The 285,374-nt window shown below is 42.3% G+C and overlaps 20 protein-coding genes and 1 non-coding gene across 46 annotated transcripts in view; 14 read left to right on the top strand and 7 right to left on the bottom strand.

Moving 5' to 3' along the window:
* Positions 1 to 54,929, bottom strand: part of LOC125763579 (uncharacterized) — a 57,508-nt gene extending 2,579 nt beyond the window's left edge. The window contains exons 1-7 of one of the 9 annotated variants that reach the window (XM_049426894.1): positions 54,335 to 54,928; positions 53,416 to 53,879; positions 37,389 to 37,793; positions 11,224 to 11,390; positions 3,571 to 3,707; positions 3,284 to 3,460; positions 1 to 2,774 (exon numbers count right to left, since the gene is read on the bottom strand). The exon at positions 1 to 2,774 is cut by the window's left edge and continues 2,579 nt beyond it. In XM_049426894.1, coding sequence (XP_049282851.1) covers positions 2,656 to 2,774; positions 3,284 to 3,460; positions 3,571 to 3,707; positions 11,224 to 11,390; positions 37,389 to 37,511 — 723 coding nt within the window. In that variant the 5' untranslated portion in view covers positions 37,512 to 37,793; positions 53,416 to 53,879; positions 54,335 to 54,928 and the 3' untranslated portion in view covers positions 1 to 2,655. Of the gene's footprint in view, positions 2,775 to 3,283; positions 3,461 to 3,570; positions 3,708 to 11,223; positions 11,391 to 15,153; positions 15,703 to 27,504; positions 28,437 to 37,388; positions 37,794 to 53,415 lie in introns of those variants that run through there. The other 8 variants (XM_049426895.1, XM_049426898.1, XM_049426893.1 and 5 more) reach the window with 8 other exon arrangements.
* Positions 54,930 to 66,980: 12,051 nt separating this feature from the next.
* On the bottom strand, positions 66,981 to 70,452 carry LOC125763393 (bromodomain-containing protein 7). 2 transcript variants are annotated; one of them, XM_049426546.1, is made up of 4 exons: positions 70,277 to 70,452; positions 67,887 to 70,163; positions 67,670 to 67,813; positions 66,981 to 67,587 (listed from the first exon to the last, which is right to left on the bottom strand). In XM_049426546.1, the coding sequence occupies exons 1-4, from the start codon at positions 70,335 to 70,337 to the stop codon at positions 67,301 to 67,303; spliced, it is 2,769 nt and encodes a 922-aa protein (XP_049282503.1). In that variant the 5' UTR covers positions 70,338 to 70,452; the 3' UTR covers positions 66,981 to 67,300. The 2 variants fall into 2 exon arrangements, with proteins under 2 accessions (XP_049282503.1, XP_049282502.1); XM_049426545.1 differs by having other exon boundaries at positions 66,983 to 67,587; positions 67,670 to 67,825.
* Positions 70,453 to 70,891: 439 nt separating this feature from the next.
* LOC125763440 (eukaryotic peptide chain release factor GTP-binding subunit ERF3A) lies at positions 70,892 to 78,631 on the top strand. Its single transcript, XM_049426650.1, has 9 exons — positions 70,892 to 72,031; positions 74,124 to 74,315; positions 74,405 to 74,551; positions 74,635 to 74,983; positions 75,069 to 75,342; positions 75,435 to 75,521; positions 75,608 to 75,784; positions 75,857 to 76,025; positions 76,101 to 78,631. The coding sequence occupies exons 1-9, from the start codon at positions 71,665 to 71,667 to the stop codon at positions 76,142 to 76,144; spliced, it is 1,806 nt and encodes a 601-aa protein (XP_049282607.1). The 5' UTR covers positions 70,892 to 71,664; the 3' UTR covers positions 76,145 to 78,631.
* Positions 78,632 to 79,642: 1,011 nt separating this feature from the next.
* LOC125763530 (alpha-tocopherol transfer protein-like) lies at positions 79,643 to 90,128 on the top strand. 3 transcript variants are annotated; one of them, XM_049426807.1, is made up of 3 exons: positions 79,643 to 80,095; positions 88,823 to 89,042; positions 89,115 to 90,128. In XM_049426807.1, exons 2-3 carry the CDS (start codon positions 88,901 to 88,903, stop codon positions 89,855 to 89,857), a joined length of 885 nt encoding a protein of 294 aa, XP_049282764.1. In that variant the 5' UTR covers positions 79,643 to 80,095; positions 88,823 to 88,900; the 3' UTR covers positions 89,858 to 90,128. The 3 variants fall into 3 exon arrangements, with proteins under 3 accessions (XP_049282764.1, XP_049282765.1, XP_049282763.1); XM_049426808.1 differs by having other exon boundaries at positions 79,652 to 79,768; XM_049426806.1 differs by lacking the exon at positions 79,643 to 80,095 and adding an exon at positions 87,814 to 88,436.
* Positions 90,129 to 91,101: 973 nt separating this feature from the next.
* On the top strand, positions 91,102 to 96,885 carry LOC125763522 (alpha-tocopherol transfer protein-like). The gene is made up of 4 exons (XM_049426788.1): positions 91,102 to 91,311; positions 93,895 to 94,071; positions 95,864 to 95,979; positions 96,060 to 96,885. Exons 2-4 carry the CDS (start codon positions 93,924 to 93,926, stop codon positions 96,795 to 96,797), a joined length of 1,002 nt encoding a protein of 333 aa, XP_049282745.1. The 5' UTR covers positions 91,102 to 91,311; positions 93,895 to 93,923; the 3' UTR covers positions 96,798 to 96,885.
* A 214-nt stretch (positions 96,886 to 97,099) lies between these two features.
* Positions 97,100 to 98,156, top strand: LOC125763571 (uncharacterized). The gene is made up of 3 exons (XM_049426884.1): positions 97,100 to 97,208; positions 97,285 to 97,782; positions 97,851 to 98,156. Exons 1-3 carry the CDS (start codon positions 97,164 to 97,166, stop codon positions 98,067 to 98,069), a joined length of 762 nt encoding a protein of 253 aa, XP_049282841.1. The 5' UTR covers positions 97,100 to 97,163; the 3' UTR covers positions 98,070 to 98,156.
* A 251-nt stretch (positions 98,157 to 98,407) lies between these two features.
* LOC125763495 (alpha-tocopherol transfer protein-like) lies at positions 98,408 to 104,514 on the top strand. The gene is made up of 7 exons (XM_049426752.1): positions 98,408 to 99,018; positions 101,367 to 101,731; positions 101,888 to 102,090; positions 102,176 to 102,326; positions 102,389 to 102,536; positions 102,607 to 102,763; positions 102,849 to 104,514. Exons 2-7 carry the CDS (start codon positions 101,623 to 101,625, stop codon positions 103,269 to 103,271), a joined length of 1,191 nt encoding a protein of 396 aa, XP_049282709.1. The 5' UTR covers positions 98,408 to 99,018; positions 101,367 to 101,622; the 3' UTR covers positions 103,272 to 104,514.
* Positions 104,515 to 105,115: 601 nt separating this feature from the next.
* On the top strand, positions 105,116 to 142,321 carry LOC125763371 (adenylate cyclase type 3). Of its 10 annotated transcripts, none has more exons than XM_049426469.1 (19): positions 105,116 to 105,321; positions 115,092 to 115,938; positions 116,976 to 117,147; positions 120,183 to 120,342; positions 120,454 to 120,603; positions 122,499 to 122,617; positions 127,746 to 127,857; positions 128,544 to 128,671; positions 128,741 to 128,899; positions 129,735 to 129,873; positions 131,787 to 131,888; positions 132,176 to 132,477; positions 132,704 to 132,791; positions 134,572 to 134,688; positions 137,125 to 137,320; positions 138,476 to 138,548; positions 138,699 to 138,771; positions 138,905 to 139,213; positions 139,286 to 142,321. In XM_049426469.1, the coding sequence occupies exons 2-19, from the start codon at positions 115,734 to 115,736 to the stop codon at positions 140,294 to 140,296; spliced, it is 3,615 nt and encodes a 1,204-aa protein (XP_049282426.1). In that variant the 5' UTR covers positions 105,116 to 105,321; positions 115,092 to 115,733; the 3' UTR covers positions 140,297 to 142,321. The 10 variants fall into 10 exon arrangements, with proteins under 10 accessions (XP_049282426.1, XP_049282424.1, XP_049282421.1 ...); XM_049426467.1 differs by lacking the exon at positions 105,116 to 105,321 and adding an exon at positions 105,333 to 105,458; XM_049426464.1 differs by lacking the exon at positions 105,116 to 105,321 and adding an exon at positions 105,333 to 105,458 and having other exon boundaries at positions 115,038 to 115,938.
* A 391-nt stretch (positions 142,322 to 142,712) lies between these two features.
* LOC125763527 (uncharacterized) lies at positions 142,713 to 143,851 on the top strand. The gene is made up of 3 exons (XM_049426801.1): positions 142,713 to 143,183; positions 143,247 to 143,574; positions 143,650 to 143,851. Exons 1-3 carry the CDS (start codon positions 142,736 to 142,738, stop codon positions 143,849 to 143,851), a joined length of 978 nt encoding a protein of 325 aa, XP_049282758.1. The 5' UTR covers positions 142,713 to 142,735.
* Positions 143,852 to 143,894: 43 nt separating this feature from the next.
* LOC125763577 (adenylate kinase isoenzyme 1) lies at positions 143,895 to 149,204 on the bottom strand. Of its 2 annotated transcripts, XM_049426890.1 has the most exons (7): positions 149,040 to 149,204; positions 147,812 to 148,362; positions 146,545 to 146,679; positions 145,971 to 146,245; positions 145,818 to 145,902; positions 144,602 to 144,751; positions 143,895 to 144,535 (listed from the first exon to the last, which is right to left on the bottom strand). In XM_049426890.1, exons 2-7 carry the CDS (start codon positions 147,812 to 147,814, stop codon positions 144,449 to 144,451), a joined length of 735 nt encoding a protein of 244 aa, XP_049282847.1. In that variant the 5' UTR covers positions 147,815 to 148,362; positions 149,040 to 149,204; the 3' UTR covers positions 143,895 to 144,448. The 2 variants fall into 2 exon arrangements, with proteins under 2 accessions (XP_049282847.1, XP_049282848.1); XM_049426891.1 differs by lacking the exon at positions 146,545 to 146,679 and having other exon boundaries at positions 149,040 to 149,198.
* LOC125763601 (uncharacterized) lies at positions 145,092 to 145,820 on the top strand. The gene is made up of 2 exons (XM_049426943.1): positions 145,092 to 145,218; positions 145,277 to 145,820. The coding sequence occupies exons 1-2, from the start codon at positions 145,181 to 145,183 to the stop codon at positions 145,770 to 145,772; spliced, it is 534 nt and encodes a 177-aa protein (XP_049282900.1). The 5' UTR covers positions 145,092 to 145,180; the 3' UTR covers positions 145,773 to 145,820.
* A 313-nt stretch (positions 149,205 to 149,517) lies between the features above and the next one.
* On the bottom strand, positions 149,518 to 158,270 carry LOC125763429 (adenylate kinase isoenzyme 5). Of its 3 annotated transcripts, XM_049426632.1 has the most exons (10): positions 154,129 to 156,254; positions 153,710 to 153,874; positions 153,520 to 153,630; positions 152,564 to 152,706; positions 152,026 to 152,208; positions 151,837 to 151,945; positions 151,434 to 151,704; positions 151,130 to 151,346; positions 150,900 to 151,064; positions 149,518 to 150,572 (listed from the first exon to the last, which is right to left on the bottom strand). In XM_049426632.1, the coding sequence occupies exons 1-10, from the start codon at positions 154,148 to 154,150 to the stop codon at positions 150,189 to 150,191; spliced, it is 1,770 nt and encodes a 589-aa protein (XP_049282589.1). In that variant the 5' UTR covers positions 154,151 to 156,254; the 3' UTR covers positions 149,518 to 150,188. The 3 variants fall into 3 exon arrangements, with proteins under 3 accessions (XP_049282589.1, XP_049282588.1, XP_049282587.1); XM_049426631.1 differs by lacking the exon at positions 154,129 to 156,254 and adding an exon at positions 156,816 to 158,270 and having other exon boundaries at positions 151,434 to 151,945; XM_049426630.1 differs by having other exon boundaries at positions 151,434 to 151,945.
* A 764-nt stretch (positions 158,271 to 159,034) lies between these two features.
* On the bottom strand, positions 159,035 to 162,167 carry LOC125763461 (collagen alpha-1(I) chain-like). The gene has a single exon (XM_049426681.1). The coding sequence runs from the start codon at positions 161,878 to 161,880 to the stop codon at positions 160,330 to 160,332; it is 1,551 nt and encodes a 516-aa protein (XP_049282638.1). The 5' UTR covers positions 161,881 to 162,167; the 3' UTR covers positions 159,035 to 160,329.
* Positions 162,168 to 162,264: 97 nt separating this feature from the next.
* LOC125763479 (general transcription factor 3C polypeptide 5) lies at positions 162,265 to 163,942 on the top strand. The gene is made up of 2 exons (XM_049426717.1): positions 162,265 to 162,500; positions 162,567 to 163,942. Exons 1-2 carry the CDS (start codon positions 162,369 to 162,371, stop codon positions 163,833 to 163,835), a joined length of 1,401 nt encoding a protein of 466 aa, XP_049282674.1. The 5' UTR covers positions 162,265 to 162,368; the 3' UTR covers positions 163,836 to 163,942.
* Positions 163,943 to 164,110: 168 nt separating this feature from the next.
* Positions 164,111 to 165,294, top strand: LOC125763587 (vesicle transport through interaction with t-SNAREs homolog 1A). Its single transcript, XM_049426921.1, has 3 exons — positions 164,111 to 164,306; positions 164,402 to 164,811; positions 164,872 to 165,294. Exons 1-3 carry the CDS (start codon positions 164,216 to 164,218, stop codon positions 165,019 to 165,021), a joined length of 651 nt encoding a protein of 216 aa, XP_049282878.1. The 5' UTR covers positions 164,111 to 164,215; the 3' UTR covers positions 165,022 to 165,294.
* A 101-nt stretch (positions 165,295 to 165,395) lies between these two features.
* On the top strand, positions 165,396 to 167,073 carry LOC125763559 (protein l(2)37Cc). Its single transcript, XM_049426856.1, has 3 exons — positions 165,396 to 165,515; positions 165,742 to 165,849; positions 165,928 to 167,073. Exons 2-3 carry the CDS (start codon positions 165,762 to 165,764, stop codon positions 166,656 to 166,658), a joined length of 819 nt encoding a protein of 272 aa, XP_049282813.1. The 5' UTR covers positions 165,396 to 165,515; positions 165,742 to 165,761; the 3' UTR covers positions 166,659 to 167,073.
* Positions 167,074 to 167,161: 88 nt separating this feature from the next.
* Positions 167,162 to 169,121, bottom strand: LOC125763608 (60S ribosomal protein L34-like). The gene is made up of 3 exons (XM_049426954.1): positions 169,012 to 169,121; positions 168,653 to 168,731; positions 167,162 to 167,630 (listed from the first exon to the last, which is right to left on the bottom strand). Exons 2-3 carry the CDS (start codon positions 168,715 to 168,717, stop codon positions 167,291 to 167,293), a joined length of 405 nt encoding a protein of 134 aa, XP_049282911.1. The 5' UTR covers positions 168,718 to 168,731; positions 169,012 to 169,121; the 3' UTR covers positions 167,162 to 167,290.
* A 210-nt stretch (positions 169,122 to 169,331) lies between these two features.
* LOC125763590 (ras-related protein Rab-14) lies at positions 169,332 to 170,881 on the top strand. The gene is made up of 2 exons (XM_049426926.1): positions 169,332 to 169,689; positions 169,754 to 170,881. The coding sequence occupies exons 1-2, from the start codon at positions 169,507 to 169,509 to the stop codon at positions 170,201 to 170,203; spliced, it is 633 nt and encodes a 210-aa protein (XP_049282883.1). The 5' UTR covers positions 169,332 to 169,506; the 3' UTR covers positions 170,204 to 170,881.
* Positions 170,882 to 170,952: 71 nt separating this feature from the next.
* LOC125763448 (bone morphogenetic protein receptor type-1B) lies at positions 170,953 to 282,377 on the top strand. 2 transcript variants are annotated; one of them, XM_049426661.1, is made up of 4 exons: positions 170,953 to 171,237; positions 233,742 to 233,852; positions 279,485 to 279,672; positions 279,745 to 282,377. In XM_049426661.1, exons 1-4 carry the CDS (start codon positions 171,168 to 171,170, stop codon positions 281,047 to 281,049), a joined length of 1,674 nt encoding a protein of 557 aa, XP_049282618.1. In that variant the 5' UTR covers positions 170,953 to 171,167; the 3' UTR covers positions 281,050 to 282,377. The 2 variants fall into 2 exon arrangements, with proteins under 2 accessions (XP_049282618.1, XP_049282619.1); XM_049426662.1 differs by lacking the exons at positions 170,953 to 171,237; positions 233,742 to 233,852 and adding an exon at positions 243,921 to 250,165.
* Trnak-cuu (transfer RNA lysine (anticodon CUU)) lies at positions 171,808 to 171,880 on the top strand. The gene has a single exon. It is a non-coding gene; the product is annotated as a tRNA-Lys (tRNA).
* LOC125763594 (uncharacterized) lies at positions 221,615 to 222,889 on the bottom strand. Of its 2 annotated transcripts, none has more exons than XM_049426932.1 (2): positions 222,439 to 222,889; positions 221,615 to 222,345 (listed from the first exon to the last, which is right to left on the bottom strand). In XM_049426932.1, the coding sequence occupies exon 2, from the start codon at positions 222,323 to 222,325 to the stop codon at positions 221,711 to 221,713; it is 615 nt and encodes a 204-aa protein (XP_049282889.1). In that variant the 5' UTR covers positions 222,326 to 222,345; positions 222,439 to 222,889; the 3' UTR covers positions 221,615 to 221,710. The 2 variants fall into 2 exon arrangements, with proteins under 2 accessions (XP_049282889.1, XP_049282888.1); XM_049426931.1 differs by having other exon boundaries at positions 222,457 to 222,888.
* Positions 282,378 to 285,374: the final 2,997 nt, after the last annotated feature.

The raw sequence follows: 285,374 nt of genomic DNA, 5'->3' as shown, positions 1-285,374 counted from the left end.
CGTAATCGTTTGTGATTTTCTTACTTTAAGTTTTTTATTTTGCTACCATACTGTCAAACGTGCTCTACAGTGATAAAATTAGTTGCTTAGAATAGTTCGACAAATTTGCATGGAGATCCTATAGGAATTCCTATATTTCAAACAAAGGAATGTGATAAAAATTCAATATCAGGCCAATTCCATGACGTTGCGAGCAAGAAACAAAGGGAAAAACGATCAGATAGTATGATTAACCGACACATTTTCACATTTCATTTCATGCATTATTTAACACAATGTGAAAAGAATGTTGCTATTACAAGCATTAAAATTCATTTTCCAAACCTGCCCGAATGGTACCCCCAATTGTGTTTGGGAATGGGAACTAAAAGCATTACCTGGCAGCTGCTGATCAAAACTGGACGCCACTTTTCCAAACCATTGTAAACGAGAACGCACACCGCAGCGCTAATTCTAATCTAATCCAATATTTACGCCGGTCATTAGAAGGTTATGGTTATTGAAATGATTGTTGCTTTCGCCGGAAGCGGCGTCCGGAGACGGAAATCCCTTAATGAAATCATTCTACGATCCTGAAGTAGATGGTAAGATGTGGCGGGAGCGACCAGAGGTTTGCTGCCGAGCGGGAAACACGGTGAAGGGTAATATTTTTCCGCTTGATTAAACTTCCATTAAAAGCTTCACCAAAACGAACGTCAAACGAGCAACAAATGAACATCGGTTTCGGTAGCATATAAATGTGTTTCGATGGGAGTATTATGTTGTTGCTGGGTTTTTGTACGAACCAAACAAATATCAGAATCCACCGACAAGTTCGTCCGAAATCCGTTGGGGCAGAATGTTTGCTTTCGTTTCATTGCTGCGTGGCATTTGATTAATGATTATGATTCGCTTTGGGTATTGTGGGGATAAGCTTGCAAGTTAAACGTAATGTATTTACCTTGTCCCGTTTACATTTGTGTACCATGTTTTGGGGTTCGACCTTGTACAAACAGCTTGCGTTTATCAATAGCTTCAATCAATTTGATGCACCGTTCGAATGGTACAAGAACCGGAAGACGGTAGTGTTCATATAATTAGCAGAGAATAAAAGGCTTTTGTGATGTTTTTACTTGCCTTTCCGGGATTGATTATCGCTGGTGTTTGCTATGAACCAATTATCAGTAGCTTAAACTTACACACACTTGCAACCATTAGTCATAGCAGAGCGAAATAGAAAAAAGCTCTTTTTCACCATGAATACTAATATAGCGTCATAGCATGCAGATCCACACATTGGCATAATTACGAATCAGATTAGTGAATAGCATGAAAGTACACCTTTCCAGATTTAGATTATCGGCACCAGATTATCAACTGGGGGGTGGGGTTCGGAACAATAACAGCATTAGCTGGGATTTAATTATGTAAATAATACACACTGAATGCATACATTAGAGCGACAGTTGAACGGTGCAGTGCGGTTAGTTTCTAATTATGCTCTTTCGCATATTACGCTTGTAGTTAAACGGAAAATTGTGATTTTGTACAGTTTCAACGGGAAAAATAGTACACAGGCTTAAAACTCATTTTCATCGTGAACAACAGACCCGGGCGAGTTTGTTGAAAGTTTTCACCATCCAATAAATTTAACCAGGTAACATTTTTGATAGTTGTACAATCCTTGCCAGCACATTAATGAGGGCGCTCGAACACTTTAATGAATGTAACAGCGACTTTAGTTATGGAAAACCAATTTAAAACAGAATATTTTCTCTCAACAATTTGCTTGCAACGTCATGAATTTCCTTTTTCCTTTCAAACATTTTCATTACTGTCGTGTATCATACCCTTAAGCGATATTTTCAAAACTATCAAACCCATGAAGTAAAGAGAAAGGGCAAAAAAATAAACCTAAGCCTTCATCAGATGATCGTACGATATTTCGCACTTATACACGAATCTACTTTCCTACGGTAAAGTTTTCTTCTCTGGTAATGTGTATGTGTGTCGGTGAATTTTTATTGGTGCATTGGTGCCCATCCACTGCTTCCGTTACAGTCCGATGCACTTTTTATTGCCGCCATGTATCAAGCTGACGGTAGCTTCATGTTGTTCATCCTCACATACACTATCCTGCGTCTATTTTTGTCCGGAAAACATGGCGGACAATGTTTTTTCTTCTCTCTGTTGCATTAGGATACGACGAACTCATCAACGTCTCCCCCCGAAAATCGTTGGATCTATTCATTTCATACACTCACAACACACACGCACACAAACGCGCTGTGGTCATCGTTAACCGAAAACGGGAACCCGGAAGTGTGTCTATAGTGGGTACCTTTCACAGTGGGCTTATTTCCAAACGTCAAGCGATGCGTTCGTTTCCGGTGTTCCCGTGTTCGATGCAGAGTCGATGCAGTTATGAAGCGATGGATGCGAACTCATGAATCGCCCGGTACCGGGTGATGCATTGTTGACGAGATTGCTGGCCCATTGCTGGGTCGGTGCTGGTAGGTCGGTGGGTTTTGCGAATGGAAAGCGGCATTTTTGGTCGTTATTTTTGGAGCTCGATGGAAGTTGCGGTTACGCGCAGGCATGTGTGGACACCGGATGGTACAGGGTGCGGCAGCATGATCCACCGGATCACACATTCGGCCGCAGTGACGTTCGCATTCATAGGTAGTTGGGACGTGACACGCAGCACAGAAGACCCATGTTTTTGTATAATGATCCACGCCGACGTTTCGCTGGCCAGGGTCCATTGATTTCCGTCGTGAGGGCGATTGTTCGTTCTGTAATGAAGGTGGCGAGATTTTTGGGGGTATCGAATAAAATGCGTTAATCAAAGTAATACCCCTTCGAAAAGGACGTCACAATGGATTGAGTTCGGTTAATGATGAAGCTTTGTCTACTTCGAAGGGTTCGAAGTACCCAGGTCTTTTGCTTGCGAAGTGCTTTTAGGTGAGTTTTACGTATCAATATAAGGGAATCCACATGGAAATGTTATTAAAAGTTCTCCATTGCCTTTTCATATGTTCCCTCCGCTTTGAAAACGACCTTTCGCTTAATCAATGAAAAATAAATCGAATGTAATTGGAAAGAAAAGCACAAGACAACTAAAACCATCCATCCATCTTTGCGTAAATTGCTCTTGTTCCAGTACGAATCTGCCCGATCGTATCAAGCAGATTTTCAAATAGCGTCATCACCCTCCTGTGGTGATGGATGGGTGTTCCGCACGGATTGGTTCTTCATCACTCGTACGTCATCGGGACGCATCACGGTTGGGGTCAGTACTTACCCAGGTAACTTTCCTGCTGTGGCATAAACTCCTGCAGCTCCTGAAGTATTCGGGCGATCTCCTGTGAATCCTTGGTAATGCTGCACAGCTCCTCCTGATTGAAGTCGGGTGTAATTTGCTTGCAGAGCAGTATCTGACTTATCACATTGCCCAGATTTGACGGGCCGGCACGGTTTTCTGGAACGAGAAAAAAAGGGAACAAGCCCCGGGCGCGAGGATATGTTGAGGTGAGTCGGAAGTCAGGGAAGCCTTTCTATGTTGGCAAGCATGTAGGTCAACGAACTCACCGTAATAGCCGGACATGTCCATCGGTATTACCTGTACCAGTCGGTGGCTTTTGATTAATTCTCTTAGAAATAGTTGAGCAAGGTAGAACAGCAGCACCAGGTGTGGATTATCGGTAAGGATGCCCTCGGCGATGGCGCTGTAAAGCAGCAGAACATAAAAAAGGAAAAAATAGTTTAAAAATTTGCCAGAAAGGTATCGATTTTTGTGCGCTTCTAGCTAAGGAACAGTTTCAATTTGTAACGTGATTAAATCTCGTTTATAACATCAATTATGCTGCATCAACAAAAAAAAGTATTATCGATCAGTTAATCAGCATCATTTGAAGCACACAGATTAAAGTGAGTAAAACACAATAATCCTTTGTTTTACATATACACACATACACCCTTACAAAAAGTCTCTGACTGAATAAAATAGTTAAAAACATCGTCATTTTACAAAATTGCCTTTCATCCCGACAGTAGGTGTGTTTGAGCACGGAATAATTTTTGTTCGATTTTTGTGTCTCTTTCTGTACATTACAGTGACACAGATTTTGCTATGGAAGTGGTCCAATTTGATCTCATCTCATACGAAAAACCTTGTCGACCATTACAGTTTCCATTCCTCCCACCGTAGCTTTATCCTCTTTGTGGCTGCACTACATCACGTACATGATTATCATCAGCTGGTAAACGTGTGGTAAACGGTTGAACGATGTGCACTGGTAAACTGTGGTGGAAGGATATGCCATCGTTGAGCTCAGTCGACCGTGTGGCAGCTGGTTTTGAAATGGACTTCCTTTAAGTGACGGTAGCATCCTAATTGGGTTACAGATGGTAAGCTTACGAAACGTTTGATTTAACAAAGAGGTCGCAAACAAACAACCTCAATTGAGAAGGAAAGTGTGATACAGAAAATCGATTTGTTTTCCCGTAGTTCAGGGACATGTCGCAAAGAGTTAATTAAAGGTTTATCCAGTCAGCTTTTGCATACTGCAAGACGACTTGCATCAAACGAACGTAAGCATGAATCAACATGAAATAACGTACGACACTGTTAACAACTCGCTCTGTTATACAACTCCTCATCTTCACACTTGAAGCAATTAATTAGTAAAATTAATATAACATAGAATAGTACAAGCAGCCTAGATGGTGGTCAAACTTAATCATGATAATTATTTCAAGGGGCAGCACGGTCACATCGTTTGCGTTAATGGCTTGGGATTTGTCTGCTCGTTACGGGCCAATGGCATGGCTTTTTCTATAGCAAACCATCGAAACGGACGTCTTCTCACCAGCAAAAAAGGAGGAAAGAAAATCACCTCCGGCTATGCTTTTGACATTTGTTTACTTAGTGTGTTTGTTTGTGTGCGTGTCCCGGGGATGCAATAATGTTCGGAGATTATTAGGTTGTTCTGAGTTCGAAGGGTCGAAACACGTAAAATCTTGGGACGTCTCGTGAGTATACCACCGTGCTGAAACGGAGAACTTTCACTTAGACAACCAAACATGCTTTTTCGAAGATAGACATGGTCTTTCCATTTCGGGAACGTCTTAAAGACTGATAACGGATGAGCGAAAGGGTAAGAAACCAAAAGAATCGTGTTAGTGGTGTATGAAATGCGTGTTCTTTCCCAAAGTGGTAGGTGTTTTTCCAAGTCGAAAGTCATGTTTTGTTACATTCAAGAAACATCTACAAGTTAACACTTTTTCGCACTGTTTTTAGCATGTCGTATAATTTATTTGCCCTTTGGGGAAGACGTTGTATTATTTTGAATAAGGTAATTAACATGAAAAACTTTATACTACAATTTTAGATAATTAAAATATCTTTCGAAAATTCGATAATTTCAAAAAGAAATACATTGAAAATATCATTTTTGTTATCAGGAGCGCTATAAAAACAGATATACATACGCCCCGTACTACGAAATGATTATTGATGGAATTTAGCATCCTCTCGTCAATTAAAAATGCAATTAGGGTGCAAAAAAGCAATTTACTGCATGATTTAGCGCATCCCTTAATGTTGGCACATCATTTGTAAACAGATTTGTTTGAATGCCGCTAAAATAAAAAAAGCAAATTTACGTAATTGCATGTGCATTTTAACGAGCAGGTTAATTGTTGCAATAGGTTAATTTAAATGTTGTAATTCATTTGTAAATTCCACGGCGTGTTGTACTGATTATTATTCCATTTTGTTTGTCCAGTGTGTTCAACTTTTCCACGAATCATTTACTATCTCGGACCAACATAAAACCGGTGCTTTAATTGAATACAATCGATCGTAGCGTCCCGTGATGCATTGGGTTCGTTAATGAGCGAATACGGCATTCCACCTGACCGTGCGTTCCAGTTCCACGTGAAACACCGTGCGTCTCCATGAACAAACCGTGAAACACTGGGCGTCTCCATTGAGAAAAAAATCCGTGAAACACCATGCGTCTCCTCGGCCTAACCATAAAACACCGGGCGTCTCCATCTTCTCCACAGGGAATAGCTGTTAGCGAGCGGCAAAATGTTCAATCAGGACCGTCGGTCGTGCTTCAGCCTGCTTGCACCGGTTCTGGTAATGATCGCTCCTTTCTGCACGGATAGTATGATGATAAAGGGAAAACAATATCGTTGCTTGATGGGCGATGCGGATGCCGTTTCCAATCAGTTCCCCCTTTTTCCCGAGTTCAACCGATCCATTCTTGACGAAGCGTATCGATTCCATCGTTTTTAATCTGCTACTCTTGCTCAAAAAGTCAGGAATTGAAGAATCGCACATGCTACATAGAAAACAGTATAACCAATCAATTTCCCATTCCTTCGCGCTAGGTGTGTAGCCACTCATGGGCGTAAATGATACCGACTTTTCAGCTGTTACGAAAAATGAACGAACCACAAAGAAAGAAAAAAAGGGAAAAGTAAAACGCATGCAGAAGATGTGATTTTTCGTTCCTTACCCATCTGCTTGAATTATTCGCTCGGGTAGCTTTCGGTGTTCTCATACATGTGGAGTGTTTTTTTTTCTGTTTGGTGCGTTTTCTCATATCAATAGCAGCTGGTGATGGGTTTTATTTTCAACATAAAAACGAAAAAAAGGATCCGAATTGCTTCAAACCCAGCAACGCACGAGCGAGCACGTTTGATGGAGGTTTTTTTTTTGTTATTATTCCAAAAGAATTGATTAGAATTTGGTATAAGTCGTGAATCCGGGCTTGAATGCCAGGATGGATGCAATGATTAAGTTAGAGGGTATGACGACGTAATACAATGGTGTAGAAAATTGTGTCAGATCGAAGACAATCCCGGAACGGTTGCTGTAGCGGCGAATAATAAAAAAAAACGAGCTGATGGGATGTTGTGTATGGAATTTTAAAACATAATCATACTTATCTTCGTTTACTCTGATGGTCTTGTTATCGTTTCTCACCTTTTAAATCACCATCGCGCCATGCACTGGGAGGGTGCGGCTTGATTTGATTACTAAAGTTTCTGTTCCGATTTGAGAAGCAAAGCCAGTTGTTGTTTGTCAAAGCATCTTATACCATACTCTGCTCGTGAGTGGCATTTTCCTCGTACGCTCCATCGTGAAACAGTAATTTATTGTGCCGAGAAGCCGAATACGTACGTCAGACCGGTGTCGAAAAACAATTTACCGGTAAGCTTATGAATTTACGAGGCATTAGCAACGATGCTACCTTTTTTTCATTCGCTGCTGTACATTGTCACCGTGGTCCTGTGCTCGAAATCGTTGATATGAGTGTTCAGGTATTGGGATAGCAGGACGCACAGATTGAGCGGAAGACGTTCATAATTAATGTACTTCATTAAGCGCGGTTGAACGTTGGTTTCAAGGGTCTGCATCTTGAATCGTCGCTGTAGCGTGCGCTGCAAGTTGTTTTTCGAAAATTAAGAAACTTCTTTTTGCCTATATCAGAGGCACACTTCATAGGAATTCTCGACAAACATTGACTGCGTGAAGAAGCAATAAACATACGCCATGACCAAGACTTTGGGTGAACTAGTCGTGGCTTAAGGAAAGCTTAGAAACAATCACCTCCAGGAAGCGGCTGTAAAGTACCTGATAAATATCAAACTATAAATTTTCCTCGCAAAGTTTTACTTAAGCATCGAATAAGAGGAATTTTATCATGAATCTTAATTGAAATTAATGCGCACGCTTGGGGTGAGTTGTTGATAATGTTTTTAAAACATCAGACGAGAGCTTTTTCCTTTGCAAAAATCAGTTTAATGTAAACAAATTTGTTGATTCAATCAAAACCTCCATTCTGTTTGGATAAAAATGGGCTCCTGTTAGCATGCTGAACATTCTACTTCGTGCCTATGTTTTGCATGAGCAAAACCGAGTAAAATACAATTATCGGTTTGTCAAGACTAACAGCTGCCTGTTACCATCGGGGGTTGTCAGTTGTCATTCATTGTGGTTACAGATGATGTACCATGCTTGCGGTTCGGTAGGTATGCTTTGTTCTTTTGGAGCTCTAACCACATTCGTATGTTCCGTATTATTCTCTATAGAGACGAATCTCTCTCTTTGTTGCTGATGAATGTAGAATGTTGAACTTAAAAGTGTATTCATTTGGCAGCTTAAAGTACTAAATAGCTGTATACTTGCATAACACATTCGAGTCACGAAAATTGCATATCTTACGATATTTAAACTTAGATTATTTACAAAAGTATATTCGTTAAGGGATTTTTTTTTGCCTGTTTAAATTTGAAGATAAAAAGGGGCATTTAAATGGTCATAATGTATATAAAAAATTTAAAATATGTATCAAAAACAACTTCGCGCAGAAATAGTTTAAATGTTCTGCGTGGTCGTAAAATATTGTCCAAATATTGCCCTACAGAATACGTTTGGAACATTAGCACCTCAATGAAGTAAAGCTTCCCTTCTGGATGATTTGTTGCAATTGGTGCTGCAGCTGATCCCTTTTTCTCGGCATCGGTGTCATCTGCAGCGAACGGGGATTCCCTTGTCGCCTATTTTCTCTACCAAGTACGCTGCACAATAAATCAAATTCCTTACTTTTTGTGAGCAATCGTCCGGAATAGGATTAAGAATGTGTTCCCAACGTTTTGGGAGTAGTAGCAGCTGCACGGTTCGCTCGCGGTCAATTTCAGGCTTTTAGAAGCAAAAAGCACGTTTTATGCAGTAGTACACCGTTCGCGTAAGAATCCGTTCGTTTTGGACGAACAAGCGGGTGGATTTATAAATATTTTACAATATCACATTCCCTGGAATAGAGCAAACGGTACGGGCGCTCGGTTGTAAATGTACAAAATTTATGGCCAATAGACCTTTTTTGTGCGAGCTCACTTTTATGGAAGAACTGACCGACAATTATATTTTTTTACACTTCTTGCAGAGACGCTCTGTCACGAATAGCTTCGCGCGTAGTGCGTGGTGATGATTTAGGGAGAATTATGTCAACCCTATAATCCCACGTGCATGTTCACAGTTTTCTTGCACTGTTTTTGTTGCACACAAAACACACAAAAAAATCAATGGCACAGGAGTTTATAAAAAATACATTTTTTTTTCTCCGTGCCCTACAGAACTTTTGATTCGGAAGGCTTTGCAGAGACTATCCAGATTATAGTCGACCTTACATTGTGCGGCGGCTATGAGAAGGAAACACAAAGGCTGCAAGAAAGATTATTCAACGATTGTGCCCGAAGGCAAATTTTCATGTTGAATAGATTATCCACAGACAAGTCAAAGCAAGTACGTAAGAACGTGCCAGAAGTTCTGTAGGAGCCGGTTTACAGTGAGAAGAAGAAACGCTTTTGTGAGATGTTAATCACGTAAGGAACGCGACATTTCCTTTCAAAAGAGACCTCGAGAATGATTATATCTTTATGAGCCTTGTCAACAGTACCAGTTTTCCAGTGAAGATACTTTGTAAAGAGCTATGGGCTTTCTGGAATTAATTTAATTTAAATCAATAAAGAAGTTTTTAACAAATATATTCAATATAACGGTGGAATATTAAAATAATACTGTCTATAGCAATTTAAAACTGAAAATCATGTGCACTTCTTTGATCATAAACGATTGGTCACGACGGAAATATATGACCTGCATCTCATAGTGCATTCTTCTTTTTTTCCGTCACAAATGCGGACGCTGCAGTCCCATCCAATTCCATTATCGCGAGTCACTGTAAGTTTTAGAATGCAACAGAACAGGACAATGCAGTGTTTACCCACCTACACAGCCTTACGTGGGTACGTGCAGCAGCTAGAATGCATCGTACAGTAGCGTCTCGTAGCGCGAAAAGGAAGCAAACAAAAAAAAAATGGCGTCGTACGTGACAGGAACGGAAAATGAAATAAATTGCATAAATTTTGAAACTCGTTGTTTATTATTTTCTTTCCTGCGGAAAAAGATTATGTTGTTGGTAGCTGACCGGTGGAAGACAGTCCGAGACAGAGCAGTGACAGAGTTCATTACTTTTGTGCTAGAAGTCAGCAAATGGTGTCGCGTTCTTCCAACGGTTCTTCTGGCACCCATTTGGGAAGAATTGAATTCGTGTTGATTTGATTTGCAGGTTTGCTCTTTCCGCTTCTTTTTCTCAGAGGCGATTTATTTAAAGTCTGGTAAGATCCAAGCTTACGGAATGATTTGTTTTGATTGGGAAGCTAGAAATGATGGCTCTACTGTATTTTTATTCAATGGAAAGATTAACGCAACTTTTGATGTGAAATTTGATAAATAACACCAACAATCGGAAAGTGTTGAAGTTGTGTACGAAGAAATGCAACAAGAACTGCCACTAGAACTGGCAGAACTGTCCGCGATATGTTTAGCAACGAGCTTTTTATTACCAGTTTGTGAGTTTCGGCTTGGATGATGGATGATATTACAATGAGCTATGCTCATTTGTGTATTATTTTTACAATCAAAATAGACTTAAAGAAACGAAACAAAACCACATAATCTCCAGACAATAAACTTCTATTGCTTTGAGAGACTTTCACAAACTGGCTTTACGCTTGTGTTGGAGCAAACTTTACAAACACTCCAGCTGGACTAAGCACCTTCTGTCTAACACATAGCACGGCTTACCCAAGAACCTTAAGCGTGTCTCCCTTACGAAAACCATCCATGCTTTCGCTCGTGTGTCATCGAAGGACGCGCGAGGGTAAATATTTAAACTGGTACAGCACAACTTCCATCCAGCTTGTTGAAGAAAACAACTTCCGGACGCTTTGCGGAGCATGTTTGCATCTCGTTAGTAGTACGCTCGTCGTCTGGATGGGACTGGCCGGCAGGGAATATGAACTTTTTCACTTTTCGCAACTAGATCTTATTCTTTCGAACGGTATGTTCATATGTTCCCGTGTGTTGTGTGAAAGGGAGCGAGTGAAGTACATTAGCCGTCTCGAAAGACGACCGTGAGCATCTTGAAACATTTAACAACTTCCTGCTCTTGTGGAGCGGTTTTGTATGCACAAACCCCCGTCGTGGTATCATTTCGCAGATCATATCTTCGGTTTGGCTAAAATGCAACGAACCAGAAAGTGCTGCTAGATTGTCAACATTTTCTAGCCCGGAAGGCAATAATGGTAAGCCTGGTTACATGGTTGCGTACAGTAATGATAAGTGGCAATTCTACCGTAGAGTTTTGCTGCAGTGACACTTACGTTCGTATCTGGGGCAGTATCAGGGCGGCGGTGTGTTTACAAGCTTCGACACAGGATCGACGAAGTTTTCGTATTTTCTCGCGCAGCTCCGGGCAGTCTCTCGATTGGCCGACGTGGATAAGCAGATCGCGAAATAGCGCTACTTCACTGTTGATTTCGAGGATTAACTGAGGGAGAGAAAGAAGATCAGGAAGATTATATTATAATTAAAGTAAGATTGGTTGCAATAATATCCTTTGAGAGAGAGAGAGATTTGATGTTCCTGGAACCAATAAATCCCTTTTGGAATTATAATCCGCATAAACACAGCTTTACACCTTCAGCAGACAATATTTCATAGTAAATCCAGTAACACAATTTAAATTTTGCATTTGGTTAAGTTACATTCCTCCTTCTCAGAGATTGACAGAGAGCATGCAACCTGTGTGGTTTCTCCACCCAAATTGCTGGAAGCAGTACACGTTCATTTACATGCCAGTTTTCGTCGGTAGAGGTGAATTTTCCACGCTAAACTTACATACATTCAGTGCCGTGCACATCTGCACTGCATTAAAATCTTACCGTACTTCCCATTTCGTAACACGTTCCTAGAAAGGAACCTCATGTTGCCTTTTGCATATTAATGCTATTCGAATATGCGTCTAGCGTGCTAGAGTTGCAGTGTCGAAGCGTTGTGGTTTTTGGACTCCTTGCCCCAAAATGGTGAGTTTTAGAAGCAAATTTTCAACACTGTCATGCTCTTTAAATAAATAACGACGTGTTTTGGAAATACTTTCCGAAAAGTTGGGCTACAATTATATATAGTTCATACATGTACAGAAAGTAAACTATGTACAATAAAATTGCTAACATAAATGTTGCAATTCTTTGAAACAAAACATACAAGAGATAGTCCCAAAACTTTCTATCCTGAGTCCTGATTTAAGGCTAATGATGATCAAGACTAATGATGTTTCGTCTGCACAATGATATCAATACATTTGTTTCGAATACTACAACAGATTTTCCGAATTCCCTTGCACTAATTACATGCGTTATAATTAGTGCATTTCTGCAAACAGCTGTTTCAGTGCAACTCCTCCTGCAATAACAATAATTCAGTACAAAAACGTGTTCAAATGAAGTACGGGCTGAAATGCTGCTGCGTCTATTTGCCACCTCGTTTCAGATGAACCGATTACATCGCAACAATTTAGTACCAGGCACCAGGCGCAGCATAACTACCTGTACTACGAAAAAAAACCATCTTCTACCCAGCTGTGGGTCGTTGCAAATGCATATGAAAAAGCAAGATCTAACGCAACGTTCGTGCAACTTTTGAGTGACTCTAACTTGAACTGCCTCCAACGCATCATCATGGGGACCCCCCGGGGGGAAAGGCCATGAATAATATATTAATAATTTGCACCAGCAGCGACAGTAAAGGGACACCGTGTGAGCGCTTCCGATGGAGCTTTCGTCCTAGAAGCTCATTAAAATTCTATCGTTTGGCGTTCGTGTCGTTTACATGCGTCACCGAATTTAATTCCTTCGCAGTGGCTGTTGTTTCATTCGGCAGCCAACCGCTGACAACGGTTAACGTTCGATGACACTGGCGGTGGTGGTGGGTGGTTTCGAAACAAATAGTGTTCCAGTTAGGCTTGTGGGATGGTTTCATCGACTGTACGATCTACGGAGAGTAGGTTTTATTAATATTCATAACCTACACCGGTAGCCAAATATAGTAGTGCACGTGGGGGTTGTGTTGTGTAATGTGCAGAGGAGTTTCATTCAATACAAAATAGCAATATGTCACACAAATCAAAGAGGATTGCTTTTTAAATAAATATTTTCGTTATTACAAGGATACTCTATCTGCCACATGTAAATCGATGCAAACGGTGCACTAAGCCGCGTTAGCAGACTAATATGTGGTAAAATGAAGTTTACACCTCGTACAGGGTTGATCCATTTGGTTGGTAATAAACCACTGCTCACCTTGCAATAAGCCGCACGTATTGTTGTCCCGATATCCAACAATCGATCCGTATTAATTTTACGGACGATATGCTGTTTGGATCACTAAGTGTATCAATAAATTGTGCTTTTACGAACGGAGAAACAAGGCAAGCTCTAAATTAATTCCCTCTGTTAGGTTGTGAGATCATCCGGGGGTGTGTCATGTTACCGCTAGGTCAAAGGATACTAAATTAAGCAATTTACATAATAAACGCCAAACAGCCGGACAGTTACTTAAGCTAAGAGACGTTGATATATTGCCGCGATACAGGATGACCAGTAGCTTTTCGTTTTGTTTCTTAAAGCTTCACTTCGCTAGTGAGAACGTATTATAGTGAAAGAAGATAAGTAATTTAAAAGTAAGGGTTTGTTTTTAACACTTAAAGAATACTGGAAATATTAGTGAAACTATTTAATCATATAAATTGCTTAAACCCAAATCGCTCACCAACACAGCGATCGTTTGCATACATATCGTCATACCATAAGCCCAAAACCCTCGAAAGTACACCACTGCAGTGTGTGCACCGAAATGTGCATGAAAGTAAAACTCGCCTGAAAATAGTGTTCTGCCTTTCGTTCATTTATATCATAATAGAAGCACCGGAGCAAATGTTGGGTTGGTCTCAACGCACCAGAAGGTTTCAGAAGTTTAATTAAAATGCTTCTCGGTGCCCTAGTCGTTGGTGTGTTTCTGTGCTTTCCCACCTGCTTTCGGGAAGAATATTTGGAAGTGAAAAAATTTGCAGCAAAACAACAGATGTGGGTGAGACTGTTGAGAGTAAACAGAAAGCTAAATGATTTTTTTTAAATTGGAAAATTTGTAAATGACTTAATAATGAAGAACTTTAAACAATTTTTGTTATGAATTACATAATTTTGAGGGTTGTGGATATGTATTTTTAAAAGTACGAAATTTTGTATACAAATACACCAAATTTAGGTTAGGAGATCTTTGCGTTCTACAGCAATGAGAAACAGTACTCTATTGGTTTTAGGGTAAAGTTAGCTACCCCCATTAACATCCACTTAGGAGTATTAGTTTTTAAAGTTACAAGGCTATTTTTAGAACGTTTAGAAGGGTAAAGTAACACTTTTTTATGTCATTTGCTCACACATCCTGCCAAAGGTTGACATAGCTGAATCATGCTCATGACTAATGAATGCCCCAAAAAAAAACAACTTTGCTCCGTGTCTGTGTGCGTATGTTAAGGATTCATTTTATGTTTGTGCCTTCTCCCTGTCCTGGGTGCTGGGGTTTATCATTTTAATGAAAATGGATGATAAAACTGATGCTGAGGCTAGGCTATTAAACTTGCGCACGGCGGCATTGAAACCCACCAGTCAGAATGTAGGGAACAAATCTTGCCTGGACTGCGAAATGAGTGAGCTTGTTTTTACATTTCCCCAGCTAAACAACAACACAACTCCTGGCGGGAACATCTCCAGATTGTTCGTAGGTGACGAGTGTTGCATAGTGAGGGCTAACGGGTACAAAACTTAGTGAGTGATGGATGTAAATGGCGAGCACAAGAAGACGCAGCTCCCAGTGTGGGAGTAATTTTAATTAGATTCCCATGTTGTTGCTACCTGTTACCAGTAATGGTGAAGGGAAAAGGTTATGAAATCGGAGAGTAAACAAAGTTGCTCAACCCTCGAACACCCGACAGGCATTCGGAGCTGTAAGTAAACGCTGATGTGTAGTTGCTAGGTGGGATTGTTTTCTTATACTCTCTTTCTATTTATTTGTCAGTCGTACCGAGTCAATAAACCTCAAAAGATATTTGAAGCGTAGATTAGCATTACCGTTTATGAAAATGACTTCATATATCTTCGAAACGGACGTTTATTGACATTTAACGCGTGTTTTGATACACCAACATAGGCATTCTTAACACTGAGATAAACGTTCAGAAATCACTTAAAACTCACCGTGTGCAGGTTGGAGATTTGGGTAACTTCTACCGGTGTCATATGGTGCATGGCCAACATGTCGGTCCACTCGTGTGCACTTACTATTGCCTGTTTAGCACTGTTACCTTACCGTACCGACTACACGCACGTCCCAGTGGCACGTGGACACGCAACGCAATGCTTTTATTTTGGTACGAACTTGACACGCAGCACTCGTCGCGATTGCGAGTAATGCTGGTCACGCAGTAAATCCTGACCCATTATCGACACACTGGAGAAATGGTCGGTGTACTAGTAGCACTACAGTGATCTTCCGACACACCATTAACATCGATTTTTGCATTTTCCTCGCATGCTTTTAGTGGCTCTGCTTACCGACGTTAGACACGTGTATAAATCGCTTTTACATCTTGCCGCTACTATCGAAGAAGCAAATAGACACTCACACTGTACCCGGGAAGCGTTTGTTTCACTTCGAATCTATGCTCATAATGTTGTCACAATCTGTACGATTATTTTTTTGTTGGATAACATTCTTTTAAAAGTCGATTTCTTTCACAAGTTTCACTAAGAAAAAATATGTTATTATGAAATTACAAGCTTAACAAAATTATCTTTTACTTGACCTTAGCTTTAATGTCTCTTTATAAAACTATTGTTTGATGGCAGCATCTTCACTATCGTAACAATAAAATCAATTTCACATCTTGATCAGAAGCATTTCCATGCAAATAAATATATGCAATCGTTACACCGTTTCGAAGAAAATTGCGTAGAAAATAAGACATCGATTGTGGTGACTAAAACTTCCCTTCTCGGTGCACCACAGGCTGGTGTATAGCACCAACGTTTTACTCTGCATTGATTTGATGCACGGGAAGGAAACGTCTGTTCCGCAACGATGCCCTGCGCGTTATCCTCGAAGCCATTCAACGCTACCAGCCCTCTGCTCGCAGATACACGCCTGGTGAAATCTCATCTCATACGAAAGTACGGTCTCACGAAGGCAAGCTCGTTTACAAGCGCGTAGTGCCTCGAGGAAACACAGTACAGCCGAAACAATGGTCATAGCAAACGAACAGTACAGCAATGTTAACTTGTGTGACTTCTCACCCCTCCTTCCCTTCGTCCCTCCTTCCATCCGTCTGCTTTCCTCTTCCAGCTACACTCGTACCGGAACAATCGAAAGTTACAGTCGCCTTTGGGGAGTAGCAAACTCACACACAACGCTCTCGTGTAGGCGTGTATGCGATCAGTTTCGAGCCGGTCATTCGAGCCGTGAGTAACAAACGAGCTTCGAAATTGGCTCGCTTTGCCAGCACCATGGTGGCCGGTTGAATGTTACTATTCAACTTCCTGGAACATGTTAACATGACGCCGAACGACACTACCCGTCCGTGGAAGCGGCACCATTTGGAAGGTTTCCAACCGAACGATTCTGCTGCTGTTTGGTTGTGGCAGTATTTTTAGGATATATTGCTTACTATTTCGAGCAGCAGTAGAAAATTATCGAAATGGTTTTATAGTGGGACAAATCTATTCTTAACAGACAACCAGCAGGAAAAGTTAGTGAACAACTCGTGATCATAATTAAATAAACATTCCAAATATGCTTAATTGAAGATGGCTAACTGCATCATTTTAGCTACGAAATATAGCCATTCGGTCGCAAAAAAACATTTTACCACAAGAAACCAGCACATCAGGACGGGCGTGTCCGGTTTCCTAGAGGACAGGCAACGCATTCCATACCATGGCGAAGAGCAGCAAACGCATGTCATCCCACTTGTCATCGAGGCACTTGGGCAAAAGTGGATCAATTAGATTGTGTTGTTGCTGCCGATGTTTGTGCAAAGACGAAAGCAACACATTCGGTTTCAACTGGTTGCCGAGCTGGGCGGAAGCACTTCTGGCAGAACATGAGCAATTTTTCGGTTCCGCTGTCATCGTCAGATACGGCCGACAAATGTGTGATTGCTCGTTTGCTCGGCCCGTTTCGGTTCGGTTGCGTGTAGTAGTTCCCTTCGTGGGTACACCCGGTCGATCCCGGAAGTCGATAAAGTGGCCGGCTCTTCGGGTGCTTTATGGCCGTAAAATATGGTGCTGAAAGCATGGGTTCCAAAACGTATCAGGCAATGGGTGTTTTTTGGTTTGCCGGAATGCATTTGATGCTGTTGCAGTGCAATAAAGGATACCCTTTTGCTCTTTACTTTCTGTGACTTTACGTCAATAAACTGCTTACTGTGCGTTTCGGTGCTTTCCTGAGTTGATCCACGTTCACGACGACTCGCACAACGATGTCTATAATACAAAATACTTTGCCGAACAGTTCGTGAAATTATTAAGCGAATGTACCACGCTTAAACATGTTAATCCACCATTTTGGGAGAGCAAAGTTCATCCGAAACAACACATAAATAAGCAAAACGAGCTAAAAGCTGGCGGACGTTAGGATGCTAATAAATCAAACACCAAAGTGCGCTGCGCTTGAATGTATGCGGGTTGGCCGGATCGACCATGACGGTTATAGAAGGGGAGAAAAAAAGGAAGGAACATGCTTTGCATCAGCTTGAGAATTTAGCAACAAGAACAATCGAGATAACAATTTGCATGTTTATGAAAGATAAGGGGTACTTCTTTCCGTTTCTCTTTTTTTTCGTTTAAAACCTTGTTCTTTCTCTTGTCGATTTAACTTTTGTGACGCTGTAGCGTGAAGCTGGAACATGATTGCAGATGAAAAGTTTGGACTAACTTTAGGAAGCGAACAAATTATCGACCATGTTTCCTTACTGCCTTTTTTCCATGGGATTAAAAATTAAAACGATCGCGAAAAGCACAATAAATTTAATACTTTGAAATTGTATTGCAAAAGCTCGATATGTCTAACGATTTTTCTTCAATGGTTCTACTCTAAAGTAAAAAAAAAATTAAATTTTTAAGTTGAGTTTTTCAATAGTTTTGTTTGTTTATTTTGCTTTTTAATAAATAAAGTTTGTGTAAAATTATGTATATCTAAAGTTTCACAAATTCTTTAGAACATTAAGAACATCTAACAATGAAGGAGGAAGCTTGCAATAATGTTCAAGGCGAGAGATTGAATTCATACCGCCTTTAGCAATAAAGCTTCTGTACAGTTGAGCGTAAATAAATCTTGTACGCTGCATACAGCTTGTCCTGCTACTGTGCATTCTACCATTATCATTTGTAATAGCATGCATTTGACACTGAACTGGAAAAGCCCAAGTTTAGTAGTAGCGATGAAAGGAAACCAGCGGACGAGGATATTACGCTTCCCTAAACTGGTCCATTCCAACTCCAGCAGCAGCATGGTAAAACATTGCTTCCTGTCCACATCGAAAGCATTGCCGAAACCGTACCGTCCCGGTACGACCGAACGAATTCCAGCAAATCGCGCCTTTGGTGTGAAGTCCGCCCACGGCCAGTAGCGCATGAAGCAAATGAACATAAAAAGGACCGCATTAGATTGTGCCATAGCCATTTGCAGCTGGGCTGGGCTGCCGACAGTTTGTTGTTTTGCGCACGGTTGTGAATCTTTCCTGGAGGTGATGAATCCTGCCAAATGGTGCGGATTCCTTCATTATCCTGGAAAGCTTTTGTTCCTTCATCGTTCACTTCCTCGCTTGAATGTGGCACGGTGGCAGCACTTGGATTGTTTGCGAAAGTATTTTAGAATTGGTTTTTTAAACCCTTGCTCCACCGTAAAATGAGTGATATTGAACCGGTTCTATTGTTCACTCTTCTCGGGTACTTTATTGCAGAGTTTAAAGTTTTCTCTACCACATTTTATATGTTTTTGTTTGTTTGTTTTATTATCGTTTTGCTCTCTGCGTTATAAAAAAATAAAAAAATGCTTCTTTGTATATTACAATATTAAAAAAAATTAACTATTGCGTTTCGATGGGTGTTAAACAACTAACACAAACAGGTTGGACATGTTTGAGTTCTAAGTGTTGATTTACTAATCTCTTTTAATACAAAGACTGATTTGGGTATTGTTCAGAGGAAGAATAAATATTATGTTCAAACTTAAGTAAAGCATTTAAGTTTAAAACCGGGCTTTCAATTTAACCTTAACATCATTTGTCACATCATTTATTGATTGCGAAGCATTCAAATGATTTTTATAGCTGTCGTTGAGTCAGTTTGATGTTTTCATTATTTTCTATCACCTAGTACCAGACGTACAGGCCGTGCATCATTTTTACCTCACCAGAAAACACGCAAAAGGATATCAAAATTTTATTTAGCATCCATCACGCCGTATTCTCCTTGCATCCATTTTACATCGCCGCACCATTCTTTCTGTCTCTTGCTTTATTGTTCGCCTTTCACTTCCATTAGCCTGGCGGAAGTAAAAATATCCATCATTACGAGCGCATCATGTTTCCGGTTGGCGTGTCTAGCGCATCAAGACCGGAACCGTTGTCTTTTCTCCATGGTGGTGGTGGTGGTAAAATCGTGTTTTTATTTTCCGTTTCTTTTGCGTTTGGTTGCGCTCGTTGGCGTTGCCTTCTGCAGCGAAGGATGTCATCAAATTAATGTCAGCTCTGATAACGATATGACACTATTCCCTTAGCACCCCCGTCAGCAAACCCCAAAACCGGAAAGCTAACGATAGAATAAAAATGTTATGTTATTCTTTGTGCGCTTCGAATGACAGACCGACGGAGAGGTGGAGTTGAGTGTGATAAGAACATCGGAACGGAAGGTGAAGTGGTGCAGGAAGGTCGCTGAGAAAAACGTCCCTTTCTGATGATGGAATAGGCAAAAAGGGGTGAAGCAATCATTTTTCAGAACAATGCAAATCCTACAGCAAACAGCTGAGCGAAAACTAGATCAGCTTGACGTTACAACCAACACCAACCGTATAGGCCCGAGCGATGGAGGCGCCTGGTACCGTGTACACATCAGCCTGTCAAGCAGTCGGGAACGGTCACAAAGGGCAGCAAGTGTAGACGGACGAACACACTGATGGTCATATTCACGCTCCGGCCATGTGACAGACAGTGACAAATGGGAAGCAATGAGTGCCGCCATTGTCAGCACCACTGTCCGACAAGGTTATGAGGTTATGCTGCACCATTGTTGTTCGCTGGCCGCCAGCAATCTGCCAACAAACATTGGTTAAACATTCACACCGGTCGGTAAACAGGTGCCGGAGCAGCTGATTCTCTGTGTTAGGTAGCAAATTTTGAGCCCTATACCGGAATTAAGTCTCATTATTTTTTCGTTCTCTTTGTGTGCTTCCTCAACGGATTTAGATAAAAAATGCTATTTGTCGAAATCTGCCAGCCTCCTGCACATAACTCCATCTGCAACGCAAAGTTAAAGGGACATTTTCAATCAACCGTTAAATTTGTTCTGAAAACTCGTCCCTTTTGATCGCTTTCGTTCACCAGTTGAGAAGGCGTAAAAAAGGTTTAGAATAAGTGGAAAAACTTTTACGGTGGACCACAAATCTGTTAGGATGGCTTTATTTTATTTTTCGGACGCTTGATTTACTTTACATGCTTTATGTCGTTTTGGAGAAATGGTATGAAATTCCATTCAATCAATTACCAAACAGCTAGAACTGAAGAAAATGGTGATTAGATTGAATGAAGTAAATGGTGAATGAAACAAATTTGCAAGCGATCGAAAGATTGATCAGTTCAACTGATAGTGGTTGGCATGATGATTGAAGCGAGAAAAGGTCAACCAAATGGCTGTTAAAATATTGTCTCAGCTGATGTTCATTTTTGCGATAGAACAGCAAAGAGCTGAAGTAGGGATTTTAGAATCGGTTTTGTATTCACTCTTTAAACATTTCCAACGAGGGCAAAATGACGACAAGGCCAGAATGCCAATACGCTGGTGCACGACAATCAAATGCTCTGTTCGGAAACGAATCCTAATCAAATGTTTGCATAACTTTCAACCAAAATCATGCTAGGCGTATGTTTTTTTTTTTTGCTGATTGCACCGATGAAAATGAGGGTTCACTTGTTGAAGCTTTGCTCGTTATATTGACATAGTGTCAGTGATTGCGATTCAATGTGGGAAGCGTGCGGGTAAGGATGAAAAAGGGAAAAATTGTTTGCAAAAGAAGAATGCTAGTTACGTTCCGGTTTACAGTACATTGGTAACGAACGATGATGGTGTGGGACGATCCTGTTGCTGCTCTGGGACAAAGTTCTAGTGCCGAAGCGTCCGTATTGATCACCAAGATCGATCCCGGGAAAATTGGTTATTCACACACCTTCTGGGCGTAAATGTACTAACAAGATGAAGTCCAGCACTGTATAATGGAGGAAACCACATCATGAAAAGGCTAGCACGTGAAGCCTTAGTTCCACCCCCGAGGGAAGTTTCTTGCTATGGGATCCGAGCTGTAAACATTTGCAGTTCTTGATTCGTGGAAGGTTAGTCTTACTATATTTTCCGCCACCAGTGAAGGAATCGAGGAAAACTTTCAATGATTTGTTTTGAAGCATTTTGAAAATTTCGGAATACATGTAATGTACAATCTTCGAAGTTCGTTGGAGTTATAACATGTGATGCTAGGAGGAATAAAGAAACTGGATATTGCAAGTGTGGAGTAATTCTCAAAATATGTTCTACAAATATTTTTTCCTAATATTTCAAACCATTTCTAGATGGTTGTAAATAATTTACTGCATTTTGTTGTGCCACTTTAACCTATAAATAAACACACAGTTAGGCAATAGTTGAAGATTCCCTCTCATAACTATACACATTTATGCACAAATAGATTTACTGTCGGGCACGTATCGTGTTGTGTCCGATGCACAGCAACATTTTAATGAGAGGCTCAGTCATATCGAGTAACGTGAGCTGAAGATGACAATGAGACACAAAGCTTCCTTTATGCATCATGCAGCCCTTGTACCTAGCTTAATAGTTCAGCACATATAGAATCACCTGTGCGATTAAGCATTCCTCGTACATTCCCGAGTTCTAGATACGAGGCACTGTCTGTGGTAAATATCTAGAGCATCGGAAATGACTACCTCGACCTTAGGAAGCGAAAACCATTCCACAATGATGCATATGCATGATAGCATGCAACGGTTCTTTTCTGTCTGTCTATAGCGATCCTTTTCTTCATTCCTTTCGTATCAGTTCGAATCTGTGTGAGTGGGTCGAAAGCAAAACGAAGCTTTAATTGTGTGCGCACCAAATCACCGTCAGTGGCATTGTTGGGTGTACACACGAGTGAACGACTTTACGCGAAAATAAAAGGTTCCACGAAACATGGGAACGCTTCAACACAAAAAAGGCATTACAACGGAGGGTACTTTCGCGCGGGAGGGATATAATTATCTTTGCCTGACTGAGGTGAATTTTTTCCTTCTAGAATGGATAGCTGTGACAGAGGTGTAGGACGTTCGTTGCTGGAATTTGGGGCAGCAATGTATGTGAGCTTGAGGTTGAGGTTTTTAAGGTTGTGTTTTTTTTTATTTTTGTCATTGCTTCAACTCGTCCTGCTACAGGGTTTCATATTTCAGACGGTAAGCTGTCTCGCGGTAGCTAATGTTGCGGAAAAGAAACCACAGATGCCGCCGACACCTTGAGGAATTTCATCCCGAAAGAAGGTAAGTAGGCAACATACAGCTAATGATGGCAGTTATTGATTTTTCACCGCTTTTGTCCTTGCTGTAGCTTCCAAGCATTCGTGTAAAGGTGCACAAAAGGTGTCAGGTTGTGGTTTTAAAATTGTGAGTTTAATAAAAATCGTGGTGTGAAGAGTTGCTCTTCGCATGAGTAAGTTTTACTACTAATTTCATATCGAATGTTTTGAATTTTTCCAAAGTCAGCACACCTTTAAAATATGTAATACCTAGCATTTTTGTTCTTCAGCTTCAGAGGCTGACAATACGGCCGAAGCCGTAATAATTAATTATAAATAAATAAAAACCTAGCATTTTTGTAAAACATTTAAACTCCCTAACATTCCACAAATATTTCCTATCGATTGGGTCTGATAAAGTAAAATAGAATCCCAATCCGTCAAAGAGAAGGCAATAAAGAGAAACAATCCGTCCAAAAATCGTAAGAAACTAGTCCATTTGGCAGGAGTGTTATGTTTTTTGTTGTTCCTTTCCCACAAAGAGCTTTAGGCGGTGATCGAACTGCACAAATCCAAGCGAGCATCCCTCATAATCTTCCGGTGCCGGACTCGTACTCGTACTCCATTCCCAAACGGTGTCTGTAGGCATCGAACGAAGCTAAGGGTTTATCAAACCCTCGCATCAGATTCTGTTTGAGCCTGTCGGGTAGGATCCCTTTGCAGCCCGGCTTCGTTTACGGCTAGTGTTTGTTTTTCTTTTCTTAGCACTCTCACAAAAATGCCGGTGTGCGCCTGCCCCATTCCCAATCAAGGCTAGTTTGTTGTGTTTTCGCTCGCATTTATCTATTGCTCCGGGACGGTAAACGGAAAGGATTGCCTACCCATCAAATCCCGCCGAACAAAATGAAGTTAATTCACATCCCGATGCGTCCCGCTTCCGGCTGATGCTTAGAATTCCACGTTCATGCTTTCTGTTCCGAAGCTTTCAGCATTATTCTGTCGGTTTTATTGATCCAAAATTCCAACCCAAAAGCTTATCCTCGCAAATGTACGACGACGGTTTCGCTTGACGATCCTTTTATTTCCTTCCTCATTGTTGTTCAAGAAAGAATGAAAGTTGCCAGCATGTTCAAACGAATACGAAGCGATGGAGGGAGGATATATTTGAAAAAATTGAACCGATTTTAAATAAAAGTGAAAATATAACACAATTCAGAAGAAAACATTGAATGGTATTTTTTTGTAATAATAAAACACTTGCTGCATAAAGATGAATGCATTTTTTCTCATCTCTTTAAAAATTTATGATCTTTTTTTTAACCAGGAATTTTAATCCTCTAGGAACAGCTGTCTTTAAAGGCGTCTGACATGACGATCACACCAACTTTTTGTTCTGAGCTGTCGTCCTTGGAAGGATTTTCAATCAATCGTGCATATCATCTCGTCGGATGTTTCTCGTTACATGTTAACAACGAAACGTAGCTTTTCCGTTTCAACTCGAAAAAAAACCTAGACTTTCTTTAAAGATTTTCCAGCGGGAAAATCCTATCAACCGGCGTTATCGTGTCGCGTTTCATATGCTCCTCAAAATCAAACACAACGGAAATTCAAAAGACGCACCCACTGAAAACCAAGCCAAAAGCGGGCGTAAAATGGGCTTAGGTTTCGGCCATGTCCTTCCAGTGACGGATGGAAAATCTGGAAGGCGTTTTTCAAAGAATTCACTAAACGAGACACACTTTCAGAGTGAACGATTGTGTAAACCTCGAAACGAAATGGATTTACTATCTGACGAGGAAACCTTTTTTCGGTTGGTTAAGTCTGCAGCGTGGTCACATTAAGAACAATATGTATGTGGGTGTGTGTGTATGTGCGTGTATGTATGTGCAGTAATCGAATTGAAATAGAGTTTTCGTGGAAGTCAATCACGGTTTGGGTGACACTGCGAACAAAACAATCACAAAGAAAGCGGGATTTTATCTTAAAAAGAAAAAAATATTGTGTTAGTGTGGCTATATTAAAGGTAACGTTTATTCAATCGTAAAAGTTTCGACAGAAAAGATTTTTTTTGTTGTTTCCCCCCCACACTCTTTTTGTTATAATATCATCGTGACTGTTAAGCGAAAATGTTTCCTAAAAGTATGTAATCTGCTTGACATTTGGATTGAATTCGTAGAAAAAGCTGGTCAAATGATTGCTGTGCTATTCTGCATAATTTATTTCTATTTTTAAAACGCATTATGCAGCTTAAAATTCACTTATTTCATGTGTTTTTCCATTTCCAAAACATGAATTCATAAAAATAAAAGGAAACCTAAGGATTAAACGCTTTCCCGACGCCATTATCTTTTCCTCTCGCTAACCTCCTCCATTCACTTTATTGCAAAATCGGCTATTTCAATCTCTTTCCGATGAAGCGCTATCACTGGCTTCCGGAAATCCCGCCATTTCCATCAGGAGAACAGTCAGAATCGTGCAGCACGGATAAACGCGGTTCTAGTGAAGCTGTTGCGTTTTGTGAGTGGAAAGCCAATTTTAACAGCAGCACCTGGGACCAATTTTATCGTCATCCGTGGTGTTGAAGCGTGATGGCGATAAAAAAAGAAACTCAACCACCCTGAACGGGCTTAAACTGGCTTGATTGTGAGATATCCTACGGTCGGGGTTCTCTGATTGGGTTTTCGGCTTCTGGCAGGTGAATCTGGCCCGTTTCCATAAGCCCATCGGTGCAGATATGCTGCACATCAAAGATCGACGGGAGATAAATATTTGATCCATCGTTACGGGTGGCGCACGTACGTCCGACGCAAAGACGCAAAAGATTCACTTAACACGTACGTATGATTATGGCATGCGATCCATTTGCAGCCCTTCGCTACTGGCGGAAATGAACAACTGCTTTAATGTCTACACGCACTGTTAAACATATCAAAAGTATGATTTTTTTTTCACGCACATAGCTGTTTGACCATCGAAACATTAGCACGTAAGCACTTTCAAATTCGAGGGTTATGTTGTCATGCGCCAGCATAGTGCCACTTTTACCTGGTCGTACGATGCCACTCGGAGCGGACAAAGAAATGGGCTTGTAATTGAATTTTGTGCACATAACCGAACAATAGTGTAGTCCATTAGGGGCACGCCATTTTTTTTTTGGGATTGGTTTAAAAATTTAAGTTGAGGCAGCTACAGACTTCTTTATTCCCACATACTCAGGTATGAGTTTATAATGTTTTGAAATGTCTTGCATTTTAGCAGGATGCTTCGTAGCTCATCGGGTTTTGAAATAATTTTCAAGTTTAAAGGGTATCATCTTAATACACTCATTAACGAAATGGATCTTGGTTCAATAAAGTCTCTGTGCTAAAGTTATTATTTTTCATCAGTCGGAAAGGTTATATTTTCTGAAGTTGACATTTTCCACATCAACGTTCCATCCGGTTCAGCTGAAGCACTCTTTACCGTTAATTGGATTTTTTTATACTAAAATTCCTTTGCGCAATGAAAACGCATGGAAACCGTCCTTGCTTTTTCGATCAAAACCAGTCACACCAGGGAAAACAGAAAATATATAGTGTTGCTCTTTAGGACAGCATTCTGTTTTTCGTCTTTATGCTTTCCCCAAGTATTCCAAAAATATCTACGATTCTTTGACGCAAAACGGGGTTTGGTGATGTTAGATGGGTTTGTTTTTTCGGCGTGCTTTCCCGATGATGTCCAATCTTAAGATACTAATTAGACAGAGGAATAAGGTGGCAAACATTTACCTCCCCGGGTTCTTTCATTCACATAATTAAGGGCCATTATTTTGGCATCCAATTATTTTCTCTTTCGGTCGCATATTTCTTGCTCGTAAAAAAAATTGAGAAAACAATGAGAATGTTATTGAAAAAGAATCTATTATAAATAATTTAGCTAAGCGAACATATAGTAGTATTCATTTTACATCACAAAACACCTGAAAGTATGCAAATATTCATTTCAATACCATTTCAATAAAGTTGATGTAGCGAAACCCTAAAAAGTCAATCCAATATCTTCGTCTGAGTAAAAAAAAAAGTAAAGGTTTCGTTTGATCCAACACACGTGCACAGATAAAATGGTCAACATATTTTCCTTGGCAGAAAAATACGATCTTTAAGATGTGACCTTTCAAACTTCAACCAGATTACGATCAAATTTTGTAAAAAAAAGCCACCTTTGCTTCCACGTCGATAGCTGCAGGTGTAGTAAAGTTTTTTGTCCTTACTGCAGCTTCAGGTCATTCCATTCAAACGCCTTCTGGTGAAAGGAAAACTTTTCGAAAATGATAAATTGACATTGGACACCTTAGTTTCAACTGGTCAACGGAGTCGGTGGTGGTAGCAGGTCGGCAACAAGCAGCCAGTGCTACAAGCTTTTTGGGACGTGTTGAAAAATTTGCTATCCTTTAGTTCACATGTGCTTCCAATATCAATTGTTTGAAGCAGCATCTATACTTTGCTCAATAATGTAGAAAGCAATAGGAGTAGAGAGTTCACTTTTTCTTGACAGCAGCTGCGTTTTATTGTACTAGCAGCAGGAATGTCTGCCATAACTCTCCATTTGTTCGGCTATATTATGTGACACTTGTTTAAAGAACAATTGTGGATATATTTTATCGTGAGATACATGAACAGTTATGGTTAAATATGAAATTCAAACTTTTCGAGTTGTAAATTCACATCTTTCAGAGCAAATAAAACAGTAATTTGTCGCACTGAACATTAGAATTTATCACTATACGAGATCTTATGTACTTTTCACATTCACATACAGAATCTGATGCACTTTCATCAAACCACACTTCTGTCAACGAGATTTAATATTTCCCATTAGTACATCATTATAAAAACTTCTCGGTCGACCGGGTTTTACACACGAATTCCACACCGAAGATAGTGACACTTCACGCGGACTCGCTCAGCATCGCACGAGATGTAGAAATTAACTGCCAGTCCGCTGCTGGAACAGCATTCCAGTAGGCCTTAACGCCGTACAGGAAACGACCTCCTCCCGTATCAAGCAACACGTTCGTGCCGAGCGCGAACCGTGCGCGTAAGCGGGAAAGTGAAGCTGCCCGAATGAAACGGAACAGGCCAGATCGAAAAAGGACGAACACTTGAGGAATGAGCATGGGCACACGAGCACATTGAAACCCGCTCAGCTGAAACCCGCAATCATCATCAACATCATCGTCGTGATCGTTTAAGGGACGCATGGCGCTGGAATGCAGGCAGGAAATGGGACGCTCTCCGACACCGGACTGTCAACAGTGAGCCGTGTGAGCAAAGTAGTGGTGCGAGAGAAAAATGTGCAGCCTCTTAAGGCTGTTTGAAATCCTACACTCACAATCGAGCAACGAAATAGCGCGCCATTTTAGGAGCTTTCCATTGTGCAGGGTTGCTTCCTGTTCGTCGACTGTGAGTTCTGTGCTGTATTTCCCCTCTGAGCTACCGGTGAGTGTATTGATTGGAAGCTTTAAGGAGAAGCTTAATCACGTCGATAGTGAGCTTTTCCACAAACTCCATACGCATTGCTAGTCCCCACGTGAGAGTTCATTCACCGGCATTGGAGATGGTCCCTTATCATTTACCATTCCACTCCCTTTTCGAAAGCCTTGACAATATCTCACTCCTGTGCCAAGCACAACGCAAGTCGTTAAGTTTTGATTCTGAACATACCCCAAAAGTGAACGGATATTAGTCTGTCTCGTCTGACTGAACACCAGAATAGGTTGCCAGACGAAGTGATAATGGTTATTTTATTGCACCGTGAACTATTACTGCCCGCTTCCTGCACCCTACGTTTTAAACGCGGCCTTTTCGGGCAAAGCAGGAAAATTGCATGCACTACCAGCGGGCTGATTGTTGATAGTGTTTCGTATAATGCGATCCCGGGACTGCTTCGGTATCGTGACACATAAAAAGTAATGGAAAATTATGCACGATTGCTATCGCAATACGCAAAACGTTAAACGTGTGTGGGAGGGCAAAGTTGAAGCGGCACGGTATTGTGGGTTTTGTTTACTGCCGAACTGAATGTGCTGACGAAAACGGATCAATATGCCTTTAAGTTGTGTGGATGGAAATTCAAGCATGATTACGTTAACCTACCGAGCTGGTGGGTGATTGATTCAAGATACGATATATGAAATTGTTCGTTCGTGAAAACATTTATTATCATTTATATATTATTGTACAAACCCAAACTTAAATTTCTCTAAATGAACCTGACGTTGTAAAGTCCATGAGACATTGGACATTACTTTTAGCTTGAAAGGATCTTCGCCCTTATACTGGACACTGAGACACGACATTGAAATAATAATCAAAATAAATCTATTCGATGATTCTACCAATCAATCACTAAACAGAGACATAGCTAAGAATAGTAGAAGAAATTATGTTATTAACAACCAGCACAAACCCAATTTTTATGAGTACTGTAAAATCTTCATGACCCGACTGGTGTAAGTACAACAAAACATTATCAAGATACGGTATCTTAATTCATACATTTCATCTTCTACCGAAAGGACTGACAATGATAAAATCCCAAATCATAAAATTGGACAATATAACGACTGCAATAAAGATTATGACGATGTTACGTTTCTTCGTTGGGTTTAGTATTCTTTATAAAAAAAAGGTCGAAAATTTTTCCAAACACCGCCTCTTCGAATAGAAAAAGGTTAGAGGTGAATAAAAGTCGAAGCTATTTTTCAACGGGAATCAATTTTCCTTCCTTGCTCGGAAGTGGAAGATGTCACCCACAATATCCTGTCCTCATTCAGCAAATCGGAACCTGCCAGGCAGGAATTGAAAATGTTGCGAAAATAATGTTACAGTTCAGCAAAGCATCATTCAACCTACCCTTCTTTCCGTGTTCCGTGCTGTACAGCGGTCACTACTAGTCCAGCAAAGAGGGATCCAAGCTCAGGTATCCTATCATTGAGTCGAACCAGCAAAAGGCTTCGATTTGTCATTGGTTTATGGTGTGAGTGTCTTATTTTTATTTCCAGCTTACCGTTGAGCACTGCAGCAAACGAAAGGAATAACAGGAAACGTTACCGACGGAAAGTATTCCTTCCCTCGTTTGCTGGTTCTTGTCCACCTTCTTGTGCTCCTTCGTTCGGCGACAGGTGAGAAGCAAGGTTTATGGCCGTGCAGATCGGACATCTTCGTTATGAGCTACTATTTATCATTCTTTCGTTGCGATAGGTACTGGTACAGGTTGATTTTTTCTTCCTCTTCGCCTATTCCGGCATTGGGATTATGTATCCGTTTCCGGTTCCTTTCATATTTCTTGTGTCACATCGCATAGTTTCATACATACAGCGAAGGGATCATTGCTTAGTAACGCACCATGATTTATTTGTCGTTTCAGGGAAGGTATGAAAAAATTCCCCCTTTTACTATGCTCAACGTAAGTTTCAAGAGTGTAACATACGGTACGGCCAATGCAGGTGAACGAAGGATGGCATAAACAACGACTTCCGCTTTAGAAAATGATCATAGGTATTACTCATTTGAAGTCTTCTGGTTGCATTTACCTCGATTGTACGAACAACAAGAAGTATTAGCAAAGTGTTGAAACCATAAGTTGTGCTATAAAAATACGCTGGAATATTAAAGCTATAAATTAACCATGTATCAGCTGTTGGTAGAACAGAAGTTCAGCAATAAGCTGCTAAGGAAAGTAGAAGAGAAAAGGTCGCCTAAACTTACCTGAGCATAATGTTGCTATTTACATTTTGAACTTAAATTAAATCAAAATCCTTTCAACCACAAATGTGCAACAAACTAAACCACACACTTTACGAGCTACGTTTACGATCAATTACGATACTTTGTTTCACGCTACCGTAGCTGTTTCCGGCGCCCAGAAATGCACTTCATTCGGATTCTCGATACAGATTTGTTCATTTTCGATCGTAACCGTAAGAGTTTTTATTACCGAGACGGATAAAAAGGGTAAAATATCATAAAAGTGGTAAAGTAAAAGTCTCGCCTATTACTGTGAGCAGAAACAAAAAACACAACCCTACCAAAAAGGTACACTATCAAACGGGAATTCGATTCACTAGCCCCACAGAACCCCTTTCAATAGTGTATTGTCATTTCCGTCCACAGGAAAATCAATGACACACTTACACATATACACACAAAACACATTGAAAGTTTACCCCAGTTCGTTGATGCAATGGACGTTTGCATCGACCAACTGGGTCGAAAACTTTCAACTCGAAACATGCCGCAAACTTCGGTAAAGGAAGAAAAGACTTTTCCCGGAAAAACGCGTTGCGAAACCTGGGAACGATGTTTATGATCAAAGTTTTAGTCAACAGTATCGGCCCGTGGTTGCGAGTATAATCCGAATCAGAACGATACCTTCGAACCATGCTTACCAATGCCGAACGGGAAGGAAATTATTTTTTTCCAATTTTACGATCGGATCGAGCATCAGCAGTGGAACCGTTGTTGGAAAAGTTTATTGCTTTCGATCCGGTAGCGGATGTTGTGGTTTTGTTTTCTGTTGAGTGTTGGGTTTTCTATTACTCGCCTACAAGGCGGTTTGTTTTGCTTTTGGCTTAGAACTAGCGATGCAACGAGTCTAAAGGAGGAAAGTTTTCCGATCGTTGAAGAAAAATGTGAGCTGAAAACTGTCAACAGTTTGCACACGGAAGAAACCGTAAACCGTGTCAAATAGCTAGGGCCAGCTAGAATACTAAACAATGGTTTCGTTTTTCTATTTCGTTTCCATTCTGTGGTGGTAGAGCAATGGGGAACGGATGCAAACAGCTCGGCAGCTGCCTCCATTTACCGTTCATGTAAATAGTAAAGTGAGACTGAATGAAACATCAACGTGGAAACACAAGAATCCTCATTTCGTTTGTGTATCGTAGCGACCGATAGTCATCAGGACTTGGTTGGTAAACATTCCGAGCGATGATGACCAATGGACATCTTGTGGTGTTTTACATTTGTCATGAATGAGTTTTTGCAACGGGACGTGATCATACTCAATACTTATCTGCAGCAGGGCGAGATGTGGTGTTAGAACAAATCTTTAGAACTTTGCTCCCATGTATGATGACTTTGCTCTTGATGAACAGTCGGCCTAAACCCAATAGCACGTAGAACGCAAACAATGACGTTCTGTGCCTTTTTGATGCAGAAAAGAAAAAGCAATGAGAAATAGATATTTCTAGACTCATAGAAGATTTGGTGAACTGAGTATTATTGAGCAGTTTAGAAATACAATATAACATGTCAAAAATTATTTTAGAATTGGTTTAAATCAGTGATTAAAGTTAGTTTCATTTGCTTTGCGAGAAATATGGCTTTGAAACAATTTTATTTAAACGCCTAAAGGTATGCAATATGACTTACAAAACATTATTTAATATAGTTTATTTCATTCGTTTCAATATGCCCACCTGCTAGGTAATCTCTATTTACATGTAACAAGTAGCGAAAGTTCTTCCGAGAAGTAAATATTTTGTCTGCTCAGTAATATCACTCAATAAAAGCCAATAATCCAGCACTAATCTAGAGATTACACGTATTATAACGAATGTTATCCCTGCTCACCTTCTTAGGAGACAATCGGTTTTTTGCATCTTTGCGTGGCAGCTTAACGTATTAATGCGATGTTCATGAGACATTTTTATCAATCCATCGCTGTCTCCCGAAGGCTGTCCTTCAGGGAGAGTTCATTTTAGCATCGAGTAAGTACTGCCAAATAACAAATCCTATCGCCGTCCTATTAAGTACTTACAGATGTTTTCCATCCCGTGTGTGTTGGATACTTAAGTTACACAAGGCGAGAAAACGAACTTTCATTGACTCGTTGGTTGGAGTGTGCAGTGGGACATCGGCGGTATCTTACGCTTCCTTTCATTCTCGACCGTTTATGTCTAATCATTCATGGCGTTGTATCGCCTTTTACGGTTGCCCATGACATCACAGCTTACGCACGTTTGTGCCACCCAAAAACATACCCTGTTTCGAAATTTCTTCTTGGCCATCATCCAAGCCCATGCTGGACGCGGTGCGGAGAATGTTAACAGGAGATTGTATTTGCTGTCATCCCCACTGGTAACCTATTCGCGAGGTCGAAATTGACTACGCCCCACCAGGATCCAGTGTACAGGAAAGGCCCTATCAATTGAATGATGATCGTTCGTTTGTACGTACGGCGAGGTTTTCCACGAAACACGGAACCATATTTTATCGACATTGCCATCATCATGCACCGTGCTCGGGGTACCTTTGTGCCAACAATCCCGCCAAACAAACCAACCACCTACTACTGTTGGGTGTTGGTGATGGTGAATGGCATTTCTTGACTGTCACGGTGGGAGAATGTTAATGGACAAGCAATTGAACCCCGGTACGTGACATCCATCGTATTGGCTTCCTCACCGGTTTTATTTGGTGTGTGATATTTCTTCCGAGTCATAAAGCTCATAAATGAGTGTCAGGGAAGCAATGTCTGTTTTGGCTGGCCATTGTCGATAAGTTTGCTTTGCTTCAATAGCCAGCCATAGTTCGGTCAACGCCAAGAAGCAAACAAAGAGCTCTATGAAGATACTACTGATTATATTTTATATTTTTGTTCAAAGTTTATAAAAAGAAGTTTATTGTAATTTAAATTTAAAAATATATCATACGAAAGATGTTCAAGATGCACAACTTCAGGCGTTTTATGAATCAGATATTTATCTTTTTCCGTGATTTTGATTTAAAATATGTAAACTGTGTTACAAAATGGCCATCGAGGATGAACCTGTTACACATAAGCAGATGAAAAGGAATTTCTTCACACACAAGCATCAATACAACTATCGACACCCGTTGCTAGCTAATGTGCACAAATCCACTAAGGGCACTAAGCGGTGTAAAACCTATCCTGGATCAGAATTGTCTGGAGATTCGAGGGCACATACACACCAAAGTGACAAAATAGGCTTAGAATGATTTCCCATAAAAAAGTACTACCAATGAACGGATAGAAACTCAAAACCCATAACCCATCAGTATTGGTGAAAGTAAATTTAATATGCCAAACAAAGTACGACACAAGAGGGAACTTTCCAAAAACCCACTCGACCGTCCTAACAACCTTTCACGAAGCTGGAATGAGAAACGGTTACGGTATGATGATCGATAAGTTAAACAATATTGAACTGAAAACGGGAGTCGATGGGAATGTTTTGTGCCCGGACTCGTGACCAATTTTACTTCCACTTTTGAATGGGACAACAGTAACCGGTGAATGAATGTGACCAACCAGCACAATGCTGTTTTGTTAACATTTTCCCTCTAGAACCTTTACAAGTGCTTTGGGACAACTTTAAGGAAATTTATCTGTAAGAGAGGGCTGACATCATCAGTAATGCGAAATTTGCTTTCTATTGAAGAAGCGCCATTGATAGTTTGCGGAAGAAGTGCACGGCGTTGGAGAGTAAACGTGCAATGTTTAAGGTTTTTGTTGAATTTGTAATAAAATCCTTTAGTGGATTATCTTATAAATCAGTCCTAACGTTGCAATTTAAAAACAATTGACTATTCAGCATGCTGTAACAACCATTCGCCAATAACACAGCAAAAGTTATTTCAATTCATGCCCAATTTGTAAGACCATCGCAAACCGGTATCAAATCCGGCACATTGTTACAACTTTCCACCATTTCAAGTCGGTCAAAAAAGCCATGAATTATAGTCAAACCCATGTTACTTTTCTGCACCGTTTCTTCTGTCAGCTTGCTGTTACAAACGAGCGAAAGTTTTGTTGCGTAGAGCAGCAAACCCACCATGCAATGGGTGCCACAACAATTCAAATAAATGCTGCCGCTGTACCTCATTCGAACAAAGTTGTAACGGCGAAAGAATTAGACATTCTTTTTCCTCACCGCTAGCGAAGCAGTAGAAAACTTTTAAACTTGAAATAAAAACACAACAAAACTCAACAAACAAAACAGCAGCAAATGCCACAGAGTGGTGAAACATCTGTGTTCACTCATCACCGCAAAAACGGTGGGCGACGAATGGAGGGAAAAACTTTGTTGTCATCTTTATCGAAAATGCGCGTTTCTATGCTTGAGTTTGATTTTTGTTTGCTGGCATTCACGGCAGGCTCATGTGCTTTGTCAGAGAACGGGGGATTGCTGGCAAGAGCAACAATGAGATTTTAATATTATGTGGCTTTGTGGGTTTTTCTGCCGATTGTCACATCAGGGCCAGTGTGCCAGGGGTGATAACGATGATGAAACTGTCCATTTTCAATTTTCTCCCAATGATTCGCAGTGAATGAACACAAACGCTCGGTTGGCCGATGGGCTTCTGTAGTTCTTTCTCATTGCGTACGTTTGCTTTGCAAATCTTTGTGTACTTTTCGGGCATTTTTTTGTTGCTGTTGTGTTGGCTTGTTTGGCTTTTGATTTCAATATGATTTGATATTGCTGATGCTGGAAATAGGGGCAAAGTTATTGTAACACTCCCGTCGGCTTTTCTATAGTAGGAAAAAAAACTCTATTCAAACATTGAATTTGAAATCTCGCTTGATTATTCTCCTTTCCTTCATTGTGGTGTTTCGGTTTTTGGTCCATCCGTCACGCAAATGCTTTTCAATTAAGAGAGTATTGAATAAATTATGCCATTTTATAATTCTACTGTTTGAGTAAAGAAATTACAGAAACCAATTAAATAGTTTTCTTTACTGACTTTATACAAAAAAGGTTTTGATCAAAAAAATGCTTTTTCTGTACGAATGTTTTTAAAACCATTTTTCTCCATTTAAAAGTAGTTTTATCGAAGAAAAATAGCTTATTATTCCATACGCTTGCTATGCAAATCAATCACCATCCTGTGCGAAGAATGTAACATTCTCACTCATCCATTTTTACTTACACAAACAATAAAAAAAATCATTCCCTTTGGTTGCTCGAAATGAAATTCCACTGCCAATCAACGGGCGATGGTATGAAAGGTTGGAAAATAAATGAAATTATATAAATCTTTCCAGGACTTCCTGTGGCCAATTTTGCTTTTGCTGATTCGCTGCGGTAAATGAGCGAAACCGCATGCTATTAGAATCATCTGTTATATCCCCTTTTCGCACTTCCATTTCAGAAGCAATTTTGTGTTATTTTCATGTGTGTTTTCTTGTTTGTAGAAAGCTTCGCAAAACCACCCCAAAAAACTAGACGACTTGCGGGTTCTGTGAATTGATTATGAATTCGAACACTTCAATCATTGCATCGCTTCGAACTGAGTGCTGTCCGGTTTCCCTTCAGCTGTGAAACGGTGGAGAGACCGTTCATTCCCTGCGATCCGAAATGAGACTCATTTTTCTATGGTCGGAAAGTAAAATACGAACGAACTTCTTGTTACCAATTTATCTGATTTTGGGGATTGTTGGGGTTGGGTTTTTTTCCAATAGCTTCCACTTGCATGCCAAGAGGTGAAGAAAATTGCTTTTGCTTAATGTGTGATGAAGATGATTATCACACATCAATATTTGTAAGATGTTTCCCAGGCGAATTTCTTCTCGCACTTCTGATGCTTTATTATCTGGCTCATAAATATTCATTGGAGTTTATTGAAAAACTAAACTCAATTTTCCTTCTCAGACTGTATTTTTCAAGAACCGCAACCGCACTTTGATTATGACATTATCTTGCATTATGATTGAAAATTGTAATAAATCATCAATGATTTAAAAAAAACACAAAAATTGTTCACTACAATCACCGCGACTTGATCTCTAACGTTAGTGTGACTGGAATTAGAAACACATTAATCATCGTATGCGTCATCGCTCGAACTGCCAGTGGAATGCTATCACCATGTTTATCGGCATCCTTATCAACACCATTACCATCTTCATTTGACGAGCTTTAAAGACACCGAAGGTAACGCCGTTCCCTTGTCCTTCCATCGATTGCTACGAGCGAATGCTAATCAGATCTACCTTTCCAGACCACGATCAAAGTTCTTTCGTCCGTCACAAATTGTGGCCGTAAAGATGGAAAAAAAGACGTAACCCAACACCGAACCACAACGAACCCAAGAATGATGAATATAACACGACCAACCACAGTTAACGAATTGGCGAGTGATCAAATCATCAAAAACCGGCAATTCGAAGAAATTGTACAGGAGACCTTTTTTTGCGGCGTAGTCCCACCGTCACCGGTACGGAAACTGTCTTCACCGACCGTCATCTATCAATCTATTTCCTTCCGGTAGACGGTAGGTAAGGACCACCGGCGGTTATCTTTTGTGGAGATTTATGAAAATGTTTGACACTCCGTACGCAAAATCTTTTTGCACCATCCGATGCGATGGAAGGTGAAGAAAAATTTGCGAAAGGCAAAAAGTTCACGATTGAATTTTAAGAAGCAGCAGAGATTCTTGCTTTTTTGTTGCCTTTAAGAAGCTTAAGATTCATTATATTTGTGTGTTTTTTTCTATGTTGAGATTTCTTAGCAGAAACTGCAAAAGAAAATTAATCTGGAATATTTCATTCCAATTATGAATTCTTGCTAAAGGAGCTGGGAAAAATATATTCTTCGCTAATTGATACCAGTGCATAATCTTCTATAATTGATTTCATCCATAATTTGAGGTCTTACCTTGAAAGGATCACGATCGTGCTGCGTTTGGTTGATGTACATTGAAGTCCGCCGGCCAACAATTGATCGGCAGCCGATGGAGCTGCTTCGTCGCCCAAAGCGATCTGCTGTAACTTGGAGCATTTTTAATCCTTTCTTTCCTTTTGATGGTACTTTGTATTTCTCAAAGAACACTTTTATTCATGAACTATCACCGAATCAGATTTGTAACATTCACTTGCCATTAATTAAAAAATATGCTTCGATAGTAGGATTACTAATTTTCATTTTCACTACTCTTTATAGCACTTCTTTATATTTTATTTCAACTTATCTCACCAATCACTCAGCAAGTTACCTTCAAAACAATGCTAAGACACTCCATTATACACTCTGAGTTCACATTCTTCTTTGTTTTTTGTTCACCTGTAAAAAAAGAGTAAAAGACAGCAGGTTAGCTTCTACTATGAGTCGATCTAAGAACACGGTTCAATGAAATTCGAAACACCAAACAGTATAAACCAAACCGACACATTTCCAGCAAAGATACATAAGTCGCCTGTTACAACGAAACCGTGCGGGGTGATGAATTTCCATTGAATAATGTTTAATCGAATGGTTGATTTTGAGGTTGAGGTTGTACATTGATCTTCCCGACTGGTAAAGAACTCGATTCGCTTACTGTAAACCACAACAACAACAGGAAAGTTTTAGCTCACTTTGGCGTTTTATTTGCTTTATTTTCTTCTTCGAACAGTATATTTACACCATTTGTTAGCGGTTATATTCACCGCAGCGTTCGTTACACACCCAACCAAAAAGGGGTTGCCAAAACAAAACGTTCCCTTTGTTTTGTGTCCCCTTTCCGTTCTCCCGCAAAGCTTTCCTTCTCAGCTGGTTCGGGAAAAAAATGGAAGCGAATCGTCCCTATTATGTGGAAGTGGCGGAAAACCATCAATTCGGATATCCGGATAAAGCGCGATGCTAAAGGTAAAACCGCAAAACATTGATGGCAGATCCGGCATCGATGGCAAAAGAAAAATAACGCCTGTCCGGAATCGCGGCATTGCCATCCCATCACGACAATCGAGATTGATGGTATGCCTTGTCATAGGTGAAACGACCGAAAATCCGGACGGAAAACAACGGATGTGGGCCGTGTCTCGGTGGTAACGAGATTTGTTCGCGTCTTCTCGCGCCGGTAGCAAATCGGAATTGATGGGGTATACGTATAGCGAAAATCAGTCCAAAAAAGTACCTCAACCCCAGTACGGTTCGGGCGAGGTCTCACACCACGCCAACGGTGTTTCGCAAAAAGCTGCCGACAACGTATTTTCATTAATGCTAATGTGACGAAGCATGAAGAAAAGTGGTTTGATCGGTAAGGAGAAGGTTAAGAGATCAATGGGCGAGGATGTGGTTTACGATTCGGTTAACCATAAAAGGATGAGATAAGAGGTATCTATTGCTTTGTTTCTGTTATGTTTTTGCGTGGCGAATAATTTAATAATTTTAAAGTGAATATTTATCCTTTTGTGAAGAACTTTTTTGTTTTAACATAAAAGTGATGTACTTTTTTAACCCCATGAAAGATATTTTAATACAAATGAAATATATCTATCTATATTTATAAATTTGTAGGAAATTGCAGCTTACATACATTGTTTCATTTAATATTAAGCTTACTTAATTGAATCTTATTTGATGGAGTGCCGTTCAGAAAATACTAAACAATTTTCCTGTAAGCGCAACGTAATATCATCATGAAAAATAAAAGATATTTTTGTGATTTTAATCCGTTTGCTAACTTCTCCGAAAAGTACACATGCACACATTTATTTGGCTTGTGATGGATGGATAGATCACATGAGAAGAAGAAAAAACACTCTCGCGTGCATTACACTTACTTCCAGCTGCTCGAGAGTACATTTTAAAGTACAGGAAAAAAGTTTTCCTAACCGGTTGTCGCTTTGCTCTCGGTTGTATTTTACTTTACCATAGGTAACACTTTCGAGCAATTCACTAGAGTATACACTTTTCACTCCGCACACTAAATGTCTTGAATGATTTTATAGAAGAGAGAGAAAAAAGCAAAAAACCTTCCAAAACGAATTTCGTTGCGCAAGATACGAAGGCACTTATCACCATCAGCGCGCTAAGCCCACCATGCTTTGAAACACGCTTTACACGGAAGTGAGAAAAATGTGTTTCCTGTACATCCCGGTGCAACTGTAAGTGTTCGACGCTCTGGGAATCGGTCCCAGCGCAAAGCTTTACCAAGAAGTACCAGGACAAGAAACGTCTCAGTGTCTTATGCAAAGAAATCCCAACCGTATCCCACCCTAAAGGCCCTCCCCCTTCCCACGCGGTTGATCGCCGGGAAAGCGTGAAATATTTTATGCAACCAGCGACTCATGCATTCATCGCTGTCACAAGTCGCCGCCAACGGCGGGTAGACGACACGAGGTGCAACATATCGTTGTATGGTACGAGAGAGCAGGCAGCGTATCAAATGTGGAAGAAGCGATTGTTTGCAGAATAACCCCAACGCTAACCGAACGATGTTTGCATAGTGAATGAAGTGTTAAATTATAAACCCATTAGACTGTGAACGCTCTAGCACTGTGCCACATAAATGCGGTGTGTAAAATCTATCATTATTTTAATCAGGTCCCGAACGGGAGGATTTTTTTGCTGAAATGCTGCTGTACAAAAATCTTCTCTTTTTCGAACCAAAACGAGAAAAAAGCAAAGCTATTAAAACAACTCAAATTAAAAGATAAAAGCATTCTTTTGCTTTATTCATAAAAAAACAGTACGAATCCATTTTCCTAGAAAGCCTTCTTTGAATTTGGAAAAGCTCTCATTCATACAATGACACAAACCACAATGGAGACGCCTGGTCGCTTGTACGATTTTTGGTACATTTTCGAAGGTGGCAGCTTCCACTCCAAACCAGCGTACTGAAGTGATGCTGAATGATAAAAGTGCCAGCCACGCACATTATTATTACCGACAAGATATCGTCACCATCTACCGGCAACTGGGTCCATTGAATGGTTTGCATAACATTATCCAACCCCTTTGTTCCCGCGAAGTCTCTCGATCTCGTTAGCATTGTACGCTTTTGCTTCTTTCTTTACGCATTGACTGTGGTTGTTTGCAACGGTTTTGCGTTTAGGAAAATTAAGTTCTAAGAATGAGGGAAAAAAACAACCTCGCCACACGGACTGGACTTGATCTATGCTGAGTCAACGGTTCTTTCGGTTGTGTCGTGAAAACGGTGACAGGCAACAGACTAGTGCCTAATAAATATCCGAATCATTCCACCGTAGCCGTAAGAATCTGTTTCGAAGACGGACCGGCATTATAAAAGTATTCAAATTTCAACTTTTCACCAGAGCTTTGTGTTTGAAAGGTTCACACACACACACACACACACACAGCTTCAGCCTTATGCCTGTACATTCTGACCCAATGTCAATCGCAAACGAGTGGAAAATTGAGATGCCAGCTGGCCTCATTTACATTCAAATGGATTTGGCTTTCGTTTTGGGGTGTTTTTTTTTGCACTGCTGGAAACAGCCAACATGTCGCTTTATTTTCTCACTCGCTCTCTTTCATGTTCTAAACCAAATCATCACACTTTTCCCATAATTCTACGCCTTCCGATTTGAGCACTTTGAAAATTATAAACCCTCCTGCCGCATGAAGCAATTTCGAACGGAACGGTTGATTGACAAGTCGCACGCTAGACTTGTCCAGGGTGTTGAAAGGTCAGTGATTCGAAGTGCGTTCATTTTTGTGCTTGTAGCGCTTTGCTTCACACTTTCCTTTTCATCGATCATTTCGTTGTTGAAAGAGTTTATCCGACCGGGACAAAATCGATTAAATGTTACGCTTCACGCTGTTGCTGATGTCGAAACAATTTCCTCTTCTGACCCAACCATAACCGTTGATTGATTTAAATTATCCTTTCGTTTAATCACTTTCAACAGTAAACCATTAGGAATAATTTCACGGTTACGTTCGATGCTTTTATTTCGTATAATTACGCACAAAGCATAGCTCTTTGGTATACATTTTCGAAATGAAAAGTTTAATTATACTCCTGGAAACATACGGTAGGATTTCTTTAATGAAATATGAGATTGCATCGGATATTAAATTCTATTAAATAATAAAACGTTCATATGGCGACATTACAGTGCGGTATGGCGGTGAATATTCAACCAATTAAATCCTTTGATATGATTCCAATCGAGAATACAGCACCAAATACCAGTATGTGCAATAATTAAAAGGATTTTGTTTTGTTTCACACTGCGGCACATTGCACTGTACAAAAAAAAGAAGCAAAATAACATCGATTGAATCAATCCATCGTCATCGATGACGAACAAAACACGCACTTCTTGTGGATTTGATATTCAATATATTTGTATTTTGACAAGTCGTACCAATCGGTCCGTATGGAAACGATTGCATTTTATGCATCTACCGGTGCATGAAAATAACCACAACATAAAAACATTGCTACCAATAGAGGGGGGGAAACAAACCTGGACCGTACACACAAAAGCTCTGATGTATCGTATCGAATGCGATTGACTGAATACAGCGGTGTACGTGCGGCCACGTTAGACAGTCCATTTAATGGAAAGGATGAACAAACCACAAAACCAGTCACGAAATCGCACATCCAATTCGATGTCAGTACCAAAATCGGCTTCGCGGTTTGTGAGGAAAACAAAAAAGTATAAATGATTGGCATATTTTTCCCTGATTTGACCATTCAATGCCTACCAAGGGTTATGTGCAATGTGTACTGCAATCGTAAACAATGCATAGACGGAAGGATTAAAATATGGCCTTTTGAGGGAATGGAAGCAGCAGAGAGAAGCACTGTCACTGCTCGAATGTTTGCTCCAAAGTCGTTGACAGAGACATAATCCTTTCAGCGTCTCATAGAGGGTTTCACTGTTTTTTTTTTGGTCACTCCCATTATTTCTTCTCCACCACTAGCGTCAGCAGTTGGAAAATGGTTCGGTTGGAAAATAAATCCTCACCCGGTGAAAGGTAATCCTGGTGACTGTGAGATTAATTTGTAGCAATTTGTATTTTTAGATGGATTGTGGTAGTTTTTCTTCACAGGAAAGGTTTAAACGTATCTCAAGTTTTCGCTACCGAACTGACGATTCAGTTTATGACGATTTGTTGCTTCTTTAATATTCCTTTGTTTACCCGCAGAGTGAACATAAGACAAATGGTACGCTGAAATTTGATTTTTGTTAATGAAGGTTTTTGTTACCATCGGATACGGCAAGTATTTGTGAAGAACTCAATGATTTCTTATAGGCAAAGGATCTAATTATTATATTATTTTCTTGGAAAGGAGTTTGGCATGAAAGTCACATAAGAAAATGAAATCATTTTTCGAAATACTCGTTTATGTTATTTCCAAATTTAGTATCAAATGAGATGCCTAGAAGTATCCAAGCGGCTTTTAATGAAGCTGTTTATCATGTTATCTTTATTAAAGTTTTAGAGTCAACAAAACTAAAGTATTCTCATTTGATGATCATGTGTCTTCATTCTGTAAAAATTCAACTACTTTCATCGATCTGATTTACCATTCAAGGTAGATTTATTCCTTAAATAAACATTGCGTTTTTCCTACAACACTTTTTGCTTCAGTGTTAAAAGCTGTCTTCTACTTGTGGCAACAAAAACATACACATACTATCTGTCTTTTCCATCCTACCCCCAATACACGATGCGATCATTCCGACCTAGGCCATGAAAGAAAAAAAACCGAAAGTAAAATATTGCAAATGGTCGTGATTGCCGGAAAGATGCTACCACTTCCGGCACGCGAAAACAATACCACTAGGAAAGATGGTTACGATACGGTGGAAAGCGACGTACGAAGCACAAACATTGGGAGCATTACCATGAAACAAACGTTCGCACGCATAATGTTTTCCCTTCCTCCGTTATGGTGTCGATAGCATGAGGGTACCCATTGTAACGGTCTTGAACGGGCTATCTAATGGTAAATAAAAAAAAGGTTAAAAAAAATGGATGTTCATAATGGGAAGCAGGGAAGAAAAATATTACATGAATGGTACATTTTTTCCATATTAATAAATTTTGCACAGAACAGTAAGTCGCCATTTTGCCGAATGTCTATAAAAATTCTGTCCAATTTCCTCAGGGAGTCCCTGTCATAAGCAAAGTGTTCAGTTAAAATGTTGGAATTCGGAAATGTTGGTTTAATAAACAAAAGAAAAATATGGATCAAAAATTAAAATTTGTAGAGCGATGGAGGCGCCTGGTAGCTTTTGCAAAATTATTTTGTGCAATTAAAAACGAATGGAGGCGCCTGGTAGCTTTTGTACGATTATTTTGTGCAATTAAAAATGAGTGAAAGGTCACTAAAATACTAATCAGTAAAAGCTAAAGCAATTTGTTTTTTTTTCTTTTTCGATTTCTATAATAACAATGAATAGAAGATGACGCAATGACGTTTTATTATTGTATTTCAATTTCATTGTACGCTCTCACACTCGCTAGCCTTTGAAGTTTGTATATTCCGTTCCATAATGTGTATATTTCTACTCGAAGTTCAACTTAAAGAGAGAACAAAGTCAAACAGGAATAAAAGAACACTAAAACAGTAATGCTACCCAGACGCAAAACATGAATAATCGTACAGTTGAACTACTTGTGGGCAATTTAATGCGGCATATTGTTGAATGGTGGGCATTTTGTACATTACGCTACAGGCACCCATATCGACACCTTCAAAAGCGAAGCTTTGAATACGCTGTGGCATGCAATAGAGCGAAGAAAAGCACGCGTATCGAAGTTCAAAGCAGTAACAATGGGCAGAAAAATTGTGGCGATTTGTTACTTGTTATTTTTTCCACCTCCCTTCAAACGGGGGAGTTTTATTTGCATGGCTTCTGTCATATTTTGTTGCTCGTTTCATCGTTCGAATTTAGTCATCCCTCAGCGGATTTCGTTTATCGTTCGGTGTGGAAACGGTTACAAGACGCTGCTTGTGAACTGTTTCACGCGCTTCGACATTTCATGATTCCGCTGGGACCACCGGAATGCTAGGAGCAACACACGGAACCACTTTTTTTGTCCACGTTTTTGTACTGCTTTTATTTTCTCTTTTGTTTTTAGCTGTGCGAACACTCGATGCGATGTGTGAACGTTTTACCATCGTAGTCGTCGGAACGCAGCGTAAACGTTGTCGATTTCAAAGGCAATACGGACCCGACATCCGTGTTTATGTAGAAAAAAAAAAACATAAAAAAATACGTCAAAATGATGAATATATTTCCGGCTGAAGGATTTATCGTGCGCAGAAGGTCAGAAGCTTCAAATGGGCGTTTAAGCAGTTTGAAGTTGTGATTTTTTGTTATTGTGCCTTTTGTGCCAAACTGCACGTAAAAAGTTCTACTTTGATGTGATTTTTATGTACTTTTGTCGTAGAAGAAATGTTTTATTTACACATACTTGCTTCCTGTTCGGTATCTGTAAGCAGTTTAAAACTGAATATCATATCCGTCATGAAACATTATGAAAATGTCACAATTGAAAGCAACAGTAATAAAACAATTAATCATGCAGCGTTTTACAGCGATCGTGTTTGTGGATTCGTCCCACGTTCGTCTTGCTCGTTAATCACGACCATCCTTTCGAGTGTATTTCCGCACAAAAATTCGTTAGGAAATTTAACTTAAACGATTTCGAACCGTGGTAAGCAATTAATCTTCCTTTCTGCAGCTGACCTTTATCCGTGATGTGACAAACTGAATGTGGTGTGGTGACAAAAGCAAAATAAATAATGGATTAAATTTAACATCTACAAATAGCAAAACACATTAAAGCTGCACCGCCACACATCAATGCCTTCGAAGTAAGCGCAAACCAAATTATGTCCCGGAGCGATCTTATACCGAAAACCGTGCTTTATTACCTCGCATTGAGTGAGGCACACACACACAAGCGTCCCGGGAAAATGTTCCTTTGTGAAGGCGAATGCGTATCGTAACCTAGCCGGCATTATACGCCACATAAAAGTCAGTTGCTGTGATACAATATATCCACCACAGGGTGACAAAAGTGGGAGATTTCCGTTGCTTTTGTTTAGCCCTAAGCAAGTGTCACTTTACACATTTCGTTTAATATAAAGTGCGTCATGTGTGTCCGTGAAGGTACGAGAGTTTATTATATAAAAAAAAAACTTTTATATATTCTCTTCCTGTAAACTAAATTATTGTCGGTGTGTCGATATCTGTCTGTCTGCCATGGCAGTTTCTTCACAAAAACAACAATTCAAACCCTCATTGAGCTAACGATCTTCCCGACACGGTACGAGTAAGGCAGGGGAATGTTTATTAAAATTAATGTTGCTCTGTTTGCAAACGATAAGAACCGACGAACCGAGTGTGGCATGTTTATTGCAAAACACAATAGCACTCACAATACTCCCCACCACTTGATGATATCCCTCGATGAACTTTATTGTTCATCCCACCATGACAAACAGCTTAACAGTCCAGCGCGGGACGGACAGCGACAGCCCGAAGAGTTGTTACCAGTTGTGAGCAAACTAAAACGTGCCACAAGAGATTCGGAAGAAGCATTTTGCTACCAACTTTTCAACTACAACATGACACCTATCGTTTGCGATTAATATCATTCGTGTACATTGTTACCGTGGCGAGTTTTTGGCTTAAAGCTTTGGGAAAGAAATTATAGCAAAATCCAATATCCACAGCAAAAGCACAGTGGATAGCTGCAACAAACGAGACAAAAAAATCCTGATAACAAATCGTTTTGGACAACAGTCATCATAAAATAGCTTAGAGGAAATAAAAAGGAAACCTCACGCATTTGTACCAACATATAAAAAAACCTCAATCTCCTGAAAGCGATGTAAGTTGGGGAAGCAAAAACCTAAACGATACGAATAGATAAGAAATTCGATGAGGAAGGCTCTCCCCGACGTTTTGTTTTATATTTGCACCGATCCAAGGGAACCGACCGAACAAAAGGGATAAATAAACCTTACGTGAAAACCCATCCGTCTGGTAGTGAAAGCTCGTTGACCGTCCGCTCGTTGATTTCTTACCCGTGTTTCCTGCCAAATTCCTTAACACCTACACTTTTCCACCTTCCAGCCGTTCCAGCAACCAGAAACAACAACCAAAAACACAACAAAACGTTCCGGGGCTAAGCCAAGAAAATAAAACAGACGTCCTTCCCAGGGGGAAACTGTTTTCCGCTCATTCCTCGCGGGTTTTGCTATCAAACGCCATGAAGGAACCATTTCTTACACATCGGGTTCGAAGATATGTTCCCCGACACGCACTGCCCGGCATGTCATAAATTGTTGTTTTTCGGTGATTTTCAGCCATTGCACAACAAAACAAAGAACCGACAGAAGAAAAAAACAACAACGAATGGTTGGAGATGACTTTCGATTTGATAAGAAATACACATACACTCTCGTATAAAAAAGAAACTTCTTCAATTCCGTAGGTCGAGGGATGTAGGCGATCCATGTCCATTGATGAAACACTTATCAAGAGGAAATAAATTCACTTGAACATATTTCGTAAGTGTGTGGAGTTGGAGTGCATGAATCGTTTAAGCGTCGATTCGATTGTGTTGTTGGTTAGTGTATTTAGGCAATTGCATGTTCTTCTGAGTGGAAATTATGTTTGTGCATCGTTTAAGAGTGTATTTATTATATAGCATGCAAGAATGCTCTGGAATTGGAATAGAGAGGTGGGCAGATATATAACAGAATGAATGTTATGAAATTTATATGAAAGAGATGTAGAATTCATATCTGAGTTCTTATTTGTAATAAGCGGGAAAAACTAACAAACAATGTAAATAGAAAAAAACGCGTCAACGCGCACGGGAAAGCTCGTGGAAAAATACAATCAACAGAACATTGCCAAACGTCAAACGGTCACGAGCAAATTGAAAATGATTTATCGACCAAGGTGGCGAAGGTTGATCCGACTAGCGGAAACAAAAAAAAACGAATCTCAAAACATGGGTCCACTACCAACGTGCTTCCTTTATTAAAAGTAAAATACTGAACCTTTTTTCTCGATCAATCATTTCTGTAATGATTTTGGCGTCCTTTTGGGAGTGAGTGAACGATTTGATTTTCCATAAAAACGGAACAGAGTGCTTGGCCATTACTTTCTAAAATATTTCTATAGTTTCACAATAAATGTGAAAAGCAACTGTAAGCAAATAAGAGGCTAGATTGAACGCAATTTGTGTAGAACGATATGACGGTTAACCCTTCAACTAACACTTTGGAGCATTCTTGCGCTGCTCAATCTGCCGACAGAAATTCCTCGCCCAATACTTTCCATCCTAATCGCTTCACTTTCGCGTCTTAGTTCGCATATTTTCCTGACGCCAAGTAATCCGATTAGCATGGCACATGCTACTCAACGGAACACCTCGAAGCAATGCTCCACCGGCAACGTGCACGTTGGTTCCGTTTTCTTCGATTCTTTCGACAATTTTACCAGCATTTGGGTGCGTTTGCCAACAGCACTAACGATGATGGCGATAATGCTGATGATGATGATGAATGAAAGTGTTAATTCGGTACGTGACCAGGGTCGGGTTGGTTCGGTTCGCCTTTTTGGATTGCCTTTTCCCAATTGCACCCCTTCAACGTGCTCGTCAGATATCGTCAGATTTGCTCTGCGAAGCGTACCCGACCGGATGGTAGACGAAACTTTTCATTTGAAACGTTTCATCGTTATCTGAAGCCGTACCGAAAAGAGCCGTCGTCTGCTGCTATTTGCTGCTGGTTCAGGTATTGAGGGCCTACACCACACCACACCATACTACCAGTCATGTTTGTCTATCCCTTGCCCGATAGGGAATAGACGAAGCACTAGCAAGGACCAAAGTTTCGATCGAGTTTTCTTGGACAACTTTTTCAACGAAACAACTTGTTAGGTTTGATTTGAGTTTTATTACGAGCTCACATCAAGTTTTACGCGAGCATTCAACACCGAAGTCCGCAGCACAAACCCGCGAGGTTTGACCAACTTTCCCGCAACGGAGCACGAACAATGTTCTATTGGAACCGTGTGTAAATTCGCCAACCGAACGAACAAAAGAGGTTTCGAAATGGAGCGCTACTCGCCATGCTATCCTGGCTGGCGTCGAACACTAGCGACCCTGTGCGCAAATGCTAATTTTGTTTCTTATTAACCTCCAGGCCGCTGGATTTGTGCTACGGTGGTGCATTGTGGCAAAAATTATATTCCCCACTGTTTCACCCCAGCAGGTCTTCAATGGTCACAATTTATGCTCCACGGGAGAGTGAGAGCAAGTGTATGCCCTTTTTTTTGCTCCACAACTACCCTCTAGCCCCAAGACAATTTACGACCTCGCAGGCATAAACAGAGGGCAAAGCCCGACTCGTAACTGTGGTGTGAGTTTACATCGTTTTTGCGTTAAACTGGACAACGTTTAATCCTTTCCTTTTTTTCGTGGATGTTACGTATTTTTTTGCTGCAGTTTCATTTGCATCATCTCACTGTCCCGTGGATAGAGTTTCGTTCATGTTTAGTACGCAATGTTCCTTTGCTGTTACTATTTATGTTACACGCAAACGGACGGTGCTTCCTGTTCTTCTACACCGCTGCTTATATTTAAAAAAAAACAAGTAACAACACTGAAACGATGTACAGCATAACATGCAACATGTGCGATAGTTTGTGGGACATATTATTATTTGCGCGATGATATCTTGGTGACAGGCAGCTAGGAGGGGCGATTGAAAAATGAGTGACAGTTTTCCAATTTACCTTTTCAATGCTGACCGTTCTAGTGAGTCCAGTTCTGTTTCATTATTGGATTTTAAAAACTTCACTCTATTTTATCTGTAATTTATGTCCCTCCTTCCTTTTGTATGTGCATTTGAATGTATGCAACGATCAACTGCATCGGTTAGAACATTCTTTTGCATCCGTTTGTGGAGTTTTTTTTCCTATCTTTTTTATTCCATAGAATGTTTACGCTATGTAGCTTGATTGAGTAGTTGATTGCAAGTCGCAGGATTGTGTGGACGATGGAGCGGAAGCTAATTAAAAGTTCACTGACATAACGTGCTAACTGACACTATTACGGATAGTGAGCAAGCAAAAGAAAGCAGTTCATCAACGTGCATCGCTATCGGTTACAATAGACGAAAGGTAAACAGACTGTATTTTCATTTGTGACATTGTGACACATTGTTGATGTTGTACGTGAGCATAATCTATTTTACAAAGTTTATGTTAACAGTTATACTTAAAGCTGCTATGCAATTTTTATCACAGATGGATCTATTTAAAATATAACTATTTTGAGCGACCAAGTAGTGATCTAACAAAAAAAACTAACATACAATTTTTTTCTTTCTTAATTACACGAAATGCGAGATAAATAGCCTAAAGCTATGCAATCCGCATAACAAACTACGTTAAATGTTATGGCCTGTTTTTTTTCTACGGGACTTTTGATTGAATTTTCAATTCGAAATTTCCTCAAGAGTTGCTCGTCAACATGTTTTATGAAAAGAATTTAAATTAGCTAAGCGTAACTTAGTCCTATCTGTTATCAAATATGCAACACATTTCCATTCCGAGATGCACCACCAATTGTTCATCGAGCATTAGCAAGGACATTGTACGACTCCGGCAAGCATTCCCGTGGTTGCTGCAAAACGCAATGTCTATTGTTTCCCAGACGAAACGATTATTTCGAATTCGGTCATGCTTCACGTCTGCAGTTTGTATCTTCAGCAAGAAAAAAAACGATGCACTTTAATAAACTACCAAACTTTCACACGAGCCAATCTCGTATGGATATCGCATGGATCACGCTACTCGATTAAACCCAGCACGATAAAGTTTGCAATGAAATGGATCCTTTCTCCACTGCACAAAACGGCAGCACATTCGAATGCATCGCATTCTCGACGGGACATTAAATCTGCCATTTGTTAATACTTTTCTCACTTATTTTTCTACTCGGTTGGTTCTTTGGCTTCTCGCGAATAAGCAGCGCAGATCAAACTGCTCTAATGCCCTCCGGGGCGATAGCAAGGTCAACGGTCTAAGGATGGGAGGATGCTGGACTTTCTTTTTTCTTTGTTCCCTGCTGATGGATCATGGGATATAAAGGCGAATGCAAACAGTGGCCATTGCTGTTAGAATGCATTTTCCCCATTACTATCAGCAAGCAGTATCATTACCGTTTCAGTGATGTGGACAGATGAGATCGTTTGCTCGAATGGTTGAGCTTTGTAGAGGGCGATGATGCATTCTGGCACCCTTTACAATAGGTTCGAATAAAGAGCATTGTAAAACTTGACCGGAAACAATGGGCTAGCGTAATTTATGCACCAGCACCAAAAATCTCCCAATCATTCGTACATGACTCGGTGGACGGACATTCATTAGTGAGTGATTTATGCACGGTTTGCATTTAATCGAACCAATGAACAGGAACCGATGGTGTGTGGGCTGGAATGGAAGAGGCGTATGGGTGTGGGCAATCCGGATGTGGCACTCGGTATACGTTTGCCTATCATACACCAAAGGCCATCCTAAGGGAGAGAGCTTTGGAGCATATTCCGGAAGAATGCAATCATGCTGCTACCAATTGCCATTGTTCCAACTACTATGCTACTATGGCCGGATGTAAGCTTACCTCAAACAACTAACACTTGCTCCGGTGTAAGGAGTGATAATGCTGCCGGCTCTTGCCACATCCTCGGAAAATATTACCAATGTACCCCACGATCCGGACCCGGTTCTTAGATCAGCTGGTCAACTTAGACACAGTTAGTAATCAACCACCATTTCTAGTCGGGTCGAGTTGTTTCCTCCCCGAGGGCTATCATCAACCAAAACTAGGAGAGGAAAGAGCAAAATGGAACAGGATCCATCTGAGCTAAGGCTGAGGCTAAATGCCGTTGGGTTGGAAAATCGAGAACCCGGCACCGTCAGCCTTCCCGAAAACCCTTGCATCCTACACTCCGGATGCAGTAATGGCTAAACGACAGCGACACATGTGTTTGTGTGCTAAGTGATATTTAAATTGTACGGTTATCGTTTGCTCTGGGATGGCTCTGTTAGCTACCGTACGTTTACCATTGCCTGATGGTCCCAGCGCTCCACCAGCTGCCCCGTAGACAGTGTTCACCAAATATACTTTATCATGTTAGTCACGCAATACCACAACGGAATCATCGTACATGGGGTAAACGAATGGCGCTAGTGTCCTTCCGGTCATTTCTTCCACCCAACGAGAGAGTGGATCATAATTGCCCTGGGAGCCTTAGTGGCAATCACTTTGATGGTGATGATGATGACTTCGCTAGTGATGGGAATGCGTTTCTCTTCACCACAGAGAATAATTCGTTTGGATTCATTTTTCCAACGCCTCAAATATATTCCCCTATTTTGCCTTAATGAAGGATCCTATAAATTAAGATAATTAGAATACAAATCGTTCTCCACTCTGCTACAGATTAGACGAACAGCTCTTTGCAATTGGGATAATATGATGAAAAGCCTACGTCCCGAATATTTGCGTAGTGTGTTGCATACTCCTTGCCCTAATTATTCACATTAAAAATTGAATGTCCGAGGTGTCTAGTAATTTTATCATTGTGCTTATTCACGACCAATGCCAAAAGCTTTCAAGGATTTTTTAACGCTTTAATTCGACCTAGGATTATCTTTTTGTTTTAGCATTCTTCGAAATGTTACATTCCATGGTTCTTCTTCGTATATACTAATCCTCGGACTTGCTCACAGTCATATACAAACATCACCACGCATATCACTCGACACGAGCTGTCAAGACAGCTGTCAGAGCGACGAAACTAAGGCGCTTGAGGTCTTCAACCTGTCAGCCTCAGTTGTTTCCCGTGACTTTCGGATGCTGAAAATCCGTTTCATCAGCCTTTTGGAACGGAACGTCCTTCGCTGGTGGATAAAACTATCGCTAGTTAGCTGGTGTGAACAAAGATGCTTCTTTTGTTTATTTATAGTACTATTCTTATGATGCTTCCAGATGCTTTTGTGCCATTGTTTGACTGACCTTTGCAACGTTTGGTCAGCACAAAATGCGATCTTCCTCTGCGAGTTGTAACACGTTGTGGTAATGACGCCCTTGTTGTCACAAGACAATCCACCGGGATGAAAGTTTGTGGTTATTAATTTTGTTTTAGCCCTCCGAAGACACCTTGTTTGATGTAACGTAATGCAACTAAAGGCAATACAGCTACACATACACCTTGCTGGATGGAACTCTGAGCAACAAAAACGATAGCGTTGGTAGAAGATGGTGTGTCATTCTGCTTGATAGTTGATGGGTAGCTTTACTTGCACGAGGAAACATGAAATATGACTAAGAATAATGTTTCGCACGTCAATCACGTGTGGTCTTGCAGGAATTGCATTATGCAAGCACTTTAAGCCATTGCAAGAAGCATAGAAATCAATGAAGGACTAATGTTGAAAATGAATTTCAAAATACCAACCATGACAAGCTATCTTGTGTATTCATATTCGTTAGTGCTGTAAGTTTAGAAACTTATGAGTTGAGTTATTAAAGGGAAAGTTCATGTGGGCATCTTTAAAGCAATGTTAAATTGATATATTTGATCGTCTGGTTGCTGCACATCGAACAGCTTAAACAATATCCAATCGCCTTAGAAAATGTCTCAATGTTTAATTAAAGAAGAATATTTTTTTATTCGCCCCAAAGTTTCTTCAATTAGTTTGCACTCTTCTACAATGCACAAGTGACAACCATCGTACCATCAATAGTGTTTGTCTTCGTCCATTGCTCTATGTGTTGCCAACGTGTGCAACCTTTATCAACGATTGCAAACTGTTACCGTTTTATTGCAACTTGACATGTGGGGCAAAGTTTTCCATTGCATTTCTTTGAAGAAAGCAGACAGAAACTACTCGAAACTTACCCAGCGTACCGTAATGCTGCTGACATTTTGCCTTGCGTCACGTTTGTGATCTGGATGAGTTTTCCCGCAGGCAACCTCCGTGCTCCACAGGGCTGAGGCTGGTGACTCACTTCACTCAATCACTAAAAAAGAGCACTCGAATCTAATGATTTACCACTTCGATACTCGATCAACGGATAAGCTTACGTGTGGATACGAACGATATACACTCTGGCGCACACAGACACGTACGAGCACTACAGCTCCCGGACAAATAGAACCGTCAGTTTGATTAATTGACACCGCCTCTTAATTACTGCCAACCGTCGAGTGAGGGTCGAGCTACCGGAATGGAGCAGCTGGGTTGCTGTTGCCTGCAACTAATTGGCTGCTCTTTAAAAGATTGACCACGGAAAGGTGAGAGTCGTACAACGTCTAGTGCCATAGGTGAATGAAAGCGTGTGTGGGGACGAGGATGAGCTTTACTGCCACATGTAGATCAAATCAAAAAGAATTGGAGATGTTATTGTATTTTCCGTTTGTTTTTATTCTAACGTTTTCTGATTTAACCATAAGAATTAAACTTATTGCCACACAAAAGGAAAGACGTTTTGGTTCTTGGCGATACTTTAGAACAACTTCAGTTGGTTACTTTAGTCCATGTTTGTTGTTAAAACAAAACAAGAACAAAAATCTTCTTACGATCTTCACGGCACACCATGAATCGGCACGTAACTAGTTTCCATCTTTTGATAAGTCCTTTCTCATCCTTTCTGAGTAAGAACCATGAATCATTCAATTCTTAAACTGTCCGACACACGATCAATCACAAGCCGTTACGGGGCCGTTTACGAGAAACCTCTTTTTTCACCACGTGTTACACCAAAATGAAGACACCTCCGGGGGATAAAAGGAAAAGCCGGACACTTTGTGTACTAACCATGGTTTTACTGACCACCTTCTCGATCAATCATCAGACTGCACAGATGATGCACAAATATTTAAGAATCACAAAAAGTAACTAAGTGTAAGTTTTTACATTTAGCTTTTACACCTTAACATTCATTAAATCTCTCCAGTAATTGTAATGTAAATTTCTCTTCATATCATGATTAAGTTGCACAGTAACTAAACTTCAAACTGCTTTTTATCACTTCACATTTAAAAGATGCACGTTTCTGGCTATAGAACAAGAAATAGACCAGAGCCTCCGCGGCTTAATTAACTCCATATCATCCAGACTTTGATATCGAACTAACAGCCAACTTCTCAGAATCCAAACAACAAATGGATGGCGCGAAAACGTTGGCTCTTCGGTTTTATTAAACGGCGTTCGTGGCAACATCGGTTCCAGGGGTAGTAAAACAGTCCTTTGAAAGTATTGTGAGCCAAAATGAAAGTAATATGGGAATCTTGCTAATATATCTTGCATGGTTGCAATTTTTATATTAGCCAGTTTATTAGGAAAAATACTTTATAAAAATGTCAATAAACAAATCATGTTATTACGCAATAGATATGAGATTTGCGTTGCTGCCTCAAGGCTTGCGTATAAAAAAAGTATTTTTCGTGATATTAAAAAAATGACAAATTTTCATTCCTGAACACTCCTGAAAATGTTTTCCCCCTAAGTGCTTGTTTTCCCTTCTCGTTACTTCAAGTGACTTCCACAAACCGAAGAATCTTCGGAACTGCTCGAACTTTCGTTCGGATCGTTCGGTTAACTGCTCGGAAAATTCGAAGCTTTTACTCACTGTGGATGAATCTTTCCTACAGGGATGCGAATTGATACGTTCACATGCAGATGGGTTGGCATTAGTTCGAACGAACGCTAGCATGCAAACAATGCGAATGTCGCTACAAGCAACGTACTAAACGAGAATAGCAACGGATAGGCCAATTGTGGTCCTTTGCTGCTCGTGTGAAAAAGGACACGTTTCATGATGATGTTACACACTGTGCCCATACCGATCAAACACTAGCGTTTGATTGTTTGCTCTTCGTTTACGTTTCGAGTGATACATACGTATATCAAGAATTTGCGTATGTGTGTGCGTGTGTGTGTGTGTATATTCGCTACTGTTAGAATATACCATAAGGGAATGCATTTATGCGTGTGAGATGGCTCACACCCATCGCCATCGAAATGGATGCGTGGTCACAGCTTATCCTTCATGCTCCTCCACCTGCCCATTGGCGTAGATGGTCACGAATTGTTGACCTCAAAAAGCACATGCTCTTTCAACATTTTCACAGCTGACTGGTTGTAGTCCGCTCTCTGCATGCTGTCCGCTCGTATTCGGAGTCGGATTCAATATACTTTTTTCCTTCCTTTTTGCTGAACAAATCAACAGAAATGCAAGCAAGCAAGGCGGTTTGGAAAGAAAAAAAAATGGTTTCAGAATCCTTCCGTCAGACTCAGACTAATGGTTTTACTAGAAGGCTAGAGTACTGTTACGATGAACGCATCAATGACGATTACAGCGACTACGTTAGACTCTAGAGAGTAAATGGATTATATGAAAAAATCGTAATAAATGGAAGTAATGCAGCCATAATGACTAGCGCTAAGGTTCATTTTGCCAGAAGTTATTCGAGGAACCAAGTTCCATACCCTGTTTGAGAAAATGTAAAATTTTCCTCATTTTTGAGCAATGTAGCAAAATTTTTAAATGTCGTATATTTTAATGCGAATTTGTTTTAATAAGTTTCTTTTCACTCAAATAATGCTTTGAATTAAAAAAAGAATAAAAAATCAGAAAAAAAATTTAAAAAAATTTTCAACTCGAAAATTTCATAAGGGGTACCCCTTGCCATTTTTTTGAGAAATTTTGCAAAAAAAATTAAATTGATTTATTTTAATGCCAATTGGTTGCAATAAGTGTCTTTTCACTCAAATGATGTTTTCAATTTAAAAAAGAGTGAAAAATAATAAAAAAATCAAAAAATTAAAAAAAATGAAAATTTACTAGGGCTCATTTTTGCAGCAAGTTTTGCCTATAACTCGGTCGGTATCCAACGGATCGCCAATCTTTAACCTGTGGTCGATAGATGGCATCAATGGCTACATTTTCTTCTTGGACGGCCATGCTCTCAGATGTCTGTGCCAGAAGTTATTCGAGCAACCAAGTTCCATACGCTGTTTGAGAAAATGTAAAATTTTCCTCATTTTTGAGCAATGTAGCAAAATTTTTAAATGAGATATATTTGATTGCGAGTTTGTGGCAATAAGTTTCTTTTCACTCAAATAATGCTTTAAATTAAAAAAAAAATGAAAAATCAGAAAAAAATTTAAAAAAAATTTTCCACTCGAAAATTTCATAAGGGGTACCCCTTGCCATTTTTTTGAGAAATTTTGCAAAAAAAATTAAATTGATTTATTTTAATGCCAATTGGTTGCAATAAGTGTCTTTTCACTCAAATGATGTTTTCAATTAAAAAAAGAGTGAAAAATAATAAAAAAATCAAAAAATTCAAAAAAATTAAAATTTACTAGGGCTCATTTTTGCAGCAAGTTTTACCTATAACTCGGTCGGTATCCAAGGGATCGCCAATCTTTAACCTGTGGTCGATAGATGGCATCAATGGCTACATTTTCTTCTTGGACGGCCATGCTCTCAGATGTCTGTGCCGGAAGTTATTCGAGGAACCAAGTTCCTTACCCTGTTGAAAAAAACGTAAAATTTTCTCATTTTCGAACAAAATTTTGCCTATAACTCGGTCGGTATCCAACGGATCGCCAATCTTTAACTTGTGGTCGATAGATGGCACCAACGGCTACATTTTCTTCTTGGACGGCCATGCTCTCAGATGTCTGTGCCAGAAGTTATTCGAGGAACCAAGTTCCATATGCTGTTTGAGAAAATGTAAAATTTTCCTTATTTTTGAGCAATGTAGCAAAAATTTTAAATGTGATGTATTTGAATGCGAATTTGTTGCAATACGTTTCTTTTCACTCAAATAATGCTTTAAATTAAAGAAAGAATGAAAAATCTGAAAAAAAATTTAAAAAAATTTTCAACTCGAAAATTTCATAAGGCTTACCCCTTACGTTTTTTTGGGAAATTTTGCAAAAAAAATTGAAATTGATTTATTTTAATGCCAATTGGTTGCAATGAGTTTCTTTTCACTCAAATAATGTTTTAAACAAAAAAAAAGAACAAAAAATCAGAAAAAATAAAAAAATCTTAAATCTTGAAAATATCCTAAGTTGTTATTCTCATCTCTACTAAGCGGAGTTATAATCCACGATGAATCCATACTGTCACCATAGCCATCGGCAGTTTAGTTGATAAACTCTTATCGAAAACAAGCTTTTAAAAATCGCTAACAAATTACTATTGGGAAGCTAAAGCCTAATTCAATCAAAGCTAGTTGACCGAAATGGCTTTGACCTATATCCGGTTATTAATAAAACGCCCAAAAATACGCACACGGTATTGAATTAAGCCTGTGTAAATTCAATCATCAATTCAATTCGAAAATCGGACAGCTGTAACACTGGCAACGCATTCGAATGGTTTTATTTGCAAAGGATGTTTTCCTTCGTCTGCTCTATTTCGAATGATTGACAGGCAAATACATAAGGTGGCCCCGGAAAATGCTCTCTCATAGACAAAAACAGTAGCTCGCAGAGTTAAACCAGAGAGATGAAAATCAATAACATTATAGCTACACTACACTGATAATGTTTTTGGAATACCTCCACATTGTGTGAAGAGTACATTACTTTATTCAGTTTTACGATTTTTCTACTGCCAGCAGGTCATTTTGGATCTCACAGTCACGGTGATTCCCGTACGGTGTACCATAATCCAGCATTACATCTTCCCAAAGCCAGTTCATAAATCCTTTTAAACACAGTCACGCTTTTCATCGACCATCGGTTAGCGTACAAAATGGCATAAAGATGAACCGGTGGTTCACCAACTGCTGTTGATCACGCAGAAGGAACACACGGTCGGTGCGTGGGTTTTGCGTGCTCTAATCAAAAGTCTCGTTCGTTCGCTTCCCTTCTCAAACTCACTCCGGTTCGCTGGTTCGTGCCCAAAATCAACCACCATCTTTCTATCGACCGTTTGATATGCAAATTTTGAACAATTTCTCGTTGTCCTGAACAAGCACCTTCGAAACGCTTGGAAGGATCGGTTCTTCTTGCTTGCTTTATTTAAATCAAAACGTACCAACAAAACGTGCAATTGGATTCTAAAAACGAAAATAATGCCTTAAGCTTTCCAGAGAGAAACTACCCGTAGGTGTTGCTTTCCTTTTCTGTTCGGTTCTTATCAATGAATGACAGTTGGAAGGAGTTGCGTCCTCACATCAGTAGACTACTATTCCATCTACCGTTAGAAAAGGGTTTATGTTCGTAAATACTGTTTTCATTCTTTTGTAAAATTTATTTAAAACAGATAAGACTGGCAAGATTACTTATTTTGATTTCGATCTATAATTTCAGATAAGTTTACAATAGTCTTCAACTATTACAACTCTAGTGTTCAGGCGTTTTAGAACGCTCCTTAAATATTTTTTAGTAATAAAAGACTTAGCTTAGCTTAATGACCGAATTTTAATCTCACAATATCTTTGATCGTAGAGAAGAAATACAACACATTTTATGCATTAATACACTTACACTAGATTCCCATTTTCGGTACATTCGTCCTTCAGATATGCTTTTTTTGACTGAGATTTACAAATCACCGTAAGATCGTTCGTGTGCTCTTGAAAAGAGAATCATCTCCCTGCTAAACGAGAATCCCGTCAGACACTCCTGTTAGTTTTGCACGCGCTGCAGGTACCCTTCGCATCCCGACACTTGAAGCACGTAATACCGATTCACTGTCTCCCAATGTCATCCTGCTCTGTGGGACAATATGTCAATGTGCTGCCGGAACCGGAATACTCTACCTCACCACAGACACCGTGGCGACACCAGTTTTTCCTTCCCTTTTTTGTCAACTTTTGCACCAGCCACATTCGTCACGGTGGAACCTCAACCAGCTGCAAAAATCGGTTGAGAGCATCGTTAGAAGCCAACAATTGTAGTGCCCAACCTTTCCGTCCGGATATTGACACTCCACACCAGCTTCCGGGACTCCGCCGGGCCCAGCTGCAGAATGCCAAATGATACGAGAAAACTCACGAAACGAATGCATTTTCGCTTCACACCAACAAATCGGCCAGGGTAGCTAGCAATTAGAAGAAGAATGCAACTTGTGAGAAGTTTTCGCCTTCCCTCACCAGGAGGGACTTTTGCACCAGGAGGGTCGTCGTTTGGCGCAAGTGGAGGATACCGTTCTGTCTGCCTGGCTCGTGCAGAAGTGTTGTGGCTGTGGACGATTCCAGTGCCAGACGCAATTGTCACCATAATGATACCGCTGTAACCGCTTCTGGCTGGATGTCTGTGTGGTACCATCGTGCCATTTACGATGGAACGGAATTTGTGGTGGTTTGCTCCATCTTTGAGTGTTAAAGTGAGCTTTTGGAGGGGGTGAAGAAAATAATTTTTACTTGTCGTTAGAAAGGAAAATTTAACTTTTTTTTCAACTGCAAATAATCGTTCAAGTTGAAATTTTTTTTTTACAAAATAATTCCAAGAAAATCGTTTTGAGAGGCTTTTGAGAGAAATCTTTTTTTTTTATCAAAATGTCAATAAAAAGTGTAAAGGGTTTTTTTCTCAATACCATGGCATGTCTCCCTGCTTACATTGTAGGCCTATCGGTTTGTTCCCCTCCTTCTCATTAGCCACAGAAAAAGTCTGCTAATTAACCCCTAATTTGTGGTGCTATTTTCAAAACCATAATGGCACAATAAAATATATATTCGCCTCCTACCGCGAAGCAATACGAAATGGAAGGATACGATTATTGGCAGTAAATTTTGTGTCTAAAGAATCGAAAAAATGGAACTCCCTATTTACGACATCCTTCCATTATCTTAGCGCCTTTTGGCGAACACACGTCGTCAGCGGAAATCGGTAGTTAATTAAATTATCTTCCTACGAAACTCTACGTGTTCCCAACGGCCTGTTCCCATACAGTCCGCCATACACTCCTGACCAATCCCTTGGCCGTTATATTTTATTTTCGAACGTTTCAATCGCTTTTCTGCTGTGAAGGGCACAATTCCTTCACCGGTGTAGCTTTCGATCGAGCTCGTAAATTAATCAAATAAACTAGTGAAACCTTCGCGTTTTGCGGGTGCCGCTCTATTTAGCGGTCCCAGACGTCGATGGCACGTAATGCTATTAACTAACAGCAAAACCCACAAAGCACGCGTCCGTACAATCGCTGAAAGGCGCCAGCATTTTTGCTTTGCTTCACTCTATACACCGCGGAACAAAAAAACCGTCCTGCTCCTTAGACGCTGCTCATAAGAAACGGGCTGGACTATTCGGGAAGAATCTAGGATCTTGCCACCATCAGGACGGAAGTATCGCGACCATCTTGTTCTAATTGGATTAAACAAGTTTTTCTTCTGTTCTGCCATCTCACATCGGGCTGTTAGCAGCATCAAAAAACCACAAAACTATTTTCCTTACTTTTTTATGAAAAAAAACAGCGCTCGGGTTCACATTTTCCCCCTTGCATTGAGGTGGAAAAAAAAGATAGAATATGGAGGTTTTTTCCACGTCAGACCAGATTTCGTGGTGTTTCCTCGGTGAAAGGTTAATTTCATGAGCAGAGAAGAAGAAAAAGTGTGGATTCCGTGTGGTTGAATATGTAAGAGACTCTATCCAGTCTTAATAAAGCTGATACAGCATGCACTTAGTGCGCAAGATGAGTTTTAATAAAAACAGTTAATTTTGATCATTGACAATATTGTTCTTTTTTTTCCTCCAACAAAAAAATAGTTGTCTTGCTGTAACAAAATTTTTTTTTATGTAAAAAAATCTAAGAAAAGAAAACTTTTCCTTTCTTCCCATGCTTACCTCAAAACCAAAACTAAGGATCAAGAGTAAAATAATGAAAAGGAAAAAGCTTTACGTTTTCCCTGCCGATTCTGGAAGAGAAATCTGAGCGAATGAAGACGAAAAAGTTTGGTACAACAAAACCATTCTGTGGCACCGCAACGACCAAACAACTGCAGGGCAGGAAAGTTTTCCCATGCTGCACAGTAGAAGGAAAAGTTTCTTCAACCTTTCAATGTGGGCTGCAGGATGCACTTCCAAAAAGGCATCGTTAATCTAATACGATTCAGAGTTTGGAAAAGAATCCCGGAAAGGTTTCCTTTCTCATTTAGATAATTTTCAGCATGCGTCATTAGTTTTCTTTTTTTCCATTTCAGTACAAGTATCAATAATAATCTAATAAATAATTTTGGAACTAAATTTAAAACAATAATTTGTTTGTTTTCATTCAATCATGTGCTAAAACCAATAAAGATAATCCATTTCTTGCATAAAAGCTTTCTGTATGTAATAAACAAAACTCGTTCTCAATTACTGGCCACAAGCAAGGTTTTCCACACTTCGTTACACTAGATTATTTTCGATCATTCGACTCATCGCTCATACATAACCACCACATGCACAAACAGTACAAACGACACAGAGTGGATAAATTCTAATAACATAATCCTCCCTGGACAATGTCCATCCCTTCGTTGGTGGGTACATTATTCGGACATAAACGTAGAAATTCGTTCGGTACATTCGGTACAGTTTCAAACGCTCCCCGGAGGACGCTGCAGACGTTCAATTTCTTGATGATGTTATACACGTGCACTGGTGTTTCCTTCAAACCATCGCATCCATCATCAAACCAGGGGTTCGGTAAGATTCGAAAAGCAGACCAAACGATTCCGTACGACCAAACAAACTGTGTATTTGGCATGATAAACCCATCCGTTTGCATGGTATGGTGATGAGAGTGCAGTTTTCCCTCCGCTGGTGCTTACGTTGCACATTCCACATCAAAGATTTAAACGAGATTTTTGCACCGAATGGCAAAATAAAGGATGGTGGCCGAGTGTCTTCTTTCTGTGGTAAAGGAATTTAGAATGAGAAATGATCGGAATCGGACACACAAGGAGAAGCCATCATCATAAAAGAAAGAACTCGTTCCCATTTTCCACACTACAATGCATTCCATACAAATGTTCTGGGAAACGTTACAAACTACTATCATTCCGAAAACCACATCATACGAAAGTGTAAGCAAGATTCATGCAATCATTTTTTTATACCCGTTCCCCACAAAAAACCCGCACCAATTCATGCGTTTATTACAATGCTGAAAGTTCTAGTACACGCACACAGATTACTGCGCAATCTTCCAGCTGTCGTCGTCCACTCCATTAAGACGATCACGGAAGCAATATAACTGAAGTTGTTCGCATGTTGGTAAATTACGGTTTTGCGTAGATGCGCTACGATGACAAGCCAGCAGGACGTCGATGATGACGAATGACGGAAAAGGAGTTCGCAACAGCACGCGAATGCAAAATACGCACTCAATGAAGGATAAGAGCGATGAAGCGTGGTAGCGTAACTATGGCGATAAAAAGATCCTTTTACGATGCAGGGTTACTACCCGGTCTGTAGAAAGCTTTTGAAACAATTTTAAACTTACATTATTAGTTTATGTCCGTTGGTTATGAAATGTAAAGCGAAACGATTGACTACCTTTCGTTGCCCGAAGTATCCCAGAACTTTCATTTGCCCCAATTCACGGTGTTTTCAGACAAACTTACACTAAGTTTTTATTAATTATTAATTTTGATCAGGCTTAGGTTCCATATTTCTGTAATAAATAAGTCCTTAATTAATTCCTTTTAAAAAACGATTTTTTTTCTGTTAAATATTAGTCTTGTCTAAAGTAACCGTCTTCTCCGATTGTTTGGCACGACATTCAACGTGCTAAGAAACCCTTTCATCTATCATGAGCAGATGCGAAATAGATCAACGTCATCATTGACTCCCCAGCGAGCAGTTCTTTGGCTGGAAATGGTTAAAAGTTTACGCCAAGTTTGTCATAAACAGCTGGCCAACAGCAACAAATGGATAGTAACGTTTAAAGGGGGCGCTTAAGCATTAAACGTACCTAACCGTTTACTTTCCAAGAAACGCTTTAGGAACATCCCAGATTCGTGACATAATTACTCGAATGTCACTCGTGCTGAGAGTTTCCAGAAGTGACCTTGAAAAGCGTTGTCCATCTCATCTATGGAGCTTTAAATAGACGACATCTTTGTGGCGCTCCTCAGAAATTCAAAAGTTCCCTTCTCGCTTGCGATGGGAACGGTCGTTAAGTTAAATGGTTGCAGCTTTGTGTTGCCGCTTCCGGGTACGTCCGGGATGCGGGCGTACGGTTCGAAGTAACTTCGACAATCCCTTCAAACCATAATCGTGCCCTTCTGACGAGCGAGCTGACCTTCGGACTGACTTTCCAATTTCAAACAAAACTTCTTGCTGGTAATGCACTCAATCCTGCATCCAATTTACTGTTCGTCTGTGCCCAACCATCGGTTGTTATGGTAAGCAGGCGACGGGAGTAACGTGAGGAGCATTGACAAGAGGCTCATCTTCGCATTTCGCCTGGGACCAACGCTCTGTCCGGATAGCATCATTTGCATCTCATTGTTTTTTCGCGTCATTAACGCTGCCTAAATACCGTTTGCTTCCTTTCCTCGATAGAATGGAGCAGGCACGTGTTGATAATGCTACCGTAAAACAGCGTCCAACACTGTAATAGCTTGCAGGCAGAATGGAGTGGAACTTGAGTCAATTAGTGTCCCAAATGGCCTAGCAGCAAGAGAGGGAACATGGAAGTAGGATGCTGTGTAAAAATGTAACGATTTTCTCTTCAATTTTTTTGAACGTAGCATTGCGTATTTTTAATTGGAATATGAACCTCCGGTCAAATAAGTTGCTTGACCTAAATTTTGAGGCTCAATTTACTTACGACAAATAAGTAAGAGTGAGGAAAAAAAAGATTTTGCTTAATTTGAAGCTTACACATTCATTCATCTTTAAAACAGGACAATTTCCTGCCATCACTGCTAAACACTTAGAAGCCTCTCGTTGGTCACTCGTGACGGACGAAGGAAATGAATTTGTTATGTCCTGTAAAACCATGGGAGAAAAGCGGGGAAAACAGGCCAGATCTGGTAAAAGGAAGTTGAGCGGGAAATTTATTCATTAACTATGAACGTCGTGTGACAATTTCCTTATTTTAGTTTTACAACTGTCCACCCTGATTGCTTGTAGATAGGCGTTGCGATAGATAATCGTCCATTGCATATTCATGTTCGGTTGCTTGCGAAGAAATCTATCCATTGCATGGACAGAAAGAGAGCAGCACTACCGGGACTTGATTTCCCTCCTTTCGAAGTACCTATCCACTTTGGTTAACCGTTTAGCAACGCCCTGCAACTACTACTGCTACTACTGGTGGTAGGGTCAATTAGCAAACTACTATAACATGAGACACACTCTTACTGCCAACACACGTTTGCCAACTCTTCTGAGCTGAGTGTAGTACTCTGGGTAAATCTTCGATGGCCTACTTGTGGGTGGTTGTTGATACGGTTGACCGCAAAAGTGGTAAGAAAGTGGATCTCGGAAGAGAAGTGGATTCACCAAGATGGTGAAAGACACTAAAGCAGCGTGTAGAACGTTTCTTCTAAGACAGTAATTTGAATATACCTACGCCTTTTACAATGGTCAGCTTCATTTGCATGTTAAGTGTTCCAATTAGGACGTTCGTAAGACGTGAACTAAGAACAGAAGTCAGCTGCTGTCTGCCATTAAGGATGGAAAATTAAGATGCTGTGATAGTTAAACATTTGCTTTGTTCTTGGTCACCCAGGCACAATGTTATTGAAATGAGATGGAAGCTATTCGCAGAAGGGACCGCTATGTACTAATGTGAACTGGATATATTTAAGCAAATTTGGCGTTGGATGTTCTTCTTGGCCTTACAGGTCACGCCGGCCATTTCTGGCTTACTAGACTTATTTTACCACATAGCCGGATAGTCAGTCCTTGCTACGGGGCGACGGTCCGGATGGGATTTGAACCCGGTCCTGCCGTGTGGACCGGCGCCGTTTATCTCATGCACCACCGGGCCGCCACGGTGACTTTGGATGTTAAAAGTTTCTTTTCATAGTGTAAGTAGTGATAATGGATGAAATTAAACATTGTAAAAAGTAGATCTAGTTTAGAGTCGTAAACACCTCACTAGTATATGTGAAGTAATCGGCCATAGATCAATTTTATTCGCATGTAAAAGGATCGTACATGGATCGGAATGGCGCGTCACGAAACCAACACCATTTTCTATTTCTTCCCCCATGATTATTACTCTAATCAATAGTTTGTTGTGCTGGTAGCACCGGAAAGAAACAGTAACATAAAGCACGCCACAAGCTTCCCCAAAGTATTGTATGTTCGGTTGGAAACAAATCCATTTATTGCGTGTACTTAATGTTTAGCAATTTCTTCAATACGCTACAGAAAATTACACTTAGCGTACGAAGTCTCGCTGCTCTTTACAACCGAGAGGCCATTACCTGCGAGTCTGCCAATTGGCTGCGCGGTTTACAAATCGTGGCATAAATTATAGCGATCAACAACGGCTCGTCACAGAGCTTGATTTAATTTGGAAAAGCTTGTGAAGGGTCAGGAATTGGCATTAGTACTTATGACTTAAAAAAACACACGCAGACGGAAGGGGTCACGATTAGCATACTGTAAGTGTTTCTCTTTCACGATAACATTACATTAATTACCGGCTGCTATCGCATAGTAAGTTATAACCCTATTAAGACAACGCACCAAGAGTAAGAACACGCAAAAGAAAAGTTTCCTTACAGCACCAAACGGTGCGCCAAGTCACACGATTATGTTTGTTTTGTTGGAAATATTTTTGCGCATAATTTATAATGCTGCCAAAGAGATAATTTGTAATGAATAGTATTTGCCACAACTTCGCTTACGGATCATTAATTAATTTCCAAACGGAACAATCAGCCGTGGATTATAATTTATCGAACGAAGGCAAACTTTCTCCTGTCGCTAAATGGGTACACATTCGCCAAAAAACCCGTTCCTTTCTTACTTCGGTCGGTCACAGACGGTTTATTACTTGCCGACTTGTGCAGCCGTCTTGCGAACTGCGGAAGAAACTTTCATCCAACCTGCGACCGTCATCTGGTGGCTGGAAGTAGCGTGCTCTTGAAAATGGAACTCTGCTCATTTCTTTCATCGCACTTTGTTGCATAATTTCGTGGGTGTAACGAACAGACACGGCCACCGAAGAGCAGAGTTGCAATAAAAGCACGACATTCCTTTCCCCGTGCTCTAATGTCTTTTTAATTTCTTCGACCCATCCCAATCCAGGTTGTTCCTTGCGGGATTCTTTACTACGCTCGCTGTGTGTAAGCTGACGTAGACATAATCGGAAAGTGTTTCAAAAGTACTGTTATTGCAACACGTGGTATTTCTCCTGGGCGAAAGACCTGATGATGCTTTTTAATGTCCGAAAATGGGAGTCATCCATGGGAGCTTATTAAAAAAAGATACAAACGAAATTTAAATCTCTGTATCTTTAGGCCGTGGACTGTACTGTTGCAGGGGCTGGATTTATATATTAACAATGATACAAATCCATGTTATGTTGTGTCAATTTATTTAATCTAATTGTATCGTACACTAAAGAAAGTTAAAATTTCAACCATGTCTTTAACTTGAATAAGATTTTTGTTTTTGTTTTGAGAGTTTTCTCTCGACTCGCACTTGCAATGATATATTGATAAAATATTCATTATCTCTCCTTAATATACCTGATCCTATCATTTGTTTCTTTATATAAAAAATACAATGTTTCCATACAGTTCTTCTACAACAAAATACACAAAACACACATAGACAAACGCGACAAATCCCACCACAAATCTATCCTTAATCCATCAACATTTGCTCGATACAAGCCGCATCGGACGATTCCGTCCCGTCCGCTGTACTGGGGCCGGCTTGGTTTAGCGTGGATCCTCCCAGAAACTCACGCAACTCGCTGTCAATATCGACCGATGGTGCGGCAGAAACAACGGGGGGGTTCGCTTGAATTATCGACTGCTGCTGAGTGGAAGGTTGCCGGGTGAGATGGTGCGGATGCGGATGGTGCTGATGGTGATGGTGCGAGATGGGTTCCGGTTCGAGATCCATATCCATCGGCGTAGTGTCAATGTCTGCGAAACGGTAAAGCATTTGTGACATTTGTTTTCATTAACTCTGTTTCATTTGTTCCATTTTTTCTTTGATCATACTAACCAACAGTCGGTGTTGGTACTTGGTTTGCGTTTGAAATACTGCTACCGGGCGGCTGAGAGGACGCCCCGTTTCCATTTGCTTGCTGTTGCTGTGGCGCTTGAAGTGGTTGTGCAGGTACTGATGACTGGTTTCCTCCTGGTGATGCTTGAAACATATCTAATTCAGCGATTAAATGATAACGTTCCCTATAGCAATTCGTCACTCTCAACCCACTTACCTGAGTTTATTCCCAACGCTTTTCTTAATGACTGAGGATGTGCGATCGCCGCCGGTGGAAGCTGTTTCGCGATCTGCGTTAAATTGCTCGTAATCTGGCCCGCCAGCTCCAATTCTCCTTCTGATGGATGTTGAATGTGTGACAGATGTGCCGGTAGGGGGGCCGACAAACGATCCGTCTGCAGCTGATGCAGCTTCTGCAACAGATCCGAGTTGGTGCTCAGCGACTGTTGTAACTGTGGACCGATTTCGGCACCCTTCAGTTGATATTCGAGCTCGTCCAGGAATTGCATATCAACACCAAGGCTCGACAAGGACCGTAAATTGTCGAAATCGATTCGTACGTTTGCGTACCGCTTCACCTCTTCGGCCACCTCAGCCGGATCGAGGAATGTATGCCGAACGGCATCACGCTCTTCACGCTGCATATGCGATTCGTACAGCTTCCCGTACGTCTGCCGATGCTCACCATTTGTTAAAACGTCCAGCAGATTGTGCGCCATCCCAGCCGCAAACGGACTGTCCATTGCAAAGCGCAAAATGCTCTCTGCGTAATCGGCACCCGTCTCACAACCGTACGTATTCAGCACCATTTCTGTTTCCTCCTTGCTGAGATTGGCAAACCGGGAATCAAAGACGGGTGCAAACGAACTAAACGCCCCGTAGCTGAGGGGTTTCACGATTTTTGCACTATTGCGACGATCCTCCCGGAAGCCCTGCAGTTGCCCCGTGCCGTACTGCAACTTACCCGTGTGCGCTCCTAGCGTTACCGTCCGCTCTGGACCTCCTTCGCCTCCCTCCGACTTGGTGTCGAGCAGAATCTTCATCGACGTCGTACCGTCTTTGTGCTGCCTCAGAAAACCTAGCTTGTGGGCCGACTTTCGCTTTAGCAGCTTGGTACGAGCGTTCAGTGCCACACTCTGCACCTGGGCCAACACTTCGTCCGCCGTCAAGTCGTCTACGAAAGCCTCGAATTTGGTGTGCGGATTGTTTTCCAGCCGAATTTGTTTACGCTTTTCCTCTTCCTCGATCTGCGCATTGATGCCTTCGTCGACTGCGGCCGCCATCGCCTCATCGGCCGAATCCGCTGTGTGGTGCTGTAGATGGAAATCGCTGTCTGTTCCATCGGCGGATCCAATCGGTAGTTCGAACCCGAGCTCTTTAGCGGTCAGCTCGCGCATGTACGTCATCAGCGGGCGTAACGAGCGCATCAGATTGTCTGTCTGCAGCAAACGGGCACCCACGTGAAGCAGCTTCTTTGCCGCTTTATGATAAACCGTCTCCGAGTGATTGTACTTGATCGCGTTCTCGCACATTAATTTGAAATCGTCACTAAATTCCGACACCGAACCGTACTCATTGTCCTCTATCTTCTGGCGTATGGTGGAAAAGTCCATCGGTTTGTGAATGATCGATGAATAGCCAGGTGCGATATCATCGGTAACGGGCCAGGCAAAGAATTGATGTGGATCACGCTTCTCCAACGCTTTTAACAAATGATCAAGCAGTTTGTTCAGTGGCGAACGACTTTGCTTTTGTTTCAGCACGCAACTCCGCGGCTCCCGTCCACTACAGTCGGAGTTAGGGGTTTTCGGTGCCTGACTCGAGCTGGTATCGTGGAAATCAATCTTGCTGCCCGGCCGCGAAGACGACTGCATTGAGCCGGGGCTTTGCAGTGGCTCATCGGTCGTTACCGAGCTTGGTGCCGTCGTAAGCTCTTCCTTAGGCACAAGTCCACCACCCAACATCACTCCGTCATGCTCCGCTGAGCACTCGGGGACGGATTCCGGTTCAATGTCTGACTCTAGTTTCGGGGTCAGCAGTGCTTCCGGTAGCAGAGGTTTCGTTACGGGTTGAGCAGCCAGCGATGAACTGGCCACGGCTGCCACCGCTGCAGCCGCTACCGAACTGGCTGCCGGATAGTGCACGTTCGACACCGGATCTACAGTGGTTTGGGAACTCTCGTCACCGTAGCTGTTAAAGTCTTCCTCTTCCTCATCTTCCTCACCGTGGCTGGTGTCATCACCCCGGTGCCGGTGGCGCTTCTCCTTGTGGTGATGTTTGTGTTTCTTTTCACGATCCTTTTTCTTTTTCTTCTTTTTCGACTTTTTGTGTCGCTCCGGATAGTCTCCGCTGGTACTAGTAAACAGGGTACTTCCTCCATCCGACTGGATACCGTACGCTGGCGAATCGTTCCCATGCTCGGGTGTAGAGCTGTTGCCACTAACTTTCAGTATTAGTTTAAGGCTTGGTGGTCGATCAAGACTGAACGATTTTTCTGTGATAAAAACGGGTTAAAAAATGAAGAACTCATTTTAATACTGATGCCACATTCAGACGGAAAACGCGACAAACGACGCACGTATGCTTGGAGATTGAAAACTGTCCTACCTTTACCACTTTCACGTTCCTTGCGTTCCGATTTGTGTTTCTTGTGCTTTTTCGAACCCATTTTAATTGATAAAGCCGCAAAACACCGGGATTTCACGCAATTCTCCTAAATGCAAGCCGAAAACAAGCGCTACAAATGGCAGATGCAAACGTAAACAAAGCGTCATACGCCAAGCACCGCGGGAGCACCCGTGATCATGCTCAATAGCATTTAAAATTGATATCGGTTGAAAACAAATTTACGTGAAGAAACAATTTTATTACAAACAATCAAATGAAGGTATTTGATGAAGCTACATTTTAGAATATTTTAAGTGGTTTTTTTCATACATTTTGATGAAAGAACATCAAAGCTGAACCTTTTGCTGTACAACGACACTCTGTGCACTCGTTCCGTTTTATGCTGAATCAAAGCGGACAATTGCTCTTAACTAAAAGCAACTTTGCAAACGTTTTAAAAAGGAAGAATTTTCGTACCATTGTAAAGATTTTCATTTTAAACATAAATCAGCATTTTGATTGAGATTGAATTAAAAACATGGATTCTACTGTACTAGCCGTCAACAATGTCAAGCGAGAGCAACGTCAAAAGTGCAACATATTTCTCTCATCACCTTGGGCGCATGGGAGAAGAAAGAAAGAAAAAAGTCAAAAGGTTGTAAAGTCGAAGCGCGTGGTTGCAGCAAAATTTTTCCGATTTTCTGCACCCAGGACCAGCCTGCGAAAACTGGAGCGCCCGAAGTGAACGGAACTCGACACGGGTTTCCTTTCAGCACGGTTTCGTTCTCTAGGTTTTTCCGATTATTTTCCGTTTTATCCCGTCGGCGAAAACGTACCACGTCGGCGGTCGTGTTCGAGCTCGCGGTGTGAACGTGTACGTGTGTGTGTGTGCGTGCGTACGTGTGTGCCGCGTTTGGTAGTGGCTGGTTTCTTTGCCCAAGAAACGTACGTGTTATCCTCCCGTTCCATTTCCGTTCCAATCACCGTGTTTTAAGGAGTTTCCGTTTTTCTTTTCCGTTCCGGATTCGGTTTGTTGCGGTTAAGCTTTCACCCCCCTAACCCGCCCTGTTCTGCTGCATACAGCAGCACCCAACTCATTGGTCAAGTTACGTTGCACACGCACCACCGTTACGTGTGCGTGTGTGTATGTGCAGTAAGTGCGTGTGTGCGTAGAGTGAAATTCCGGTGCAAGGCAGGCAGAAGCGCAAAGTGCACTTTAATCGGGGGGAGGAAAAAGAAACCAGACCAATCCGTGCGGCCTCCCCGAAGAAAATCGGTGTGCTCTGGTGCAGATAGCTGACGGAGCAACGAGTCGTCGCGACACGGCAGTAGCAGCAAGCAAAGTGAAAAGTGAGTTTCGTCCGCGCCAGTGAGCTAGTGAGCTGAAAATGGCACAGGAAAACGATAGCAACGAGATGAACACCAAGTTCAGCAAGCTCAACGTGAATGCGGTCGAGTTTGTGCCGAGCTTTTGCACACCTTCATCGACGGCAGTGCAGACGGCAGCGGCGGCGGCGGCACCGGCGGAAACACCTGCAACGGGATCCCCAACGGCACCGGCTGCAGCGCCGCTTCCGGTCGCTCCAGCATCGGCCACGTCGAGCGGGGGCAGCAGCAGTGGGGGCGGTGGTGGAGGCGGTGGCGGAGGTGCCACTACGCCGACGTCCACAGCTGCCACACCAACACCGCCATCCTCGTCGGCGCCGACACCCATGGAAAGGGACGAAGATCCGGTGAAAACGCCTGAAAACAATGGTAATGCACCGATGGCGACAGTACCAAACCGCAATTATGTAGGATTACTTGAAAGGGAGCATTTAAAAGGAAGGAAGCGTAACGCAAGCTGCTGGCAGCTAGTGGAAGGTTTAGCCCTGCACATCATCAGCATTATTTGACACATGTAGGGAAAGCGTATTTCTCCCTCATCTATTGTGAGCGCTCTCCCGCTCGCACTCTCGATCGCGGTGCGTGATGTGTCAAAAGCTGTTCTCCCCCCTCCCGCTCTCCTCCGCCCTTTTCCTAAACATTCATTGCGTTCGCGAATTTCTTCGCTTCGTCATCAATCGCCGCCACGGTACCGGTTTGTACTGGCGCGTCACTGCAACCGGTTCGCACCCGAGACCCGGTACCAACCTTTCCCACCGGGAGAATGATATCGCGTGTATATCATCGTCATCGACAACGGATAATATCGCTCGAGGGAATGTTTTTGCTCCCTGCGCATCATTCCCTTCCCGCTGTCCTGGCTTTGCGGTTTTGTCGTGGAGCTTTGGCCTCGTTTTTATGAATGGGCAGCAATCCAAGAAAGAAGCCTTTCTCAAGCACTGGTGCTCTGGTGGCGGTTCATGTGTCATGGTGGGCGGTGGCGCACATTCGTCTACCGTCAGGAAACACATCAAAGTGGCCGCTGGCGAGTTTGTTATGTTCTGCAGTCATCCATGCGTCCCAACACCACGGGCGGATATCATCCGTTCCAGCTGTGGTGCGATTTTTACCCAAGATTCGCGACTCGCAAACATACGCTTTCTTGTAGGACACATGAATTATTGAACAGACAATGCACAGATGATGCAGAGCATATAACATTACCGAAAACATCGCGTAGTGGATTAAGTTGGTAGCGTGGTGTTTATGATTGATTTGAGGGTTTTCTGAAGGAAAATATTATCCATTGCTTGTCGAAAAATTGAAGAAATAGAGCGTAAAAAAAGAGAGAGAAACTATCACGCTATCTCAGTGTTACCCCGATGATTAGCGTGTCAAAAGCAATTCCGTTAAGGGACTGATTAGTCTATAGTAGTGAACAATTTACCACACCACCCGTGTTCCGCCCTCCTTCACTACGATACGATGATGTCATCAATAGAATTTTATTTTATTTCGGGTATTTTCTAGAGAGGAAAATGAGCTTAATAGTCGTACGAAACCAACCGTAACGTGGTAGAAGTGCCCATGAACGGAGCAAAGTCATGGTAGAACTAGGAGCAGATATCCTCCGCTCTAGCTTTAGTGTGTCTACAATGGTAATCCCTTTGTGCATGGCATATCTTCATCTGCAGTGTGCCACTTCTCGCTCGTTCCTACATTAATCATTCAAGCCCGTGGGAGCGGTGGCGTCTTCCGAACACTCGTTCGCTGCGGGCGTGCTCTAGGTTCCTGCGGAACCACTACCGACCGAGTGCAGTGTAAAGTTTGGTAAAAGGTGTAGCTGATTGAATAAAAATCGATGCCATATGCCAACCCATTCCATCACCCACTGGTACGTTGATGCGGTGGATTCCCGTTGCGCGTTGTCCTGTGACCTCAATTCCGGACTGACCATGGTACCAAACTGTTTGTGTGGGTAGTGTTATTTTTTAACTTACGATTGAAGACTGTATCCTGTTCGGAAGGAGCAATATCGGCCCAGAGGGTTACCATTTGATTTGAATATACCTTCGTAGATGACAAAACAATTTATCTATTTATGTTCCTATGTACCGTATGGTGTGGAACATAGTTCAATTTAAATTTTTCCCTTTCCTTTCACTGTTGATGGCCACCAAATTAGGATGCGTCAGACGGTGGGATACTAATCTCCCGTAGTTTCGTGATGTTTTCTCTCCTAACTAGCCCGTAGGGATTATCTGTGGGTGGTTTGACGCACTTTATCGTGATTACTAACAAGCTTCCTCACAGGCTTACCCTACGGTTTCCGCAATGTTTGTTGTTGTTGCATTTAGTGAGTAACTTTAGTCGCTTGTGGTTAGCAGAGAACGGGAATAACAAAATTCATTTAAAAGACCAAATACAACCTTACCTCGTAAAGATAAAGTTTCACTAAAGTTTAGCCATTTTTTATCCACAGAAAGTGAACCGCTCGACAGTTGGGATGCCGAAGAGGATTCGATCTTAACGCCGGAAGATGAGGAAATGGAATTGGATGATGGTGAGGTGGACGGAGATACGGCACCGAAAGTATCGAAAAAGAAGCCCCCCAAGGTGGAGGAAAGTCGAAGCAAAAAGGAACACGTGAATGTGGTCTTCATTGGCCATGTCGGTGGGTATTGTTATGGCGATACGGTTACAGACAAACGAGTTTGCTTTTATTAATGCGAAAATTCTGCTTTTCTCGCCTACTGACAACAGATGCCGGTAAATCGACGATCGGCGGACAGATCATGTCACTCACCGGTATGGTAGACAAACGGACACTCGAAAAGTACGAACGCGAGGCGCGTGAAAAGTCGCGAGAAAGCTGGTACTTATCGTGGGCGCTCGACACGAATCAGGAAGGTATGTATGTTACGATTCGGTGCACCAATATAGCCATAAAAAAGCCATACCTTACATTGTTCTTTGTCCATCTTCATTTACAGAACGTGACAAGGGAAAAACGGTGGAAGTTGGTCGTGCCTATTTTGAGACTGAGAAGAAACATTTCACCATCCTCGACGCACCCGGGCACAAGAGCTTCGTGCCAAACATGATCGGTGGTGCTGCCCAGGCAGATCTGGCGGTGCTGGTAATTTCCGCGCGAAAGGGTGAATTCGAAACTGGCTTCGATCGGGGTGGACAAACGCGAGAGCACGCCATGCTGGCGAAGACGGCCGGTGTGAAGCATTTGGTCGTGCTGGTTAACAAGATGGACGACCCGACGGTTAACTGGGACCTTGAGCGTTACAACGAATGCAAAGACAAAATATTACCATACCTCAAGAAACTAGGGTAAGCTGGAAAGCCAGGCGAAATCAATCGTCGAGGAAGGGAACACGTTTAACGTAATGTATTTTCTTTTATTGTCATTTTAAAGATTTAATCCGGTGAAGGATCTTACGTTCATGCCGGTGTCCGGTATTACCGGGCAGGGTTTGCGGGAACCAATCGATGACTCCACATGCCCCTGGTACCAGGGTCCGGCCTTTATTCCGTTCATCGACGAACTACCGTCGCTCAATCGCAAAACGGACGGTCCATTCATCATGCCGATCGTCGACAAATACAAGGACATGGGTACGGTGCTGATGGGCAAGGTGGAATCCGGTGTGGCAAAGAAAGGCACGAATCTGCTAGTGATGCCCAATAGAGTGAGTATGAACTGGCCGCTATTTGGTAGCCGGATGTATGCCAAATATGGATTATTAACCTCTTCTTACTACTCTCAATTCCATTGCTTCAGACACAAGTGTGCGTTGATCAGCTGTGGTCCGACGACGAAGAAGTAACCTCAGTGGGGCCTGGTGAAAATGTGAAAATCAAAGTAAAGGTAAGTTGTTACCGGAAACAGATTTGTATAGAATTGTTAGAATACGATACTAAATCTTGTTTCTTTATACTTTTTGCTTTTTTTAGGGCATAGAGGAGGAGGACGTCTCACCTGGATTCGTCCTTTGTGACGCTTCCAATCCGATTAAGACGGGCAAGATTTTCGACGCACAGGTGGTCATCCTAGAACACAAGTCAATCATTTGTGCGGGATATTCGGCCGTAATGCATATACACTGTGCCGCTGAGGAGATTACTGTTAAGGTTCGTTTTCGCGTCAATTTCATTCGCTGGTTATACAATCATGTCTTATTTATCTCTTTGTTATTTTTACAGGCTCTTATTTGTTTAGTTGATAAGAAGACGGGAGAAAAATCCAAGACAAGGCCGCGCTTTGTGAAGCAGGATCAGGTCGCCATTATGAGGATTGAATGCTCCGGATTGATATGCTTAGAGCAGTTTAAACTATTCCCCCAGATGGGCCGCTTCACGCTTCGAGATGAAAGTAAGTGATCGAATGTTAGATATCGATTTTAAGGAATTGATTATATTGTTTTTTTTTAATCTCCCATTCCCACAGATAAAACTATCGCTATTGGAAAGGTCTTGAAGGTTGTGGAGTAATGTGACCAAGCTCCTGTTCAACCAACACATGAACCACGCTCGTTTCATTGGCAGCGAATAAACAGTGTCCTTTAATCATCCAGCATACTGGCCATTTAAAAACTCACACTTTAACAAACACAAACACTCACACCAACACGTACAGTCATCAGCCAATGCACTGCGGATACACACAAACACGTCCTTCCCAAACAATGCCACAATTCGCGTCGTTGCGATACGCACCGTTAAAGATATTGAAGCAAAACCCGTTTATTCCAGCCGTGCTTATCCCGATACCGTTTCGCGGACATCATGTCCAACTTTTATTGTTATCTGTCGCTTTCCTCTCTTCTTGGCTGTATGTGTGCTCAGCTCCTACTTCTCGATAGTGTAACGTTCTTAAATCTCTACCCTTTCACCGTCTCGCGCGGGTCGGTACAAACGGACGCAAACCCGACGATAGAGACGAGCGGACGGTGGTGTGGAGTCTGTGGTGGAATTGAATCAAGCCAGACTGTACCGTATCTCTCTGCCGCGGGAGAAGGGATCGCAATGAGCTGCTACTAAACCCGTATTATAGCTATATTTGCAGCGCAAAAATAAATTAAAACCAAAACGAACCAAAAGGCAAACGCGACACACTCACAGCACAGGAAAGGTAAACAAGCCAGCAAATTAGTCTCTGTCCAGCAAGGTTAGAAGATGACGCGAAACCCTTATGAGCATCCATCGTACGCATGGTGCCGACTGTGTACAGGCATTTTTTACACCCATCTCCCCCTCCATCAGCTTCCTTCCGATAGGGCGGACAGTTCCCTGGCTGAAACACCAGATTGATGGTACAAGGGTAGGACGTCGCGTGAGATAGCGAAACAAGTTTAACAAACCGTGTCCTGCAAGTTAAGCGAGATATAAACTGAAATCAACCAAAACAAGGTATGCGCATCAAATGCTGTTATCAGCGATAAACGGAAACAAAACTCAGTAGAAAGTAACTAATGGAACACCACAATGCAAACGAAAACGAACATAAACAGAGAAGCAAAACATATATAGGTAACATAAGAGAAAAAAAACAGAAGCAAACTAATCGCTCCAAACGCGACGTCGACTGAATAGTATGCACCGAATGAGCTCCATCGGGAGCACATTTAAAACCCGGTTGGAAAGGAAATGCAGGCAGCAGCTGAAATACGACGCATCAGGAACAATAATATTAAACATGATAATGTAACACTGTTTTGGAGTGTATTCGTGCGTGTGCATTTTTGGATAAATAAATCCAACCCACACAAAACGCGAAAGCCAGACCGAGTAGAAAAGCTACTCGAGCTAGAATCCCGAATCGGTAGCAGGAGAGCAGGGCAGTGTATCGTGCGTGCGCTTGGAAAGATGGCAGCAAGAAACAGAAACGTAACGCAGTAGCTAAACCAGACCAGAAGTGTAGAGTGATAAGTGGAAGGGACATTATTGGTCGGTGTCGGAGAGAAGCTCCCTTTACCAGCCGCGTAAGCAAAGAACTTTTAAAGTCGCCGCCTGTTAATGAAGTCTTTGATTGTTTTTTTTCTCCTTTCTTTTTAATTTTCTCCATTGTGTTATTGTATCGACACGCGAAGCAAAGCAACGCATGCAAATCAGAGCATCAGAGATATAAGCAAAAGCAACGTTGGGTTACAATTATAAGATGGCTAGTGGACGGTAGAGCTATATAGCCAAAAACGAACGGAAGTACAGAAAACAAACGCACTAACCACAGGTCGGAAGGGACATGTCCGATCGACTACTGTTTACATTGAATTATTGAAAACTGCTGGATATTTTTTTTTATAAAGCAATGCATGGTTTCTATATGTATCCGTTTTTCTTTCACATGATGATGCATGTTTATGTAAGTGTTTTTTTTTTTTGTTCTTTTGCTATTAATTTGTTTTCTTTCCCGTGCTAAAGAACGCATTATTTCCGAATGAACCATCAAAATAAAAATTGTGTGTTGTTAATAGGATGTTAAATGAGGCAGGAAACAGAGAAATCGATTTTGTTTTGAAACATATTTGAACGGTCTTTCAGTTTGGCAGATATTTTTTTTGGTGCATTAAAAATTGCGCAACGAAAATGGGAACTAAAGTCCAAGAAGCAGTTCGTACGTAAGGGAGTGAAAGAAGGGATGTGTTAATGAGAAAACCGAATGAATGAAACAAAAAGAAAGAGACGTAAACAAATACAAACAAAGAAAAAAACAAAACGCCCGGCATAACTCAGCTATTCTCTACATCTAATCAAAATACGGTAAACAAATTTCCTAAGCAAAACCATGCATATTGAATATGTTGTCATTGCGGTCTGTTTTGATATGTTCACCTTTTTTTTAACCTCTTGTTTGTTTTGATAATTTGACGAAAATGAAACTAGAACCACACGCATAGTGAGCGAAAGTAATGAAACAGAAAACGTGAAAACACTGAAGGAAGAAAATAAAGAGGTCTCTTTTTGAAAATGGAATGAAAACGTAATGCTTAAGATGATACGGAAAGCATATGATGACTTACGACTGGATAAATTTACCTATATTACTAATGGCCCTTTTACAAGTGAAACTTGGTACTTACTACTACAGCGGAGAAACTACTACACTACATTAGCTTATCTTTTGTTAGGAATAACTGCTTTGAATACATAGATAATTGCAGAATAATCTATTTCGAAAGACTGTTAGCAAACGCCAGATTTCATTGTTCAAGGACATGCCGCTGAACCTTTCTACTGCGTTTTAAAGAACCTAATCTTGATAGAATCAACCACAAGACAAACGGTTTCGGGTCTTGGGGTGGTTGCTAGTTGTTTAATTATGTTGGTCAAGCACCCAGCACTTCGATACGGAGGGAATGGGCCCGATAATTTGCCCCGATCGATCGATCGATAATGACAACGCCGATACAACGAAAGACGTTGAGGGCAGAAAATTGTTCTACGCCACGCGTTCTTTTGGAGGGGTTCGCTTATGCTGTCCAGGCTGAACAAGTTTCATTCAATTCCATGATAATTATACGCCTAATGGTGGTCGCACTTATGATTGTAACCAGATATAACACTGAGTTGCTGGTGGGTTTTTGCAGCCGTTCCGTACAAGAAGACACTTTTATGCTTGTCTGAGGCATTATTATGCGATGCTTCTTAGCATCGCAAATATGTGTGTGTTACCATTCTTGGGATGTTCTTCCTCTGTTTATGTTCCTTCCTGCGAGAAGGCGTTTGTGCCAGTGTTCATGTTCTCCAGGAACGTTAGCCGAAAAGAATGATGAACACATCGTTTTTTTCCCCTTCTTTTTACGAATTCCCCAGGCAAAGGAAGAACTGGAACCGGTGGTAAACAAAACATCAAGCAATTCATTGCACGCTGTCCAGAGCTGAAGGGTTAAACCTCTTCCCGCACGTTTAGATGGCATGGGCCCCTGCGGGGGAACGGCACGACGGATGCGAGCACCAGCGCGCGTAATAATAAACCCCTGAGAGGCGCAACAAACCGTTCGCGAGTGCGTTCAGTTAGTGTTGACGCGTCGAGCCAGAACGTTGGCCAAACAAGAACGTCGGACTCCACAGTTTTGCTGGAGAAACGTGTGGGCCATTGTGCACTCCACAGTTGCTGTAGGTTTCTGGAGAGATTACACATCAGTGTGTGTGCGTGTCTGTTTTGTGTGGGGTTCTTTGTTGCATTCCTGGTTTGGCTTTGTTTCTTATGCTTTCTGACGTCGGCCACGATCGTGATTGCGCGCTGGGAGAGATTTGTATGCGGTGAGAAAGAACAGAAACAAACGCTCAAGTACATCAAGAGCGGTTAGCAGTTAGTCACCAACGAACAGTGCCAAAGTGTACATCCACACGCGACACACGAGAAGCATAGCTTCACGCACGATCAGGTTACTTCCTACCGGACATATTTGGAGAACTACAAAGCCTGTGGTCATTTGAGAGGTATGGTATTTACTCGCGTAACCTCGTTTTATTCCAACGTTTGTCCAACGTCACAATCGAGAAACTACTGTGCACTTTAGTGAAGAAATGTAGCAAAACATTACTGATAAGGATTATCACTGAAATGACCTCGATTGAAGCTTTACGCACCACGCTTCGTTTCAAATGTCTGTGCCTTGTGTTGGTGCTTCGTCTACAGGGCAGGTGACCCTGGTCAGCTTTTTTAATGGTGAGGATTGTTTGTTTTGCGGAATGTACAATTGATTGTGGCGCAATTATCCTCCTTATCGACCACATTATTCCATCAGAAAATAAATGGCCGATAATCGACGAGGTCCGCGGGAATGACAAATGGCTGGCTGGCAGTTGATATTAGAAATGATTTAAAAATTTACAAACCCAGGGAATCGGTTCTGATTGCGTCAATAGACTTTTCACAGCATCCCTGCTAGATAGGCGCCCCGTGCTAGCCTTACTGCCGAGTGTCCGTCTGGTGACGTTCGTGTGGTCCTTGAAATTGAATATTTATAGTTCCAATGTGGAATAGCTGCTTGCAATTGCTTTTTCCAGTTCTATTGGCTACGGAGTATTTGTCGACGAACTTGGAAACGAGTCAATCTGGCAGCATTAGCTGGAGGAAGCTGGCTACCTTCAAGTGACATCGATCGTGAAAGTGAAGGTTCGTGTTCCCCAAGCCAAACAATTCTGGCTCGGAATAGTTCGAGAACAGCACTTTGCTTACTTAGTCACCCATGTCTATGGGAGGTTCGATTACCAATGTACTGCCGGGGATGATCTTCCACTTGTCGGAGGTCGCTTTGTGTACATAGGGACGTCGTGACAGGCGGCAAATAGTAAAATGGCGTGTTAATTGGCGGTCTGCTTTTTTATTGCTGAGCAAGCGAACCGTCTCTGGAGTTGGTTGACCGGTAGTGAAAAATGGAATTTAACACATGGTAATGAGGGGTTAACTTATTCTTGAAGATGAGATTTGCATTCTTGATATATTACATTCGTACTTATGAGTTCAGCAAAAAAAATGTTAAAATGCTTGTCTCATGGTCTATCCTATGTACCTTCTCGCATAAATGGATCATGTTTGTGGATTTTATATTCATCGTGCGTGCGTTTCGGTGGACGAATGTTTAACGCGTTGCAAAACGGTGTGTCATCGTTGTGTTTGTTGAAATTTTTTTGTTCCTATTTATCATATAAAAACATCTGGTTCAAGAGTGATTGTGGAAGCACATAAAAACACAAACACCAGCAATTATATCAAGTTGAACAGGACTAAACTGGACTGGCATATCATATTTGCGCAAGTCAGCACGCTTGATGAGAGCTTGATGCTTGAAAAAGGAACTCATTCGACATCTTATCACAATACGTTTGTTCTCTTATTGCTATTACTTTTGAACTTGTTTATGATGTATTTTTTAAACAATTTTTCAAGCCATTTTTTCAAGCACATTGAGCGATAAATCTCCTCCTAAGTACGTTTCAACTACGGCTTTATTCATAAAACAACGTGCTAATCGTAAGCAAACGTGCTAGAACGGGCTTAAGCATCCCCAACGGCAACATCCGATCGGTGACCTAATTTATTAAGTTCGATAGCACTTTAACTTGAGCATTATGGACAGTAAATGTCAATAAATAACAGCTGTTTAGCCGTTGGGCTTAGTAGAAGCAACGTTAAGCACTAAATAAAGCCACCACACCTTTCAATCAAACCGTTTTGAGATGATGAAAGATAGATAACGTCGATTCTACGTCGTTCTACACCCCAGACACACTTCGATTGTTCGCAAAAGAACCGAAACACTTGGACGTGAAGGAACTTTACTCTGTGCAAGAGCTAAACCAAGGGGCGTTTAATATACGATCACGAACGTGAGGAGTTTAGTGGGTACCGATCACCAAGCTGATCAGTTTCTCAAGCATCTCAAAAGGTTAGCCAAAGCTATTAACCTCTAAGAAGAGTCAACTCCAACCCGATTGCTAACCCTTGAGAGGGCCACGATTTTTGAAGCATCGTCAGTACGTCTCGGATGTACTTTAAAATCTTGGAAAAACGCACATCGATCCCATATTCGATACATCCCGCAACGAGAACTCAACGTGATAGTAACAAACTATGGCCGAACAAATACGGCCGGCCGGAATGAATCGGATGGATTGTTTGTACTCCCACGCGCGTTGTGACTCATTAGCGTTCTACCAAATGGGCTAATCGTTGTTAGGTATGGTGTTCCGGACAGTAAAGTTCAACTAGTTCACGTTAAGGTTCTTTTTGTTGCCAGTTTGTTGTTTTGTTTTTCGCCACTGTGTTGCAGTTTTATGTGATCGCGTGTGACGGACCGCAAATGTCGCGCGGGATCCGTACGCGTACATATTGTCATCTCCGAGCAAGCTCCATTTACGCCGCTAATGGAGTGGGGTGTTTTTCTGTATGTTATTGTTCGTTGTTGCCTGATGGACGATCACTGCCGGTGGTGAATATATCTGTCCTATTGTTTCGGGATCGGGTTTCCCTCTTTTATGGGAACTGAACGAGTCACTGAAGTTTAAGGTCATCATAACGCTGGTTCAGTGTGCCTTTATGAGGGTTTTTGTTTCTCTTTTTCTTTTGGATAGAATTCAGATTCTGACTAGACAGCCGACACCGGTTTATACAACCTGAAGAAGAAATAGCAAAACCAGAACTATTTGGTAGATATGATAATTTGAATATTGTAACACTTCGTAGGAGTGACCGTATCAGCAACGAACGACTTCACAAGAAACTCATTATTAGTTTATAGCTTGTCTAGTTAGAATTCGCCACACGTTTATATGATAAGCTAATTTAATTAATGAATCTATAAATGGCGCTATAAATTTTGAATAAGACAGAAAAAAGGGCAGAAAAGTTGAGATAACTTAACTCAGTAGCAAGTAAAAGAAAAAGCAATCACAAATGAAATATTTTTTAAGAAGCTCAATCTAGTTCATATTTTTCACAGCAACATCACGTTTCTGTGTTTTACTATTCGTACAGCAATAAAAACATAACATTTCGCAACTGTTTGAATCGCTCTGTCAACGAACCATAACCATCGGCGGTAATACGTGCTTTGCTGGAGCAAACTATACCATGCAAATGTTTCTTATTCTACTTTACTTTCCTTTGTTTAATTTCCTTTTGTGTTGCTCTTTATATACAGCCAGATCGAGAACAGAAAGCAAAACCAATTAATTCAATCGAATCGACTTCCTGTACTCATAATTTCTTCTTAACAGTGTTGATATCTCATTTCTTTCTGCAAACAAGTTTTACGCACTGTTGACGGGAAATCCGTTTCAACGCATTCCGTATACGTACTGAAACAGCATGCGACCTTGGACAGTTCTTCAGCATGAGGATGGTTCGACAGAGATGAACTCCTCCGCTGTGTACATGGCACTTGATAAGATCCCCTTTTCGTAGGCCGTCTCTCTCATGCTCCACGGAAGGAGAAAAACCCGTTTGGACCACGCGTTCCTCAGACACCGGTATCCACGGATTGGGTGGGTCTAGCTGTGTATGTGGCAGAACCCCAGAGATCCAGGTGTGTTTCGAGGTGGAGAATTGGTCTACATCATGCTAGAAATTCAGTTCAGGATCTGATCTCCAACTTCGAAAACGTGTGCTTTCTTCTATCGATTCGCCAGTGTCAGCGGAGTGAAGTAGTGAAACGTGATCGTGTGATTTTTGTTTTCGTGAATATTGTCCACGATGAATGTCGCTACACGAAAGGCAACTCCTATGGTGGGTTGGAAGTCGGGATCCTGTGTGAAGGCATCGAAACAACAGGTACATACACTGACGCCTAGACACATTCCGACACAAACGGTAATGGATAATGGGTATCATAATTTTACTCATCGTAATGATCGATCGAATTATCGATAGCAGTGCGTGTCTGTTAACAGGCTGTAATGAACCTCCGCTATTAAAGGGAACTAATTTCCAACCCTTCAGACCTTTCATGACACTGGCATCGAACAACGAACGTTACAAGTTACCCACCAAACGCTAGATAATCAAGATGGTCAACTGATCTGTTCGATCTAACCAAACTGACGCTACGGAAACGTTAGCGAGCAGTCGGCATGCAATCGCATCGTCCCAAATTAATAGGCTCCACTCAGTGAAATAGGCTCTCTGTTACGCGGAAACACACGAAAGTGGAAATTATATCCCCCATTTTGTGCGTCATTTATACCGTTTGCAACTTTGCTGAAAGGCCACCTCCAGAGATGCATCTAATCCGGAATCAGGATAATTAGAAGACTCGGTCTAGCTGTAGGGAATCTTGCTTTAGCAGCTGTGTCTGTCCGTTACATGACCGCATAATGCCGTTACTCGATGCATATGCACACTGGAGATGCAAGCTGCAGCGTTCGATGGCGTTATTTCCATCTCGCTCACGCATGATTGGCCCAGATTTGGAGCAGGTTTTTTATGCGCAAACTTGAACAGGAGAAAATTCATACGCACTTTGTACGTTCACGGTACATGAGGGGGTGATGGTGATAATTGTAATTGTACTGTTCGAAGAGACTCGACATCTGTTGGGGGTGACATCGAAGGGAGTAATGAGGTTCTCTGCATGCAAACGGCGTATACATAGTTCAGATCGATTGTCCCATTCGTGGGCCGTGTGTACTGTGGAGGGTGGAGTGTAAGGTCAGTAGCCAGTAGTCAGTACATACGTAGGAGGTACATTAGGCTAGCCGTTAATGCAATTTGTTTGGTATTCTATTGGATTATATTTCGGTTTGAAGGCGAACCCACAAAAATTAGGCCAAACGCATATCCAAGGGGAACCGATTCGAGTTTGCATTGAAGTTCAACACCCTTAACGTGTACATACTTTGTGGAGCAAGTTGTGTCGCTCCCAAGTCGTAGTATGTGGCAATGCACGCACCGGACCACCTTGATATAGTGATGATGGTACGCGTAGTGTGCAAGTTCAGCGTCATGGCTTGCATGCGTTTCTAAATGCATCTAACAATCTAGAAAGCCACCCAATAAGCCGGTTGTACTAGAGATGCTAAACCAGTTTCACATCGAGAGCAGCACTAGAGTGGCCAGAGGTCGCACGGATGAGGTAGTCACAAATCAGCGATGGATTCTCGACCGTCGCCCTGACTACTGTATTAGAGATGTGCAAAGTGAGTAAGAGTGAGATAGTGAGTTGAAACGTTGTATTGAACGAATTTCGTTCACTCACCACGAGGAGTTTTAGCGACACTTTTTTCACTTACTCACTCATGAGTCGAAGCATGTAGCCGTGGTGAGTCGAGTTGTAAAAAGAGTACTTATAAAGAAAAAGAGTGCTTTAAATAAAAAAAAGAGTTGTAAAAATTTGAAAATTTTCTATGGCTATATTCTTAGCTTTTTTTAGAAATTTAGAAAAAAAAAATTGATTTATTTTAATGCGAATTTGTTGCAATAAGTTTCTTTTCACTCAAATAATGCTTTAAATTAAAAAAAGAATTAAAAATCAGAAAAAAATTTTAAAAAAAAATTTTACTCGAAAATTTCATAAGGCTTACCCCTTACGTTTTTTTTGAGAAATTTTGCAAAAAAAATGAAATTGATTTATTTTAATGCCAATTGGTTGCAATGTGTTTCTTTTCACTCAAGTAATGATTTAAATAAAAAAAAGAGTGAAAAATAATAAAAAAATCAAAAAATTCAAAAAAATGAAAATTTACTCAGGCTCATTTTTGCACCAAGTTTTGCCTATAACTCGGTCGGTATTCAACGGATTGCCAATCTTTAACCTGTGTTCGATAGATGGCACCAATGGCTACATTTTCTTCTTGGACAGCCATGCTCTCAGATGTCTGTGCCAGAAGTTATTCGAGGAACCAAGTTCCATACCCTGTTGAGAAAACGTAAAATTTTCCTCATTTTTGCACCAAGTTTTGCCTATAACTCGGTCGGTATCCAACGGATCGCCAATCTTTATCCTGTGGTCTATAGATGGCACCAATGGCTACATTTTCTTCTTGGACGGCCATGCCCTCAGATGTCTGTGCCAGAAGTTATTCGAGGAACCAAGTTCCATACTCTGTTTGAGAAAATGTAAAATTTTCCTCATTTTTGAGCAATTTAGCAAAATTTTTAAATGTGATATATTTGAATGCGAATTTGTTGCAATAAGTTTCTTTTCACTCAAATAATGCTTTAATTTAAAAAAAGAATTAAAAATCAGAAAAAAATTTTAAAAAAAAATTTTACTCGAAAATTTCATAAGGCTTACCCCTTACGTTTTTTTTGAGAAATTTTGCAAAAAAAATGAAATTGATTTATTTTAATGCCAATTGGTTGCAATGTGTTTCTTTTCACTCAAGTAATGATTTAAATAAAAAAAAGAGTGAAAAATAATAAAAAAATCAAAAAATTCAAAAAAATGAAAATTTACTAAGGCTCATTTTTGCACCAAGTTTTGCCTATAACTCGGTCGGTATTCAACGGATTGCCAATCTTTAACCTGTGTTCGATAGATGGCACCAATGGCTACATTTTCTTCTTGGACAGCCATGCTCTCAGATGTCTGTGCCAGAAGTTATTCGAGGAACCAAGTTCCATACCCTGTTGAGAAAACGTAAAATTTTCCTCATTTTTGCACCAAGTTTTGCCTATAACTCGGTCGGTATCCAACGGATCGCCAATCTTTATCCTGTGGTCTATAGATGGCACCAATGGCTACATTTTCTTCTTGGACGGCCATGCCCTCAGATGTCTGTGCCAGAAGTTATTCGAGGAACCAAGTTCCATACTCTGTTTGAGAAAATGTAAAATTTTCCTCATTTTTGAGCAATTTAGCAAAATTTTTAAATGTGATATATTTGAATGCGAATTTGTTGCAATAAGTTTCTTTTCACTCAAATAATGCTTTAAATAAAAAAAGAATAAAAAATCAGAAAAAAAATTTTCAACTCGAAAATTTCATAAGGCTTACCCCTTACGTTTTTTTGGGAAATTTTGCAAAAAAAATTAAATTGATTTATTTTAATGCCAATTGGTTCAAATAAGTTTCTTTTCACTCAAGTAATGCTTTAAATAAAAAAAGAATAAAAAATAATTTAAAAAAATGTATAAAATTGTCAATCTCATAAGGCATTTGCAATATTTAGCAAAATTTATAAAATTGTTGTATTTTAATGCGAATTTGAGTTGAGCGAAGTTGAGTGAGCTATACATTCTACATTGTTATGATAATATTTTATACAAAAAGATCTTTTAGTTGATTTTTTTTATTTGAAGTGAGTTATCAAAAATATTTAGAACACAATTCAAAATGGCATATTATGGAATATGCAATTTTTTATCATACTTTCGAAAAACGAATAATTACAGTCTAAGCAACTGTGGAAATCATGCGCAAACAATTCTTCAACTACTAGGCGTTCAAGTATGGCGTCTCCCTGAGAGTCCACTTCATCGGTTCCGTCATTGAGCGGAAATGATGGATAGTATTGATGATTTGCATTAACCGAAGACGCACGGTATATTGTTGACGTAAATGTTCCGCCGTAGCGTTATTTGTGGACATCAATTTATTTCCGCTCGAAACGTTGTACACGATGTAAACGATGGAACGATGTAATCACAAGTATTGTGGTGTTTCGTTTAGTTGGTAACGGATGAGAACGATGTGAGTCGAACCTAGACTGTAACTGATTTTAAAATGAGATTAGAAAAAATCATTCGTATACATTTTCAGCAACGAATTTTTGATATGATTGATATATAGTATCACCGGTAATGGCCTTGTGATCGCCGGTAACGTCACAAATTTTTAGTTGTCTGCTGCTCGAAGGGCTAACCCAGTGGAGCAAAACCGGAAAGTCGCCGCGGGTGTACCTTTTCCAACACTGGCGCGGCTTCATTATGCCTTGCACGTACCAACACATCTCTCAAGACTACCTCAACATTGGGAATCATAATTGATCAACGGTTCAGTACGGTATGAGCTGCGGTCAGTGAACGGACGACTCAGTTGTCCACTTGTCATCATGGCGTTGTTGATGAAAATTCTGTCCCTGCCTGCAGGGCACTACTGCACTTATACAACGTGTGTAGAAAAATTTGTCATTGACCGCGAAACGAAATGGGCACCACTTGGCAGCAACGTTAAGTAGTCGGCTTCGGATGGTTCGGAGAAGGGAAAATGGTCGGTTCCGAAATTGTTCGGCCGCATCGATCAGTCGCTAACCGTCACACAGACCCTACGCAACGTTCGTTTCTTGCGGTGCATACAAGTTTATTCGTGCAAAACGAGATTAAAATTGCAGCAAAATGGTAGTTGATTATTAAGAATCTTTTTCAACTTACTACTATGTGTGGTGTCATGGGTTAAATGTGTGTTTGTAAATAAGTTCCTAACGATGGTGCATATTTTGTTGGTGAAGAACAGAGTACAGAAAGATATACTAATTGATGAAGGCTGAATATAGGAGAAATCAAAAGCGAATTAAAGTTTAATCTGTTGCTTACTAATTAATGCCTATCTGCATCAACTGTGCGCGTGCTTTCTTATGTGCGTCGTTCCGGTTCAGAAGCCAACTTTGTTGCATAACCGTTGTTTGTAAACAAACCTATACCAGAGAATCCACCGCATAAATACTGCAAGAATATACTAGTTTATGTTGATGTGTAATATTTTATGTGTTGTGCTTTGCATTTAGGTGAAGAAACAAGTTTCCATACCTGCTCCAAGATATACCGCTTGTCGCTTGTGGAAGGGTCCGAAGATTGTGTGCAGAATGCCAGAACCGGATGGAGTTATGCACAAACTGTACATGGAGCGGCAGCTTCCACCCAAAGTAGCGGAGGTCGCTCGAGTGCAGGGTGAAGATCCGGACAGAACGAGTTTGTTAATCGAAGAACTGCGGGACATGATTTATGGTGAGTAAAAAATACGTAACACTTCCCCTTGGTAATTGTAACGCTTTTACACCGGTTTTCGATACTTTTCAGAAAAGGGTGAATGCATTCCTCATCGGGTGGATGACGACTATTTGATAAAATTCCTACGGGCCCGGTTCTGGAACGTGCACCATTCCTACAATTTAATGGTACGCTACTATGCCTTCCGCGAGAGTAATCCGGAGTTTTACGAGAACGTTAATCCAATGTCGCTACGCTCGCTCGGAGACGACGACATCATCTCCATTTCGCCGTACCGCGATCAGGAGGGTCGGCGCGTGATTTGCTTCAAATTTGGTAAATGGCGCCCGTCCAAGATACCGATCGTGGATCTGTTCCGTGCTACGATGCTGTTGCTGGAAGTAGGCTCGCTTGAACCGCAGTCGCAGGTTCTGGGCGGCATAGGCATCATGGATCTGGAGGGTCTCACGTTGAACCACGCCTGGAATCTTACGCCCGCCGTAGCACAGAAAATGTTAGCCCTTCTTGCCACCAGTATGCCGCAGCGGACGAGCCAAATCCACATTGTCAATCAGGGTTGGGTGTTCGATACAGTGTTCCAGATCTTTAAACCCTTGCTGACGGACAAGATGCGACAGCGGCTGTTCTTCCACGGTACGGATCGTGCCTCACTACATAAATATATCGATCCGGAGGCGCTACCCGAACGTTACGGTGGCACTAAACCGGAATACCCGTACACCTACTGGTTGGAACACTTGAGCCGGAATGAGAAGGTTGTTGATGAGCTGCAACAGCTGGGATATGTGTCGGAACCGCTGGTGGAAGATTGAAATGGAAATACAGGGACTTCGAAGAGACTGTTTCTGTCCATATCAGTACAGAAGAGAAGATAGCGTTTGGGAATTAAATGCCGTTAATTCGGTAGTACAAGGTAGTATGTAGTAAGCAAACTACAAATTTGTGCATACAGGTTCGCAAACAGGGGAATAGATAGTGTGATATACATATATTTTTTCACAGAAACGAACTTATTTAAAAGATATTTTATAAGATGTAAGCCATACCTTTGACTATGAAAATAAATATATGAATATAAAAAAAATTAAACAGCTTAATATTTTAAAACTTTTTATAAAAACATTGTAAGATACAAAAATAGCTTATAATAATTTAAAAAAATCGTGAGTTGCTGTTACAAATTGCAATTGTGTGAAATATTTCAACACGTGTGTGAAAAGATTCAAATGCTGTCAGTTGAATGATTTCAACGCGTGGCAATATTTTACAGTGCAGTGCAAAGCTGTCAGTTGAATAATTTCAACGCTTACAGTGCAGTGATTAAACGTAAGCATCATGCCGTTTCTATAAAAAAACAAGAAATAAATAGGAAATAAATGTTATCTGAAATAAATGAATAAATAATATCTGAAATATACCCAATTTCATTCATTTCCTTTTATTCCCATCCCATTCATGCGTTTATTCCCATCCCTCCCTCTGTTCCTCTCTTTATCTACCAAAATGTACCATTCTCGCCAAAATGTGATGATACCCTCCATACAGAGGCGGATAAAGCTCCCATGTTACACTAAGATTGTGCTGTGGCTTTAAGTATCAACATTGCCAAGAGGGAGTGATGGTCGTGGACATAGAACAAATACTCCGGTTACTGATTTTAAAACTGCTTACGGGAGGGGTACATTTCGTTAGAGGCCCCCCCCTGGAATGGGTCGTGAAAAAATGTCTAACAATTACATAGAGGGTTGCTTATTTTCAAACTGCTGACCGGAGGGTGGACATTCATTTGCAGGTCCCAGAGTAACAAGCTTGAGGCCCTCTGGAATTAAGAAGGATTCTTTGATGAGCCATCCACTGCATCCATAACAACATCGAGTGGAATAAATGCACAAGTCTCCCAGCTGTCTACCATTGTTCGTTGAACTCGTTCAACGGCATAGAATGAATCGAAAATGTGCTATTTTCATCAAAAAACTGTTCGTATTGATCAAAAATCGACTGCCTTATTTCAAAGACTAAAATATAGCAAAAATGAACCAAACACAAATTGCAAAGATTGCATTTTGGTTTCTAGTATCATACATCAAACAAAAAACGCTTAGTGTGTGTGCAGCAAACGTCAGCGTTTGGAAGCGTGCGCGGAATAAAACCTTCGTGACGCGTGTCGGTAGCCCACATTCGGATCGTGTCCGTCGTTCGGTACGGTACAGTGAAGCGGAAGATATCAAAGTGTTATTTTGTGTTTCGAACTAGTGGAGAGAAACCGGTAAGTGTGGCTTAAAAATCGTCGAACCCGATCTTTAAAGGGACAGCGTTTTAGGCGGGTTCCTCGTTATCGGTTGCATCGAAGTCTCTCGTTCTCTCCGCTGGTTAAAGTGTGGCTTATCAAAGCGCGGACACACCGTGCGCCCTTGGAAATATTCAGTAGTGTTTATATTAGGTTGGTGGACAAAGACATAAAGGGACCAAAAAAAAAACAAATGTGTGTCAATTCGAAAGCTGCCCCGTTCCAGTCCCTCTCTCTCTCTCTGACTGTCTACAAACAAAATCCAAACAAACCCAGCTGCTGGCCGTAAAAGGGATATCCCAAAGCGATCCTTTTTGTATGCTGACTCGTGTGTTATTTTTGGTGCCGGTGTCCGGCCCAAAAGCGTTGGTTTTAGGGTAGTTCGTAATCAACCGCTAGTGAAAACGAAATCGAGTGAAGCTACGAGCATATCCGTTAATGAGTAACAAATTATGCAACGGCGATAGATGTACGATGAGTTTAATGGTTTCACTTTTTGTTTGTGTGATTTTAAATTTTATTGGAAACGAATAGAAGAATGAGTGTTGTTACAGTATTGAGGTTATTGTGATCTAGCGGAATTAACGGAAGAATGGTTTAGCATTTGACTCGTAACATTAAGAAACAGCCAATGAATAGTTCTCTGTCTAAAAGGAAGCCGTGAAGGTTGTTCCAAGTGCCATGTGCGTGTATATCGTAGGAAGATGATTTGCACAAAAAAAGACATAGACATACAAAAACGTTTCATTGCCTAACTTCATCTTGTGGATTAAAGGTTACCTTTTATTCGTGATGTACGTGCCGCCCAAATTGTGTCGTCTTGAGGCACCTGTAGTGCTTGTGAATTCAAACTCTTTTAATTATGCCTGCAAATTTAATTACGTAGTGCAGTGTTAACGACGTTTTAAACTACCTTTCTCAATAGGAATTTAGCTTCGGCCAAGCCCCTTTGCTATGCAGCAACATAGTGTATAATTTTTGAAATGTGTCTCTATCTGTAAGAGCCACCAGCATAAGTGCACTGGGAGGCCACAAAATTACTGCTTTCGAAGCAGTTGGACACCGTTTGCCGAAAATAAGCGCACAGTCGGCATTTTAAGTGCGGTTCTACGCGCATAGTGGCGCTTGCCTGGTTGGTGGAGATTGTAAGTCAACCTGGTAGGGTACCTGGTAGGTCCGGACCGTCCCGCTGACCTTGCATAAGCGCTAGCTGCTTGCTATTCAACGTTAGTACAACTTTCGCTATCGTTTCATTTTCTACTTACAATATTAAGCATTCCACCAAGCATTCCATCAGCTGCTAAGGACAATAGCGAATAAGAAGTGCAACAAATAATCGAAGAAAACGGTTAGGCAAATAAATGTTTTTATTGCATAAAAAAAATAGTACCACAGCATTTTGGTAAATCTTATCATCTCGTTCTCCCTGAGAGGACAAGGTTAATGCAGAAAACAAGCTCTAATAAAGCAGTACCAAAATGAGAATGTCTTATTTCTAGCTCAAACCTGCTTGTGGTTAGTTTAAACATTAAAACCTTGGGCAGAAGAATACGCAGACTTGCAGATTGCCTCGAATACCGTCAACAACAATCGCCACTTTGTAGCTACATGTTTACTGCTGCTTTTGTCTGCTTTAATGCCTGTAGTGGAAGTTAGTAAGGGACATAAATAATAAAGATCAAAAGCTGCGCTTTGTTTGTGAAGGTGTAAATTAAATGATTTCACAATGCGTTATTGCATCGCTGCAGGAGATTGAACGTGTTCTATTGTACGGGACAGTTCTGAATAAGCGATTGATTACGAGGCGTAATGAATTTTTCACACTTTTATGTTAAAATTATCAGGTTAAAGGGTTACATTGTTTTATGTTTCTGTGATGCGATAGTTGATAGCTGGTAGTGTAAAAAAGGTCATTAAAAACACAAAGATTGCTTCACTGCTGATGCTAACCTTCATGGAAAACGGGACATTATGACCGGCCAATAGTTACACCAAAGAAAAATATGCTTTATTTTCTCCTGTGTTCTATTATGGTGGAAAAAAAACCGATTTTTTATATTAGTGCTGATTTTAAAACAATCGATTTTTTAGTGGATGTTTTAAATCGATGGTCGTAACTTAATCGTTCTAAGAAACAATAAAAAAATCAATCAATTTTGTCAGGGTTTTTTGGAAAGACAATAACCTTTTCCTTTTCTAGCGGCTCAACGTTCTTCGATTGGTGGCTAAGCAGAGTTAATACGGAGGTAACCTGTTACGCCTTGTTAACGGCATAAGTTCCGTTTCACCCGGTCCATTCGCTGGACCATACGGCAGACTAACAAATCTTTATAATTAACCTTCAGCCAAGGCCAAACCTGAACATTAATGTAGCAGAAGCAGGAGATACAATACGCATGTGTTGATTCTTATGAACGTCCCCAGTAAATCCCCTTCTTAATCTATTTCATATGACGATTTGTTTACCACTAACTACGAAAACACGTGTCTAGAATTTTAATCGTAATTTATTTGTTCGAAACCTTCCTTATCTTTACTTCCGTTTTGGTTTCTTCTCCACAGCCACACGTCATCGTCGTTGTTATCCGATCATGCCGGAAATAAAAGCGGTTACGAAAAGTATGCCAAATGGCAAGGACTTGACGGAAGAAGTCACCGACAACAATGCCCCAGTGACCCTTTTCGCGGATCAGCCCGAACGTCTAAAGAAGATCAACGAACTGCGCAAGTTGATTCAAAGTAAGTGGCCTAAGCTTGATGTTGCTTTTTGGTGATGGTAACGCTACTCCGGTATGACATTGAGAGTGTGTAGAAGGGAAGTTGAATAAGAGACTAAAAAAAACCCATACTAAACCATACGCACCCATGCCGGAAAGCTCTTGAGACACAGCTACGATGCAACTGGATGCGTGCGTAGATTTATTCATTAGTGATTAAGATCGTCAGATCAAAAACCGCTTGCGCAGTGGGATGGCCCTAGAAGCGCTGGAAGGGAATGGAAACCCAACAAAACCTTTACTATTATTAGCATATTTATCAACAGCGTTGCATATTTAATGTCAATCGCAAATGGATGGATAGCTGCGGGCGGTGGAAAAAGATCGGAGTGAGAAATATCGGATCCACCGGCCTGAAATGGATGGGTTTGTCGTCTTTTTAAACTACCTTCTTCTCTGTTACTCTTTTGAAGCATTTGTACCAACGTTCCAGAGATTGCTTTTGCAATATCCGAAACGAATTGCTTGCATATCAAATGTGACGTTTTGAAAGACCGAGTACTGAAGCTCGTCAAAGAGCTGCAGAAGACACCAAGCGCGAAGACGGAAGCGAGCGCGAAGCATCAACGTTGCACTTGATGCACTTTATATTGCACCAGTAGTAGGACGGAGTGGTACGGAGTTATCACCGTACACTTCCTATAAACAATTGAAAAGAAACTGCATCTGTTTTTTCTTCCACTGCTTGAAGAGTCACGAAAGCGAAAGTACACACTCCAATAAGTGCATCGAATGCATTTCTCTACAGTGAAAGCGTTACATTGCATTTCCATTGTATGTGATTGTAAACTTTGTCAAATGCAACAATAGGGTAGGTAATTTCTATGAAGGAAATGCTTTATTAGGAAGTGTATATTATAATGAATGATCATAAAATGAAGGAAATCGTTTCATCGTTACTTTATTTTTTAAGCTAACGATACTTTTAAACATTTTGTTATTACTGAGCCTCATCAAACGACGGTCACTGGACAGACACGCGTTAAATGAAGCAGTTAGCAACTGCTCGTGATCTTCTTGGTGCCAATTGGTGCCAAACTATTAGTTAATAACTCAATCGTAAGCACGATTTGCTCGTCACCTGCTTGATGGACGTTCAATAAGGCGCACAACGACGTTTACCATTTTTGGGTAGCGTATCATTAACGAAACATAACACTGGCCATCGCAAACGAGCAGTTTGCCCTTCTTGCGTGCCATGAAACAGCGATGACGCGAGACAAGCATGCGGTCACTGTCAGGGACGCGCGGTCGACGCTAGTAGGTGGGAGACACCCGTTCACAAGTGGAGCTGTGTCTTCAAGTGGAATGCCCATCGATGTCTACGAGGTACTTTGTGGTGAGGTGAATCAGTCTGACGGAGTTGAACGATTAGTCAGATAATATACACAACCGAGAGGTGAATTGAAAATATTAGCTCCAGCTTGAATGCTTTCGTGAATTTGTAATGTATTCCAATGACATTGAGAACTCGTTTGTTTACATTTACTTCCATTAGAACTGATTTGAATGAATATCGTTAAGGTTCTATTCTTACTATTACAAAGCGTTACAAGTTAAAAAATGAGCAAACATATTTTTCATATTGTTCAAATTTCTCTGTTCAACGAACCAAACCGGGAACAGACAAATATGTGTTGCGATGCAAAACATAGCTCATGCATGCTGTTTTATCTAACCGGTTTTAGATACCTTGAAAGATATTACCAATTCCATCATGGACTAATTTTAGTATTTTGATTCTTTCTTCCTAGACTACGATGACTGTAATCGAAGAACGGACGATCTTTTCCTGTGCCGTTTTCTGTTCTGTTGCGATTGGGACGTTGAGGAAGCATTTGAACGCATCGTAAAGCTCATCAAGTTGAAGGTGAAAATCGTTGCTATCGGAACACATAACAAAAACATCCACAACGCATGCTAAACTTGTCTCTAATGTTATTCCACCAGGAAGCGAACCCGGAATGGTTCTTTCACAAACCGATCGCTACGTACAGCGAGCTGTTAAATCGTAACGTAAAGTTTACACTGGAACGCCGCGATCGGCGCGGACGGCGCGTGTTTGTGACCCGGCTGGGAGCAATTGATTTTTCCAACATGGCCGTGACGGATTTGGCCAATCTGGATGACATCTGGTTCGAGCTGATGCTAAACGAGCTCGATACGCTCGAAAACGGTGTTACCTGTCTGATCGATATGAGCGGGTACTCGCTCAAGAGTTTCCGCTTTCTGACACCGCACAACATACGCATAGGATCGGCTAAGACGGATCTATTGCCGCTGAAGAATATCGAGTTCCATGTGGTTAATTCGTCGGTGTTTATGAACGCCGCGATTGCCATCCTGTATCCGATGCTGAGCAAGAAGATTAAAGATCAGGTACGGTTCCACTATTCCAACTGGGAATCGTTGCATCAGTACATCCCGGCAGACATTTTGCCACAGGAGTATGGTGGAACTAGTGGGAAACAGTTCGACTTTCAAACCATTTACGGGCAGGTGCTTGATAAACCGAACGAGTTCGATCGACTACTGGCGTACGGAGTACGAAAGAATGCCACCGCTGCTGTACCGCCGTCTACTACAACTGCGTCCAAAGTGAAGGGAACTAAAACGAAAGGAAAATATAAGGATGGAGATAAAAAGAAGCCCGTAACTGCGTGTGCTGTCGAAGAGTATGTAAAGTGATATCGGTGTAGTTCAGCGATAAGTGCTAGTTGATAATATATTTTTAAACAGATAGGAAATAAAGTGCCCTCGGGTTGGAAAAATGGAAGTATCTTCTGTGTTTCTGTGTACTAAAACTCATGTCATGTATCTTATCGAAAGACACATTTTGGTAATCAGCTCCGTGGAGAATTCCCCTCTTTCGTGATCGGTCTTGTTTGGCACAGATAGCAAAGCGATAACAGGTCCTCTTGGTATTGTACCAAGATACAACATTTATCACTTGTGATTCACAACATCTCAAGTGCAGTGAAGAGCATTTTAAATAAATAAAGTTTAATATAAAAGGCTATTGTGACAACGTGCGGTTGATAAGTTTTCCCAACTATGAAACTGCTTCTGATAGGAACACTAGTCGTTTGCCTTGGGCAGGTGAGATGTCTGCGAGTACTCTCAGGCGCCGGTTTTCAGAAATTAGTTTTATTTAACCTTTTCATTTCCTCCAAAGCTTCAAGCTGGTCCAGTGGCTCTTCCATCGAAGGGTGTACCCTCTTTGGACAATCAAGCACGGTTTTTCTCGGAGTTTAACAATCTGCTCAATGGAATTGCAAAAGAAGCACTCGTGAGCCTTACGACGCTAGAAGACAGCACAACCAAGCAATTCCGTTCAGTCGAAGATGCGATCCAGGATTTGGAGAAACTTTACAACGAGAAAGTGCTGAAAGAAATCGCAAGTTACGATGGTGCACTGGACGAGCTTAAGGCGAAAGTGTCGCCATGCTTCACGGAAGTGCCCCAGGACATACGAGACATTGTGGAAAGTGCTCGGGATAAAGCAGCAGTGTGCGGCAAGCAAACGTTAGACCGTGTACGGGGGATTGAGAAGAATATACGAGATCATGTGGAGGTAGGTGCCGAGAAGGTCAAGCAAATTATTGCGATCGGACAGAAGTGCCTATCGGACAACTCTTGGATCGGAGATCAGATCAACTGTGCGCTGCAGAATGTAAGTATGGCGACGTGGAATAAGGGAGGGAATTGATGTGCTGTAATTGGTTTCTCCAATACTTACAGGCTCCTGTTGCGGTCAGTATTGTGGAGGGAATCGTGCGTGATGCCGCAGTGCTCGTTGGACAAACATCCCGTGAAGTGTCCGCACTGGCCAAAGATACTGAGCAATGCTTGGCAGTTGCAGTACAGGATGCAGCGTCCGAATTCAATGATTTGCTAACAAAGGTCGCTCAATGTTTGGTTAAGACCGAAGATAACGCCATTGATGAAGCCGGAAACTAAACATATCCATAAAGCAGTAGTACCCTCGAAGACCAAAGTTGATCAGTGAAACATTTGATGCCTTAGTAATACAAGCCTTACAATAGAGACACATGCGTTAAGTTTTTCCTCTCGTTTTCCACAATCTCTCATTGGTAATAACTGCTGGCAAAATCACGTACCGGGTTGAAAAACATCTGTTTTCCACGCTCGCATCCTTTTCGGGAGAGAATTAGTCTCAAAAACTGCTCGAAAACGAACTGCCGCGCGAGTGGAGCGTCAATAAAGGTCGCCGCCCTGTTTTGACGGATACGTAACGCTCCCCGCTCTCGGGTGTGCTCCGGAATTCGGCGCGCGTCAGTCGGAATTGTGAAGCCGCCGGGGGTAGATTCGTGTAAAAAACATCTCACCTTTCCGTTAGGGTGTGAGAGAAGTGGCAGAAAAAAGCACAGAAGAACCAACAGGGAAAATCTGTGCATTATTCACAAGTTTACGGGATGATTTCGTAGAATTCAGTGTAACGTACGGTTATATTTTAGATTTCGATCATCATGCAGCCTGGTGTCGCTGGTGGCAATGTTCCGAACCTCAAGGACATGACTGTCTAGTGCTGGGAGGAACGTGTTTAAAGTGTGTTTATTCTTCACCACCCATGGCTCTTTTAGTGCTGTCCGCAAGTTGCCTCCTTTTCATGTAATATCACATCACCAGAAAGCATAACGCGCTGTATCTTGCAAAACAACGGTTCTTACCCATAAAAGTGTTTGTGTGAAACAATAGTCTTGTTAAAAAGAGGTTTTACACTCAACATTTCACAACCAACGCCAAGCAGACGTTCGCGAACGGTTGTACCAGTGCGGCTAAGTCCCGTGTGTAATTGGATGTGATATTTTAATTAATTTTTGCTCCGTCACCTCATGGCCGCCACATCCTCGCAGCTTAACACCTCACAATCGTAGCCTTTCGGGTGGTAAGTGTAGTAAAATCATTTTCGGGACTCGGGGACCTGCCATGCAATGGTGTAGTCGATTATGACAAGTGACGGAGAGAAAGGCTGAGTGCGAGAGAAAAGCGCCACACTTGTCTATGAGAAGATGCGTCCATTTCTTCGTTTTTTTAATTGGCGAATTAAATATTATGACTCTTTTAGCAGGTTTAGCAAGAAGGCACACATTATGAACTAGATCTGGTTGAAATTCTTGAACAAAACATTCGCCTCGATGTAATATCTCACAAACCTATCCTGAAGTTGTATCAATACTACCGTGGAGTATGCGCTCTGAGATCATCATCGGTATCTCACAACATCTCCTCCTGGTAAAGGAAAGATATACGAAAGGGGGACAGGATACACAACACAACACATCGGGTCACGTATTGGGATGGTGATGACGCAAACCAAACAGTGTCCTCCATGTATGCACCAGCCTTATCGCGGTACTAGGTTCGATTATTTTGTTTTAGGCGCCACATTGTCTCCACCGTGACATGCAGCTGACCTTTCTTTCTTGTTCGATGTGTGAGTCGATTGTTTAGTAGAAAATAGGGCTATTTTGCCTTTGCGTGACCATTTCCAATTACTGGCTGGAAGTATCCGTACGAATGTTCATTACCATCCCTGGTTCTTGGTTGCGGAGGATTTCGGTGCAACAGGCGAATAGTATAGTAAACTCACAGCAAGGATCTTGTACATGGTGATATGTTTGGAACATTTGCATTGCAAAATAGTTGTCGTATCCGTGCAACTTTGTGGAACGCTTCATTACCGTGTCGGATGTGCTAGGAAAATCCAGAGCCATCGTGTGACTGCTCTTAATGCCCGTTGATTGGCAGTTCGTCGAACGTATGTTGGACCTTCCACCATGGGGCGAGTCAGTTGTTTGAAGGGATGCAGGATTTGTATTGATTGGATTCTAATATCATTGGTCCGCTGTTTCGGATAAACGGCTATCAATCAGTGGTTCAGCCATGGATGAAATGAGATTGAGCAAACAAAACACATTGTATCGCGATTAAAATGCCCTCAAGAAAACGATTTAGATGAAATTCTAAATATGTTTTAATCACCTTTTCATCGGGTAGGAAGAATGGTTCTAATTGCCATGTCCGCTGTAAAATCAACTAAATCCTGCATACATAACTCATAGCGTGCGTTTGCTCTAAACGTGTCGCTAGTCAGTAGCGCCATCATTAATTTTTGGTATCCTACGTGGTACGTGTTAACACCAGTACGAAAAATATATATCCCTAAATCAAGAGGGACACTTTTTATTCAACGTCGTAAAAGATGCACTTCAAGTGCATTGTCTAGTGCTTTCCACCTTTCCACCATACTGTCTAGGTCGCATCTACCCTAATAGCAACGTGTTTCGCAACCACAGACGGAACGAACGAAGAGAAACGTTAAAGACGCATTGTCAGGTGGCGAAAGAATTGTTTCTTCTAAAAATAATCTGCTTTATATCGTGTGCGTCTTTCGCTCGGATCTCAATCTGATGGTGTCTTATTGCAATGCTCTTCCACGGGAGTGTATACGTGAAGCCTAGCAATGTTTCCTCGTGTATAGTGGCGTCTTTTATATTGTTTTGCTTCACACTCAAGCCTTTATAGGTGAGTTCGTTCACATGGCACACTCGTTTGCCAAACGTTTGTGGCCTTTCTTTTGTGACCGTCCGGATAGTTGCCCGTGAATTTATTAATCACTTAAACCGGCCTCACCGTACATCATTCGACGACGATTGTCAGATGGCAATAAGGGAAATATGCAAACGATTTTCTCAAAGAAAAAGGCGTATCATAACCGCATGTATGAACCTTCTATCGCATGTAAAAAATAAACCAAATCGTTCTCAATCGAATAAAGCGTATATCGATTGCACATTTGCTACGATATATTGCCAATAGGTAAATAAACAAATCCGTTTCACGGTTATCCGTCTCTTCTCAAAGAGATGTGTACATATAGTTATTTCAATAGAGATAAAAATACGCATTCAAAAGAAAAACTGTTGATATGGTTCGCCACAACTAACCCGGTTATTTGGTATGAGATTCAAAACATATAACAGCGAAAGTCTATTAAAATTAAAATATAAAAAATTTATAAATTTTTTAAAATAAAACTAAAAAATAATTCAATTAAATTAAATTAAAATTAAATTAAATATAAAAAATGACTAAGTATATACATTTATTATTATTTTTAAAAGACGTTTTACAAATAGAATGTTTTACTAAACTTTGTGTCATCTCAAAAGCGTACAGTCGAACTTTTTTTTTGCTACATGCAGTTTTAAAATTCTTTTCTCTGTTTCACAGAACATTAAGCACACAGAATCACGTTTGAATGATTCCCATCCTGCCTTCTGGAACAAAACAAATGCATCGGAATTGCATCGAAAGCATTGCATTATAAAAAAAAACAATTCTATGAACACCGGTGGATAAAGTTCTCACAGTAACAACTCAGCTACCATCAACGCGAAGCATCCATCCGACGTAAAGCGTAATCGGAACTTGGTACAAAAGTAAAAACTAGGAAGTGAACAATAACAACAACAACAACAAAAACAACATGTCCAGCAACGATAGCACACCGCTGAACAGCCCGCGGAAAATCTTCGGAAAAACCGCCACGCTCGACAATAATGCAATGCTCGAGTACGAGATGAACAAAAATCTAGGTCAGTTGGAAACAAAAAATGCCATCCCGGTTGCAGGGCGTTGCATATTTCAGTGCTTCCAGTACTTACGCTCTGTGTGTGTGTGTGTGTGTGTGTTTTTGTGATATTTTCAATCCTTTCTCTATCCTTTCCGATGTCAATTTCCTGCCCACACAGATGTGAAATATCGAGAGAAGGCAGAAAAGGAACTGGGCGAAACGGGTGGTGAGCTGACGTACACGAAAATCCGTCAGCTCCGTCAGCAGCTCAATATCTACAACGAGAACCACCAGCGGGCACTGGGATGCAGGCGGGATGATTCGTTTCTGTTGCGATTTTTACGCGCCAAAAAGTTTGACGTCGAGAAAGCGTTTAAAATGGTAACCATAACCAGTATCCGGTTTCCACGGGCACGCTGCTTTAGTTGCTTTACATCTGAATCGGAAATATTCATCTCATTTGCAGATGCAAAAGTACTACAAGATGAAGGAAGAGTATCCGGAGATTTTCAAAGTGTCCCCACCGTCCGAGATGAAGTTTATGCTAGAGATGCAAATTCAAACCATGCTGCCGAAGAAGGACGAACATGGACGGCAGATCTACCTGTTTCGAGTTGGTGAGTCGGTGCTGATCCGGTGGAGATAGAATTGTCTTTCCATGTGTCCATTTTCCGTACAGAAAAATGTGATCCGTACAAAATTCCGGTGGATTACGTGTTCCGCAGTAATGTGCTGGCGCTGGAGGATGCCGTCCGAAGCCCGGAAACTCAAATTGGAGGATTAGTGGTACTGCTCGATATGGCTGGACTTGGGTTTGCTCATGCACGGTAAGAGCACGAATGGTTCCCAGTTCCGTTGTGCATGACCTTAGTAATTGTTTTTCAATTCATCCGATAGGTATCTTTCACCTCATCTGGCGAAGAAAACGGTTGAAGTGGTGCAGGAAGCATTTCCACTCCGGTTTAAAGCGTTCCACGTGCTTCACGAACCGTTCTACTTTGACGCCATTCTTGCAGTGCTGAAACCATTCCTCAAGGATAAAATCCGTCGGAGGGTAAGCTAGGGACTGTGCTTAGTGGTCATCACATGGGTGGAACTTTAAGTCTTACGTTTCTTTCTTCCTACTTGCGCTCTTGAAGATACACCTGCATGGCAATAGTTTGAGCTCGCTGCACAAGTACGTTTCGAAGGATCTTCTACCGGCGGAATACGGTGGCAATCTCGGTCCGTTCGATAACACCGAATGGCGCCAGACGATACTGGACAATGAGCAGTATTTTATCGATCTGGAAACGTACAATCATCTGTCGGAGAGTTGCTACCAGCTGGGAGCCTCCAATGGAGGTGATGGCGATGCGGAAAGTATCGACAGTCTGCAGTTCGGGGACACGGAAACCGAGGACAGTGAGTTCGATGAGGACGATCGGCGGGTGTTGAGCCCGAAACGTAATGCACGCTCGATACAGAATATTGAGGAGATCTTCCTGAAAAATGGGTACGATGGTATGGCTCCTAGCGTGACCGGGACAGATCTGGAGAAGGAAGTGGAAGAGTTGAAGTAGGGCGAATATGATGAAATGCTCACGCTAAAAAAAACAGTACAACACGGCTAAGGCAAGCGAGCTTTGAAGGCTTCGAGAAGATGGAAACACTTCTTCGTGGGGTTGCTGTGCACCGTACAAGTATTCTCCCTTCAATATCTGATTGTTAGTCTGCTTTTGAGTAAGATTTCATACTGAAAATTTTATTTACCCGAAGAAAATACGATTAATTTTGAAGTTAAAAAAATAGAATGCATTCTATTCGGTTCAAAACTCAAATCTTACACTAGCAAAGACTCAAGCCACTATCAAACTTAATTACTGATTAGGAGGCTTTATACACGCGTGCAGAGATTGACGGCATTAGACTGTTAGCTTTCCATGTGATAGAGAATACAAAGGAACTGGTCATGGCCGGTAAACAAAACAGAAGCTCCTTCTAGTGGGGTTACGTCTAGCGATAATTGTAGTCAATTTAGAAAAGGGTTTAGAATATTAGATTATATTTTTTTCTATTTGAGAGGAACGTGCAGGAAGGACAGGGAATACAAAATCACAACAAAACTTATCAATAGCTGCAGAAAGAAAGTATTTTCATCTTGTGCCATGCATGTCAGTTTTGTTATTGGCACAGACTTTTTTAATTCAATTAAATCAATTCCGAATCCGGAATGCAAATTGAGATGACAGGCTGACAGTCGGAGCTGTTGGAAAGTTTTCCAAACCGAAAGAGCTCGATGGAGAACAGTTAAAACTTTATCGGAGCAGTGTCAGTGGTTTGGAGAACATCAATTCTCGTTATTGTTTTTAAACTTATTCAACGCTAGTCAATTTATTCTAAGTGCCACACTACTGCTACAACTTATTCCAATATAGCTGATAGGTTATCGTGACGTGCGTACGCGACACGCAACAAATCGTACACCAAACACAAACGTAGCGATATGCGCATCTATCCCGCCCCGAAATGTTATAACACAAGTTACAAACAATCAAACACTAGGACAGAGAGAAAAAACAATCCGTAACGTATTTAGCTAGAGCCTGTTTGCTATTCACATTTAACAATCGATAGAAATATTTAAAAAAATACAGAGATGCAAAAAAAAACATTAAAATGATCGATAAAACAACCAATTAAAAGGAATTTTAACAAAAACCACTAGCAATTGTTGATTGAAGTTTAGCCATGTAATAATGAATCATTATCAAATTGCAAATAAAGTCTATTTTCATTCAGAAAGGAAATCAACACAACCAAAAAGATGATTTTGGAAAATTAGTTTGCGTTCTTTGCCGAACTTTAGCTACAACCTAATCGTTGGAGTTCTTGCTGGAATGGGGAAAAAAGAACTACGCACGCAACAAGAACTCTTATGGCACTCATTTATTATGCTGTCGTGGTGAGTGACTATTCTTGGGGAAAATTACTTTTCCGCCGCACTCAAATTTCATTTACTAAGCATGAGCGAACGATCTAGAGAGGGAGAGAGAGAGAGCGAGAGAGTAAGTAATTCTCGTTTATAATTTAGTGAACACGAAGGTGAAATCAAATAAGTCAAATGAGGGAGAGCATTGTGTTTAAGATGGTGGTAAGTAGTGAAAGTTGTTTGTATACAATGATGTATGACTGTTTCGATCCACCTATGTTCCGACCTGTTTTTTGATATTATCACTGATCGTATGCAGTTCACTAACATTACATTATTCTTAATATATCGGCTTTTGTATTTAAGAATAAAACACGAAATACAAACCCTTTTCGAAAACATTTAAGAAAGATGCAAACCGAACGTGTGTCGTGTATCAAACAACAGTGTCGAATTGTCGTGGAAAATGAGCTCCGAGAGCAAATCAACCATGTGCCTGCTATTAGATTTTCCCCTACGCGTTTTCCTCTCTTATTCAACAAGAGCTCTCGCTTACTCTCACTAACACCGTTAGCGAAGGAAAAACTATTCTCATCCACTCGCACGAGTTTTTTGGGCGCCGTCATCTCGCGTCCAGGTGGAGCACGGTAGTTCAGTCTGTGAGTGAAGATTGACATCCTTGGACGTGTCCAACGTGTTCGGTACAGTCGCCCCAGTCGCACAACGCAACACAGAACCAGTGCACCTGGTTCTGGGGTACTGTTGGCAAAAAAGAGGGCAGAGGCCTACTGTGTGTGTGTCCTCCATTTTGTGCTACCCACCACCGAATTGTTCGTTCGTACGTACGCCAAGTGTCAAGGAGTTGTGTGTGAGTGTGTGACCCTTTTTGGTGTTTTTCTTTTGATTTTCCCTTCGGTGCCTTTGGTGCCGAGGTCGATAGTGAACCGCGGTTCTAAAACCCGACCAATCAGTTAACCCCCGCAAGGGACGGTCGATCAAAGAAAAATGGTGGGGTGTTAAGAAAGAAACGAGTGCTTCGTGAACTTGACGCGTGCGAGACGAGTGGTGGTAGGCGAGCGTGCGTTATCAGAGCCCCGGGAGTTTATGGTGTCACCCCGCACACGGTGTGGGTGTCTGGAAGGCGCTGCCTCTTGCGCTCTGCGTGTGTGTGTGTGTATGTGTTTGTTGAAGTGTTGGTGCTTTTGAAAAGGATTTCCCTCCTCCCCAGCTCAAGCTAGTCGAGCCTACGCCAGAAGTATCGCCGTACGAAGGGAAACAATTTATTCCACCTACTCTCAGACGTAGTAAACCTTTCCACTGTTCCGTTGTCGTTTTTTCACCAGCCAGAGGGAAGTAAAGCAGTCAGGTTCGTGCTCCGGCCTTGTAGCTGGGTGTACAGCCATAATTTACATGCATCGATTCACCACTTACTTCTGTTTTCTTCAACAAAAGTAAGACGTCGATGTCGTCCCAGGAAGAATAATGAATAAAACAGGAAGTAAAGAAAAAAACAATAATAACTGAATCATGTTACATAATCGGATTCTTATCAATTCGCCTTCAAACACCTGCTGTTGGCGGTTCAACCACACCGTCACATGCGTTTAAAGGTATTCATGGGGGAGTTGAAACAAACATTTGCCACGAAAGTCGCTCATTTCCATTTGGACTTCTCAGAATATTCTGAGTGCCGGGTGCTTGTGACCTCCCCGAAGTGCCCCGATTCGGTAAGGGGGTTAGATGTATTTGTGTTTTAAGTTGCAGTATGCGGAAGAGGAACATCTTCCAGGTTACGGTAGCGCAAAAAAAGCAAACAAACCAGTACCGCAAAAGTGTACGCTTCAGGTCTGTGTGTGGTGCCGCGTGAGAAGGTCTCAAGCGTGTCTACTTACGGGATTGTAGGAACATTCCGACCTGTGTTTTAGCGAGGAATGGAGGTTCATTGTCCTTTCGCCAAGAACCAACTTCAATGAATATGTAAAGTGATCCCAGCATGATTGGGCCCCCGAGTGCCGTTGTTCTAGAGTTTTATGAAAATACAGGTTAATGCAGGAGGTTACACGTCGATGTGGTCGGGAAGAACTACACATTTCCGATGGTGCTTGGTGATAATGGTGATAAAATCGATCCACTCCGGTGATGGTGTTTCCTGGCGGAATCTAAGCAAGTGTCTACTTTTTACGTCCCCAGGACAACCAGTAACGTGGATGTTATTAACTGTCCCGATGGATTCCTTTCCTACGCCGTCTAGTGTCAAACACCTTCAACAGTGCACTCTTGCTGTCAAAACTGTCAAGGATGAAAAGGAACCTCCCGTTGAAATGTTGTCCATGTCGCGATGAAAAGCCAAAGGTTACTGAGATCCATCGAAGCAAAAAACACGGCTCACTACAGCGAACGCCTACTTCACTTGTAGCATTACTAAGCGAACCGTGGATAACTCGAGACATTTTCATCAACTATTGGAACCTCCCCAGGAACTGAACTTTCCATCCCTTAGCTACTGGTGTTTTCCATCCCGATACTGCTATTTGACCACTAAGCCTCATCTTCACTTTTGGGGAACGCCATTTTTCTGGAAGGTGGAAAACTCCTACTTCACTCTCTTCATTTTCGCTACTGCTTCGGGGGGAAGCACGATTAACGGAAAATTATTGTTTTCCAACGGTGCCGGTGGCGATCACGATGTTTTCATGACCGTGCTACCGAACCTCGACCGATTCCGTGGGACGTGGGTGGTGAACGTATTCCATGAAAAACGCATTAAATGCCTCAAGGAGCGTACGAAACGAATGGTCATATTCATCACACTTTCCCGAGTTTTTAGGATTTGGGATTGTTCGTGGGATATGGTCGAGCGGCGGGAGGCAGACTTTTGCTTGGGTGATATCGTAATAGGTTTACAATGTCATTAAGTTTCGTAAAATGGGAATAAATTTGGATGAGATTGGCAGCTGCTATTCTGGCATGGGTAGGATGGATCATTTTTACAGCTTAAACGGAGTCCATTTTTGATAAGATGCTTGCCAAATGATGCCCGACAATAGAATGTTTTATAACACCATCATTTATTATTGATGGATTATTGTGCTTAACGCATTTTTGCAACTGGAAGCATTAAAGTTTCGGGAAGTATTTAACCGATTATCGCTGGCTAACTCAAGGTATTAGTAGGGTCTAAGGTCTAACCGCAAAACAATCGAAAACTGTGGTTATTTAATCAATTTTGTACTTCTTTTGAAAGTTCAACACGCTCGAAAGCTTCAAATAATCACGACTAGTGTTGGGTCAAGAGCAAAAAGAGCAAAAAGAGGTAGCTCCGTACCTAGCGCTACTCACAGGAGCGATTGTGGGATGCGCTCCCAGAAGCTAAGTTTTAACCACAAGGAGCGCTACACACAGGAGCGATGCGCTTCCAAGAACGAAATTTCCCAAGGCTATAGCCTTGCCATTTTTTTGAGCAATTTAGCAAAATTTAAAAAATTGTTTTATTTTAATGCGAATTTGTTTCACTAAGTTCCTTTTCACTCAAATAATGCTTTAATCATCTCAGAAATCAGAAAAAAAAATTTAAAAAATTTTCAACTCGAAAATTTTATAAGGCTTACACCAAGTTTTGCCTATAACTCGGTCGGTATCCAACGGATTGCCAATCTTTAACCTGTGTGTCGATAGATGACACCAATGGCTACATTTTCTTCTTGGACGGCCAGGCCCTCAGATGTCTATGCTAGAAGTTATTCGAGGAACCAAGTTCCATACCCTGTTTGAAAAAATGTAAAATTTTCCTCATTTTTGCACCAAGTTTTGCCTATAACTCGGTCGGTATCCTACGGATCACCAATCTTTAACCTGTGGTCGATAGATGGCACCAATGGCTACATTTTCTTCTAGGACGGCCATGTCCTCAGATGTCTATGCTAGAAGTTATTCGAGGAACCAAGTTCCATACCCTGTTGAGAAAATGTAAAATTTCCCTCATTTTTGCACCAAATTTTTACTATAACTCGGTCGGTATCCAACGATTCGCCAAACTTTAACCTGTGGTCGATAGATGGCATCAATGGCTAAATTTTCTTCTTGGACGGCCATGCTCTCAGATGTCTGTGCCAGAAGTTATTCGAGGAACCAAGTTCCATACGCTGTTTGAGAAAATTTAAAATTTTCCTGAATTTTGAGCAATGTAGCAAAATTTTTAAATGTGATATATTTGAATGTGAATTTGTTGCAATAAGTTTCTTTTCCCTCGAATAATGCTTTGAATTAAAAAAAGAATAAAAAATCAGAAAAAAAATTTTAAAAAATTTTCAACGCGAAAATTTCATAAGGCTTACCCCTTACGTTTTTTTGGGAAATTTTGCAAAAAAAATTAAATTGATTTATTTTAATGCCAATAGGTTGCAATAAGTGTCTTTTCACTCGAATAATGCTTTAAATAAAAAAAAAGTGAAAAATAATAAAAAATTCAAAAAATTCAAAACAATGAAAATTTCACAAGGGTCATAGCTAGTGGGTCAAGAGCGAAAGAGGTATTTCAATCGTTCCGGTCAACTTATTGTGCGCGCTACCGCACAGCTCACGGGAAAAAGAGGTATCTGTATCGCAGGAATCGCTCCTCCGTGCAGCGCTCCTTGGGGTGCGAAACTTCGCTCCTGGGAGCGCATCGCAAAATCGCTCCTGTGTGCAGCGCTCCGTGTGGAGCTACCTCAAGCGCACCGCACACTTTAGAGAGCAAGAGCGGTGAGCGGTGAGGTCGTGTCACCGTTAAGCTGCTAAAAATAGTACGTCCCATACGGAAAATGAACACAGAAAAAACAACATTCAAATGTTTGTTTAATCTATTCAAGCAGCATTATTTTTTAACCTTTTGTAAGGTTTTCGTTCGCACACAACATGAACCAGAGCCTTTGAATTGCACATCCAATCACGTTCCTGCCATATCCCACCGCCACTAATATATCGATCTGCGGCCCAAAACTTCCACAAATGGAAACATCAATATGGAGGGAGAAATGGAGTGCAAAAAAAGGAGTCAGATTCACTCTGCAAGGACAAACCGACAAATAGCATCCTCAACCAAACCCTCGGCGAGAGGGTTTCGGTAAAGCCAATATGTCAATATGTGTACATCCATTCGTTCGATTACGGTTTCGTGCATTTCCCCCACTGGGGAGATTAAAGGCATGCCGAGAAAAAAAAAACACTGCTTCTGGTCTTTGTCCGAGATCAACGAATCGATACGTGTGTTTGTGTTGCTTTTCTGTTATTGAGGGAGAGAGAGAGAGAAAAAAGAAGTAAACGTAAGGATATGCGCACGTAAGCGTATGTGTGGGTAAAGTATTTAGCTTACTAAAATATTCATCTCGGTGACAGGACTGGTAGGAGCGGGCATCAGGTTTATCTCCATATGGTACGATCGTAGATATTTGAGGTCTTGATTTATGGGACACATTTCCCATCGAATGGCTCGTAATTGATTATTGTAATTGAAATATTATGGCTATTTTCCTTTCAACTGACTTATCACATCGGTTTTAATCCTCCGCTTTTAAAAGCTCAAAGTTGTTCCTGATAACAGATACGCGAGTCACGTGATTCTGATAAAAGATGTTAAAATAACTTTCCTTTCGAAATTCCACATACGTACCGCTATACACGTTTTGTGAAACTTTTATACATATCTTAAAACAAAACCAAAAATAAACTAGTAACATTAGTCACTCTAATAGCTCCGGCACATGTCCCTCTCGAGATGAGAGGGGTCCAAAAAAACCTTTCATTTATATATCTTCGGAAAACAACTTGAACCGAATTAGGAGAATCGGAAAGAAGCAAACGAAGCAATGCTCTTGTCTTGATTGCCATCTTGTTAGTAATAAATTCGCCGACACGGCCCGACCGACCAATGGGAAAGTCAGCGAAACCTAGAAGCAAGCGGAAAAAGGGGAAAAACTTTTCCCTACTGACAAACAAACTGATAAGAAGTCAGTCACCCGTACGAGACACGAGGCTGGAAGAAGGCAAAATAGTTTAGCATACAATTTTGCTATCCATACTAACTTCTGGTAAAAACGAGGCAAAAGGGACCAAAACTAAGTTACGCCTAATGTCGCAGCACTTCCGGTAGTTTCTTGTCAGTTTTGCCGATTGTGAAATGAAATCATAGACTGCAGCCACCGTCGTCGTGTACAAATTTCATTTCATGCCCGATGCAAAACCGGAAGAACGGAGAAAAGTTATGCTTTTCCCTACAGCGTTGGCGGGAATAAATGCAAATGTTATATGAAACGGTAGCTAACGAACTGTTTTTTTTCTTCCCTGTTACTGAATGAGAAGAATTGCAAAGGTGAATTGTACACATTTTATCGTTTATTTTATCGTAGACTGAAGGGAAGCTTTCAACTACTAGACGCACGAAGGAAGGGTACTTAAGAACTCAAACAGTTTAATGAAAGGATTCTAAAGATGCTTGAAATTAAGGGTTTTGTGATGGAAATATGTATGCTACTTCAAAGCTGTTATTTAAGTCATACAACTTCACCTCAATTTATACGACGCTTATTCTAAATTTTTCACCTGACGAGACCCTGTAATTTACCTGAAAGCAATATTGAAAAGTTGCAATCACCAACCGTTGTTTTTCCACCACAGTAAACAGATTCGTCTTCGTATCCTTTTCATCTCAAACTGGAACAGTCCATTTCGTACCGTTTGCGTTGCTGATACGATTCAACCCAGATTCAGTGAAACAACACAGACTCCATTTCTGCCGATAGAGAATCGTCGGGAAATGGGACACTTCCTTCTTTTATTCATTCCCATTCGTACGGTGGGAGCATCTTAATTGCTTTCCAACCGGGAAGAAACTTTTGATGCTGATGGATGCCCTCGGTACGATGGCTATGACCGGGCAAGGGCAATGCAAAAAACCGGGGGGCAAGCAGTGCCATTTCATTACTGCGGAAATGGAGCGCAATGCGATTGGCATCGTATCCACTTACACTTGACCTAATTGATCGTGTTCTGATGCAAAATGAAAAATGCACAAGATGCAACAAACTTTACACACTTTAATTAAATAAATAAGCGAGAACATGTATATTAATGAACTTATGTACAATTAATAAATTAAAGGAATTATTTAACATTAGCTGAACTTGTTACACACTCAAATGACATCCTCGTCTTTCCCTGATGTCCTCTTTTTTCTGATACATCCCGTCCTAAATCAGCTTTTTCTCATGTTTATACACTTAATCCGGCCTATAATTTAACCTTCGCAAATGCTTCACATTCCAGCTGTTACTTTGAAAACATCCTGATCCAAATCAAAATAACACATCCTTTCTCTGCCCTTTCGAAATGAACCGAGCGCGGTCGACCGTCATTAGCGAAAGATTGAACGGTCTTTTTCGTGTGTTTGTGTGACCGTTCGGTACGAAACGAGTACCAAGTGTGACCATTAGTATAAAGCGAAATGCTGTTCTGGAAAGAATTTTATGTGTGCTTCGGTACCTGGTGGTTAAAAACGAAAGCCATCCAACTCTAAGTTACAAGGTTTCAGTGAGAATAAAAAAAATAACCTTAGTTAATCCTTCTAAAAAAAGGTTTACTCGGGGAGTATAGTAAGGTGTTGGGCCAGGATTGTGAGCTGGAAACTCGTGGGAGACGGGTCAAGTATTTTTAGTGAAACCTTCGTGCCAGACACACATTTTGGCAGCTACCGAACGAGAATGTGAATTCTCAGCCAACCGTACGAACTGTTGACAGTGCTGACCTTTCAACGGTTATTATTTTGTGCCTCGAGCCTTGAGAACGGAATAATGCACACACTGGCAGCAATTGAGTTTCCATGTAATCGGCCGTCTGTTCGTTCGTTGAGTTTTTGTTTTTATTCTTCCCATTTCATCGCTATATTGAGAGTAAAATATACTTTGCATTTATTGATTTATGGTGCCTACGCGAACGGGGCTGGAAGAATGGTTTATGAAAAACTGGCCAAAGCACACGAAATACATTAAGCTAATTGAATGCTCAACAAAGTACCAAGTTTCCTATCTTCTTTTCTCTCACACCACAAAACACGGTGGTGTTGATGCTGACTGTAAACTTTGCAGACACTTTTCAACATTCAACGGTGTGGAAGAGATGGAGCGAACGAATATAAGCAGGGCCATCATAAATTTTATGTCGACCTCGAAAAGTACATAATTGAAAGGTGGAACAACAATATACCCGTTCGTCGGTAGTGTGGTATCATTTGCACCCCTTCGGCACATTACTATCAACCGCTGTCGGCGTGTGAAGAACAGGCGGAAATAATTAACAATACCTCGCGCACAATATATTACAGAACTTTCCACGAGAGAGAGAGCAAGGCACTATACTTTACAGTCACAAGTCATGATTAGATCTAGGGCAGTGTGTGATTATAAATAGGTGAAGTATGACCACCGAACGCTACCATAAATTAACCACAAAACGTTGAACAATGCTCCGGTGCGATGAAGGATGATAGGAGTGAAAATTTTCCAAAATTTGAAACATTCTGTTATCTGTTAACAAATGTGGCAACATGGGTGTACATTTTCACCCATTTACTTGCACGCTGCAGGGTGTAAAATAACCGTGCCAAGCAATAATATTTTGTAACGGTGCAAACGATGGAGACGCCTGGTGTTTTTCGTTTTTCTCTTTGTGTGATGGAGACGCCCGGTGGTTTTCGCTTTGCCGATGGAGGCGCCTAGTAGCTGTTACGAGCATCACTAATTCTCACGCAAAGCAAACGATGATGCTGGTCGTTCCGGTGCGATAAGCTGATGCGAATGCATTTATTTGCGGCGTGAGCTTGCGGGAAACATCGTACAGTATAATGCAGCATTATTTGTGTTGCTGTGCTTTTCGGGTAGCCCAGGGAGTTTCATAATGGATCCATAAGCTCCAGGCGAGTGAGGTTTTTCGAGTGGAGCAGATGAAACCAAAAACGTAAAAACGAACGCATGTGATCTTCTGTACAACGACTAGTGTACACGGGTGTTGCTGCAACTGATGTGTTGCTGTAGCTAAAAGTAAAGCGAGCGTGGAAAATTTCGCTTAAAACCATCATCCTTTGAAGTAAAGAGGCAATGCAACCACCCTGGGTTGCAAACTTTTGTCGACATTTCTCACAACTTTTTCTCTCTATGTATGTCTCGTTTTTATTCCGACTGAGGGAACCCTGAGTTGCACCAGCTACTCCTAACAATCATGCAAAAAAGTAACCGTACGACATGTTAAAAAAAAGAACAGTAATAACGTTTGCAGCCACAGTAATGTTTTTCTCGAACTTTTTCATGCAGATTTTCCCTTAGCCGACATTTCGTACACTATTTCTATGCACTTCCACTATGCCAATTAGGCAAACTAACCTCGTTGGGTTTGTGATGAAGTGAAAAATTGTGCTGGAAAAGTTTTCTAATTAGCATATCCGAGATGCTTCATGGAAATGTTTCAACGGGTTTTTTTCTCGCACTTGCACATGGCTTATATACAACATAGAAACAACTTCAACTTCTACTAAATTGTTTTCAATTGAAAACTGTTATATGCCATGTTCACCTTAAACAAACCATCGAAGAAAATAAGGTTAAATCGAAACGGCACTTTCCTTTCAATCGGCTGTGGCTCATAAACATCGTTAGCGTCAATCGTTATCTATTCCAATACCAGTCAGGTGCAGATGTGGAATGTACCTCACACTGGTGGTCGTAAAAGGAAGAAAAAAGAAGAAATAATAATAAAAAAAAAACTCTACCTCACATTGTTAAGCATCTCGGGCGCGTACCGCGCAACATGGGATTACGGTCTTGAAACAGACCAAATAGCTGCCGGCCACCGTTTGGATGATTTTCCTTCCTTTCGCTCCCCATTCATAGATAGCTGATTGTTCTGGTTTGTTGGATTTGTTTAAGGCTAACTTTCAATCGCCCACACAATGCGTTTCATGCGCAAAGCTGACAAGTATTAGAAAAATATGATTGATTGGTTCACATCGCCAATGGCGAGTAAAGCGCGATTACGTGCAGCACGTCTTTATAGGAGCTTAGTCAATATATAACATAAAGTTAGCTTTTTTAAATAGCAATAAATGTACAACATGCATTCTTGCAAACACTCCACTAACAAAAGGCACGTTATGATAAGGAAAGTTGTGCTATTGGACAGTTTTGGTTGGAAATAAAAATCAAGAGTATATTCAAACAGTTTATCAACGATTGATAGTGCTTTGTTGATTTTGTTTTCGCTCTCCTTATCTCTCACTCCCATTTCCCCCAACATTAGCAGCTGAACCATTTCACTTCACCAAAGACTGGTAGTGGCCATTTTTTATAATTCCCTGTAGGAAATGCTGGATAAAACCTAAACATTTCAACTACAGGCCATCGGTTAACGAGAGCAAACTCGACCTCTCCCACACCATATCTTCCGACAGAAATAGCCTAAAGGATAGATAACGGAGCGTGAAAAAAAATAAAAACATGTGATCTCGTTAATCAAACACCGAAGAGCGGAACCGAAGCTTATCCAAACAGGGAGACATCAAGCCGCCGGAACCAGACGGTGTCCCACCGATAGCTCACCAGGACCCGAGAAGACGCGTCCCAGTGCCAGGGTTACGTGTATCCGCTGAGCATTTCACTGTACGATGATGTAGCGGCTGGCAGCCAGCGAAGCAAAGCCGATAGTACGAAAGCAGAAAAATCGCGCTTTCCGACCGCCCGGAACATTCGTTAGTATTATCACCGACATCATCGGACGGCCGTCACGACCGTCCGTGCGCTCGCTGTGGTCGTTGTCATCGTGACCGGCGTTGTATCGCGTCCGACAGTCGATCATTTCGTGTCCCCAGGCGACGCTTACGGTTGTGTAGACGGTAGCATAACCATGCTGTGTGTGCGCCGTTCGTCTGATATTGCAAACGTATCGAGGCAGCTCACGTGCGGTAAGTGAGTGTGTGAGCTGTCCACGTGAAGGTGAAGATATAGCAGGACACAGCAGAGCAGGTGGTTGTGAGTGAGTGAGTTAGTGAAAAGTGAAAAGTAAAATCACAAACGAAACGCCCAAGTGACCAACGATGGCCGGCACGATAGCGACGACTGTGGGCATAAATCAGGCTACCGGTGGTGGCGTGCTGCTGCCCGACGCTGTCCTCGACAAGCTGTACCAGAGCTACGCGCTCAAGCAGAAGCGGGTCGCCTTTACCTGCTATCTGATCGCCTCGATCCTGTTCGACATCTGGGCCATTGCGGTACCGCAGGGACAAAGCGTTGAAAGCATAGGTAGGTGTAATTGCAGCGAACTAATCTGCCTACCTTCTCCTCCTCTTCCGTTTACTGCCAAATTGCCAAAGACATTGAAAGGGCAATGCCATAGAACGAGAAACGAAAATACAAAACACAAGCACAGACAGGGAATATTTGTCTTGCAGATCAAATGAAGCTTAAGCAGCACGAGAAAGAAACTTTAACCCTCGTGCCAAACGTACTGTGCTTGCGTTTAAAAATGGAATGACGATCGGTTTGGCAGTGGGTACGGGGGTTTCTGAAGTTTTCTTATCACTTAAAACTTTTCCAATTATTACGCAGCTATTTTTTGATCCGGTTTCGCCTATTCAAGATTGTTTTAGAAGATTTTTGAACGAAAATGAGCATTTGATTAACAGAGGAGAGGACTTTTCCTTTTGTATGTGATTCGTTTCTCTTGTATTTTTTAATTTTTTTACGATGATTTCAGTCCGTCGGGTTGATGTTGATAAGAGAATATTTGTTGTTGTGTTAATTGATTACTAAGACATAATTTTTGTATTTGCTTCTTTTTATACTCTTTAGTTACGTGTTGTATGGTTCAATTTAACATATTTTTTTCTAAATATTTATATTATTTTGTATTGTTTCCCCTTTATTCTACTTTATATTTGCTTAATAAGACATTTTGCGCATTACGCGTGATAAAAGACATACTTTAGAAAAATGCCTGCCCACCTAGTTTTATCTAAATCTTCGGCGTCAGCTGTTGATTAAAAGATATGTTTTGTCATTTGGTTTTACAATTAAAACCTTCTTCCTTACATGCGTAACCGTTCATCGTGCATGTTTTGCCATACGAAATTAATTATCTCAAACCATCTGATCGCGTTTTGCGCCAATTGCATTTCTATTGTTTCAATTTGCTCGCCGAACCAAACGAATAACAACTTCACCTACATATCTTACCGAGCGAAAAGTGTTTCCGCCGATCGGGAAAACGAACCGCCAGTCACACGTAACACGTAATCTAATCGTAACCCGTTTGCTTATCTTTACTGTACGTCCACCAGTCGTTACCAGCGTGTTCCTCACCATCAACGTCGTCCTGGCGATCGTGTTGCGCTTCTGTGGGCGGGGTCGTTTCCGTGGCGTCATATGGGAAGTAGCGCCCCATCTGGCGTGGCTGCTTGCCATTAAGCAGCTTTTCCTGCAGCTCTTTCTTAAAGGCTCGGTAACACCCAGGTAAGTGTTTCACTGATTTTTTCTCCTTTTTCTCCAGCTTTGCTTTTAGTTTAACAAAAATGAAGGTGTTTTCAAGGGTGGTGCGGGACAACGTGCAATGTTGTTTGTTGGTTGTTCCGGTTTATTTCTTTTTATTACTAGAAATTGACTGCACTGTTTGCGTTTACGTTGGCATTGTTTGATCCGTTCGTCTTGTAAAGTCGGAAGCAGAAAGGGGTTAAGGAGTTTTCCAACCCCCAAAGCAGGAAATGCAGTCGACCGAACCAATCAAATCGATTCGTACCGGGCTAAGCGGTATCGTTAGTGGCACGAAGTCAGCTGCCATGATTTCTCTATTCTACTCGCCCCCTGTTTACGACACAGTCTGTCAGTCGTCGTCAGTGTGTACGGGCGCTGCAACAACCGTGCACCGTCCGTAATGAACCTGTGTACATGTCTCATACGAAAACATGGAAACGTGCCAGGGGTAAGGACAGAATTCCTGGCAATCGTCATTGTTGTCGCACAAATAAGATTGTGTTCCATAGTGATTGTGTGTTTGCTCCAGTATACGCTTCACCAAAGCTAACAAGAACACACACGACAGCTTCTAAAATGGCCACAAAATCGGGTCAGCCAGAGGATTGTGGAGTGGATAAGTGGCTTAAGAAAATAACAACCCTTACTTCCAGGAAGCTTGGCATGAAGGAATCACTCACCAGGACACTGCCACACATGGAGCACACGTGCCACACGCTGGCACCCATTTTCGGAACCTTATTTCTGTACGTGCTATCATTACACGTTCCAGATGCGCAGTGCACGGAAATTGTAGACCGATGGAAAATGGTTTCTATTTCCACTTGCATCGCTAAAGTTAAATTCCAGATTTTCCCTAATTTCCTATCACTTCAACCCAGCGTTCCCAGTGAATATCGGCCTGTTGCTACAAGCACTGGAATATTCATTACCGTTACTGTAGTGAAATTGTAATTATTTCATCCTGTCAAACAGGAAGCTGGCAGTTTCGATTAGTGCAGACGATCGATTGGATAGATCGGGACAATGTTATCAATTTTCTCTTCCAAATTTCCCCGTCCTACCCCATCGGCTGCTTCCCACAAACAACATCACTTGATAAGCACCAGTAGTACTTCATCCATTGCATCATCGCGCAATCGATTGCGAAGCATAAATTGCTTCTCGTTACCCATGGTTGTCAAATCAATTTCACTCGCAAAGCTCATCACGCATACATAAAGTCATACCACAAATGCGAGGAAATGCTGCTACCGAGAACGGAATGTTTCATAAGCGCTTAGATTGCGTACGTGCACATTTCCCTGCGGGCCACCACTGGTGCGGATCCAAGCTGTTGCATGGTGACATGTCCACCGGTTCGGGTGCATTCGTCCGCGAAAATTAAACCCTGCGCTATATCACCATCCTTCATTTTGCCTGTACCGAACTCGATCTGCAGGTGAAAAGCAAATATCAATTTTCGATTGACACAAGCGCTCATATCAACCATCGGTAATAGCGCATCGACCCACATTCGATGTTTTCCAACTCACCCCTTTTGCGGGGAAATAGAAAGACGCGAGTAGTACGCGATAAGAGGATGATTTAAAAGGATGAAAAATGTCCTTTCATCGTGCGATGTGCACCCATGTTTACCCCGTTAGTTTATTTTTTTTTTCTCAACGAAAAGTGAGTCCATTAATTTTATTGACAGTGCGCTTGTAACTGTATCCCATCGCCATCATCATCATCATCATCATCATCTGCTGGGTATATTTTGGTGAGGTTCTTGTGTAAATGGTACCGCATGGTTGTTTGTCCATTTCATCATACATACCGACCACATATACACTTTCCTTATTCACCCAGCGACACATACACCCTCATGCACCCAAAACATTTGCAAAGTCGCCTGGCACACTATTACTAGCTCCCAACCTGTGTTACTGCTGCCGACGTAATGCGCGGTTCGTCAAAATAATGTAAATGAATATTCATGCCAATGCCAAAATGGAGACTCCCTAATTTAAACTTAATTATCCGGCAAATGGTGCGAGCGAATTTCGACTAAATGTGAGCAAACACGTCCACGCGGGAAGGCCGTTCCGGGGACTGTACGTGTGTGTAATTTGCTGGAACTGTGTTTTTTTTCTTATATTTTAAATTTACGCCTGCTTTTTGGGGCAAAAACGTTACTTCACGCTGTACTTGTTCCGTTCTCAAAGGGCGGACGGAGAGGTGTTACGGTGGGTGTCGGTGATAGTCTAAAAAGCTTTCCGTTTATGATAATTTAGTTAGCAATGGAGTGAGTGCTTTCACACAGTAATACAGATGATTTTTCACAAGCACACGCTGAAGAGGTTTGATAAATGATTGGCTATTAATTTTTCTTCTGATTCGTTTCATGTAAACTTTTGCATAAAAACAAATGCAAAGCGACGTATAGTTGTGTGAGGAAATTGCTTCTAATTTTTCATGAAAAAGAAAAAAAACATATCTTTCCATACGGTTTTTGGATAGCATGTCTTGGAAAGTTTTTAATACACCCTTGGGTTTTAAAGAGCTTTTGTCTACATTGTTACCGCGTCACCTTCGCTTACCGTTTTTGGACCATTAAGTCAACCCTTCGTAGTGTGGTTTTCCGATGGAACAAAAAGAATTAAGCATTATATTCAGATATCTTCTAATTCGCCTTCTACGGCGCGCCCGAATCTCGAGTTCAACACCCAAAACTCCAACATCAATTTCAAACTTTCCAATGAATATTTCTAAATCATGCGTGAATACGGTTGAACGAACAAAATCCTCCGATGCCCCAAAATCCCAAACCCAATTATTGCCTGGTGGAATTATATCACCAAACCGTCTGGAAGCTGTAAAGAGTGTGAAAACCGAACTTCTTTCGCCTAAGTTTTGTCTTTTTAGCGTTGCTTAAGCAGTACTCTAAGCTGGTGCCTTTGCATCAGTAAAGCATCGAAATATAGCCAACCATCGGTAATATTTCATGGGTTTTGTTTTTCTTTTCCACTTTCCAGAGATTCGCTCGGTTGGGCCGTGTTGCTTAATTTTTTAGTATACGTGACCTTGCCAGTGCTGCTGAAGTACACCGGGATTCTGCTCGGGCTCGGTTCGTTCGCTACCTACGTCAATGCAATTATCGGGCTGGCCAAGAAAGAGAACTATTTTTGGGAACAGGTAAGCAGACAGGTTTCAATATCCACTTTATAGAGATCATTCCTTACCTTCGCAACGGAATGCCGCATTGGTACTGCTTCATCTCTTTTATTTGTTCCATTTCTTTTCCAGCAAGTGGCCAACGTACTTCTGTTGATTGCCGCTACTCTTATCGGGCTGTTGTGCTACTTCTTGGCCGAAGGGAAACAACGACGAGCTTTTCTCGAAGCAAAGCAAGGCCTAGAGGTGAAGATGCTGATCGAGGAGCAGTCAGCCGAGCAGGTCAGTAGTGTCAGTCCGCTTCCGGTGTGTGTGTGTGCGAGCTTCGGGACCGTTCGGGTTTCAACCCGGAATGAGGTTTTAAAATAAATCAATCATAAGCCAAACCAACATTCTGAGGCTTGATTTACGACCAGAGGGGGTAGCATCCACATTTGTTTTCCCCTCACATCACTCCTCCTTTGGCTCCCTATTTTCCAACCTTCCCAAACTTGAAAGGGAAAACAGATGCCGTATGGCCGATTTTGGCAACATGCAAGGAGCAATAAATCAACTAAGCTTTCAAGCGAGCCGTACACGAGGGTAGCGTACGAAAAAAAAGTCGACACACGAAACGAATCCTCTTATAGTAGGACTGTTATTCTGTAGCTCTACAAGGATGGCTTTAATGCTTTCGTGCTCTGGTTGCATTGCTTTTCAAAAAGGAAACAAAGGGTAGAAACAGTAGGAAGCAGAACAGCGCAACAGCTTGGTTCGGTCGGTCGGGAAGCTTCATGCAACCAAATCGATCAATGCCTAGTCGTCAGTAATCGGCATGGGAATGAGCTAAGAATCTATTATTCTTCTCCACAATGGATACGTTGAGATTCGGTTTGATTCATCGATGGAAAAGTTGCGAATGATTTGAATATTCAACATTGGTTCATTTTGGTTTGACGCACATGTCAATCCTAAAAAGTGATTTTTATGTGTGTGTTCAAATGACGGGTAAAAATAGCATCACACACAAATATTTAGCGCATATCATATATCAATTCAATGACATGATTTTAGGAGAATTCAAATGTAAAGAATTCTCAAAACCAATTACATAATATTTAATGGAAACTCTCTATGGTTTATCGTGAATAAACTAATCGATTATTAAATTCCGGAAAACGTCCAATAACAAATTTATCTTCATTTCAATTGGCGTGGGTTACCTTGAAACTTTTAATTATTGCTTCCCAGAATCTGAGTATCGGCCAGTTTAAAACTAATCTTAGCTTTCCTTTGCCTTTGTTTGCACGTTCACATAAAGGTGTCAAGTATTGAAACAATTTCGCTTCCACTGTCGTCACAAGCTCACAAAAAATACTTACCATTTTACCGATTTTCCCATCTATTTCCGGAGAAAAACAACTCATCGCTTCAACTATTCGTCGCAAGGTCGACTCTATGTACAGCGTCCCATTAATCGGACACTTTGTACGAGACTCGTAAAAATACTTTCCCACACTTTGTGCCGATTTTTCCACCCAACACCCCCCCCCCCCCCCTTCTTACACATGAATTCGTACCTTAAGTCTGCTCCGGACGTCCGTAAATAGTCAACAGTTTTTACTGCAGCTAGAGATTGAAACACGAATGCGTTTCAATGGCGACAGTGTACCGTTGTGGAACAGTTTTGGGCACGTTTGGGCAAGGATTGTGACGGTGACGGTAACGCTGACTGATATTGTGTTTGGCATCGGCATCCGCTTTGAAATTGTTTTTTTGTAACCGTCGGTTTAAACATTCATCAGAGCGTTGCGTTGGAGATGGTCGTAAAACAAAAGTTGGTCCGTTACGTTCGTCCGGTTTCGTAAAAGATTTTGTTGGTGGAAAGTTGTATATCGTCTGGGAAGGCACTTTCAAAGTAGTTTACTTTAGCGGCACTTAACCCGTCGACAATACAAGCGGATTCCATCTAATTGAATTGATTTCAATGTAGGAAAGAAGGGGCAGAACAAGTGAGAGGTGGATGGAAATGGAACGCAGAAGAAAATTGCAAGTAACAATGCAGATTACTTTCGATCAGGTTCAGACGTAGGATCAGGACGTACGAGACAGAATAAACGGATGAAGGATTGGTAGTTGGCTTAACGAAGTCGAGCAAAATCTAATTTAATTTTTCTTCGTGCTAACCTCTTTCGCAGGAGCGATTGCTGCTGTCGGTGCTACCCGAGCATGTTGCGGTCAAGATGCGGCAGGATCTCGGTTCCACCAACTCGGAGCAGTTCAAGAAAATCTACATGAGTCGCCACGAAAACGTCAGGTAAGCAAGTGCACGACCTTTGCCACGTGCTGCCTATATAACGCATTCCGTATTGTGGGTGCGTGTGTAATCGTCCCACCAGGACCAATCGAAAGCAATCCGTGTGGAACGATAAAAGCACCGAGCATATTTATCCACACTCCGTGCTGCGGTGGCTTTTGAGGATGGGGGGAGGGGAGTGGGCGGAAAGCAAAGGACGCTTTTCCCTTTGACGAGCCGACATCACGACAAAAGGAACGCTGTTTACCCATTGGTTTGAAAGTCGATTGCGTCACCCGAACACAAAATCAGAAGGAAAAAAATAAATCACCCCAAAAAAATGAGTTGAGGTAGGTTTTCCTTTCCCCAGGAGGGAAAGCGAAAGAGCGCCCCCGGGAGTTCGGTAAAATCTTCAACACAAGGAAAATTCGACACGAAAATAAACATACCAACGCTTCGGGGATACTGCTACGCTCGGGGAGCCGGAAAATCGAAGAACAAATCATAATAATGAAACATAAGTAAATAAACATGGCGGCAAGTTTTGACAAGCGATCGTCAAGCACGGTACAGTTTTGGAGGTTTTTCCAACGCCAAATGGTGTAAAGGAGGTGGAAAATCGGAAAAGCTGAGATTGAAGATGACAAACGCTACCAATGCTGTCCTCCTGTGGCAGCTTTCATAACAGACGGTTTGCGATGTTTTGTTGCCTGGAAAAACCTCAACCTCTTGAATCAACTTCACCGAAGGGAGCTGTTGCAAAGCGAAAGCAAATGGAAAAAATCAGGACCCCTTCGGCGCGACTGTACGGTGGAGGGCGTTCAAGGGATTTCTACATAAGGGACGAATGATTCTCAGCAAGGGTGAATCTATTTCCATCAGTTTTCCATTTCTTCTTGCTTTACGTTCGTTTTACACCCTTCCAACAAATTACGTCATTTTATTTAGCAAATTTTAATTTTAATCGAAATTCTTTCGCACAATCGAGCAGACCTGAGCTTTGAACAAAAAAAAAACATTGTGCTTTTTACCGTCTTACGCAATGGAAAACGGGATTTTGTTTCAGTTTCAAATATCAAACCGTTAACTAGATTTCCCTTCCGTTGAGAAGCGGCTTCCCATTCACCGACTCGTAACGCATTAGCATCCTTCCGGGGAAAAATCAATCAAAGCCTAAGAAACGCTTGTGTCTACGTTCCAAGGGTTCCGACTATTTGCAAATCGGAGTGTGGAAAAAGGATTACATCCGTTGCATCAACTTTTTGATTTCATTTTGAACCAGCCATCGCTCGCATTTCGATTACTTTCAGCAGTGAAAATAATCCTTCTCGGTGGGACTGAAGGAAGAAAAAAACTGCTCAATTTATTTTCAGTTTCTTCTTGGGAGAATGGTCAATAGTAATACAATACAATTTAATACACAATATGGATAGTATTTTGAGTAATACAAACAGTTCAGCAATTTGCACAATAAATTTACTTTGTAACCGAGCAAATAGAAGCGTTTCCATCCATTCAACATATTTGTTAACGGGTTCGGGGCATGAGAGCGTATCGACACGTCCTCAACAGTTCGTGACTTATTGGCTTACTGGTTAAATATATGCTCTGATCGATCTAATGCTTTGCAAAGTTCATCGAGCTTAATTGGATGCCCCCATGTCAGGGTAAAGTGGATGAGGTTGTGTCGATTTTGTAGCACAATTTAAATATGACAATTTTATTATCCCTTTTCCCAATCTGTCCCAGCTGTCATGTGTTTTTCCGGAACCGTTCAAATGAAGCCCATCGGGTGGCCGCACCCACAAAGTAAGAAATAATTTAATTACACCCATTCGGGAACTTTCGGCGAGCAATAACAACTTCCTACCCCGTTCCCAAGCAAACAACCGGGCGAGATCCGATGGTGTAATCATTAGGTGCCGGGAAAGTTTTGGACCTTTCCCTATCGGTATGGTGCCCAAGTTAATTGAAGTGACGCTTAAACACGGAAAAGCTCCTACGGCGTTTCGGTAAGCACGAGATGTGTGTGTGTTTGGTTGTTTGTGTGTAAAACAAAGGACACTTTTTCGAGCATCCAGGAGTTGAAACGCACCAAAGCAACGAATGACAATATGCCCTGCTTTAGTCGGATGTTGTCACTGTTTGCTTTTGGAACGGCCAATTTAGCGGGGGGATCGAAGCGAAGCACTCACTCACACATACACACTAGACACCAGCTGGCTCGGGGGAAGAAACAGGAAACATGCCGATGCGCACCTTCACACGCGACACCAGCTCTTGCCATTGTTTGTTTAATAAGTTATGAAGAACCGCAGCAGCATCCAGCCCGCTTGGCAGGACCTTTTGTCAAGTGAAAAACACTTTTCCGAACGAGTACGCTTCATCGTTTCCTCCTTCAAGTTGGGGCCCGTCTGCAACTGACTGTGAAAGTAGAAACCGAAACAACCGCGCTCTTTTTCTCGAGACAGCAGCAAAAAGCATACCTTCGGGCGGATACACATGCCTGGTGCGAAACCGACCATCCACGGCATGTATACAGCCGAGTCATGTCAGGTACCGGAGATATTTCTTCGCAAGATCATCTTCCAGCTTTGCGCCCGGAAGCATTTCCTTTTCGGTGGTTGCCACCTCCATTCGCCCAAGATGTTTGTGACACGATTGTAAGGAGACGGTACCCACACACAAACATCCCGCAACCAGAAGGCGCATGAGGTGAAGTTTTGTTCGGAAAATTAAATTATCCTTTTACGCCACAGCGGGAAAATTTCGTGCATTGCCAGTCCCACCGGCGAGGGTTGGAGGATGGTGAGCGATTCCGAGAAGGAATAAAAATTGCTAACACCCCAGACCTGCCAGTGGTTGGCACTCGGTGGCGGTCCCACGCGGCATGCCACGTGTCTGGTGGGCAATTTGTCTCTCCGTACGGAGGCCGGTAAAAAAATCTCCGCCAGGATTTGGGTACCGGGTTGGTTTGCTTGGAAGCTTATTTTCATCTTTTCGGCCAGATTGGCTTACTCATTTTTCCGTTGTGATTGTTGAGGGTGATTTAGATGACGAATGAGGTAAATATCGTTGCTACACCTTGCCGAACTGCAAATGGTGTTCTAAATTTATCTGCACGTCCTACGAAACGAATATTATCTGCCCGGGAGCGTTGGGTAAATGAACTCATTTTTAATAATAAAAGACTTTTTGTTACACACAACAATGTTTTCTGTTTTAAAATAAAATCAACCACCACGTGTCGCGTTGCAGTAAATGCCAACGATCGTCGAACGTTACCGAACACCAAGCATTTTGCAGTGCACAAGGAGCAAGTTTACTTTGCACTTTTGGGCTTACAGTACGAACCCCTTTTTTGCTATTCTGCTTGGTGCAGTATTATCACAAAAGGGATACGACACCGCAAGTAAACTACAGCCGCGGTTTTGGGCCATATCGTTACGTGGACTGCTGACGATGCATGCGTACGGGTCTATTTCGCCCCGAGCGTAATGCCACGGTATGAATATCGGGAAAAACCGCAAGCCTCATCATGAAACGACAGCGTACCGGCAACCGATGGTGCATTCACACCGAAGCCAATCCTATTTCCCAGACCCGTAGGGTACATCATACGGCTATGCCTGTTGTTCCTGGTCCGACACAAGGGAGCATCGAAATGACGGAAAAGGTTTGCAGAAGTAGCTGTAGTTTTATCATGCCTGCTGGCACGTCAATACTTAACCCAAACTCAGGGTGGTAGGTGTATCTGAATCTGACACGATGTGTTGCATGATGATAGTTGATAATTTTTTTTCCAATAATCCTCTTACGTACGATCGCTGGAAGCGCACGATAACGGGAAACAAGTTTTGCAATGCTGAAAGGTTTTTGCGGATTCTGCACTTAAGCTGTGTTAAGACCGTTGATTGGGTGACGCAAGTGAAGATCAAGTTTGCCTACCGAATAGTTGACTTTTTTGGGACATTAAGACGAAAAGGCGTAGATATGGTCGTAGACCATATGACGTCTGCAATAGATAAAAGCTCCATAAATATCTTTCAACTTAATTATTGAGCGATTTTCTTCCTTGTATTGAATACCCAACAAGCTAGACTAACTTCATTCGAATGATTGACACGGGTCCAACTTCCAAGACAAAATACGAATAATTCCGAAATTTCTTTTCCACACCATCCACATTATACTCCATGCGGAATGTAATGGATAAACGGTCAACTTTCTTGTTCGAAAGACACAGAAAACGAAAGGAATAAAAATTGAATCGTACTAAATTCCTTCTCACCCGATCACGTACAAAAACGGTGTGAAAAGTCCGAAATAACCCTCTGCTACCATTCTCCTCCATGAGGAAAAGTTCCATCGACCCGCGCTCATTACTCCTCCCGAATACCGTAATCCAACCACCTGTGCAAACATTGCCAGTACCCCGAAAATGATGATTGTTTGTTCATCATAATGCCAAGGGTGAAACATGTTTTGCCGGTACCGCTCCGGTTTGGTTTATTTATTTGCCAAATCTCCACGCAAAACACGGAGCCAACACAAACAGGTCGTTAGCAAATTAGTGCCGGCTCGCTACACTTACTTCGGTTTCGGTTTCGCAATGTGCCGCTGGCCGTCGATTTTAACTAGCACCGTTACGTTTTGAATGTCGTGCAGCATGATTTAGTCCAGCGTACTCCAGTGGAGACGTTGGATGGCGATTCTTCCCGGTGCGCGATACCGTGCCCCCTTGCTGTGACCATGCGGGAGACGGATATTATTGCAGGAAGATTAAATTTAGCACAGCATGAGAGCGTAGGGGCCACATGCCAATCGATCATAGGTCATGTACATTCATGTTAGTTTGCTGCACGATTGTGTTGTATGATCGATGGGTGAGAGTGAAAACAGATGTCAGACGGTTCAAAAGCGCGGGAGCAAAAAATGAATAAACAATTAGTTTTATTTAACTTGGAAGAAAATATCCTTACGATATGTTGTGCAGACAACGTTAGCATCACATTGTCTGTACGGAACGAACGAGAGAAAGTTGTCCCTGAAAGCAACTTCCTCGCCCGTAGGCTGTGGAAAATCATTTGCACCACAGTTGATGATGAGAGTGTTATTTCTGTTTTCTTTCTTACCTTTTCTCTTTCAGCATACTGTATGCAGATATCGTCGGTTTTACGGCCATCTCGTCTACCTATTCGGCCCAGGATCTGGTGAAGATTCTCAACGAACTCTTCGCCCGTTTCGACCGGCTTGCGGAGGTAAGTATCACGGGGAGCACTTTTTGCCACACTACACTCTACGCCACCTTCCGGAAGGAGTGAATGTGTGCACCGAGAGTGTTGTTCCTTGTCTGATGTGTCTTCGACTGGGTTGAAGCATAAATTAAATTTCGCAGACACCGTGACACATGGGCTTTTTGTTTGCACCGGACAGACTGGGGACAAACCATCCCGTACGGAATGCACACACGATCTGGATCTCTGATATTTATGTCACACGTACACCAAGGGGAAGGACAGACACGAACGAACATAAAACATAATATAAACCCGGTACAAAAGCACATCATCCAGGCAGAGTTCCGTTCGTTTCGCTTCTCATCAGTTCCGTTGCTCCACTTCCTGTACCGCAAGCCTTCCGTGAGGAGGATAAATACTCCGACGGAAGTGTATGGAAAAAGCATTACGCTTCGGTCGTCACCCAACCATCCCTCGCTATCATCACCGAAGCCACTCGTTGACGGTTGAAAAGTTTTTCTTTATTTTCATTTCTTTTTTTCTTTCCAAGTATTAGCACAAGAAGTGGATTGGAACTAGTTAGACAAGTAGACTTTTATGAGGACTTTGACGAACTTTGCACGTCGGGGCCTACCTCGCACACGTTGCGCACTGCCGGGTCCGATGTTCCTAAGTTTTTTCCTTTTCTTTGTCCCACCCTTTTGCAGAAATATCAACAGCTGAGGATAAAAATTCTGGGTGATTGTTACTACTGCATCAGTGGAGCCCCCGTCGAGCGGCCGGATCATGCCGTCCTGTGTGTGCACATGGGTCTATCTATGGTGAAAGCGATCAAGTAGGTTCCACCAGCAACCAACCCCATTTCATGGCAATTTCTTATTGAACTTTCACGTGAATCCCGCAGGTACGTCCAGCAGAAGACTAACTCACCCGTGGATATGCGCGTCGGCATACACACCGGTGCAGTGTTGGCGGGAATTCTGGGCCAACGGCAGTGGCAATTCGACGTCTACTCGAAGGATGTCGAGCTGGCGAACAAAATGGAATCAAGTGGAAAGGCTGGGTAAGAGTACCGGGAAGAAGGCGGGCAACAAAATAAAAAGGGACAACTCTCCCGTCCCTATTTTGCTGGGTAAATCCTTCACCAAGCGAAGCGGATATTTGAAGAAAAGCCTTGGAAAAATCTACATAATCGTACTCCCGGAACGAATCGTAAATCGTTCCCCGATCGATTGGCTTGATGAAAAATTACTTGATGCCAGTTTTTGTCCCTCCAAATAAACAGGGAAAAGGAACGATGGGGTAGCGAAACCATGCCGATGGATGTTAAAGAGCGATTTCTTCTGGCAAAGATCAATCCACTTTAACAGTCGCGTTAAAAATGGGCGAAAGAACGAAGCTAAAGCTTCCTACGCTATTTCAACACTTTTCAACACTTTCTTTTTGAGCCTTTTCTTCCTTCCCGTACTGGATCCATTAAACTTCTTATCTTAATCAGTTAGAGCGATTTTTTATGTATGCAAAAGAGTCGGCAGCATTGCTTGCTTGAAAGAAAAATATCCTCAAGGTTTGCCACTACGCTTTATTTTCTTTTCACATTTTCGCGTGTCTTAGCGTCTCCCAACCCCAACGGGCTTATGGAGAAGAAAAAAAATCCTAAATTGCTTTTTTGGTTTTGTTTCTTGTTTCTTACCAAACGCCCCTTTCTTAACGTTTACGATCGTAATATCCTAACCAAATAGCATTAGAAAAAAAGGCGAAAAAACAACTGCAAAATGATTTGCCATGTCGATAAAGCTCCCAGCAAGTCGAAGGAAAATAATTCCAAATGAAAACTCATCATACCATTTGCGATTTTTCCTTACTTTTTTCTCTTGTGCTTTTTTTCCCTTCCACAGCCGTGTCCATCTTTCGGAGAAAACGCTCGGTTTTCTAAATGGCGAGTTCGAAGTCGAGCCGGCCTTTGGTGAAAAGCGCGAGGAAGCCCTCCGAATAGCGGGCCTTAAGACGTATTTCATCACGAAGGTGCTTAAACCGGTAAGAAATTATTATCATACATAAGATGGATGATTTTTCTTTCCTTTTTTTTCTGGTGGTTAAAAACTTTTCGCAGCGGCTGATGAGCCTGTGAGGCTGGAAACCCGCACAAAAATCGTTTGAGTTTGTGTGGGTTTATGTATCCATCGCACCGTACTACACCTGCTGTTCATTCGTGCGTGTCCATAAATATGCTTAAAGCGCGCATCATCATGGTCGGGCTGAAATCTAATCACTGTAAGCACGCATGAACTTGGTACCATTTATCACATTTCCCTTGGCCGGCTATAAACTGCTACTGCCAGCTTTTCGGCGTAAAGTAACGCTACATCAAATCGGAATGGGAAAAAAAGGAAACATTTTCCTCCACGAGTACATTCCTAGGGTTCATCCGACGGTTGGCTGTAAAATACGTTTTCTTCTTCCCATGTCTATACCAAACTTCGTATCCCATCAGCACTTGAAGTGTGCCCATTATCGAAGCACTGGCAATGCTGTTAGCGGAATTTGATTTCACATTTTCATTCAACCATCAATTGATTCGATAATGCTTTCGACACGATCCTGGCGCGCCAGCGCACACCAACCAACAGCATTCAAGAGGAATGTGTGGCTACGATGGAGAGCTGAAGAAGCTTCTCAGTTTTAGCAAAAAGTTTTCCAGTACATCGTGAAGACACGGATGGTATGAAAGCAACGAAACATGCATGTACAGCTTCCGTATCATCTCCCTGGATTTATCGATGTTTGGTGTGAGTTGTACATAAAACGACGGTTCAACGGTTCTACTGCTGTGCACCGGAAAAGGAATTGTCTCAAATGTCAACTCACTAACTGGTTTAAAAAAAACACATATCACCCATCCTTAACGCACATCTGGGGATAAATTTAAAGGTCGATACCGCTGGAATGATGGCTTTACTAGGCGTGGAATCACAGCCCAACAAAAGCGGACCACCACCAAGTACTCATTGAGCTGTTTCTTTCCGATGGGAAACTGTGGTTAAGGAAGCGGAGCAATACTTTGTACTTCAGAGGCTTATTTATGGGTCGAAAGCTTCACTGTCCCAAATCACCGACGTTGACACAGGCCCACCGAGACCCAGTGTACCTTAAACGACGACGACAGGCTTAACGACGTAAGCGGACAGTATATGTGTCCCGGGAGACAGTCCCAGACGTTAGTCCATTAGTTCTCATCGAGACATACTGCCTTTCGGATGTCGGCCACAGTTCATGATTAATGCAATTACGTACAGAAAAGCATTGTCACCGGTGGCCGTTGGCATTGAACGTTACAAGTCATCCTACTTCCCCACAAGGTCAGAAGTTCTTTTCCTTAAAGGACGAACAAGGAAATACATTGGTCCGGAATCGGATCGGATTCCGGATCCTGATGATAGTTTCAAAAAGAGCTATCACACATAAACCATATTTTGGTACCAATTGAATAACTTTAGGCGTTGTCATCTTCAAATGCTACTCGTCTTGCGTGGTTTGTGAATAAATATGCCTAAAAGTATGCAAATCCTAATCCAAATTAAGCTCAATCAACAATCAGAGTAAACATCTTCAACTATTTGCTGGTTTCGTTTAGAAGGACCGTTGATAGAATTTCCTTTTTTCCTTCGGAAAATTATTTTCATTATACACGAAAATCCATCCTTGCACCGTAACGCTGACGTTTGTCTATTCACGAGAATTTAATAAATCTTTCTGTTTCATAGCTTTGAATTCCTTCTGCGCTTTGAGCGATAAAATGGAGAACTGTCCAATAAATATGATGCTGCTCTCATTTCCTTTCTGCCAGTCAATCTTTTCCCGAAAATGATGCTGACGGCTATTGTTCTTATTTGTATTTCATGCCCTCTTTCCTGCCACACCCACACACACACACGCCGTTTCGGGCTTAGTTCTGCCCGTCGGAGCACAAAAATGGTTCGGCCGATCCGAAAGATGTGGTCATCGAGGCGGACGGTCCGTCGGAGATCCTCCGCGATGAGGACGACCCGAAGGTAAGCTTTCCACGGGCCGAATGGTTGGGCAATTAATTTTCATTGCAGGTTACCATGGACACACTTCCTTCGTGTCCTTCGAGTGGTGGCTCTTGAAATAAAACTCGCTGCACTCATTGGTTATTGGTTGGAACAGGCGTTATCTTCCACAAACGACTCGAATCGCGTGCCTTCGACGGTTCCGGGATCTCATATTGCAACACTTCCCGCTTGCTTTAGACGAACGGCGCTCGAACTGCTTAGATGAGGCATTAATTCTCGCTTTGCGTTCTTCTCGTCTGCTGCAGGCCGCCAGTGAAGCGAACGGTGGCGGTGACGAACCATCGACACCGGGCACCGACGACAAAACGGACACACTGGAGGACGAGCAGGCGTGCGAGGACTACAAGATGCGCCTCCGCAAGGAGCTCGTCAGCCGGGACGGGCACAGTGAAATCAGCAAGGATACAACCATTTTCCTAACGTTCAACGACAAAACGCACGAGACGGCCTACAACGAGTACCGGGAGCCGCACAGTGCGGTACCGCTGCTCGCTGCGCTGCTGGTACAGCTCGTCGCCATTCTGTACGCTCTGTTAGTTCTTCCAAGGTACGGTATACACGCCTCCGGAACGAATTGACTTAGTTGTCGCTTTTGCTCGTTTTGGTCGTGAGCAATGTGCTGCTTTAATTAGTTACGGAACCGACTTTTCCGCACCTTACCTTCTACTTCCCCACAGGGAGGGCTGGTATATTTATACGACTTTTGTGACTGTGTTTTTCATCTTTCTTTTCCAACCATCAACATGGACCAACGGGTTCCTCGCCCAATGTAGGACGGCGGTGCACTTTGAAATTGTGATACCGCCACTAGTGATTATTTTCGTGATGGTGTTCATTTCCGTCGCCGAAAGTCTAACTGGGGTAAGTATCTTGTTCTATTTTATTCATTACTAATGGGGGAAAACTAAATGAAAGCAAGAGTTTAATTGGGGGAGGCTCTTTAACTAAAATCTTTGCAAATATAAAATCATTTCAATGCAATGCAATTGCTAACCAGAACTTACTGAGTGTTTATAGAATTTAAACAAAACCAAACGAATGTAAATGAAGTAAATGAACAAGGAAATGGACCAAACTGAAAGATCATTTAAACATCCATTCAACTGTTACCACTCGGAATGGGTGTTTTATTCGCACTCTCTTACACCTACTTCCATTACCATTTCGATCGATCCTCCCATCGCAAACAATGTTCTCCGGAAGCGGGTATCTTGCTTCAGTCTCATTAATTTAGAATAAAGTGACCGTGCCGTCTCATGGGAAGCAAGTGGGAGACAAAGGATGCTCATAAAATCGAACGATTCGAAACTTTTCTTGTCGTAAACTTTCAATCGCTTTCGCGTTATGCTCCACGCACCATATGTCGCGTTTGGCTGATAGAGCGAGCTGGTTAACCTCAGCCATCGTTAAGCATGGGAAGCAAGCACCAAAACAAACAAACAAAAAAATGATATCGGCTAAAAGCACCAAACATGCTACTAACGATAAATAACGATTTTACACCACATCGAGCGAACCGGCGACCCTCACACCGAGGGAACAATCGTTTGACGATCATTTGGTACGAACAATAGCGATGATACGTACAGTAGCAAACCGTGAGTGGTAAAACATGGTCGTTCGAACCGTGTCATCCCCGGTGCTGCCGGTTGACAATATATAGTGCAAAGGATAAACGACAGCCGGACATGGCAACTTGTTCTCATTTTCGCGCCACATCCCTTGTGCGTCATGTTTCTTTTTGCTATCTTGTTATATCCCTTTCTAGTGTACGGTGTTAGGAGCATTATTTCGCCTTTTTTTCCCCCTTCCAACGTGCCACCGAAGCGAACTGACAGCCTTTGTCCTAAACGGTGGACAGCATGATTATTCGTTCCGTTTTCAATTCCTCGAACGGTTCGCCTTCTCCGCCTGTTAAATCTCGTACTGTGCGCCATGTAATTTTTCTTGCACCATTTATCTATTCAAACGTGTGGCGAGCTGTATGTGCGTGTATCTTCTGTTTGAAAAGCGCAGTAAAAATTGAGCAACGTTCACAGTAATGGAGGACAGCGTTGCATATAACGAGCACATATAAATCATCACCAACGGACGGTTGCGCGTGGGATATTCTTGCATATTACTTCCACGCGTCCTGATGTTGCTGTTTCGCAAAAAAAAGGAAATAATTCACTCAAATGCAAATCGTAGCGGTTGTGATGGAAAAAAGAATAAATTCCCACTGCATTCTTTTTAACCCGTGCTTACCGTGCAGGACTCAGCATATCCTCATTCACATTCAGCAGCGGACACGGAATGAATACCGGGTTGCCCTCACTGCTGTCTGGTGATTTATTTCAGTTTGCTTTTTTTCTGTACTCTTTCATCCTTTTCAATGCACTGATCAAACCCGTCACGTCAAAGAAACTTGCATACGGAATAAGCCAGTGGCTGGCGGTAATCCTGTAATAGAATTTTCCCACCCCTGAGGCTTACCCGGGAGCGGAGAGCTTAAGCATTGTAAAACGACACCACAGGGAATTAAAGGGCGATTTCAGCTTTTATTGCATTGTTCCACACTCACGCAGCACCACTGCTGTGTTGCTTCCGTACCGTGACACAACCCGCTTAACACTTTCGAACTTGGTTCCCGGTTTTACAGATTCTGCCGGCATTCATCACGCTAAACAGCAAACGATACAACGATAGTACCAGCTTACGGAAATCTACGGCCATCATTATCGTCCTGCTGCTGGGCGTTTCGAACGTGAGCGACATGGTAAGTAACGGTTCGGGGACATTCTCACAGACACTAGGCAGGTCGGTTTGAAGCTCCGTGTGGAGAAGGTTTACAATTCGTTTGGAAGTTAATATTTACCGACGCTTTCGTGGAGCTGCCAAAACACGTTCGCATTAGACAAACATTATGAGAAGAAATCGATCTCCATAAGACAAGAAGTTTAAATGTTTATCTTGGAAATTTCACTGAGATTACGACCTTTGTGCAAAGCATTATTCGAAGCTAATCGCAAATCGGTTTCAATCAATCGAATTCGATTCACCCCGTCACCCCGAATTGCCGCGTTTGCGAAAACGCCTTAGGAGAATGGCAAGTTTATATATTTTTTTTTCGGATTTTTTATTCTTTTTTTGGTTGAAGCATTATTTGAGTGAAAAGAAACTTATTTGAACCAATTGGCATTAAAATAAATCAATTTAATTTTTTTTGCAAAATTTCCCCAAAAAAACGTAAGGGGTACCCCTTATGAAATTTTCGAGTTGAAAATTTTAAAAAAATTTTGTTTCTGATTTTTTATTCTTTTTTTAATTTGAAGCATTATTTGAGTGAAAAGAAACTTATTGCAACAAATTCGCATTCAAATATATCACTTTTAAAAATTTTGCTACATTGCTCAAAAATGAGGAAAATTTTACATTTTCTCAAACAAGGTATGGAACTTGGTTCCTCGAATAACTTCTGGCACAGACATTTGAGTTCATGGCCGTCCAAGAAGAAAATGTAGCCATTGGTGTCATCTACCGACCACAGTTTAAAGATTGGCGATCCGTTGGATACCGACCGAGTTATAGCCAAAACTTGGTGCAAAAATGAGCCTTAGTAAATTTTGATTTGTTTGAATTTTTTGATTTTTTTATTATTTTTGACTCTTTTTTTTATTTAAAGCATTACTTGAGTGAAAAGAAACACATTGCAACCAATTGGCATTAAAATAAATCATTTTGATTTTTTTTCCAAATTTTCTCAAAAAAATGGCAAGGGGTACCCCTTATGAAATTTTCGAGTTGAAAATTTTTAAAAAAATTTTTTCTGATTTTTTATTCTTTTTTTAATTTGAAGCATTATTTGAGTGAAAAGAAACTTATTGCAACCAATTCTCATTAAAATAAATCAATTTAATTTTTTTTTCAAAATTTCCAAAAAAAACGTAAGGGGTAAGCCTTATAAAAATTTCGAGTTGAAATTTTTTTTGAAAACTTTTTTCTGATTTTTTATTCTTTGTTTAATTTAAAGCATTACTTGAGTGAAAAGAAACTTATTTGAACCAATTGGCATTAAAATAAATCAATTTCATTTTTTTTGCAAAATTTCTCAAAAAAAACATAAGGGGTAAGCCTTATGAAATTTTCAAGTGGAAAATTTTTTTTAAATTTTTTTCTGATTTTTTATCTTTTTTTTATTTATAGCGTTATTTGAGTGAAAAGAAACTTATTTCAATCAATTCCCATTAAAATAAATCAATTTTAATTATTTTTTCTAAATTTTCAAAAAATAGCCATAGGAAATTTTCAAATTTTTGGATTTTTTTTATTATTTTATTATTTTTTATTCGTTGTATTCGTTCGCAAACGTTTCGACAATTGCTAAGCGTTTAGTGACGCTGTCAGAGTGAATTTGACAAAAAAAAATATAAATTTAGGCCTTTTAGTGTTTTTAAAATTAACAAATGATGCATGATTTTTTTTTCATTTATCTGTTCAATAAAAAACTTCTCAAGATTTAAATCGCAAATAAACATTTACAAAAGTAATAAAAAAGTTTAAAAACACCATGCGCCTCCATACAGATTTAAAAAGCACCAGGCGCCTCCATACAGATTCAAAAAGCAACATGCGCCTCGATACAGATTTAAAAAGGACCAGGCGCCTCCATACGGAAGCCCCGCGTCGTAATTGCGTCGCAGCGCGTAAAATATTTTCTTCTCCACAAAACAATTGAATGTCTTGTACTGTTTGCTTTTGAAAGCACAAGATCGATACGGAAAATATATAGTTTATTTTAAACAGGTTCTAGTTAAGGAGTTGGTGCCAATGGTGACATTATGGCATATACACTAAGATACAACATTTTGTCATACAGAAAAAGTTCAATACGATTCACAACCGTAAAAACCTTCCGATTAGTTCATAATAAGCACTTTTGAGTCAATTTTATCACCCTACGTTTAGCAAGGGTTTACGATGACACGCATTGAAATCAGGTCCTTAAACCTTTTCAGTAAGGTATTTTTTATTTCAAGACGGAAAACCTTTTTCATAAGCTCAGAATCCCATACGCTCATACGTTAAATACTCGCTTATACTAGTATGAAAATTTGTTCTCTTTATAATCCTCACATTCTCTTTCTCTCTCTCTCCTTACTTTGCGACACGATGGACACGTTTTGCATACTAATTCACCTTTAAATCCGGACAGCTGGCGGCCTCTTACAGGACACCACTAAGCCTCAACATTACTAACGTGTCGTTCGCCTCGACCGAGATGGAACCAGCTAGCGTTTGTCTATTCCCGTCGTACTTCAGTAACTATACCGTTTTAATACTAATTGCCACCTCAATCATAACGCAATTATCGCATCTCAGCAAAATTTTATTAATGATCATCATAACCGGTAAATACAGCCTTTGCCTTATGCTTATGCTTTCTGCTGTCCTTCTTTCCCAACTCCCTATCTCTCTTCCTCTCCCCTGGAACGGGGGATGATGTTTGTCAAGTCACATTCACACACGTCATTTACTGCATTTAAGCATCCGGACGTGAGGTCACGATTCTCGGTGGAATTGGAAAATCGTCAAGAGCCGGCAAAGCACCGATTTGCCACAAATCGGTTTCGTAAATGCAATGTTGCAAGAAGTTATTATACCAATTGTCTTATCACGTCTGTGCCGAGTAGGGTTGTGTGCAGATTGATTAAATTTATTCATATCCTTCTTGTAGCAGCCAGAGGTTTGATTGCTGACGATTTCCTGCTTGCGGAAAACCCTCGCCAGTTGCATCGAGCAGGATGTGCATTCGGAGTGAAAAGAACGTTAAGACAAACCTGTGCCATTTTGCAATATTCAACAGCTTTTGCCATTGTTCCTTGTGCGGAACGTAAAATGTCTTCGAAGATGGAAAGCTTCCACAATTCAACTTCCGGTGGAAACTATCCATATTCGAACCCTTTCAACGGCTCCCGCAATAAACCACTTGCTTTCAGCATCCTGTTTTACATGCTTCTTTTGATTGCTTTGCGGCGATTACTTTCGAACTCCACTCCGTTCTTCTACCCGTTTTGCATTCCAAGTGCTAGCGAAGAGGCAAACTGGGATTTATACTTTACTGAATAATTTCTGCTGACCATCATTAGCACAAACTAATTAAAAAGTAATAGCTTTACGGGTCGGACCAAGACCGACCGGACGGGCCTACGCTTTGATTATCTGCCCACTTTGCGTAGCCGACTGCTGAAGCAGACAGGAAGATACTCACGGCTGCACTAAACCCTTGAACCGGGCCACCACCAAAGGGACAATCAGGCTCATGCTAATCGACGTGAGCTATGAGAAAACCCATTTAACTTCTTGACCCATCATCCCTGTTCTGTTCCCGGTGGAGTTCTCCCTTCTTCACACCTGTTCCACGTTCCATCCACCTGTCCACACATAACCAACCGAGCGGAAACCACACACTCCACTCGAGACAGCATCTGCTGATATAGTTTTATTTTATTTACCATCTTCCGCCAACGACCAACGCCATCGGTGGACCTTGAAACTTCCAACAGCGATCCATTGCTACGTGAACATCTTTCACCTGGACGAAGCATTTCGGAACGAGGACTTTGGCATTCTGAACGTGTACGTATCGTTGAACAGGAAAGGAAAAGTTTGGTTTTTTTTTGGCGTGTGTCATTCGCGAAACAAACCCATCTCACTATTCCTGCACGTGTCGCCCTAACGTGTAGTTATTAGCACTAATTGGGACTTTTGTTTTGTTCTGCCTTACAGCTTTCCACTGCGCTACACACTGTCCGCGCTGCTGGTTGCCGTCACGATAGCGCTCTCCTTCCTGGCCCGACACGTAATGATTTGCCTCCCCAAAACATTAATCTCCCGCCCCCAAACGCAACGGGGGGAGACACATCCCTGGTTCACTAATTAAGGTCTGTTGTTTTGTGCTTCTTCTTCTTCATTTCTCTCTTTCCTCCGTTTAGATCGATAAAGTAGATCGTGTAATATTCATGTGGAAGACGGAGGTGATTGATCAGAAGGAAAAGGCGAGCGATATGCGACGAAGAAACGAAGCCCTCGTCTACAACGTCCTGCCGATGCACGTGGCGGAACACTTCATGGGTAATCGGAAGCGGTCGCACGATGACTTGTACTCGCAGAGTTACGCCGAGGTGGGCGTACTGTTCGCCAGCATGCCTAACTTTTCCGACTTCTACTCGGAGGAAACGGTCAACAACCAGGGGTTGGAGTGTTTGCGCTTTCTGAACGAGGTCATTTCCGATTTCGATGCGGTATGTTGAGCAGTTGCAAAAAGATTCAAGCCTTTTTTGTACGGCATGTTGACCGTGTTCGCTCTTTTCTAGCTGCTGGAACTACCCCAGTTTCAGGACATCATCAAAATCAAGACAATCGGCTCCACGTACATGGCAGCGAGCGGCCTAAACCCGTCCCGCATCGTTAAACCGGACGATCCCGTATCGGTGCGGTGGGCTCACCTTGCCCTGCTGGTGGAGTTTGCGCTCGAGCTGAAGAAGGCTCTGCAAGGCATTAATGAGCAGTCCTTCAATCATTTCGTACTGAAAATGGGCGTTAATCATGGGCCCATAACGGCGGGTGTAATTGGAGCCCGGAAACCACATTATGACATCTGGGGCAACACGGTGAACGTAGCGTCCCGCATGGAAAGCACAGGTAAAGCCGGCGCTATACAGGTGACCGAGGAGACGTGCCAGATTTTGCAAACCTTCGGCTACACCTTTGAGCAGCGTGGTCTCGTTGCGGTCAAGGGTAAGGGTCAGCTGATGACGTACTACCTGCAGGGTAAGGTACCGCGCCCGACCGGTCCAACTGCTTCACCTATTCTGCAGAATGTAACCGCCATGGAGACGGTCCAGGAAGTGGACGAATCGAAAGAAAGCCCACCGGCGCTTGCACCACCAACCACCGACGGGTCCTCACCGGCCCACCAACTACACTCGATGTCCTCCAGCACGACCAGCCCGAACAGTGTGCGGCTCAACCAGGAGTACGTGGAGATGAAGGCATCCAACAGTAGTAGCGCGACAACTACGGTGCAGGAAAGCACCAAACAGCAAGCCAGCAGCACCTTAACAGTCGTCTCGGAGAAAACCACCACCGCCATCTCTAACACTATCTCCAGCACAAGCAGTACCAGCTCCACAGTCGAAACCACCGTCAGCAAAACGGCCCAATCGAGCGTGCGATCGTCAACACTGTTCAATGGAGGTGAAGCAACGCCTGCAGATGAGAGCGACGCACAGACACCGTTGCTCGAGGGCAAAAATAGTACCAACTCAAGCTCGAACCACTTTGGCGAGGGCGAAAAGGATGCACTGTTGGAGAATGGCTCCTAAGGAGTGACCAACCCAGCTCGTCGATAATTCTCCACCTTCTCTGATCTGATAATCGTAGTAATAGTAGAAGCTGTCATGGTGAGCTAAATGAAACGAAAGCTACAAACGACAGTAATAGATCGACTACAACAATGGAGAAAAGTGTGGAGATATGGATCCTTGTCCCGCTTCAATAATCACTTCTAGCATGATAAAATTACCAAAGAGTTTTCCTTTCGGTTTGGGAACGAAATGAAACGTTTTGTTTGAATGGCAATGTGTGTTACGTTGTGTATCGTTAGCTAAATCTATTGACTAGTCTCTCTACTCTTCTTGTTTGGAGCAGATTTTTTAAAACACGCTTGTTGGACACTCCGAAACATTGTTATACTGTATTGCATTGCTTTAGATAGTTGTCCAATAGTGTTGTGGCTGGTGTATTTATTGAAAGGATCTTGTGAAACGAAGATTTAAAAGACTGCCAGAAACTGATATATACTTACTTTAGTGACTCCCACTCTCCCTCGAAATACTTCAGAACAATCATGCATTATTTATTTTAGAAGGCTAGAGTACGTGTTCTTTTGTTTGTATTCTCAAACGACAAAACACTCATTTACTCAAATGATATTGCACACAAGCGCTGTGCTGCTGAATGCATTCCACCGAATAAGTAAACACCGTAAATGGCGACGCGACGTTAATGATACGCCAGGTTTATTTCTCTACCGGTAACGCACACTATTTGATTTTAGTTTTGAATCTCGATATCAGCAATTTTACTTAACGGGAACGTGGAACGTACATATCTTATTACATTAATCGAAAGAACAAGAAATGGATCCATTCAAGAACCGTGAAAGAACATTATTTATTGTAATATTTTTACCTTTTACCTTACAAAGCAGAAATAAACATTTGTTTAATGCACAAAATAGTTATTTAATGAAAAACCCGGAGAATAAAATCCCGCTGTATTTGTTTAAAAATAAAAAAAAATTCGAAACGAAACAAAATGAAACACCAGTTTTCAAAGGAGAAAAAAGAGCACACGATTAGAAACCAAATTGGCAATAAATTCTGTAAAGAATGAAAGAAAACAAATAATGCAACAATGAAAAGGAGAGGAAAAGGAGTAACACTAGTAGCATTCATTCAATGTGATTAAACACGCATCGACTCGTTAATATGATGTAATACCTTTTTTGCGCTTCATACCAAGATCGATGTGTCCTAGGTAAGGTAAAAAAAAACGTTGAGAGACACTTTGCGAAAGTGATAAAAAGAAAACAATATATACAGCAAGAGTGAACAAGAAAACCAAACATGCATGCATTAAAGCAAAATCCAATCTTAACGTTAATACTAAAATCATCCATTTAGGAAGCAAACAATTTGATGTGTATTAGAAACAAACGAAATTCACTGCAAATCAAATGAAAAACAACAAAAAAAACATTCAGCAAATAAGATAAACAACGGTGTGTAACATGCTGTGGCAATTCTCGCTCCTGCTCGGGATTAGCGCGAGTGTAACATTAGAAGTAGAAAGTACTTTGCAGCTAAGTGGAACGAAACAAACACAACAATTCGTTTACGATGGCCGAGTGTGGCAGTGACTCATTCCATCAGTGTGTATGTGTGTTGTGTGTGTTAACAATTTTCTTGGACGTCGTTCTTGAATGAACGTAACACGCTTTAGCTCGAATCGAAGACAAAAGAAAGGACAGTAGCAGCAGCAGTAGTAGCAGTAGTGATAGTAATTGAGGAGGAAACTATAAGAGAATAGAAAGGGAATAACCCCACTCAAACAGCAGAACAAGCACAATGACCGAACGGAGTGTAGCGTTAATCACTTAACGCCTGTAGTGACCAAACACCAAGAGCTATCTGTCCTTGGAGGTTAAAGCCTAGTACTTCTTGTGACGTTACTTTTATATTGAATGGAGATTTAAGATGTTTTATATTACCCTGGTCACTGTCACTGTCCAAGGATACCGAACAAAACCCACAAAAAAACAACTTGAGTACAAAATCGATCACAACTAAACGCATTAAAAACACAGGCAGATCGTCTCATCGTACGATCTCACTGGACGAGATCGAGTATATCGGTTAGCTTCATCCTTATTTTAAGATCGACCCATCACGGTGTGTAGATTAGGTTGTCTCCCATGTGTCCCATGAAAAAAGGTCACCCTTTTGCTATGTGTAAACAAAACAAACTGGTTCGAGTATAACTCCGACCGAGCAGCCCCGTAACATTCTGCCACGATGAATCTAATGCAGTAATAAAAACGCTGAATAAAAACCCTACTTTAATGCTTCACCGATTCACCGACGACGCTAATGATGACAGCAAACATCCATAGAAGTGTCCATCACTGTCTACGCCGAGCGGTAAACATTAAATGCATTGTTTAGCAGCTTCGCGCACTTCGCTCGTTTACCCATATCACTATGCGCTTGACAGTTGTACTAGCAGCACTAGCTTACTGGTACTCTCCACCAGAGGCCGCTAGCATGCGCACTTGTGAAGCGGCCGCTCGTAAGATAGTTCATCGGTTCTATCCATTACGCCACTGCCAACGTTCCAATCGCACCGTGATCGGTCTAAAGAATGTAAAAACGGTTCGCGAGTGTGCTGATTTTGCCCGTCATAAGCAGGGATTGGCGTTTAACTATGCACCGCTAGATCGGAACAATAGTAATTGGTTTGAGGTGGTGAAAGAACGTGAGCAGAACAAAACTACTCTACCACCGCAACCACCACGTGTCGCGATCAATTCGTTTGGGTTTGACGATTTCTACAACTGTCACGTGCTCGATTGTCCAGAATATCGTAATCTTTCGACAATTGTTAACGATACTCGATTTGATTACTACACACTTTACGCAAGAGTTCTACGTAAGTTCGGTTTGAAGACATAAAAAGTGACATATTGATTAGTGCTCTACTTGGTTAATGTAGCTTCTGCAAATTCCACCTGTATACCGTCAATCGGAATGTTTCTGTACGATGACACAAAGAAAAACTACTCATACGCATACAACTCTTGTGTTACTGCTGGTGGTAGCTTGGCACACATTGCTAGTGATGCTAGAACGTTTCATCTGTCCAAATATATTGCGAACTTGCCGCTGGGGAACACTACAACGACGAACTCTACCAACAATGCTCCAATTGATGCCGTATACTACGTGGGATTGAACGAGACGTTAAAGAATCGATTTTTCACCTCTGCCGATGAGCGTCTGGATTGTTTCATCTTTCGAGCTTGGGCTCCTGGACATCCGGAGTAAGTTACCCATCAGTAGGGGTACTTCCTGGCTTGATTTGATGGCTTATTTTTCTATCTCCTTTATATCGCCAGCCGTAACCGACATCCTCCCAGCTGTGTGGCACTAACTGACGAAGGTTCCTGGAAGACTTATAACTGCAACCGAACACTGCCGTATATCTGTGAGTTACATACCTCGGGGCCAGCGCTGTACCAACCCAAGCTGAAACGCAAATGCCACGTCAAACGTCCAAACAATAAAATTGCACCATCTCGTCGAGTAACGCAACGATGAGTGAGACCGCACGAATAAGAAGAACGTCCGTGGTTCGGGCATATTGCTTTATAGAATCTTATTTATTAGAACATTTGTTCCCGGCTCGCAAGCGAAACGACAAATCGACAAACACTGTAGAACGCATTCTTTGGCTTGAGCTAGCTTCAGCTATATATGCAGAACAACTGAGCAGTTTGCTAGTTGATATAGTTGATAAAACGACAGTAAAAACGACAAACGGTGATTGATTGCTTGTACTACGCTAAAAAAAAAACAACACCGGCTTCACTCTATGCCGAATTCGGTCCATCGAACATGCACACATTCGCTAAAATTTTTTGTCTACCGTCTTACAGCTATTATTGAAATTGATAAGCGTATTATGTTTGTTTTCTCCTCATTCTACCTCCTCTCCGTCTGCTACCGTTGATACGTTTCGAGATAGCCTTACTTATTGTTGTGCGGCATAGTGTACACCCCAACAAAACGTGCCCCATCGTAGAGGTGGCTCCTCCATCCGGACAGTCGCACGTGAACAGACGAATGATTGTGCATGGATGCTGGATTGCTTGCGCTGATAAAGCAAACGAAACCTTTCACATGGTGCTGGACAGCTTACTTCTTGCCCTTGAGCGCGAGCAGCTCGTCGATGGATTTTTCCACATCGGCGAAAATTTCTTCCGGTGCACGTTCGGCATTGATCTGAATGGGAATTTGAATTTGATGAAAATTTTGTATGTTCCAGACTTTCGTCACCAAAATACTTACCCTTCGCAGCTGTGTTGGATACTGCACGAGAATTTTTTCCGTATTTTCCCGGAAGGTGGCAATGCGAGTCTTCAGAGTATCCTCGTTATCATCCGCACGAACCGTGGCCGATTCAGCGGCTCGCTTCATGATACGTGCCACCAATGTTTCCTGTCAAAGGGAAGTCAAAAAAAAACATTGCAAACGAAAATTAGAACGAAGTGCAACACAAACGTATTATAAACGAAAATTCTACATAACATTGTATTTTGAATGGACACGTTTCACAAGCTTGGAGGCTAGGTTGCTTGAGCAGTACATTTCGAACACAAGCGAGTACGTCCTTTCAAACCATTGAAGCATCGACATCCACCTGTCATGACGTTAATTGCAATTTTTAGTTTTTCTTTTTGCAATCGATCGAAACCATAAGGTCCTTGAATGCAGCTCAGAGCTAAGCTAAGGTTCCGATGCAGAACTAGTGCATGTGCAGTGTCAGTATCATTTCAGTACATGCACGAAAAGCTGCAAAGTGCTAGCATTAGTGAGTTCCCAGTTTCGTACCAACATTGAGAGACCAAATCAACCCAAACCAGCACGATGACTACTTGGGGAGGCATGAAAATAGGCTCCAAACAGTAAGTTATTCTGGCAAAAGAGGAAGAAATTTCTTTTACAAGTAATTCTTCTTAAAAGAGGTCAACCAAACAACAAGCAAGCACCGATGCGCTTTTCCGACACGCTTACGGCCGCACTGGGAAATCGAAAGAACAAGTACAAAGATGTATCTAAGGATCTCAACAGTCTGATCAACCGGGAAGAGTTGGACGATGAAATCTTTGCGCCGAACTATAACATCCGCAAGATTAAAGCAATGATTGCTCGCGTGGTGAAGCAACAGTTCGTCATTCGTAATGAAGACGGTGATCTGCTGACGTGGGTGTACGAACCTGAGAAGAATCTGGAAATGAGTCAATCAATAGCGAAAGCGGTAAAGGATCGATTGCGCAATCTTAATCTGCCCCGCTATCGGATCGTGTGTTTCTGTTCCATAGTGGAAAAACAGCTGCAGGGAGTGCACTACAAGATGAAGTACATACTCGACCCGTACATGGACAACTACGTACAGTACGTGTATGATGGTGCGATCTTTTGGATCATAACGACCGCTTTTCTGATCCACAAAGACTAGGAAGGTAAGCTTTTGGGGATGATGGTTCAGTTATTAAGTACTTACATTCGAACACTCGAAGTACAGGATGATATCTACCGGAGCGATAAACTTCTCGAACTCTGGTCCTTGGGCAGGTTCCCGAGGATAGCTAGAAGGAATATGCGTATCATCTTGATAAGTATTCCACCACGTCTTACGGCAAACGATCTTACTCACCCATCGATCAGGTATCCAACGGTACCATTCAACGCTTTCACCATGGCCGCTTCCAACAGCTTCAGCACGGTCTCATTTGGCACCAGAATACCCTGCTTCATCATGTCCTGCAGCTCCTTACCTTTTTCCGAACCGGAAGCGACCTCGTCGCGCAACAGATCACCGGTACTGAAGTGCGAAAAGTTGTACTTCGACACGATCTTGGCACACTGGGTACCCTTACCACAGCCTGGTCCACCCAGCACCCAGATGATCGGAACGTTGGCGTCGCGCATCTAAACGAGAAAAACAAAGCAACGAAATATTTCCCATTATTCGTACCAAGGCTGACGCTTGACTGCAACATTGAATAGTGATTGACTGCGTGTTTAGCATTAGTTCCAGTACGAAAAAGCCATTACGGAGAGCCACGTTGTGGACAGTTCTTAAGTGATAGTTTAGTCTACCGGTTTTAGTACGCTAAGAGCGCGCAATCATGGTTAGAAAGAGGAAAGGAAAGAAAGCGCAAGAAAAGCGTACAGAACCATACGAAGGGAGATAAATGTACGCGGCCAACCAACTGGGTGTAACTTACGTGGCCATACGAGCTGCCACCAGCGTTCGGTACCTGTACTGCCGGTGAGCTGCTGCCAGATGATGGATTCGATGCGTTTGCCTTCTCCTTGGCCTTGGATTCTTGCTCCAGCGCCATTTGGTGGCACATGAATAACTGAACCACAAGAGAAGGCGTTCAAAGAAGACGAAATCGAACGGCACGAATTCAATCAATATAGTACAAGATGTGGGAAATTAATCTGACCCTAACCAAACGAGCGAATGAATTGTCTTCCTTCCGACCATCCACATTCTATCGATCATTCCCCGATCGTGGATCTACAAAACAGGCAGCTATTTTCAACAAATAGATCCTATTTTTCATCACGACATTGTACTTAATGATGGTGGACAAGTCCCAATTTCACGCATTATTAAGGACAGGGTGCATTTTTCAACAGACAACTTTTACAAAAATAGTACAACTCGTCCGATAGGCTGACCTTAGCACAAGGTTTTATCTGCCGATCTTCGCTCCCCAAAAACCCCAACGTCCGACATTTACAGCAGTATCAAATAAAGGATTCAACAGTGATTTCCTTCCTATCGCATCTGTCTCTATGATAATGAATACTCTGCATTAAAATTTCACTTTTCACTGCCACCATCATTTTCTTGGCAGCTCCCCGACCTCTGCCGGCCTGAACGTGAACGAAAACACGCTCAGGAAAACGTTCACCACCGTGTCTATACGCTGCTATGGGGAGGTCAACCGATTATGCCTTGAAATCGGTCGATCTTATTTTTAGACTACCAGACACACACACATACCGTTGGCGTTTTGTTCAATTCACAAACAAACTTTCCGATTTTTTGGTAACCATCATACCCCCTAGAGCGTCGTATCTGCTTGACACCGTACTAATTCCTTCAGGTTCAGGGTTGAACCCCTCGAGCGGAGCATCTTTATCGGTTAAAGGTGCTTCAGGTGAGGGAAACGCACAACTATGGCCACTGGCGTTGAACCGTGTTACGCAATCGTGCTGGTAGACATGTTGACTCGTATGGAAAAGATACCCCCCAGGAGGAGGGCAATCTGTTAAACCCTTCTCCATCTTATCAATTACGGACGTAAGTCTCACACATCGTTTCACATGTTTGAAATAACACACCAGAACTAGCTGCTAATGGTCGGCTAATCATGGAAAATGGAATGCATCGGGTAATTGCAAATGGGAACGAACCAAACGAAAAAGAAAAAAAAAACCAAACGTCTTCGGCCACACCGTACAACACCACTCACTCACCATGATGACGAACTTTGCGAGGCTTGCTTGCTGCACGAAATCCACAAGTAATACTGACTCAAGCTCGCGTGGCAAGCTTCTAAGCGATGGTCCGAACGATGCGAAAACTCGCGATTCTATCTCGCGAGTCCGCGACCGCGCAAATTGTTTGCGTTACGCGTCGGTGTGCGTGCGAGTGAGAGATGTTTAGAGAGCAAACATTGGGGAAGGTAAGGGAAACGTGATTAATTTTTCCTGGATGGAACGAAGTACGGAGCTGGTAATGGAAAGGTGGGCGGGAGCGGATGACGTTTGGGGTGGTTTTGTTTTATTTTTAATCAACTACGGCTCAGGCAGTGGCGAGTGGCATGAAATCTCTCAACCGCTGCGGCCCCACCACGATCAATTGTAAGTGCGCTGCTATTGCGTATGCACGCGAACACTAGGCGTACTAGGAAGTTTGGTGTCTGTTGGTGTGATGTGTGCGCCACTAAAGTAAATGCTGCTTCCCGCCTGTTCGTTATGATCGTGCTGAACGATCTATGCAAGCTGGGTCGGTCTGAAACGTGATACTGAAACGAGAATTTAATTGAATAGATTATGTTCTCGCAAAGTGATACTCTTTCCGCCTTCTCTCCAACTCCTCTAGTGGGTTGAATAGCAGTGAAGTAGAATAACGCAACTTATTTGGAGGATGTGTCAATTTAAAATTTCAGTAAAATATAAATTAATCCATCTGCAAAGAGCCTTTTAGTCTGTAGATAGTTTGTAAAACTTCAATGTAATTAAACCTAAATGATCATTTCTAAATCGTCAATAACATTCAGCAATTAACGAAAGAAACAATAAAAATAGATCAACAAAAAAATTCAATTAATTCCAATTTTCAACACTCGGTAGAATGTCACCTTACGTATGTTTACCTCTCATGCCAGAAATCACGAGCGGAAAGTTCGTTTTAATGTGTGGAATGACATAAGTTTTTCAAGGACAGCTTTCCTTCCACGTTCGTCTAAGGCGTGTCTAATTTTCACAAACAAACTACAATCCTTCCATTCTGTCACGGAGGAAAATCCGGATTTTCTTTTGAATATTACAAAGGCATATCGATCAAACTTAAAGTTTCTTCAATAGCTTTATTCAGTCTCCGAAAAAGACGAGGCTTCTCATTGTAAATTCTTATCACTTTATGCTGAACGTAAAATAAGAAACTCAAACTCAACCAATGATATATTGCCTCAAAACATACCTCAGATATTACGGAGCACAATATACACCAATTATAATAAACTAACTACACGGGTGTAAAAAAATATTTTAGCTTGTTACAAAAAAAAGTTCACTATCAAGACCGTTGATTTTCACGCGTTTTCCAATCAGTTTGTTTACATCAGTGGTGCATTACTGATGGCAGGAAATGGTACGCTCGTCAAAGACAACTTTTCCTGCTCGTTCATGAGATACTTGCATTGTCATTACCTAGTGATCAAAGAGAACGACCAGAAGGACGAGAGAGTTTCTCGTTTGTAGTAAATGACAGGCGAGTAAAGTCTCCACAACACAAAAGACACAAAAAAGGATGAGAAAAAGAGATAGTCATTCGACGTTTTGGAGAATGCGCAGTAGAAACATTCATTTTTGAGCTATGTAATGGTAAAAATGCCATCATTGATATTTTCTTTAACGAAAATTTCCACACAAATGGCTTCGCTGATTGTCAGTTACTGAACTTACCAAACAGATGTATGACTACCAATTGCGCCGCACAAAACAACACACTTTAATACTGTCATTTCTAACGAAAAGGGCTAGAAGATTTGTTTTTATTATTCCATACTATAATGGCATGCAGTAAACAAATGCTGTTTGTCCTATTCAAACGTTCAAAATGTACTGATTATTGTTTAGAAAAAAATACAAAACAAAACACAGTAGTGTAGTATTCTCTATTCAGTATGATGTTACTAAAAACGTGAGACCTACCGTCTATCAACCAGTTCCTGCTTGCTCCAGAACGGAAATAAAGGTTCAGAACCTATCGTTCCCTTCATCGTCCTTTCTATTCCTTACCTACCTGTACTGTAACGTTTTGTTCTTGGTTTAACTCTTATGCTTGTTTATTTGGCACAATGCCAAGATAAGATACCGACCTTTCATTTTCTTAATCCTGCAGTTTTTGTGGACCGTTTCTCATTTTTAAAGCTATCAAACACTGCTCCATATCGAGCGTGTTTCCTATTTCATTGAGATACGATCGGCTTTTAAAGCGCTGTTTTTAACATGTAAATTGCTCATCCATACAACCCCCCTAACCAAAATGGCGAGGCGCAGACTTTTGTACTTATTGCTGTAACTGATGTCTTTACTTTGCTGTCCGCCATCTTGCTAACGCACGTACTTAAATGTGCGAATCTATCGGATAGGTGTCCGCTTCCTCCAGCATGTTGCGGAAATTAGGACGCCCGTTCGGGACGTGCCCGTTCTTGGCCGGGCCCACCTTACCACTTCCCGGCAGATGCCCGTTAGCTAGACTAACATGATGGCTTATCGTTGGTACGGCGCCCGGCATTTCCGTGTCGAGATCTTGGACGATCGCATCCATACTGTTGCGCTGCGCCCGCTGCAACACAGTCTTGAAAGTGCCTATCTGCACCGCTGGAATGTCATCGTTCTGGTCGAGGTCGGTTTGTGCGAGGCCGGAGTTCAACACCCGCTCCATGTTGACGCGTACGATCCGCTCGAACTCGCGCTGTACCGATGGACTGTCCGTGTCACCGTCAACCTTGAACGGGAAACAACGGCGGAGGTTAAAGGCATCCGGTGAAGGCTAGGCTAATTTGAGTAGTGCGGAGGCGTTCGTGCATGTGTGGTAAATCATATACAAACATTACAACAACAACAAAAAACACAACCACTCTCGCATGAGACATGGGAAGGACAGCTCCGATTGACACAGTTCGAATGATTAATAATGTATTGATGAAATTGATGGTGATGGAAGGTTTCCCGTATAACCAAACTACGCGGCACACGTCCGCACGCCGAGGACGTTCCTTGACTTTGCGACTATGAAACAAACGGAATCGCTGGAACAGATCACACTACTTACGATGGTGAGCCGACCCGCGGTATCCATCTCTTTGAGCATCGGAAGCGTTAGCTCCCGGAACAGCTCTAATCGACGGCGAAATGAAGACACGGTGTCATCCAGTCGACCGCGACCCAGCTGCAACTTCGAGCAGTCGAGCAAAATTATTGGAGGCTTTTGATTGTACTGCGTAGAAGAGTAGAGAATCAAGTTATTGGGTCTGTCCCGCAAAATTAAGCTCCATGGCTAACCTTCCGTTCGAAATCAGCGACCTGCTCCATATCCCGGGGATACCCATCAATGATAACTCCTCGCTTGTCGGCTAGCTGCATCAGCTGACCCTGGATTAGTGCGTCCAATGATTTCTTCGGTACCATCTCACCTGCCGTTATCGCTTCCTTCACCGCATAGTTATCCGACCCCACCCGTGGGCCTGATTCAGCAACCGATCGCAACGATCGCCCCACACTGTCCAAAAACGATTATCAACAGTATAATGAAAATTCTTCCCGCCGTTATGAATTAGTGACACAAATCTCGATAATTCTCTTTTACCTGAAATGACCCCAGCCGGGATTAATCCCGACCGTCTTTAGGCACAGCGTAGCTTTATTACTACCAGGACCTCCAATCACCCAGATCACGGGTGGTGGCATTGATCCGCGGTGCCGGAAACGTTCGGGCGATGCCTCACTGTACCCACCGACGGTAGCCGTCTCGCCGGTTGTCTGGTGCAGGCTGGAACGTGACTGTTGACGATGCAGCAACCCGTGCGAGGTGGGACGCGTCATCTGGTCGGCCGCATTCGCCGGTCGGGCACCGTTTGCTGGGGGCGGAGGCGTGCGAGTATGATTTAATTCTACTTGATGTGCGGGAGCTGCAATGACCTTAGGTTGACTAGGTGCCGTGTCTACACTAACTATACTGCCGGGTATGTCATCTACGCCCCTGCCCATACCTGCGACTCCGTTTAACAGTGCTTCCTGATTTTCTTGCGCACCGAGTATGTCTAGTACGGCGGTGCGAAAGTCTTTGTACACCTCCGATGGCGATCGCTCACCGTTTATCTGAAATGTGTACGCGCATGTAACGACGAACCCGGTGAACAGTGATAACCATAGTCAGCGATGGGGACTATAATGCTTACCGCGATCAGCATATCGCTCTGATCGAAATAGTCTGCAACGGGCATAACGTTCTTGAAAAAGTTTTCCAGCTCCATCTTGGCCAACGAAAGTACCACGTGACCCAGCTTGGCACCGTAATCGATCTGCTTCTGTAGTATTGCCTGACGCCAGGATATCAGTATCACACCGTTGATTACCTGGATCTGTAAGGAAAGTTGTACCGAGACCCAAACCCATACGGTTTTAGCCTGTGGGAACTGGGACCCTTTTCATCAAGGTCAAATGAGTACCCCCTCCGCGTGTGAGTGGGGAATTGAATGTCTATTCATAGACTTGAGAATTATTTCCAGTAAGGCGTAACACTGGACATTTACTGCAGGATACATGTGTGGATGTGGGTGTGTGTGGGTAGATGGGGTTGGGGGATTTAATGACTTCGACAAACAAACTGTCAGCAGCTTGTATATCGTTGTATATTGTTAGAACAAATTTGCATCCCAGAATATCGACCGATTGTTTTTTTATTTCCGAGTACAATTTATTCCTAGTATCTCGTACCTTTTCCGAGTACTCGACGACGTCCCGCATCGATCGTGGATATCCGGATACAAGGTAAGTTTTGGCAGCTGGTGACATTTTCATTTCCAGCATCAGTACCTCGGTGACCGTGCGCGAGGAAAGCTGGGAGAAGTCTTGCATATCTGCGGCGGAAAGAGAATATACTACGGTTACGAAATACTGTCACGCTTTTCCCTTTTTTATGCTAGCTCCCGGTCAACTGGTAGGCACGGTAGTTGTTAAGACCTTGAAAGCCTTTCCGCCGACGTTCGTACGGTGCCGTCACATATGGTAATGTGGCGTATCGGTTAAATGATTGTGTTATGTGCGCTATTTGACCTTAATCAATATTTGATTAATTTATCAACCAGGGTTCCGTTGTTTTTCTTTCCATTTTCTCCCCCCTCCCCCGGGCTAGCTGCAAGTGTCCAACCCTTTTTCCGCGGCCGCAATCGGAAATCAAGGGCTATCGGAAATCGATCGGAGAAAGTTCTTCTCTGGTCAACAGACACACAGTACCCTGTGCGAGTTACTTCTTTGCCGAGCCATTTCGTTCGATTGTAAGAAGTCCATGAAAAGTTCATGTCGCAATTATCTGCCGGTTTCGAGGACAATCGGCACACTCCAGGTACGATTTACTGCACGTTGATCGAGGGGACATTTTCCGAAGGGGGACGAAAAATAAAAACAACACTAAACCGGAACCGGAAAGATGACGACACCGCTTCCTCGCAACCGTTCGCCCATCGTCGATTTGTCAGCGGATAATAATTACAGCTATATTGATTTTTATTTGCCTACACGCTATAACGCGCCTAAGCCACCTTACCCACTAACCTACTGGTGCCATTCAAAACTTGAGAATGTTTTAAAATTCAAGTAACGTCCCCGTAATGACTCATCACGTTAGATCATACGAGGGTATTTGTTTTCTATTAAGCAAATTGCCGACTTACCATTCCCGATGGCGTACTGTTGCAGCAGGTCCATCATGTTGATGTGCGTAACACCGCGGCGCTCCTGCATCAGAGTATCGCAGTGCGTTACTTTACCACTACCGGGGCCACCTAGGGCAAACGGGTGAGGAAAATGATACAACCAGACACATGTTTAAGCGTCCTCACGCATCGAGGAATTTTATTTTACCTAGCACGAATATGACGGGCACTTTCGGTGGATCGAACTTCACCTTGCCGGTGTTCTGCATCCCGGTTATGGCACTTTTCGGGGTGCGTACCACGGCGGAACGCGTGCTCGGTCCTCCGCCTTTCCAGTCTGGGTCCTCTATATCGGACGCAGTGTTGTTTTTTTCTGGAAGTAACAGAAAAACAGAAGAAAACAATTTTTTATTTGCTCAACATAATTTCTTTCGATTATGTTTAGAGTTCCTTCATTTTACATATGAGGGATCAGAAAGGAATTATTCAAAAGATTCTGTCTTATTCGTAGACGCACCTTTATTGTATATTTTATTAAACAAAAACGTATTGCATGGTAATAATACATGACGTAAATGCTGAATTGTCGCTATCAACCACCGTACGATCGGTTCCAAAATGGCTTACCTGTATCTAGACAAATACCCATTATCCATTCGAGTTAATTGTTGTTGTGCAAAAGGTTTTACGGAATCAATTAGATGCAGCTGTACCCGTGGTCTCACGGACGTAACATTGATGGAAGTGATGAACCAATTCTCTAGTCGCACTGATCTTTATCGCCACGCTACACTACTGTTAGTAATTTTAAGTGTATCAACGTTCCTACACGAATGCATGTTCACATTCAGCCTGTTGCTGTGGTATTTTCACTATTTTATTGTATTGTTTTACCCAAATATATTATCCTTTTGTTAGTTGAGTTGAGTGTTTGTGATACTACTAGAACTGGGGTATATTGAGATTTAGGTAAAACATACTTCATGGAAGAGGAAAATAAACGTCTACCAGGCACCAGGCATGTAATAATTGTTTATCTATATCCGAAGGTTTGAAGTACACGCGTGAAACACACAGAGGGCACGCTTCACGGACACGATACCCAGTTGGAACCGGAGTTGCAAACCCTTTTGATCGTCGCACCTCACCCGCCGAACCACTTAGACGAGCTTGTCTTTTACGTGTTTAGCTCGCTCGGAGTAAACACAATTATAACTCAATGAAAGTGACATTATTCTGTCAAAACAAACCATCAAGTCTGATTAAGCCCGCGCGGTCACATTAAGGGATACCTAACCCCGGGAAAATGGGGTTGGAATTTTCCGGTCAGTTTGGCGGGAGAGAGGAGATAGGAAAACAGAGGTCAAACACGAACGAGCTTTACATTCGCTTGGACCTTCGCGTCTGGATGAATACTTCAAAGTAAACAAAGTGGAAAAATGGAGAACAACAGAGAACAAAAAAACAGCTTTACCCATCGGGGACAAAAGTCCGATGATTCAGCAACATTAGTGTATGAGTATTAGTATTAGTAGTACATCCAAGAGCGGATTTGTTTTAAGAATGGCGGCACTCTCAAGCACCGCCACGATGCGTGATCTAATCCACTGTGTGGAAAAGTAAACGGCATCAAAAATTAACCATGTTTTGGCTTCGCTGGAATGCTGTCAACGGAGTGAACTTCCATCATACACGCGAGAGATACCGAACTCTCGCACTCATCATGCCACCCGCAATGATCATGAGACACCCGGACGTGAATCTTTCCTTCCCAGTCGTAGAAAAAAAAGCAAGCACAAACGGAATCAACGTTATGGACAATAGAGTAATCGAAAGTGAATCTAAAACAATGAAACATTGATGAAATTATGTTGCGGTACCCATGTCGGGCCCATTCCGATTGGTCGGTACATGACCTTCCAGTGTGGTTTCCAACGTGGTGCAAAAAAGCGGTAGTATTGGAATGTTTGATTCACCGCTGGAATCCGATTGAAAGTAAATGAGTTTTGCTTCAACCTTTATAAATTATAAACATTTCTCATTCATAGAAAAACCACCACGAGAACACGTTATGATACGAGACATGTTGTAAATGCTCGATGCGGGCGACATTGGGCTTTGGTAAAAACTTCATTCTAGTAAAACCTTTCACTAGCGTGTGATTCAACAGGATACATGTTTCGTATGAGATTTTATCACCACACACAATTCTATACGATCGGGATGTTGCGTAGCGGCATGGGGTTTCCATTACATTTCCCATTAATTCACAAAACGGTAGTTCACTATTTTTCACGCATTAAGCAAGCAAATTGTAAACGGTCCCGTAGGCTAATGGACCGATAATACACACAATCTGCTCCGCAAACACGCGCACAAAACACACACACCACACACACAGTTAATAGCCATTCACCTCAACAGTAAACTCTCTTTATATGACAATGAAAAATCGATACATTTCATTCAAATTGTCAATCGTGGGTGCTCTCCGGAACCGCGGATAAGCTTTTGATGGTATGAGGATCACGCATCAGGGCATCCGTTGGCCATAAAGCAATAGCATCATACCATCAATAACTGTCTTTCACGTGCACTTTCTATTATCTTCTTTCGCTGCCAGGCGAATGTCTGATCGATTCTGATGAATCATAACATTTGCCACCAGTTTACACAAAACTGAGCTACACAGTCGAGAACAACGAGAACAGACTTGGTCTTGGTTTTATCCAATATATCCCAGAATTTGAAGATCATCCGCTGATGGAAACAACGTAAGATCAACTGTTGGAAACACTTGGACACTTGGACCAAAAAGTTGGACACAATACCCACAAAAGGGTGAAACAACATTGCGCACACCCGGGCACCGGAACAGGAAAACGCATCCAGTGACGCAGATAAGCGTGTGCGCACCTCAGGAAATGCCGACTCTCACTGTTTGCCGATGGCGATGGCGTTTGCTTTTTACCGTAGCAAGAACTGGGGCTGAATAATTGATCCTCAGGTTCGATGTGCGAGGACGCGCAGGTACTCGCGTGGAAGCTTTTACTATAGTAGCATGAAACTATACTATCCGCTCTTGCTCCGTATGTAACCCAACGCACACACCTACAGAAATAGGTGTGTGTATTCTATTGTCCACCCTACCACATCCTGAATGTCCTTTCACCTTCGACGGTTAGCGTCCCTGTACTGACAGGTAGTACGCGTCTGTGGTTGTAGAAGTGATGATGATGGCCAGCGTCAAGAACCTACCATGACACACAGTGGCAGGGACTAAGCAATACGGAAAGCGATACTCGATTACTTACGAATTCCTCCTGGCTGTCTCTAGGTCGTCCGTCTGGGTCCGTCCGACGAGAGGCGACCCAATTTTTGCATTACTCCACATGATTGCGATCTTTTATAAGCCTTTTTACTGGGACACTCTGCCGATAATATCTCCATGTTCTAGGGTATCGAAAACTTTCATCTTCATTTGCACATTTTTTATCGTATGTTTGCTTATGATTAAATATGCACTAATGGTGAAACGAAGAGCTAGAGGCATTAGGCCAATAACAATGCAACATAAAAAACACAAACTTCCACTTCGTACTGTGGAGCCTTATGCTCCATAGTTTTGTTTTTTGTTGGTCTTAAACATTCAATAAATTATTTTAAATATCGGAACTGTTCCAGATGGTTCTATTCGTCCGTCCCATTCCGCTGGTACATTAGTAACGCTGGATCGATTGATTCTAATGACAATTTTCAACACCCTTTCGCTTCGGTACCACACGAAACCGGTTAGCGAGTCATACCGAGGAGGTCAAGCTGGTTGACAGAGAAAAGACATGACACGATAGGGTGGGGAAAACCCAAATGCTCCCGCCGATGGGAAAATGTGTTTTCTGTCACGGGTTACCAACACCTTGCCTGTTGGAGCTGTTACTGCATCATCCAAACTCACATCAGTGTCCCTGCATGACGGGTTCCATTTTTCATCCGCCACTAGACACTGACCGGCTTCAATCGTTTTCCCCCCAGCCTGGTGTGAGTTTTCTCCGACCTAATTACAGCAGCTCATCGTTTAAACAGGTAATTTAGCGGTTTGCTGGTTATGATTTCGTTCCACTGCAAGCGGCCCCAGGTGGCCCGTGAGTTGCTTTCGATAGTGAATAAACACTATCATTTAGTGGGCGAGACCATTGGTGGTCCCTCTAATAACCGGGAATCCGGTTGGGTGAGTTTCGAACGGTGCGGACTATTTAAAAATTACCCTTTACTGGAGAGCGTTCGGAAAATTGTACCATTGACCTCAGGCTCAGGTTTGGTGGTCGAAAGGAAAAGAAACACATGTTTCATGTCTGTAACGATTTTATTTTACATTTTTTTACGTTTTCTTCATCAATTATTTCACACATTTAAAAATGTTGGCCTCAATTTCTTTCATTACGACGTTTATTTGCAGGTCAATGTTTGTAGTGTCCTTTTTAGATTCTAATTCGTTTGTTTTTTAAAGAAAAGTAATGTAGACCTAAAGTAAAGTAAAGGATTCCTTGGCTTGTCTCTTAAACAAGCAGTCTAATAAACGATCGTTTTCCCTCATAGAACGTATTAACGTGTCCATTATTCATCTCAAATAGCACCGAGACGAGCTTTTCAAGGACTGCAACATGTGCCATTCTTCCCGTAATCAATAATTCAACGCTCAAAACTTCTTGCATCCGACAATGTCTGAAAATTGAAATAAGGAGAAAGAAGAATCTCCCCATCTCGTCGAAGGGAAGTAAAAGACACATATAAATGAGCAGCATATTTTTTTTTTCTTGGTTAAATTATTTATCCGTGTCCACTGGCCGTTTCGAGCAAAATTGAGCTATGGAAGTAAGCTATGTGGCGTATTTGGTATGTGAGTAGCTGTATTTGATTTCCTTAAATAGAATTACCGGGTGAATAGGAGCAGTAAAAGATAATTTACAGATAATCTTCATATTGTGAGAACTAATCTAGGGACCTCGGTAAGTATTAGGAGAAGTAATTCAATTTAAAAATAATTATTCAATCGTATCACTGAATACCGACCGACTCAATAATACAGTCGATAATGAGGGATTAAGCGACAAGTCTAAGTTAGTCATTCTTTCTTTATCTCTATCTCTCTTTAATACACAAGACTTTCAAGTGAGAAATTCGAATGACTAATATCCGGATTCGATACCAGAATACCAGATAGATAGGAAGAATTGTATAAAACCGCCTTCTGTGTCTCGGGCGCCATCTTTAATTTACAAAAATATGTTAAAAAATGGCTGCGACCAAATACGCCTAAAAATATGCAATTTCACATACATCCTAATTGTCCTTACCAAAGAAATAGCTACTAGCTACACTACGACTAGCTACGAATCATTATTGTAATTAAACTAACAGAATAATACATATTCGGTGTTGGATTTTTTTGTAAATGGCGGTTCCAATTAATGCAGTTGTTGGCTTCATAGGCAGATAAAGAGTTTGTGATATATCTTTCGTAATTAGGAAGCAGTTTTTTCTGGCATCAAATTTTATTTTATTGTTTCATTCATGCAATGTGAGTAAACAAAGTGCTGTTTATAAAATAACGCACGGCTGTTAGCATAAAATCTAATGGAATTTTAAAAGCTTTTCGATTCTGGTGTATGTCCCTAATTGTTTCAACAGCACCGCAATAGAAGATTTACATTTAAATAATCAATTGATGTGGTTCTTATGGAAGTGCTCATAGGTGTTAGTGGACGCGATGCTTGCAATAAAATTTTACTTTTTAATCCACTACTTTCTTCTGTACCATGTCTAATGTACTAATGATGCCCAAATATGCAGTGCTACAATCGTGTTTTGTAAACAATTCTACATGCTTTCCGGCACTGCCGACCAAAGAAAATTGATACAAATTCACTTCATTTTGGTGACATACATCATACATTGTATAGTAATTGTTACGGTGGTTGCTTACATTCTACACTGGTGTAAACTTTACTCTATTTAATTATACTTGTTCATTATTGGTACGCTTTAAATGCTACAAACATTAAGACACGACATTTCTGAAGAAAAATATAGCACAGGTAAAGAGAGTGGTAAAGGTTCTTCCGGTTGAAGTAAATAAATGTTTTGGCCTCATTCACAATTTAGAAAATACCGTAGAAAATGTTAATTTTACACTCCAAACAATGGAGTCACATTATCATCTACATGTATGTCTACCAGAGAGCGCGAAATAGATAAAGAAAGTGTTATTGTTTATTACAATCGACAAGTTTGGGATTGGGGTACCTAAGACATTTAGACATCCAACAAGTTATCTACTTATCTAGGCATTGTTGCCATTATCTCTTATTATTGTGATTCTCACAAAAGACTTAGGTAAGAATGATAGCAGTGATCAAATCGTACGTGCTGTAATACTGTAACTGAAGTAAAGCTAATACAGTCTGAACAGATCACATATAGAAAGAAAAGTCACTTAAAAAATCGCTTTAGCTGTAACAGAAGCGATGGCCATTCCTAAACTATGTTAACTTGGTAATTACTAAATACGGTTTTAGTACGAACTGTGCAAACTCAAACGCTGCTTGCCAATTTTTAAAGACCTGAAGCCTTTTAAAGACCTGAAGCTGCTTTAGTGGAGATAGATAATTTTTATGGCAATTATGTTGCAAAAATGTTGCTTAAAACAGTTTTAAAAAGCAATACGACCAAGTCGTCATTCATGAATATAAAACAAGCCTAAACTGAAATGCACGTATTCAAAGCTTCATTAATCGATTTGTAATCGATCCTTAAAGGACTAGACAGAAATTAAAAGCTAATGATCAGACGAAAGCTTCCCGAAAGGATCATCGCCCCCAGGGCCGTTAAAAGCGACATCCTCTGCATGGAGGTTCCACTCGTAGTTTTAAACTGTGATGCAACGGCGGGTGTGACTGTCTCCGGTTGGGCTGGACTATTATTTGGTGCCAATGACAATGGTGGATGTTCCGGGTCCGGCATGAACTGTCCATTGGCATCATAACGGCCGGGAGTAAACATTTGAGACAAAGGATCGTACAGACCCGACTGGAAGATGTTCGTATCGGGTATGTACCGTCCCGGTGTGAAGATTCCCGTTGCCGGATCGTATTCGCCTGGAGGGACATACTGCCCGGTGGCGGGATAATACTGACCAGGCGGTGGAATATACTGCTTAGCATTCGGATCAACTGTGGTAGTTTCAGCGGGTGCAGTTTGAACTGGAGCTTGAGCAATTGGATTCGAATTATCGGTAGCTCCTTGCATTGGTGCTAGCGGGACAGCTGACTGACCATTGGTACTAGATGGTGCAGGTGCATTCGGTACAGCAGCAACTCCAGAAGCTTGAACTGGGCCTGATGCGGCTCCTTCGACTGGAGTAGCACCGGCAGCAGGGGCAGCAGGAGCAGCGGGAACATTGTTAATAATCGTTACACCGTTATCACGGTACCGTCCACGGTCTTCCGGACGGAGTGCATTGTAAAGAGCCGATCCTGCCGCTCCTGCTATCAAACCCGTTCCAATACCAGCTGCAATCCCACCCACTCCAATTCCAGAGCTTTGTGGTTTGTATGCACCAACCGGAATGGCCGCGACGGGGAACGAAGGTGCTGGAGCATTATTTACCGGCGGCGCAAAGCCACCACCCTGAAATGTGCCATGTGGTGCACCAAATCCGGTTGCTGGAGGATGATATCCACCTCCACCATATCCTCCCATTGGTTGTCCATATCCTCCCGGTTGACCGTACGCGCCCGGTTGACCAAAACCTGGTTGACCCGGTCGAAAACCTTGATTTCCCGGGCTATACATCGGCGGTTGTTCATTGAAGCGCGAGTTCATGTTAGGATTGTTTACGGCTGAATATGGTGGCGGTGGCCCATGGGAGTATGGTGGCGGAGGAGCACCAGGAGCGGAATGGGTCTGGTGTGTGTTATGAGATGCTTGTACCGGATATGGTGGCTTGGCTGCATTAGTCTGTACCGGATACGGGGGCTTATTGACGGCAGGCTGTGCAACAGAACCTGCTGGTTTTGCCTGATTGTTCACGTTCCATCCAATGTTGCGCTGGTTCGAGGTATCGACCGGAGCAGACGGTTTCGGAGCTGGCTTCGGTGGGGCTGGTTTCGACTGGTAGTTGTTGTAGCTTAGACTCCCCGGATTGCTGTAACTGGTCGAGCTAGGTTTCGAAACTCGACCCGATGAGGATGACGAAGAAGAGCTTTTGCTGCGACTTTTGGTCTTCAATGCTTCCACCTTTGGAACCATGCAAGTAACACCCAAAAGCACGCATAAGGCTACCACTTTAAGGCGTCTATTTTCGTAACCTCTTTCTCTCATGGTGCACGTTTCCGTATACTAGTGCACTATCAACACTTTTTAGGCGTCCTTCAACCTGTTTCCACTAATTAGATTTTACAAACACTTCATGTGGCACCAATTGTACGAAAAGAGATTTCCTGGTGTGATTGATTTTCCTAGTGCACTAGCAACTACGCAGTTGTATTTCGTTTTGATTCAAACACGAATTGGTCACAAGCTACAAAACTACAGCAGATTACGTTGAATATCTTGAGCTTATCGAAAAATATACACCATTTCTATTTTAGCAATCTTTTGTTGATCTGTTTTTGCACAAATGATTTTTTTCTTCTTTGTTTCGATTGACGTTTCTGCCTGCTGTCAACAAAGTGTCAATTGTTTCGCAGCCGTAAGAAGAAGGAGAAGAAGAAGTAGTTTACTCGTAAAGAAAATAAACAAATCTTTCTGGCGTTGTTTTCTATCCCGCAAATATTGTGGAAAAACCGCATTACTTTCGCAACAAAAACATGGAATACAGTTCAAAAAATGCACATGAACATCAATTTCATAAAAGTTTTGTGTGCGTCGTTTATCCTGGAATAGTCCGAAACCCAGATCGCATGATGGAAACATTGGGAGGAATTCGCGAAATAAGCACCGTAAGTGGAAACCCCAAAACCTTTCCTGTTGAACGGAATGTTTAGTAACTTATTACCTTGCTGCAGACCTTTGGACAGGAGAAACGGAGGCTAGAGCTACGATTTCGCCCAGACTGCATCTACTCCAAACCTGCGTTCGGTGATGGACGGCCTACAACCGGTCTTGTACTGAAGGTGAAGGTGCAACGTCGAAAATCACAACCAGAGTACCGATCCATCAATTCGGTTAAGATCATGGGCTGTGTTCGAAGGTGTTACAATTTCGATTCGCTGTGTGACTTTCAACAATTGCCCGCCTTTCGCATGCCAACGAGTGGCAAAGTCGAATGCGTCTACAACGAAATTGTTCCGAAGGGTGTCAACACTACAAGTCCCTTTGAAAAGCCCACGGACATTCCATTTTTTCTGCCACCCGTTAGTTTTAGTCGTAACGATTCGATGAACACGTTTGTATTGCGTGAACCGAAGCAGAGCAAAATTTCGTCCATCGATAGCTGTTATCGACGAAGAAGACAAAAGCACGGTATCTACAACACATTCTCGCTAACGGAACCCATTCCGGAAAAGGCAACCGTGCAGGCTCAGCATATGTTGGCCACGAAAGTCATTACTGGGGGAGATATAGATAAAGTACGGGCCGCTTTCAAGACGCGCCCCATTTGGACGAAGAATGCACTGATCAACGTTAATAAGCTCGAGTTCAGTACCCAAACGCTGGGAGTCATTCTGCCGTCAGTTGCTTTCTACTACGTGAACGGACCGTGGCGAGGAACCTGGGTGCGCTATGGGTACGATCCGCGCAAACATTTCGAGGCACGCGTCTATCAGCTGCTAGACTTTCGCGTCCGTTCCATCGGTTCGGTGCATGAGTGCATCAAAATTAAACGACTGTCGCTAACCAAGGTCAACTATCGTATGGCAGAATCAGTGTCGTTGTACAAGGATGATGAGCAAAATTTCGTCAACAGTACATTCGATGAGGATACCGTTCCACCGTACCGGGTGATATACTATCAGTACTGCGACATTCATCTGAAAAAGATTCAGGAGATGCTGAAAAAAGTCCCATCACCCAAGAATGGGACTGTATGCGACGAACGCAATGGATGGCTACCGTACCGGTTCGATGACCAGTGTCGCAACATAATGATGGAAATTGTGCTGAACAACATACGCAGGCTGAGCGAGGAGAATCCGGAAGTATGCAGCGCGATGGAATCGGTGGAAGACGATGACGATGAGGAGGGTGATGAGGGCGAGATGTCAGGATTTGAGGAGGATGAGGAGGAGGAAATAGAAGGTATCATTGATTCGATGGATGATGTTACGGATTAGGGTGCAGCTTTTAAATATCATTTTGTCTTTTGTGTCTGCTTGAAAAATGTCGCATAGTACGAATGGAATTAAGTGTACTAAAGAATATATGATTCATGACGCCCCGATTTTTGCGTATATTGCAATTTAACTCACCAGATATACAAAATAATGGACAAATTAAATGATATTTTCGTAATTTTGCCCGAGAATGTTTGTCACTGTACGGAAAACGGTCAGTTTGAATATATTTCATGTTTGTGTACTGGTTGCGAACCAGCCCTGAGCAAAACGTCATTCGATCGTACATGAAAACATTGACTACGAAAAAAAATTTTAGTGCTTCGTGACGAAAAGGGATATGGAAAGAATCCTTCTTCTGTGAACGTTTAATCTTCCCAATGGAGTTGATACAGGACTACGAACAACAATATGCCGTGCAGACGGCCGAAATTACCGCCCAGATTGGTCGAATTGCGGTCGCGAGCGGAGGTAAGCAAGCTACAAATCAGCTTATCACCCTAAATATGGTAAGCTGATACAGTGTTGACCAACCCTTACATATGTACGTATGTTTGCTTTTGTAGCGGAACGCAATAAACTGATTTCCGACATCGATCGTCAGTTGGAAGAATCGCAAGAATTGCTGGAACAAATCGGACTGGAGATTCGTGATATTCCACAAAATTCGCGTGCCGCGTACACCTCTCGATTGAACTGTTATCAGGCCGAATGGAAACGATTGCAGCAAGAGTTTAATAATGCGAAAGCGGCCCGATCGAAGGCTGGATATGATTCATCGGTGGACGATTTCGATGAGATTGGCATACAGGAGGACCAGAAACGACGGCTGCTGGATAATACGGAACGGTTGGAACGTACCAGCAACTATCTGAACGATGCGTACCGTGTTACGATCGAAACGGAACAGATAGGTACACAGGTTCTAGCGGATCTTAGTCAGCAGCGAGAATCCATTCAGCGATCGAGAGGAAGGGTAATTTAATCGGTTGCTCCAATACATTCTGTAGCTTAAGCAAATTCTCTTACATTGTAGCTTCGCGAAACGGATGCCGATTTGAGCCGTTCATCCCGGATTCTGAACTCGATGATAATGCGTGCAATGCGTGAAAAGTTCATTCTAGTTGTCGTGGTAGTGGCTATATTTTTGGTCCTTGTTTTCAGTATTTATTTCTCGATATCATAATCATTTGCTGCGATGATTCATGATTCGTCATCGGCAGCTAGAGATTTAGTCCGTTCCTTGGGAGGTATTCCGTGTGCCGGTAAAGCGGTTACACATTAGGTAGGATAATGATTTTAATATGTTTGCTGTTTTGTTTTGTGATATTTGTTTCCTTATTCCTGAAGCTTATTCGTACTATGTAGAATTTTTAACACCACCTATTTCAGTCATAAGCGCAGCTGCGCGAAGCTAAAATATTTATGTACAATAAAAGTGAACCTTTCAATCATTCCATCCTTTTGACGTAAAATTACACAAAATTTTTTGAACTTTCGATATGTATACACATAAAAAAGTGTTTTTGAAAACGGAATCGCTATGGCAACACTGGTATCAATGTCCGAATACCCATCGCTGGCAGCACGGTTTATCTTGACAGATTGATTTTGTTCTCGAACTGCATCAAGTTCACGTTTTGCATTACGCAAAGTTTATCTGCCGGTAAAGAGTGCAAAGTAAGTTTTAAGATCTGTAGTCCCTTTCCCAAGCTTCCATCAATTCTTTTCCAAACAACGATCTTCTTGAAAGCAGCCGCAAAAAAGAATGCACCGAAACAATAGCATCCCGAATATTTGCTCCGGCGCAAGAAACATCTAACCTCATTTGCTGAATATGATGCAATTGTTGTTTTTGATTAGTTTATCAATTGTTTCATGTTCGTTTTTTTAAATTACACCCCAGATATCTTACAACAGCTCCAAATGGCAACGCAGTTCCTAAACCGTATTGGCCAGCTTGGTCTAGGAGTGGCCGTCATCGGTGGAGTTGTAAACTCGGCGTTATATAACGGTATGTAGCAGCAGCAGATATGTAGCCCTTGTTTACTGTTGCCGGATCGTATCTAATAGTGGTGCTTCTATCCCACAGTTGATGGAGGACATCGTGCCGTAATTTTCGATCGATTCAGTGGTGTGAAACAACAGGTGACCGGCGAAGGTACACATTTCTTCGTGCCGTGGGTTCAGCGTCCGATTATTTTCGACATCCGCTCGCAGCCACGCAACGTACCGGTGGTGACAGGTAGTAAGGATCTGCAGAATGTAAACATCACGCTACGTATCTTGTTCCGACCGGTTCCGGACCAGCTGCCAAAGATCTACACCATCCTTGGTCAGGACTACGATGAGCGTGTGTTGCCTTCGATTACGACGGAAGTGTTGAAGGCGGTGGTAGCTCAGTTTGATGCCGGCGAGCTGATCACACAGCGTGAAATGGTGTCGCAGAAGGTATCGGACGATTTGACGGAACGTGCGGCACAGTTCGGTGTGATTCTTGATGACATTTCCATCACGCATCTGACGTTCGGCAAGGAGTTCACGCAAGCCGTCGAAATGAAGCAGGTTGCTCAGCAGGAAGCTGAGAAGGCTCGATTCCTGGTCGAGAAGGCGGAACAAATGAAACAGGCCGCAATCATTACTGCCGAGGGTGATGCACAGGCCGCCCAGATGTTGGCTCGTTCGCTGAAAGAATCCGGTGACGGTTTGATTGAGCTGCGGCGAATTGAAGCGGCCGAGGATATCGCCTATCAGATGAGCCGATCGCGAGGCGTCAACTATCTGCCAGCTGGTCAACAGACGTTGCTCAGCCTACCACAATAACCGAGTGCCGGTTAGAAAGGAGCAACGTTGTTCCCGTTATCTTACCTAAGTGTGTGTGTCATTACGAAGAGTATCGTTTAAGTCGTACGCTATTTTCTAGTTCGGTGAAGGCGTGAGCAACGAACCACCAATTTGTTGAGCTCTAAAAGTTCCGGCTGCGATGAACTGTAGGCTTTTTGGAGGATCGAATTGTTTCATTTGGAGGACCTCTGCCACGATATGATCATCCTGCGCATAATGTGCGTCATACATCAGTAAAGTGCATTTGGAACATCTGTTTAACGATGGTTTATGATAGAGATAGCATTAGAAAGTTATCGGAAAGGACATCCCAGTGGACAATCCTTTTCGTTGCACGGAAACATTGCTGTACAGAGCATTTAAAGAGAAGATAAAATTTAAAATACAAAGAAAATCTGAACTAATTTCTTCTATATGGAAAGAACATCCTAAAACAAATAAAAGGATAAATATTTCGGATGGTAAATAAGTCTCCATTACTATTCCGTACCAACTGTTATGTGTTTATATTTCCTTTCAGAGTGAATTCTTAACTTGTATACACACACACAGGCGCACAATCTTCCGTGTCCTCGTGTGCGCGGGCATTAAACCCTCGGGGCACACACACCTTACTTCGATTTGCCGGTGCTGGCTTTCGTCGTCTTGGTGACCTTCGGAGTCTTGGCGGGTTTGCTCGCCGGCTTGGCCTGTTGCTGAGCGCGCAACACCTTCACGACCTTCTGTTCGTCGATCAGGAATGCACGGATGATGCGCTCACGCAGGCAACGGTGGCACAGGACACCACCAAATGTACGGGAGACGGTCTTCAGACGGCGGCTCATACGCGGGCGCTCACATGGCCGGGATGGCTTGATACCGCTCAATTCCTTCTTGCACTGACCGCATTTCGGAAGCGTACGGCGTTTCTTCTCGTACAGGTACACCAGACGACCACCGGGCGTGCGAACACTGAAAGAAAAAGAGGAACGGAATTCAATCTCGTGATGACATTAGCCGAACGCGCCCTTAAAGAATCGTTGTGCAAGTTTGTATTCGTCAAAGGAAGTAACCTTATCCAACTGGAATTTAGGAAAAGATTAGGCAAAAGAAGAACTCTTTCTCTGGCACAAATCTTGGTCATCGAAACTCAAGAAACATATTAGCGAGTCGATGGTAGCAAATATTGTGCGTATGTCACAGATTTTGGCAACTCTTCGATCGGCACTACTGACCCGTTGTATTCTAAGAGAGTACAATAAAAATGAACTTCGATTTGTATTCGTCAAAGGAAGTAACCTTATCCAACTGGAATTTAGGAAAAGGTTAGGCAAAAGAAGAACAACTCTTTCTCTGGCACAAATCTTGGTCATCGAAACTCAAGAAACATACTAGCGAGTCGATGGTAGCAAATATTGTGCGTATGTCTTTGGTTTTGACAATCGTTTGATAGGTACTACTGATCAGCTGTATTCTACGAGAGTACAATAAAAATGAACTTCGATTTGTATTCGTCAAAGGAAGTAACCTTATCCAACTGGAATTTAAGAAAAGGTTAGGCAAAAGAAGAACTCTTTCTCTGGCACAAATCTTGGTCATCGAAACTCAAGAAACATACTAGCGAGTCGATGGTAGCATATATTGCGCGTATGCCTTTAGTTTTGGCAATCGTTTGATAGGCACTGTTGATCAGCTGATATTCTTTAGCGATTACCCTTGTTCATAAAACACTCGCGACTACGATACAAGATCAAAGAATACATTTTTCCTAGCACTCAATTATGGCCCGAAACACCTCGCGAGCAAAATCATTAGCAAAGCCATATCTCGCTTTGAATGAAGCTTCACGCAAGTCAAATGTAAGCCGACGATACCGAACATTATTTGCACAACTTTCAAATTTCTCTGTTTATAGTACATAAACAGCAATAGAACGATTCTTTCGTAGGATTTTCGCTACGTTTTAGCATAGATGTCTTGTATTTGATACTTACATACGGCGTTTGTTAGACTTGGTGTTGTACGACAAGCGTCGTCGAAGCGTCAGTCGCTGGACCATTTTGGCGAATTAACCTACAATGATAAGAGGTACCAAATGATATTAATCCACAGCGTATGGACAACTGAAATAAATAGCTGCATTCGATATCATGCATGAACGTTGACAGGTTCACACTCCGGCTACGAGAGAGCACCGGTTCCGTACGCAACAACCGAAAACAAACGGACGCTACATGATTGTCTTTTGCTCTATATTCTATTGCATAGAAACAATCTTCAATATTGTGTGTAACGACGGTTTATAGCCCTTTTCACTTCGGAAATTCTTCTAAATTCCATAAATAACACGCACCTTCACGAAATGTGTCCACTAGCAAGCACGTAAACCGGAAAAAGGGGGAAAACAAGAATGACAACAATGACAGCATAATGACACTCTGCCGGAAATACGCAAACGCGCATTTGGGTTTGCGAACAACATTCAAATGACAGGTCTGCGTTTATTGGATTTTTGATCAATATTTCTTGCTGTGAAATTCCTACAGCACTGCCGTAGCTCTGGAAAATAATAATTGTGAAATATCAAATTTAACTTGGGTACAAAAATATCACAACATTTTAAAATCGTCCTTCCATTTGATAAAGCCAAACTGTAAACTATGTGCAATAAACGACTGCTCGTCGGTTGGTTGTCGTTGTTGTTTGATCAAAATAAAGAACTGTCAAAGCTAATTAATTAAATCAGTGCAAAAAGCGATAAAGAAAAAAGACAACTAAAATTCATCTCACCGCACGTCTGTTTCTGTGAACCACAAAACCTGCGACAACTGTTCCTTTCCTTGGGGAAATGATGGCTTCGGTGCGTATACCGGAGCAGAAGATCATACTGTGTGGCGAGTATGGTGTGGGAAAAAGCTCAATATTCCGTCGGTTCGCAACGAACAACTTCGTTACATCGACCGACCGGAAGTCCACCCTAGGGCTGGACCACTATGGACGTGCATTTAATGTAGGAGACAAAGAGATTAAGGTAAGAGGAGATCATGTTGTCGCTTGTTTGGTTCTATTCTCACGTGACGTTACGATGCTTTCAGCTTCAACTATGGGATACCGGTGGTATGGAGCGGGTTGCCTCGGTTACCTCCAGCTATTATAAGTTTGCCGAAGCGGCCATCCTGGTGTTTGCGCTGGACAACGAATCCTCCTTTCACGCGCTGTCGCAGCACATGCTGGACGTGGTGACTTATGCTGAGAATGCCAAAATTTTTCTCGTAGGCAATAAGGTAGACCTAGAATCTAGCAGTAGCGATCCGCCGGTGACGGATGCAGATATGGAATCGTTTTGCGAACAGTGCCACAGCCTAATTAGCGCAACGTACAAAACATCGTGCAAGACCGGAGAAGGGCTGGAGGAAATGTTCCGGGACATTGCAAGCACGCTGGTCGAATCGAACAGGTCGCGGTTGGAGCTGCAGGCTCTAGAAAGCCATGGTTTCAAAATTCATCCACCGGATGAAGTGAACGATCCTGGTTGCTTATGCTAGTGCACTTGTCTGCTTCACCTGTTTCGTGATTGTTCGCTTTTTCGATTGCTCTCACCGGTAATGGGACAAACGATAAGTAGTTCCTCATACTATTCCCTTCTAGCGTTCATAATCCCCTAACGCAAAGCCGTCCGTGTACAAGCGCTATCCAAAAGCATTTAAATGAATAATAAACTCGTTACTGTCGTAACGGGTTGCATTCCTCTTGCCAAAAAATCGCAGTCTATTAAAGTAACGAGTGCTACCGTGCACATGCAACCACAAGAAAGTGCCATCAAAACACCGGTTTACCGGAGCATTAGGGAAAGGCGTCTGTTTGAATGTGTGTAATCAAAAGCTAATTTATTAATACCATGCGTTCCATTCATTACTAAACAATCCTCGAACAATCATGCGAACTGTAAACGGATACTAATTTTAACAGTCACCACAATCGGTTGTAATTCGTACTATTTTCGATTCTGCAGGGCTTCTGATAATTAGAGCTAGTTGTAGCTTTCGTTGTTTTTCCTTCGATGTACATGTATTTATCAATCACATCACATCTGCCTAGGGCTTAGATATAGAATTGGAGCATTAAAGGAAACGAAAAGTAGATGAACCGAAACGCACCGACCCCCATTGGTCGTGTACAGTGCGAGGATGAAGCTTTTTGAATAAACTATTAATTGAATAACATGCCGATTGTGTCTTGATTCTTATTTGCTATAAACTATGCCAATTGAAAAAGTGCATTCGTTGAACAAATCGGATTAAATCACGAATTCTTCACGAAAGCTCACATTGTTCACAGCTTGGTTGTCCATTTAAACGGGCTGTTACTTGGGCACGATCGTGGACCACAATAAAAAAAATCATCGCACAGCTTGTTGACATACACAAACGTCAAAAGCACTGGAAAAACAACAAAACATCGCGGCGTGTAAAGTGATCGGAAAGTGCAGTGATCGTGTAGCAAAAAAACATGCGTGTTTGTGATTATTTGGTGTTATTAATGCTGTTTTCTGGCGGAATATTAGCGGCAAGCGATCAAGGTAAGTGCAGCAATTGTTATCCTAGTCGCTAAAAGGCAAAATTCACTGCAATTTTGTACGCGGACGATCCCGACATTGTGGCTCCAATTGGAATCACGAATCAGGCGTAGAAACCGGTTGCGTGAGTGAGATAACGCGAGGGGCGAATGTTTGTTTGTGATGCTGCAAGTGCATGTGATGTTTTCTATCGATAGTGATGCAACGACACACTGGTTGTGAATCGAATATGGACAGATGAAGTTAATGCCAGGAAAATCATATAGTTCCATTGCGTGCTGGAATCAAGATGTATCCGAAGGCGGTAGATAACATGATTTAAGATGCTGTATGCTGTCGAAACAAGCAGCAGAAAGCGAATATGGTGATCTCTTTCGTGCGGAGTGTGCGCAAATACGATCCCATAATACGATCGCTGACCAAAAGCATGAACGAATTCGTGTGTGGGGACGTAGGGGGGATGTTTATTAACACAAACGAACGGGATCGGACAGAGTGACCTAAGACGCGATCAGCATTAGAAAGGGCATTTGATCATGATCTGCTTGAAGGTCGAATCGGAGAGATCATGAAGCCCGGCTAGCTCAGTCGGTAGAGCATGAGACTCTTAATCTCAGGGTCGTGGGTTCGAGCCCCACGTTGGGCGCTACTGAGATACCTTTTTTATCGGAATAAACATGTTTTCCTTATTGTTTACGATCATAACATATTGAATTAAGCACTATTGATAAATAACGCCACCGTCAAAAGAAAGTCATCGATCATGGTCTAGACGCTATGATCCATACTGTCTCTTCCCACGGTCATACGCAAGTAGACCCCAACTGATCGTATGTCGTTGAAAATGGAATTTTCACACAAATTTTCCATGAAAGAAAAACTTTCATGTACGGTCGGGGACTACCTGTTTGAAACAAGTCGCCCTCATTGGACGTATTGACAACCTGTCTTTCCTTGTTACATTGAAAGGAAATGTTGAAAGATAGCCAGGATGAGAAAAAAGCGGTTACACATCTTTTACTTCGGCCTCTCTGTTTCGTTCTCCGTATGTTGCGTACTTTGCGCTGAACTGATTCACACGATCTTGTAGTGATCAAGTTGAAGGGACAACTTTTAGCAAGAAGGAAAAACAAAACCATCCGTTTGTGTGTATTGCTGCATTATTTGTAATCTTGATGCGTACGTGAAAGCATTCTCCTTTGGCACGTAACTAACGGATATCTGTTTGCGATTGAGGACGGGGAGAGGATCGATTTCAGATCCGCCTTTACCACTTCATCCTTCTATTGTTATTTTGCCTTATACGCCATCAAACTTCAAACGTTTCCTCTTATTGCCTATTTAACGGTAGCTTAGAGTTTGGTTAGGTTTTCCCTTTAGGAGAGAATCTATTTGGGATTTCGACCCTGACCGGACGTGTTGTTGTATTCTACATTACCCACCGGTAGTTTATCAACTCAATGTACGCTTATAGCATGATTTGATAATCCCAAACCAGAAGGATTCTGTCCTCACAATCTCAGTATGAGAGACTTGCTGAATGTTTGCTTGTACTGGCTTTTTATTTACCCCTTGATGGGGCCGTCCCAGACGATTGAGCAAACAGTGCGTATAAAGCGTATTTATGCAACCCCCTGAAGTGTTTGCTTGCAATTCAAATTATTGTAAATATTTATCAGCGGTACTGATGCAAGTACACGTCCGCAGCAGCAGACGCATATCGCCAACCCCGACTGGTCCGCAGCGGTGAGGATCTACGGCCCATCAACCCGATCTCAAACCGCTCCAACTCCAACCGCTTGGCGACGAATCGGTCAAACAACAACCCGGTTTTCGGTACACGTCGGGCTATCGTTTTAGTATACGGAGGCCAATGTGTCATACGAATATTGACACATCTTCGAGGTCTCCATGGGTTCCATATCTGGCGATTGGACTTTGAAATGAGACGGGCGCAGCCGTAGCCTCCTTTCAGGCTGTGCCGTGCTGCGCCGCTTCCTGGGGAGAAACTTTTGCTTGGGCATTTATTGATTTTTCTTCTCGATTTGGAATTCATTTACCCGGCCGAGACTTAACCGCTTCATCATCACCGCCACCGTATATCATTAACAGCATTATGGGAAAATGTTCCCGAGCTTTTGGAAACCACCGTTAAAGTCTTTCTGGCTCCGTAAAAGGGGAGCGGAAGAACTCAAAAGGCAAGTACACGAGGTAATAACGTGTCGTACTGTGGCGGCGCGCCGTGATTCCTGTTTTTGTTTCCGCGCGCGGTTCTGGGTCAGGTTTTGTGTGTGCGTGTGTTTCCCTTAGCATCTTCACGTACCTGCGGCATAGTAGGTGCTTCCAGCTTCCATTACGCACCGGTTCAAACATAAATTATCGCAATTGCGCGAGCGCATGGACCTATCCTGCCAGCACGTTCCCAACGCAACGTGATATGAAAGCTTTGTTCCAACGGTGATGTACGCCGGTATGGACAGCGTCTCCTTAAAAGGCGCAACGGGTCCACGGGATCACCGGCCTCCATTGGTCGTACGGAGGTGCACTTTCGAAGGGCCAATTTGATTTCGCCAAGTGACAAACGTCCCTCATGGATCCAATTGCCAGCGTTCCTGTGATGGACGTGATCGAATGGCATTGACCGTAACGTCCAGTACGGTGCAACATTCATTACCTGGCAGGCAGCAGTAGACGGAAGGAAAAAAATAAACAAAGCGGAGAGATAATTTTTCTCGCCAAAGAGAAATAATTTTCCACGAACGCTTTAATGCTGTTATCCGCCGTGTGGACCACGCAAGAGAATGCGGCAATACTGGGCCGGGACATTGACGGAAACTTCTTCCACCCTGGTAACTGGTAATGGTGTATGTCCGTGAGAAATCAAGCCGGGAAATGTGGCATCAGCACTGCCGCAAGATTCACCCCAAGAGTGGAAATGAAGGTTTTCACGTTTTGTTTCTTTTTTTTGCTGCTTTTTATAATGCAGTTGATAACGTGACGATCACATACACGAACTTGCAGGCAAAATGTTCCGTACGTTTACGTTGACGATCGGTGGCGCCATTGGCAATGTATTAATAGCAAAAGGAATTCCAACTCGCGATCCATTTTTTTCCTGGTTTGCCTGATTATACCAAACACGAGAAATCAGAAGTCATCATGAAGACATTCGACTGTTCGATTCTGCTCAACAGCGTGTTGTGATTAAACTATCGATTGCTTGGCGATCAGTTCCAGTAGCGAAATTCTTCGATAATCTTCCGTATGTGGAATAGTTGCTCCTTTTTTCTCTCTCTTCTGTCACATGAATCCTTGCTTTCACTCAAACAGTGACTAAGTATCGCTTTCGCTGTATCTACCCAATGTCGTTCGGTTACACGTGTCATTACTGTTACGGCGATTAGCCCCCAGCAATACTATTGATCGTTAATTTTGCTCCGAGCTCTTCTTCGTTGCCGTTAGGAACCGGTTCGGTTATCGGGAAGCGGAACGACCTTGGCAGGAAAGAAACGGTCACTTCCATGATAGTAGCAACAAAAAAAATCATTCCATTTCGTTGTTCCCCTATCCCAGGTGTCCATAGTTTATCCAAAAGAGGTTCACCATTAAACTTCACGCTTCACTTTGTTTCGCTGTAACGATCAGAGTTTTGATTTTCAAAGGCCCTCAGGTGTGGAACTCCCGCTTGGGCAACGATCGTGCCGTAATCGATTCCCATTATTTTTGACTGGATCACTCCAAAATTCAATCCACCTCAAACTGTGGATTGTATCTTGCGGATTGTTTTGAACGTGCGTGTGGAAAATCGGAACACTTCACAGTGAGGATGAGAAAAAAATTTGGACAACGAATAGATTTATCCGGGATCCAGATCTCTCTAGAATGATTCCCTTTTTTCTGTTACCAGTGTTTCTCTGTGCTGTTTCCAACAGCGGTTCAGTCTTTCGACACTTCAAGCTGACATCTGATAGACACTATCGCGTGATTCGATTTTTTTTTGTTTAGTTTGTATCAAACCGTACGCCAACATGGATCACTGATGTGGGGTTTTTGGAACCAGACTCGTTCTCGAACTGAAGTGACGCACTGTATTTGCTTGGTCATCTTCGGCACATAAACACTACAACGCTCCGTAACTGATACGTCCTGAATTGTTGAAGAGCTGATTTAAAATTGTTTTGTGTAAATATCAAGAGATTTTGAAATAAGTTTCTTGTTGCAATTAAAAACTACTACAAAAAAACCCTTCTTCAGTAAAGATCCTACATCAACCTGAAGCTAGGCGGTACATCAAGCATTTCCAGTTTCATTCTTGAAGCACCCTAATCGGTACGATCTTCATTTTGTTTTATTCCCCGCCGCCATTTATCGATAACAGTGTGCTAGGCGCCAACTTCATTAGACGCCACCGAGTACAGGTTAGACGGAAGACAAAAAAAAGCGATTCCATCTTCATCCCCATTTTAATGAGACAAAAGGTGCTTAGCCGTACTCAAGATTCACCTCATTCTGGACTCTTTGGTGTAGTGGTTGTATGTTTCCTAGTTGTGAAATTAATATCTCCACTTCTAGCGCCATGGCAAGGATTCTCCACGGCGATTTAGAGTAACAAACAAAAGTTAGAATTTGTGAACTCTAGTTCTCTCTAGTTCTGAGCTAAAATTGAAGTTCGTCTCCCTGTTACTTGGGGCTTAAAATCGGGCCCTCAGTCACGGTTGGATAGTGTTGGAAAAAATTTGATTAGTAGCACAGGCGAGAAACCCTAGCGGGTTGAAATGATACGAGATCAAACACGAACAGGATATAAAAACGACAACATGAAGACAAAGAAACCGATCACCGTACGTGACACGGCTTTTGTCACAAGGGTAGAAAATCACCGTGACGAAATGCGAAGCGCTTACGGAGTGTGTTTATTTGTGGCGTTGTTTTTACGCCGGCATTAATCCGGCACAAATGAAGGTTTAAAGTAATTTAAATATTATTGACTCTCTTTGGTGTGTGTGAGTGTTTTTTTTCTTCACTTTTGGACATTCGGTATCTTTTTATGGTTTCTTCGTTGCAGGGGCTTCATTTTTATATCCACCCTCTCTTCTTCCTGCATTATATTTCTCCGACAGTCGTATCCTCGAAATGGCCACGATGCTCACGTAGTAAAAGTGATCATTCGGTCGCTTTTGATATGGATATTAGGTTTGCTTCTCTCGCAAGCAATTCAAATCCCCTTACCCTTTCTAAGCACGGAAATGAATCGGTTTTTTTGTGATTTGGATTTTATAGTTTCATCTGTGCTAGATGCACCAATAATCCACGGAATCCAAGGAAGAGTTTGGCCTCCCCTAATTGGAGATCACAGTTTTACGATCGGTTGTTGTACACTCTGTTTTTTACTGCTCGGTGGGAAATAATTGCATCGAATGCCATGGCAAAATGCAGCAGCAACAGCAGGTTTATTCAAAGCACAACGAATTGAAGTTAAAAAGAACCAATAGAAGAAGCCCAATTTGGCTTCATCTGTTCGTGCAATCGATCATATAAAAGTCAAACGAAGTGGACAGTTCGGTGGGGCTCCCGGTGGGTTGATGTGAGAATCATAATACGCGTACGTCCAATTTTATGATTGCAACCATAAATAAGTATCGAATCGGTCTCGCCCTAGCCATCGGGGAGGATTTTTATTGCCTTCGCAGTTTGCATCAACCACCAGGGGCCAATTGGGTCTCGTTCGGATCGGGGATGTAGTTTGTACTCATAAATTATTCCCGCACGCTCAGACACTGCACCAGTCACAGGTGCATATTGATCGTGCGGAGATGCATTTGCGCATCCCACAATCGGTCCACCACACACCGTCGTTTGGTGTTCGGTAGTGTGGTTGTTTTTTTTTTGTTTTCAACCAGCACACCATGATTTATGAGTGCTGCTTCAACTTGGCCTTTCTGTGGCCCTTTTTGTGACCGGCGAAGGGAATATGATTGCGTTCAGGACGCAACGTTCGGGCGTTGATTAGGTTCGAGGAGTACCACTCTCGCCGCACAAGGTCCCGAAAGGTCGACGACTACTAAAGACGTGTCGTGGTGTAGTTAAGTTTACCGGTGCATACTAATTAACCTGTTCCCTTCCCGTACAAGCATCTACCACACCGATCGTGTGCGAAGAAGTGTTAATAGTGTTTAAAATGAATTGTATTTATAATGAATGATTATTAATCATTTCGCTTCGTGTGTATGTGTGTTTTTTTTTTGGTTTTGTGTGCGCTTCCATATCGATCGGAAACGATCTTTACTTTGTACCGAAAAAAAAAGTGAGATGAAAGAGGTATTTCACTTCCTCCCGAGCGTCTGTTTATCTGTATAGATTATTGTCCGGAACCCCATAATTCCTGCTGAAAATTTCGTGACCACGATAAATCGCAATTAATGCCTGTAAAAGGGGAATTTTGCGATCATAGCACTTGATTGTTTTATTCCCAATACATTTGATAGCCTGATGTTAGACTTCAGTGTTTCTAACACATTGATTCAACGTTTCTAACATCTGTTAGAACTTCGTCGTGGACCACATGTTAAGGAAAATATAAACCAAAAAGTGTTTGTTCGATTGCATGCTTATCGCCATTTATCGGACAACATAGCAGATTATCTGTGGTGCATACAACCAGCGTATGCTTTGGAAACAATTTGGTGTTGTTGATGAGCAGAGCGAGAGCTGCTAGGGCTACAATCATCCAGAGGAAAGGATTTTCCGTTTCAAACTCTCACGTTTGGTGCTGATGTCCAGAGTGCACATCATACTCACATTTGGCTAGCTGATGAATGGAATTATTCATCATTATGTTGCGGTATATGCGCATTCGCATAATTCGTATACAAGAACAACGGCAAAGTAAAGGAACCCGAGCTCATCTCAGTTTTCTTTAGAGCACTGTTTTTATTCTTGCAATATTTCATACCCCTGTTTGCCGAAGAATATCTCCGTGAAAAGGAGCATGAACAAAATACGCGCCATAAATCCAAGGTAACTCGAACGGGATTTTAATGCATTTTCCAGTACGCAACACCCAGTAATAGTACAATGCCCAAAACGGCAAAAGAAGTCCACAAGTAAGGAAAAAAGGTGAGGTGCTTTGGGAAGACGTCAAGAAACTGCACCATCATCATCATCGTCGTCATCTGGATGATCATCGTCGTTTGTACCGTGCTCTTCGTGTCGTTCAAAATTGAAGCCAAAAAAACATAAAGCGGAAGAAATTATGAGCATAAATTAACTCCCGAAAGAGCGCCACGGGCAGTGCTGTGCGCGTGTGGATGCATTGTATTGACCTGCTCCAGTAGTAAACCATCTTCGAAGGCCGTCTCGAGTAGCCAAGAGTCGATGGGAAGTCAGTGAGGGAGAAAAAAAAAGAATCATAATAACTGAAAACAACCCCGTTAGCGCTCGCTGGCCACGACGCCTGGCGACGATGAGGTCCTGAGCGTACGGACGTACCCTGTCTGGGCACACAACGCCCGGACACAGCATCGGTAGTGCGATGATGATGGGCTCCAATGGCGAGATGATTTCAGGTTTGCTGCTCATCGGTTTTTGGTTCCCTTATTGCCTGGAACGGTTCCAGCCTGATATGTCTGGCTTTCGGGGCGGCTCAACGAAACCATTTGCAAAGACTCTTCGAGATGCATTTTAAGGTTGTGAGCCCCCCAACCTAAAACCAAGAATACGAACGAAACGGCGGAGAACTAACTGCTGGCTGGTGTATTCGTTCGCTATTATTTAGGAAAGCTGCTCAAGAAAGGTGGTAAGAAATTAATTTTCGTAAACGTTTAATCGTTTCTCGACTTTCCTTTTAACCATCCGTTTTCGGGAGACGAACGATCGATTGACTGATGGATGCGTACAAAAAGAGACACAAAAAAAAGACTTTATCACCGGGGAGACAGCATTAATGCATCTCTTGACGCGAAAGCTGCAAAGCTAATCGAGATCGTTCTGACTGGAGCAATGAAAATCACGTACGCAATAGGAAGCCACGGCAAGATTGTTATCGTATCGTACTCGGGAGGAAAGCCAGAAACCTGAGACAAAAGTAGTATAAAGCTCGTTACCGGGAGCAAGATCGTAAAAAAAAGCAACACGACTTCAAACATCCTCAAAGACCATGGAATACGATCATCCGGGAAAAGCCTCTCTTTACCGAATAGCCATCGATCAGCACCGGTTGAAGCACCGAAGGCCCGAACCAAAAGCGTTTTGGAGTAGAGGCAATTTATGTGTATCTAAAATGTTTCACTCGCACGTTCCACCATACGGTGTAATTGAAATTATTTGTAAGAAGCATCGGCAAGACGCGCAGCCAAAGTAATTGGAGGCCGATTGCTCGGCGAAGGTGGAATGTGAGGATGGACCGCGTGAGTGAAGTAATTTGTAGCGGCCCTGCTTAATGACGCCATTAGGAAGCGATGGAAACTTTAAACGCAGCCGTACGTTTTATATTCGCGATACTGTCGTTCAAGTGCTGGTAGTAGTGGGTTTTATTTTTACGCTTTTCAGTTGTTTCCTTACCTACCTCATATAGTTCCAGCAGGCAATCGGTACTTTCTTGTGTCGAGATAAAGCTGCTGGTGTGATTTGTATCGTTTTGTTCGCTCGCATGCTAATACAAACCTGGGACATATTTTTTGCGAACGTCCCAGGAACGATCGAACGATCGCGGCGTGTTGAGAGTATCGGTTTTCACTCGGTAGTAGGAAGATTGTATGTAAATTAAACTGCACGAGCAACTCGTCTAGAAGATGGTGAAGCATTTGCAGTTAGAGTACCTGTACTAAAAATGCCTTTTGAGGGACTCTGGTAGGGAGGTGGTTGTTTGAGTTTATAAATTTTTCACAGGATGAAGCAACTGATAGCAATAGACGTCATTGTACGGAAGAGAATATTTCTTTTTTAATGCCCAACAATTAATAATTCAGTGTCCTGCATGCAATGTTGAGGATCATTATCGGACACAAGAGAGTGGTTTGAAACGTGTTCGACTGGTTTAGGATTATACTAATGTCTAGATAAGCTTAGATACCTAATGATACATGCTCATGGTAATGCATATTGTTCGTTATGTGGCTTTAGTGCCATATAGCGAGAGAAAACACATTCGAATACAAATTACTGAATGGTGGTGTTTGCTACAGAACATTTTTACATTTTCTAATTGCCGTTCTAAGCTTCCTCGCGGTTTTATATTTTTCAATTAATTGCTAATGAATTCAGTATAGTTTTTAGAAACTTCTCTCCCATTTTCAACTGACAGCGATTCCAGAGAAAATCATCAATGAATATGTAAAATACAAAAAAGAGAACATGTGAATCGTACGATCGTCACGAACTGTATCCAACAGGACTTTCGAACACTGTCATTTCATTGTGGGCTCTGGCGTCAATCGGGCAGTGGATTTTTTAAATCAAAATAATTAATTATTCAAATTAGAAAACCTTGTGCGCACGCTTGATCGATGGAAATGAGTTTGCCGTCATTCAGCCATTTTCACTATTCGCCTGAACTTTTGAACCGTCCCGGTCCGTCATCAGGCGCCTACGAATGGGGAACATTATAGGTTTCAATTAAGTTTGCTCTTTTCGCGTGTTTCTTTTGCCGTAGACATGTTTTCTCACCAATACGCTACACAAAAGAGATCCATTTTCGTTCGTGTTCGATTGCGAAACTCTACCCTTTGTCCTATGGTTTGATGTTTTAGGAAGAAACGAAACTAATCGTGGTCCAAATTTTGCCGAAACCGAACCTAACGGATGATGATGTATGACCCAGTTTGCCGAAAAAGGTTCCCTTGATGAGTCCGGACGGATCCGTGTCTCCGTGTGGAGTTAATGGCCGGTTTTACGGTATGAAGAGTTACTATTCTCACTGTCCTGCGGTCTCTTCACCATTTTCATGGCGCTGATGTGCTAAGCGTTTATTGTTTTTTTTTTCGTTTTGTGTATATATTTTTGGTTTCTTCTCGCAAGGAGAAAATCCCCTTTTTCGTTGATAGTTTTTCGTGAATGATCTTCTTCTTATCCGCCAGGCAAATGGGTTAAAAAACTGATCCCATACCCTTTTGGAGATTTCACATCGAACGCGACTGTGGAGTAATAAACAGTTATCTTTTCCTCTATTTTTTCTCTGCTTGCTGTTGCGTTCGGACACGAATTTGGAGCCATGTTTGTTCAATCGGTACAGAGTCCGGCTTTATTTTCTCAGCTTGCATTAACACTCTGTGCTCTGTGCGAGCAGCAGCATGTTTTTGTATGCATGAACCATGAACGGCGATTGATCTTTATTGTACGAGGATGAGATCAGCAGAAATCAGCTGCCATTGACGCACCGGATAGTGGATGGTATTAATGTGTTTGCTTCGAAGCAATTTGAAGCCATTTCAAGCACCGTCAGTTACCGCATCGCAAGATTATAGATTAAAAGATCCATCCGCAGCGGGAATGGGTACACGATTTTTACTTACCCATGAATGGAAATAAGATAAATATGCTTCGGCGGTGAAAATTATTGCTCCATTCAGTCATCCTCTGCGCAAGTTCAAATCGCTAGGCCCCATATGTCTCCGCACCGTCCAATGTTTCATGCGTACAGACGAAAAATCGGTTTTACCTGTTTTCTGCAACAACTCCGGGCTCGTATCTTGCTACCCGATAAGGAAATATTTGCAACCACCTCTGCCACCCGTACATCCAATGATCATAATTTTTCATTCGGACAGTGCGTTTTTTTTTGCGGGAAGAAAAACAAAACGGTTTCGGCAGCAGCCTAAATGTGCAGTGGTGTATATAAACCGGACAGTATCGTTGATCGACGATGCACATAAAACGATATGATAGGACCCGATGATGGATGGTAATCGCTTAGTGCAGCAATCGGTGGAAAATCTATTTTCAACCGCATTCCACCAACCGATGCGGGTTGGTTCTTGCGTTCGCCACTCAAGCTCCAAGCTCCAGCTGGCCCAAGTAACCGGAGATACATAAATAAGATTTAATTGAAAGATATCAATTGCAGTAAATGGCCACCAACTCCATCTTAAGTATGCAATGTGCAATGAAGGTGCACGCTACAGCTATGTTTAGCTAAAAGCTTCTCGTATTTTTGTACGAAAATGGATGAATCGTAGCTCATAATCTGCGACGGTCCAACGCGCTATGCCTGTACTGCCCGTGCAGAAAAAAAAACACTGCGCAAAGCGATAGTACCGCCGTGATGCTGATAAAAACTCGATCACTTTCCCGCAGGGCATTACGGGACCTGCCGCACAAGGAAAGGGGCGTCACTAGGTTTCAAAAAGGTCAGCACGGTGGCTTCAAAACCCCCCGGTATCAGTATCGTTCCGAGCGCGACATCAAGTTGCGCAAAACATCGATAAAACTTTCCCTTCGATGTCGAAGTTCGATGGTTGTGGTTGCCCCGTGGGCTTCTTCGCATCGACCTCCAGCAGCATCAGTAGCAACAACCATCTGGACAACGGTTAAACCACAGATTGATGTCGAACCACGGGCAGCAGGAGAGATGGATACGATCGTCGTACCACCAAGAAGATCGCACACACGGATCCTGCAACTTTTTCGCTTCTTTTCGCGCCCCTTCGATGTTTCTCGGGGCTTTGGTGCCGCTGCCATCTCCCGCTGTACAACTCTGTCCGGCCAATCTGTTTCTAATTAGATCGCTTACAACCGTTTGCGGGCGTCTAATGATGTCCGTTCTTCAGCCGATTGCCGCACGTCGGCGAAAAATGGTTCTATCGCTACCAATTGACCGACGGTTCGCACACTCCGGGGAGCTAATCGTCGATAAACGGAAAATCTGTCGCTTCCGCTCGGTCTCGCACCACCAGCACGGTTCATCACTAGTGCGATTGCTGTTGATCGATCGATCGGATCGGTTGGAAATGTACCTTTTTGGCGTTACGTCCGCGGCCGGTTTCCCCCCGGGGGTGGGTTAAGCTTCCATTCTTCCAATACACTCGCATCCCAACGGCTTAAATGAGATCTTGAATGGGTCTGCAATTATTGGGTCTGTTTGTTTTCTCCGATTCCTTGGTTCCCGTGGGGGTTTCGTTCGTGCACGATCGACGCTTTTTACTGCAAAAGGGCGAGAGCAGCAAACCATTTGGTACAGCTAACCGGTAAGCAAACACCAAAAACAACGACACCAGATGGTCAATTTGGTAGGATGCCGTGTACGCTACATCCTTGCCGTTGGAATAAAATTGCGACCGAATTTGGGTTGCTTTTAGCGCTTTTTCGGCCGTTACCGTGTTTTGCCAGGGGAATGCAGATTTTTTGGTTTTCCTTTTCTTTCTCACATACACACGTTTTTCGGCTCGGCTCGGAAATGGGACAAAATTTCGGTACAGATCGCTGTGTGAATCATTCGCCATCATCATTCGTCGTGTTGATCGCAGCATGGCGGAACAGTGGTCAATGTCGTGGTTTCTGGTTTCGAGTTGGCCTAGTTAAGTTGTTTTTTTAAGGCACCGTTGCTCCAAATTTATGATTCAACGTACAACGTAAAAACAGATCAGGCTTTTGTTTGTTGTTCAAACCAACCATAAGTAGATCGTTTCATGTTGATAATGCATCTGTGAATTAAGATTTAATATTTGTAAGTTTTGTATCATACTAGGCTTATTAGCTTTACTAGTTCTACGAAACGAAAAAGTACCAAAGCAAAAAAAAAGGAAAAAAACATTTACTTGAAAGCTGAACTTAAACGGCCCAAGGAGACACGATTTGCGTTCCCATTTGTTACGGACTGTAATATGGACAAGATAAAGTGAGACCCATTTGTGTGACAGGGGTTCGTATTTGTGTACCGCACCAAATAGGCAATTGGTCTAATGTGCATGCGCACAAGTGTACCATTGGCGTATTGCATTGCGTGCGGATTGCGTGTTCCAGTAGCGAAAATGATCGCGCCTTGATCGTTTCAACGTTCGGCAGCATTTATAGCAGCGACTACCGTGTCGTGTGCTGATGGTATATGATCGGTCATATCGACCGGATTGCTACTGCACTTACGCTTGCGTCTCAATTCATCCTCTCCGTAACGGGCAGGACAAAACAAACCAACAAAAAAAACACAGCCCCCGTTATGACAGTGTTATGAGCAACGGAAAAACGCACAACCGGTGCATAATTTATCCACTCTGCCTGCAGTGTGTGCATTCCAAACCTCGATTTGGCCGACAAAACAAAAGAGTCCGCCAGGAGAAGGATGCTGGAACCGGGGAATTATTTATAGAGCGACATGGTTCGCGTTTCATCTCGCGGCGGGACACGCACCAACGGTAGCCGGTCGGATTTTGGAACCAGGATTAGTGCGGTTTGCTTGTTAGACGATATACCGAATGCAATGGCACACCGGTGGTAGTGCAGCACGCGCTCTTTCTGTATATCTCCATCTTATTTTCTATATCGCTGCTACCTTCGTTACGCTCAGACATGCAAATTGTTCTTCTTAATATCGACCATAAAACTAGACACCCCGTGAACAGATCGCGGTGGCCAAGCTGTGCTACGTTGGCGGTTTTGTGCCAATGAGTAATCATGTTTGCCTAGCTCTCTAGTGGCCATGCTTCATCCTACCGATTTTCCACCGCTACCGGTGTTGTTTGCTGTAGCCGCAACCAGAACTGGAGAAGGTTTTCAAGAGGAACTTCACTACTCTCGGCTCTATCCGTACTCTATCCGAGTTAACTCATTGAAAAGACAAATAAAACCCCAACTCACCCTTCACTCCGCGTGCCTAACACGGAAACTCTGAGGCTTCAGTTAGGCCATAATTATTAAGGAAATAGCAGCGCAAATCATAATGCGCTAGCTTTTAAGATCGCTGCCGTCTTGCAGTTGTAAAAGGAGAAGAATCGTTTAGGTAGTAGCATTCGTTATTCGTGGGGGGAAAAATGTGGGCGCAAAACTACACCGTGGGAGACGACTGTAGCAGCAGACGCGCAACGGCTTGAAATGTTGCATTGTTTAATGTTCTCTTTAGGTGGGTAGGCTCAATTGAGTGGGTTTTGCTTCTTTTTAAAATTATGCACAGCCAGAAGTGGCTGTTTAATATTTCATTTTTCATCCTGCCCGATTCGGTATTGGGGTGGTACTTAAACGGAGGAACGTTTTGTGCATGGATGTATGATGGTATCGATTTATTATGCAGAAACGCTCTACCTTTTTTTTGTTGGTGATGAGTTTATGATTGAGCCGAGCCGATTTGAATCGAGTTGAAATTTTGTGTTTATTATGTATCTTTAATGCAAATTCCTAGAGCGGCTGCTCAAGCAGCTGGCAATGTAACGCATCGTCTAATATCATTATTAGTTGCTATTATTTCAACGCTGGGAAGGTTTACAAATCCGTTAACCAGCCATAAATTCAACACTCCATGACCGAAAGCAAGCTGCTGACAATCTGCTAACGATTAAATTACACGTGTAACCGGTTTTCCGGACGTGCGCGTGCCTGCACTCGCGCACTGGATCAAAATCTTGTGCTTTGCCGCAGCAATGTTGTGCGTTGTACCCTCTAGTTTGCAACGATTTGTAACTTACAAACACAATACGAACCGGCACCGAATGAACCATTTGTTTCGGTCCCACGATCACGGCAAATGCAATGAGGCTCGTGTCAAACAAAAAACAGCCACACAAAAGGTGCTACACACAATGATTTATGTGATGTAATTTAAAGCTTACACGTGTTTTCGTACGCAAACGGTGGTCCGGTAGAATTGGCTTTGGTAGTAAAACGGTTTGTCTGTGCAAAAAAAATGAAATTTACCTTAATTACAAGGAAGTGAGCAAGGTGGCTACTAAAAGGTGTTCCGGGTTTATCAGAAGACATTTCATAATATGCGATATTAATGCGATCGTTAGGAGGGGGGCCCGGTGGTGCATATGATAAACGGCGTCGGTCCACGCGGCAGGACCGGGTTCAAATCCCATCCGTACCGTTCCCCCCTAGCAAGGCCTGACTATCCGGCTACGTGGTAAAATAAGTCTAGTAAGCCAGAAATGGCCGGCGTGACCTGTAAGGTTGTTAAAAGCCAAGAAGAAGAAGAAGAATGGTCTTAAACTGCTTCCTAGGAAATTATTTCATAATATTGCGGCATAATTTTGCGTTCGATGCACTACTCTCACTGGAATGCGGTAGAGGTGGTGCTGAAAATTGCAATTTTGACGCCATTCTGACGGGGCGTTGCACCACGGTCGAGAGGGATTAATGACATTCGGGCGTTGTCAGTGTTCGGGATGATCATTGCAAGTAATTAATCACATGCGTGTCCAAGTACGGCGAATGCCGTGTTGCACAAACGGTGGCGCCAGGATAACACACAAATGCATACTTTGGAGACGACCGCCTGTTGTCACCTATCAACCTTTAAACGGGCACGAGGAATGTATCGTGCGTCGAATGAACTCCGAGATCCGTACGGTATGCATCCCGTGTCACAATGCATCATCGTTTGTATTTGTGTGTTCGGGAATGCAGTTTCTGTGCATATTAATCGCATCTCTGCTCATGCTATTGGGAAGGGAGTTCAGTCCATTTGGATTGTGAAGATCATTAATTTGAGTTAGATGATAAATTAATCCATTTCAGGAGCAACGCTACATAATAAAATGTTTACCAGCTTTAGTGAGGTGTCGGCGGATTTTCTCCAAAGATTTGATTTTCTTTGATGATCAGACGATTAGATGATTCTTCAGTCAAATACTATGCCTCAAAACTTTATGATCGATTTTGATATACTCGATTGGAGTTCCTTCCCGTACATGTTACTTACTGTGCTACAATATATCTATCTATAGTTCATAGAAAAGGCCCAAACTGTAGTCAATGATTGTTGGGTGAGCATAAAAAGTCGTAAATTAGTTTCTGATACATGTCGACTCGCCATCACATTTGAGAAATAGAGCAAAAAAAATTTTCCGGTATCTTAATGAAATCTCATTAAATTCCTAGAAAAAAAACTACACAACCTGTCAAAAGAGTGTGAAACTCGCTGCTCCATGTTGGCATTTAACAAGATAAGGAAATCTGTTTCAACGCATTGTGCTATGTATTGATAAGCCCGTTTAGTCATTTCGAAGAGGTTGATATGTTTGACATTTAGTGAAATTTAAAGACAATATTTTAGCCTGGCACGGAAATGGTGCATGTGAAGCGGGAAGACCTTATCATGGTTCGGTACAGTTGGTGGTAAACGATGCATCAGGCGTAACGTATGCTGATTGGATTTCGCTGTTAAGTGACAAAGGCGGCCAAATTAAAAAAGAACTCAAACACACACGCACAGACAGACCATCATTTCACTCTACATGTGGTTTTTTCCCTTGTTTGCGTAGTTTACTATCCGACTGTCTCACAAACAGTCCTAAATCTGTTTCGTCTAATCCATGACTTCACGATGGCCCATCCGAGTGACGCCTTGTGCGACGCTAATCCTTAATCGTGTTCCCCATCGGTGGGCAGAGCTCGAATCGATTGAGGAGATCCCCAAAAGCAAAAGCCACCCGCAGGCTCGACATAATGGTTGCATAAAGTGCCTAACAACGATCGATACCGGCAGTAAGAATAGTCGCAAGTTTCGCACACTTCCTTCACCGTACCTTATGGGAAACTGGCGCGAAACGGCCCCGAACGAATGACCAGGGGACCTTAATTAAGAAACCGCATGCTCACAATCGAAGCCCCACATTTGCATAATCTGCTAATCGAACGTCACAACAGCATCAGTCACGTTTTTGCGAGTGAAGCCGCGATCTTTAAATGCTTTCGAAAAGCGAAAGATTCATAATTTGCTGTACGACCCCCGAGCGTGTTACCCTGTGCCCGAGCGCCAATCAGTTCAGTTTGCCTTCCGTCAGCGATAAACCGCTATCGCTATCGGACGTACATGGGGAATCGAATTTAAAAATCGATCGTGAAATTGATCGTTTCCTGCCGCGTTCGTCCAATTTCGCATAATGATCGGCAGCGTGGTCTGTCAGTGGTAGCAGTATAACACAACATCACTGCTCCTCACTGCCTTTTTTGCGGGTTCCGTCCGATAAGGCTAGTTAAACATCCTTCAAGGCGTGTGTTTTATTTGTGCCAGTTGTCATCGTGTATGTATTACAGCGAACGGGGTCTGTTTTGTGGGGCAACATGTTCCAACATGTTAAATATATGCCTTCGCCGTTTTTAAACCACATCCCCGAATGTAGGATTCGTTACGCATCAACTCGAAATCATTCGTCCGATTTCGTTTTTGGTGCAAATTTATGCGCAATCCCATAAAAGGGAATCACTATCATCACTCCGTACCGATGGGATGTGTTCGATGGGGTCCACTATCACACAAGGGGGAACACGTTTTCATGAGCTACTTCTTTACCGTCAGACCTTGAAGTGATTGATTTATTCGCACATCGACATGTGATCAAATTGGAAATGGATAGCGGAGGATAAGAAGACATAATTTAACATGCTGTTTTGTCGATGTTTTAGATTTCGTCCTCCGAGGAGAGTTGGATTCTTATCCGTGCGTATTCTCCTCGAACGGTGGTAATTAATTCAAATTTATTGACACTATTAGTGTTATCTTTGCTGTATTTGATTGTCATCTGTTAGAGGAGTTGTCGTTTTTTTTGTCTATTTTCTTCATGTTTTATACTAAATGTTTAATTCAAAAAAATGGTACACTTTATAATCTAAATTTCTTATATTTCTGATTGTCTTACATATGCAAAAGAAATACTTTCTTGCTTACAGAATTGGTTTCCTTACGCTGAATGCTAAATGAACTTCATACGAATAAATCATACAAGGCAGGAATAGTGTAATCGATCATTTTCTGCAACAAAAGGTGGGAAGATCAGATTCATTGCCGTTGCATATATTCGTTAAATCTTTTGTTTGTTCCATTTTGTCATCCCCGTAGTATATTTCTTCTTTCGTCGTGTCACACCTCCCGCCCTCTGCGATGATTCCAACGCCATAAATCATTGCAATCACATTTGCAGCGTTCTGCTTCCTCCCATATCGCCATTAAGAGATCGCTGACCAAATCGGTGCATTTCACTCGTTATGGGCATTATTGGTGGGAAGAGGGGTTGAACTCAACAGAAATACTAGTGCGTTTATATGGGACAAAGGAAGGATGAAAAATGAAGGATGTGGGTTTTTTGAAGTGCAATGAGATGTTTTCAGCCTTGTGAGATTCGTTTCGCGTGCCCATATTACAACCCCCACACCCCAATGTTTAGCTTTGATTGCGTGCGTGTGTGTGTCTGTATGATTCCTTGTTTGGACGAAAGAGGGCAACTCCTAAGGGAAACAGTATGTAGCCATCCCCAAGTACGGTACTCGTATGTAAGTGGTGATGGTCAACGTTTGGTACTTAAAATTAAGCTGTCCCAGCAGATGCAGACGGGAAAACTGCTGCAAGCTGGAGGGCTAGGGTTGAAGACTCCGTTGGGGGGTGGAAAGATGAATGTCTATATTCAGCAAAGACATTCAATATATGGCAATAAACGACCCACCGAGCATATATTGAATGACCAAACGAGCATTGGCAATTGACTTTCGGCCATTTCTATCAAGCTTGCTGCTGCTTTGTGTACTTTATGGTTTTGATTTTAGATGGCCATTATACAATCAACTGCAAGAGCAGTCAGCTGAATCTGAGCGTCAACAAAAACGATTCGAAATGTTTTAATTGCTGCACGGGGCGTGCGTTCTCGTGCCTGGGTTTTTTTGCGAGCAACCGCCCGAAGAAGACTAGGCCTAAGACTGATCGATCGGTCTGTTAATGGATTTGGTATGTTAGGAAAAATATTACACTCATAGAATTTTATTGAAATGTTCACTACGTGGCAAGATAAAGGCGAAACGGTCCGTTCGGGAACCAATTTCATCCCGTTTTCAACTAGCCTGCCGTGAGCACACGACCGTAGAAAGGAGTTGTATTTATGATCATATTAAATTTAAGAGTTATTTCCCTATTCAGCGAATAAGGCGCGTGTTCTGCATGCATGAATGTTACTACGGGCGTGTTTTGTTTTATATCGCACTATGAAGAATTCTCTAATCACGTGACACGTTTGCGTGTGGTTTGATTAACGCGCGCGCTAGTAATTAGCAAAATGTTGAGCTTGGATGGCTTGTCGATGGGAAGGAAAAATGTGTAGATGAAGCATCCTGCGCATACATTATACATCACAGAAGCACAACGAACGAATAAAAAACCTTGCTAATAAATATACTGTACGTGAATGAACCATCTGTAGGAATATGGGAGTGCTATTAATGGAAGACGACATATAGCCGTATGCTTCGGTGATCATTCCACCACACTGCTGGTCCTGGATTGAATCTCATGTAAACCGACGATTATCAAGTAATATGGATTGGTCCAGCTCATTAAGATTGTAGAGAGATAGAAACCAAAAAGTAAAGGAAAGGTTTTATGATAAATGATTCAAATCTTAGACACAGAGTTGTCGAAACCTTGAGAATAATTCTTGCCTTCCCCCCTGACCTTTGCAAACCATTTTTCTCGCAAACAATTCATATGCAAATACATCTCTATCTCTACATCATCGATGGTCACATTGAAATTGCTACTTTGCCAAATCACTTTAGAGACACCCGTATCCGCCATGAGAAGACTAGTTCACATCGTGAAACGAATTTCAAACGTGTCCTTTTGACAGGCGAGATTCTAGATCCCCGATACCCGTGAAACCGGTACATCATATTTTATGCAGAAGGTTTCGCTGTTTTATTATCAATTATTACGATTTGATTTCCACTTTACGACTTCATAAATGTTTTTTCAAACATCATCGTCCGTGGACATGGAGGGGGGGATACTCGGTTTACCAGGGTGCAGAGGGGGGATAATTTACGATGAATTTAATTGAAGCAATCATAAACCAAAACCGGTCACTCCAAGTGATCCACTAACAGCCCGAACTAGGGGACAGTTGGGGATGGGAAGTACGGTTTATTACACCGGAGTTGGCCAACAAACACAGCTGCGCCGCTGAGTGGCGTTTCTTTTTTTGTGGAGAACCAAAGTTTAACATTTAAGTTTGCATTAATCATACCGCATAAGTAACACAGCATCATTTGAGAAGGAGTGGTCATTTGGTGTTTTTTGGTTCAAAAAAATTGCCTCTCAGAGCCTTTCAGATTGTTTCAAGAACGCCGTTGGTAGCGGTTTTGTTGTCTCTATTTCCGTGTGTCCGGTTCGAGGGCGAAAATTTAACTGGACAGTCGTGTGTCGAGTCACTGCTCACTTCTTCTCCTCGGCAGCGTGGTCATGGTTTGTGATCCAGTAGGTCCAGGCGGGCCACTCTATGCCTGGGGCTGGCAGGTCTATGCTAATGGCACCCATAAACATCGCTAACGCATAAGTGATATTGGCACGAGGAAGAAATGGGCTCGTTTGTTTCCTTGATGCCTTTTTATTGACCAATACTGCTCAACCACGATAACAAGGTCTTAAAAACGGGCCAAAATTCAAAGCAAAAAAAAATGTTAAAAAAAACCGTATGAGGTTAGGTCGATTAGAATTAAAATAAAGCAATGAATTTGGAAGATATAAAGTTAAATTAAAGCGCTTATAATATGATGAGCTTGTCATGGGGGAAAATACAGGAAAATTATGTTTGCTTCAAATGTGCTACCCCTCTGTGTGTGTTTGTGTGAATAATGGCGCGGAATGAATTAGAGAATTGCGGGTGAAGAATTTCGAACAAAGCGAACTTGAATGAATGGATCGGAATGCCTTCGCCGTGGATTGTATCGCAGCACAGCGGGAAATTTATGTGCCATTCTATGCTGCGCTTTTGCCATTCTTATGGCACCGTCTGGCTATTTGTGTGGCAGCGTGAATACCTCTTTGGTCCGCTGCTTATTGCGATAAGGTGCAACGAAAACGGTGTGAGATATTCGAAGAATGGTTAACTAAATGCTATAAGTTCTATAGTGCATAAAATGTTGAAATGAAATATGTATTCTCTTGCTCCAGTTTTGAATGAACCGTGTAAAATAATATTGATTAACATCTTATATAATTATGCTGAATTTTTAAAGGTTTCAATAACAATATACGAGTAATTAAGAAGCAGAAAATCGTATGATGCACTGCATTTTTGCAGTACATTTTCATATCTTCGTTCTTTGAAAAGTGGATAAAAGTAAAGCAATGAAAAGGAATTCGAAAAATGTCCCATTTTGTTTACCGTAACGCCACACGGGGGTTATTTATAGTGAAATTTCAAAAAAGGAGATCAAATCACCATTTAAGCGATCACTTTCTCGATGAAACGAACCAATTAATAAATGTCATATTTAATGACAAGTTGATTACTTCCCATCATCGCCGTCACTTGCTGCTGTTGTTGTTTTGTGTGCTGTAAGTGATCATATTTTCTCACCAGAGCAGTTTTGATTACTTTTTGCACTTTTAATTCTCATTTCCTATTTTTGTAAACTGCCTTACTGATGTCAACTGTCGGCATTTTTTTCCCCACCTAAAGACAAACAATTTTAATTGATCAACGAATTTATATCTACTTATCTGATGTTGATAATGTTGAATCTCAATCGATCTTTGCAAATATTGTCTCTCCTGTTCCCTGTCCCTGCGTACGTACTTAATCATCTTTCAAGTCTGGACGGGTATGGGAAACCAGCATCACGGTGAAATATCACAGCATCTTGCCGATCTTGGTATCCCGTACCGTACAAGGAAAAGCTTTTAAAATGTAGAACACGCCGCGACTGTAAGGTGCGTCAGGAGATGGTTGTTTTTGGACGAATCGATTAATTTAAGAGCAGCCGTACCGTAGTGGGAACGAACAGCTCCATGTTACCACCTTCCGGTGTTAAAATCCCTCAATTGCACCCGTTAAACGTTGCGGATTCTTATGGTGAAATCTTGATAATGTTCTCCTTCTTCGTTTACGGCGATCGTCTTCGCGGTCGTTTGCTATATTGGGGTTTTATTCATCCCCAAAACGGGTTGTTTGTATTACGTCTTTGCGCGTCGCTATGCGTCGGTGACTGATATGGTTTTGACGGTTGAGCATCACGAATGGAAGACATAAAATGGTTAGTTTGTGCTCGGGAAGATGTTGTACAACGCGTCCTGGTAGGGGTTTTTTTAACGATCATGGGAAGGCTTCCTATTACAGTTCAGTTGTTTGTCAAGGTAAACTGTTCCCCAACGCCTGTGTCTGCCATTATCAGTGTTGATCTTTTGTCGAATTTTGACCAAGATGAGGATCACGTATGACACAGGGGAACGAAATCTTATCCGACACTTCTGCGAAGCGAAGAATCGTAAATCGGAAAGAGTGCGTTGGCGCTATCTGTTGTTCCCGGAAAGACCTGGTAGAAGGAAAGATTCTGTCAGATGTAAGTTAGGAGTTCTATATTGTTTGCAAACTTTTACTTCAAGACGTCAGAAAAGTTCCAATTAGTTATTAGTTTTCTACTATACTAAGAATGCTTAGAAAAATGGAAAATAATGTGATCAATAATGTATTAACACAAAATGGCGTAAGAATGGCGGATAATACGTGGCACACAGCTGAGAAAACTCAATATTTTTCTCTTCTTATTTCTGATCTCTTAGGGTCATTGATGGACGACATTTTGCTATATAATAGTGTATTCTGAACTACAAAGACCACTCTTCCAGAAGATGTTCTTATGTTAGAAATAATTTGGTATAAAAAGCTAACGCACACAAAGCACAAGAACAATGTAAACACAACAAATGTCGTGTACAACACCACCAGAGCAATTATCCAAAAACGTATCCTTCAACTGGTAAAGTAAACTAAAAACTAACCAAACCAAAAAAACGCTTCCAAACATCTCACCATGGTTGTCTACGTGGATTTATACTTTTCCTCGTGTGACAAAATTCACGTAACACGGTCTCTGCGTTTTTTCTCCACCTGCAAACCATTCTTTTCGGTTGAGCTTTGAAACCATTCACTACATTACGATGTTCTGGCTGTTTCCAGACAAGGCGGCATATAAAAAAAAACAATCATGTTCACACCTTTCTGCCGCGAAAATGTGTCCTTTGTCGCATGATTTCGCCAGTTTTGGTTAGGGCAAGGGTGTTCTGATGGAGGAATTTTGCCACGCATTTGCCACTGCATATCAAGATGCGGCCGTAAATTGAATGCATTTTTCCGTGCCGTTGTCTAGAGTGGTTTTGTTTGCGTTGATGGTATTTCCCTTCTCGGGCGGGAGATGACACATTTTGTTTTTTGTTGGCACGCAAACAACGCGCACCGCATCAAAGTGTCAAAGTTTATACTTACACGGCAGTCGGTTCTTGGCGTGTTTCGAACTGGAAAATGGTAATGGCGGTGCCTTTTTTGTTCTCGGACGTGCCAAATAAAGTATGTGCGATCTTCTGTTCTTTGGAAGATTGCAAAATAGGAACGGTTTTGGAGTTGTTTGTTTTCTTGTTGGGAGTAGCCGTAGTGCACTTGGGATTTTATTTCCCTAGCATTCGACATTCTCCTTGCAGCGAATAGAAAAATACAATAACACGTTTCCAATAAGCGTCCTTCGCGATTTACTGAATCAATTTGCAATTACTGATCTGAATTTACCACAATCTTTACAATCGATTCATTATCTAGACCTACTTTGACAGTGATCTCGCCGGAAACTCACCCTATAGGAGCAATTTTATGGTTTCATTCTTCTATTTTCCAATCATCCTGCGTGCGTACCGATGCAACTCACGTCTTATCGATACAGGCAGCCAATAAATAAGGGCAGCTGTTGGTTCGCTCAATGTACAAGTTTGCGCTCAAGTGATCGATTTTAATTACCATGTACACACTTCAACGCGATGCCTTAACGCAGCGTGGAACGCACAAGAAACAACAGTGCGGACGAGGAACCAGTCCTTTGCGTATTGCGTACGCTTGATCATAATTTTCTCGCTACGATTACATGAATAGTACCCCAACAACCGGCATCTTTCCACTCCTTATTTCGTGGTATGCTTCCCCAGCTAATAATCGTTGCAAACGCATCGTCTTCGATTTGACCGACCGAAGGATTGCGTTCATTAGGTGATGGTGAAAATTATCAACTTTTTTTTTTAATTTACGCTACACAAATTGATCGTTTCCAACGCCTTCCGGGTGATTTGCATTGCGACCAGTTATCGTTAAATTAGATGCTGTTGTGCGTCGATCTTTTTTTTTATTTTGCTGTCTCCCTCGTTGCCATCTTACGATTCACGGTTATTGCATTAACACGTAGCGCAGAGAGGTGAGGTGGCTGTGAAACATTGTCACGGCGGAATGGTACACCTAAAGGCAGTATAAAATGGCCGCTACGATCGTTTTTTTCCGTTGTTGTTCCGTGCATATCCGTGGTTATGGGAAACGGGAAGCAGAGGGTGGTTCGAATTGTTGTTGTTCTTCAGCTGCTTGCTGCACTCGTTAGCTGTGTGTTCGCTTGCAACAAATGATCTGATTTCTTCTACATCGATCGGTAGTGTTTTTGCTGCTAATTGAAGTAACACAAGCGGTTTTCTGCACGTTCTTCGAATGACGACAACACTAGCAAAAGCAAAAACACACACGAAAAAACCGACCAAAAGGCGAAAAGATCGGACCGAAAAACACGCGATGGAAGGAACAGATTCTGATGTTGTGTGTGTGTGGGGAATGGGGAGGTTTCGGGAGATTGAGAAGAAGGATTTAATTCCAGAGGTGTAACGAATGCAGCATGCGATGGTGCTGCTTTTGTTTGACCGTATACCTATTACCGATGGAGGTATTTTTTTCTGTATGAAGATTGTTTAGTATTGATCATATGGATCATCACAAAAAAAGAATCCAGCACTGTTGGGCAAGACGAATATTTTGGTCAAAATTGAGTGGAATAGTAGTCAAAATAAGGGTGGTCCTATGTTCTGGTAATCTGACATTGCACGTTGGTCTAATGCACTGATCGTCGAAAACTTTACATAGTGTGAATCCTCATTTTATGATGTTTCATACTTTAAAATATTTTACCACCCAGCCAAAAAGACTAACATCAACCAAAACATTTAACTTACACACATAAAAATTGACTGAAACCTTGTTTCTTTCGCGCATGCATGCGGAATGTATCCATTGTGCCATTGTTATCCAGCGATTGCAACGCTAATCCTGCCGAGTCTTTCCGGCGCGCAACAGGCGACGAACCTTTTTTTCTCTGTCGGGCCCCTGTAAGATAAGGACATGTGTACCCGTCACCAGCAATTGAATTGAATTGATTTTATTTAAAATAATTTATTTATGTACGACATTTTGTCGCCTTCCAAGCACGTTTCGACTCCTTCTATCTGTTAGGGTTTTTACTGCCCTTCTTTTTCGTAAATCTCGCACCCACTACACCGATTTCTGCTGTTTTTGGCTTAAGTTTAATCATATGTTGTTAAGGTTTTTATAATACTTTTAGAATCGATCATACCATCCATGTTTCACTTGCATGGTGGCTGGTGTTATGTTAGCGGTTTTCCCTCAAATCGAATTCCCTTTGATGATTGTCAATGCAATTGCACACCGGAAAAATGGACACCACAAACAACGATCGTACACGGGGTCGAACAAACGCAAACAGGGCAAGAAAGGAACCAGTGTCGAAACCTTGACCTCGCGATACTTACATCCCTCCTCGAAGGTGGTACACATCGAGCGAAAGCGAGCAACAACAGAAAACAAAACGACAAACAAACATACCGCATCGTACGGTTCGTTCCCATCCATCTTGCACAGTGTCTTGCTCCGATCATCATACCGTCCGACGCGCAATCGATTCGTTTGTCCCAACGGCGAACGAACTACACGTTTTCCAATTGCAATTCGATTTATGCTCGTTTATGCTACGCGCGCGCACACTCAACACAGCGATGGGAAACGTTTCCCATCGTTGGCGCTGATTTTCTTCGTCTCTTTCGATGGTCGCGATGCGTTTCGCGACGCCAATGCGGGGCAACAGGCGTCTCCACACCGCGGAGCGTGTTTACACTTTAAGGTGGAGTTCGGTGGAGCATTTTGGGATGGCCGGCTAGTGTGACAAGTTTCCTTCCCCCTTTGGTGTAGGTAGGGAAAGCATCACATGGTCGGTTTTGTCTTTTTGTTGCTGTTCGCCATTAACTCCAATTTAAGGCATCAACGGGCGAAGAAAACTGAACGATAGTTGTTGCGATGCCCTGTATGGTTATTGTGATCGTTACGAAGGGACGGAAAAGCGAAATTGAAGGAAAGCTTTTGTAGTATGTTCACGATCGAATACGAGCACACGTTCGGTACCGCCATGGAAGTGGTTGTAAATTAAACACCTAATTAAATTTATGTTTATTTGCGTTGCTGCTCGTTTTTTAACAGAAGGGTTACATTTTATCTGGTTGAAGTGTTTTTTTGCTTTTCTCGACGTTTAACTGTATCAATAGGGTAAAAATAATAATGTGAACCGTTGGGGCATTGAGAATAGTCTTTTTTTTCATTCTTTTAGGTTTGATGAATCTATGAAGATTCACAATTCATGAATCTGAATCTAGCTCTGAATCAGATTCATCAAACGCCAGTTAAAAGTCTTTACCGTTGGGAAGATCTGATCTGTCCAAATGAGCTACAAAACACGGCTATTGGTTAATACTTAAAGATATCGTCAATTCCTGTGAAACGTGAAACGTTCCTGTCATAAAGAACACGGTAGTAATTCCCATACATTAGCATTTAATGAATAGCGCATCACATGAAATCTCTTCTGTTTAATCCGATAATGTTGTATCACAACAATGGGCTAGAATCAATTTATGGTACCGCATGAAGCTTTTAGCTGCTAGCATATTAATAGTTAGCTAGCATTATTAATAGCTGATAATTCCTTCGCAATTCTTTATCGGATTGATTAACAATCGTGAGTTTATCTTCAATCGTTTGCAGCCTCCGCTCGGGAAAAAGAAACGTTGTATATGTTATTTTCAAACCGATCAGCTTTGGTTTAAAGATTAAAATATTTTACCTTCACCAAAAATTAACTCGTGATAATGTTGCAAATTAATAAAGGCATCGTTGATACTCCGCGATGCCTCATAAATTGATCAGTTTAAGGTGAGTTCCTGTACGCGCCATATTTATATGTAAAGTCGGCACGACCAAAAAAAAAGAAGTACAAATTGTTGATGGCCAGTTAGATTAGCGATCGCAAGCGGAGGGGGAACTCACCTTCAAGGTTGGTTTGATTGTGGTCATGATATGTTGTTTTTTTTATCATCCCCTTTCTGTCCTCACATGGTTAATAAAATGCTTCACTAAGTATGTTCGAAACAGCAGTTGTGGGGGCACGAATCGTATCGTTTAAATGCGTACAGACGCTCATCATCGTTAGTGAAGCTCCGGTTTTTAACAGGCCTAAGCAGATGATAACGATTCTAACACCCATATTTATGACGAGATATTTCGGGTGTTTATCGATCGAGGGCGCAAAACCGGGAGAGGAAATATTGGAAATAATTCCAACATAAAGGCGCAGAGGTGGTACGTATTTTGTGCCACAAAGTTCAGTTCGCCGTGGCTCACAGAAAAAAAAGAACACCTTAAAAACGTATCTCCGGTACGGCGAACCACAAAGCTCGCGAACATGCGAACAGCTGCGTTTGCCAGTTATGCTTGTACGATAAAGTCTTTCGGGAAAGATTCCGCTGTAGTCAATTTGTCAACTTATTGTCATCGCTCCGGGTACCGATGAAAAGTCTGCAGAGCTGTTAAGTTCATATTTTATCCTCGCACGACATGATTGCGTTCGAGCAGCATCATCGCTGATGCAAATGCGGTGTTGTTAATGTTTTGCTCTGTCCTTCGAAGGTGTTACCCGGGAGTTTTTTTTTCGTTTTGCTCAATAGCATTCCACCCAGTTGGCTATTGAACGCGTGTGTGACACCTGACGAAATGGCGGAAGTTTTCTTTTTTTGTTTGCTTGAATCTTTTCGAATTTTTTTTCAGCTTGCCGACACCCTTTTTGATGCGGAACGGCTTGCCACGCGAGCCAGCAAAACCGCACAAAAGATAATCCTAAGAAATGAGACGATTAGAAGCATCTCGTCATGTATCACACGGCGCGGAATCGGTAAGGTTGACCCGTGAATGTGTTGAGTTGTGGAAGCGATTTTTCCAAACCGCTCCGGCTAATGATCAATCGCGATGAAGCCGCTGGTGTCTTTACGTAAACAAGCGAAGGAAGACACAGACAGAGAGAGAGTGAAGTAGATAGATAAAGAGAAAAAAACATAATTACATGTTATCGATCGTTGAGCCCAACCTACGGAAGCTGAAATAAAGTGAATCTAATGATAGAGACACCGGTTTGAGGATTGACCGATAAACACATTCGTGCCCGGAAATTACAGGCCATTCTTCTAAATGCCCAACATTCAATAAGTATATTTCCAAATTGGATCTTCATTTTCTGCAATAGCGCACATTATTTCTGGTCCAAATGAGCGTAGCTTTCCCAATCGATTTCAGTATCATTTCGTTCTTCGGGCCCTGCCTGCGGTATGTTTCCGATTATTGGTACAACTGCTTCTTCGCGCTCTTGCCATTCGCTCGGGTCCGTTCCACACTCCCACCGGTGTACCATCTCAAGTGATTTGTTTACTGTTATGCGGAGACAGCGCAGTACACAATAGTTATGATAGGTACGATTATTGTTTGCACACACTGGTAAATGTATCATCGAGCAGCAGCAAAGCTGTGGTGGAAAGTGGCCTACATAACAGGATAGTACGACCGCGAAAGCAAACGTGATCAGCAAAATCACCGAACTGCCACCGAAACGAAAACACATTTTGAATCAACAGAGACAGAATAACAGCATGGTCTTATATACTACACCAGGGAAGGGAAATTCATTTTCAATTATAATTCGCCATTATATTTTTTTTTTCGTAAAGAACGGTCACCTCGAATTCTAGTTTGAATGGATTTAGATGGCATTAAAATCAAATTTATCAAAGAAAAAAAAGAAACAATCTGGTGCTATTGCTGTGATGTTATTTATTTCCATTAGCAGAATGCGCTTATATGGATTGAGAGGAATTTTAAGCTTCCGCCTCAACTGGCTTCTTGCAGCGGTCCACTCGTGTTACCTTTAGCGAACGATTTAACTTCTTGGCACAGAGGAAGGCGCATTGGTTGTTGTAGGTCACTCCATTATTAGCGCACACGGGTGCATAGGTACGGGTGCATGAGCAAGGTTTGGCGGTTGTAGAATCCGGCATCGGCTTAGTAAGCATTTTTTTCGATCCTTTTCCCATTTCCTTATCGTCCTGCTGACAGCGCACACCGGCAGCAGCCACCAGAAGGAGCACGGTAACCGTGCCAATCGTGATCAACTTCATATTGCGTTAATTGTCTCGTTAAATTTCCACCCCAGAGGCTTCTGTTGAACTTGTTCGTACACCTTAACTGACAGATTAGACCTCATACGATCTGTCGTTTTTATACCCCTCAAAATTCCCTTATTTAAAACGATATTATTTGGGTGGGTGGAATAATTTTATTTTGACAAAATATTTTGATGGACGGTAATTTGTCTACTGGGCCGTTGGAAAATAATGTGTTTACTAAGAAATGATTATAATTAACCGAATGGTTTGTTGTTGTGGGGAAATCCCCGTGTGGAAATATGGTTGTAATAAGATTTTCGCAGGTCGGTAGCATCCATTACAGTTAAGTACAGTGTTTGACACGGTGTGACTCGAAGTAACGGCCCAAAATCCCGATTCACTGTGCAACATGCCACCTTTTAATGGTAGTTCCTTTTTTCGATCTGGTCTTTTAAATTACAGACCACAGCAAATTGTAGATGCCTGTTCGGTTTGATTATCTGTTTCAACCCAAATTTCATCCCTTTCTTCGAATGCAAAGAGCGCAGAGGTCAAGCGAAGCGTTCGTGGCTGTTGTGAATGATCGGGGAATAAATTGAAACTTTAATTTATTTTTTTCTTCTGTGTTTCTATATAAATTATACACCGTGTGTAGGGCACAATACAAAACAAAAACATTCAAAGTGCAACTTAAATACATTCGGTCCGGTATAGTGTTGCATGTACAAAGTACTGACTGCGAAAAGTACGAAACATTGGTACTCCTTCGACTACGTTGCCGGATGCCCTATATCCCTATTTCCCCCCAAACGAGCACGGGAGTAACTAATCCCTTCCCGAACGGGTAAATCGGCCGACGGCAGGAAAACGTCGATCAAAATGCTAATTAACGTCACCCGATCCTGCTGTAGTGGCTTGTGCGAGTGCGACGGATGACACGCGTCTTAGTGATTTCTTGACAGGCCGAACACAAGCCGGTACAAACCTTCTCACCTTACCCTTTTACGGTGTGAAAACATCGGTTTTCTCCACTTTTATATGGTTCTAGGGAGCCATGTTTCCGCGCACCACACTTAATGACTGCCGATCGGGACGCAAATAGCTTGATGCTTTTGCTGGTTTAAAATGAAACACACTCCGGAACGGAAGAAACGTGCAATAATTCGCTTTAATGGAGCAATGGAGCAGCATGGCATATCTGCCATGGAGCTGAGCGGCAGCATAATGTCTGAAAAATTAGGTAAAATGCATTTTACCGATCACGGCACACGGTCTTTTAATGTAAGTGCATCTTCCTTGGTGGTGGGATACACTTTCAACCCCACTCGCACCACCGATTCCGATCGGCGGACGATTAATCATACTACAAATTATGCTTTAATGAGATTTCTATAAATAAGCACACCGTAAGAAACACAACGTACCTACACGTGATCCTCGTCGAACGCGGCAGAAATAAATCTCTCTTGCCCGAGTCCGCTAAGTAAGTCATCTTCCGTGAAAAGTTATTACCAACCCTGTGCGGCAGCTTGTCCGCTGTTTAAGAGGGCTCCATACCTTCGCATCGAACACGCATACTGGTTTTGGATAGATTTAATTGCCGATCGCTTATCTTCCTGTCGCCCTCGGGTGTGTGTAACTGTTAGTTCGATCGGATGCATCTCGCTGCACCAGCATAAGATATTGATTAACCGGTAACTCCGGTGACGACGTACCTGGGGCGAACCGGGTTTGGAACGGGGAACGGTGAACAATTACAGTAAAAAAAGAAATGCTTATATGTGTGCAGATCGCATGCTTCCTAACTAATTTGAAACCTACATCATCCGGACAGCATATCCCATTGCTCAGATTTTTCATCGCCTTTCGGCATCTTGGAGCAACCACCATTTTGCCGCCCTGTGTCGCTGTGACACACGCGAGATGATGATGCGCCTACGCACGCCCGTCATCCCGGTAACGAGATGAATCCTTTCTAAGCATACATTGTGCTGTATTGCGTGAACATTACGCGTGGGTTTCTCATTAACGCAACGAGGTAGCTCGTTTGTGGTGCTTGAAAGCAGCGTACCGTACTTAATATAGGTTGCTGTCGTCGCTACTTCCACCGGGAACGCTCTTAATAGCAATCTATCCAAACCAGGCGGAAGTGTTTTTGTGCATAAAATAATTGTATGGGTTGTTGGAGAGGGTACGATGGGAGGGAACCACTAATCATATACGCCAACGAGTCTGTCAAATGTCACCGGAGGCCGATGATCGTAAAAGCTTTATAAAATTGTGCCATCCTGTCATAATGCCTTAATAGCGATACTAATGAGTCTTACTTTCCTGATTATATTTTTGTTACAGGTAATACCATACATTGGATAGGAGAGGTGCGCCATTCTAAAGGTGAATATAGTGTACAAATGATGCTTCTTATTGATGTTCGTCTAAGTGGTATGTGTCATTATTATGTCCTCAATCAATGGTCGAAATACAGTTTGTGATAAACTTTTATTGTAAATTCTAACTAATAGCCACTAGAAAACGTTTACCAACTTGCGCTGGTGCTTGAAAATAGTTCCATTTTGCCACATGCATCATATTTCATTTGATTTCGAGCATCAACTTCGCCCCCACACAACGTTAACCTTACAAAAGAAGTCATTTCGTAGAGATAAAGCCGTTAACCGACGACTTCCCACCGGATTTCTAAGTATTTGGTCATCGCATCAAAAGCCTCTCTAGCTGGCCAGATTTCGACACGTTTCGTATCTTCGCGTAAACGTGGGTGTTGACGGCTAAAGCATTGACCAGTTCCACCATCTCAGACACAGCGACACAGCGATGGCTTGAGAAGAGATTCGCCACACCACGGGTTTCGTTCGCGTAGGGTCAGATTTCAGTCACCAACAGATCTGAGCGCAATAAATTTCCCCACCGATCGATTTCTGCAGAGAAATGACCCTCATCAATGTGCAGTTATCGTAAATTTGTCGATTTGTATTCATGGAGCCCACCGACGTCTGAGGATCGTCGCGAACGCGTAGGTCACCTAACCTTCAGTCACAGGAGCATCAGTAGACTTGCGAGTTGTGCTTCACAATGAGGATTTTTGGAATTTCTCCCCGAATTTTCAGCTTTGACGAAATGTAAAATAATCACCATTGATCGCCAAAGACTGAGCCGTGGACTGAGCGAGACCATTTGCTATGCTAATCGGTCACCATTGGCAACACCATCCGGATGGTGCTCATCGACGCCATTTGCGCTTTCGGACATGGGTGTCCCGAGTACGGGAAGTTTTTGCTTAACTCACCAGTCTATTTTTATGGTCCCATTTTTCGTCCACAAGGAGTCGTAAAACGGGCAAGCTTTCGGGGTATATACGCGAGGTAGCGTGGTTTATGTTTTCTTTAGTTGCCACAGCGAAACCGAAACACTACCCCCACGGTGGTGCTATGTGAAAGGTGAACTGTTTTCACTTTGAAATCAACGGTGAGTGAGAAAATCGATGCACACGGTAAAGGTGGACGTCGGACGGATCGGAGACAATAGTTTGGAGTTGATAAGCTTACACGTAAGGATTCACCACTTGGTTGTTCGCGCATAGAATTAGAATGGTATGAATAAGGGAAACGCGACCAAACTGACCGATCCGACGTCAATTGTCAGTTCGTGGACTTTGCTACATATTTCAACTTTGTCGCTTTACGCCTCCGGCGAGTGCTAAAAGGATTTGTTGTTACCGCAGTTCCTATCGCTGGGTTACTTCAGAACCGCTTTGCGCATTATTGCAATTGAGTAAGGGCAGCACGATGTGCAGGAAAACGGTGCTCCAATTTCTTAAAATGGCACAAAGCTTACCTCTCTCGTTACGTGACGTCGAGGTCAATAATCTGAAACCGATGTTTCGAGTCTTCCGGTTAGCAGATATGGCATGTGTGATATTTGCCTATTGGATGTGACCTGTCCGATGTGGTTGGAATGCATTGGAAGCACGTGCTTAATTAATCGTGATTTGAATCCCGTACAGGAACATGCTCCAAGATATTACCCTAAATGTCACCGCATGCTCAATTATGAACACACCTCAGCAGACTTCTCATCGTGGCAATTCGAACAAGCCGCACTGACACACGCTCTACATGATCAACTCCATGAGCAAGAACATCGCCTCAATGCATGCAACGGAAATCTGGTTTTTATCCCATCCACACTCGAGCATAAGTAACGAGAAGGAAGTGTTAAGTAATGAGGACTCAAATCGTTTATGTTTTCTGGACCACCATCCGGCAGAGTAGCATACTGTGCAGCTACCGTTACACCCTTCTCCCACAGGTCGTCGTGATCAGCACAGTGTGCGATCATGATGCGACTGAAACGTGACGGTACAGTACGGCTGCTTCGCGGCTCGATGATTATACATATTTTCTTTATGTTTATGATGTATTAAAAACGACTAAATGTGAGCTAACACGAGGGAAACACCCAACGCCCAGCATCAGCAAGTGGTCTCGGGGTTGCCAAGAAGCAAAAAAAAAAACCAGGAATGAAAAATAAAACGCAAGAACCTCCACTGAATGAACCAAAGAAAACAGCGGGAAAGCCAATGCACATGGAGGAAACTGGTTTGGTTGTTAGCTTCTCGCCTGTTTTGCAGAAGAAGAAGCCGCGTGCGGTAAAAAGGGTTCCGAAAACATATTCGCGGGACTCGGCGAAGGTGAACCTCTGGTGAACTTCGAAAGGCGTCAACAAGGCGCCGCGTCTCCCTGACGCCAAGGTCTACCCGAAAACTCGACGATCGGTGGCGCTCGGGCCCACTGATACGGGACTGTGCGTGTGTGTTTAACGAGGGCCAATGAAAAGGGGGGATGCGCACTAGGAGCGTATTCAAAAGGATCCCAGGAGAGATACTTCAAACAGGCGAACATCGCCACTTTGGCCGCCATTGGCCACCGCTTTTTTTGTGCGGATCGTAATGGTGCGTCAACAATGTTGTCGATCTAATCGCAATCCACTATCTCGCACGTTGAATTGTGTCGGATGTGGAGCACTGTTTGTGTGCCTAGAATATCTTTGTACTGAATGTTTTCGTTTTTGTGCTGTTTGTAGGAAGTTACGCTGCAAAACGCGCTGTCGATCATAACTCCGCCATCCATCATGTGCGTAGTATGAGAGTTGGGTTTTTTTTGCACGGTCAGAATCTATTGTGCTACTCTTGTGGAAAAGGCAACAGAAGGCCAATGAACCAAAAAACGTAAAAAAAATCCATTTGAACTGCGATGATGTTAACCTTGAAGAGTAAAGCTATTGCACACTTCAGGAAGAACACAAATAGAAAGCTCACACCAATCGTACCAAGTCGATAATGTGAGCGAAAGATTTCGATAAACTTTCGATATAAGATAAAATATAATCGTTAATTGTACGTATAGAAAAGTGCGACCCCGGTAATGGTCCCGGTGCGTGTAATTACCCTCCTTTTTTGAGCTTGCGAACCCCGGAGTCCTCCTATATCTTCAATCACGGTTTGGTCGATCATAAATTGCATCGCTTATTGACCAGGGAAAAATATGACCGATAATTATGGTTCGGAGGATCCGAACATCCGTGCATCAAAAGGGAGAAATGAATAAAACAAAAATATATAGCACTGTGTGGGGAAAACGGTGAAAAATTTAACACGAAAAGTGTTGCACCAGAAAGTTCAAGGAATAAAAATGGGTTGCACACTTGTGCAACGCTTGTCCATCTTATCAGCTCGTTCTCCTACGGCGGAATAGTTCCAGCTCCACGGAGCTTGCTTTTTGTCCCACAGTCTGGAACCGAATTAACAGCCTCAGATCGCGCGTAGGGTGCCAAATATCACCACATTGGTGTGTAGATGGTACGAGGTCGCGTGTCATTTTGTTCAACGCCTCGTTCTCTGGTGCCCTTTTGTTCCAAACTTTTAACCAGCACGGCGAGGCACGGTATCGTTATCGCGATAATTGATGATATGCGTGTCTCGTTTTCGCAGAAATTACCCACTAAAATGTAATGAATCCTTTTAATAATCATAAAAAATATGCGAATGACCGCTATAGGGTAGCAGATTGTGCGCTTAAAAAATTATATTATTTATCGTTGCACAAATGCTGACTGCCTGCAGCAGGCGAATAAGGCCCTTCCCGTTAAGGATTCATAATTCCCGCGGTATCGACCGCGGGTGGGGTTGGTAATAAATAAAATGTGTAACAGCACGCGGTACATTCGAGCCAACATCAAACCCATTAGGGACGGCAGTGATTCCCCTATACCCGCATCGTACTCCGCTCATTGACTGCGACTCGGAACAAACAGCAACCGACACGCTGGTACGAAAGCCTTCAGATCCTGTTGCGTAAAGGAATCGTCACTCCTCCAAACGACCGACGAAACCGTCGTGAATGTGACTTCAAGCATATTGAATTTCGTTCGTCATGAGTACCTAGGGGGGGTACACGTTTGCATTCCACGTTGGAGTCACTTTTCCACTCCACTTGACAAGCCGTATGTCCGTGTGCGTGCGTGGGGGATGATGGTTCGCGGTTTTCCATTTGTCACTTAGCACTATTTTTGCGCCCCGTTTCTCTCTTGCAGCAAAATAAAAAAAAGACCGCCCCACTGCATGATGGTTTGCGGTCACGCTTGGGTGCATCCTCTTACCCATTCGTAGGGTGACAGTGCACTTGAAGGGATTTCCGCCCCACAGTGCTGTTTGTGCGCGTCACTTTTGAAGCCTGAAACCACTGGCATGCCCATCATCCATCGTTGATGGAGTTGAGGTTGAGTGGTTTTATTTGGGACGGTTATATTTTCGCACCGATGCACTTCCTTCTTTGGTTACATTTTTGGCTTTTTTGGATTACATGGATTGATTTCAAAATTCGAAATTGAAATTAATTTCAGCGTCCGTGTTCAGAACTTGTATTTTTAGCTGCTTGCATGTAGTGCGGGGTGAAGAGCGAAAGAGGTACCTCAATCTCTCCGCTCACTCAAATAATGATTTAAATTGAAAAAAGAATAAAAAATCAGAAAAAAATAAGAAAAATATAAAAATTTGAAAATTTCAAAAGGTTCATTTTTGCACCAAGTTTTGCCTATAACTCGGTCGGTATCCAACGGATCGCCAATCTTTAACCTGTGGCATCGATAGATGGCACCAATGGCTACATTTTCTTCTAGGACGGCCATGCCCTCAGATGTCTATGCTAGAAGTTATCTGAGAAACCAAGTTCCTTACCCTGTTTGAGAAAATGTAAAATTTTCCTCATTTTTGAGGAATGTAGCAAAATTTTTAAATGTGATATATTTGAATGCGAATTTGTTGCATTAAGTTTCTTTTCACTCAAAGAATGTTTTAAATTAAAAAAAGAATGAAAAATCAGAAAAAATTTAAAAAAAAATTTCCACTCGAAAATTTCATAAGGCTTACCCCTTACGTTTTTTTTGGGAAATTTTACCAAAAAATCGAAACTGATTTATTTTAATGCCAATTGGTTGCAATGAGTTTCTTTTCACTCAAGTAATGCTTTAAATAAAAAAACGAGTGAAAAATAATAAAAAAATCAAAAAATTCAAAAAAATGAAAATTTACTAAGGCTCATTTTTGCCCCAAGTTTTGCCTATAAGTCAATCGGTATCCAACGGATCGCCAATCTTTATCCTGTGGTCGATAGATGGCACCAATGGCAACATTTTGTTCTTGGACGGCCATGTCCTCAGATGTATGTGCCAGAAGTTATTCGAGGAACCAAGTTCCATACCCTGTTTGAGAAAATGTAAAATTTTCCTCATTTTTGCGCCAAGTTTTGGCTATAACTCGGTCGGTATCCAACGCATCGCCAATCTTTAACTTGTGGTCGATAGATGGCACCAATGGCTACATTTTCTTCTTGGACGGCCATGCTCTCAGGTGTCCGTGCCGGAAGTTATTCGAAGAACCAAGTTCCATACGCTGTTGACCCTGTTATCCTGACAACTAGAGGGAGAATCTGATATAGAGAGACTTACTAATGAAACCTTGATGATGTACCTTGTATTTTTTCAAAGATTCTCCCATCCAATAGCTCACAATTACAGCCTCACAGACTTATTGCGCGCATACGCAACCCTGTCGAATGATAATAATACAAATAATGGGGCGATAAATGTATGTCATCCTCTTGACACAGCGGATTGTGGGTGTTTAGATTGTCACACACTGGTCCCTAGCTGCGTTAGCTTGAGAAGAGCTGTACAAACAGCAGCAGCAGCAGCTACGATTGGTTTGTTTGTTTAATTCACAAACAGCTCGCTACTAGTGGAACCATCATTTGTCGTACACTTGGCCGGCCATGGCGAGACCTATTGCGTCTTGGGTGGTAGTTCATACGTTTAGCTTGACATGCCCCTTGAATGGGTACCATTGTTTGTTTAAGATGGACGCTACTGCTTCCGACTGTATCTAGCAAGACGCGGGAAAGCAAAAGGAATGGTGTCCCTTCCGTTTATTTGACATCATAATTAAGCGTATCTAAGATGGTAGTATATTTTCCCTCCATTCGTTGCTGCTTGTTCATTTTTTTTTATTTTCACAAGCAGGTGAAAATTTAAAACATCTCCCCACGGGACTTTCCTTTCGGCCTTGGGACGATGGAACAATCCAATACTCGAAGCATGCATGTCAATTGACACATTGGCATAATGAATTTTAGTGTTTTATATGCGTTTTTGTTGCTGGCTGTTTTCATCCTGCCTTTCGTTATTCAACATTAAGGTTTTTTTGTGTGACGGACAAAACACATTTGCCTTTGGAGGTAGCCATTTGATCGAGCAACAACGGACACGTTTACAACGCGCTGATAAGTCGCTTCATAAAAATGGGAAGAATACAAATGAGTTCGCTAGCAAATCGACCGTTACTGCCTAGTGCTCTGCAAGCCGCAACAGATTATGCTAATTTTATGCACAAATGTTGCGCATTGCTTTGTTGTGTCGTTTGTGCAAGAAAGGTAAAACCAAAAAAATTAACCCGTTGTTTACAGAAGATTTGCCAAGGCGCCTGCCACACGAAAGCGTGGAAAACCGTGAATTGCGGGTGAAACTTTTACATCCTTTCACGGTCGAGGGCACCGTTGGTGGTCCCGGCATCCCGGATGATCTCGTTGCTTATCTTAATCCGTCGATCTGGCAGCAAACTCACCCATCTCCTACCGTTCGCCCTCGTACGTCCGTAGGCCGAGTGGAATGTTTCGGACGGGACTTCTTTACACATCTCCATCATACTCATAAATACCACCTCGTTTGAAAATATTGCCCATTTCCGGGTATGCTAAGAAGATTCGAACCTGAACAGAGCCCAGAGCCCATTACGAACCATCCGGTGTCCCCAAGATCCATGCGCAGATAAAGTATTCGCGTTCCATCATATAGAATGAATAGTTTAGTGCTTTGGCACACTTTTGGAGTTGCCGAGTAGGTAGGTTAGGTCGTTTGCGTTTGCTGCCTTCCAGATTAAACCGTTTTGCGTTGTATCGCGCCCCGTTTTAGGACTTTCCGTTCCGGGTCCGGGTGTGCCGTAATCTACCCGCCAGAGATCTTTAGGTTTAAAAAGGCGCTTTCTTGTTTTTGTGTGCTTTCAATCGCTCAAAGCTTGTGATCGCGTGATCCATAAAGGGGTAAACAAATGATAATCTTTATTTACGCACGATAGGGGGTGAGCTAGGATGGATTCACGATCACACATGCTCACGGCCGAACGGGAAGATTCGGCTAGGCGTTCATAAAACGGTTTTCAAATTATGGACATTGGATTGATCTTTATTTATTTGCTGCTCACCTTCGGCATGCAGTAAGATAGTTTTTGTGGCAACACTTCGAACAGATCATCGGTTGTTTTTTTTTTGGCTTTTCAAATTCGCTCTTAGTTAATCCTGCTCCGAACTAGCGACTGATTATCGGTCGATTATATCCTCGTAGCACCCCGTGCATACCAAATCCCGGCAGCTTTGTTCGCGCGTGAAACAGTTTTTGGCATGCTGCGTTTTAATGGCGTTTCGTTAAATTTCTCTCGAATCTGCGAACCGTTTGGGAAAGCCGTAAGAAGAGCGTTAAGCGTTTTCGAGCGTTTAGTGCTGGTCTTCACGAATCATCTTTCCGTCAAAATTGTTAATGTTAAATACGTTAGCTTTTTTCCACTGAACTTTGGTTGGAGATTATCAAACGACATTTGGCAGGCGCCATCGTCTAAAAAAGGTACGAGTCAAGGAGAGGTTGGCTTTGTGCTCGAGAGCTATTCCAGCCGGCGTCTGGTAATGTTTGGTGACATGAATGACCTATGGGTTTTGTAGGAAAATTATCATAATCTTTTGTCTCGAAGTCTTTGATTATTATGGTGCTGCTCCATAGTGGCAGTTTTTTTTCTAGCTTTTTGTAAACCCGACTGGGACATTGAGAGATTAGTTTTGGAATCTTTTTTTAAATATAAACCTGTTAGTGGTAGTACCATGCTGTAGATCATATTAAAGGTCGAAGATGTAAGTATCACATCCTTGAAGTATAGTAATAATATTCTATTTTTATAGTAGTCATCCATCCAAAGCTCTTTTACTCCTTCATTCCAAAACTCATTCATTCGAACAAACCTTAAAAAAACAAAAAAAAAGAAAAACATACATTCACTATGAAGATTTCCCATTAGCATAATTTGAGAACGATTGGTCATTAGACGGGAAACGAGAACTCCAAAATTTACATCCAAAATCCAAAACGTGCTACGGCGTGCGAACGAACGCTCACATCTTGCCGTGAGACCGACAAAAGAAAAATGAAATCCAATTAAACCAACACCCATTGGAAAGACCTCCCGTGCGACAATATTTCTTTTATTACTCCACTTTGACCGTCCACTTTGATCATGCCGGTTTGGTGACTGGCCGGTACGATGCGCAACAATCACACATATCCTTCGTTCCTCCTTTTGATCGAGTCGGTGCGCGGAACATTTCACGAAAGTGGAGAAGATCCCCAAAGTACCGGAGAAAACCGGAAAATTGATTTGCATCAAACATCCGATCGATGCCGAAGAGAAGTTACGGTAGAGAATGGTTTTTTCTTATCTATCACCAATAAGAAAGCATTATGCACGTTTTCCGAAAGTAACACAAGACCAAGATTCTTGACGTTGGAATGTACCCCCGCGACGACTAAAGCATCCGTTAAGATGGAATCAACGTGTGGAAGCAAATAAAGATAAGTCGTAGGTTTGACGATGTCTTGACCCCAAACGCACATTAGGCAGTGGTTCACCTGGTTTACTACTTCGAAAACTTCATTCAAGCCATCATCTGTCTCAGGCGCGCACATTTGGAGCCAACGATTGCGCTGGCCCGGGCCGGTATGGTTAATTTATCGCATAAACGTTTAGATTAGATATGACGCGTCTCGGACTTGCGGTGTCTCGGGCAATCAACCGGCTGGCTGCTACACAACACCAGCGTGCCGAGGTGACCGTCCCCGTGATGATCTTTTGCCATTCATTTTCCCAGTAATAGCCTTCAATTAGCCAAATAGTGAGCAGTGATTTATGGGTAATTTATGCCGACGGGCAGGATTGCCCAAATCGAAGCAAACGGTGCTGCCTTTGGTCACTGGCCGCTGTCGGTGGAATTTCGCGCGTGACGTGTATGTATGTTGGTTTGTTGAAGGTGTTTATCGTCCTCCAGCAGAGTAGCTACGCGTCGTATGCTAATGCTAGCGAATAATTCACTTGCGCGTATGGATTTCAAATCGTTTTTGGATGGTCGCGCTGCGTCAGGGCGCAGAGATGTTCGATATTCGATCGATGACAAGATCACGATACCGCTAGATAATCGCAACAAGAAACAACATGTTTTTCTTCACCGTTCGTACGTAATGCTCGTAAATCAACCGTCGGTTTCTGTTTTCGTAGCGAAAATGATCTCTGCAAACATCTGCCACAATGCACTCTAGAAAAAGCATATTTTTATATAGCCAAATATATTTTTATGGTGCGAAATGTCATGAGATGCTATAAACGTATCGCCATTAACAGAAAAAGAAACCAACAAGGGAAAAGCACCCAAATCGATCAGATTAATCTGATTATGCGAAGTAAGTCTTCTTCCGGACGAATCGATCGTCTGGCGTCCTGATCACGAAACGGTATTTAAAGATGCTTCCTTCTCTATCATATATTTATATACATATATGCTGATTAAACATCGATAGGCCCGGTGTCATAAATATAAGGAAGACGAACAGGCTAAGCAAATTCTTCGGTTCGCGATCGAAGGCGAAACCAACCGCCATATCTCCCACAACTCCGTGTTGTCCGTTCCATACCAAAACGAGATGGTGTGAAAATGAGCGCTTAATTGCGAAAGATTTATAGATCAAGATGATCGGAGTATTTTTTGTTTTAGGTACCTATAAAATCGATGAAATTGTATCTGCCAAGAGAAAAGCGAAGCCTAATATCTCACCCCATGTAAATTCTAGCAATAGTTATTAGTTATATTGTATTTTATTCAAGATTATTTTCACAAGCAGTAATCGAGATATGAATTTAATATTCGAAAACATCTCCATCAAAAGTTAAGCGATTTCTGTTTTACAACCTTTTAAAACCCTGTATTTTGAAGTCTTTTCTACTTTCCTTCTTTTTAGTTGATTGTTTGTTGTATTTTTAACGATTTTTAAATGGTCTACTGTTTTTTGATACATAGTTAAGCTTTTTGGTTTAATGTACACCGATTATTACTTATTTTCCGATACATTTCAATTATAAATTAATCCCGTACGCTTTATTTACTCTTCTTTTTTATGTTTTCTTTGCATTATGACCGCTGTGACGTGTTTTCCTATTATATGAAAATTTACATAAAGATGTAAATGTTTTTGTCATGCTGTACAGCTTATGGTTTTGTTGGTTTTTAATGTGATGCATGTATACGAAAGTAGTTATTACGGGGCAACTGATTGTACGTGGTAGGCAATTTGTTTTTCACTCATTTAACCAACGTGTACGTGTCTACTTCAGCGCAACAAAACACCTCGAGCATGTTGATATTGTTTATAAGAAAAAATAGTGCATACAGTACAACTCATTTCCATAATTAGGTTGTTTTAAAAAAAACCGTATCGAAGTGTCATTCGAACGATTTCTGATACAGAACAAAAGAGGGCAGTAAGCGGGCTTAAACGAACCAGTTCGGTTTGGCGCGGTGTTCTGCATTGTATTGCGTTTTCTGCGACCCAGTCGTTACATGTTCCACATCCAAAACCCGAAACAAAAAAGCGTGATTATCCTGCCACGAAAACGGTAGTCAAAGAGGGAACGGCTAAATATCACTTATGTTAATATTAATTGCTGGTTTCACCCCTGGTTTTGGTACTGGAGGTTCCACCTACCCTCGGGGCAATGAATGGAGCTCAACGTCAAGCTGCGGAACGGTGAGCTTCTCCAAACCCAACGAGAGATGTCAGACCAACGCCAGATGATTGGTTCTAATGTGATTTGTAGTCCTCTGCACTGAGGACGGTGGAACATGGCGAAGAGGCAATAATTCTTAAATGTGAAACGCCTTGTGTTGCTGCTGTGCTGACCGCTTACCGGGAGGTAAGGATTCGTTGGCAAAGAGCAACCAAAGCAGTTTTACAGAATCATCAAGCAAAAAAAAACGAGCAAAATCACACACACACTCGTACCCGAGGAACGATTATTATCTCGCCAACACGCCAACGGCAACCCAGAAATGATGGTCATTCGTCAAAATGGGAGCGGTGGCAGGAAATCGTAAGGGATATCGCATACATTCTCGAGCGTCCTCCAGAGACCAGCGGCAGCAGCATCCACAACACCCCGCCAAGACCCCGTGGATGGACGAACGGCGCGCGAATCTGTGACGCCTAGGCGGATATGGATACCTTCTCGTTACGTTTTTCGTTCTCGTGCCAATCAGGAAGAGCTGTCAGTGTGTAACGCTGTTGTGTCTCAGTGGGAGGACAAAACCTCGAACCTCGGTGATCTGAACGCTCGGGTGGAGTGGAGATGATGGTGATGGTAGAATGACGCTCCTGCTGACACTTGCCTACCAAAAAGGATCGATACCCGGCCTGAATTGGAACCTCAAAAGAAAAGAACCCGGAACCCGTTGGGGAGAGGTTCGTTGGAGTTGGAGAGAGGAAGAATAAGATCCCCAGAAAAGTTGGCAAATCATGCTTCTGCGGGCAATGCTTCCGAAAGGGACAGAGACTGGACGGGGGATGTTGGTAGACACTCAATTTATTTCGGTCGCAAGAACGGTATGTTTGCATTCGGGTGGAGCACAAAGCAAAAGGTAGCGCGCCACAATATCTTGGCCATTCGCCCAGTATCTTCAGCTCGTCCGTTTTAAATGCTCATCCTACTCCTTTTGCTGGCGGATATGTAGTGTTGGTTCACTGTGCAGCTTTTTTTGGCTGATTCTTGAAGCGATTCTTTCACCACATTCGTTACCAAGGACCGGCGGTGTGGAAGATTCTGCCTGCCATACATACACAGGCACACAGTAACAGCAACCAGGTGCCCCCATAGAGAAAAGACAGGTGAAGAAGAGTCAGGCAATCGCAGAAGGGCTGATGGGGGACATAAGCAAAAAAAAGGCGCGTCAGTTTGACGCCTTTGCTGTATCCAAACAACATATCAACCGCCACCGACCGTCGTCGGTTCTCCTCCGTGTGTGTGTGTGTGTACGATGGTAAACGTTTCCAAAATCCCGGTGCCAGAAAGAGCACAGCAACTCCTCCGATGTGTCGCTCGGGTGTGTTCTTTGGTCTTTGATACGGCGATTCTTTTTTCGCCGTCCCTCTGGGAATGTTGCTAGACACCATCGAGAAGAGGGAAGAAAAACGGAGATCACCGATTATTGAGTACACAGCGTAAACACATATCATAGGAAAAACAACATAAAAACGCCGGTTTGTTATGCAATGGAGGGCGCATTCGGGAATCTGGTACGTAGAACGTTTTTGTAACTGTTCGATAAGACATAAAATCTAGACATCAAAAGAGAACTTTGAGTTCCGACAATTCAAGCCGGATATGTGGGGGTAAAGAATTTGTTGGAGAATACTCTAGCTGGTTCTACCTCCGCGATAAATGCGATAACTAAGCTACATACTCCCAATACTGTTCGAGTATTTGGAACAGTATTGATTACATCATATGATACATGGGGGTGCAATAAGTTGGCTCATTCTGTGATGTTTTTTTTCTGAATGTTTGATAAAAGAGCATTTCCTTTTTGGCTCACACAACTCAAGCTTTTTAGATATGTCCTATTACTTGGCTTAACAACAATTCGGAAAATCAATGGCTTCACATGAGAATTAAACTTCCATCTTCGAACGCTACACCACGGCACCATGGATTGGTCTCAATAGACAGTTTTCAATATTTTAATTTATACCCTACCATAATCTCACAATCATTCACCGGATCTAAAGTGACTCATCCTATATTATGCCGAATCTTGAATGAAATCGATCGCTCCTTCCAAAAAAACCTACTACCCTCGTAAAAATGCTGTGAAATGATAGTTATAGCGGAGTGATCGTATAAATAAAATTTTACGCTTCAATATCTGTTCGTTTCGTGGCGTTTCAGCTATTAATTTCCGTTCGATACAGCGTTCGATCTAGGATTTCGGGGGAAGCGATTCTACCTGAACAGCATAATCTTCAGCAGCAATAAACCACACTCGACCTTTTGTGAGCACCGGTGTTGGCTTGGAGCGTACGAAACAAGGATGCTATATTATTCCGTCATTCCGGTTCCGCGAGCCGATCGATAACGATATGATTTATGTTTCACGATGGTACGCTTCTTTGCCTGTTCTGCGTCTGATTTCACTGCGACTCTTTAGCTCCAATACAATAATATTGGTGGGTTGGTTAAAAAGGAGGATAAACGTGCGTCCTGGTGCCGATTTTATTTCATTGATCAGCACAAACTGCACAACTCCATGTCCCTCGCGTGCGTACAAGGCCGACTAAGGAGGTTATAACCCGCTAATATGGGATGCTACCTTGAGCCTAGAATCGACCATCGGAGTCACTCAAAACTCTGCTTCTCTGCTTGCAGTAAGAGTCTTCACATCCTTTGCGTCGCGGTTTCATTTTGTGGTTTGCGTCGGTATTGCAAGACGACGCCAAACGACCCGAGCAGTTCATATCTGCTGTCTGTCATCTTGCACATTTTAGTTTCGACCAGCGTTCCCGCCAAACACACACCACCCATTGGCAGCCCGTTTTGTCCATGTGAAATGTACGGCGATTTCTTGAAAGCAGATTCCGCCATTGGACGTTACATAGCTGGACGTTCCGTACCCATGGTTTCTGCAAACAAATGGTTAACGAAAGTATCAATTCCTTGCGATTCCGCGTGCAGAGATTTGTGCGTTGGCAGTTCTTCGAATGAATTTATTTTATCGTTCACACAAAACTCATTTGAACATTGCGCAAACCATTCGTTCTTGTAGTTTGCGCGTGGCACCGTTTGACGAGCAGCTGCTTTATGCTGTAAATTAAAAAGCTTAAATGAAATGTGTGCATGTGTGAGCGTACGTTGCATGCTGCGGGATCAAAATAGGATAAGCCACACGCGAAACCCATCCCTGGCAGCGTAATCCAATATCTCTCGCGCCAGAACATTCCTCGAATTTGGAAAGATGGCTTTAATTTATGAGCAACAGTTGATTTCTGTATCATGGCACGGTGGAATGGAACGGTTTTTCTCCAATTTGTGTTTTCTCGCGCACGGTTGAATGAAAATCTCGATAACAGCTTTAAAGCGAGAAATATTTTTTTACTAAAGAAAAGTTACAATCCGAACCTCTTTCCAATACATTCAATGGGCTTCAAGATCCAGTGGAACGTTCTTTATTCGCATTCACCTGCCCGTGTATTAACACGAATACTGATTGTATCTGCTCCGGAGGAGAAAAGGTCTTCCTTTTTCTCAAACCGCGTAAAATTTGTGCCGTCGGTTGTGCATTTTCGACTTGCATCGGGATAATGTAGTTCCCCGGGAGCAGTACTTGCTAGCAAGCCAGGTTTAACGAACGACCGTTGAGCGTCAAATGCGCGATCGTGATGGTTGCGCACTGCAGTAACGATGGCAATTCGAAACGAAACGGTTACGTGAACCAAAAATTCCAATCTTTACGTTCTGATCAGCAAAGCAATAAGTCTCCGATGTGTGGAGGACTCTGGAGCAATTCTTGTGTTTTGCTGGCTTAAAGAATCGATTTTTGGATTAAAAAAAGCTGTAATAAACGTTGAGGTAACAAGGACAAAGGCGACTCACGGTTATTACTGACTCAGTATACGGGACGGACACAATTTGATGATAATGCTTATGATATAAAATTTCTTCAAAATAGTCTTTAATTTTTGAGGTTCGTTTTGTAACGTTCCGTTTGACACATGGTATACGAATTATGGAATAAGAATCAAGAATTGAAAACACATTGAAGTAACCGACGCCAGCCAGTTGTTGATCATGAATGGTTCGTTGTCTAAAGACCAAACTAAAAACCTCGACTAAAATCCTTTTTTTCGTTTTTTTTTTGAAGAAACCGTGGCGGGGGCGGTTCTGTATGGCTATAAAATTAATTTTCGTCCACTCTCAACCGATTCATAATTTGCGTTAATAGCACAGTTTGCTAATACATGCAGAACCGTACGATCCCACACCGGTGTGTTGTACGAAATTTATTAATCCTGACCACGGGAACACGCTCCGTGCTTGATGATTCACCCTATTATAACAAGTTTATCGTCATTCACGTGAATCCAAAAAACGTGGGACACGATTACAAGCAAACTCAAGCTCCATTCTGCAACAGTTTCCTAAAAGTTTAACTTTTATAAAAAGCACCAACACATGTTGTTTGAATCGCCAATATCGGAAGAGGACCATCCGTTTGTAGCACACAAACTGCAATAAAAGTTAAATTATTTAACGGGCCGTTTAAAATACCATCTCCAAAATCCGGTATAAAATCGTCGCCATTCTCCATTGGAGAGGAACCAGAGAGTGCCCGGGTGTTGCGATCCGCACCCGAATATAGTACATAAATTTTCGCAAATGGGATAATCGACAACGCTACGGGACGAGCGAACGATAGACGGAATAGATGATGTGCCGAAAGAAATTGGCGCCACAATGCTCGATGGACGATGGCACGTGAATGGAGGTCTATGTTAGATTTCGGGTCGAGACAGATTTAATTTATTTTTATACGTTTGTTTAAAACTCGTTGACTAATTCATGTTATAGCACGTTGTTTATCCTGGCTGTCTAAACATGAAAGATTAATTCCTTCCTTTGCTTTATGTGCAAATTTTCTACCTCATTAAGTAAAGTACTTCTTCTGGATACTTTGTACAAAGTATCCTCTCACACGTTCATCTTTTTTCACTATGTAATTTATTTTGCAACAGATCAATTGTATGAATCTATTTTTCCTGTTAATGAACCGAGCTGTAAGCAAGAGCAACACAGACCACTTCTTGCGAAAGGATGCATTTCCAACGGTTGGAAGCAACCGATTTGAGAGGCGTTGTTTCTTTTAGCACTGTTTATTCTCGCCCTGCTCGTCGTTCGAGGACACGCAACGGCTTTACTCAAGACGGTGCTCAAGATAAATTGCAAAATAATCAGATCGCCCGGCTTGGAGAACGGACGTGCTGGCATGGTTTGTGAGAAGCGTTTCACTAGCACCGTTTTAAAAGAGAGCCCATGGCATAATTGGTGGTCGATTTGGTACACCAACTGCACGTACGAAACCATGCGGCTCACGTACTAAAACGGAAGATGATCGTCTTCGTCATTATGTTGGTCATATTTTAACGTTCGCTGTAGCGAAGCATAATCCGTATTGAATACAACAAGATTACATAGGGAATGAGACACCAAATGCAAGGTGTAGAATGGCTAGAATAAAGAAACGTGGAAACCTCTCCGTAAAATGTGCCATAGGAGCAAAGGTTCGTCGCTTGCTTGGTGCTGCAGTCTTTCTGCGAGGTGTTGAATAGCCGGTATGAAGATAATAATCACAAAACCGCAAAACATTCGATGTGCATTTCGTCGCAGCATTACGATGGTCATGGAAGAATGGATTGCGATTGGATGAACTCTGGTGGTTTCATTTTACTTTTCCATCTCATCTCAAGTCAAACGAATGGGATGAATCTTGCTCACACGTTTGCAAACGCGCAATTCAATATCCAAAAGCAATTTGCGTTTTTATGTTTCTCGACATCGATCTGTTGATCTGCTGGTCGGCAGGTTTATTGGTGTGTAAAATGTTTCCCCCATCCCAACTGAATTCGGTTTAGGAAGGAAAAAACGAAAATGATAACAACTTGAAATTGTACTGTATCAATTGCTCCCCATAAAAGGTCAATAATGTTATAAAAGTATATTATAACACACTTCCGGTAATGAAAGCTGGTTGCTAAAAGGACAATGAACAAATTATGATAAAAAGTTACTATAAAGTTTACACTATACTATACTATTATTTAATACTTATAGAACTACGTAAGCTGTATACAATAAAACAAACAGTCTACATTATGGTGTCTTTTCCAGTCGCATATCGAACTTACCGTCGGGGGTAGAACGTCTTGTGGAAAGCGCGTCAACCCGACGCCAGTCGTTGGCGGCGATTGATAAAAATCTAGCCTCTGGTCCTCCCGGTACCGAAGGAGCACGCCATTTGTTTTATCCGCTTTGTGTGCCATTTCGCGTTGCGTTCCGTGGAGTACAAAGGGCGGTGATGCAGGTTCAAATGCAACGCGCATTCAGTCGTGTGCGCAAACGGTAATATAAACTGAACTTCATTCGGTTCGTGCAGCTTCCTGCTGGTACGCCCTTACGCCAAAACTAGCACAGAAAACTGGTAGGCAGGCAGAGGAAATGGGGTGGAAAATTATGCTGCATTGTTATGCTGACCGGCGGATAAGTTTTCAAAACTTCACGCCAACACGATCCCGAAGGCTAAGCGTATTCAACCGCCCGGGCACGTTATTTCGTTATTGCAGCATCAGCAATCAAGCGAGTAAGCGTAAAGCAAACCAAATACAGACAAGGGAAAAAATGCCACCAACGCCTTAAGCTGTCGCCGTTAACCATGGCCAGAAGGTTGTTGCTTCAGGCTCAGTGAAGTATTTACGTATGCCTTATTTAGATTATTTCCAACGTTTCTACTTGCCACCGGAGATCGGTAATAGTGGCAGCTTCGGAATACTCTATTGCTTCGTCTTTTGCCTGCAGTCGTGCGGCTTAAAGCGACAGATGAAAGAAAGAGAGATTTATGCTTCCATTTTGCCGTCATTGGCTCTTTTTTTTTGCATTTAGTGGTCCATTGTCGTATCGGTTTATGCAACATCGATGGCAATTTCGGAACGGAAGCTGGAAATATTTCATTTAGGAATAAAAAAGAACTCAACGAGAAGCGGAGGATCCGGTTCAATGTGTTCCAGCCAAGAATGTTCTGTGATACCCTAAACCACAATATATCGCATAAATAACGTTGCTTTTGTTTTGGTCTAATTGATTTTGCTCTAATGAAAGCCAATGCTATTGGAAGGTATAACATATACAAAGTTCAATAATGATTGCAGAAAGTTACAATTTAATTTTGAATTTATATGTATACTGTCCACTTTCGATCACAGTTGTCCACTTACGATCACAACTGATTCGTAAGGATTTGGATTTTAGAAAAAAAAGATTAACGTTGTTTAACGATTTAATTCATTCTACTTGATGGTAGTGGTGGTGACTTATTCTTTCATATATTCATAATGCAATTGTATTTATGCAAGCATACACACAACCGATTTTCTAATCAATCTCCATATATATTTATTGAAAACCCATATCTTTTGACCTTCTATGAGTATGAAGCTACCGCTTATAAGAAATTATCCTACTGTTCAAGAATAGAAACGTCTTTTTTTGTATCTGGGTAGAAGACTCTTCAACTCGGCGATTGTTTTTGCTCCGTACAGCATTACTACGAGGCTAGAATTATCTTCTAAGCCATCAATGATAATGTCGACCAAATCAACTTCCGCAATATTGCAACCGTTGGCCATTTCAATCATCTCCCTTACATAATGCGAAACGTCTTCACCCTGCAACCTTTTTCTCAGAAGCTCCCTAATAATATCTTGGTCGTTGCATTCCTGACCTTGAAATTCTTCCAGCAATTTCGCTTTCAAATCGTCGTAATCTTTAAAGTGACAGGTGCGACGAAAAATACATGCAGTTCCGGTTAATAAATAACACGCAGCAATCAATTGCTGCGATTTGTTCAGTTTCAGCGCACGAAATACTTGCTCCAGCTTCTCGATCCAAGCATGAACACGAATCGTATTGTCGCCCCTAAACTCTTCCACCATTGCTCGTATATGCGCGATTTCGAAAATGTAGGCCTCCTCCATGTGAAGCTTTTCCCTTTCGTAGTTCGAAGGAGTCGGCGATGCGTCTCCATCGGACTGATTGGTTATCTTCGTATTCGGCATGTCGACTTCAAGATCCTCGAACATTGTCAATTGATACCGGGAATCTAGCGCATTTGATAATGAATTTAATTTAATGATTATGTTCAGCGTTCAGCACGTTCTTACAAGTAGCTCAAAACTTCTATAAAACTACCAACCCAACAGCAAGTTCTTACCGTTCCAACCACTGCTATCTGCTTTTCCAAAACTCAAAATTAAATTGAATCTTCAGGCATACTGCGACCGATATTTATTGCTTTGCGATTCTAGCTCGTTGACTTGGATCACATTCGTGGTGACGACTAAACGATCGTTTAAACTGTTGCTTCCAATTCTACAGTGTGAATCTTAAACCCAAGGCACAGCAATTGTTTCTCTTAAGATTCTTATCGACAAGCGTTTAAGGGTTCTATGCAGTTCACCGACTTTACATTCGAATTTGTTTTCTTTAATGCATAAATCTTTAGCATCTTTAGGTATAACATTCTTCTTGGCTTAACGACCTCTAAGGTCATGTCGACTATTTTTTACTTAGTCAGTCCTTTCTACAGGGGACAGTCCGGATGGGTTTTTATACTACGCTCCTTTCTTGTGGATCGGACGAGCCACACCTATATTGTTGTCTGATCAGCGAACATGAATGTAATATTGATAGTTTCATAGTTTGGTCGGGAGCCATGAAAAACAATTTCTTATCAACACAATTATCACAGTTATCGCCCAAAAGTGGTAAGAACAAGTTTTGAATGTAACTCAGACTAGGCATGTGAAAGTTTGAAAGCAGTATAAAAAAAACATTTCGTTATGTTGTGTAATTTTACAATTAACTCTCGTTGCTTTCCATGACTGATCAGGAAGCGTTGGCAACGGCGATGTTTAGTGATCGTTTGTGTGCTTCTCCGTAATATGACACCCTTATTCACGGTGTCAACTTCATCGTTGCCCTAAAGTGATATATTTTATGGAGTTTATCACGGCCTGATCATTGTTTTTCGGGCGGTGGCATGTGTACAATCTCGCGACAAACGGTGACAGTCAGTAAATTTATTTTATCCTGTCGCTCACATTTCCCTAGTCAAAAAGAATATCGCTTCAACGGGTAAATTGATTCATAGTGAGCAGACAAGGTCCACACCTGTTGTTTTGATGATAACAACCGTAAAAACCTGTGCTTTTGTGCTGCAAAGATCATTTTGAATAACGTTTACTATCAAAGGATCTGATCAGATCCCTGCTAGAAGACACTCGATGCGATAATAGCGAAACAAATGTAGTTAATCATCAAAAAGAAGCTCTACATCGCTGTATGATGATAATGTGTTGCTTGAAAATTGGTTTGTGGTAAGCGTTTCATTTTACTTTGCATGATCGGTTCCAGCGCAATGACTATTGCTTTTCTCCATATGCTCTTGAATCCATTTACGAAATAACCCATCCTGACACCGGAACTGATCGCACGGGAAATGGACGTTAAATTGTGTATGTGTGTCTGCTGTTAGAGAGAAGTGTAATGAAAAAGAAATATTGAAAAATTGCGCTTCTGCAGCCATGCCTCAAAGCGAAGTCGGCGAAAAAATGGGAGAAACCCACGAAAGCAATCCCATTACCAATTTGTTATGCAGCACCTCGTGGCAGACAGCAAGAATTCGTTTACGAGCTGATGTTGCTGAGCGGAAGGATGAAGCTCTCAGGGACGCTTTTTACCAAACTGCTCGAGATGGTTTGTGCGCGTTTAATCAGTTCCGGTGTCAGTGGTTCTCGAGGCAAATTGATGAGGCCGGTTGGATGGTGTTGCTGTTAGAAAGAATCGTGCTTTTGCGTGCGGTTAGAGCAGAAACACACCTTCACAGTACCCAGTACATGTTTTTTTATACGCCGAACGTTCCAACACATGGGCTTGTTTGTGTTCTTTTCAGGGATTGAACTCTTTGGCTCCGATGAGCGTTGTTCATTTACACCATTTCATTCTTTGACAACTCTTGCTGTGTATCCTTGCTTTTGTCCTCCCCAGGCATCAGTTTCATTACACGCGTTCATTCCGTCACGGTCGTTCTGCGGATTGTTTCTTTGGCGGGAAAAAAAGAACTACAAGTCTTCGGTACTTAATACTAAAACCTTCTCACCCGTCGTGGACCAACTTTAAATGGCCAAAAACCTCACACCCATGATGGTTGCTGGTTGTATGTGTGTCTGTAGGTTGTGCGTGTAGGAAAGGGCGAAGAATAAGTTCATCAAAAAATTAAGATAAGCGTGAACCGCCTTTGAACGATGCCGCCGTCTCGTGGCACAACACAAAGTATGTAGATGTGTCAGTGATCCTCTTTTTCCATTCCTCTTTTCCCAACAAAGAGCGAGCATTTTCAGCTAAAGAAAACCAAATCAAGGGCATAAGAAGGTACAAAATGGAAGATGAAGCAAAGATTATTGCTGAAGTATAGTTCTCCTGGTCTAAATTGTTCTAGAAATTTACTTTTCATATTACTTTTACACTTCCTTTCTTTAACATCCTTTATTTATTTATTTTCTTCCAAAAAATTACTAACCATTGAAGTACTTTTGGCTAAGCTTTGAAATCTAGCATGTCCAATACTACTCCAGACATAGATGTGAAGATGATGACGATTACGAAATTAAACTATCGTTTAATCTTGTCACTCTATAAACCCGGACATGCCTCGAAGCCTTCTCCTCCTTCGTGGAAAACATGCATATTTCCCATGAAATGTTGAAGCCGCCATCAACAAGTTCTCCCTCCGGAAGATTTATAGACAAACGTTCGGCGCTCTCTCAAACTCCATCTACCCCCGATGACCTGTATCCGCTGGGGGTTAACCGGTTTCCCGGCAAAAGATTCTACACATTCTGGAATTGGAATTCTACGCAAGAACTCCCCCCCCCCTCGGGGCCCCTTCTGTGCGGTACCGAAATATTCTTCCACTCTGTAGTTCGCTTCCGCTAGAGCAGTGGTTTGTCTCGATCGTTGTAGAGTTCCTTCCGAGAAGCGGAAACCCAAAAGCACGCCGTGGGGATCACACGAGAGGTGTGATAAATTTGAATTTTTAATTAAAATTATTCGGAAACACAATCCCACCGCCACCACGTGGTGCCACAAATTCCCCAATGCTTGGACGCCCGTCACCGGACGGCCAGTGCCTGGGCACTTTTGTCTTGGGCCGGATGCGCTGCGCCAAATTCTATATCCCTTTTTGAAGACTTTTCGGTTTGTTTCGGTTGGGACATGGTGTGGTGTGGAAACAGAGCTTCCCATGCCATTGGACGTATTACGAATGCGCATAATTGCTTCGACACCCGGACAGAAGCATTCAACGTGTAACCTCGAAATAAACGAGACCGAACACTTGCGGTGACAATGGCGATGGTCGGTTAAATATCTGGTAGCACCAGTAGATGTCCTCTTTGACAATTCCGAACGCTACCTGAAATTGTGTGAAATGAAATGCATGATTGAGATTGGTTTTTGTCATGTTTTATTATTTTCTTGTGTGCCATTACAGAGAAACGTACAAGATATGTTCGAAGTATTGCAAACTTTTTGCCTCCTACCTTTAAAGTGCATCTCAACGGAACATACTTTGGGAAAAGACTTTGAATAGAAACGAAAAGAAACAATAGAAAGGGATATTGCAAAAGAAGCAGATCTATCCTGACGGATGCCTTCAATGCACTTTTGTCACATTACGAACTCTAACAAAGAGAAGACGAAGAATAATGCCGTTCAGAATCGGAAGATTTCATTTGGAGCGACATCATTACCACTGAACACAACCAAAAAATCAGATTTTTTAAAACATTAAGCATCCTCACATTCCCACCCATTTGTTCACCCAAATGGCCAATGATGTGAAAGATCGTTTCAGGAGGTTGCAGCTCATCAGAAACATTTGCTATGCTCACGATTCTAGGAATTTTTCAATCTCAATTCGTCGAATTCATATCCTGATTGGTGACTATCTGCCATAAACGATCTCTCTCTCTATGTATCTGAACCACACATTAGCATTTCCAATCTTACGCAGGGATTGTGTGTTATGTTGGAAAGCGGTGACAAAAATCTAACCCACCACTTCTCAGGTGACGGTGTAATTTATGCGAATCTAGCGGTGACACGACAACGTGTGACGGGATTTTGCGATATTTGTAAGGCCCAAACTTTGCCCAAGCGAGAGAAACGTTAGGTGAGGGATCTTAATCATGGTGGAATAGTATCATGTTGCTGCTGTTAGGTTTTACAAAGCCCAACCTAGTAGCTTATCAGTGAGAACGATAAGATTTATTTCACAGAACGAATGACAGCGATCGATCGCCGTCGTGCATGGGGACTACTGTTTGATCTGTTGAAAGGATCTGATAAATATTTAAAAACTGTGATAATGTGTTATTCACTTGAATGTTTAGAATATTCAGGAATTAATCACAGTACTTGATTCTACATTGTTTAAGAAAGATTTGCGATGCTTGGTTAAAAGTTTTCTTCGACGATATATATAATTATAAAATCTTCGCATTAGCAAGTTCTCTAATAGCTGGGAAAGAAGTAGTCGGAACACAATATCAATTGAACTGGAGATTGTAGTGTTGCGTGTTGACACAGGGCAAGAAACGGAGGTTCAACAAGTTGGTTCCAATCAGGATGACGATCGATTGCATGTTTGTGGCCTTCACTATTTCGAAAGGCTGGTGCCTATAAGTTGATAGTTTCAAAACTGATAACGAAGCACCGGCGCAGAAGTTGCTCCATTGGGTGTGCTCGAAGTGCTGATTATACATCACTCAAAGCACAGGTGCACATATGCTGCGACCTAGCGTATCATTCGCGTAAGGGCTTATCTGTCTTCGACCCTATGATTTGTTACGCAGTGTCTTACTCCGCACGTAACAATCTCTAATCGTTCTCTTTCTCACCTTAGATGGCCTATCCGGTACTCGGGTATCTATATTTGTGCAGCGTTCTAGACCGAGGCTGTGCCGCGCAACTGTGGCGCTGTACCCTGCCAACATCATCATTTCAGACAAAGCTGGCAAAGTGTACTTCAGGGCAAGCAATTGAATAATGAGCCTGATCGTAAAGAGACAAAATGAGCTTCTTCCTTATATGGCGATGGTACCAGGTGGTGCAGGTCGGTCGAAAACGCATCATACACCTTGGCCGACGTACCAATTTCTGATGCAGAAACCTGTCAACCCTCGGAGCAACCCGCGCTCGATCATTGCAATATGACAGTGATGATTAATTTCTCACTGCCAAATTAATGTCAACGAAATTAAGACCACGCACCCTACGCTATACAGGGTCGATGCCTAGGGTGTGGGCCCCTGCAATGATCATCTGCGCAACCTCAGTCCAGTCTCGGTTTCGGTTCATTTGAGTTTGTCTCGATTTAATTTGACCCCATTATTCATCGAAATGAGAAAGCTGACACCTTCCGAACGGTCGTATGCACGTTGCGAATGCCAAATTCGAGATCGCTGAGGTTAATGAGACGTGACTTCTCATGTGTAGCAGCATAATGATTGCTAGGTATCGTCGGTCGAACTTTCTCGCAGACAGCTAGGCTTCGGGCTGGTTTTGGTTCTGTACCACAACGCACCCGAAACGGAGGAAACATCTTGATGTCTTGCTGAGTGTGGTTCGATAAATTGGAAAAGTCATATTTGGGCGGTGTATCTAGTGCAGTGCAACCAACCTTGACAACCATCTAAGGACATGCGGCCATGTTCAACCACATCTTACCGATGCGTGTGTGTGTTATGTGTTTGGTCACTATCTTTCAAAGGAAGCAAAGAATGGCAATATATGGCATCCTTCCAAAACCAACACGACTTACCCTTACACGGGCTAGGTGGCAATGTTTTTGGAGCTCAGCAGACGTTTGATTGGAGTGTTGGATGGCTATCGTATCGCTAACCACCTCCAAGGAGTGTACAGAAAAAAATGCAAATGTCCCATTTTTGTTCGATGTGGGAATTGTGTCACGGGGAGTTCGGTTTTGTTGGATTCCACATTTGTTAATGGTTGCCAGCGAATATCTTCACACTCCCATGGGTCTGCTGCAAGCCCAAGACTGCATGCATCAGTCTTACCACCAAAACCACAATTTAACTTCTCAGAACACCATCCATCTTTGTAGATCTTTTTATTTTGTTTTGTAGGATGTAGCCAGCCGTAAAGTGCTAAAATGATGCTCATTTCCTGCCCTCTGCACTGCCTAAACGAAGGCGAATGGGAACATTTTGCACCACAAAAAAGAAACTCGAGAAGCAATCAAATGCCGACCAAAACAAGCGGTTCCACCGAATTGGTGAGCTAAATCGAATCAGCCCTTCCCGAGAATGGTGAAGTTTAAAGAGAATCAGCAGCACGCAACAGTGTCGGAGGTTTCCGAGAGAATCTACCATTTTTATGCTAATAAATCATAAACGGCCGGTTTCACCATATTAGAGATGTTGGTGAGCTAGAGGATGGTGGTGTTTTTTAAATGAAATTTAAACGCGCTTTTTTTTTTGTTCCTTTCGGCATTCGTTTGTTGTGTTGTGTGGTTCTGATGGTGGCGAAATAGAGGCAAAAGCGTGAGGCAAAAGATGCGCAAGGATAAATTTCCATCGGAGCTCGAGTGAGTTTGCTACACTCTGGGTGTCCTATATAAACTCCTTCCACATATCCCAAACATATGCTGCTCTGAAGTGTGTGGCAGACGGGACTGCAAGGAGTTTATTCCTGTTTGCTTGTTGATCTCCTTTTCGGAGAGTATTTCTTGTTTGCTCAGTTGGTTGTCCTTAGACAGCATCGTTTGTTGAAGGCCCCGTTGAAGGATTCCATGTTTTGCCCTCTTCTCTCACATATTTTTAAAGGATTTTCCACGCTTTGCCCCGTTGGTGGTTTATGGCAATGGATTTCGGGAAAGGTTACAAGGAAAAGTGTTGCAAGAGGAAGAACTTGAGCCCTACTGCGATGTCCAAGGACGACCTCACGCGAAGATCGGTTGGCAGATGTTTGCAAGCTGTATTTTCCACGGAACAGACGCGTTTAAACCTTGACCAAGAAAGAGGGAAGGAATTGTTTTGGTTTTCCACTTTCTTATACTTTTGTGGAATGCTGCTACTGCTCGCTCAAGTACATTTGAAATATTATAAACTTTGGAGGAAAACTACAATTCGTCATTAGCTGTTTGTATAGAAGACTCCTGTTCCTCTTCCAGCTTTTTAAGCATTAGAAACAATTTACTTTTCTCGACTAATGAAACAAATGTTTCTCGCGCTTTGTAAACAAAATCCCCCTTGTTTATTGCAAAAACTTGCGTAGCCCAACAACACTTTCAAATTGCTTACAGGATTGAGTTACAGCAGAACAATGCTTAAAAAAAACGAGCAACAAACTGCACTAACAAATGTTCAACGCCCTCCCAGCCGTACCTAGAATTATCGCCGTTCAATCGAATCGGGGCAGATATTGGACGCTAGAATTGCAATCAGAGGAAAAATGAGCTCGTGTTGTTGCACTTTCCCGTTACACTTAAGCTGCATCGCTTACGGTCATGCCACCCACAAGCCATTTGTGCACCCGTTGCGGTGTGGACCGGTGCAGGACACGCAGGGTGGCAAAGTACACTGTATTTGTATCCAAGGCACGTTTGGCGTGTTTTTCGTCCGATGGCCAGTGTTTAGCGTTGAGGGTGTTATGTTTCTCCCACCTATCGTCCCTTAAATGCCTTCCTCCTCACCTTTCGTTTGGTGCAGCAAATGCATTTAACGAACAATATGTTACCAGTCACGTGTTTCATTATGCTGAATGTAAAGCAGTAACTTCAATAACCCGTTCCTTTTTTGGCCATTGTGGGGAACTCTTTCTTTCTCATTCCCGCGGGTGGTCTGACCGGGTGCGCAAAAATGGATGCAAAATTGGCACAAACACACAGAGACCAGGGAGAAAAGGGCCGTAGTTAGGCTTTCGTCACGCCAAGCGGAAGCCTATGATAGGGTGTGCAATAAGGGCTAACCACCAAATCGAATCACATTCCCGACCAGCGCGCATTGCTCAATGCAATTCTATGAACGTGCGTCCCCTTGGATTATTGGCAGGCGGAATTTCCCTTCCATTTCCCATGCGAAATTTCCCTTCTCTCTCCTCGGTCTGTTTTTTTCCTTTCTTTAATGTTAACGTATGAACCTCGTTATACCCCATCCACTCGGACGATTCGAGATGGTTATGCAGAAATTGTTCATGATAGCATAGTTGTTGTTGGTAGGAAAATTGGCATTACTCGAGCGCCTTGCAACCTCTGCGCGTTGCAACACTACCACGAACTTGTGGATATCATTTTGTTTCTTTGCTCCCGGTAAGGTAACCCTTTTAAGTGTTTTCCAGTACCAGCGAAAGATGAATATCTTTTACGGTAAGGGTATCGAGAACGGTCGAGAAGAAGGAACAAACCACATTTTCCTCGGCAGCAAGAAGCGAGAGCGGCCGTCCGTGTTAATGGTTACCGGCCGGCAATTTGTAAGAGGTGAGCGTTCACTTTCCTGCTTAATTTGTTCGTACAGTGTTGCGGAAGACATTCTTGTAACCCTAAAAGCTGGATAGGGTTGAGCGTGAATTGTTTGCTTCCGATGTAGGTAAAGTTTCAATCGACGTTTCGTGTAAAACGATGAAGGTGGAAAGGAAATCACATTTTAACCAATACCAAAATACGCATGGTCCAAGTGTTTTACAAGTACGTAAAAGTACGCCACTTAGCTGCAAAATAAGTTCTTTTAGACATTTTGAAAAGATCTAGAAGAAACCTAATTCTATGCTTTTACCTAGCAGAAGGAACTGAGCAAACGAAAACGAATCATTCTTTACTTTGATGTGACAAGCGCGCATACCGTCTGATGCACTTCCTTCAAGGTCCGTGTCTTGCTTGGTGGATGACTAATGACATCTCTCTCGCAGAGGAGTTAAAACAGTCCCCTTGAACATTGCCAGTCAGATTTATGTACTACCGTAACCTTTTTTTTGCTTTGTACAGAATGCTTCACATCTTTGCTGATGATATTTATATATCTCCATTTGTAACAAAGTATTACAAATTAGAGTACTCATCTCCCTGGTTCTTCCAACAAAATCTGTCTGGCTGTAGAGATTGATGTATGGTATCTGCTAACATTTTTCTGCCTTGCTATGCTTATGAATAGAACAGAGGGTTTTCCCAGAAGTTTCAATTGTAAGAAGAGTCGACGTTTTTTTGATACCCGTTCAGTAGTACTATCGCTTAAAGTCTTAGGAACGTTGTCCGTTACGAGTCTGAACATTACAGGTAGACTATTCAAAATAGCTTATTGTGAACTTGCTGCAAGGTCTAAACGTTAGCCGCCGACATGAAGTAGTACCATACCTGTTCGTCTGCCCATACTCGACCTGATCGTAATTGCTGACCTGCAACCTGCTTTCGATATAATTGCATGCAGAACACTTACTCGCTTATCTCAAAGGTGCCTCAAAGCCTACAAATAACCTCCTTCGGGTACCCTTGCTAGTCTTGAGAACTAATCACTTAAAGAGAGAGAGAGAGAGATCTATAAATTCCAACAGCTCTCAAGTGCATACCCGCACGGTAACAGACTTGAGAACTACATTCAAACACGTTCAGAATGCCAAGATTCCGTAGGGTATGGCTGCTGCAACCAACCAGACCAATTAATCTATCAATTACAACCATTTACGGGACAGTTTGACTAAAAACAAACTGATAACGGTTAGACACGCAACACACCTTAAATAATATTCCTTGCACTATCGCCCTAATCAGAGTCGAAATGTCGTGGTCACACACGGTACGATAGTGGGCCCTCCGGCACACAGTAGGTTCTGTCAGGCTTTCTCCGATCGTGTGCCCTTTTTCTGGTGTTTCGTACGCTGATGTACTTCAAATATTGCATTATATGTCTTAAGACTCACAAACTACGGAACTGGAACGAGCTGTGTGTCGTCACGTTTGGAAGACACTTCCGTTCGTGATGCAACGTCAACAAAAACCCGCCTCACTAGTGAAGATTGATGTCCAATGAATCCGAGAGATGGTTGGTGATGGCGTATCAGCTCATTGCCGTGTTTCGGAGACGACCAAAGTCCGGTCACACAAACATACAATAACCAAAAAAAAGAAGCAAGAATAACCTATCAATCTTAGTCGTATGTGAGATTTTTCCACCGATCCATTGCCATGGGATCGGATCCAGTACGGAGGATGGATGAGATTTTCGGTGTTCTGGTGTGAAAGATGTTTGTTTACTGTTTATTTTGCTCCTTCCGGGGACGTGTGGCGGTCGAATGCACTGATGAGAGTTTCCCGCTATCACACTAACCGTGCCGTCTCGTCTAAGGCTGCTAAAGGTTCGGGAACGATTTCCGGTGTCAGTTGACGTAGAGTACATTTTTCACAGGCCACATTTTGAATTGCTGTGGGAGATTTAGTATTTTATTTGAAAATCTAATCACAAGGAAATGTCAAATAACGCCAAGAGATTGATATGATTTTTTATTCTAGGCTTAAGGTAGTAGGTCGAAATGCTGTTTGTACCTAACTAATACTCAAGTATGGGTTGGGTTATTTTTACAGGAAATGGGTGGATTATGTCATGTTGTTTTCTTCACAAGTTTTACCCCAGCACCATTGAGCATACTCTGGAACTACGGTGAAATCCACCTTTTTGTCCGCTCAAGGTTGAATGCAGACTTATTTGTATCATACTTTCAGAAATTGCACAAGTTTTTTGCTAAAATACTTCTCTTTAATTATTAAACACACACCCATCCAAACAGTATTGATGAATGTATAAATGCCTTGAAAACAATCCATCAATCTCTCCCCTCGCCATGCTCACTAGGCAAACCGTTACGCAAATCCCCTCCGGACCGACACCGTGTAGTAATTGCTTCTACACTCTGACTCCGCTCAGACATGTCAATCTAGCGGGAGAACCAAATGGCAGAGGCCGTATTTGAAATTGAAATTCGCAATGATGCATTCAGCCGCCCCGAGGACACAGAAGCAGCAGGAACAGTAAGGGTTTGGACGTACCGGTGTCACACGTCCGTCGAAGATTGATTTCTCCTTCGGTGCTTAATTAGAAGTAATGCGACCTAATTGCAACCGGGTACGGAATTGAACGGACTAATGTGCTCCCGCTCAAACGGGAAGGGAATTGGAAATGCAAATGTTGCCAGAGTGGTGGGCTAAAGATTTTCCAGTTTCTTAATCAAATGTCACCATCATATCGGTCTGAAGTAACAGGAATACTGTATTAATGAAAATTACGAGATTGAGGTGCGTTGTAGGGAGGACATACCCTGGTGTTTGTCATGTAATTTCACTAATCAAGGAAGAAATCTTATAATTATAGATATTAAAAACGTATCTAATGGATCACATTGTGCTTTCTTCGTTTTTTTTCTCCCTCACAGTGGAAGGGCAAACATCTGCTGGACAGGAGAGACCCTTGGACTTTTCAGATCATCAACCACCACACGATGGCAATCCTCACGATCCTTCTGTTGCAGCAACTGGTAGCACAGGTCAGTACTTGTTTCGTTAGTCTGCATCGTTTCATCATCCCTGGCTGTTCGGTTGGGAGACGGGCAACGGTAGCAATTTCTTATTTAAATTAGCGAAAATTGATGCACCACTCTAAGGTGGATGCCGTACTTCAAATGTGTCACGCTGCGATGGTGGGATGTCCACGTTTTTCTGCTGCAGAGTGCTTCAAGTCTCATGTCATCCTCAAGCGCGGTGTTACGCTAAAATCACAACTCACAGCTTCATGCATTGCTCTTAGCACTCTGCATATTTCTTTGCTAATATCGTTCCCTGCCCTCCCTACCACGTCGTACGATATTTTAATCGTACGTGCTGCGCTAAAGCCGCACAACCGCTTCCACATAAAAAAAACGTTGCACTTTAATCCTTAAGACCCTTTGGACATTACGCAGCAAACACACACTGTGGTGTGGTGATGCAGACCCTGCTAGTGGAAGGCATAATTTTGCTATAATTGTAATTTTATGTGGCACTTTTTGTGCGAGCGATAATTTACCAACTAACACGCTGCTAAAGTGTACCGGTACAGCCGATTGCAACCGTGCTTAGGCGGAGTTTATTGAATGGTAAACCCGTACCCGATTAGAAGTTTGATTTGAATTTTATTTCCAATTTGTTTGTACAACCTGTCCCCGTGCATCGTAATGGGTCTAAGTGCTGTGACTACAAGCTTTAAGCACAGAAATAGTTGTTTTAATCATGTATTTTTATTAGTCATTACATTGATTAATGATTGAAATTTCTCACTCTTTCTCACAAATTTCTCAAGAAAAACACTCACCAGCGGAAATGCACAATGCAGTTGCAACGTTCTATGAAACTTTCCATTCCCAGCTAAACAGTCCAGTGTTTACGTGCTGTTTTCAATTCCGGATTGATTTCATAGAGTTGAACGGATAAACAAGGTGCAAAAGATTCAGGTGCAAATGACAATGAGTAGTTTCACAGTTTAATTGCCCATTTGCCCATGAATAGTGCCGTAAATAACTTTCCACACCTTCCAATCAGTGTGTCGTGCTTATCTGCATACTCGTATGCAGGCAATATGTCGTCTCTCCATGGACTCAGGCTTGCCTTCCATTGTCTTATGTCATTTGTCATATGATTTTATCATTTTTCTTATTTTCAACATTTTAATCGCTTGTTCACAGCTCTGTTTTGTGCTGGTTTATGTTTTGGCTTGCTTGCAGCGCCTTTGCGACATTGCGACAAAATGCGTCGCAAGATGTCGTTTTTGCGTATTTTTTTTCTTCTAAAGTAGAACAGGTATGTTATTACGATCAGCATGGCGTGCTACCGCGATGATCGATAAGATATGAAACGGATGCATCTACAGAGGACGTTAATCATACTTGCAAGCAGGAGACAGAAACCGTTCAAGCAAACCAGATTCAAGGTGTACACTGCTAAACGATTAATTGGATATACTAAAATGAATAATGGTCGCCAAAGTTGTGAACAATATTGATGTGTTATTTGAAAAATTTTAATGATTAAGCCATTTAATCATAATTAATTGTGGAACATCGGCTCAAATCGCTTGCTTTAATCAAAATAGATGCATGCTGTTGACTGCTTATAAAGAAAGAAGATGCCAGAAGATATAAAAAATCTCCATAGATAGAAACCTCGGGATAGAAACCCCGACATCACATCATGTTATCAATAGACTCATCCTACATAGGAACACGATACGATCTATTTTCATCCCGTACAGAAATGGGAACTGAAACATGTTAACCAAATACGTCCTTGAACATTCGGTCGCGCTCGGTTTGATTATTCGTGAACGATAAATTATGCAAAGTTCACCATCCCCAAAAACACAATACTAACGACCACGCGATCGACTACACACGAGCGATCGACGTTGACTCCAATTTCTGGTTTTGTTGTGGATCATTTTTATGCGTTGTTTTTTTTACAACTTCGCCCACATTTTCGATAAAGCGACATATAAATATTGGTCGCGTGGGTTCCGAAGATGAGCGACCAGAATCACTTCGATCGATCGGTAGGGATCGATATGGACGCGTGGCACGGAAAGTGTGGTTATTGGGTTTGATATTTGAATATAGATTTATTTATTTTAAACTGATTCATACCAATAAGCACAACAACAGTAAACCTTTCAGCTACAAACCCGCATTGTTTTATCAACAAAGAAAGCTAAAGCATATGAACGACAAATGGTGTAAACATCACGTTCTACTTACAAGTCACGTTGTTTCAAAGATATTTTTCTCATGCATCTTATGCTAAATGATAAGTATGTTATGGTTGACTAATAGCATGATTCACTGGCACAATTTCTTATTGGTCCTGTATTTCTAGCAATTCCATGCTATTCCAAGCAATTGACTAATTGTAGTACACAAACACCATGTACAGAAACGTTCTGAAATAGTCATAAAGTTTGTGTTGTGATTTGAATTATTCAAAGTAATTCCTCAACATGATCAGGGATAATGTCTGTCAACCACAATTTATCTTACGTTCGATTATTCTTCCTTTTTTTTAATTAATATACAACGGACTTCACAGCATTACTCCAATAGGTGTGTTCCGTTTGATGAATAGCATAATTTAGAATTTGTTCCCGTTGTGAAGAACGTTCTGAAACTAATTACCTGGTACGTAAGGGAAGGACGCCGTGTAACCTTTTTAATTTGTGCCATAAAATTGAAACCATCTAACTGTACCAACGCACAGCTACCAGAGGAAACAGGAAGCAACTGTTGGGCGCAGTAGCGAAACCCACGAAACTCACCGTGCCTTTCCTGCACTAATTGGTTACGAAGCGCAGATTTGGTGTGTCACCGTGGGCCTCCGTCTTTGATATTTGCTCAAGGTAATAAATAATCGCCCCAACTGGTGGATGAAATCAGTATGCAGGAGACAGTGTCCATAGCCAGAACCTGGTCAGTTTGATGAGAGGCGTTGATGAATGGCAACCAAACAAACATACGCACGTACATGGATGTCTCTGCAGTCCTCACAATCTAAAGGAAAAAGGTTGCTCTGTCTCTCCGTTGGCAGGTTTGTAATCTCCCGTAACAGGTGTATGTCATGGTTATGTAAGTTTATAAATAATCGCACACTTGAAATTCATTCGTCTATTGACACTGCACTCTCGACAATCTGCCCTGCCTCCTGACCGTGTGTGCAGAGGGTACCAAAAGTGCAGTATCTCAAAGAAAACTCCCCCCTCCCCTCCCCCCCCCCCTTCCCCCGTCACCAAATCTTCTCAAACGCTCTGTTCAACTGGGCAACAGAGCAGGCAGCAATGGTTTGTTTGATGTTTGAATAGTTTATTTGATTTTGGCTGCATACCGTCGAACCAACGCAACGCAAATCAAGAGAGACCTCCACACATATGCAGCAGCCAGGATTAGAACATTCAAAGCGCAATTTGCTGGTCAGACGAACGGTGGTCGTACGCCAACGAAAACTTAGCTATCGCTCATGTTGATTCGGTGGTATAGTAGAGCAGCAGAGCGGAGAGGAAAATGAAGAAAATTAAAATTGCACTTTAAAACAAAATGTTGCCCGAGATAAAACATTGAAACACAAACTAATGAACCGCCCGTGGCAACTTCCAGTGGTTTTGTGCTAACGTGACGAGTGGGTGGGTTCGGTCCGCAGTCATTGCATTGCGTCAAATGCAACCTTTTTGCATAAGGGTTGGAAAGGAATTAGATCTGAGCGCTGGCAGGAAGGAAGGCAGCACCATCCAACGGTCTGTCACAACTCAAGTCACTCGACAACACTGCTACCTACCTGGTATGCCTGGTCCGGCCCGCGAGCGACAGCATCACCCTTTCTCAGGTCTAGATTCGCTACGCCACATCTACCAGCGGTCCTGCAATGTACAAGAAACACGGATATCACCATTACAACACCTACTCTCCTTCTTCATGCGATCTATCGCCGACCAAACGGAGCGGCAGTACTATGAATGAAATGGTTGAATGATTTGCACTCGCCGTTTCGTCGCGTATCCCACCGAGTGAGGAGGTTCACTTCGCTTTGGCGGAATGTGTATGGTTCTGAGATATATGGTCATATTTCCTAATTACGGTGCGCAATGGTGCGCAAGCTAAACCGCCGGATTGACGAACAGGACGACATGCGTTGAATTTTCAATTACTTGACTTTATATCAGTCATAAATTTGCCTCTCCAAAAACGCAATCCGTTCAATTCAAGTCTTGAGCAGCACGTTTCCTGTCGGCAGGGGTGTTCGAGCTAGATACGATCGCAAACGGTGTTGGTAACTCTTCCACGGTCATGAAGAATTCCATAAAGGAACTCTACATCTAGGATCGCTGACCGAATGCCAAACTACGGCCCGTGTGCCGTTCTGCTTGACGAGCGAGCAGCGTTTAGAAAAAGAGTGCACTAAAACCGATACGAGAATGAATATCTTAAATTAGATATATTTGGCAGCCAGTCTCGGAATCGGAATTAACTCCAACAGCCGACCGGTACCGGTTCCCTGTAACGTGCGACGTGATCGTTTCTACCACGAGAAGCAATAAAACAGTTTTACGCTTCTGTTCTACAACCGTCAGTGTCAATGTCCTATTCTACCATGGTACGGCGCATCTTTACCCCGCAAAAAAGCCCAATTTCGGATCGTTACTACTCCCACACCTGATTGTGGTGGCACCAGGTGTACCATAAACGGTGCTATGAAAGAAGAATATAAGCCTGTTTTATAGCACCTTTGTCGCCATCGACACGCGTCTTTATTGGGAAACACAAAAAAAAATTAAATGTCTATTTGCAGACATTGGTGTTTGCTGGACGCAGAGTTTGAAATGCTCCAAGATATCTTCGCTACCTGATGTAAGCTGTGGTAGTCTCTTTAGGTATGTTTCTATTTTTTGTTGAGAAAAGATTAATAGAGCGCAAAAAAGCGTTAACCTAAAAGACATTTAGGTTTACTCAACTAAACTTTGCCCGGGCTATCTATTTCCAACATTTTCCTGGTGATATTTGTCTGCAATGACAACTTTCTCTGGAATCGAATGAAATGCCACGTAAATTAGATTGCTTCGTAATTCCGTAAGTAGCTAACAATTGCCCTTCAACCGCACCTTAACCGTAAAGCGCTTTGCTCTTAGATACGTGAAGTGTACCTTATTATCCGCTACGGCTAATAACGTCAGGCATTCGCCATTATCGACCCGAGCGCAAGTGCTACCCCTGTACTTCGTTACTGTTCTTTGTTGCGCTGTGACGGTGACAAGGATAAATTCCACAATCCCCGTTCCATTGGCTCCAATCGACACGTAGAACCTCACAACCCCCATTCAGACATCCCCACCCTGGCTCAGGTATGAGCTCGCCAAGGTGGCATCTCTTAATTTGTGCCACCAGGCAATTGGTACGTTTCCACAGGGGGGACGCAAACTACCGGTGATAACGTTTTACAGCCTCCTCCTACGTAGTATGTGCAGCAAAACCCTTCGCAGTTTGCTTCGAGATTAAATCTTCGTGTTGCAAATTGTTAGCTGGTTGCCTCCACGGTGAAGCCCCACTTTTCTTCCTCCTCTGCAGCTAGAAGTAGTGGACCCTTTCTAATGTTTTTTTTCACTTGAGCGCCCTGCATTTTTTTTTTTGCATAGTTGTACTGTGCGGGCATTGTGCCGATCCGCTTATCGCGAGTGTATGCAAAGCGACACGGATTTGCAAGTTGCAAGGGTACACCCATGGGTAAAACTGGGTGGCAAAACTTGTCGCGTTACCAAGACGACGTCGAACGAGATGGAAAGCATTGGATAGCAAAGGGTTTGTCTGGGGCAGCTATTGCATACACTCCTCGGACTGTAGTGCTCCGATCGATTGTGAAAGTGTGGAACTGCTGCAGCGTGTAACAGTTAAAAAATCGCGTTAAATCACTTGTTCTTCAGTACGCGTCGTTGATATGGTTGTGGTGACGGTTTGGGTTGGTTTTTTATTCTTTTCATGCCACCCTGTAGTTGATTTTTATTGGCTTAATGTAGGCTGCAAGTAAAGAAAGAATTCCAGCTGCTAGAACGCGAAATGTCACACCAGAACGAAATGTCGATCCATTCTAAGGATGGAAGGGTAGCGTCTGAAGGTGAGAAGCAACAGAAAATAATTGACGTGTTAATGGATTTTTAATGAAGTTGTTCTTTCTCGCCTTAGATGCATTACGTACGGAGAATGAAACCTTTGCCTATCCACCGATCAGTGACGTTTCGTTGTTCGCACACGCGTTTAGTACAAATAGTATCTAATCGCGCGCAAACAGATCAAACCATCAACCTCAGTACAAAGTGGGTGCTTTTTCCGCATTGTGGCTCGTGGGTATTTCAATGCATTTGAATAATGCCACCATTTAGCACGAGAAAACTAATCCGTCTCTGGTGCGAATTGATTTATCGTCGCAAGTGGATGATTCAACCGCGCACCTCCCACGTGGTGGGAACGGATAGCCAGCAACCTTTTCATTGTTAGTTTTCATTGAAGCGAAGTACAAAAAAAAACCTATCATCTCACGGTTGGTTGAACTTTAGGTAAGGAATTTGATAATTGATTGGTAATATGTGTGTAAGCGTTTAGGGCAAAATGGATGGTGGAGTTCCGTGTCACGGTGAACTGACGTGCGACCGCAAAAAAGGCAACAAAACCTACTGATCTTCAAAAGACCTCCAAATCTTCGATGTCTATGCTCCTGGAAGTGAATGCAGCCAAATTTATGAATATCGTTCGGTCCGGCATTTAGTTCCTTTTCCCCTTCCCGTGTACGTTTCCATCAGCCAAGAAGTTAAGTGTTTGTGGCCAATTAAAATGCTTAGCTTTGGTTCGAAACTGTACGCGCAAAACGTTCAGCCTGATCGAATCCCAAACGCCGACCTACGTATCCGCCTGCGCACAATACTCCTACTGTTGCGTTCAGCCGTCTGTACGCCATGCCAGTTGCGTGTGTACATTTTAACGAAGCTCCAATGTTCGGACGAGGGAATTTGTGCATTCACCAAAGAACCTGGAGCTAATTATTGGTGGGGAACTTGCCATACTCGGGGAACAGTTTGTTTCGACAAGGGAAGTTGCGTTGGTGCAAGGACCTCTTTTGGGATCTACACGTCTGGAATAGTTTGTATGTTTCTTCACGCAAAATTTCAGGATGTCTTGAACAGTCGGTACGCATTCGGTCTACAAATTCAAATAAGTTAAAGTAACTTCAGACTGAAACCATTTTCTGCCCACCGTCTCGAAGAACGCCACATCGACAAGAACCTAACGAATATCTGGTAGCACCAAGAATGTCTGCTGGTGCGAATGTCTTTCATCTCAGTTGTTTTTATTGTTGCTCCATCTTCTTATGGAAACGGTAGCTAAAGTGCTATCAGCACGGTGTGTGGAGCTTTTAAACTTCTTCCTCTCAGTGACTTCGTTCTACTTGTGCGCTTTCGCCCACCATCCACCATTCGTACACCGATCACATCTCAGCGACGGCCACAACGATTCTTCCCGTGTGCTGACTATGGTTCGGTTAATATTTCTTTCCTCCATTCGGATGCTGCACATCGGAGGGGGGGGGGGGGGGGGGGTTTGCGCTTTTGTCTTGCTCAACTCATTCGCTCTCCTTACCAGATTCGCCGTGGGTTTCTTACCACACGGTACATCATGTCCGTGGTGTAGCAGCTCGTGTCGGTCCTTGACGCATCCGAGACCGAAATCCGCATACACGCAAACCGGAGTACCGGGTGGTGGCAATATCGGGGTGGTCGCACAAATTTACACGCCGGCTCGGAAACACTGTTATGCTTTTAAGCATAAGCCGAGCGCGCGCGCGCGTTCCGTTTTCGCGCCACACCTTTGCTGGTTCCCCACTTCGCAACAGTCGCTAATGTTCCCGAGGGTGTGGAGAACGTAGCGTGGAGTGACTTGAGAAGGTTTGTATGTCGAGAATAGATGGTTCTTCCCTCGGCAAATCGTACACCGAGTTCAAAGGAAATATTATGCAAATCATGATGCTCTCTCGGTCTCTCTCTCTGTGCGTGTGCTGCTTCTTCCTCTATTCGTCCCTGGAGGGAATGAGGAGAGATTCTATTTATTGAGTGCGACATTTTAACAACGTCGCGAATTCTTGAATGAATGCTGTTAATAGCAGTTTCATGCTGGTGTGCACGATGTAGGGAAATAAGAAGACGTAATTTTTCGACTTACATCCAGAGTACCTGAACCTAACATCGCATCTTGTGAGCAATAAGCATCACCACTTAAACCATTTAAGAATATAAAAGATATAAAAGAATGCAAATTTTCTAATAATGTACCACGGATGAAGCATCCATCGGACAAAATAGATTTATGGACATTTATCGTTCCTCGTTCGCGTGTGCTGCTCGTCCACATCTCTGGCGGTAAAGGTGCTTTGAACGTCCATATTGGTACAGCTGCCGAGTGCATTATAATCAAGACACCAACACGAATGAATCTCGTTTGTTTAATTGGATTATCCACGATTATGGTCACGGGATTATGGATGTTGATTCGTCCACCCCACGGACCTGTGCTGGGTGGGTGGTGCTTCATCCCTCCACAAAAGCTTTACCACTTAAGATAATGTGCGTACGGTTTCTTTTTGCATGTGTGTAATTTTAGTGCTTTATTTTTCAATCCATCTTCACAATGATGATGATGAAGGTGACAAAAGATTAACCTCCGCGGACGCTTTAAAAGGAGCTGGAAGTAAAGATGCCTACCACCACCACCTGGCGTTTGGTCAGCATCCGAGAGTGAACACAATTTTCCAACGCTTCTGGTCAGTGTGCAAATAAATTATATTCCAACCTTCGTCCAACGTTCGTTCGTGTGTACGATTCAAGTTGTTTCGGCTGAAGCATTAAAGTTATACAGTGCAAGCAAAGTATGGAATAAATAAATCTGGCTTAATGTGTGCAGCTTACGCCTGTGCTAGCTTATGGTAAATGAAGGCAAAGGTCACATGTACGATAGAGACAGTATCGTGGTAAAATTACATCGTGTGCTAATGTGACGGCCTGCTGATTAAGGATTAATACTGTTGCTCCTTTAGAGTACGCCCGACAGGACAAAGACAAATCAATATTCTTGCTAACCTGTAACTTTCGCTATTGGATTACAATAGGATTAAACATGATTTAAAAAAAAACATACGTAACAATATTTCGGACATTGGCGCACCACCAAGCATAAAGTATCCATTTTTACATGTTAGCTGTTTTTTATTACCAAATAACTCCATTCGAGTACTTCCAATTACAAACGGCCATCGGTCCGCGGTCAGATAACGTTGTACAATTTATTGTAAAAATTCTTGCTCATTTCGCTGAACTCATTACAACCCGGTAAACGATGCTATTTGGGCGCAGCATGAACTCCCGAATGCACTGTCGGGCGGTTTCAATCTCTGGCGCAATTAGGTGCGAGATGTGATGGAGAATGGGTGCAAACCGTCGTCATACCTTTTAACACTGTGCCAAAGGTGATGGAGAAATTTTAATTATAATGCAAATTTTTCGACCTCTCTCACCGTTCTGTAGCTCAGTAGCGCGCGGTTTCTGACGGTGCACTGTGGGTTGTTTTGGGTGTGCAAATGCAAAGGTGGGGAGAAGAGAGGTTTTAAATATAAATTTCAAAAAATGCATTCCACGATGCAAAAACACTTGATCTCGATCTGCAATCGTAGCCGCCCTGTGTAAAATACTATAACCGCCCATTTCTCGGGAAGGTGTTGAAAAGCGTCACAGCGTGGCACAGAAAAGGGCAGCCGCACGCGTTTGTGTAATGAGTGAAATGGTTTCTCGAACGGATTTGGGGTGTTGTGTCTGTCACGCAACATACAAACCGTTGCTACTGTCATATAAAGTCGGCTACTTTATGATCGCTTCTGACCTCATTATTGTTTTCCCTAACTGATGGTCTCAATGGTTGGATAGTATAATTTCTTTCCCAAATCCTTTAGATTGTGCCCCGTCAAGAGATCCCGTCGGCGATAGAATAAACGATTGCTCAATATTTATCGCTCTGCACCACTGAAGGATAATATTATCAATTCCGAAAGATAAGATTTTAATTGGAGATTGTTCCTCATATCTTTTTTCCGTTTGTGAAAGTCGTCTTGTGTTTTTATATCTCTTTTAAAATTTAAATTAAATCAGTCACATGAAACAGTAAATAATCCATGTTTTTACGCAACATTGTTGCTTACGTGTCGATGACTATGGTAATGTATAGGAAGGTTCTGCTTAGATTCTGACTGACAGCTTGAAGTTGATCGTTAAAGTCCGTGTTAAAAAATCATCTTTCACCCGGTGTCGTTCTTCAGTCCTTTTTCTCTAAGCTCTGCTGGTTCGACCTTTCGTGTTGTCCTGTGCATATGTACCCACACACACATACATTTGCCTCTCTCACTTACCGGCCCTTAACCGGTATCCCGTTTTTTGCCCTTCATGCTTCGCCCTTCTTCCACACTTCCCTATCCCCCTTGCTGGGGTCATCTATCTTAGCGGGGGGTTGTGTTGCTCGTAAAATGAAAAGAAACGAGTGTAATAATAAAATCTGATTCCTTAACACTTGAAAAGAACGTTTGCCAAGAACCTTTTTTTTCGCCTTTAACGGGCATGGATTGGGATGGCGAGAAGAATCGGTACACCCGGTACACGATCGGACCACAAAAGGCAAGACGAAGAAAAATGGACGAACAGAACAACAAAAGCGAACTCGCGGAGCAAGGAAGCGAGAAGATGAGGTACAATCGAAGCAAAGAATTGAAGCGAGAGAAAAGCGAGAAAAAAGGCCAGACAAAATAAAACGGCTAAGGGCATATATGCGAGAAGTGAGAAGAAACTCAGAACAACACAAACGAACAGAGAAAAGAACAGTCAAACAGTCAAACGTCAAACCATCGCCGAACGGGACAGCAAAGAAGTGCTAAAGGAAAAAAAATAATAACAGCAAAGCAACAAACAATAGCAGCAAGCTGAATAGAAACCAGGAAAACAGATCCGTGAAAAGCAGCATAGGGAACGCACAATGCACGAGGATGAAGCTTTTGTTGGTAAGATGATCGTTGCTTGATCGTCCGTTTTTCCATCGTTCCTTTTGCACCGGGTTGCGTTTCGAATCATTTTGTATAGAATAGTGGGTTGAAGGAAAAAAAATGATGATGGTCCAGCATTGAAATGAGATAAATATTACAGTCAAGATTTTCGGGATCTCGCCTCGCCCTTGCCGTACGGGAGAATCCCTTCAGGTGTCTTCGTAAATCGGATGATTTTTTTTTCTCCTCTTGTTCCCTCTTAGCATCTGACAGTTTTTCTATTGTGTTTTGATCGTATGTTTCGTATTGTGTGTTGCGTTCCGGGCAGCAGTAATGGCAGAGCAATGTGCAGCGGTAACAGGTACCCGCGGAGGGATGTCTTTCAATCTTCACACTGCTGGTGGTGTCTTCCTGCTTCTCGAAGGAGCTGCCGGGGGTGTAAAAAAGACAAGCTCTGCTCAAGTGTTTTGATATTCGTTTTTCAAGTGAAATTAAAATTGAACGGGCAAGATTTGTTTTTTTTTTGTTTTTGCTGTCTGTCCTTGGAAGAGGTACTGTATGGCGCGGTAAAGGTAAGGATAAATCGTACATTTATGGTGCTTACCTGTTCGGTGTCCTGTTTGTTCCTATTTAGCTTACATTAATGGGGTAATTCCCCGTCTTGAGACGCACCTGTTGTTAAGGGTTCTATTCCGAAGCTTCTTGCGAGAGGTAATACATTACGTTATAAGCTTATTGGTCCTATTATTTTGTCTAGGGTGAAAATTTTATTTCTCAGCTGTTGGAATTGTGTCAGCGCAGCAACATACAAAAACTGGAGCCTACATTTCAATTGCGCTGCAAAATGTCGACCGTTTATCGAGCGCTGGCTGGTAAAATAATCAAATTCCTTTCGTTGACGACGACAGATCTGAATTTTCCCCGCCACAGTATGACAACGCGATGGCGCACATACCGACGTTCTGTGTGTTGGAATTTCGCTGCTTTTCCTTTCGTAATTCCAAGCCAACGTCAGAAATGGGAAGGATGAAAATGTGTGCAAAATTAAGACCGAATGTTTAATGAATTGCACTCGCCCAGGGCCATAGCCCTTCTTCTCACAACCGTCCAACCAAAGGGGTGGATGTTCAAAATATTCAAGTGTGCAATTTCCTTCGCACGGCATAACCAAATCCTCACGGAAAGCGTTTTCCCATTTCCCCCATTTGAGTAGCGTTGTCATGGCAGACAAATATATCAGTAGAAAATGATCCCAGACTGGCGGTGTTCGTCTTGGGGAATGTTATGCCAAGGGAAATACCTAGCAAAAGGGAGGATCAACGCAAAGCCGCTCTCAGACGGAAAAGTGTGTGTGTGAATGTTTTTTTTTGTTTTTAAATGAAAATCTGAAATCAAAACAAAAACCTATACAAACGATAGACCTCACTGTTGGCACATTTCGACATAGCAAAATCCTTGGATCCATCTGGCCGGGATATAAACGCAAATAATCGGAAAACGGTTGGGGGTTATGGGGTTCGTGACAGTACGGAAAAAGCGGGGAAAAGGTTCGTCTGCGATGTCGCATCGGCGCACCTTTCTTTCGGCGAGGAAAGGAACTATTTTTAAGCATCTCGACACTCGGTCTGGTGTGGCAGAACCTTAAAGATGAAGCTGACTAAAAGCCAAACCCCAATGCTGACCGTCTAGCAACAAAGGGGGGGATATGCGTGTGTTTGTGCATGTGTCGCAAGACGAATCATTAACGTCGATCCGAAGCAGCGTAATCTATGTCGTCTGTCGGTAATCTATTTTTGCGAAATACATAACAATATTGTGTCTGCTCTCGTTGTGTCTGCCATGTACTACTACCGGCCTGCGGTGGAATGCGTTGTCCCAACCGACCAACAAAATCGCTCTGTTTTGGTCAGTCTCGAGTTTTTTTTTCTGTGTGTTTTTCTTATCGCGTTGAGATCCTACGCATCTGAAAGTGTCTATTTTCGAAAACGACAAAATCATGACGGAAGTCACCTATACGGGAAAAAGGGAGCATTGCATTGGGAAAGCCAACACCGTTCTTTTCCCTCGCTTATTCCGGTCTCGTCTCATCCACAGGGTGCTATTACAACGTGATCACCTAGAAACGGGATAGCTTATACGGTTAATGTGTAATGCCACACAGCGTTGTTATGATTATTTTTCGAATAATTTACTACTATACGATTAATATAATTGATTTATGATAAGATTAGAACGATCGTATAGCGCATCTAATAGAGGTGACAATCAAGAAAACTGTAACACAAATAACATATTCGTAGTAAGTTTTGATAAAGCGAGGTTAATGCTGACGTAATTTCAATGTCAAATGGGTTGCTATTTATGTGTACTGGTGCTTAATGATTCCCACTTTCTTCCTTAATTGAGTAAAGTAGAAGGAAGAAGTGTCTATTATGAAGGAAAGAACCACTGCATCTTCAAGTTTACAAAAGGGACAGTGCTGCAAGCAACATAACAAACAATTGATTTTGATAGATCGTGATAAATATTTCATACATGCTTCCCTTCATCGTTGATTTCACATTATTTCTCACTTCCAAACCGGGGGAATAACCCAAACTTATTTATCATGTCATTGTGCGGGGACAAAGGAAATGAAACGAAATACGAAGGGAACCAGAGAATCCAAATTCAACGTTTGACACCAAAAAAGCAAAGGATGTGAGAATATGTGCAGAGGGTGTGAAACGCGAGACGGTTTAAAAATTTAAATTCTGTCTGGATCTGGTCACAACTGTTTGGCAGGCGCTGGTGGTGGTGTGCGGTGGTTTGTCAAAACCCTGCCGGCGGGTTTTCCGGTGGGTTCATTCCAAGAACGTATCGTTTGCCTTTTACGATCGTACTCACCACCGTTCCCCGGATCCCATCTTTAGAGCCGATCATCTGCAGGAGGGATCTCTGTACGAAAAAAATGGTATCAAGTTCGCATACGAAAGAAAAAGACACATTTGGAGTGTAGCATAAAAACGGAAAGAGAGGCCAGATAAATGTTTATGTTTTATCGTCTTGTAGGAATCGAGAGAACGTATTTGTACGGTTATTATTTATCACAGGGAAGCTCAAGTGGTGACAATACTGGAAACGATTATAAATTTAAGCAAAAGAATTAAAATAATTGCTTCTATCCGCTTTGTTTATAATGTTTTATGTTTTGGTTTGTTTAATGTGAAATTAATTCAGGGATTAAACGTACTGAACAAAAGGCAAAAGCAAAAGCAAAAAATGTTTGATTTGCAAACAAATATCATTTTGAATGTTTTATCAATTTTACTGATTCCCTTTTTAGTATATTAAGAAGATTAGAAGAGATTAGAATGGAATAAAGTTTACCGACTGTCTTGAACTGAGAGCTTGATCACCCCTGATATTTACCATTTTTATGCTATTTTATGCTCTCTGCTTCTATCGCACGCGATGCGATAGATAGACAGAGGGAGAGAGCGAGAATAAAATCTCAGTGCATACAAATGGAGCAGAATAAGGTAGATGTGTGCGTGAAAGGAAGCGCGATGTTTCTTTTGCTACTCAAGAGAGCGCGAGAGACTCCATCTGCGTGCAAGTGTGTGCGTAATGGGCACGGAGCAAAACAAAAGCAAACGCATCGAACCGCGGGGTAAAACTGAACAGCCGTGTGACTGTGTTAGTTAGTTCAACTTGAACCACGCGAGCGAGTAGACGTGTACCGATTTGTGTTCTATCGATTTTCGTTCCCAACGCACTTAAAGTGGTGCTGCTTGGGAGTCACTTTTGTTGACAGCCGTGTGTTCAAAGCAGCAACCAAGAAGTGCGCACTTTCCGGGCAGAATAGTTTCGAAAAGCGGATGTTTACGGCAGCGGTGCGGCGTTATTGGCGCTGAGACGCGTTTGCTTTCGACAAATGGCGGAAAAAGAAACAGTAGCGCGACGATACGACGATTGATCGGGAACCAACCAACACGGCCATTGAATATGCAAAGAGCGGTGCTATAAAACGTTGTTGTCATTGTCTAGTATTTTGACAGCAAGAGAAATCCGATAGAATTCAACAGGCAAAAAGTGGAGGCTGTGCGATTAGATCGCACGCAGGAAAAAAAACCACTTGCTAATGCTCTTTGGACGAAACGAGTTCGAAGCCCCACCGTGAAATTAGTTGATTTTCGTTGGTGTGCGAAAATGTCACGATTGGGAAAGATCCTTCGACACGTTGCGATGTCTATCGCGGTAGTGGTGGTAGTAGTGTGATTAGAAAGCAAAGGCAGAAAAAAAGCTGTATGCGAATTCTGACAGCTGCGAACGAATATTATTTTGACAGCGTGGGTTGTTTGTTTACCCGTACCCGTTCGGAACGGGAAATAAAAGTGCATTCATTTAATTCGTTTCGCGTCACAAATCGACACAGTCCGGGTGGCTGCTGTGGCAATCGATTGCCTCGGCTGCATTTGCGCACTATTTCCCACTTGTGATTGGTATCGGATGCGGATTGCTTGATAGAATCTTGCGGGTGCAAACCAAAACATTAGTAAAAAGGATATGCCATTGTTCATCGGCATACGTTTTGTCCTGACGAGCTGTGGTAAAGATTAGAAGACAAGCCATCGGAAGGTGATACAAGCAGTGTGTTTTAATACAGTGCTCTAAGTGTTGTTCGTTTAGATGAAAGTACCAGCAAAAGGTTCTTTTTGCTTTGTTTGTGACCTGTAAACGAATTTACTATAAAGTGTTTTGCGTGTTCGCTTTGAAGTGTACCATTCGTCCGTGGGTAGATTGTGCTAAAATTATTAACGTGCGAGAAAATCAGTGCTTATTTACTCACATTTCGTGGCACTAGCGACACAGCAAGGTCAATGTTATTACACACCCATCACAAAGGGCCCCGAATCGATTGATCTGAAAGGTGTTTATGCGTGATACAGTTCGAGCCGTACGTGAAAAGTTAGCAAAGAAAGTAAAGTGGAGCGTTGCGAAAACCAAACAAAAAAAAAGAACGAATTTAAAACGTTGTTTTGAAGTGGCAAACGTCACCAGTGAGAAAAACAGGAGCATAAAAAAATACATACGCACGCATTCTTCAACATATTCCTTTGATTTAAACCCGGCAACAACGGGAGAGGCGTTTCAACACAAAACCTCTGCCGCCCCATTCTCCACATCCGCATCTTCAGCAAAGCAACCACAGACATGGCGCCGAAATCGAGAAAAAAGAAGGCAAACGGTAAATAATAAATTAGAAAAATATATTTTCCCTCTTTCCGCGCGTTTGCTGCGTCCTTCATCCTACCTTAAAAAGCATACATACAAAGAAAAAGGAAACACATATGATTCTTGCGACGTTTGGATTCCGTTTTCCACCGCTTCCACGTCCAGCAGAAGTACAAACCTACGCTTCCAAAGTCGGTTTGTTCGGTTGACTTTCCGTTCCCTTTTTTTATCATCCTTTTGCCACCCTTCCGATGCTCAGCATCCGCTTCCGTCTACCATCGTCCCCTTCCCCCCCCCCCCCCCCCCCCCCCCCTTTAAAGGGGGATTGTTTTCCTCCGGCTCGGTTCGGTCAGAATAATGCCGTGCATCGTAACGAAAAAGGGAAATTGCAGCATTTGCTGGCAGGCGTCTCTGGCGATGCCGAGTTATCATACGCAAGGAATCGTCTGGTGTGCGATTCTTCGTCTCCGGCACGAGCGAGATCAAGCGGAGTGGCATGTCGTGAGCATAAAGTCGAGCGGCTATATTCCTTTCGGTGGATGGGGCAACCATTCAGCCACGAATTGCATTCAATCGAAAGAATCATATTTTACAGTCGACGCGTCCGATGTTATGATTAGGGGATCCCCTTTCGTCTCGGGGAGGAATGGTTGCCCTTTGGTTGAATTACTTATTATTCCTATAATGCACTTCAGCTTCTTCAGTAAAGGAAGGTAAAGGTTGTGTGGATTGAAACTGTGCTTTTTTGTCCCATAGTTTTCTTACCTCTTGGCAACAGATTCACTTCCCGATCTCAGGTCAATGGTTCTTACGCCCCAGTTTCGACCTTCTTTTCGAGGATCGTTCCGATAATGGTGAAAATGGTTTGCACATCCCTTAAAAAACACAAGCACAAGCCCATCCTAAGCTGTAGCAACGCGTCCCGGTTTAAGTTTGGTTTCATTCTAAACGATTACAGGTGAGGATAATTGGTTGAACAATTATTTCCGATATAATGGCCTATCATTATTGTCGTCCATCGGGCATTCTAGCTTCTCCGTTCTTTATTTTGTAAAATGAACATCATCTCCATCCAACTGGTCAACACTAACACTATTAAGCTCATCTAAATGCTTGACTTCTTGCACGAAATCTCACCATAATCTCGAGTCAGCCACCTTATACTTTTTCCCTAATTTGTGGATCGTTTTCCTTCACGATCGACGACTGGTGATGGTGCCGATCGTGCCACCGTTTTTTGGGGACTTCCTTCCCGAATAAAAAAAAAACCCGTTTACGCTAGTAGAAGTTCATGAATATTTCAGCGTAACGAAGGGAACGAAAAGGTTTAAAATGTCGCCCCATTGCACGTGAGAATGTTTTTAATTAGGCATATGTGTGAGGCAGCAGCACACGAGGATCGCTTTTCCTCTCGTCGAAAAACTCGATCGCGACTGGTTTTCGTTTCCTTCGTCTCCGTCTCGCATTTGCTCCACCGATATCCTTTCCACCCGTTCGTTTGCGTTTGGTGAAAAGATAAGGAAAGTGATTATTTATTCCGGCATGGAAAAAGGTATGGGTATAACGTATTTTGTCTGTAAATAAGAGAAGCCCCAAAAACGAGATATTTTTAATGTGAAAAGTGAAGCTGAATTAATTAAACGTGCTTCATCCGTTTTTCTTAATGATGTTAGGGAACACTTTGCTACGGAAAGGAAAATTGTTTTTGAAGAAACTCGACTTTACGATCGATGGTAAATAAAAATTGATTAAAATATGTCACAAGAAGAAAGAGCATCAGACGGAATGTTTTTCTCCGGAAGTGCTTTTCATGTTTTATTGTATTGAATGTTGAAAATGCAATTAATTCCATTCATGCGGACTTGATCGCTTCTCTATTTATTACTTTATTTATTCTCTATTTAACATATTTTTCCATTCTTGTTTAGAAAACTTCAGATAAATGTAAAACTGATATAAGTTGCTTTTCTATTGCAAACTAACACCACATAATACAATACTGCACAAACCCGGGTCCGTTTCTGCTGAGTTACATTGCTTGCAGTCTCGCAGAAAAACCTTACCGTTGCATTTTTCTGCAAAACAAGGAAACTCTCTTTTTGTTGCCCTTCGATCGGTTTCTGGGACGAACGAAGGATGGTTTCCTACCACGTTTCGGCCTTGAAAATGGTTCAAAAAAAAAAGGGAACATGGCCAAGATGATGGCAAAACGAACGAACAAAACATAACATAAAGATGATGGCGGTGCTGATCTCTCTCTCTCTCTCTCTCGCTCTCTCTTTCATCCGTGGTGCGAAGAAAGACAAATGTTACAGACACTGGGCCCGGGACATGGGCCACTGGTATGATCAACGTCGTCTCGTGGCACAACCAGCACAAGAAGCTACAAACATGCCCAGGATAATATATATTGAACGGTCGAAAAAAGCCAAAAAAAAAGGTGGAGTTGCCCAAATGCCGAAAAGGGGCCCTTGGCAGAAATGGTGCGAAAACAGATGAATGCGATCGAGTAGTAGAGGAGCGATGATAATAAAACAGACGCGTCCAGAAAGAAGGATTCCTTGCACAGCGACAGCAGCAGCAGAAAATGCGAGAAAAGGAATTTATTTTTCGAATCTTCTGTTAAAATTGTGTTTGTCGCCCGTTTTTTATGTTTTGTTTTTGGCACTGGACAAAAAGCTTCACAAATTCTTCTACAGGCAGGTTTTATGTGTTCTCTTGGTCGTCCAATATAGGTTTTCGGTTTATAATATATTTTTCTCATTCTATATTTTTTTAATTTTTTATTATATTTAAAAATATTTTTTTCATTCTCAATTGTAGTGAAAATTATCCATTCCGCAAAAATGTTGCAGCTTGCATTGCAGCTGCATTGTAGGAGAGAAACGTTTGCAATTTGAGTAAAAAAAACTCTACTTAAAATCAACTTCAAGTCCGCATGGTTTTTTGGGTTTACCTACCAGAAGACCAAAGGGCTCTGCATGATCATGTTCTGTTTATGAACTTGCCCAATTTTAAGGATCTGTTTCCTAATAAATTAGAAAAATGGTTGCCCCTCCTTCGGTTACCTCGGGCGGTTCCTTTTTCGTTGCATTTCTTCCCAGGACCCAGACGGCGGGTGTGTTTCAGAGTGTTAAATTTCCCGTACGAGATTCTTCTTCGTTACGGGACCGTTTTGTACCAAAATGAAATGGAAAGGAATCGATTTCTTTCGAAGGGTCAACGTGTTCTTTTTACTATAGTTTCATCCTTCCTTGCAAGATTTATACCATCTAGAACATTTTTTTCATGCTGTACGAAAGGGAACAACACATCCTTCATGAGATGAAATAGCTCTGGTCCTGGAGTAAAGCCTCCATCTCGATCTCTAAAACCAACCCTGCTCATGTTTCGAACGCGAGGCGTAAAGTGAACGTCACTTGTTTTCGAAGACCAGAGGGATGAGCTGGATATAGATTTGAAATTCAAATCCCACAGATCCGATAACATTGTTAAGCTAAATGGTACTGAAATCACAGTCACACATTTTCTCAGACTGCGCGTTAAAGATTGTGTGACGAGCTTCCATTTGAAAATTTCCTAAGGCTATAGCTTTAGCTTTTTTTGGGAAATTAAGCAAAATTTTATAAATTGGAAGTTTTTCGAGGAACCAAGTTCCATACCCTGTTGAGAAAACGTAAAATTTTCCTTTTCCTCATTTTTGCACCAAGTTTTGCCTATAAGTCGATCGGTATCCAACGGATCGCCAATCTTTAACTTGTGGTCGATAGATGGCACCAATGGCTACATTTTCTTCTTGGACAGCCATGCTGTCAGCTGTCCGTGCCGGAAGTTATTCGAGGAACCAAGTTCCTTACCCTGTTGAGAAAATGTAAAATTTTCCTCATTTTTGAGTCATTTAGCAAAATTTATAAATGTGATATATTTTAATGCGAATTTGTTGCAATATCTTTCTTTTCACCCGAATAATGCTTTAAATCAAAAAAAGACTTAAAAATCAGAAAAAAATTTAAAAAAAAAATTACCACTCGAAAATTTCATAAGGGGTACCCCTTGCCATTTTTTTGAGAAAATTTGGAAAAAAAATTAAATTGATTTATTTTAATGCCAATTGGTTGCAATGTGTTTCTTTTCACTCAAGTAATGCGTTAAATAAAAAAAAGAGTCAAAAATAATAAAAAAATCAAAAAAATCAAACAAATAAAAATTTACTAAGGCTCATTTTTGCACCAAGTTTTGCCTATAACTCGGTCGGTATCCAACCGATCGCCAATCTTTAACCTGTGGTCGATAGATGGCACCAATGGCTACATTTTCTTCTTGGACGGCCATGCCCTCAGATGTCTATGCTAGAAGTTATCTGAGAAGCCAAGTTCCATACCCTGTTTGAGAAAATGTAAAATTTTCCTCATTTTTGCGCCAAGTTTTGGCTATAACTCGGTCGGTATCCAACGGATCGCCAATCTTTAAAATGTGGTCGATAGATGGTACTAATGGCTACATTTTCTTCTTGGACGTACATGCCCTCAGATGTCTATGCTAGAAGTTATCTGAGAAACCAAGTTCCTTACCCTGTTTGAGAAAATGTAAAATTTTCCTCATTTTTGAGCAATATAGCAAAATTTTTAAATGTGATATATTTGAATGCGAATTTGTTGCAATAAGTTTCTTTTCACTCAAATAATGCTTCAAATTAAAAAAAGAATAAAAAATCAGAAAAAAAAATTTTAAAAATTTTCAACTCGAAAATTTCATAAGGGGTACCCCTTGCCATTTTTTTGAGAAAATTTGGAAAAAAAATTAAATTGATTTATTTTAATGCCAATTGATTGTAATGTGTTTCTTTTCACTCAAGTAATGCTTTAAATAAAAAAAAAGTGAAAAATAATAAAAAAATCAAAAACTTCAAACAAATAAAAATTTACTAAGGCTCATTTTTGCACCAAGTTTTGGCTATAACTCGGTCGGTATCTAACGGATCGCCAATCTTTAACCTGTGGTCGAATGATGGCACCAATGGCTACATTTTCTTCTTGGACGGACATGCCCTCAGATGTCTATGCTAGAAGTTATCTGAGAAGCCAAGTTCCATACCCTGTTTGAGAAAATGTAAAATTTTCCTCATTTTTGCGCCAAGTTTTGGCTATAACTCGGTCGGTATCCAACGGATCGCCAATCTTTAAAATGTGGTCGATAGATGGTACTAATGGCTACATTTTCTTCTTGGACGGCCATGCCCTCAGATGTCTATGCTAGAAGTTATCTGAGAAACCAAGTTCCTTACCCTGTTTGAGAAAATGTAAAATTTTCCTCATTTTTGAGTCATTTAGCAAAATTTTTAAATATGATTTATTTTAATGCGAATTTGTTGCAATATCTTTCTTTTCATCCGAATAATGCTTTAAATCAAAAAAAGACTTAAAAATCAGAAGAAAAATTTTAAAAAATTTTCAACTCGAAAATTTCATAAGGCTTACCCCTTATGATTTTTTTGAGAAATTTTGCAAAAAAAATGAAATTGATTTATTTTAATGCCAATTGGTTGCAATGTGTTTCTTTTCACTCAAGTAATGCTTTAAATAAAAAAAAGAGTGAAAAATAATAAAAAATACAATAAATTATAAAAATTTGAAAATTTCACAAGGCTATAGCTAGTGCGTCAAGAGCGAAAGAGGTATTTCAATCGCTCCGGTCATCTTATTGTGCGCGCTCCTGCACACCCCACGGGAAAACGAGGTAGCTGTATCGCAGGGATCGCTTCTGCGTGCAGCTCTCCTCGTGGTGCGAAAATTCGCTCCTGGGAGCGCATCGCACAATCGCTCCTGTGTGCAGCGCTTCGTGAAAAACGAAACTCCGCACAATCGCTCCGGTGTGGAGCTACCTCAAGTGCACACACTTCAGAGAGCGAGAGCGGTGCGCTTAGCTCTTGCAAAAAAGCTACTTGACCCAACACTAGTTGCGAACCGGATTCAAACTTTCAATGAGTTGGCAAATTAGAACGTGAAGCCCAGGAAATAGTGTGCATGATTCTAATGACTAATTAACCTCAATTAACGGTCGATCTGTGAGTAACGTGCCCGAAATGATCGACATATTTAACGCTAATCTAAAGACATTTGATTCTTTTTATCTTTGCCATATGATTGACAGACAACACTACCACCACATACATACTCGTTTCCCCTTTTTTTTTCTTTGGGGTAAAGAATTTAAAATAGTAAAAATGTTGTAGCCTGCCACCTGTTGCATGGTGGGGGCTTATGATTTTTGGAGTTGCAACCGAATCCGAATGCGCGAAAGACGATACTACACGAAACGGGGTTCAATACAACGATTATGATAATTACCGTCTGCTGTTCTCCAGGTGCTGCTCTGTTATGATTAGCAAGCTGTATGGAATGCTGCTGGTCGAGAACGGTTCCAGCTATTTGTTTGTTTTATCCTGCCAGCTCTTTGCTCGTCTTTGCCCTCGTGTTGCTTGCGTGTTTCAGAGTATTCGCTTCGGCATTACTGTTACACGACGGTTGTTTTTCATTTCCCGCAAAAAAAACCATGCCCCGGGCATGCTATGGGCCGATGATGTACCTTATCGAACTGTTTGACAAGAAACAAGCTCTGTTTCCAAAACTCTTGTCACATGTGCACATGTCGGCCGAAGGGTTTGTCTTCCACAAGACAAGATGTGTTTTACCATTTCCTTTTTTTCTAAATCTCTTCATACTTGTTTTACGATTCGACTGCGCCCATACACACCCAGCTTGTTAGGTTTGTACAATATGTATGAGCTGTTCTTTTTATTGTGGTCTTAATTTTGGTTTCGCGTAAAATTTTTGAAGGAAAGTTGTTGGCAAAGATAAACAGTTCCCCTGCTAGCACAAACATGTAAATATTATTCACATGAAACAACAATACATCGTCTTGTCGTTACTTTGTCCGTACATGTTAAGACCGCGAGTGAGAAAGATGAGCTCTGGAACTCAATCTTTTTCTTTTGACTGCAATCACCAAATTTGTGCGCAGCAAAATCGACAAACGGAAATTAATATCATACCAACCATAAGGTACCAAGAAATCCTTGTCTCATACACAACCGAAAAGCACAAACAAATATCGCCACCTCGGTAACGGATTTCATATTTCTGTTGATCTGTTCCGCTTCCTGTGGGTGGGTGGGATCGGATTTCTTGACTTCGTGTTATTTTCGCATTATTACATATTTTCACATTGTTGGAAATTTGTGCCTTTTTTTTTTTTTGGGTACCAAGATTACGACTAAAGTAAACAAAACCTTATTGACGACATAATTCGGACGATGATTGTTTATTTCGTGGCACATGCCACAATCGGAATGGATTAAGAGGGTGGCGAAAGTATGTTGGGTGTTACCATTTTTCCACCATATAAGGCCCGGTTGGTGCACTAACGAGCTAAGGAGAGGTCATTCGGCCTTAAGGAACCGTGTTGGCAGCTCCTTTTAAATTCCCATTTTACTACTTAGCCGCGCGACAACTGGCTCTTGCGTGAGCGTACGCTACGACGAAATTGACCATATGGTGTATGGCCACACTTCGTTGTGCGTGTGCCTTATGGTTAAAATATTCGGGATTTGATTCGACCCTCACCCAAAATTGGGCGTTTTTTTTTGGCGTTTTAAAAATGTGAGAGGCTTTTGCTGCAAAATGAAAATGGCATGCTCAATTGATTTCTCGTTCGAAAAGGTATATTAGTCGTGTTTTAAGTAAAGAAATGAAGCAAAAAAACCCCTCATCATAAAGGCTGGTTTTACTAAAAGATGAATAATTTATCGATGCAATAAATGAGTAATTTTCTGCAATCATCATAACTTTTGTTTCGGATGATTATTGCTTTTATTGTGCACGGTTTTGCATACACACCGAGTCGCGGAATAGTCCGGGAAAGACCTGACACACGGTAAACCACACGCGACCAAACGTTTATTTACCTTCCCTTGGTGGATTGTTGTATTCTCTTTCTTTTTCTTTTGCTCGTTCGGTCGCAGTTTATTATTTTATGGAGTTGGAGTTGTTTCGCGATTAATACGTGCGGCCCCCCAATCCCGGAGATAGGTTTTTCTGCTAGGCCTAAGTCTTAGTATATCATCTTCGATTACAGCTAAAGCCTTGTGGTTGTTGTTGCGTCGGTTAAATTGTAAAAACAACGAGAACGAGCTTGGTGATTGTAATGACTTCTCGTTTTTTGCAATAAAATAATTAAAAATCCGTAAAAAAAAGTTGTAGTTTGCATGGCCCTTTCTAATTCCCAACATGATCAAGCGAAGCTACTACATCCTGCAATTTGTCCATCGCAGCTGGGAGCATTTTTGTGTAGAATCAATCGGTAAAGAAGAAGCATAGAATCATCACAACACAGAACAAAAAAACATACACAACACGAAAAGATGCGACAACACTCAAACGACAAATCCGCGAGAAAACGGTTGCGCCATACACTAGTCCGACTCGCTTCATCAGCTAATTTGCGCAAATGTGTGACAGACAGTTGCTGATTAGCGCTAGAGCATCACTTCTCCTTCGCCGGCTTTAACTCCGAACGTGGGTCAGCAGTTAGGCACTGATGCCTTACTACATCGTTGCTTTTTTTTTTGTTAGGTCGGTATGAAGCTTTTGAGGTTGATCCTCCTCTACCAAGCTGCTGGCACTTGCCCGAAGAAAAGGACTGTGGCGGAACTCGGCGATCACCGTCAAACCGGCAGCTCACGGATTTTCGGCTCTTATCAAGTCACCTCATTTTTTGCTTCCTGTGTCGTTACACTAAGGAATATGCACGTTTGGTGTGTCGCTTGTTATGGTTTTTTTTTCGCTTCCCATTTCTGCATTTCGCTTATCGCCATTTTGGGACAGCACGAACGAAATCCGTATAAAGACCTTAATCGGTAGGGGCGAGATTTACCTATGGCGCGGGTTGGCCTGTGGGGGGCGTAAGGCTAATGCTAATCGACGGGAGCAAAGTTTATGTTGGGTCGCTTGCGCTTCACCATGCTTAAGGGGGAAAAATACGCAAAAAATAAATAAACAAATATAAAAGAAATGGTTTGCTGAAAAACATGCGTCTAGACACAAGTGAACCACGAAAGATCGACCCCCTGTAGAGGGTGCCTAGCTCCCAAATAATCGTTACTGTGTAAAGTGATGATTTATTTCACCCAACATAATATTCACTGCTTAAGTACATAGTACATAGTAACATAGTACAAAAGATAATTGTTTCTATTTTCTTTTTTGCTTTATTGCAATGCATGTTGAATAATGGTTTTGTTACACAATACGATTATTCAAATATTCATTTTAATTTATGTATATTCTAGCTCACGAATAATAAAAAAGTCAAAAGAGTGGAATAGGTCTATTTTACGCCCAAGCATGTAAGATGAGTTGCCTAACTGATGATCGGGAAAATTTAAACCGAAAACTACCCTCGTTTCATACACACATCATGTTTCTAGGGATGTGAAAAATTGTTTATGGTTTTTCCTTCCAATGTTCGATCGGGAAAATCACGCCAATGCAACAGACAGCGACGGGCGAGGCAAATCACATGGAATGAGAGAAAAACGATGCTACGTTTGTTTTACGATGTGTTACGAAATGTTTCAAATTTTGTATACTGCTGCTTCTTTTCCCTACGGTCGTGTGGTTTGGTGGTGGTCTCTGCTCCCCATCGACACGGAGAAAAACATAGAACCAGTCTCCCCAATGATTTACTGCGTCTTCCGAAATATCGTGTCGTTGTAGCACCAGTTTTTCCAATCCGGTATGGTGTTGTGAGATCAGCAGGAAAATGTAAGGTGTGTTTTGGACCCTGAAACGTTTCTTCCGGACAAGTTGCAGTTCGATAGAAAAATAAGCAATCTTATTGACCAATGTATGAACTCGGTTCGGGAATAGCAGAACATTTATTTTCTTTCCTAATGTGGGTTTGGTACGTTTATTTTAATTGAAATAAAATTTTCAATTCTTCTGGTTTTATTTCCGCATTTTTGACTTCGGATGAATTTAGAAGCTTCAGAGGTGATCTCGATCGGTCCAGTCGAGATTTTAACCCAAAGATGGCTCGTCGGAACGTTACTCCGTATAAGACCAGACTCGTGCGCCATCATCTAAATAAGCGAAAATATCGTTTGTATTCACGTCTAACGTCCAGAGGAGGAAATTATGAAGCTTAGCTCGAAAATTATTATGCTTTCTATTTTCCTCCCCCTTTTTTCCAAGTCAATCCACCTACCGTACTTGAGCTTCATGGTGATGCAGCTGCACATAATTATTCATAATGCTCTCACTATAATATCGGGTGATGTTATTCTTTCTTCTAACCTCCATCATTGGACCACAACAGGCCTCGGGCATCAAACCGTTTATCTTTTTCATCATCATCATCATCATGTTTTATGCTGATCGTGTGCACTGTTGCACCGGCCCCCGCACAACTCCTGCGCAGAAGGATTATGATTGTTGTTTTTCACTCAAAAAGAGAAGGTGTGCAGCATACACCTTCGGAGTTGTCGTAAGCTGATAAATGAGCTTATGCCTGTTATGCCGTTCGCGTCCGCCGGTATAATGGTGGCTATGGGCGGATTTCTATGCCCAACACTACCGGGTGTGATCGTGATCAATTCCCGTGGGTTCATCATTTTTGCTCACGCGGCCCAATCTGTGCTGTGCTTGATCCGTTTATGGCGTGTGTCGGGCATTTCCGGTTTTCGAAGGGAAGAAAATTAACTCTGAAGGAAATCAATTCGATACGTGGTAGTGGAGTAGTGTTACGCTCGGTACCGTATCCACCATCGCATCCTTCGTGTCAGCTTAACGGGTTTTGTGCTTAACGGTCGAACGCATCGCGACTAACGAACTCTCGAGATGCGTTGGCTTAAAAATGCATTTCCTTTATGTCGTTATTGCCTCCCACAGGCTAGCTAGCTGTTGTGGTTGTTTGAGCTTAAAAGATGAATGAATGAAACCCTCATTCTCGCGTGCGTAGGCCGGGCGGCTCCCGAAGATTACAGACAGCAACAGCGACAGGCAGCAACAGCAGGCCGATGGTGCTAAATAATCGAGCAAATACAAATGAAAATTATGCTTCGATGATGATGCCGTAGGAGGAGGATTTAAGAAATATGAGTAAAGATAAACACATCGCACAAGTCTTGAAAGCGTTGAATTGAATGTTAATTTCACCACCGGCTTGTTCACTTGCAAGCGGCCAGACGAAGGCTTCCATACGAGGGGGACTACTGGTGTGCGCGTACCGTTTTGTATAGGAGACCGTCTCGAGAAGACGTACATACGTGTTACCGGTGGGAATGGGAAGGTTTGGTAGAAAAAATGTTATCTATTTGAAGCATCCATTAACGCCATTCAAACACGCTTGCATCGCAAGAGTGATGAGACAAACCCGGTGGGGCCATCCGAAATTTCCGTCCGTCTGTACTTTGTGTGGAGAAGCAGCTAACTTCATTAGCCAACATAAAACTAAATTACTCGCAGCTGTTCCAAATGAACAGTCCGCTTGCCCGTGCAAACAACATTGACTAATGGGTCGTTTTTTTTCTTCTCTTTTTTCGTTTTAGGTATGTTGACAAGATTTGTTAGTGCGCGCGCGGAGCAGTGTACAAGCAAAACACAACAAACCATCTTTTTTTTTAATTTGTGACCGACAAGGTAGGAGGGAACGCTTTCAGACACAATCAATAATACACCTTTGGCACGTCAATTATGATAAGACGCGGTACACACAACACATGCATGCGTGAGAAGCGTAAAGTTGGTATTGAAGACAGGAAATCCCAACCGCTCTCCGTAGTCAGACGGGAGAAGGTGGTTGGGAATGAATGCGCTAAAATCACGCCTCCCGAATGCTTTCAGAACTGATGCGAATACCGCAACCGGAAGTTGCGCTTTACTGCTCTAACCCTTTTCGCATATGAACTAAAACACATTCCTTCCAGGGAACCAACGCACGCACAAATGACATCATCTGACGTTGTTTGCTGTTATCACCGTGAAGCGGGGTTTAGGTTGGGGAGGAACAAAATGGAACCACATCGAAACACTACTGAGCTACAATTAGTTGTGAAGTGGTGGTCTGGTTTTTCAATCTATCATACACATCCGGACACTTCTGATCAATTTTTCGTACAAGATAGATTAACATTCTTAGGTATCACCCGGTTGATAACAAGTTTTGCAAGAAAAAGTTCAACTTCAAGCGCATTGCTCATGTGCGATAAAAAAGTGACGTGACAATGCCGGATGCATCATCGTGAAATGAACGAAAGCCTGACTTTGGTACAGCCTCCTTCTCCCAAATGTGAACGGGAAATTGTATGTATTTTTCACCTCCCCCTCGAGCGAATTGCAGCTGATGGACAGCACCCACGCAATGAATCGTGAGAGAAGGGTGGAGTCACGGAAGGCAAAATTGCGCAACGGAATGACATGGCCCGGCATCCGCTAGCACAGTAACGGCGGAGCGAAGGGGATTTTAATTTTAAAAATAGTGCATCATCCCTCTCTCCGAACTTGTGCGCGGTGCTCTTAACGTCGATCGTACGACGTGCCCGCTGTGTAATGTGGTGCCCCCGTCCCCCGAATGCAGCTGTTTTTGTTCTGTCACCATCGGAAACGCACAGCACCACAGTTGATTCGCGGCGCACTCTAGAGCGCGCGCTCACGTTTGCCTGTCGTGGATTGCCCGTGCACATCGATGCACGCGCGTGTGCAGGATGGTAGATGCAGATCTGACCCCTCCACTAACCGTCTGGTTCCATTTCCTTCACCACTGCGTAATCATTAAAACTTCACCGTCAAGCAGCAATCGGGGAGACGACACTATTTATTACTCCCTCTTTCGCACTCGTTGGGCGATGATCCCCAAACAGTGACTAAACCGTTGGCGATGGCAGCAGAAGAAGCTGTTTTGTGTGAGTGTGCGTTGGCTCCCACGAGAAGGAAATTTTATGAATGAAATCTTGCCGTTTTGCGAATGCGCGGTGCCTTCATCATATCGCCCTTCACACCACGCCGGGCATTTGGTTGGTTGTGGAATAAGTTAATCTTCTTATTTGTATTTCGTCCGCTTACCGAGTGCAGTTGGTGCAGCGTGTTATGAGTTCATAATCCGATTTTTTTGTTCTCAAAAGAAAGCGACCGCACGTTCTATCAGATGGAAGTTTTCCAATGTGGGTGCGCTTCTATGCAAATATATTCCCTTTTGATGATGTGTGGCTTTTGGAGGATAAATAAGCTTCATCCACCGTCTACGATTTTCAAGAGTCAATCAATACGACTCTCCCTTTCACGTCACATTCCCCCTTTACGTCATCGCCCTCGCCATCGGATCGTGCTTCAACCAACAAATTAGCCACGATTGAATCCGTTATTTAAAGACCTTCACGTTGGCCGCTAATGGGTACGGTTTAATTGATGCACTTCTCAAATCAAACTCAATTTAAACTCGATCAGGATGGAGGGAAATCGTTCGCGATGAGGAAGAGGTTACACCCATCGGAGGTTTACGATTCAAACTCATCGATGATTTTATTTTCGTCTCAGCAGGTTTTCAAACACGCACACACACACACACCAGACTTACCCAGAACGGCAACCAACATCATCATGTACATGGTCGACGGATGGCATATGTTTGCGCAGGCTGCTGCGAACTCTTTTACGCGTTTGCGAGTTCGTTTCCAATAATACTGTCCCATAAATTACGCGACGGTAGATTATTACCGGCCCCATAAAGTGATAAACTCGAGCAACTCGAGGCTCTTTTGGCGTTGGGGTTTGTTTTCTTCCTTCCGAGCAAGAAGACTGTTGGAATGGGTTTTAGGCATTTTTTTTTATTTGAAGACGAAAGAGAGCTTGAGCGGAGCTTGAAGCGACAAGACGATATGGCATGTTTTATTATGCATGTGACACGCTCGACGAACCGCGCCAGGCCAGTAAAGGTGGACTTTTTCGTTGGGTTTGTCTTAATTTTTGAAAGCTCTCTTATTTAAGATAAGCAAATTTGGTAGAGCGCAACTGGTAGATCGCGCGAACGACAGGTGGCTTCCATTTTTAGAGTCCTTAACGCCCGCACGGGACAATTTCTTATCAGAGTGCTCTGGTTTTTTTTTAGTTTTGTTTTGTGGTGATCGCCCCACAAAACAACCCCCCACGAAAACAGAGGCAACTGATAAATCCAATAACATTAAGCGAATGTGTTGTCATGTTTGTTTTGAAAGCTGTTTAAAAGATCGGCTAGCCGTTTGCTTCTCAGGCTTGGTGTGCACCACTAGATCCGGCAGTTGCGTATTAATTGCGCCATTCATCCGCTATTAATTGCAATGAGTTCGTTTGCGTAAGAAGAAAAAGAGTAAATTGTACTTTATGCTATGCGAAGCATTTTTGCTTTTCCCTTGCGCACAAAGCGAGCATAGTTCGTCATTAGCAAATCCTTCTTTACCGCAAAAGGTACGGAGAGGTAAAGGAAGAATGAGAAAAATTAGTGCGGTTCAATCTAGGTCCCGTTTTATTCGCGATGCATCGTTACGTTCTTCTCTGCTTCACGTTAACGTTCGCAACGCAAAAGTGCAATGATCATGTTTCGCCGCTGTCTGCTAATTATGGATGATCTTCGCTTGCATCTGCTGCACTTGCTCATGTCTATGCACCGATTTATGCCGATTGGTCGACAGTGGATGTACAGCTACGATTCTAGCTTTCAAGCGACACAGCGGAGGCAATTTAGCGGTGGCAATGCTCTACTTTTTCCATTTCATTTGGTTACGGTTTATGCTTGTCAACCAATTTTCGTATTAATCAAGCGCTACTCTTCGTCGCGTATGTGTGTGAGGGAACATACATTGAGTGATGAAGAAATAGTAGGAAGATTTATTTATATTAATTTCAAACTGTAGTTCATCTCGATCTCCACCAGCCACCCAGTATTAGCAGGATGCACCAATCTAAATAGGTCGCTTATATGGCGTAGTCAAAACTGGAGGAAATATGCATAGATAGAACCATTGTAGTCAAAAAATCGAATGCAAAAATAATAGATCCTTACTGCACCTCCCACACAGCATCCAGATTATTGTCACAATCCTGTTAAAGTACGATCTCACCCCTTTTGACCCTTTCCGTGGCGTTTTACCCCCGGCAAGAGTGGTTTTGTTTTGTTTTCAAAACACAATCATATGATGCTTATGTTCTTCTACCATTAGGTCGAGTTCTTTGCAGTGTGCGCGAGACGTAAAAATGAGCAACAGTCGAAACAGTTTAATAACATCGCGATCGCGCGCGCAATCTTCCATGTTACGGGATTGGTTAGATGGGCGAGGGACCGAGATTATCGATTGTGAGTAAGCAGGATGGAAACGTAAAAACCGCGCCCGCAGCTGAAGATGAATAATGGATCGAGTGGAATGAGAAAGATGGAACCAGTGGTAGCAGTTTCGTTAGATGATTACAAACATATGGACCTGGAGGCGTCTGGTGTGATGCTGCTGCCGTTTGCGTCTTCCAAAAACAATCGGCTTCCCTCTCCCGCGTTGTGCTACCTCGTGGTTTGAGAAGGTCGTTGTGTGTTGTGTCCATACGTCGCTAAGATGTGTATGTGTGTGTACGGGTGGGTTCACCGGAGAGTGATCCCCGGCCATGTACGTTCCGCAAGTTGCCGAGCTTGAGATTGATCTTGTCTAATGACATGCTCCACAGCTGGAACGCTGCTAATTTCGAGTATCTCTTTACGAGTATCTTTGTCTTGGAAGTGGCAAGAAATGGGACGGTTTTTACTTCAGTCTCACATCACACATCTTCTATAGTTGATGTGTATCCTGGTCTTGTTGGGTCCCAAAGGGAAGTTCCCACTTCAAACCCCTTTACCAACATTCCCTCCCATGCACCATTTAGTGGAGAACTCGAGATTCACAAGAAAACCAGTTCTCGAACATCGCACTCTCTCTCTCGAAAAGGGGAACCCGTGCGCGAGAACGCGATCACGCTCTAAGGGAATCTCCTTACGTAGCGCGCCACACAAACACCACGAAAGCGCTAGAGGGATGGATGTTGACGCAATGGGTTGAGGGTTGGCTGTAGATCATAATCAATTGGCTCGTTTGGAGTCTGGTCTGGTTTTGCTGTACGGATGTTTATTGCCATGTGGACGATCTTGGCCGTTAGTTTGTGTGGTTGTGGTGGTTGTGGAACAGAAAAATCTTCATAGTAGTGGTACTGGTGGTGGATAGCAATAAATAATAAACGCTCGTACACGGCAGAGATGAAGTTTCCGCGATCTTGGCAACGGTACGGCCAAGATCACGATCGTGCGATTTTTGATGCCCCCAGGGAGCACGCGCGCTGGACCGTTTGGGCGCCTCGGGGTGGATACATTTACTTCCTGCTATTAGGGCACCCTTCTTTACGCGTTTCATTGAGGCTTTTTTGTTTAGCTTCTTGATTCGAATTTAGCCACTAAGCGTTTGTTCCGTTAAGTCTTCTTCTGTTCCACGGCAAGTAAACGTCAGTTCTTTGTGGTGCAAAGATCTAGCTTTTTAATTCATGTATGTTCCTCAAGCATTGAGCTTAATAGCTGTTCAGCATGTATTAGTAAATATTTAATTTATTGCTTCCGAAATATAAATCTTCAATCTATTGCCCAGGATACAACATCTTCAAGAAATCTGAACTCTCGGATCTGACATGCAAAGTTTGATACTGAAGTCCGATTTCGACCCTAAGAGCGTAGGAGAGTCGTTTATCGTTCAGTTCTTTCTGTTTTGTCTAGCCATAAACGCAATCTTGTTCCTTTCTCGAAGTAAAAATCCTTCAACGTCATTCCGCAGAAGAGTGCGATAAAAATGTACAAACCGTTGTGTTAACTTTTCGGACCGGTTCACGCGAGTCGCTCGAGCCATCTTTTCAGGGTTCCTTGATATTTTGGTCTCCTTTCCATTCTCGCCCAACACACTTCCCTTTGTGCGAATGTATAATTTATGGTATTCATTTTCGGTTGATCGAAATGATTAATTGACACCAATTGTTATGCCGGCTGGGTATATATCGCTGGTCCGGGAAGGAGATTTCGATCCGCCACGGCCATGGCAAGATGCTGTGTCGTGGGTACCGTTTGGATTTGATTGAAATTTATGTGCCGTTCGGTAGCCCACGGGTGGTGGCGGAAGCCAGCGTCAGATAGGCGTGTAGGTACAATCGCAGCATATTTTCTTTGGAGTAGAGAGTTCCCTGCTGTTCTGACCAGGACCGGTTTGGTGCTGACTTCGGGTTCTTCTGGAACAGCGCGGAGTACAGCGGGAGCACTATCGGGAACTCCAGCTAAGCGACAGTGATCTATTAGAGTGCTGGGTGTAAGTTGTTGCTTCTGGTTTTGTTGTGGAGTTCATCCGCATCCGTGGTAAGAAAGTATGGTAACATAGGATTAGGCTGGGCGACGATGATTTTGTACCTACATTGAAAATGTTTCACAAACAATAATCCTCTCTAATAGAGATGCATCTCAGGGCACTAGTGAGTTTGGAAAGTTTTCGTAAAACATTATTTCCTTAGCTTCTTCACATGTTCTAACACTCAAGGAAATTGTAATTATTTCGTTCAATGAGATCATCCGGAATTAGAGGAGAGCAGAAGACTGCTCAACTATTTATCACCTCAATTTGAACGATGCACAAACAAAATATGTTTGTCTCGGTTATTATCGATATTGAAGCAACACTTCTTCTTCAATTACAGCAGAAAACGATGCTGAAATTAGAGCATCAGTGTGTTAAGAAGGCCAAAGCAAATATACTATTTGAACCGGGCATTCTTTGGACTGTCTGGAAATGGTTTAAATTTTATTAACAAAAAAAACCCAGGAGATCGTAAAGAATACATAACGAAAACGCTTATAAGGATTGGATTTATTTATTTTTTTTGTTTTTGGAATGTAATATATTCAACCATTCCTTTTTTTTCTTATATATCCTGCCAACACGCTGCCAAATATCGCTTGGTAGAAATTGGTGCGCCGCATAATAACTAGCACACGCGCTCGGCATGTGCTTCGTGCGGTTGAATATTTCATTTTGAAAGGGAACCGTGGCGAACAAGCGAGCCAAGTGAGTAGGAGGCGAGAAACGCGTAGGAGGTACTTAACACAGCGGCGGAACAATTATTATAATGCTGCCTACATAAATACGGCACCGGCCGCCAGTAAGGAGATACCTCCCGATATGTCTGGAAGTGCTGCTTCACCGCAAAGTTCTCGGCAAAGTTGATCGCGATCGTGCCGTGCGTTCGTCTCTTTGCCTGTGATCTTGTTTTCCCCATCCGATCGGAGGTATGATCTATTCGTGCTGCGCTAGCAGAGCAGCAGCATCACCATATTGCGCATAAACCTTCCCCTGCTTTTTTTTGGTTGTGGGTGGGTGGTTTGATGTTTGATTGAAAGAGCAGTATGCAACGGACGCGCGGGCATCAGGAAATCAGAGAGTTGAAGAAAAATGCTTTATTCAAATTATCTTCACCCTCTTCTCGGTTTTCCCATCCCTGCCAAATGCCGTACCATGCTGTCCAATCGGGCTATGGCGATGTGGTCGGAGTTTCGAGATCGATCAATGATTCGGATCATTTCGACGCCCTGTTTGCGGCCGGATGCTGTACTGAAACGCGTTGAATTAGCGGGTTCGTGCTGTGGTTACGGCAGCTGTTCGTCCGCGTTAGTAGTTCTCGGGTATTTGTGTGTGCGCGCGCGCGCACGTTCGCTCTGACTATGCTGCAGCAATCGATCGCTAGATGTGGTGTAATAGGCGTGTAGGCGTCAAGCTTGGTATGCTTCACGATCACGGTTGATCGGTTGTGCAAACACACCGAAAAGAAATAGCTTAAGCCATGTTATGTTCTGCTGCTGCCAGTTGTTCTGATCTAACGATCGATCGACAGCACCATCACTAACCTCCATGCGTAACACACGTGTGTCTGTGTGTATCAATATGCTGCTTGTGCGCCACAAACATGTGTTTTAGCCCGTTGTTGTCTCCATGCTTCCAATGGACCATATGGTTTTGATTTATCACTCACTAATCACCAACACGAGCATCTCTCGCGAGTTTGCCCGGGGGCATCAATCAACGTTTCTTCAGGGGGCTCTGTTGCTCCAGATGTGCTGTTTTTGGTTGGCTGTATGTCGGCCAGCGCTGGATATACATATATGTATCTATTTTATGCCAGTGCGAAGGTCTCCTATATCTCTCGTTCCGCCCCCTTAAAGGGCTTGTTATGTTTAGGCTTCTGGTTTTCGTTGGTGGTACAGATAGGTGGATACACAGCATGGAGCAACTTTCCATAACTGGTGTCTTGTTGACAGATAGTTGTAGTAATCGAGGCCCTGTATGAGGCGATTAACGCGATCCGAAAGGGGGGTAGCGACTCATTAGACCTACAGATATGTCCTACACGAATGAAGTAACTAATAGAGCTGCTGATATGAAAATTGTTCAGGAGGAGTCCTATGCGTCCCTAAGAGATTGATGTGTACATAGACGAGGATTCTGCACAGACACACTAAATAACTAACCCCAAAAAAAATATCCCTATTTTGTACGTCAACTCTTCGCGCTGTGTGTCACATGATGGTTTCTGCCTGCAAGAACAGGCAGACTGGTTGACGTCAATGTTACGTACCGTGTGCCTTGTGCGGAATCGCGTATATATGGTAATCTTCCGGTTCTGGTGCTAACGCTTACTACGGGTAGTTACAAATTGGATTTCGTTAACTACGTTAGTGTTGTGTGCTTTGTAACGTTGGAAAAGCTACCCCTTGATTCTGGACGCACGCACAAGGACCGGGATTACAAATACGCTGTCAACCTTCCAACCAAGCACTCAGGAGAGAAGCGAGTATGTGACGTCCCGTTCACAACACATCCGCAGCAAAATTAGCATGTTCTGCGGGTGTTGTTGTTATGCGACATCGACCTTAATTTTTCGCGAACTTACTACACGAGGTGTTGTTTTGTGGTTACTCGTTTGTGATGGGACGCGAGACGCGTTCTATAGAGTCTGTTGAACCCGTGTACAAAAAGGTTGATTGAGATGTTTTGGTATTCCCTCGGTAGTAGAAGGAGTTGTCCTGTCATGTGCTATGCCTTTGTTGATTGTCTTGAAGTTTTAGACTTTGAATTGGGTCATCCGGGTGAGATGAGATGGACATGCTTTGAGGAGATAAATTTATTTATTATTAAATTATCGTTCTTGAGGACATTTGATGTTACATCTTTTCGCGATGCTTATCTCGTGACTCAATGTGTTAAGTGTGGTTTTATATAGTTTTAATAAATTGGTCTCGTTTGACCTTTTTTTCAACGAATTTAATAGTTATCCAAAGATTTTCTGTTCTCGAGGTTTGTTTTTCTCAACCCATCTAGAACGATTCCGCCCACCTGGGATTCGGTTCCAAATTCTACGCCGTGTCGTAAAAAATGGACATTTATGGTCAGTTTTGATTTCCGATCGTGAAAACGATCGGTGACACATTCATTCGATCACGCTTGATACGGGCTTATGGATATTTTTTGTTGCCCCTAACAACAACCGATCGCTCCACAAGTCCGATGTGGTGGACTGATTCATTCACCGAAGCGAACGCAATCGCCGTGGTATCTCGCCGGTACGATCGATGAGTCAGGCGATACGAAATGAATATGCTAATATATCCACCGAGCTTTGGGTGAACGAGGTGATCGTAATGGTGGCACACAAAAAGGCGTACCATTCGAGATTCGCGCACAAGATTCGATTAATGCTATTTGGGAAGTTTTTGAATGGGTGTGTTGGCTTTTTTTTTCTCCCCAATTCCAACACGCGTCGTGTCTGTTAAACGAAAGGAGATTTTGAAGGGTGCACCCGCTCCTCGTGTGGCGGGTTGTCCCTATTCCCAGCAGGAGGTCCTGTCAGATCGTCCTCACCTGCTTGGTTTACCAAGAAGCACAGCATCCCCGTCTTCCCAAGATCTCATCCGCCCCCAAAAACCCCCCGTGTCCCTGAGTGATTGATCGAAAGGCTTCAAAGCTGACGGTTTGTTGTTCACTTCGGTGTCGATTTGACGCAGCAGGGAACCAGACAGTAGATCGAACCCGAAAGAAGCGAAACAAATCTTCGCTCGCCCGTTGTGCTGTGCCTTTACGTTTCTACGCCTTTTCACTGTACGATATTTTCAAGCTTTGATTTTTATTGCCTTTAGTGTGGCAAATTTATCGATCATTTTCGTACTACGGTGAAGCTGAAACCGGCTTCGGAGCGATCCAATCCGTTCATGAATAGGCACACACAGACACAGCCGGAAGTGGGGGTTTAATTTCAATTTAATTTAAAAATGAAAGAAGCAAACAAAAAAATGACTGCGATGCCCGATTGTGAGACGAACAGAAGTTGCCACATGAAAGGTGACGGCGGAGTGCTGGCGCATTCAAAGTTCGAGATGAATCGCGTTGAACTCTTTGCACATCGTCCATCATCTCTGGGGGGACAGCTTGGGGGGACGAGAATCACTCTCTTTCGTTGGAGGAATGTTGGAAGCAAATATTGATCTTTTGCCCTGCACGCAAAAACAACGCTTTTAGTCGTTCGACAAATGTCATCCATGGTCAGCAGCCGTAGCGCACCAGTAGCGGACGTTGTTGTCATCGTTTGCGTTGAGTTATGCGCCTATTACTGTCGGCGTGGGTGGATGCCATGCCCTTCTCCCTTCGCCCCCCTTTCGTATCTGCACTCCATGGGAAGTGCATGTCGTGGTTCATCCGTGTGACGTGGTGACGCTGTCAGTGGCCATTCGTGTCCTCGCCCAGTGCGCCCTGCTGTCTACGTGTTGCGCCGTCACAGTGCCACAGGATATTAATAGAAGCTTATACGGATGGGTAAACGAGCGCACGTCGCAAACGACAGTGCATGACAGACCTCGGTCTCCCCTGAACAGGCATGATGTATATTCTGTGCTACAATGTGTCACAATGTGTAAGCACGGTCAGGATGTGTGTGGCCCCACAAATCACTCTTAGAGATGTGGAAAGAACGATTCATTTTACCCAACGGAAAAAGGGATTTTCCCTGCAACGCGATTGTCATGGATTTCCGTCGACGGTATATTATGCCACGGTACTGCAATCGCTCCCTAGAGGGCTGTGACAAAAAGAATCATTATGTATGGTTCGAATTTCTCTCTCGTGAGCAGAAGAAATTAACGAGGCTGTTAGTCTTCCCCCAAAGCCGTATCGTACGTACTGTTCTTCGAAATATTTCAAAAACTGATGCATCACTGCAGCATCATCTTTTTCACCACCATCGGTTGCTTTCTTGCTTTACCATGAGGCTTGTTAGGGAGCTGTAGGACAGAGGAGATCCGTACCGATAAAACGCAAACAGCAACAGTTCGTCCATTCGACGTTAGGCAGACCCGCCGTCGTTCTTGAACGGCGGTTTCTCGCCTCTTTCCATTTGACATTTGTTCTGCTTCGTGAGATGGCAAGTTCAATCGACCGACGAGTGGATGCTTTTGAACCCTGTTTTGTACGCTTGTCTTCTTCGACGTGTGAATCGTTTTTTCTCTCTTTTCTCCACCACGGACCGTATACGGGGTACGAGGCGAAGATCAACTCAAACATGTGTTTTGTTATGCAAATTCTGACCGACCAGGCGCGACGTATTATACTGTTTGTCATCCAACGCAGAGTGTTGTAGCATTTGTCGGGATCTTGAGGATAACAAGCCGACGAACGGATGAAGGAAGGTGGAGACGAAGAAATATTACCGAAAAGTAGAAACTCCAGAAAGATCTCCAGAATGTCGTTAAGCACACAAACGGGGGTGTGTATGGATGGCCCCCAGGCAGCGAGGCCCTTCCTTAGCAGGGTTGACTTTCGAAAGGCTTTCCAGAGATAATTTATGATAGATAAGATTTCTCTTGGCCTTGCCTTCATTCTATTTGGATGCGAGGATGTAGCTTCAATATGTATTTCCAACGTAACGCCGCATTACTTCGGGTGTTTGTGTGTGGAGCACGTTCAATTACTTAGATTGTCCTCTCCAAATCGCTAGATCCTCTTCCAAACAGACTGGAAACAAATAGTGGCATCATATTCCTTTTCTCTTTTTATTGCCCTCTGGTTCGGGGTCATATTTGTTCTGCGCGTATCTTTAGTTTGTCAAACTACGCAAGCTAGAGATTTCGTGGAAACGGCAACGGCGGGCTTGTGGAGTACGCTAGTGTGCAGTTCCAGAGACCTGGGAGATGATGATGTGTCAACAATTAAGTTGAACAGTTTGTTTGACGTGTACACGGCTAGCTGCTCTTGGCAAACGGACAACTCTCTGTGGAGCGAGTGACAGATCTTCTCGGACGTCTCACACCGTTTGTCTATCAAACTAGACGGTGACATTCAAATGTGTGTTTGTGTGGTGTTCTATTCTAGTTCTCGTGTTGTTTATGTCGAAGATCTGATTAGCTTAATGTCCCTCCACTTCACAGTGTGAATGGACCCCATGGAACACAAATTTCATTTCGCCATCATGGCGCAAGATCGTACCGCAAAGACACCGTATGCTGTACCAACTGCGGAAGATCTTGTTGTGTCTATCGAATCAATAAGAGACTCAATTCTAACACTCATCAACAACCCCCACAGTGAACGACTAAAACAATTAGCATACATGTTGCTATGTCCATGCGAGCGACTCGCGAGCTTTGTGTGATGTTTCTGAAGATTAGCAGGGATTTCCGCTTGTTTGTTTCAGCCCCGTTATCCCGCTCGCCTGCATGTCAGCTGGCTGTCAGCTTAACACAGCGCTGTGACGCAAGTCCGTACTAGAGATGAGAATAACAACTCTTTTTAGTGAGTAAACTCAGAGTGAATGAGTCGATATTAGGGGTCAGCTCGTTTAACGACTCGTTTCGGAGTCATAAAAAAACCCGGCATAAACATACAAGTTAAGGCTCGGTCATTTTACTCACTCATGAGTGTAAGCATGTAGCCGTGGTGAGTCGGGTATCAAAAAGAGTTAATACGTGAATTGAAACGAAAATGTGCGAGTGAGTTGAACGAAAATGTGTGATTTTTTATTATTATTTATTCTTTTTTTTACTTAAAACATGATTTGAGTGAAAAGAAACACATTGCAACCAATTGGCATCAAAATAATTCAATTTCATTTTTTTTGCAAAATTTCTCAAAAAAATCGTAAGGGGTAAGCCTTATGAAATTTTCGAGTGAAAATTTTTTTTAATTTTTTTTTCTGATTTTTAATTCTTTTTTTAATTTAAAGCATTATTTGAGTGAAAAGAAAGTTATTGCAACAAATTTGCTTTAAAATTTATTACATTTAAAAATTTTGCTCAATTGCTAAAAAATGAGGAAAATTTTACGTTTTCTCAAACAGGGTATGGAACTTGGTTCCTCAAATAACTTCCGGCACGGACACTTGAGGGCATGGCCGTCCAAGAAGAAAATGTAGCCATTTGTGGTATCTATCGACCACAGGTTAAAGATTGGCGATCCGTTGGATACCGATCGACTTATAGGCAAAAATTGGGGCAAAAATGAGCCTTAGTAAATTTTTATTTTTTTGAATTTTTTGAATTTTTTATTATTTTTCACTCTTTTTTCGACCACAGGTTAAAGATTGGCGATCCGTTGGATACCGATCGACTTATAGGCAAAAATTGGGGCAAAAATGAGCCTTAGTAAATTTTTATTTTTTTGAATTTTTTGAATTTTTTATTATTTTTCACTCTTTTTTTTATTTAAATCATTACTTGAGTGAAAAGAAACACATTGCAACCAATTGGCATCAAAATAATTGAATTTCATTTTTTTTGCAAAATTTCTCAAAAAAATGGCAAGGGGTAAGCCTTATGAAATTTTCGAGTGGAAAATTTTTTTAAAAATTTTTTCTGACTTTTAATTCTTTTTTTAATTTAAAGCATTATTTGAGTGAAAAGAAACTTATTGCAACAAATTTGCATTAAAATATATCACATTTAAAAATTTTGCTACATTGCTCAAAAATGAGGAAAATTTTACATTTTCTCAAAAAGGGTATGGAACTTGGTTCCTCGAATAATTTCCGACAAAGACATCTGAAGGCATGGCCGTCCAAGAAGAAAATGTAGCCATTTGTGGTATCTATCGACCACAGGTTAAAGATTGGCGATCCGTTGAATACCGACCGAGTTACAGGCAAAACTTGTGACAAAAATGAGCTTTATGAAATTTTCAAATTTTTGGAATTTTTGGAGAATAACTGAGAATTCTCTGGACCCCTAAAACTCTGGTTCCGATGACGGTGGGGGGTTGTTTGGGGGCCCCACAACCGATGCAAGAAAATAAGTGAAGTATTACTTTATTGTAAGGCATGCATATTGAATGCCGCTTAGTTTGCGTAGTGGATGATCCGCCTCTGAGTAGGACAATAAATATCCTAAAAGTTTGTACTCCGTTTCAACTCTGTTGCACTCTTTTTGCTACCCGACTCACCACGGCAACATGCTTAGACTCATGAGTGAGTAAGTGAAAAAAGAGTCGCTCCTCGTGGTGAGTGAACGAAACTCTTTCAATACAACGTTTCAACTCACTCTTACTCACTTTGCACATCTCTAGTCCGTACGTCGTTTTCCATAGAATGTCCGGAGTATAACCAGACCGTTTTTAGAAACCCTTATCACGGCGTGGTAGGTAACTGTTTCATGTTTCTACAAAAAACGCAATCCCTCACATAATTGCATCCCCCGCACACAAAAATGGCAATGGCTTCCTTCGGACCACCCTGTGTTTGGTTGGAAAAAAAGGGTCTGTTGGAGAATTTTGGGACAGTGAATTTTATTTTGGAAAACATTCTTTCTCAAACCCCCGTTTTCTAGGAACGGAAGCCACCCAGCTACAGTGTGCAATCGAACATCGAAAGAGAGAACCGATTCTGTTTAGCTGCACTATTCTGCAGGGTGCTACTGGTGTGTATGGCTCCGAACGCCATAATGTGTGACGTAAGGGAATGAGGAAGAATGTATAAATAATATTTTTGTTTATCTTCCACCAACCAACCCCACGGAACCGTTCCCCCGGCATCTGTTGTGGCGTTGTGATGGTACGGCGATGAGGTAACATTTAAATCGAGGAAAAAGGGCACGGCTAAGAAAACCGATCGCTCACACACACACATAGAGGCACATTAGGGGCTGGCTAGAATATGTGCTAGTGAAGCATTCCAGATCACCCGAATCTTGTGCTATATAATCTTCGAAGTCGAAAACCAAACATTCCCCTTTGGGGGTGCTTTTGAATTTGGACGATCTACAATCATTTTTTCCAAATGGCAATAACATCATTATGGCTATTAAAAAGTGGAAAGCAAAGCGACACAAAGTTTTATATCGGGAGGAGCATTAAACATCAAAGGAGTTAGAAGCAGGTTCTGTATGATGTGAGTTTATTATCGTTTTTTTTCGCTGCTTAGAAATCATGTATGGTATGGTTCCCCTTGAGCTGTTGTGCTTATCAGGGGCATGTACGACGACCATGTGCGACAGAGCCTGCCGTTCGTTCCGATAGCATGATGTGTTGATGATTGTGGAGCGTAAACTGCCTTGTTACCTTCATTCCCTTTCAAACAAGCCAGGTGTGTAGTGTAGTGGACACGACCGATAGACTGTGTGTTCGCTCTTCATCACTGATAAACTTATCACTTGTCATATAGTTAAGCGCGCGTGCGACAAACGATGGAACCTATGAGGTTCCATTTCTGGGAAATTGTCCCATCTCTAGTAACGGAACTGTGTGCTGTTTGCTGAATCTTGGTAAACGGTTCGGTTGTGTCTCATTAAAACGATGTCAGTATGTCCTCTACCACCAATCTACCCGTGCGCGTTACCTACCTGTGTAGGTAGGCACGGACGAGCCTTGTGTTCGAACATTGGCAATGGCCCATTCAAAATGTCTCGTCTAAACTACGTATTGTTGTCGCATCTAGAAGAAAAAAAAGATACCCCACCCCAAATGTTTAGAGCAGGAAGTGCGTAAGGGTTTTGCCGATTTGGACGCACCTTTCCTTGAACAAAAATCACGCCTAAGAATGATGAGTTCCCGCTCCTTTCCACTGTCTTGATTGATGGATCCAAACACCTGGGGTAAAGAATTGAATGCAAAATCATCAGGCATCGGTAGCCATAGTTGTTTACAGGATCGGCAATAGTTTTTTGTTGCTCTAGGGCAAAAACGGAAAAGCCTTATTTTGACGCCAGTCTCGTTTGTTCGACTTATCTTCCAGTGGACACAACAGTGGTGTTGTGTCCCAGACGGGTTGAAATGACTGCCACACACATTGCCCAGCTCATTTGGCGCCAGTTCGTTGATCGATGAGTTTTGAGACTTAAGTCGAGATGCCATCGAGGTAAAATTTGCCATCTTCGCAGAAGAATACTCGCCAAGAAAGGTAAGAAATGGGGGTTTTTGCCGAGCACAAAATGTGTATTCTTGTTGCGAAAGAAACAATCCTCTTTGGCAACATTATTTTTATTCTCCAATGTTGTACAGTGCTGCACCTCGTGATCGAGGATCTCAAAATATCGCAACGTTCCTGAGCGCTCAGTATTTTGTTGAGGCTTATGAAAATTAATGTAGGACATGGTCATGGTCATCGGTTTAGCTGTCATCGTACAACTTGTGCGTGCTACTGCCGTATAATCTTCTCGCGTGATGCCTCCTCCATCACAGACCGGCCCGTGTCATATTTCAGTCTCCCCGAATTAGGGTAGGGGAGCGCGGAGGTGTAATTTACAACTTTTTCCTTACTTTTTATTTGGTACATCTCAAACATAACCGTTAAAAGCCATTATGTGTGAAGAAGAAGATCGCTTTTCTGCAATGCCAAACCAAACCTTTTCTTCCCCACCGGAATATCAGCTGGTCACGACTTTACTCGACCTTACGTACGTATGTACGTACGGTTGCCACATCGAGCTCCACCTGAGCAAAAGGATTAATGTGTGTTGTTTGTTTTGATTTGTTGTGATGTTTCGGGTGAGCTGCTGCTGCTGTTGATGCAAGCGTAATGGAAAATTTCGATGCAGTTGCATGGGTCTTTCTATTTTTTGTGGCTGTTTGTTGTTGTCGTCGTGTTTTGCTTGGAGAAGATCCGCTTGATATCAGTTGTACAAGGCTTTGTGCATGGTTCAGGCGCGACTGATAACAGCCACTCACGATTCTTATCTTAATGTCGTCCAAACGGGCTTCGACAATGAACTTGTGACGGGAGGATCTCCCAAAAAAAAAAAGTAAAACCATTTCGCACATGCATGACCTCTGTCTTTCCTTATGGAAGGTACGTCCAATATTACAATTACCTCCCAAGACAGTAAGTGCCGGTTAACTCTGTTATCGCTGCAACACCGTCAACAAGGAAACAAATTACATTTTAAAACCTCAATAGTCCCTAACCAGTTCTTACTTTAATCTTGCGATCACGAAGCCACAAACCCGGTGCTGTTTAGCAAGACCGCTCAAAAACACGCGATCGTTCTTCGCGTTGACTGTGCGTTGACGGATAAAAGTTTACAAGATTTATTGCAGCCGTGTCACATCAAACGCAATTCTCCCGGTTCACCGCCTTTCGGGTGTGTGAGATAGCTCAACAACAACAACCAAATTCTAGTTTTGCCAGACTCAATGTTTAACTGTCCAAAATGGGCGAAGGGGGGATTAAAATTCGATCCATCTCGTGGCCATTGCTTCCTGATCGAGTGCTGTCAAATTGCGCGGAAAACCACATAAACCCCCGTCCATAAATTGGAAAGGAAAAGGTGCTGTACGATTCCATTCGCACGTTGGTCAATTTATTTATTTTTGCGCAGCTTTATCACAAAAAAACCGATAAATCGTTAGCGTACATCGTTAGCTATCGAGGTGATACCGGTGTGATCGTTAACGTTGCATCTTGCAGTGGTTAAAAACACGTACGATATCTGTTATATTGGAACTTGGTACCATTAGCCAAGGGAAACATATTTGTAGAAGGTTGTAAAGATTCGTTCGACTAGTTTAGTTAAAGTGATGGAAAGATATGCAATACCGCAATCTCTCTCATTTTCTGGCTTCTAAGAGCAGTTTAAACTCAAGATCAAGCTAACTGATCTAGGAGTTATTTACGTTGATTATCATCACTATCGCTACCTCCCTCCCAATCGGTCGTCCTGTTATTCATTGTGCTTCTCCCCCTTTGCCATTCTAAATCTTTCTAACCAAATGTCTTTCATTTATTTCTCCAAACAGCTCGCATATTAACGTGCTACTGCGAAGGGCACTGTCCAGGAAATGTACAGAATGGGACGTGCGAAACCCGACCCGGTGGTTCCTGCTTCGCATCGGTTGAGGCAGTGATGGATGATGAAACGAAACAGCTCGTACCGGAGTGGAGCCATGGCTGTATGTCACCGGAACAGGGTGGAGGATTGTTACAGGTAAAGGATCATCTGAATATGATTCCCAATCGTTCAACTAGTAACGTTTCGGTTTTGCTTTTCCATTTGTAGTGCAAAGTTGGTACAGTGTCTCCGCAACTTCATGGCAAAAGTATCGTATGCTGCGACAACGAGGATCTATGCAATCAGGACCTTAAACCGTACTACAGTCTGCGTACGACGACCACGACCGAACCGCCCCTAGTGAACACGAACAGTATACCACTGTTTGCGCTCATCATTTCGATTGTCCTGTGTTTAGCCGGGTTAATTCTGCTGATTGGTGGCATCTACTGCGTTTACCGAAGGCGCGAAAAGCGAAAACCGGCCTACCTGATGAACTCACTGTACAACACCACCAACGGCCATCTGCCGATAGCGGATCTGGTAGAGCAAACGAGTGGCAGCGGATCCGGGTTGCCCCTGCTGGTACAGCGCACCATCGCGAAACAGATCCAGATGGTTCATTCGGTCGGCAAGGGACGGTACGGTGAGGTGTGGCTAGCCAAGTGGCGCGACGAGAAGGTGGCGGTAAAGATTTTCTTCACCACCGAGGAAGCGTCCTGGTTCCGGGAGACCGAAATCTACCAGACCGTACTAATGCGCAACGAAAACATTCTCGGGTTCATCGCGGCCGACATCAAAGGGACGGGCTCGTGGACGCAGATGCTGCTAATAACGGACTATCACGAGCTGGGCTCACTGCATGACTACCTCCAGAAGCGTGTCCTCAATCCGCACATGCTGAAAACGCTTGCCCTCTCGCTAGCGTCCGGTGTGGCCCATCTGCACACGGAAATCTTCGGCACACCGGGCAAACCATCGATCGCACACCGTGACATCAAAAGCAAAAACATACTGGTGAAGCGTAACGGCCAGTGTGCAATTGCGGACTTTGGCCTGGCAGTAAAATACACGAGCGAGTCGGACGAGATACAGATTGCGCCGAATTCGCGCGTCGGCACACGCCGGTACATGGCACCGGAGGTGCTGAGCGAAACGCTCGATCTGAAGGTGTTCGAAGGGTTCAAAATGGCGGACATGTACTCGGTTGGGCTTGTGTTCTGGGAGATGGCACGGCGCTGCATAACGACCGTGCGGGGTGCGAAGAACACGACCACGTGCGAGGATTACGCACTACCGTACCAGGATGTGGTACCGTCCGATCCGAGCTTCGAGGATATGTATGCGGTCGTGTGCGTGAAGGGTGTCCGGCCGCCCATCCCGCAACGGTGGCAGGACGAGGACATTCTCGTAGTATTATCGAAGATTATGCAGGAATGTTGGCACCCGAGCCCGGCCGTACGGTTAACGGCGCTGCGGGTAAAGAAAACGCTCGTCAAGCTTGAGACGGACTGTACGATTAAGATAGTGTAAGGGAGATCGCAAACCGGAGGAAAGCGAGAGATAAAGAGAGGTAGAAAGAGAGAGAGTAGAGGTTAGGATGCGTTTCCTTTTTAAGAGCCTTATTTATTCGTCGCCATGCCGTTGTGAAGCCGCGTAAACCGTGGAGAGTGATGAGTGCAATGCTAGTTTTGTAAATATGTCCATACGCCCTTTTTCCCCACACATTTTGTTCATTAATATCCTGTCCCCCGTTGCCTTGTAGTTTGGTTGTCCTCTTCCATTTCACTTTTGCGTTGGCCGTATCCGGTACGAAAGAGAACAAAGGGATACGTGCACGTCGCTCTCCCAAATCAATCCTCTGCCACAGGATAACACGGTTCACGCGTCGGCGAACTCTCTGTGTTTTTGTATTTGCCATAATTTAAACAGTAAGGTGTATAAGATTTAAGCAACAGAAATAGTTTAGTGACTAGTAGCTACAGGGACATTTGTTTCGTTTGCTTCCATGAGACGCTTTAAATTAGCTTTCGTTTTAATTTTCTTTACTAGAAAATGACACAACGAGCAAGCAAGCAAGCAAGCTAGTTTGGCAGGTGTATCTACCTGTCATGCTTGTGTGTGTGTGTGTGTGTGTTTGTCCCTTCATGTGAAGGAATGAACGAAAAACAGTCCACCAAACGGGATTCTCAAACGTTTGTAGATCAAGTTGATTTTTAGAAGGCACATACAATAAGGTAAAGACATACGTGTTTGCGCGTGAGCAATTGTTAATACAAGGCACAACATTCATTAACGCCCCTTTGTTTCCCACTGCAGTCCATTCAGTTATGTTTATTCCCTCCCAGCAACTTTCTTTTCCCAACCGTTGAGAAACGGGGGCTTTTAGTTTGTTAAGCATGTGAGAGTTTCCACAATTGTACATAGCTTAAGTGCGATGCAATCCTAAGGTGAACAAATTTTACACGCGTGTAAGCCGTACACGTCTTGCGAGACTCTTCGTTTTTGATAAGAGTCGTCCGTTTTGTTTTTAAGAAATTAGTTATTGTAATGTTTAATTGGTAGGATCAAAACAAAGCCATCATATATTATGTTCTCTCTGCACGTGCCCTTACTCGTACCTTATTCGTTTTTGCTCTTGTGTTTTGATCACGTGGCAACAAAACCACCAACCCGGTGCACGAAATTGTAAGCAAGGAAACCAAGTATGCGTGTGTACGTGTGTGTTTGAGTTATGTAGAATTTATGAACGTGTTAGCAGAGTTTTGTTTTTGGTACAACTGTGTAAGTAGGTTCTATTTCTTTAAACAAAAATCATTGTAATGTAGTGAAATAAACAAACAATACAATTCGAACATTAACTACCTGTTATTTTCATTTGGCAGCGTTGTTTTATGGGAAACAAAATAGATAATATATAATTTAATAACCATTATCATCCTTCGTCAAAATTTTCATCCTTCGAAAAATATAATGCATTCAAAATATATTTACTCAATTCATGCTTTGTTTTAATTAGATTACAATTTTAAACCGCTAGTTTAATTCATTAAATGAAAATTATAAAAAGTGGTAAAAAACATTTATTTCAATTTACATCACTTCGTGACCACTATACATACCACTGTTCAACTAATTTTGTCGCAAATGGTAGTCGCAAACGATCATAGCGACAGAAAACGCTTTTCTGAATTTTGGTACTAAGAGAACATACTCCGAAAGAGGTAACATTGATCCTGGTGCGAAAACCGATCTGCGCTATAAAAATTAATATCTGGTATAGATGGCGCTAAAAGCAGTGCAGAAAACAGTTTTAAATAATGACATATAGATGGCGCTCAAGTGTGACGCTGGATAGTTATGGCATTTGGCATATTTCTTTTTAGTACCGTATAGATGGCGCTAGTTGATATATTGAAATTGTGAACAGGCAAATGTCAGCTCCTGCAATGGATGCTCTCCTGTTACTCGGATTGCATTTTTCGTTTGCAACTCGGTATCGAAAACGACGAACGACGACAGCGATTTTTTGACAGAAAGAGTTTTGAAAAGTTTCGAACAGGAAAGGGAAAATTTGATCATTATTTTATCGTTGTTAATCGTACCGTTGTAGCAATACTGGTACAATACCAATGTTTACATTTTCATCAATATTGCACAGATATGCAAAAAGATACTACGAAAGTTTATCAACTGAAATAATATCACTTTCAAACACAAATATTGCAAAGACTAGGTGTTTTTCGTTTTTTTTTTGCATAACAGCAACAACACGATGCCGAAAACTGGACTAGCCACCCTAATAAATTTGAAATAATTAGTAAAATAATAAGTCATACATAATAACACTTTGCCGAAGGGAGCTGTACCACGCAAATTAAAAAAAATGCTGTGGAAATGTAGATGCCTCATGCTTGTTTTATTTACGCTGGTACAGGAGTGTTCAATTTCCCGCTAATAAACTCACCCAATCCAGACGGATTACGGAAAATGGAAACTCGCCCCCATTCCCATCTCCATTCGAATGCGAATTATAAAGTGTGATGATGATAGTGGATAAATGCGGATCGAGTCTATATCTTCCTCTTCGTTCTAACTCTCGCCTTCTCTCTTGTCTTGTTTATTTTTAGTCACCGATTTGCGATTTTTAAAGTGTGCACGAAGAAAAGTAAATACACTGCCTTCGTTTCCGACCGTCCCGTTTCACTTACACCAACCAGTGGTAAACTTTTATATTTTGGAAATTAAATTTCCAGTCTAGTAGAACCGCCGTGAGCTATCCCATTTCCCCACGCACGCACGCAAAGTAACGGGAAGCGAATATGTATTCGCTATTTTATTGCTTGTAATTTTATTCTTTTCCCCACCACGAAAAACGTTGATTCTTCGCGTGCTTGCTACCTCAAGAATGCGTTGCCCCTTTCCAGATTGGAATTTTGCATAACACAACCTTCTCACGTCCATTGGAATTTCCGTATTTCCATCCGAACACTTTCGCGCCAAATAAACAACCGTTCTGCTTATCTCTGCACCACTTGTTCAAATGGTGAAGCGTTTTTTTCTTCTTAATTTCCTTCTTCTACTTTGTAATGTCCGTTTCATCATCGTTGAAGTTCGTTACCCCGTCAATAAACTCTTTCTTTTCACTCAAATAATGCTTTAAATAAAAAAAAGAGTCAAAAATAATAAAAAAATCAAAAAATTCAAAAAAATCAAAATTTACTAAAACTCATTTTTGCACCAAGTTTTGGCTTTAACTCGGTCGGTATCCAACGGATCGCCAATCTTTAACCTGTGGTCGATAGATGGCACCAATGGCTACATTATCTTCTTGGACGACCATGCCCTCAGATGTCTGTGCCAGAAGTTATTCGAGGAACCAAGTTCCTTACCCTGTTTGAGAAAATGTAAAATTTTCCTCATTTTTCTGCAATTCAGCAAAAATTTTAAATGTGATATATTTGAATGCGAATTTGTTGCAATAAGTTTCTTTTCACTCAAATAATGCTTCAAATTAAAAAAAGAAAAAAATTTTTTTTAAATTTTCAACTTGAAAATTTCATAAGGGGTACCCCTTGCCATTTTTTTGAGAAAATTTGGAAAAAAAAATGAAATTGATTTATTTTAATGCCAATTGGTTGCAATGTGTTTCTTTTCACTCAAGTAATACTTTAAATAAAAAAAGAGTGAAAAATAATAAAAAAATCAAAAAATTCAAAAAAATAAAAATTTACTAAGGCTCATTTTTGCACCAAGTTTTGGCTATAACTCGGTCGGTATCCAACGGATCGCCAATCTTTAACCTGTGGTCGAATGATGGCACCAATGGCTACATTTTCTTCTTGGACGGACATGTCCTCAGATGTCTATGCTAGAAGTTATCTGAGAAGCCAAGTTCCATACCCTGTTTGAGAAAATGTAAAATTTTCCTCATTTTTGCTCCAAGTTTTGGCTATAACTCGGTCGGTATCCAACGGATCGCCAATCTTTAACCTGTGGTCGATAGATGGCACCAATGGCTACATTTTCTTCTTGGACGGCCATGCCCTCAGATGTCTATGCTAGAAGTTAGCTGAGAAACCAAGTTCCTTACCCTGTTTGAGAAAATGTAAAATTTTCGTCATTTTTGAGCAATGTAGCAAAATTTTTAAATGTGATATATTTGAATGCGAATTTGTTGCAATAAGTTTCTTTTCACTCAAATAATGCTTCAAATTAAAAAAAGAACAAAAAATCAGAAAAAAAAATTTTAAAAATTTTCAACTCGAAAATTTCATAAGGGGTACCCCTTGCCATTTTTTTGAGAAAATTTGGAAAAAAAATGAAATTGATTTATTTTAATGCCAATTGGTTGCAAT

This window comes from Anopheles funestus, chromosome 2RL (assembly GCF_943734845.2).
Source record: "Anopheles funestus chromosome 2RL, idAnoFuneDA-416_04, whole genome shotgun sequence".
Classification (NCBI taxonomy): domain Eukaryota; kingdom Metazoa; phylum Arthropoda; class Insecta; order Diptera; family Culicidae; genus Anopheles; species Anopheles funestus.
This window is presented reverse-complemented; position numbering and strand designations above follow the sequence as displayed.

Bases quoted from the DNA above. Each gene is read 5' to 3' on its own strand.
- LOC125763393 (XM_049426545.1), bottom strand. From the start codon at position 70,337: ATGGGTTCGAAAAAGCACAAGAAACACAAATCGGAACGCAAGGAACGT. The intron at 67,826-67,886 runs GTAAGTGGGTTG...TCGCTGAATTAG, and splicing joins AGCGTTGGGAATAAACTCAG to ATATGTTTCAAGCATCACCA. The intron at 67,588-67,669 runs GTTAGTATGATC...ACCGTTTCGCAG, and splicing joins AGTACCAACACCGACTGTTG to ACATTGACACTACGCCGATG.
- LOC125763440 (XM_049426650.1), top strand. From the start codon at position 71,665: ATGGCACAGGAAAACGATAGCAACGAGATGAACACCAAGTTCAGCAAG. The intron at 74,984-75,068 runs GTAAGCTGGAAA...GTCATTTTAAAG, and splicing joins CCATACCTCAAGAAACTAGG to ATTTAATCCGGTGAAGGATC. The intron at 75,343-75,434 runs GTGAGTATGAAC...CCATTGCTTCAG, and splicing joins TGCTAGTGATGCCCAATAGA to ACACAAGTGTGCGTTGATCA.
- LOC125763530 (XM_049426806.1), top strand. The intron at 89,043-89,114 runs GTGAGTAAAAAA...GATACTTTTCAG, and splicing joins ACTGCGGGACATGATTTATG to AAAAGGGTGAATGCATTCCT.
- LOC125763522 (XM_049426788.1), top strand. From the start codon at position 93,924: ATGCCGGAAATAAAAGCGGTTACGAAAAGTATGCCAAATGGCAAGGAC. The intron at 94,072-95,863 runs GTAAGTGGCCTA...CTTTCTTCCTAG, and splicing joins ACTGCGCAAGTTGATTCAAA to ACTACGATGACTGTAATCGA. The intron at 95,980-96,059 runs GTGAAAATCGTT...TTATTCCACCAG, and splicing joins TAAAGCTCATCAAGTTGAAG to GAAGCGAACCCGGAATGGTT.
- LOC125763571 (XM_049426884.1), top strand. From the start codon at position 97,164: ATGAAACTGCTTCTGATAGGAACACTAGTCGTTTGCCTTGGGCAG. The intron at 97,209-97,284 runs GTGAGATGTCTG...TTTCCTCCAAAG, and splicing joins TAGTCGTTTGCCTTGGGCAG to CTTCAAGCTGGTCCAGTGGC. The intron at 97,783-97,850 runs GTAAGTATGGCG...CAATACTTACAG, and splicing joins TCAACTGTGCGCTGCAGAAT to GCTCCTGTTGCGGTCAGTAT.
- LOC125763495 (XM_049426752.1), top strand. From the start codon at position 101,623: ATGTCCAGCAACGATAGCACACCGCTGAACAGCCCGCGGAAAATCTTC. The intron at 101,732-101,887 runs GTCAGTTGGAAA...CTGCCCACACAG, and splicing joins CGAGATGAACAAAAATCTAG to ATGTGAAATATCGAGAGAAG. The intron at 102,091-102,175 runs GTAACCATAACC...TCTCATTTGCAG, and splicing joins TCGAGAAAGCGTTTAAAATG to ATGCAAAAGTACTACAAGAT.
- LOC125763371 (XM_049426469.1), top strand. From the start codon at position 115,734: ATGGCCGGCACGATAGCGACGACTGTGGGCATAAATCAGGCTACCGGT. The intron at 129,874-131,786 runs GTAAGAAATTAT...TTTCGGGCTTAG, and splicing joins TCACGAAGGTGCTTAAACCG to TTCTGCCCGTCGGAGCACAA. The intron at 132,478-132,703 runs GTACGGTATACA...CGCCCAATGTAG, and splicing joins GCTCTGTTAGTTCTTCCAAG to GACGGCGGTGCACTTTGAAA.
- LOC125763527 (XM_049426801.1), top strand. From the start codon at position 142,736: ATGCGCTTGACAGTTGTACTAGCAGCACTAGCTTACTGGTACTCTCCA. The intron at 143,184-143,246 runs GTAAGTTCGGTT...TGGTTAATGTAG, and splicing joins ACTTTACGCAAGAGTTCTAC to CTTCTGCAAATTCCACCTGT. The intron at 143,575-143,649 runs GTAAGTTACCCA...TTATATCGCCAG, and splicing joins TGGGCTCCTGGACATCCGGA to CCGTAACCGACATCCTCCCA.
- LOC125763601 (XM_049426943.1), top strand. From the start codon at position 145,181: ATGACTACTTGGGGAGGCATGAAAATAGGCTCCAAACA. The intron at 145,219-145,276 runs GTAAGTTATTCT...TCTTCTTAAAAG, and splicing joins ATGAAAATAGGCTCCAAACA to AGGTCAACCAAACAACAAGC.
- LOC125763577 (XM_049426890.1), bottom strand. The intron at 146,246-146,544 runs GTAAGTTACACC...TTTCTCGTTTAG, and splicing joins GTGGCAGCTCGTATGGCCAC to ATGCGCGACGCCAACGTTCC. The intron at 144,752-145,817 runs GTAAGTACTTAA...TCCCTTTGACAG, and splicing joins TGTACTTCGAGTGTTCGAAT to GAAACATTGGTGGCACGTAT.
- LOC125763429 (XM_049426630.1), bottom strand. From the start codon at position 154,150: ATGGGTATTTGTCTAGATACAG. The intron at 152,707-153,519 runs GTAAGTCGGCAA...TTTCCGCCGCAG, and splicing joins ACAGTACGCCATCGGGAATG to ATATGCAAGACTTCTCCCAG. The intron at 150,573-150,899 runs GTAAGTAGTGTG...TTCCCGTTCAAG, and splicing joins CCGCGGGTCGGCTCACCATC to GTTGACGGTGACACGGACAG.
- LOC125763461 (XM_049426681.1), bottom strand. From the start codon at position 161,880: ATGAGAGAAAGAGGTTACGAAAATAGACGCCTTAAAGTGGTAGCCTTA.
- LOC125763479 (XM_049426717.1), top strand. From the start codon at position 162,369: ATGGAATACAGTTCAAAAAATGCACATGAACATCAATTTCATAAAAGT. The intron at 162,501-162,566 runs GTAAGTGGAAAC...ACCTTGCTGCAG, and splicing joins GAATTCGCGAAATAAGCACC to ACCTTTGGACAGGAGAAACG.
- LOC125763587 (XM_049426921.1), top strand. From the start codon at position 164,216: ATGGAGTTGATACAGGACTACGAACAACAATATGCCGTGCAGACGGCC. The intron at 164,307-164,401 runs GTAAGCAAGCTA...TTGCTTTTGTAG, and splicing joins AATTGCGGTCGCGAGCGGAG to CGGAACGCAATAAACTGATT. The intron at 164,812-164,871 runs GTAATTTAATCG...CTTACATTGTAG, and splicing joins TTCAGCGATCGAGAGGAAGG to CTTCGCGAAACGGATGCCGA.
- LOC125763559 (XM_049426856.1), top strand. From the start codon at position 165,762: ATGGCAACGCAGTTCCTAAACCGTATTGGCCAGCTTGGTCTAGGAGTG. The intron at 165,850-165,927 runs GTATGTAGCAGC...TCTATCCCACAG, and splicing joins AAACTCGGCGTTATATAACG to TTGATGGAGGACATCGTGCC.
- LOC125763608 (XM_049426954.1), bottom strand. From the start codon at position 168,717: ATGGTCCAGCGACTGACGCTTCGACGACGCTTGTCGTACAACACCAAG. The intron at 167,631-168,652 runs GTAAGTATCAAA...TTTTTCTTTCAG, and splicing joins AAGTCTAACAAACGCCGTAT to TGTTCGCACGCCCGGTGGTC.
- LOC125763590 (XM_049426926.1), top strand. From the start codon at position 169,507: ATGATGGCTTCGGTGCGTATACCGGAGCAGAAGATCATACTGTGTGGC. The intron at 169,690-169,753 runs GTAAGAGGAGAT...CGATGCTTTCAG, and splicing joins TAGGAGACAAAGAGATTAAG to CTTCAACTATGGGATACCGG.
- LOC125763448 (XM_049426661.1), top strand. From the start codon at position 171,168: ATGCGTGTTTGTGATTATTTGGTGTTATTAATGCTGTTTTCTGGCGGA. The intron at 233,853-279,484 runs GTCAGTACTTGT...TTCTCCAAACAG, and splicing joins TGCAGCAACTGGTAGCACAG to CTCGCATATTAACGTGCTAC. The intron at 279,673-279,744 runs GTAAAGGATCAT...TTCCATTTGTAG, and splicing joins AGGGTGGAGGATTGTTACAG to TGCAAAGTTGGTACAGTGTC.
- LOC125763594 (XM_049426932.1), bottom strand. From the start codon at position 222,325: ATGTTCGAGGATCTTGAAGTCGACATGCCGAATACGAAGATAACCAAT.